The following is a 240,841-nucleotide window of genomic DNA, read 5'->3' as shown; positions in this document are numbered from 1 at the left end:
TGTCAGTTTCCCACTCATCTCTTCATCCTCCTTCATCTTCCTGCTCTTCTCTTCAGCACTGTTTTAATAGAAAAGTACGAGTGGGTGGGAGTGTATTGCAAGAAGAATACGTCTCTTTCATGTCACTCTGTTTCGTGGCTGTAAACTGCTCCGTATGTGTGTTGATTGGATTATGATTGGGTTACAAAGATAAGCCCCCTCATTCCCCACAGCTTTATGCCTCTTTGTACACGCTGCTACTCTGCTAAATGTAAGCTTTTTAGCATGCTTATGAACTGTACGGGTGCTTCTCCAGGAAGTGATGGGAGTGAATAGAGTGAAACGTGAATGGATTTCAAACGTTTCTTCACTCTGTTGCCCCGTTCCTCTTCAGCATTCTCATTGTTGTCTTTGTACGCATCATTTCTCTGAGTGCCAAATGAACATTAAAACCATCATGTTTCTTTGAGGACTTGGAACTCAAGGACACTGATTAAATTACATAGCGTGAGTTATTGAAGCTTTATGGTATATTTAAAAAAAAAATCTATTAAAAAAAAAATAGCTTTACGCACACAAAAGACAAAAACTATACAGACAAATTAATAAATGATAATGAAGTCAGAAAAATAAACTCTTCACGGTGGAGTGTGCAGCCTCAGTGAGGAGTGAAGCTGCTCTGTAGTCTGGCGGTACGGCAGCAGGTACTTCTGTATCTTGTGCCAGATGGCAGCAGGGTGAACAGACTGTGGCTGGGTGGGTGTTGTCTTTTAGTATCCTTTGAGCTCTGTGCAGACATCTCACTTCACATATTGTCGCTGATGCTCTGCAGATGGTACCAGCGATGTTCTGGGAGGTTTAAATCACCCGCTGTAAAGCTGATCCACTGATGTCGACAGGTGTGCGTCTTTGCTATCAGCTCCTTGGTTCTGCTGACATTGAGCAGTAGATTGTTCTCTGTACTTATTGATGTCCTCCCGATCTTTGTTTATAATACGGTCAATGATGGTGGTGTCGTCCGCATACTTCACAGTAGAGTTCTCTTGATGTATAGGAGTGCAGTCACAGGTGCACAGTGTGACCAGGAGGGGACTGTATCCTAATTTCTATTATTTATTTGCTTATTATTCAATTTACGCATCCAACATTTTGTAAAACATGAGGAGTTGGAGGATTTGGCACAAATTGATCTTGAGTGTACATCTTTACCCTTAAACTGTGCTGCTGCCAGACACCAATGTGTGAGAAATACTGTATGACAATATAGCCAAAGTAAAAGTTAATTTGATTTATTACATGTTTTATGCCGTGACAGTCACCATTATGCTATCTCAATTTTTTTTTGTCAGCATGGAAAGCCTCTTTGAAACCCCTCTTCTGAGACCATTCATTCTTGTTCACTAGATTCATTTGAATGTTTTTGATGCCACATATCTTGCTTGCTGACAAACAAACTGGGAACAAAACAAATATTTTGTTGAAAGAAATCACTGTTTTGCAACTGGTTACTAATTTGTAGCTGTAATGTTAAGACCCACACATAAAGCTGCTGGTAAAATACCACAGTACAAGTTATACCAAGGTATGATATCACTCAGATCGTTGATACGGAAATATCGTTGCAGGACATCTTTTGAAACAGTGACTGTTTCTTTCTCGTGCTCTGTAGCTTTTATGGAATCACGTCCTCGGCTCTGACAGGTGTGTGCGAGGTTGGTGTGGGAGGAAAACTGGAAGAAACTGGAGCATCGAGAATCGATTCGCTCTCTTTCTCTATTATCTCTGGTTCCTCTCCAGGAAGACGTGAACCAGATCAGCCGACGGGGGAAATCACTCTCTCTGTGTGCTCATATGTACTCTAATGTGTTCCTGTGCTCCTGTCTTACTGAGGAGCAATTGGAGTCTCAGATCTTCAGGGTGACGACTTGTCGCCTGTCCCCACGTCTCCCACGGGTTATTATAGGGTCGGGACTTGGGCCGAGGTTAAGTAGAGCTAATTAGCACATATTAGGTCATTGGTCCAGGTGATGTGTGGAGCTGAAGGTTCAGAGCAAAGAGGGTCCTCACAAGTACTCAAATACTTGTTTATGTGAGATCTGTGTTTACATATATGCACATTTTTGTGTATGCTCTTCTATGTAGCCTCAATGTTATACAGAATGTACATATGATTATGATGTGTGGGAGCGATGCACTTCAGTCTATTTATGGCAGCTGCCTGTAAGTGGCTTGAGGAATAAATAACAGATTTGATGTGTTCCCTTTGAATTCACAGGGTGTCTGTGTGACCTGTATAGCTGCTGAAGAAATCTCCATTCATGCATTCACAGCAATGAAATATAATCCGCGTAAAAATATAATATTACTACATTTATAATGTATGAGCTATAGCTACCGAACAATTCCTGCCACGTGTTTGTTGTTACCAGCACAGCTCTGCACCAGGGGCGTATCTCAGGGGTGGCCAGGGATAGCAAGGTGAGCCTGGTCCAAGGGGGGGGTTAGCTAACATCCCCAAACTGTGTCCACACAACGTTTCTCTCTGGCAGTTTGCTGTTCAGCGCTGTGCGGTGAGAGAGAAAAAAACGCTGCATGTTGGCTATGATTGACATAAGCTAACACTATGATAACAGGGTTGAGTACATGGCTAACAACACGCCTACAGCGCGCAGGGTGATTAAAGCACAACACTCACCAGCAACATTCAACGTGAAGCGAGAACAAGGTTCTTCTCCTCCATGTTGTTGTTGACCCACGTTCAGATAGACTGTAAGGTACATTTTACACACTGCTTTAAGTCTATTTTCCTTCTAATTAGCTTTGGTTTTAGCTGATTAGCCCACGTGTTTCTGTAGCTGTTTGCTAGCTAGCAGCATAAAAACAGTGACTGTTAGCAGTGTGACTGAAATCCAGAACTCCATTATTTTTTTCCTCAAGTATTTGTTTTCCATTTAAATAACCGTATGTTCATGAAGTCACAGATGTTTTAATCAAGTTGAAAGTGTACCAGTGTGACTGTGGCTCAACTTGTTCCAACCACCCTTGTCTTTGCCTGGACTCTGAATGTAATCTTGTAATCTCTAAAACATTCAGTGACATTTTCGCCATTTTACACGGTAAGCCCGGTTATGACCCGGAAGTGGTCGACCCTAAATGATTTTAAATTTGTGCCAGATTTGTGCCAGATCGCTTGTTGTTTCAGTTCGACATACAGGTTGAGGAGGATCAAGACACCTGATTAACTGTGGAAGATGGATTTCTAGCATGTCAGAAATTATGGTCAGATGTTTTGCAGTTCGACAAGTGCGACAGGCTGTGATATGAAACTAGACTTCAGAAGCAGACAGATTATTTTGTCTGCCTCTTCCAACTCAAGCTTGATATTTCTCTCCATATTTTTGATTGTCTTGTTTGATTAAACTTTAATGGAATTGTGACTAGACAATTTTGCTCACGGTCTGTTTCAGCTCCAAGTTGTAGTCTGTCAATTGATCTGTGCATCGTTGGCATAAAAGTCACAGAATCAGAAGCTTAATCAAAAGCAGATTAAAATGTGTAGTGCGAGTTAAAGGGGCATTGCGTAGTTTTGGAGAAGAAATTCAATCACAGAATTTTAATATTTACAATATTAAAGAGGTAATAACACAAACGTTTTTCCACAAGTGAATAAACAAGCTGTTCTCAGAGGAAAATAAGGTCCCCAGAACACTGTCTGAAGCTAGAAAGGTGGCAGGGTCCGCCACATATAAACAAATTAAAACAGTATGAAATTGTGTTGTCCTTTAAGATCAGTTTGTTTATTCAGTTTATTCAATCATGAAAACAGAGTTTGTTTATTTAGTTTGTTTACGCATGAAATATCAGTCAGTGAAGATCTTACAATGTCTTCCACCAAAACTACATACTGCACCTTTAAGTCACTTTGGTTTCTGTACATATCAAATTAATGAGATATAAAATGGCGATTGGTAAACTTTAGAAGTGTTGGTATGCAGATTTTGTTCTTAGCTCTTCAGGCTAAGGTAACCACCTACTGGATGTAGCCTTGTATTTACAGCATGACAGTGGTATCAATCCTCTCAACTACGCAATTACATGTTTTTGCTTCAATTTAGAACCATTTCTTCAAGAAAGCAAATGCAAAACAGAACATTACCTCTGATGAATGCAACATAGACATTAGTAATACCACGCTAATGTCAGTTTTCAGGAAGGAGCCTGGACTGGTTCAGTCATAAAGACTTGAAGCCAACAGAATCTGAACTTGGGTGACTCCGGACAGTCAACATTTGAGAAGTGCTAGCTGTGAGCGCTACCTAACATGATGGTCAAACGGGGCAGCCTGTATTTCGTACTTGACCTTTTAGCAGTTTCCTCGATTACAACACCTAGCCGTTAATATTACAGCCTTTAATATTTAACACCCTGAACATATCTGCACCCGCTGTAACTGGAGACTTAACGTGGAGGTGTGTTTGGGTGCGCGTGCATGAGTGTGTGTGTGTGTGTGTGGGCGCTGCTGGTGGGTGTGCCACATCAGATACCCTTACTGACAGAACACGAGGGCGCGTGAGAGTGTGCGTGTTGGCGTGTACGTGCTCGCGCCTGTGCAACCTGACACTGCCTCTCACACTCTATCTGTATTTAGCATCAGTTACCACCAGGTAGGGCAATTAGTCACCGAGGAGGTTGGCCAAGCAATTAGAGCGGGAGGAAGTAGAAAGTGCAACACAGAACCTCGCAGCAAATTTGATCACTTATTTTATTCATTAACTTCCTTAAAGGGTGGAAAGTGCAGTGTAGAGTGGAGCAGCAGTCAGATGGAGGGAAGCACATATTTATTTATATGCAGAGACAATCTCGCTTTAATCTAAATGCTAAACACTGGAGCACTTCCTGTGTGCAGTATATGTTGATTAGCACAACGCTCCAGGGTCTTCTCCATGTCACACACAAAAGAAGAAAAAGACTGTTCAGTAGGCGTACTGTACATGTACGATGTTAATCTTTGACACAGAATCTTCAGACTTCATCGCCGCTGACAACAAGTTGTTTTTTGCGTTGGCGCTCCCCTCGTCATTTTCAGCTCAACTGTCATACATACTTAGACTGCAAAATCCACAGAAGCCAGCATGATGTGAAAACTATGTCTCAAGATAGGTGGGTATTAAACTTATAAACAGGGCTTGTATAGGTTTGGTTTAGAAAGGGTCATATTACAGTTTGAACCACCAGGAGACTGAACTGTCTGCTGAATTGAAAGGCTGAAAAAGTATCTATGAAGAAGAAGATGTATATTATCACATCATGACTACTGAGGTGATTCATAAGATATTTACTGTTGTTGAAGTGCAATGCAGTTGGAGGTGAAGGTGAAAGTGAGAAAGTCGACATGAGTGTAGCGACTGAACACCTGAATAGGCCAATTGCCAGCGATGCCAATTATTACAGCGTGACAAGTGACATGTGCTGGACTTTCTTAATAAAGTCGCAGTTAAGTTTAGGAAAACACTGGTTTCGTTTAAAATAACTGTCACTTGTATAATTTCAGTTAGGTAACACTTGCGACGTAAATTCACTACGTTTTAAGTTAAAATAAAATATGTTTGTCAATTCAAGTCAATAAAGTCGCAGTTTGTCATCAAATGAATAAAAAGTAAGCCTGGAAAAATATGTAATTACAAAGACTATACAGCAGACAGTCGCTATTTATTGTGATTTCACCTTTTTTAGTACCTTTATTGAGCCATGTTGGTGTTGGTGACGTGTGTTTAGCAAGACGATGTAGTTCACTGAGCTGTTTCACACAAAACTAGATGATATTTTACTTAAATTACAACAAACTGCGACTTTCTTCACTTGGAAAATGATGTTTTCAATTGACATACATCGTATGTGTAGTTCATGTCACTATTAAGCGGGGTCAAGAAATGATTTGTCTTTTAGGAAATAAGGTCCCATGGGGTCCACCGGAGGGAGCATGACTCTTTATACTACTTCACCTGACTTCCTCCTTTGCTGATGCTATAATTACTACAGCCACTAGAGGTCGCCGCCTAACAAGGAACATAAGTATGTGTAGTAACGAGCTGCTTTCACAGTCGAGCTACATGTACGGCCTGCTTTCGTCACACAGTAGCTGTATTTAGACTTTATTTGAACTTTATGCAGTCTAGCAGCTGTGTTTGGAGTGATTTGCAGGTCTATTAAAAACATCTGAGAAAATGCCTTTTTTAGTCGTCCAACCTGCTTGAGATAAAGGTGAGGATTAGTTTTCCCTAATCTTTTCTGGAGATAAATTCTCTGTTTCTCTGCTATAAGTCTCAGGTAATATCCTAACTTTGTTATTGTCTCCATGAGGCACTTCAGTCCATAGTCCATACATCACATTGTCATTATCTCCTCATTGTATGACTTTAATTTGCAGAAGGATGCCTCTCCCCGGGTCTTAAGCTCTATGTAGAGGACCCTGGAGACCCCACAGGTTTGCAGCTAAACCCTAACAGAAGGCGCAGTAATTAATGCACATTACAAGGCCCAATAATCTCTGCTTGTCTGTATGTGGCTCTAATTCCTTTTGAGAAACACCCAACCAGCCTGCGGGTCTGTTAGCCACAAGCCCGGTGTGTGATGTATTAAGGGAGTGTACACAATAAGCTGAGTTGTGGAGTTTCTGCTTCCCAGGCAGCCAGCCATTTGGAGAAGGGTATTATCCCAGCAGAGCTAAGCCTCCACTGAGCTGAGGATCGCACTACTGAGTCAGAGTGTTGCCGTCGTTCCTCTCACCTGCTGCTGACGGCAAACCAGCATGGCTGACTGACTGACTGACTGACTGACTGGGAGCTCAGAGGAACAAACGAGGCCTGCCTCTCAGCCGGAGTCACTCAGAGTTGAGGTGAAATGGCTCTCCGCAGATCGCCCTCCTCCACCTGTGTAGGTGAGTGCCTTGGTAACGTATAGGAAACCCAGCAGGACCCTCCCATTGTGCTGCCTGTCCTGCCTGTCCCTCCTGTATCCTCAGCCAACAAAAAGGGACACACTAGACAGGACCACCGTAGAGTAACCCGCCTATTGTCCCTTCCCATTTCCCCCAGTGTGTGTGCGTGTGTGTTTGTGTGTGTGTGTCAGCAGGGCCGTGTGGGGCAGCCATCAACAGGCAGCTCTGTACGGCAGGCAGGGTATACAGTTGCATGTGAGGCTGCTGTAGTTTAATTTGATTATTCATTCGGACCCCTCTGCGCTGATGCGGTGCTCCTGTTGTTCTCAGTTTCCTCTTTTTGATGAACTGTTTTGCCTCATTTGAGGAGAAGTATTCAATTTTAAAGGATGAGATGTCTCAGACACGTGCTCCCTCTCTGTAAGCAGGGCGGTAATCCCGGTTAGTTTGCATGGCTTTACTGTAGCCGAGTTGAAGAAGCCAATAGGGCTGAATTCAAATCATCCTCTTGGTTTCAGTGAAACAGCAGGATAGTGACAATAACACTCTCATCAGCCCTGAAAAGGCAGAGACTAAACAAAGCATCCCCTGCTGTTTCGAAACCGCCTGCAGCGGAGTAGCTGACTTCAGAAGAAGCAACTTGTGCGCTGTAGTGCATTTTATCGGGCTGCTCCGGGGGAAGCATTCTGAAACGATGCAGGCAGGCGATATTGACTGCGGCAGGGGAATGATTTTGGCAGTTCGGCAACGTCAGGATTTACTATCGAGTCTCCTGCAGGTTTTATGTTCCAGAGTCATTATAATACCGTATCCTTGATGGGAGACGGCCGATTGATAGCCAGTAATGACGCTCCAGCTGTTGCACACACAGCCCCCCTTTGGCAGCCGCACCAGGCTTCCATGTAGTTTGTTACCAAGAATAGCACATGTGGAAAGTTGTGTCAGTGCTGTTGTGTGGAAAGTTAAAGACTCCCTCCAGACACATTTGAAGACATAAAATATACTCTGCGTGGAATAACAATTTGTGTCTGATATGGTTTTTCCTCCTCATTCAGTCTCTATCATGAAAATGAATGCAAATATTTCTTATAGCAGAGATTATATCAGAAAAATGTCTTTTTTTTCATAAATAAAAGTTATGTTGACATAAAGTGTCACTAAAACACATTGTGTGCATCCTTCAGGTTTCACACATGTGTTGAATACGTCTCCTTCCTCGTGATACATCCACAAAGCAGTATTTCAAATCCTGCATTGTTTACATCCATGGTTACAGTCTTCTTCTTTTCCATTTTTGTGTCTTTCTGGGCACACTTCCTCCGGATGAGTGGAACAAGGTGTAATCATAGAGTCAGAGTGGGAAGCTCGAATCCTGGGCCGTTAAGCTGCTGTTTTCTAGGTTGCGAGTTGTATAAATGAAGGGATTCTGACAGACTGTTATCATTTCACCACTTCCTGATCGATTCAGAAACTGAAAAGATGATGGATAGTAAGAATCTTGAGGGAGATCAGGCCATATTCAAGGAAAAGTATTGAGTATTTGATAACCCCTTAGCTAACATTAGCTTCAACACTTTGTTTTTCAATAATTTGTGTACCCTCTATATATGTGCATGGAAAGTAATAGTCTGCTTTGTAAGACCATTTGGGTGGATATATGAGTTTTATGCTGGAAAACCTGTTGGAAAGGTAGGACTTTAGGTGCCATATTACAAAAGATGCACCATTACTCCTTTCACAGCAAATTGTGATGGATGAATGGATCTTGTACATAACTTTCAAGTGGGCGACCTGAGTCTGAGTCCTGTGTGAAAAAAGAGTTTTGTTGTATGGATTTTTACTTTAGGACTTTGTGAAGTTGTTGTTTTGAGATACTTAAAATAATATTATTTTCAGGCACAGTTTGGTTAGGTTTAGGTAACAGAACTACCTGGTTAGGTTTAGGTAACAGAACTACCTGGCCAGGTTCAGGTAACATAACTACCTGGTTAGGTTTAGGTAACAAAACTACCTGGTCAGGTTTAGGTAACAGAACTACCTGGTTAGGTTTAGGTAACAGAACTACCTGGTCAGGTTTAGGTAACAGAACTACCTGGTTAGGTTTAGGTAACAAAACTACCTGGTCAGGTTTAGGTAACAGAACTACCTGGTTAGGTTTAGGTAACAGAACTACCTGGTCAGGTTTAGGTAACAGAACTACCTGGTCAGGTTTAGGTAACAAAACTACCTGGTCAGGTTTAGGTAACAGAACTACCTGGTCAGGTTTAGGTAACAGAACTACCTGGTTAGGTTTAGGTAACAAAACTACTTGGTTAGGTTTAGGTAACAAAACTACCTGGCTAGGTTTAGGAAAAGATCATGGTTTGGATTAAAATACTAAGTCAACATTCAATTTTGGTTTTTACACTGAACAAGAACAGTGATGATCACAAAAATTAAAAAATAATCTCTTCTAGAAGTTACAAGTGTTGACACAACCAATGTGACCTGCACACAACACTGTGTGTGACCTAGGACTATAGGCACTGCCCTCGGGCAGAATACAGAATTTTTTTAGGGAGTCCCCTATTGGCATGATTTGTGTATTGTATCATCCGCATGCACATGCACATGCACATGCACATGCATATGCACATGCATATGCACGTGCATTCTTGTGCATTTGCAGTAGACAAACAAAACCCACTCAGAGGAGAACAGCTCTGCAGCGCTACTAGATGTCAAAAACTCCACAGGGAACCTTTACGATGAGCACAGTGAAACTTTGGGCTCTTCAGTCAAACTCTGCACATTCTGCATTTTTCACAGTAATACTCCAAAGACCATGCAACAAAAAGCACAGCACATTTTTGAATGGAGGGAGACTTTAATCATTAGGACAAAATTCTTGTGAAATTCAGCACAACAAAATGCTCTTGTGATGCTTCCAACACTGGTGTTTCAGATCTTGTAAATCACTTCAAAATGCTGAAAATCTTCCCAGCTGTAATACATGAGTATTTTCTTTTAATTAGGATGTTATTAACATGAAAGCAAATAAGACAGGGTTAGAAATGTATTCAGCTGCGTCCTGGCAGAGCCTTCCATACAATCAGTGCGCTTGAGCTGAGACAACATGTGATAAAAGCATCAGCATTAAGTCTTTGTGGCAGTGCTGCTGCCCATTAGCTGTTCCCTCAAAGATGCCCTTTGTCTCTGCCATTAGAAATCACAGTGAGAGTGTTTATCTTACACAATCAGAAACAGAGGCTGTGTGAAATTCCTGAAGGTTCTGATATAAATATATAAGAAGCTGAGGAAGCTTCTCTGTTCGGCACTTTGAAGGGGAAACTAAGCCAAAAGTTAAACCTCAATTTAGTGTATTTTGTGTACAAAAAGATTTCACGAGAGGTAATATGTAATAGGATATGATAACACAGCAATATAAATGTGACAAAATAAAATATCTGGGCTGAAATAAACATGAGTCTTTATATATATCTGCATTAATTACACTTAATTGATAATTTGTGAGGGCTGATATCACTTCCTTGAGATAGACTGCCCAAACATGCAATTTGTTCTTCACTTTAAAATCATAAACGTTCAACAGAGCCTCATTTTTGATTTCCTGCTCTGCCCTGCTTTTTTATTTATACAAGAGGGATTTTCTCATTCATTTCCCCTCCTACCACATTCAAACTGGCGACCTTCCAGTTCCCGGGCCTGCCTCCCTGACCTCCGGGCTACTGAGCTGCTGTCAAGTGAGCTGTGAGGAACAGGAACAACAACTGTTGCCATAAATGATCTCTCCTAATAGCTCGAAAACGCTTCAATAGAAATTCTTCAAACATTTTTCTCCTCTTGACCTGGCTGTCGGATCACACGATCGTACAGTATGTTTAAGCGCTGCTCGGCTGCGTGTGGAACGAGGGAGAGCAAGGTAGAAAGAAACAGGGAGAGAGCTGTCCGTGGTGCTGAAATGAGAGCACAGCACGTGGCCTGGTGTGTTACTATGGCTACAGCTGTCTGTATCCCTAAAATAACCATACACACACATAGTAACCTTATTGCAAAAAGGAAAAGAAGTGGCAATCTGTTGCAGTCAAATTGATGAAGATGGAGAAATGTCTGTTTTGTCACCGCTGACAGAGAAGTGCACGGTGCAGAGGCTGAGCAACAAGTCATCTGCTGCTGCTTTTGTCCTCCCAGCGCACTGTGCAAAATAAAATCAAGACTTCTACAACATTTACAATATTTCTCGCCTTGCGCTTTTTGTTTCCTTCTATTTCATTGTGTTCTTTGAGTCGGATTGTTGGCTCTACGTAGGCTTGTCCTTTGTAAAGTGCTCTGAGACGGGGTTTGTGTGATTGACTGACACACGCGTCAGTTCGCATGGTTTGAAACAAAAGCTTCACTAGGCCACTTTGCATATCTGTGGCTCCAGTAACGACGAGCAGCAACTCAACACGTTGATCCTCAAATCACAGAAATCGTGAGACCGCACCGTAATAAAGAGGTCCGTTAGGAAACTGCCACGTCGAATTTCCACCGTACTTAAGAAAACGTGTGAGAAAGCGGATGAATAATGCTTTCAATTCTCAAATGACAGATCTCAAGATGCTTCTGAGCAAGGCATTTAACACCTCAACACTCTATTAGGCTGGTTTTGTAGCGGCAAGATAGAGGACTGTTTACAGTCCATTCAGTTCAATTCAGTAGACTTTACTAGCATGACATCTTACATGTTTTGCCAAAACACAACCACAATTATGAAAAGATGAAGGAAATTAAAGAAAATTGTGTATTGTGTACAATATTAACTAACAGAATAAACTAGATAATGAATGAATGAAATAGATCACATATATATCTTATTTCATTATGTATATACAGTTTACTCTTTTCTTGTGGCAGGAAGTGACACACTTACCAACCAACAGTGCACATTATTTCTCCCCCCCCCCCCAGGGCTTTTTTTTCAAACTTTGGAAGTTCCTTCCAAATATTTCTGTAATTTTGACATTCTGTCTGTTAGAGGATGTAGTTCTGTTTCTGCAGCTGCTTCATCAGAGTTGTTCAGTCTTTTCTTTATTATAGTATAGCAGCAGCCTGTTAGCTTAGCTTAGCGCAAAGACTTTTTTTTTCTTTTTTTTCAGTTCAAACAAGTATGATATAAGGTCTTAGTTAGGTAGTGCGCTTTAGGGATGCTGGTGTAGGCAGATCTGGTAACCTTAGCTGTTTGTCCCTGTTTCCGGTCTTTGTGCTAAGCTAAGCTAACCAGCTGTTGATTGTAGTCTTATATGCAGATATGTGTCTGGTACTGATCTTCTCATCTAACTCCCGGCAAGAAAGCAAAAAAAAAAAAAATCCCCAAAATGTCATGTTTCTCTCTGGAAGCTTTTCTTAAAGCGACCGTCCCTCTTGTTGCAGTAAGTTTTTTTGAACTGACAGCTAGCAAAGCTTTTCAACCAGTTGTGGAATATAACTTTTATTGTTATACTGTTATCTTTGTCGTTTTACAGTGGAGGGATCACACAGTATATCTTAGTTGTTTCATTAGTACAAAACTAAAACATAAAAATGACAAGTTGTGTTCTTATAGGGGATTTTGTGGGGGACTATTCTTTTGGCCCTGGGCAGTGACTTCCACATCACACCTCTTCTTCCTCTTCTTCTTTTCTTTTCTTTTCTTTTTTTGTTGCAGATTAAACAAGTAAGATATAGGATATTACTTAGGTAGTGAGATTTACAGGTGCTAGTAGGCAGATTTGGTAACCTTAGCTGTTTGTCCCTGTTTCCTGTCTTTTTGCTTTGCTAAGCTAAGCTAAGCAGCTGTCGACTGCAGTCTAGACAGAGACTGGTAATGATTTCTCATCTAACTCCCACCAAAACAACATAAAAACGTATTCCCCAGAATGTCAAGTTCTCTCTGAGGGTTTTTCTTAAAATGACCTTACCTCTTGTTGCAGAAAGTGTATTTGAACTGCTACCAAATCTTTTCAACCGAATGTGTGAAAATGACTTTTATTGTCACACTGTTAGCTCAGTTATTTTTATAGCGGTATCTTTTTATGCTCATTTTATTACCATTTTGAAGAGCGCAAATGTGAAGCTAGCTTTGAAAATGTAGTACAGGTGGTTGAATCTTCCGGGACAAATAAAAAAAAAAAGCTTCAAAGGACAAGATGTGAAAATACACCTGAATCAATACAGCTGAATCATCCAAGAAGCTCCACATTCACCCTGTTTGAGTTTTGTGTTGTGTCCCTGGTGGGAATTACTTACCTGGAGTAAACTGGACCCACTGCCTGAAGAAGTACCTCTTCACCACCTCCATGTTTTTGAGTTTTAGTGACTGACAGCACAATAAATAATTCCTGGTGAGCAAATTCCTCAAACCTTCAAAATGTTTCACCCTTCAACCTCGTGCAGTCTTACATGACCAACAGTCCAATCAAGATGCTTAACTGTGATTTGTAAACATGTGTATTTCTCTTAATTCAAATTAATGTCTTCTAGAAACATGGACCAATGGTGCGGGCTATGTCCAAGTGGCCACAGCACTCAGCGAGTCTTCCTCCATCCACAGCGACGCCTTGTACCATCTGAAGGACATGCCCGGGGTGGTGCTGGAGCCCATGACCTACAGCATCCTGGAGGCTGAGCCCTTTAAAGAGGAACCATGGGCCGAGGAATCACAAAGTTTGTTACAGGTGATTAAAGGACCACAGAAAGTGTGTGTGTTTGTGCAAAACTTTACACTGTCGGGGTGCCTGCTCGTACACTAGGAGGTACTTGTAAAAGTGAGCTAATCATCTAATATTTCCTCTGTGGGTAATGTATTTCACAGCATTGCATCATTTTATGAGTTAGCATAAAATAGAAAAAATCTCATTACACGTGTCCTCAGATATTACAATCAGTGATGATGATGGAGGCAGCTGTTCTCTTCAATTTGGCTTTCAAGGTGTTCAATCTTGTAGTTTTTCAAAATAAGAGCCGTGAAAGAGGTATTTGGGCGACTCTGACCTGAATTTGAGTAAAAAAAAGTGTGAGCACAAGAGTTCAAGGTTAATGTTAGTTTAGGGAAAAGACTCCAGCTGAGGATTTTAGGCTGATATTAGAAATAGGTTAATGGTAAAGCCTGGGGTGAGCGGTGCCACAGAAGGCATCTCTCTCTCTCTGTGAGTGTGTATCACTGAGCGAGATGCGTTTGAGGTCTGTTGTGTAGGCCGTTTGAACGATTTCTTCTAAAAATGCACAGAAATATAATCCTGCGACAAAATGCTTTTAATACATGTTATATATGTTTCTGTGATCATGGTGCAGCACAGGTCTCTGTCCAAGTTACATCAGTGAGCTGTCAAAGCTCAATCTCTCCACACTGCAAAAAATATCCATCTTAACCTTACATTTTAGAAATCAGAGCAAGATAATAATGTATATATAAAAAAAACTTATCGAGAAACAGAATAAAAACACACAGGAAAGGAAAACTAGTTCCATGTTTTATTGCAAAACCAGCTCGTGAAAGGATATTTTTTTACAGTCAGGTGAAATTTGAGGCGTAATATATTTCATAGACTTCTAAAAGCATTTGAAACCAGACAGGAAATAACCTTAATTCTCACCAATCTCGCAACAAAACCAAAACGAGTTGGTTTCCTTTATTTAAAAAGACATTTTTTACACTCAGCATCAAGACTTATTAACATATTGCATCCGGACACTTTTTACAGTGTGGCGCGCTGTGTGCCAAAAGCGCCGGCGGTGCGCAGGCAGCCTCCAGATCACACAGTTGGATAGATGGGTATCACCAGCATGTGATCAGGCTGCTGAGGCTTGTACTCGCTGCCTCTTCAATCTGACAGATCCGTCTTTAACAGAACAATGTAAAGGGGCGCTGACCAGCCGTCACTCCTGTCGGACTGTGGACTATCCGGAGTGACCTCGGGTGTCATTTGGGGGATGATGGGGATGAAAGTGGTGATGGTGAATCGGGATCCCTATTTCTTCGAAAGCCGCCAACTTTCACTCTCTCTTCTCTCCTACTTCTCCGTGTGTCTTTAAAGCGCAACAGCATGCAGATCTCCCCGGGTGAAGACAAGACCCCAGTAAGTACACCAGTATCCATCCGCCGACACTCTTTTTGCCTTTCTCGTCTTTGCTTTGAGTTTAGTTGGCGACACCTGTGACCAATCTGTGTTAACATCTTCTGTGCGACCCGCTGAGAGTTTTCATATGAGGTAACCTGGCTGTGAACCACTGTCCAGGAGCTGATTCTGGAAATAAATGAGATAATTCAAGCCAGTGTACCAGACAATATAAAACACAGTTTTTATTTATTTATTTATTTTTACCTAAAAATATATTATACAGGTTCTTTCTAGGATTCACAACCTTCTGGCAACCTTCAGGGAACATCCCCCAGAGGTTTTGTTAAGCATCTGGGACCCCTCTTGAAACTACAGCTACTGTGAACCAAATGCATCCTCCTGGTACATTTTTCTTTAAAATGAAGTGTCAGCAAACAGAAACCCTGAGGAAAAGTCCCAAGACTTTGAAGCTGTATGTTTTTATAGAGTGTATATATGGGGGACAACTTCCAAAAATAATGGATATTGTTATTTTACTTGACAGTAGACTTCTGCCAGAGTAAATATAGTTCAGCTGATTATATGTACTAAGAAATAATAAGAAATCTCACTCAAAATCTTAACTAATATTTTAATTTTTGACATCTGTTGATCATGAAACAGTGAATGTAAAGAATGCACACCTCTGAAAACACTGTCGTTACAGTTCTGCCTCTTCACAGCTGACAGGAGTCTCTCGTCTAATCACTTGATGTGACTGATTGATTCATGTTTGACAGTGCTAGCCTATATAGAGCATGAATTTAAATAAAATAGCAACTATGTCACCATTTTTTACCAATATCTGACTTGAACAAGTGATGAATAAGTGTTTTGGTTCAGTCACATTGCTCAAATACCGCCTGAGCCCCAAACAGCAGACAGGCACTTTAGCGGCTGAATATTAGCCTTACGCTTGCTAGGTTTACCAAAACATGACTCTTGCTAGATGCTAGTGTTGCTTTGTGACAGCTGGATGTTAACCTTTTTACGCAAAGTTGACCGTATTAACCTTAAATGCATTTCTCGGTGAATGTAGAAGACATTTTTCCCAAAAATACTATTCCAAGGCAAAAATGAAGCCATCTCTGTTAGCTTTTATTACATTTTAGTAAGACAAAACCAGTAGCAGAGCAACAGTGGCAGCAGTTTAGCAATTTGCCTATTCAGCTTTCTATTCCGAGTGAACCTTAAGCTTGACTGTATATTTATTCCCATTTATTTATCCATCTGATTTATGTGAGCGACGTTAATGTTTCAGCAAAATAAAAACATCATGACTTTGAAGCGATATAGCTAAGCTAGCTAGCACAGGGTCCTGGCTAGCAGCGGTGTTATTCCATTATTAGCTTGTTTTTGAGTTAAATATTGCACTTTTATGAGTAGTCAGGCAGAAGACAACACAACACTACAGTTCATGTGGTTTTTAAGAAGGAGGACATTACTAAATCTCACACACACACTGGGCTGATGCTATCATAGTCAATGTATTCGTCTAATTCCAACAAATACATTTAGTATGAACATAGCAGAGGATTTATTAGACAGTAGCAGAGATGCACAGCACCGTATTGTAGAAGTCTGTCCTGCTGAATAGTAAGAAACCAGCTCTCTGGAAGTGAAATAAATATCCCATCCTGCCCTGCAGAGCCTATAGAGTGTTCCCTCTTGTGCCCTCCATGTTTAGTCTCTCTCTCTACTTTCCCTGTCTAAATAAAGAATCAAACTGCCAAAGGTGAGCTGACTGCCCACTCTGCTGCTGAAGGTTCTCACTTCAGTGTTTTTGAGAACCTGCCAAAAGCCACTTCTGTTTGCGTGTGCTGACAGTGCAGTAGATGTTTAAGTTCATTCAAACGGTTATTACATAACTCCACTGCTGCTTGAAGGTTCTGTTTATTGCCGGCTTTAAACAACTTGTTCTTGTTAAATTGACTGTGATACCTCGCGATGATTAGAGTATGACGAAGATGGCTGGTTTCCTCTATTTTACAACACTTCGTCATAGCATAAATCTATTCAGAAATGTCAACACAAGTTGAAGTGAAACACGAGAGATGTCATCGAAAGGTAATGTCAGTTAGGATGTGGTTAAATGCTAACAGTTGCTAATGGGCTATATATGATTTTCAGTATCCATCATCTTTCCCGTTGCTGATCATTTAGAAAGCTGTAAAAAATGACAACATTTTCTCTGACCTATGTTTATACCACTCTCAACCTTGAACACAGCAGCATTAGATTATCCCATAATTCAAGTTTCCCACCCTGAGCAAAGGAAAATGGCTGTCATGTGAATAGGGTCTATGGTTGGTTCTGCTACAGTATTGTGGGTGATATTTTACATTCCCCTTTGATTTCTCTTGGCTCCCTACAGGTTGTGGGACCAACTGCAAGCCCTCAGAGCAGCGGAGAAGGCCTTTGTTTTTCTGATGGCCGAAGGAAAGTTGACTACGTCTTGGTCTTCCATCAGCGACGGCACGGCTCCATACGATCTCCGGCCAGCACCTCAGTTTCACATGACAGGTTATCCATTGTTTCCAACGGCAACTTTCCCCCTTCGGTAGGCTCAGATGTGGAGGCTGGAAGAGGAGGCGGCGTACAGGGAGAAGCTGCGAGTGCCGGCGAGGTGTTCATGGAGCTCGGAAGTTCAGGAGGGAACGAGCCAACGGAGCCCGCTGACCATGAGATGCGTCTAATCAGACAGGAATTCGAAGCCAACCTGCTGGAGGCCGGCCTGGAGATAGAGAGAGACAAAGACGTGAGTGTTCGTGTGTGGCCGTGACACAGACTGTATGAAATAGTGGTCGGAGCTTCTGGGTCAGAAAATTGAAGCCACTGCAGAAGTGCCTTAAACCTGCATTCTTTCAAATGGCTAGCAGGGGGAGACTCAGAATCAGAATCAGAATCAGTAATACTTTATTGATCCCCGAGGGGAAATTGCTTGGGTTACAGCTGCTCCCATTCAAAGTCTCAGAAATATGCAGAAAAATAAAAACTATATATAAGCAAGAACAACAAAAACAGGGCAAAAATACAAGAAATGTACATTCTACTGGAATATATCCATATATACAGTGTTAAAATATGGGTTATTGCACATTGTTTGTCTTAATTATTACACATTAGAGAGAAACAAAGTGTCCAGAGAGTGTCTGACACTCAGAGCGAGGAGTTGAACAGTTTGATGGCCACAGGCAGGAATGATTTCCTGTGGCGCTCTGTGGTGCATCCTGGTGGGATCAGTCTAGTGCTGAATGTATTCCTGTGGCTGAACACCAAGTCATGGAGTGGATGGGAGCCATTGTCCAAGATGACATGCAACTTGGACAGCATCCTCCTCTCTGACACCACCATCAGAGAGTCCAGCTCCCTCTGTTCAGTCTTTTGGCGTCCGCTACCCTCAGCCTGCTGCCCCAGCACACAACAGAATAGAGGATAGCACTGGCCACCACAGACTCATAAAACATCCTGAGCATAGTCCGGCAGATGTTGAAGGACCTCAGCCATCTCAGAAATTAGAGACGACTCTGTCCCTTCCTGTAGAGGGAAGTGTTCTTTACCCAGTCAAGTTTATTATCAATATGGACCCCCAGATACTTATGATCCTCCACACTGACCCCCTGGATGGAAACAGGTGTCAACGGCACCTTGGTCCTCCTCAGGTCCACAACCAGTTCCTTGGTCTTTGTCACATTAAGCTGTAGATGGTTCCACTCACACCATGTGACAAAGCCATCCACAACAGTCCTGTACTCATCCCCAGCACCCTCACTGATACATCCAACTATTGCTGAGTCATCCGAGAACTTGTGGAGATGACAGGTCTCTGTGCAGTAGTTGAAGTCCGTGGTGTAGAGGGTGAAGAGGAAGGGAGAGAGGACAGTCCCCTGTGGGGCCCCGGTGTTGCTGACCACTCTATCTGACACACAGTGTTGTAAGCGCACATACTGTGGTCTGCCAGTCAGATAGTCAATAATCCAGGTCACAAGAGGGGAATCCACCTGCATCACTGTCAGGTTCTCACCCAGTAGAGCCGGAAAGATGGTGTTGAATGCACTGGAGAAGTCAAAAAACATGTCCAGGTGGGCGTAGACATGGTTGAGCAGGTAGATGATGGCATCCTCAACTCCAAGTTGGGGCTGATAGGCGAACTGTAGGGGGTCCAAGAGTGGTTTGACCAAGGGCCGGAGCTGCTCCAAGACGAGTCTCTCCAGGGTCTTCATGATGTGCGAGGTCAGACTCCACTGGGTTCAAGGTCTGAGTACAGCTGTGTGTTGCAGCTGGAAACAACGTCGAGGAGAACAGTGAGAGTTAAACAAAATAGTAAAATTACAGGCTTTAATAACCAAAACAAGAACTCAAAGATGCAAAAATACATCATAGCACTGAGGGTTGGTTGGATGATAATTAGAGATTAAGTTTTTAGAAGTCATTTTTGGTGCAGCTGTAAGTAGAGCATTACTAGCTGGTGGTCAAGAACATAAAAAACCACTAGCATGTCCCTTTTGCTGGTCTGTGGTAGAGGAAGATGTTCTTCCGAAGAACAGTTTGATATTTTAAAGAAAGCTTTCTCCTTTAGTATGATGAACAGTTATGGTTGATCAGGATTATAAGTCCAGTCTCTAACTAACAGCCTGTGGGTTGATTCACAAACTAAATGATATAGTTTTTACTGAGTTTTACAGGATTTTTTTAGGCTAAACCTTGACAGAGGATCTGATGTAACCCTGTCTTGAGCTATTTAAGATGAGCGCCTACATAAGAACCTGGCTCAGATGGCAGGGAAAAGAGGTGGGTGAGACTCGAGGTGTAGTTAAGGATATAAGGTGGTTATTACACCAGCAGGAGCCTAGTGTCATAATGAGGTTTCTATAAAACTTGAAATGTATACTTTATTTCACATTTGAAATTTCATATACCATCTTTTTGTACCTTAATCGCCCTGCTGCCAACGGACAAAATTACAGAAACACTTGTTCTCTATATGTGTCAGTTTAGAGGAAACCAAGTGCAGGCACAACAACAGCCAAAGGCTCACTAAGATTTCCACCATCCATTTCTGGGCCGTTTGTTCACAGTGGACATAATGGAGAGCTCCATTTTACACCCAGTCGTCGAATCAGTCATCAAGCTGTCAGTGTATAAACAGCACTAACAATGGGCAGTAATCTGCACCATGCTACATGACAACAGTTTATTTAAATGACCCAAAAAGTAGACTTTTTCAACTCCTTTGAGCAGAGAAAGGAGAAGTTCACCTAAAAGTGAAAATTAAGTCAGTACCTACTCACTCCCATGCCGGTGGAAAGTCTGAAGTTTTGTAGTCCACTAAACATTTCTGTAGCTTCACAGCAAAACTGTGTTGCAACGTTCTCCTAAATAACTGATGTAGATGTGGACGTGTTTTAAAATGTAAAAACAACTGAAAGAAAGCATAAAATAGCTCCACACAGCTTGCCTGGTGCAATCCAAGTCTCCAGAAGCCCCATGATCACAAATTGATTTGAAAAGATTTTATTTACAGCCTAGATGTGTGTTTGAGCTTGTGCACCCACTTCAGATGATGCATGCTAACGCTTTTAGCTTAGATGCTCCAGTGAAGATTACGGTTAAAAAAGGGTGTAAATAACGTCTTTTAAAATTGTATGTTTTGTTTTCTTTCAGTTATTTTTTGCGTTTTAAAACAAGTCCCCAAACTACTTGTTTTAAGATGATGCTGCAATGCATTTTGGCTCTGAAGCTCCATGAATGTTGTGTGGGCTATGAAGCTCACCCAACTTTCTATCGGCATGGGATTGAGTCGAAAATGACAGCATTTTATATTTTTGGGCTAACTTTTTCCTTTAAGCTCACCAAAAGACAGAAAAAACACATGACAGAATTAAAGAAATAAATAAAACACCAAACCTTTTCCCCCAAAAAGCCCACCGAGCCGTGGAAAAATTCATCAAAAAACCACTGTAATAAAATCCTTGACAGAAAATCCTTCTGAAGTTCTCTGTCAGAGCAGCTCGTATCCAGGGCAACACACAAATGCATAACTCGGTGCAAGCTGCACCAAACCTGCAAACCTGAGCGATGGGAAAAAAAAAATCAAGTCTGGTGAGTCATTCAGCCTTGTTCCTTCTCCCAGAAACACTTGCTGGAAGACATAAACCGACGATATATACTGCCAATAGTGTGGATGTGTATTGATCCTGTGGCAACTGTAAAGACTGACGACTGATCTACATGGTCAAAATATATCAAACATAACCAGAACCAGATTGGAGCAAAGTTGTGTAGCTCTGTACATTTTAAAGCGTTTTAATTGCATCTTCCTAAAGTGCAGTGAAGTCTCAGTTTGACCTCAGTTTAATTCACACTCATTGTTGATGCTCTGACCTCTTCTACAGATGGCCGACACCGCTTAATGACAAAATATAGCAAATATAACTCACATTTACCTGTTTTGTAGCCATGATTCAGTTTTTACACTCCTTCGTGTCCATGCTGTCTCTGTTATTTTGAGTCTACTGCCTCTATGACTGGGACTTTATTTTGGAGCCTGGATCTGCACGCGGGCTTCACGGTTCCATGTGTGCTGGCAGACTTTAATTCTACTCCCTGCAGCCAACGCAGCTGCTGGGCTGACCTCTTTGTATCGATTTACTAATTTAGCCCCGAAACGGGTAATTTTGTTTTGACATGTACAAATCGCTTCGCCGTGATTGTTTGTCACGTAGCAACCAGTGCTTGCGCACGAGAGTGTGTAGTTTAGTTTGGCTTTTGTTGTGCGCGTGTGTGTGTGTGTGCATGCGCGTGCGTAATAGGCACTTGGCAGAACACACAGTCTGTGTGCTCTGTGTACTTGTAGTGCAGCTGCAGGCTCGCTGCCACACAGTTGTACAAATGTAGTTATTGTTAAAGTTCCGCTGTTTGCAAATTGAACGCTGCTGCTCTTTGGCTGCGACACCGAGCCGAATCATTTGGGACAACAAAGTGTCACATTGGAAGCTTCAAGGAACTGTCTTGCAGTTTTGTGAATTGTTACATCACAACAGCACAATGTGGTCACCAATTGGCTCTTACTCTATGTTGTTCAGGGAAGAATTATCTGGGCTTTAAATGCAGGATAAAAGGATTTGTGTGTGTGTGTGCGCGTGTGTGTGTGTGATATGTATTTAGCTAAATACATGTGACTGTGTGGACATGTGTGTGTGCTGGACAGCAGCCAGTTGGCAGTGTGTGAGGTCTGCAGGCTAGTATTAATCAGATTGTTGACAGTGTGGCCATGGAGCCTAAGCCAGGATGAGATTAGCTGACTGACTGATAGCTCCTTATCGCATCTCATTGATAGAGAGGGGGAGATCGAATCTGCTGCCGAGAGCAGCCGCGATGAAGAGGAAGACTCGCGCTCCAATATCCCTCATTTGAATGTAGCGACGGGCGCTCCAACAAAATGACTGACAAACATAATTACACTCCGTCCATTAGGGTGTAGCTGGATGTGGTTGTAGGAGGTGCTGACAAAGAGAAGGAACACTGTCGGATAATAACTGAAGGTTTGCCGCTCACTTAATCACTCGTACAGATACAATCAGAGAAGTGGAAATCATTAATGCATTTAGTCTCTTTAATCTGTGTGCACATATTAAGATAATCCAGCAAATCAGGTTTAGTCTTTTACTTGGACGCATTAGAATTAGTGAAGCACATGCCGTCACAGCAGTAATGAAGATGTCTGCACAAGAATGATGCAACCAGATAATCTAATTTGAAATAAATTATCTTACATCACAGTGACCGGGTATTATCTGCTGACCTGTTGGGTTATAGGGGCTTGAAATGTGTGCCAAAGGGTTTTTAACGGACATAATAGTAGTTATTGAGGGATTATGGTTAATCTGACGGGTCAGTTAACACTGTTTGTGGGGCTGGTATGCAATAATGAAAGTTAAAATCTGCTATTTAGCACTTTTGAATATTAAACATTTGTGGCTTTGCTTCTTAAGCAGGTTGAAAATGCAGCACTGGATGAATGAATGAATCACTGAATGAGCCAACTGTTCAACAAAGCAACACTTAATGTTCACAAAGCACACTGAATAATGGAAATGGACATAATGACCAAGTCTCCATGACCAAGCCCGTTAGCTTGGTTAGCTGTGAAGCTGAAAGCTAAAAGCTAGGTGGGAATAAGTAGCCGTTATACTGTGTTGTATTGTCCTATGACCATGTATTGAGTCTTCACGGCTAACGACTAACCACGCTAGTTAACTTGTTCAGCTGTGAAACTAGCACTCCTATTTGGCCTGAATTCATACTCCGAACAATTAAGGGGCAACATATCACCAGAGTAATTGCTAACTGCTGCTAACTATATTCTGCAGCTACTGTTAGCTTGTTAGCTCAGTTAGCTGTGCAGCTAGTCAGGCTACTGGGGTAGTGTTGGTGTTTCCACTATTAGCACAAAGAGGTTTTCAGGGCCAGGGCTAGCTGGTTTGCAAATACCTCTGCAACTCAATGCAGACTTCTTTGACATAACAACAAACGTACTGTTTATAGTTTTAGTTCATTTTTGAGTGTTTTAAAATATTTTTTTTATATGTTGCACCTTTAATGTTCATGACAGGTGTCATGTCAGTGTTATGTACACCCCGTCAAATACAGTGGAACCAAATGTTCCCAGTAACCAGTGACATTTAGATGAAAAACAGACCCAATGTATTTTTTTTTCTCCACGCTTGCATTGTACCAAACTTCACTCTCTTGCCTGCTAGCAACCTGTTTGACTTCACATTAATTGGATGGTAGAAAAAAAGAGAATGGCTTAAATGTCAAACATGTTGACTGTGTCTGAGGATTATTGAGCTGACCTTCGATCTCGAGGGACATCCTCTTACAGAACACTTTTAATTAAATCAGAGCAAGATGTTAATTTAAGAAGTGGAGCTGGGACTTGTGAAGAGTTCAGTCTGTGGGGGCTTGGGAACAGAAAGAGCAGGATTAACTGTTTGGTAAGACTTCCCTTTGGTACAGACCGATACTCTCCAAACAAAGGCAGCGGGACAGCAAACTCTTTTCTCTTGGAGGGAAAGGCATGTCAGGCAATTACTGCAACAGTTGCGTGTGTAGGGCGGAAGTGTTACGACTACACGGCCCTCCAAACTTAGATCTTCCAGAGGCACACTTCAAACAGAGGGTTATGAGAACTCAGTCGTGTCAATGTATTATGGTCCTTTTCTTTATAACAAGCACAGAACAATCGCTACTTTGCTTATGTCTTGGTAGCTAACAAGCTAGCAAGCTAATGTTACATAGTTTTTGCTGATTTGTACATGACAGTTCCACATTTTGACGTATGTTAATGTTGCATTCCCCCCCTTTGATGGCATTTGACGCCTGAAATTTAACTCAAGTCCAGCAGTGAAGTTGCTGCAGTTGGTAACGCTCCTCTAATATCAGTGCAGACTGGCAAGGTAGGAGCAGGCTAATGCTATAAAGCAGCACTATTGGCCAGGTAATATATATACAGTGGTGGCCAAAATTATTAGAACACCTGGCATATTTAAGAGGTTTCAGTTGTTTTTGTTGAATTGGCCATTAGAATACCCATAAAACACATGAAATATCTACAAAGTCATCATTATGCTCTATAAACCATAGAATAGTGCCATCATAAGGTGATTTAGGTCATTTTCCTTACAAAAAACAAGCTAGGCCTATTTCACTGTCAATGTCACACAATCATCATCTATCTATCTATTGTACATTCAAAGGAAAGCCTTTGGCTTGAGTTGCAGAAGGAATGGGATAGCATTAGTGTTGAAGTTCTCAGGAAATATAATGACACTATGCCAAAGAGATGTGCTGCTGTAATTGCTGCAAAAGGTGGACAAATATTCAAGTTAAAAGTGGATAAAAACAGTAGGACTCACTCCATCTGATATTTGTTGTGCTCAGAGCAACCATCTGCATGTTTCATGAACATTATGAAATAAAATCATGTTTTGGAGGGGGAAAAAAAGGTCAATATTTTCAGATCTGTCAGGTGTTCTAATAATTTTGGCCACCACTGTATATATATATATATAAATATATATATATATATATATAAATATATATAAATATATATATATAAATATATATATATATATATATATAGATATGTATGTATGTCTGTATGTAATCAGCATATCTTGAGAATTGCTCATCAGATCTACTTCACACTTGGCAGGTGTGTTGCTGAGGTGCCAAGGAAGTGCAGTGTCAAATTGGCGCCATTTGGACATGTTCAATATTAATACATTTTGAATAAACAGCAAACACTGCTCTATGCAGCAGCATTGGTGTAAAGGGTAAAACTGAAACTTTCAGGTGCAGGCAAGGCAAACTTTATTATAAAATCTGAATACAGCCCATTCAGACATCCATTTACTGCCAATGCACATTACTGAGTTCCTGCACTCCCCATAGACTTTACATTGTGATGACGTCACAAAATAGCACATAAAAATCATAATACAAAGATTCACAATTAGCCTGTTGTGTCAAAAGCTTTACAGATTTCTTTTTTAATAGTGGTGGGTCTATGAGGGAAGTGCTTTATTGGCTGCAGGGGATTAATCGTTGCAATACCTTAAGTACCATTACACCCAGCTTGGGTCTGGGAGAGCGGCAGATACTCAATAGAAAAAGTTGTGAGTCTGTAATAAGGCTTACACATGCAGACAGACTAACACATTTTCCAATTCACCTTGCCCACATGCTTTGTACTCTACGTTTCACCTATTCACAACCAGTCATTCGCAACAAACTACTGAGTTATTGAAAGGCACCTGACATAAAAGGTTTTGAGGCTGCCTTTTAAAAAAGATGATTGTCAGAGCACAGCAATCGGGAGCATGAAAAGTCACAGATGAAATGTAACCGTAGCTGTTATTGTGGCAACTCCAGCCTCCATTTATTTGTGGAAAAAAATGTAAAAAAAACCTAAATTTTGTTTCTCTGTACTCGAAGAAGGAGTCGTATCAGCTTTTCCCTCAGTGTGTTCTGCAGCCGGTGTTATAACTCTGCAGCAGGATGAAGCTGCTGTAAATGGACTAAAAATGAATGCTTTGCATAATGAGTTAATGCATAATTAAAATAAGGTGTCCGACCAATATTAGAACAGGGTCCTTGGCCCTAGACAATTTATGATCAAGTTCCTATTGTGTGTAGAAACAAGCAGCAGCAGGTTTTAGTGATTTTACAGTGAGTCAACGCAAATGATCAGATGTGTGATTCAACAGGTAGCCACAGTTGTATCCAGGTTGATCCCTGCATCCGCCCACCTGCAGGTCTGGAGGAGATCCTGTAATGTCACCCCCTCCCTCTCTCCCTGCTGCCTTTACCTCAGCTCAAAGACTCCTGCTAATAACCACCTTTCATGCTGTGTTTCTCTTTGTGTCTTTTAATTTGTCTTTCTCTGTGTGATACGTTTAGTCTCCCTCACACTCGTCCTGTCACTGTCTTTATCTTTCACCCATTCTCACCATCCATGCTCCTCTCGACTCGGTTTCTCTCGCCGCTCACCACTTTGCTCTCAACCAAGCTATCCTATCACCCAACCGATCACCCTCTCATACTGGATGCCCCCCCCCATCTAAAGACGCCCCCGGCTGCGTCCTAGTTACCCCCCCTACAGAGATAAAGAGCTAATTGGAAATCCCGCTACTAATTAACCTTCTCCAGGCTGAAAGGTATTTATATCCTCTGCTTTTTGATGGAGCGATAGAGGAGAAGGGAGAGGGGGAGGAGGGGGAGAGGAAGGGAAAAGGAGGTGGAGGAAAAAGGGGGCGAGCGCAGCTGAGAAATGAATGCGAGCAGGTGGGTGGAATGTAATGGATGATGGTGAAAGTTGGGTGCAAGTAAGTGAGAGAGGAGAGCGAGGTGTAGATGACAAAGTAGAAGAATGAGGGAGCTGCAGTGTTTTCACAAAACATCAATGAACCATTGCTTATTTATGAGTTCTGTGTCTATGAACCAACAACACTGAAAAGGTGGTATGGGAGGGTAATAGGCCAATAGAAAAACTTCCAACATGTTTGTGTTCTTCAAGGAGAGACAGAAGGAAAGTCAGGCAACAGGGCTTATGGGAAATGTAGTCAGATTTGTGTGAGATGCAGTTAAACAGTTGTTCTAAGTGCTGTATCGTAGAATCACCATGAGCTGGATGACTGAGAACCTTCATCAACACGTTCAACAGCTGTGTTGACCATTATTTTTTGTGTTAGCAGCAATTACACTAAGATATACGTTTCATTTGACATTCATTTATTTTAAAAATGTTGCATTTAAAAAGTAAGGTGGCGTACAGACCGATGTGAGCCCTCTCACTAATTGCAACACAATGCATTTCTTCCAGAAAGGTGGTTCATTGGCCCATCAAACACATGTAGCCCAAACTCCTGGTAGATCACTTTGGGAAATATTTTGGGTAAAATCATCGTACGCAAGTCATAACCACGAGAGCTAATATGCGTAAATGTGTAATGAGTCCTAGGATTCATTTTGCATTTTGCTGCTGTGATCATGTGGGGAAATGAATTACAACGAGACAGCATAGACTTAAACCAATTACAAATGGAGGTGTCACAATTGTCAAATGATCATACAGTTTGGTATTTTTGGCATTACTGATCGTACTTCGTATAAAGAGCAAAATTATTGTACAAATACGATAATTAATGCACACCTGGACGATGCAGCCCCCCTGTTGTTTTGCTGCCCACGTTAAATTTGAGGAGTGTTGTCTGTTGTCCGAATGGTGTCTCGAATCTATGACCACACAGCTGCTACAGTATGTTCTACTTGTAACCATATTCATCTGGGTGCAGTTACTCTTTCATTTAAAACATAAATTGATATTTATTTTTTCCTCCTGAAAAGAATCTGACTTCAAATTTTCACTCTTAAGGTGACATTATGTCAAGGTTGGATTTTTGTGCGATTTTGCACAGCTTCAGAGTGCAACACCGCTCGTAAATACAAATCCCAACAGAATCAGAGCAATTTGTACAAACAAAACTCATCATGTCATAGCAAAGTTATGTGTTGAAAACTTGTAACGCTGTGATCCTACCCTCTCACTGAAGTTACATAGAGCAGAAAGAAGGGATAGCGGGGCTGAGACACCATATTACAAGACACTCTACCATCAACATGATTTTGAAGCTGTTATTCAAAGATAAAAAGTTACATAATGTTGCTTCGATGAACACGAAGGAAACATTTTGATAAAAAAAAAAAAAAAGTCCTCAAAAATAACATGAGGTTGGCGTTCTTTGATTGCTGTTTCTTGGAGAAACAATCAAGCCAACAACAGCTTTGTAGGCAGGTTTGAGATTGAGGATTTATTTTTTTCTGTAAAGTGAGAAAAAATTGCCACAAAAATAGCATCAAGTGTGGATGAGATTGACCTCCAGAACAAAAACAACTCTATCTCTATTAACGGTCTACGGAAACTGCGAATATTTCTCTGATCGACATGACAAACAGTAAGTTAACTGTTCCTAGCAGCCATCTTATATGCTGACTTAAAACCACATCCTGGGGAATAATATGTCTCTCTGGCTTATTCTACCTTAACACTGATTGGTTAAGGCCAAAATAACACCCCCTACCAAACAGGTAAACAGCTACATAAACACAACGTTACACTGAATAAAGGAGGGAAGCAAAACAAGCATGCACCATAGAGTTTATTGAGTTGATTTTTAAAGTTGTTTTCCACCCTAAACTGACGGCCAAGTGCAAGTTAAACATTAAATTAAACCTTCAAGTTATCTATAAACATTTGTCTCACAAATATACATACGTATGTTTGTAACGAATGCATTTTAATCAAAGAGTGTTGAAGGTTTAGTTGATTTCCACTCCACTGTATCCCATTGTATGGCAAAGAACAGTGTGGATGTGACTGAGGCAGAGGATAATGAAACATTAGAGGAGCAAGAGTGACAGATAGTGAGTCAGCCAGTCAGTCAATCAGTCAGTGAGACAGTGTCTAGCGGGTAGCAGAACGTACAGTAATATGTGGGGAGGGGTGGTGGTGGTGAGGGGGAGTGAAAGATCTCAGGAGAGTAGGAGTCGAGAGAGGAGAAAGGGATCGTCTCGGGTTTCCATCATTTGCCATGCCACCTTTCTCTTGTCACTCCCCCCTTCTCACAGAAGCTGATGGGGGGTCTGAGGAGGGTAAGGTTACCTGGCTGTAGTCCCCTGCTGGCTCTGCTCTCTTTCATTTCTGGTTATACTCTCACTCACGCTGCAGACCAGGAGCCTCATTACAGAAAAAAATCCTAACCACTTGTCCTATCTTAGACCTGGTATCTAAGCTAACTAAAACTGGAAACTCGATTCTTCAATAACCACTTGGTCCAGTCATGCCTGTATCTGTGTTAAAAATGTACACAAGACTGCCTGTATCCATGACAACGGCTGTGTCACCCACATGTCACGTGGTTAGCTGGCGTGCTATAATGGACATGAAAAGACAGGCGTTCAATTTTAGCTTCAGTGTGTCAGAGGCATTCATCGCCAGGGTCTGGTAAATTTACAGCTAACACGCCTGCATCAATGTTAGCTTCTCCTACAGGCCAAGATGCGTTATTATGGACCCCACTGCTTTTCTTGCAAGACTTGCCCTACTCTGCCTCTGATTGGTTGCTCTTTGTTGGTTGCGTTGGTTAGGATTAGCCATGAATATGAGTTAACAGCCTCAATTTGTAGAGGCGTAGATGCTGTGTAATGTGTAGCTCTGGTTGTATCTGTTGTTTTTCTTGCGGTTCTCATACAGCGGTTTATAAGCTGTGGTTTCCCCGGTAAACACACCAACCTCTTCTCAGGATCACTCCACCCTCTGGATCCACTCTTTTTGCTGCTAGAGTGTCTCTTAGCTAGGCAGACCCAACATGGATGTCTGTGGCTGTCCACAGGGCTGCCCTAGTACGCTCTGCCTAGCCCAGAAACACAGCAGATGCGACAACCAATGTGTTTACCGGGGAAACTACAACTCACAATCCGCTGCATCAGCTCCCCTGTTGGCTGTCTGCTTTAAAAAACCCACCGTGAGAAGAAAACAAAACACAACCCATTAACACCAGACAGCCACTGAACATGCAGTTAGGAAATAGCACATCAGCTGGCTAATTCTTGTGTCATCTCTGGTCTGATTAGACAGTAAGCCAGGGGTGTACCGACCTCCCACCCTCCCTTTTGTTGTCTAGGGACTACCAGGGCCATGGAAATTTCTGTCAGATTTTTATTTTTATAATTTATTTGACAGACAGACAGTGCCTATCAGTTGAACTTGCAGTTGAAGTAGCTTCTCCTTTTATAAATGCGTGATGGAAGCATTTAACACGGAGTACCAGCACCACAAAGCCATCAAGGCTTTTGTCATATGGAAGGGGCTGTGGTTTTACTGTGGAAAAACAGTGTGGGGCGGGTGTTGCATGAAACACAGTGGAATCCATAATAACGTGGCTAAGATCGATGCTAGCTTTTCCAACAGACTATCATCAGTGTTAGCTTATCCAGCTGGCTAAGATTAGTGTTGGCTTCTCAACAGTTGTGGTTGAGTGGCCTTTCAATCATAACACCAGTGATGCTGTTGTTTCCGGCAGTTACTTTTAATTTAGCACAGGGTCTATGCCATCTTAGATTAGGATTCCTAACTCAGGACGGTTCTGTAATAGCTAAATTCAGATCTTAAAATAAGATTTTTTTCCTAAATGCATTTAGGAAACATGTTTCTTATAATACCAAAAAGCCTAAATTGTCCAATTTAACTCAGTCAAGGTAGGACTCCAGTCTTAGGAAGTCTCTGTAATGAGGCCCTGGCTCTTAATGGAGGAATTTGGAGAAACAGTTTTTCGTACTGCTCACAATGAACATGTTGTTTTTTTTCTATTTTTGTTAAATTGTTGCCTTTTAGTAAACTACAGAAGACCAGAAATTTTGTTTGTCAGTGCAGTGATATTCAGAATTCAGTCACGGACCTTTTGATGCTATTAAGAGCTGCCAATTATCACATTTTGCTAATGCACCTTAATACTAAATAATAATTACAGTGTGGGCATGATTCATTAGCAGAACAAGCTAGATGAGTCAGGATTTTATATTACGTTCAGTAAATACCTTATTTCTGTTTGGTGGAGATGATTTTAGGAGGAAAAATGCATCAAATGTGTCAGGAACAGGCTGCTACAACAAAGCAGTGAAGAAAAACAGCTCCAGGCTTTGCTTTGGGAACACAGGCTACATCCATCTTTTATAAACACCAGTGATGCTGCCGGCCAAACTGGTTAGCCAAAGTGTTTCAGTGGGTCAGGCTCATGGTAGGGATTGGTCGTCTGTGGTTCAGATGTAAAGTACAATTTGGATTTTTGTACAGAATGTTGAGCTGCAGCCAATTTTGAGGTCTGAAGGTAAAGGCAGCTGAGAGAGAAGCAATTGACTGCAGAGAAGTGCAGCACGTACTGAGGTCTCTCCTGCTAAAGTCTGTCGGCTATATTGGATTGCAAAGCAGGACTGACAGATGGTCTGGTAAGCAGGTAGTTTCAGCCAAGCAATCTGGTGATGTATTTCCCAAAAAATGAAAAGTTTAGGCTTTGAAAATACTCTTTTATGTAGAAAACTTTGGCTCAGACACTTGTGGACAGGGAATAGAGACACGTTGGGAATCAAACCCACAATTCCATCGTTGTTAAAGCTGGTGTTTATGCTTGACACAGAAATGAATGTAACTGAGTGTGTGTGTCTTCATGGGGATCAATTTGAGGACACAAGGAGGACCCATTTGCAGCTCTCAAGCTAACTCATACCCAGTAAATCTGACAACATGACTGGATAGACATGTTTTCTTCTGTTCCTGAAGGTTCCTGACTGCATTCAGTTGCGTAAACGTTGTATCTTTACTTGAAGTTCTGTTTGTCTTTCAGTTAAAGACCCATGGCCCCAGCTTCACTCGTCTCCATGCGCCCTGGCCAGTTCTGTGTCGAGAGGCTGAGTTTCTCAAGATTAAAGTCCCCACCAAGACGGTGAGATAGCAGTTCTTGTGGTTCTCTGTCCATGTACAGCGCCTGCTTGTGTCTGTATTCTGTAAGGCGGAGTGTCCAACATGCGTAATAATTTGACTAATTCTGTATTTTGTGTTTCAGCAGAGTTATGAACTTAAAGAGGAAAGTGGTTTCGGGTCCAGTATGAGCACCGTGTGGAGGAAAATGAACCAGCCTTTCCAGCCCAAAGTCCAACATCAGGACCATGAACGCACCAAGTTTCTCTCACACTGCTTCTCCAGGGACAAAATCCACTTGTAAGACAAATACACACACACACACACACACACACACACACACACACACACACACACACACACACTAGTTATAAATCAGGGAGCTGTGTTTTTTTCACAGATAAACAGCATAGCCAAATTTTAAATAAAGTTTCCTTTAATTTTAAGGGTCTCTAACAAGTTGTAGCGATTTACATGTATTACTCACTTTTTACTGGCCTGGTGTGAGCTGTTTGCAACATGACCTAATAAAATGAGACCTTCCCTGTCTCTCTCGGTTGCCTATACAAGCCTGTGGATGATTTTTTTAAGCTGTTTAATGCTGCTGGACTGTGGATTTCTTTGAGAAGGACTTGGGTCAGATTTTCCACGGCAGTCCAAAGGATGTGACTTTATGAAGGTTCTCATCTCAGCGCCTCTCTTCGCTCTTGCTTACAGGGAGCATCAGTAGCTAACGTTAAGTTCAGAAATGTCAGAGTCTGCTAACATAAACTTGCTTCCAGCACAACACAGAAGTTCCACCGAGCCACTTTAAACAAAAAAACACACTGTTCAGTTTAATGCCTCTAGTGATTACTTGGACTGGTACCAGTAGGTTAGGTGGCTAATGTTAGCTAATGTTAGCAAGCATGAGATAGATTGTTCTGTAACTGACACTATTGTGTCATTTTACTGACTTTATGACTCATTATGACACCACATGCTAATGATGCACTACAGTTTAGCATTAAACATTGTCCATGTTGTTGTCTTATGGTCATAGACCTGCTACTTAGCAAAGGTCACAAAGGCTCACTTCAAAGAAATACAGGATTTGGGGAGATTGCCCTCAACCTTTGTTGAACATGTACTAAGTGATAAGAACAAAATGAAATGTCCCTGGTTGATTGTTACTTGTGTAGTCTGCACTAAGGTGCTAACCCTAACATAAGTGGCTATTCCAACCTTGTGCATGAAGTGATACTGATTGAAAGTAGCCAACCAATATAATTTGAAAAAATAAGATCCGATAACTCTTTATATGAATTTATCATATATTTATTATTGTTTAAATAATGTATTTAAGTGTTAGCATAGAGCTTCAAGGAATATCCTTCATGTTTTAAGATAAACTCTTACATAAGTATGAGTATAAATGATCGGATCCAATGATCTCCTCGACAAACACTGAGGATTTTTGTGTTCTGATCCATTAAGAAGGTTGACTTAACCAATAGGATTCTAATTAAGCTGGTACTTACATTAAAACGTTCTGTATATTTGCATGTGATCTATCTAAATACAATAATGTAAAGATGTAAACACAGAAAATGCACGCTTTAATATGCATACAGTTTTTATATCCATTGTTTCTGTTTCTTTCAGGTACAACATCACATCTAAAGACACGTTCTTTGACAACGCGACAAGGGGCAGGATAGTAAGTTTTCCTTCACATTTGAATCTGTTTGTCCTTTATTTAGCATGTTTGTCCAAGATAAGCTTGTATCTCTGGTTTAATGTTTCTTCATCTTTCTCAGGTATATGAGATCCTGAGACGGACGGTGTGTGTACGAACCTGTCAAACCATAGGTGAGGTGAAAAAACAGTCCATGCGTAAAACAGGATGTGTGCGAACACATGCACCTCTTTTTTAGCCTTATACATTCTTCACGCTGACATGTACACTTTGACACCTGGTTAGTGATTAAATGAATGATATCAGATGGACCCACTGTAGATCTAATATGCTTGCTGCAGGCATAAGCGTCTGACAAACGTTAATGATTTTTCCATTATGTTGGTCCTAGATGAAAATGGTGCACAAAAAAAATCGATGGCTTTACCCTCCTCTGTTGGCAAGCAGCAAGAATTGCAGGAACACAATCTGAAATCCTTTTCTACTTACTCTTCCCTTTCCCTTGAAGTACGATGGTCTGTAATTGCTAATAAACAGTCTAATTTTGGGATTATTCCCAAAAGAGAACAGAGATCTGAGAATAATCTACTGAAGAGGTCATGAGTCACAAAACTGGTTTGGCAGCTGCTTGTTGTGGATTAATACAAAGTTTTTATGAGCCTTTGTAGTGGACATGTTGTGAAACTGGCCAGTCATTCATACTGAGCCACTATCCTCCACCAGTTCAAAAGGTGTCCAAAATGGCAGGAAAACTAAAATCCCAGCAATGAGTTGGGTAACAGTTAAGTCACCAAGAATGGACATCATCTTTATGAGCCACCTGCAGACATATTGTCGTTATTTCCTGCTGTGGGACAGTAAAAAGCATGCGTATGGTCACTTCAAGGTGCAGATTAAGAAAGAAAAGCAGGTGCAGTGGAGCGCTTGTGTAACATCTTTGGCTGTGACACTGCAGGGTAAAGTTGGCTGTCAGCTGCATTACGAGGTTGTGCTGAAACTCTCAAATCCAACTGGACTGTTTGATAGACTGCAGGTAAGGTGGGAGGTGATATTGATATGCCCGCTGGGAGTTCAGTGGGGAGGTGAAGTGGAGTGCAGTAGACACAAAGAAGGAGTGCAATGATTGGATAATTGCATGAGACAGACACCTTTTTAACCGTAATTTGTTTGGGCATTGTTTGGGCTTTTTAGCAACACTTTGTACGTCACCAGGCTGTTCCTAGAAAGTTGCCTCAGCTGCATACGCCCAATGCGATAAGGCTTTGTTCAGACCGCAAACAAATCAGGTATGTCTGTCAGATCACAACCTAAAGACAGACTGTCTGGACTGTTATTTGCAAGTCATGAGGTCAGATTTGCATGGGTTGCTGTGGCAATGAGGTAGACATGAATGACTAAGTATGCTGTTGACATGGCTGTCCAACGCAGAAGCACAACAAATGGAGATCCATCGTTTGCCCTCCAGACAACCCCACTGTCAGGTCGCTGTGTAGCAGCATGGACTCTGCCCACTTCCACAACTTTGAACTTGAATCTGATTGTAGTGGCCAGCAACCAGAGTGAGAGACATCTGCAGAAATGTGCTTGGAATTGCTTTTCAAACCACCTTCAAAACAACCTGACACGCTGGATGGTTTGTTACCAGACACGGCCAGAAACTGTTTGGTAAAGGGTAAGAACTCCCCTAAAGATACTTGGCAGGTGATTGGACGACAGTAAGAGAGCGCTACCACCAGCGGACCCAGCTGATGAATCAAACTCTTAACAAAGTCAGTCGAGATCCCCTTCTTACAGTGTAATATACTATCTGATGCTATCCACATGTTTCCTGGGGTGGTCTCTGGGGAAACGATTATGGGTGATACTTCTGGTGCTTGACAGAAGTAGCGAAAGTAACAAAGTATGATGATAACTGATGCACAAGGCTAATCAATGGTAAAGTCGCTAACCCAGATTTTCCTGAATGAATTATGTGCCATACCAATCGCTCTAAGAAAGAGGATTACAGCGTGTCGCCATGGAAAATCCTGTTTGTGGTTTAACAGTCAACAAGTTCTTCAAACGATGCTGATTGGTTCAACCACTCTGTTTTCGGCCACAAGAGCATAGCGTGAGACCTGGCAAGATGGATCTTGTGCCTCCAGTTGCCTTGCAAGGTAACCTTTAAATCTGTCTTGGATCCAATTTGTATGTGTTATTTTGATGTCCCAACTAAAATCAATCTGGATACAACCATAAAACTAGATACAACCTGTCTATGCCAAAAAACAGATTTGGGCTAGTCGTCTGAACAAGGCCTTAGAGATTAAAAGCCCGAGCTTACCCCATCAGCAGTTTCAGTTGTTGAAGACTTTTGTAAGCAAAATTGTCTATCGAGATGGAAACAACAGCTACAAAAAGACACTATACATACAGTACATACATACAATACATGACATGATTGTGTCCATAAGAGACAAATGCATCAATTGAGCACACTCGTCCATTTAGGTTAAAATGGGTCTTGCCTGAATGGTTACATATCTGTAGATTTTAATGACATGCAGATAACAGCTGCCTATGCATTCATGAGGCCCATCAGTCCCATATAGAAACGAGCTGACACCGGTTTCATTTGCAGTGTTCCACCATATGTCTGCTTGGCGTCCCCATCACAGCAGAAGGTCTCAGCCAGCGGGTACTGATGGTGCTGCAGGGCAACAAGGGGAGCGAAAATAGAGTTGCATCCCTTTAACCTCCATTTTCTCTTTCCTCCTCATTATTGGTGGTTGAATTATGTCACACATGCACATGCAGAGCCCACTCCATGCGCCTCTGCTGCCCTCCTACATCTCCTCTACAAGTGGGTCATAACTTCCTGGGTCAGGCTGAGATTGAAGCAGGGGCCTCTGGGAGTTGTGGTTGTTTCTAGCCGGTTCAGTGAGCATTTGTGGGTTTGTATGTGTGTGTGTGTGTGTGTGCGAGCGTTGGTCGTGGGATTCATTAATAGCACAGCTAATCACTGCATAGTTCCCAGTCCCCTTTGAGACAACAATAATTAATTGATTAATTACTTTGATGATAGAGCCAGCTGCGTGTGCCAAGTCATCTGATGTGTCAGCCCTGACATCCACAGGTCAGGTCATCACTTCCCAAAAGACATTTTCCAAAGACTAAAAGCGTACCAACGTAACCCAATCCCAGTCTGCCTGACACTGAAAAACTAGATTAAATTGCAGATACGGCTAATTTTTAATACATGGTGGTTGAATCTAAGCCTCCACTGGGAATACAGGGAAAAAACCCTTCAGTTTCAGTTTTTTTCAGTTAAGTTAGGGAAGGTTGGGGCGTAATGGTGAGATCCAAGTTTAAAACCGTGCTGCTGTGGTGTCCTTGAGTGTCCTCGATCACAATGTAAATCTAAAGCAGAGAGAAGACGAATGTCATTTCCAAGAATCCGTAAAAAATCGAAACCACTGAGCAGTGTGCAGTAAGATGTATAACAGAAGGGGGTCTTTAACAACGGCTACCACTTTATTTCACGGCACATCTTGGTTACATTTGGTGTAAACTCACTCCTTAACGCCACTGACCGAACTATTACTTCACCAGCTGCTTGGATTTCTGGTTTAAAACTCAATGTTCAGCCCAAGCCTCAAAGTCTCAAGACGAATAAAGGTTCAAATGATTTACATAAAAGGTATATTAAAGAGTGATGTCATCCAAATACTCCTTTGGGTTTGTCTAATGTCTCCCATCCTCTCTCTCTCTTTTCCAGGCATCAGCACATTGATAGCTAAAGGCGTGTATGACTCTGCCTTCCCTCTCCACGATGTAAGTGTTCCCACTAGACGCCCGTTGGTTTCAATTTGTTTCACTACAATATTCAATTTGCAGAGAGTGGGAATCACACTCGATGCTTTGTTGGATCTAGTTCTATTATATTTTTTGCACTGCATGTGCTAGTGGGTAGTGTGGCATTTGTTCTTGTACAGTAGCTGTGTGACCAGAAATAAGAATGGAATTAAGAATGGATTTTAATTTTTAACAGCTGACATATATCCTCAGTCAGTAGCTGATCTACGAGGAGTGTTCTCAGAAAAATCCCTGCTCTCAACACGATATGATAACGTATCATCAGTGACATACACCATTATGACATATGCCTGAAGCAGGTTTTAAGTCTCTGCAGGTTGATTTCCCAATAGAATAAAGGAGCAATGTGACAAAATGTAAGTGTGCATGAAAATGTGCTGCCTACATGAGCGTTTTTAATGTTGAGTGATCTTTTGTTGACATTTTTTATTATATTGAGAACATTTTGTCAATTTGTGTTTCATAAGCAACCCAAAGTACCCAGAACTTTTGAATCCTAGGAACTAATTTTCAAGGAACTAAAAGGTTCCTTCAGTCCACGAAGATGAGTCTGCTGACGCACCTTTTGGTGGCCACCCCAAGATTTTTGGTGACTCCTTCTGCCCCACCCCAAAAAACTTCTGGGGGCGCCTCTGTGTGTGACTACACAATCGGTCCCTCTGCTGTATGCTTTCTTCTGTAATTCCATGTTGATGTGTTGAAGCATAATGAACAAAAAAACAGTGCAATTTTTGAAAAACGGTGGATCAAATAAAACGCTGCATCTACTCGACCAATCAGAAATGTTCAGCGCTGCAAGCCCCACCCCAAATTTCTTGTACTTTTAGAAAGTACTACCCCCTGAGCAGGGACTTTTTGGGGGTCAAATAATGTCCCAGAAATTTAATTTAGACCCTTGTCCCTGAGGTGGAACTGCACTGAGTTCCTCCAAAGATTCCCTGGGAAAAAGTCCTGGGATGGAAACGTGCCTTTAGAGCATGTCTTGTTGCATGAGTGAGTTAAGGACAGGTTTCTGTGTTTCCATGCCTGTGTGCACTTGTGTTTTCACCGTCTCTTCTCACTCCTCAGGGTGACTACAAGGTTATCGGAGACCTGGAGGAGAGGAACGACCGACAGGTAGACCCACTCCTCTCGCCTTTCTCTTCCTCTTCCTCTGATTCTCTTCCCTCTCTCCACCTTTTTGTCTAATGAAAAGCTACAAAAGGTCTTTTTCTGTGGATAACCGCTGCTCCAGCACTTCAGAGGTTGACCTTGCTAGTGTGATTTCCTTTTAGTATGCAATAAGACAAAGATGTCTAGTACCTAAAAGTATGCACCTTGTAAACTTCCAGCAGCTGAAAAGCAAGTCGGCCTCCACCAAACAATGGTTTCATCTGTGTCTATCTTTTCTCCCTCTTTCTTTTCGGAGATTGTTCCTCCATCCCATCTGTCTAACACTGTCACAGATTGGAGTTTAAGTTCAGTAAATATTTCTCAGACAGAGATGCTCTCGAAGCAGACAGACAACAATCATTGTCTGAATGTCATGAATTTCAAAAGACGGGGAGAAAAACAAAAACTGCAGAGTGGAAAACAACAGCAGACTATGAACTCTGGTCAAAGTCTAAGCTCAAAGTTTCTTCTTTATTCAAGCATCATCGTGGGAATTATGTTAAGAGCTGTTGAAGCGGATAATCCACTGTGATGAGATGATATTCTTTCAGCATCAAGAGGCTTCATAATATTATCTCCCTCATACTTGATCTGTGTTTCTCTTGACTTTGGGATATTGTTCAACCACTCAGGTGTAACTCAAGCATTCCGCTTATTCTCGTCTCCAGATCAGCTCTATCTCTGAGGAGTCCTTGTTGATTTTCAGCTTGCCACAGCTGGTAAACGGACACGACAGCATACACCCACACTCTCTCTGTCTCTGTCTGTTGTCAGGTTCTGCATGAGGAGTGGGCCAGATACTCAGCCTTTTACAAGTACCAGCCCATTGACCTTGTCAGGTAACATGAACATCATCAGTCAGTCAGTAACTCACATTTCTTCAGGACTAAATGTTTCTGTTGCATCTAATTTGCATCTCAGGATAACTGTCATAGCTATCTTACATCTGACTAGCAAAAGACATGCAAATATTCAGGAGTTGCAGTGCATTGTGGTTATTGTAGTTCACTAAGAGACTCTGTTATTAGACAGGGTTTTACCTTTGAAATCTACACTGATTTCAACTGCCAACTCCATGAGCACACGTGGAATATTTTCAGATTTGATTTGTTTTCAAGTCAATTGTGTTACAATATTCACATGCCCCTACAGTATGTACAACATGTCACAGTTAACATATTTGTTCTCCATACTGGTCGTGAAGTGATCCCTTTTTAGACTCCATTGTAAGACAAAATCCACTACAAATCAATTCTAATGTTCATCTGAAGTTAATATGAAGCGTCAGCGGTCTGAGTTAGCCACATTAAGCAGTTATCTCCCAAAGTTATTGTCTTTTTAAAAGGGAACTCTCTCTCCGGGGATGCTCTCGCTCCCTCTTTGGCTAAGGCTATGATGACCAATGTATTTTGGTTTACATATGAATATTTGCATGTTTAATAATTAATAATTCCTTGTTAATTGGAAGATTAAAAAAATGGAATAAAATGATCAACAGAATAAAGAAATAACAGTTTTGACATGACGCCAAAGACGTCTCTGTATTGTGTTACAGAGATATCTGTTGAAGTTAGCATGCTAACCAAGTAGCCCCTAGCCACTTTGTAGGGGTGATCCGTGCTACTAGTCCTGGCAGAGTCAGCTAATACGACCGCTAGCTGCATGGTTAACCGTGCTTGCTACAGTAGCCAACAGCAGCTGCAGTTAGCAGCAGGTGGCTGTTAAAGGCCATGAAAACGCAATTTCTCAGTCAGGACTTGGTCCTACATGAACACAAAACATTCTGCTGAAGTTTATAGTCTTTTAAAAGAGAGATTTAATGAATTTATTTGTTTTTGTCTGCAAAAACATAATGTTACATACTTCTGTGCACCAATGAGGATCTTACTAAATTTAAATCAGCATGTGCTGTAATATGTGGGGTTGTTTTGTAATGTTGCCAGATCACTGTCAATCACATCTGATCAAACCACACCCACACAGTCTTGATAAACCAGATAAGCTGAGTGTTAAATAACTCATACCCATGACTGTTTTCTTCCTCCTAACTTCAACTTGTATTTCACATTGTGTAATGGATATTTAATATTCAGATAAACACATTTTGAAACAAGAAGGCAATTTAAGGTCTGAGTTAAGTCCATGTTTGGGGATCAGGTTTATCAGTCGTACACAAATCCAAGCATCGAAACAGCTCAGCAAAATGAATGAAAGTCCCAAATTAAACTGTGGTAAACTTATTTTTAACACGGCATTAGGACTCTCACTCCTGCGTTGCGTGCTCCTTAATGCTGCACAGTCTGCTTTGCCAACACTGTGTACTCCACTGTCACTCTCACCTCCTAATCCCTGCCCTTTTGACTCTACAGAAAGTACTTTGGGGAGAAGATCGGCCTGTACTTCGCATGGCTCGGTGTTTACACTCAGCTGCTGGTTCCAGCCTCCATCGTGGGGATTATTGTGTTTGGCTACGGGGTGGCGACAGTGGATACTAATATACCCAGGTACTGAAAAATGCACTGCAGCTTCATCTGTGGAAGAAAACAAATCCCAGTGAAATCTCACTTTAAGCTGAATGACGGTGGAAAATATGGACGACCAAATGTGACATTCTTCCTGATTTTATCTTTGAAGATGCTAAGTGATAAAAATGACAGGATGTCAGATTAAACACGACAGAAGGATGCAGAAAATGTCCTCCTGCCACATTTAATATGTATGCACACATGCCCTTACACACACTAGACAGGGATTGCCCAGATACCTACTGTATCTGGCTTTAGTCAGGGTTGTGTGGGAGGAACACAGAAGGTACAGCCGGCAGCGTGTGTGTGTGTGTGTGTGTGTGTGTGTGTGTGTGTGTGTATGTGAGTGTGTCATGAAGCAAAAGGCTGATAATTCAGCCTACACTGACTATGAATAGGGTCAAAGCAGAGAAGCTTGTATTGTAGTTATGTGTTAAAAGTCCATTCATTTCTAATGCTTAAATGTAACACACAGGGCCGTCCATAAGGGGGCAAATAGGGAAGAATTTTCTGTGGCACAGCTGCTAGTGTTCATCCCAACATACTGTAGCAATAAGAATTTCATTTTGAAACAAAATACTCACCATTACATTTTATTTATAGTTACTTCATTATATACCCTGTTAAATACTAAATGCCCTGCAATTATTCAACCACATGACCATAAATGTCCTTGCTATGCCAGGTAGGGTTGGGTACCAAACCTTTAAGAGTACTGACTGAGTTACATTGGTACTATAGAGAACAGATTCATATGAGGGGTGGATGTTATAAAAAATTAATTGAAATCTAACGGTGATCAATTAAATATTAATAATTAATTAATTAATTAATTAATTAATAATATTTACTTTTTTAAATGAAACTCAATGTCATGGAATCAAATACAGTGTAACTTTTGATATAAAACTGTAGCTCATTGGTTAATATATTTAATTTGAAAGTAAAATACCAAGTCATAGAAACAAAATGCAATGTTACTTTAATATAGAAATATTAGTCATTGATGAAATGTATTTAATTTTGAGATAATCATTGCATCATTTGAATCGATATATTGCAATCTGAACTTCTTTCTGTGGACTTTACAATTGGGACATGCTTTTATGTAAAAAAATAAATAAATAAAATAAAAGCTCTTCCAAATTGTAGTGTCCACAGACAGAAGTGCTAATTTTAATATATCAACATGATACTTTATTTTAAAATTAGATATATTTAATTGATAAGTAACTGTTTCATATTAAAAGTGTAGAATTGTTTGATAGCCTGAAAGCCAGGTCCCCTGCAGCAGCCACAGCTAACGTTAGCACACCTGCTTCCAGCGCTGCACTCGTTCACAGAGAGTTGAACCCTCCTACATGAACGACAAGGCATCAACTTCCTAATCAACATCTTTATATAATTAATTAGCTAGTTGGAGAAGTCGTTGTTGGAGATACTTTGGCTTTTTTCACTGTCTTTGCTGATGTTAGCTTGGCATTTTTGCTAGTGCTATCTGAAATTCCTTACCAACATGCGTTTGCTGTGCATTTAGTTTGACAGTTTTGTTATTAGGAAGAAAGTAAAGTACAGATAAAAGGTACCATTGGGCAACAGTACCAGATTCCAGGAACCAGTACCGTGTGGGTATAGGTTCAAATGTGAACAGTGCCCAACCTTAACGCTAGAACCTGCACATATATTAGGGGGCTGGCAATGGCTTTAGACCCAAATAATAATGTAATATTAGACCATACCTTTTCACTTCATATACATCTATATACTATAATACTATAATACATTTGGCGAGGGTCCAATCACTGGACCTTTTTAGCTGGCCAGCCTTGTGTGGGTTCTGATAACAGGCACAAGGATCTCTGGGTCTTTTTCACTGGGACTCAATCCAATACCTTTTTAGGTTGTTGTACAAATATTGTCACATGTAGTTGTTCTGTCACTTATGTCTTAATGTCTCCCCCTCAGTCAGGAGATGTGTGACGAGAGTCTCAATTTCACCATGTGTCCTCTGTGTGACGGAGCCTGTGACTTCTGGCGCCTCAGCACGGCCTGCGGCACCGCCAGAGCCTCGCACCTCTTCGACAACCCTGCAACCGTCTTCTTCGCCATCTTCATGTCTCTGTGGGGTGAGGTTACCTGTGTGTTTCAGTGCGTATGTGTGTATGTGAATGAGAACATGTGTATGAAGTTGCTTGTAGCTATCTTATGACTTCCAGGCTGACACAGCACACATTTGTAAAGGAAATTTTACTTTTTGAAGTTTGAGAGTTGCAGGCTCGGTGTAATGAATCAGATCTCTTCAATACATGTGGCATGGAGAGAAGACCCATAGTGTTCCCTGTAGACTTTCAGGTTGTCTTACCTTATTTATTGGACAACAGATGCAGACCTCATGACAGGTATTAATCATGCCTTCAGCAGGGCAATGACCCAATTATGTTTTACATGACAATGACTGTCAGCTAATCTGTCTTGACAACACCTGAGGCAAAGAGAATCGGCCTCATCTGAATTCCTGACATGTTATAATCAATACATTGATTTCTGAATCTAAAAATTGTTTAATTACCAATCCTTAAAGGATAACAAATGCTGAAAATACATTAAAAAAAGAAATCTGATGAACAAAAATTGTTCAAAAAACATTTCATTGTTTTTTTTAATGTTCTGACGCATAATCAGCTGCTTTTTTGCGTTTTGTCCCATTTTTCTCTTCTTCCCGAAATACCTAAAGCACCAAGATGCTTTTTGATTTCTGCAGACAAAAAGAAATGAAACTGGAAATCAGTTTAAATAATTCCTCCTTTTACAAAAGTGGATATTTTTCAGCGAAAATTGGTAAAAAAACACAAGCTGGAAGGATGTTTTTGACCCTGGAAACAGTTATGCAATCAAAAAAAAAAGGTCTACTCCCTAGATTGTTTTCTGGGCTTTCACTTATGGGAAGCTACAAGACTTTCATCAAATTGATTAAAATTGTTTGTGTTTGTGTAGCGGTTCTTTTCCTGGAGCACTGGAAGCGCCGTCAGATCAGTTTGAGCTTCAGCTGGGATCTGACCGGCATCGAGGAGGACGAGGTAACTACAGTATAAATGCACACACACTCATACGTGCACACAAGGAAACTCACATATGCAGACACTAATACTCAAATAGTCATGTGTGGATCCATTTAAACACACAGTTACAACATCAGTGCCTGGCAACTGCAGTATGTTAAAAAGAAATTACCTGTATTGACACCAAACATTGGAATTGAACAAACTGTCTGCTTCAGAATCGTTCAATATGAATTCAAGACTGGACTGAAATGAAATGAAAATCTTTATCCTGTTTCTCTCTCAGGAACATCCCAGGCCAAAATACGAGACGATCCTCCTTCAGAAGAGACAGAGGAAGCAGAAGAATAAGAAAAAGAAGAAAAAGAATGAGGTAGGGAAGATAAGAAACGTCTGTCTTTTTCAGTAAGTGCGTAGGACCACATTTCCTATAAATCATGAATGTCTGCATTATGAAATATGAACATTGTATGAATTATTTTCTTTTAGCTGGACTTGGCTGTCTTGAAAGGCATTATACAGTACATCTCGTTCAGTTGTTTCAAATCTCCACTTAAAAACACCTTTCTGTGCAGTTTGTGCTTTCTGTGAGGAGACAGACAGTTCAATCATCTGAGCGTGAAGCTCTTGGCTCAGTCTTCACACTTGGAATCAGATGGTTCCTGTTTATCCAGACGGATCCTGATGGTTTGGTTTTCCAAGGCGTGCGGGACGACGTTACTGTGATAATTTAATGATTGGGAACGATCTAGATTCTGTCTGTAAATGGGGTCAATCACATAGAGTCCCGTTGGCCCACATACACTTTGCAGCAGATGGCTTCCTGCCACGTTCGGAGTGAGGCAGGAACTACTTCACATGGTACAGGATCCCGGGCACGCCATCTCAAAGACCTGACCCAGGGGAGAATGTAGGAAACCTGAAGGATGTGATTTGTCTTTTCTTGAGTTGTAGGGTGTGTCAACTTACACCATCTAGTGGTTGTGTGTCAGGAAGAAGAAGAAGAGGCACAACATAGTCCCACCAGAAGGAATAGAAATGGTTAATTATCCAATTATACCATAGCATCAGCCACTGAGAATCATCGACAATGATTGGCTTTATGTTGGATAGTTCTTTGTCTCGATGTCAGCTATTACACCAAAGGAACGTATATAACTTGTGAGGTACTGAGGCTGGGCCATGTTGATAACATGGTGATATGAGACTATACATTGTCTTGGATTTTGGATATTGTTGTATAGTGACATGGCATAAGTGTGTTTTTCCTTGTTTTAAAGGCTGCATTACAGTAAAGTGATGTAATGTTCTGAACTATCCAGACTTGTTTTAACACTTTTCTTTACCGACTTAGTCATTATATCCACATTACTGATGATTATTTATCACAAATCTCAATGTGTTTACATTTTATGAAAGTACCAAAAGTCATACCTTCAATATGAAGCAGAACTGTACAATTGAAAACACTGTAGAAGGGAGAGAAGTGAGTTTATGGGTCAGATAGGAAAGCTAGGAGATCATCAGCGTAAAGGGAGAATTTATGTTCGCCTTAACCAAAAGATGTGATACCAGTAATGGTGCTGTTAGAGTGAATAGCAATAGCCAACAACTATAAAGCTATTAAAACAACAGTGGTGCACGAGGTTAACCTTGGTGGACACCTCTGGACCACAGGAAGTTAGAATTTGTGCTTTAGGGCCACTCAAAATGTTCCAATGTATTGAATAACTGTTGTTATGAAAAATAAATGATTGGCGAGGCTGAGAATAGGCTACACATAAAGAGTCACAAAAATGCTGAAATTTAGCTCCAAGGGCCAAACTTTAAAAAATTCATAACTTTGGAGTAAAGCTGTAGGATTGTACAAGGTCCCATGAATTTAATAGAAGTTTCAACAAGACTCGTTTTTATTTTTATTGAGAAAATCTATGACATGAACTGAGAAAAGTTCGGAATTGTGGGTGATTAGGCAGTGAATGACCCAGATGCGCCTGGCTCCGACGCTCTGACCTGTCATTTCGGATTTCAAAGTCTATTTTGCTCTGTCTTTTGTGTCACTTGCAAGACGAGACACAATGACGACAAATGTCAAATCCAGTGTCACGGAAGTGCCTCCGAGCAGCTGAGCAGAATCCATGCTGGAAGACAACACATAGAGCGGTCCGTGGACTTGCGCTGCTCTGAGACGAGATGATGGATCTCCAATTCTCATGCTTCTGTGTTAGAAAGCCGCGTCACAAGGTTACGCTGTGACTGACGCCTACATTGTTACCAAAGCAACACATGCAGATATGTTGGTGATGTGTTGACACAAAAATCCGATCTTGATCACTTACAAATAACAGTGTGGACAGTCGGTCTTTCAGATCCGATTAGAGGAACATATCTGATTTGCCTGCTATATGAACAGAGACTTTGAGATTGGCATTCACAGTCTGATAAACTGGATATTAGTTTGAACAGGCTGCTGCAAAGAACGGATAAATTACCATATTCATAATAAAGACATGAGAGGGTCTGTACAGTGTGCAGAAAACAGCAGAATTGCAATAACGTTTTAGTACATTTGTGCATGAATGTTGTTTCTGTGTGTCTGTGTGTGTGTGTGTGTGTGTGTGTGTGTGTGTGTGTGTGTGTGTGTGTGTGTCTGTCTGTCTGTACCCCGTCCCTCTGTCTTGCAGCCAGAGAAGCAGGAGGACGGGACAGTGACAGGGAAGGACAGATGGAGACAAAAGCTGCTGTCTGCCATGGCTGCAGGAATACCGGTAACCTCTCCCCTCCCCTCCCTTCTCTCCTTTCCTTTCCTCTCCCCTCGCCTTCCTCCTTTTCTCCTCCCCTCATCTTCCTTTCCCTCTTTCACTTCCTCTCTTCCTTTTCCTCCTCACGTTCCTCTCCTCCTTTTCCTCTCCTGCAGGCTGCAGTCTATCTGTTCTTCTCTTCCTGTCCCATCCTCTGGCTTCTACAGTCTCAACTCCTCAGGTATTTTTTGTTTGTGTCATTTCTGTGCAGTTTTCTTTATGTTAATCCAGATATGTGATGGTCACTGCAACAAACAGAGTAATCTTTTCAAGTTGGACTAAAAGCAAGATTGCCTTGCATATCACTACCCACATTTCTCACCTCGTGGAGGTGCAGGTTATCAATGTTGTTAAGTATTTTTGCTTCCAAAATTCTAAATATTTCCTGTGAATGATCACAGATGGAGCTTTGTTTTTTTAGTTTGCCTCATTTGTGCAAAAACGTTCCGTTCGTTTGCCAGCAGCGAGGGAACAGAATGCACTTAACTTCAGCAGAAGAGGAGGCAGACACCTGTTCCTTTGGAAAAATAGAGTTGGTATCAATGAAAACAGAGGAACTGTGTCTCGCGCACAAACTCGCAAAGAATTGAGTCTGAGAAGCCTGTACTTTCACTGAGGTCAAGTAACCAGTCAGCTGCTGAGCTTTTTTAGGCCCTGCTGGTAGTTAATGACATGTTAAAGGAGGAACTGATGGACAGCTAACAGTCTGCTAATGAGGGTTTATCACTCTCTGGGTAGTGTGCAGGTGTGTGTGTGTGTGTGTGTGTGTGTGTGTGTGTGTGTGTGTGTGTGTGTGTGTGTGTGTGTGTGTGTATGACCCACTAATACACTAACACATGGCTAAAGTGTGACAGAGAATAGACAGTGCATTATTTATATTAAATGATAAAGCCGGATATATATTTTTGTTGTTGATATCAAATCCCTTGAAAAGACCAGAACCAACAATGACTTGATCCAACTACTAAAAGTGCCACAGAGCTCTATATAAAAGGTGCAATTAGAACATGGCCAGAGCTCCAAAAACATAGGAGGCAGCATATCACCACCAGTTGCTCCTCTTTGTTAGCTAGCCCTGGCTGTGGCTGGCTAACATTGGCTAATTGGCTCATGGCTAAGTTAGCCGTGGAGCCAGTGGCATAATTTCTCATCTCACTCTGTGAGTTGACCAATTTCCGACCAAATCAGAGCTGATTGTGGAAAGACAAATCAAGACCGTGTTGGTGAGTTTAATTTAGTTTAATGTGGAGTTTTAATTAAGTTAGTTTTGATAACTAGGCAATTAAGCTCGTCTTAGTTCAGTAAAAGAGAGAAACTTGAATTCAGGAGGTATACGTTGTATTTTTCTGTTTAGTAAGGAAGAGTATTTAATTTTTTGATATTATGTGAGTTTATTTCGTTTGTTTATTGTATATTATTATATTAACAGCTGGCAAATATCTGCTAGCTGAAACTACGGGGGCTATCAGACTGTCTCCTCTCTCTGGTACAAAGTGGTATTAGGAGACAGGAGGGAGCAGGACTAGCTGGTTAGCACGCCAACTTCAGCGCACATCTCCGCAATCATCACTGTCGTTTCTTCACACTGTAATAATGTAAGTTCAAGCTAAATTTCTGCTCATCTCTTACACATTGCTCCTTTAAAGCGACAAGGAACTTACATTTTATGTCGATTCTGGCGGCCCCTGTGGTCAAAAGCAGTGTGAGCACCAGCGCGTTGTGTCTCTCGCTGATGGTCTTGTTTCATTTCGTGCGTAATAAAGAAGCATCAGTATTAAATTAAAAAGTTTCATACCCAGTTAAAAGTTCCTTGTTGTACGTTTAAAATTGTAAAAAAAAAATGATGATAAAAAACAAAACAAAACACGTGAATGAGCCACACTGTTGCACTGATTACCATGAACACACACACTGAACACACTGCAGTTTATTTTCAGCCTGTGACTCTCTAATAGCCGAAAGCGTATTAATCCACGGCTGAAAATAGTCCCCAGCAATTTAACGCTTGCTAATGTTTGAGTGACGTTTGCTAAAAACTACAGTTCCCAGCTGCTTCAGAACATTACCGAGTGATTTTTAAAAATGAAACTATTTTGTTACCTTCTGTCACAGATTTACACCCTTGGTAGAAATGAATGACTTAAGGGCTGAGTGTTTCAGACAGTAAAGTTAAGTGCTGGCTCGCTGTTACATCGAAATAAAACGGTTGTCATAAATTGATGTCATTAGTTATACCTGTGCTTTTCCTGCACTGACAAGTCAACATGACTGCTCTGAAAAAACGTCCGAGTGCTGTTTTGAACAGTAGCTACTATATTTCTTCACCTGCTTCTTTGGCAGAAATACAAAGCATTTGGCAGCGACTTCAAACCAATTGTCTGTGGGACTGAATTAAAAAAGACAATGAGCGCAAGACATGAAAAGACACAAAGGGAAAAAGACATGAGAGAGACATTTAAATAAACAGAGAGAGACTTGGAGGCGTAGAGATGGAGAGAGACAGAGGGAGGGCAGCTGAGTGGGAGTGAGGCATGCTGGGCAGGAAGCCAGGGGTAAGATTAGTGAACGTCACTATGGCGACACAGAAATCTCTCTCTCTCTCCCTCTCTCTCTCACACACACACACACACACACACACTTAGACCATTTCATCCTGTACCTGAGACTGTGAAATGTGCTGTAGGATCTATCATCTACTATCTCTCTAAATTATGACTGGAGTTGTTATGTGTGTGTTTTTCTTTATTAGTGTGTGCTGCACCTTTTAATACAAGATATTCTACAATATACCAAACAACGTTAAAGGGGCAATATGTAATTTTGGAGAGAATTTTAATATTTACAATATAAATGAGGTAATAATACAAACCATAAGTGAATAAACAAGCTGTTCTCAGAGGAAAATAAGGTCTCCAGAACACTGTTTGAAGCTAGAAAGGTGGCAGGGTCCGCCACATATAAACAAAGTTAAACAGTATGAAATTGTGTTGTCCTTTAAGTTCAGTTTGTTTATTTTTCTGGTCATGACAACAAAGAGAGTTTGTCTGTTTAAAAAAAACAGTCAATGAAGATCTTTCTCTTCTGATCAGAATTTCCTTCCCTAAACTACATAGTGCACCTTTAATGTGCAGTTACTCAATAGACGTCCCTTTATTTATTCATGACTACTCAGTATACAAACCATATAATGTTCATTTGGCGCTTTAAAGGTCTCCACATAATATGACGGACACACTGTTCCTCATTACGTTTTTTTCTTACCTTCTGTTTTATTTATGCGCTGAAGCCTGGTCTGGTCCTCAGTGACAGACAGTCCTCTGTCAGGACTTTTCAAATCATTTCTTAAATTAGGAGCTGTCACTGTTAATAATGTGAGACATGCCCACAGAGGTAAAACAGGATTTTAAATACAGGATGATTTTTTTTTGTAATCAATGTTTTAATGGTATTTAAACATGATAAAATATGAATGGGGTTACAAGTTGATGGATCACAAATAAAGCAGATGAAAAGTTATATTATTATAAGGATTTTATTTAGTAATGGCATGTTTCCAATGTAAAATGTCAAAGTTCTATGCTTGTTTAGTCTATAAAGTCGAGATGCTACTTTTGTTTATTGACAGAATGTGGAGCTTTCCATCTCCAAGCTATTAATCGCTTGGCAGCTGTAAGTCCGGCTCACCAGAGATGCTTCTGCTAAACACACAGTTCCAAGTCTGAGTGGTCATTTTTGCTGCGTTCCAGACAACTCTGAGCTAAAAAAACCCTAGAAAAACTGCAATAGAACGCCACTCGAAGTCGGAATTCCTCCTTGTAAACTCGGGACTTCATGAGGGAGAAGCTGTCTGACATCACACAAAAATGGCAGCAACCAATAGATGTTACAGTCAGTTAGGTTTGGGACTTGGAGCCACTTGGAGGTTAGAAGTTGGAAATTGCAATCAGCAGCCTTGCAGTTGTGGTTTACACACCACACTGATCAGAGACAGGGGGTCGCACATTACAACATCACCCACGAGACATGTGACGGGAATGACATGGTCATAGTTGTTTGTGCGCTGATTTTTGTAGCAAATCAAATCTATATGTTTGACAGAATGGAGTAGGATAACAGCTATTATTGTGCCCGCCCCGTACAAATGGAATCGTTTTTGATAATATGCTTGAAACCCTCAACCAGAGCTCTGCAACCACTGGCCACTCCCACGTTATTTAAAAAATGGCCCAATACATTTTAAATGACAGTTGTTGCTGTAGACCTCAGCTATTTTTACGATTTTTTCCACAAACTGGCAACTACCAAGACTCTTGATGCTGCTGTATACCACGTAACACCAACAGGGTTACACTGTTGACTCACACTTGATAGAAGCTGGATCCAACCATCAGAATTGTAGATGTAATGTAGAAAATATATTATATATTATCTACATTCAAATATTATCGGTATGACCTTTAATATGAATAAATTAATAGTTTGGGTTCTTGGAACAAGCTGCATATTCTATAGTAGTTAGTTTCCCATTTGGGTTAGTGCTATCTGATGTGAGGTCCGCCTTCCGCGGTCTGTTGAGACCAGTCCACTGGGGCTGGCCGGAGCAGATAGAAAAAGACAGATGTGGCAGGTAAATTGAATTGTTACTGCATGTTTTGAAATGCTCTGAGGCCCTCAGGAACAGAAAATGTCAGAAAGAGTGTGAACTCCTACCGCTCTGTTGAGGAAATGAAATGGGTCGGCATCCCGGTGAGTAAAGATGCCAGTTAGACACAATTTTGTAATGTTTTTTCAGCAAAAAGAAATTGTTGTTTTACAGGAATTCTTGTCATAATATAACAAGACATTTATTCACCACTTTATCTTGATATATCTTAAACTTTAAAATTTTTTTATGAAATGAATTTATCTCATCATGATAACATTCTGACACCTCCAGCCAAGCTAAAGTGACACTACAAAAATGTCACTGTCTCAAAACTGGGTATATGAAAGGACGACAGGGGTTTGGAAAAGGATGAACAGAGGGGACGATGAAACGACGAAAGCTTTGTTGGGTTTTCCTCAGCGGAGGTTACAAGATAAATATAACACCTGACCCATTTAAAACTGCCCTTCTCTCTGATGGCTGTCCCCACCAACCGACACACACACACACACACACACACACACACACACACACACACACACACACACACACACACACACTAAATCACACACACACACAGTCTGAAGGTCTCTTTGTCCTTCAATATCCCTTAGGTGCGTCAACCTGTATGAGCGTGTGTGTGTGTGTGTGTGTGTGTGTGTGTGTGTGTGTGTGTTAAAAACACAACTAGGAAAGCTCTTAAATATCTTGCTTGAAATTAAGGCTAGGACCCAAAAGGCAGATCTTAAAGTGAATACTTAATTTAGACTTTTGGACAAGAAGCTGGACATATATGGTTGTTGACCATAAAAAAACAAACACTTCCTCTTTATTATTTTATATACTTTTTTAGAGTCCTGCTGAGTGACTGATTTATTTCAGTCTCTCAGCCTGACAGGGAGGTACAAGTATGAGTCATAGCATTTCTTTTTTAAGAATAAATGTAAATAATGGGCTGTTTTTTGCTCATTTATTAGCACATTCACTAGTGTTATTAGACATTTCTGATGATGGAAGTTGCAGTGTTTATTTGATATTAAATACCACATGTTTTATTTACTACTATACTACTGGTTTAACAAAACAATGTTAAAGTAAAGAGCAGCATGTGGGATTTAGTGTTGTGTCAGTGTAAATGGAGTAAGTGTGTACTGCAGGTTGCACTGTGCCAGTGTGTTCACTAGATGGTGCTGTTGTCTTGCTAATTAGGGTATTAAAGGTCCTCAGACTACAGACTCTGTATCACTCTGTGGTCTGTGTGAGTGTCTGTGTGAGTTAAATTCCTGAGCCTGCTCCTGTATGTGTATGAGTGTATGTGTGTATATGGGTAAAGTGGGTCACATACCTGAGGATGGAGATGCAGCATTTGTCTTTGCAGAGATCAAACCATGTTTAAAAGCTGACCTTCCAGTGATGCTGCTCTCCTTTTTGATGCAAGTAGGTCAGCTTCTCCCACTGGTTTCAAGTTCAGGGAATCACACCACATACACGAGTCTGAGGGGTTATGAGGGTGGAGTCAGCAGGTTAGACAACATTAGGAAAGTCTGTAATGTTTGTTCATCCTTCTCCATCATAACTTTCAACCGTTTTTTAGCACCGGGCCATCCAGAACTTTCGTTATTGAATCCAGTTTTCAGAACATTGTTTTAGATGATTTGTCTTCACTTAAAACGGTCTTGTTCATAGCTCTTATTAAGATATTTGGCTCACCTTTCCAAAGCCAGAGCCGGTTGGACACATTACAGTCTTCCCTTTTTTGCTTCAGCCACCACCATGGTGGAGGAAACCTACTTCCAGTTACCACATCTGCCACAGACTCTTGTTTGTTTCAGTGGTCACGCTGATAAATTCTTTGCACTTGGTTTCTTCCACACAGAGGTCAGAGGTCAGCCAGCCAACAACAGCCAAGGAGCTGTGAGTGATTCAGTCCCTTGTGGTGATGATGAGTGTCACAACAGGCTTGGCACTGGAACATGATTATGTCTGTGAGCAATTTGTGTTCTAGCATCGATTTAATGGCTACAATAAGTAATAGACACTTTGAGAATATGCCTTCTTGCTTTCTTTCCAAGAGTCAGATGAGAAGATTGATACCACGCTAATGTTAGTCAGGTAGTTGTGGAGCTACAGCCAGCCAACATAAAGACTGGAAGCAAGGAGAAGTAGTTGGCCTGTAGAGCTCACTGACTAATATGTTGTATCTGGTTCTCTTAATACTTGATAAAAAAGATGTTTCCTGTTTCCTCCTGCTGCTTACTTAGCATCGAGGTTTACAAGTGCTATCGATTCTCTTGTCTATTTCCCAAAATGTCGAACTACAGTGCTTTTTTTCTCTTCTTTTCTTTAAGCAGTCCAGGTAGCCTAAGTTCATCTCAAAGTTCTTAAATAGTACAGACATGACAGAGCAAAAAATTGGGTGAATCTAAAAGTAAAGTGAATAATGTATGACTTTCATTTATATGCAGTCAGGATGGTGTTTCAATGCCCCGTCACAGTTTCGGTGTGGTGGAGGGATTTGAGTGGAGTGGGAAAGGAGAGCGTGATTCAATATGCATGGGCTTGCTAAGGAGAGCATCCCCCTCTTAAAACCCACAAGTTCATCTGAAACTTCAAAACCGCAAGCATGTTAAGTCTGTTTTTTCACATAGAACTGAGCTGGATTAAAGGTAATATTAACTGTTGTTATGCTGGTCTGTGAGCTGACGTTAGCCGATATGGGACAAGTCAACAGCAGAGAGAAACAGACTTAATTGCTGTTTGGTCCCAGGTGAACCCATAAAAGCCATTCTTGTGTGGAATGGAGAAATCATGCTCTCCTTCAAAAAATCATTGAAAAACACTTTTTTCCAGTACAAGTGTTTCACTGTCACTGTCCTGGCTCCATATATTTACAACTCTATCTATAGTTTCCGTATTTTTTTTCATTTCAACACTAAAACAACACAAATGTTCCCATATCAGCGCCGTTGTCTGGATATTTAAGGGTCCATTGAATGAAAACATTTGTTCCGACATGGTCTCTAAACGTCGGATGCAGACTGTAAAACGGGCTATTGTGCTCCTTTATGTCTCTCTGTTGAGACGTAGCAACGTTTCCTGTGGAGGCGGTGAGATACAGATGCTCCCCATTCAGCTTATACCAAACATTTGAAAGTCGGAGAAGGAGGAGTGACGATCCTTTTCACATCAGGACATTTGAGAGATTTGTTTTTTAATCAAAGGAACCGTATGAAAGTGCTTTTTTGTTCTTTCCTATTACTTCGAGATGTCTCAGTAGGCGGCTCCGTGTCCCGCATCACAGATTTCCCAACAAAAGTTGTAGAGGCATTGGACACTGCATGACTGACTGCCAACTTTTCCTCTCTTTTCTCCCCCTGCCCCCTCCCCGTCCTTCCTGTCAGGCTGCTATAGAGAAGCTGACCTGGAAGGATCGTCTTCCTGGATACTTCATCAACGTCTCCTCTATCCTCTTCATGGTTAGTACATACAAATCAGGTTAATGCTCTACTTAGAGTCAGATATTTCCTCAGATGTATGGATGAAAGCACTTTAAATAGAAAAATAAACATGCGCTGTATATGACGCACATAAATGAGTATATATGAGTGACCTACATCGATGTATTCTTTGAAATATTAATTCCAGCTCTGCACTGTGAGTATCGGACAAATATGGTTGAGTAATGATTAATTTATTTTCTTTCTTTTTTTTTTCCATTCTGCTCCCAGTTTGGCTTGACGTTTTCAGCAGTTTTCGGCGTCATCATCTACCGCATCACAGTGTCGGCCCTGATGGCGATGAGCCCCGACCCGGAGACCAAGTCCAATGTTCGCGTAACGGTGACGGCCACCGCGGTCATCATCAACCTAGTGGTTATTCTGATCCTCGATGAAATCTACGGCGCTGTGGCGTTGTGGCTGACTGAGCTAGGTACAGAAAAACATACCGCCATTTAGTCTTTGGAGTCCAGAACAGGACAGTGCAACTTTTGAAAGTATGAGCAAACTGAAAAAAACAACCAAATTGGAGCATATTACAAACTAACCTAGCCTATTTTAAAATTAGCTTTCAGCTAGCCTAACTAGCTAGACTAAACAACTTAAGAATCATGCTGTCTGAATCATTAAAATGATACTAGAAAACCACATATTCACTTTAACGAAACAAACATCCAGACATTTATACTCACCAGCATTTAAATATATTGACCCCATATAAATGTGAATGGCCTACATATAACATGCTTGCATACATCCTTAAGAAAATTAAATACATATATGTACACAGCCAATCAATTATAAACATAATAAACAAGTATGAACAAATATAACCCAGAGAAAACATAATCTGCATGTATACATCTGTTTATGTCATCTAAAGTATTGTATATCTGACTCAGGCATATATAAATGGTCTATAATCCATACAGTAAAGTAGAGGGATTTTGTCTGTCATATTTTTTCTCATAATTTTCCATGCTTTACAAATGTATTCAGAAAAAAGTATATTTTAAAAAAGTGCTCAATTAGAGCTCCATCTGAGATAAATCTGGGATAAGAACTTTTAAAACAATATTTGGTGCAGATCATGATATAAAGGACAGTAGAGCATAGATATAATTGGTTTTTCACCTCGTTCAGTTCACAATATTTACAGATCCTCGGTTTCAATCGGCCTCTGTAGTAGCACAACCTCTGTGAGGAAAGAATGATCTCTTACTTTTAAGTCAATTGTACTTATTCGATCTTTTCTTTATTAATCCCCTTTTTGACTTTTGCTATTTTTTCTCTCTGGTAATGTTTGTGTGCATTAAAGTTAACTTTCATTTTACCTCCTTAAAATAAATAGCAGTTTGGGAATACGTCATCTATCAAAAAATAATTTTAGAAATCAAATTTACCCAACGTCTATCTGATGTTGATAGCACTGTACTCATTATTAATGGGAGTCACAGGTTAACTCAGTCAATATCCATGATGGCCTATATAAAAAAAGCTGCCTCGCCAACTCAAATAAAAAAATCAACATTTTTACATGTAATCACTCTGCATCTGTGAGTGTGAGAGACAGGAAGAGCCTCTCTGCCTCTTGGTGGACCATTTGATGAAACTTTGATGTTTTCACGCTCCAGTCGTCCCATCAGTCATCCCGGGAGGTTTCCACCACATTCACATTCATATTCAAAACCTCTAAAATAGACGAAAAGAATTGGAGGAAGACGTGTGAGAAAGAGGGAAAGTGTGTGTGTGTGTGTGTGTGTGTGTGTGTGCGTGTGTGTGAGAGAGAGAGAGAGAGAGAGAGAGAGGGTATTCCATGTAAGACGTGCCAGTATTTTAACCTACTTCCACCACAGTGATTACGTTATCAGTCCAATTCAAGAGTCAGACTGACAGAATCTACTCTTTCCTCAGAACAGACTTCTCACATAAAACCAGTGTAGAGAAAATGGATAAAATACAATGTTAGCCAAACCTGGTATACTGTACACATATCCCACTTTATGTGTCGTTTAACATGCTCCTATTTTCCTGTTTTCTCATGCCGTCCTCTGACCTCACGAAACAATGTGACACAGAGTCTTTCTTACAGTTTTGCTTCGCCTGTTTTTCAGAGATTCCTAAAACAGAAACCAACTTTGAGGAGCGTCTCATCCTGAAAGCCTTCCTGCTCAAGTTTATGAACGCATACGCACCCATCTTTTATGTGGCTTTCTTCAAGGGACGGTAAGTCCTGCACTCATGTCTGAGAGAGTGTGTTTGAGTGTCACTGTTCTGTAAAACTGCTAAACCATTGGGTAGATTTTATTTGTCTTTTTATCTGAAAAAAATTAAAATCTCCAAATTTAGAGATATATTATTTTCTTTGGACAGCAACGATATGCATTAACATGATTTGCATTGATGTCATGACAGCTCCCCTAAAGTGAAGCCAAAATATTGTGATCGCCCCCTGGTGGCTGGCTGTGGTTCTAAACCTCAAAGCAGACGTCAAATAATGGTTTCTGTCATTTTTTGTAGTTTAATCGCATTAATTCATACATTGTATAATAAGATAAGTTTGGTTTTGATTAGTTATTTGATGCTATAATAAGTGGGTTAGGCGTCATGATTGACAGCTGATTGACAGTTGGTGTATGGTAGCAGATAGCAAGAAAGCAGCGCTTGTATCCAAGATATTTTAGCTTCGTTATTGTACAGTTGTAGGAAGCGGAGACGCATCAACCATCCTTATATACAGTCAATGGATTACATCTTGAAAAAAACCTGTAGCTACAAGGGAAACCTTTCAGTCCTTATTGTGTGTTTTTGTGTTTTTTCCCGCAGGTTTGCTGGTCGACCTGGAAACTACGTGTACGTCTTTAATGATTTTCGGATGGAAGAGGTTCGTCATTCGACTGTGCATCAGTGTTTCTTATAAGATAAATGAATAAGTTAAACATAAAGTGATGACAAAGTGTGTAAATGAAGCGCTTGTCTCCCTCAGTGTGCACCGGGAGGCTGCCTCATTGAGCTGTGCATTCAGCTCAGCATCATCATGCTGGGGAAGCAGCTGATCCAGAACAACATCTTCGAGATCGGGATCCCGTAAGTAGAATTTTTTATTTTTTTTTCTGTATGTGCTCACATAGTCAAGCGATAAAATCAGAGGTTGGATATTTTGTCACATGTCAGAGCCGGTGACACCAAACACACACACCTACATACACACATGCTAACTTACAAGCACTTACAAGCATCCCTCTCCCCTGTCTTGTCTAATAACATTCCTCCCATGTCTGTACTGTGGTACTCCATCTTCTTCGTCTATTGGCTCAGCTTTTACATGCAAAGCCCAAAGGTCAGAGGTCAGCTCTGTTTATAACAACTGTCATACAACAGAGGTGCCTATTGCCTCCAGGCTGCACTGTTACTGTTGCTGTAAGCGCAGTTTGACCTCCTGACCCGGTGGGTGAGTCTCATCAAACACTGCGGTTTCTCCAGGACGTCCTGAGGGATCAGCGAGCTGCAGCACATACCACCATACCATTGTACATACCATCTACTCCTCCGCTTCACAGTCGTCCACTTAAAAGCTTTAACACCTGGGAGCCGACCAGTAAAACCACAGTCTTTTACTGGGGGAATCTCTGGAGCCGCTGAGTGAAGGCTGTACATTAGAGGTTTTCACACGTTTCAAAAACTGTGCCTGACCTTTGAAGCTCCTGTCTAAAGATGAATGAGATCTGATACATAAGAAAGAGCCTGCAGAGATTTTCACATCTTATAAACTTCACTGGGGCTGGCTAACTCCTAAAAACACACTGCAGCAGGTTTTCAGGGGCTGTATCCTTCAAATCAAGCAAACAGGTCTTGTACATTCTCCCAAGGACCATTCAAGTCCGTGGAGGCTTCACAGCAGCGTCATTCTGAGCTCCCAGATGACACAAAAGTGACTGGCGCTCAACACTCATGGCCTGTTGAATTATAAATCACGGGCGTGTATTTGCTACATTTGAGGTGCTTCAGGACAGGACTGAAGTGGGATGCAGTTGGTGTGTATACAAGGAATTATATATGACACAGGTCTGCAAACTGCAAGGAAAGGGGGGAGAGACATGAAGCAAAGATACGGCATGAGATTAAATGGACAGGTGCATTTTTCAAAAAGCAATAAGACGTTAGTTGTGATTTGGCCCAGTGTCTAAACTTGAAACATAAATATAATTGTGTTTTTGTTAACAAGAATGAGCCTTTAATCTACAGAGGGAGCGGCTTCGACAGTAGCCCAGAATGGACACTGGCTCCAGAGAGGGCCCTTAACATTTTTTGCATTTTTAGCAGCCACCTTAGAGGAGGGTGAGACGAGGCATGTTCAGGTGGCTGCAGTCTGCAACCTGACCTCTAGATGCCACTAAATCATACACAATTTCAAACCCATAGTGCACAATTGTTGCAATTTGCGTTAAAAGTTTTTATTCATATTTTAAGATTCAATCTGGTTTACACTTTCTGAGATTATTTCTGATGTCCATTGCAAATTTATGTCAATAAATCCACTTAGTGGCCCCATGTCATGTTTTTAAGTTTCCTTCAGTATCAAAGTGATATAGTAATAGTTGTCTCTACAACTATAGATACGCAAACAGGAACTGCTAATAGCTAATTCAGCATACTTAAATGGTGCCATTTTACCAAAATAAAGACTAAAATAACAGGACTGTAGTTGTAACCCTCAACATAATGCAGTTTCAAAACTTGAAAAACTTAAAAAAACATTTTTTATTTTAGGATTAATATTATATATTAGGTGATTTTGACCACTAGGGGGCAAGCCAGTACTCAAACAGATTCACTTAAACACATCCTCAAAATGTTGTGTAAATAGTAGTTGTTTTCGGTTTACTTGGTAAAAAAAAAAAAAAAAAAAAGCCTTCTTAGAGATCAACCTGACACCTGCTGCAACATTATCATCCCATTTGGAGTCATGTTTGTGGCCACCTGATAATAGTAAGTGTAATACTGATCGTCTGTTAATAACACCAACTCCTAATAAAGCCACAGGTCTAGCTTCAAGATATATGATGAGTTTTGTTATCACCAGGCAGTAAACCAAGGCCAGGGGCAAAGGAGGTAGAAACATCCATTAAACATTCACAAAGAGACTAAGAGAGTCTTGGCCTACAACAGAAACCTCTAATCACCTTTCAGACCACATCAGTGTGTCTGAAAGTGTGTGTGTGTGTGTGTGGAGAGAGAGAGTGTGTGTACGAACTCAAGTAGGCTGTAAAAGCGTTTGTGTACGAGTGTGAACATGTGTGTCTGCATCTACTGTATGCATGTGTGTGTTTAAAGGACAGTAAACATTTATGTGCTCACTGCCTCCGTGAATGCGCCGCACCATCTGTAAATCCCCTGTGTGTGTGTGTGATAACCACATAAATAATGCAGTCAAGCATTAAGCTGCTTTTATTGGAGTTCTTTACAAGCAGTCACATGCATACGCATCAATACTTATACACACAGTGCATGCATTGTTTCATACCAAATGTTTTGTGCGTTCACACAGCCATGCATGCATCATTTTGCATGAAGTATACTGTACATGCAACAACACTATTTACAGGCATGTACTTACAGAAACACACACATAAACTCTTTTATGCCCAGCAGCAGTTTGTTGGCATCACACAGCTTCACTTTTCACATGAATGCCAATCTGCTGGTTACTTTCTTCAGGAGCGTCAGTTTTTCTTTGAAAACAATCCACCAACAGCTTTTGGCTGTTCGGCCAGTGGGTTCGAAATGCAATGAATGCAGTGCTTTACCTGTGTAAATACATACGCTCTTGTGTATTATGTTTAACAAGCAGCAGCCGTGTTCCTTTATTGTTCCAGGGAAGGTTAACTGAGTATACATCCCGTAAGCCAGCACCACCCTGCCTTGTAAAGTAAATAGTTTACTTGTTCAGGAGACACATTTCTTTTTCATTGAAATCAGGATGTGAAATGTATTCTTCCAGCTGCAGTAAAGATGTCATGTGCAGCATTTTGACTGATAAATAATGACCAATTTCATTATTAAACACAATTTAACCTGCCTTGAACAAATAAGACTATCTCTGTACCACCTTGTTGGATATAAAGTAACGATTTATTCTTTTAAAGCCACTTGAATAGGAATATTTTCCAACTTCGACTCCTCCTGGAAAAATGTCAAATAGGACAGGAAGCAAGTGGCAGCAGGAATTCAAAGTGGCCATTTAAAATCAGCCACGGTGGTAGGCGATCCAAAGTTGATTTCAATCCCTGTCTGTGATTAGATGACTGTATGCTATATTCAATCAGTAGGATTATTTTTTCATCATAGCTGCATTACTTGTACATTTTTAATTATACACAATTTATTTTTAAGTACATTTCTTTTTTAACATTTTTTTTAATTCATTTTTTTACTTCAAACAAAGCATTTGCACAAAATTGTCAACTTATATTCTGAATAGTTTTTACCCCCTCTCCTGCTCTTCTCCTCCACCACTCCCTCCATCCTGACAGGAAGTTAAAGAAGTTGGTACGTGCGATAAAGGATAAAGGATCAGCCGAGGAGGAGAGGGAGGAGGAGAGACCTCCACAGCAGTGGAACCTGGACTACGCCCTGGCTCCCTTTGAGGGCCTCACACCTGAATACATGGAGATGAGTGAGTCTGCACACACACACACACATACTCTTGTGCTCCTATCTTTGTAAGGACACTCATCGACATAATGCATTCCCAAGCCTCTTGGCCTAACCTCAACGATCACAACCAAGTGCCTAAACCATATCATATTAAAACAAAGTCTTAACCCCCATCAGCTTTTTATAAAATTGAGGACCAGACAACATGTCCTTACTTCCCAAAAATGTCCTCACTCTGTGGTAAAATACCTTGGTCCTCACTTTGCAGCATATACAAACACACACACACACACACACACACACACACACACACACAGAAAAATAGCCCCAGGCCATTTAGGCACCCTTGTGTGTCACTGAAAGGTGTTATGTAATGTATATCTGCATGGCCCAACATGACTTTCTCAGGTAAAAGTAAACATGTGGACCAAAGAGCACATGGATGTAGGATGTATCTGTGTTTGCTTGTTCACCAAGACCGTCCCTTATGAACAGCATTTGTCAATCACTAAAATACCTTAAAAGACCATGGCTTACTCTGAGCTGACATGACCAGAGAGGTGAATTATAAATAACTTCTGACTTTACACTGGAGATTATTTCCCACCTTCCTCTGACACTCGTAGCTGTTTTCTTTCAGCCTAGACTGCAATCTTTTCCTGACCATTTTTCTACCCTTGCTAACCTTTCCCCAACCCTAAATATGCAGTCCGTGGGCCTACATCTAATCAGACCTTAACCATAGAAGTGGCCAATCAGCACAGGGTCATAAAAATCATTTTTGAAATGGTCATTTGTGAAGAACTGACAAACAACGTTTTTTTTGTTGCATTCATCCTGTACACATTTACATTCATATCCATCACAGAGCAAAGCACATAAACAGTGGAGACGCCATCACAGATTGAAGGTTTCTCCTCCCTCATGCATAACCAGTCTCAGCTGTGTAGTTTGATATTGAATCATAAAAGGACAGCTAGTAATTAGCAGGTGACATATTGTTTGGCTATGGCCCACGTCTTTCCAGAGCCTGTCAGACAGGCTTCTGTAGATTTAGCCTTCAGTAGTAAGGAGAGAAGTAGTCCCACAGCAGTGTGGGCTATACATACATACAACATACATTATTCTGATGTATGAAATGATGTATGTATGAAAGGCTATTCTGAGTGTTGAATACTTTTACTTGACTTTGAATGTGAAACCTCTACTTGTATGAGTATATCTACAGTGTGGTGTTACTACTTTTTCTAAAGGTACTTCTTCCACCACTGAATTTAATGTAATGTTGTGTAATAAATGCAGGGTTCCAATCGTTTAAGGTTTTATTACATAACTACATATTTAAGAAAAGTGTTAGACAGGGTCCAACTTGTTTTCACACATTTGTTGCATTAGATGTGTGGTCCAACAGGAGAAGAAACAATCTTTTTACACTGGTCGATTAAGCTCCTCTGTGGAAAGCTGGCAGTGTCACGGCTTGGAACTACCAATCTGTGATTACTGTTGTTGGCACAAATAAAACATGTTGGGGGAAAAAACTTTAAATCTAATATTACCCAGATGCTTCTTAAATTTCTTCCTGACAGTGATTGTCTGGCAGGAAAAAAATAGAGGTAACATGAGATGTGAGGGAGGATTCAAGATGGGAAAGTTAAAGCAAAATAAAAATAGAGAGCATTCTTATGTTTTCATGTTATGTACAGTGTGCAACATATAATCATTAAGGTCATTGACAGGTTAAGTAGCTGAAAGAAGGGACAGTTATGTGCCAGTAAAAGTTGATGATTCACTGCCCGTGAGGGGATTGTTACTATATGGAGGTTTTAAAGAGCTACAGGTGTTGGGTTGTTATGCCTGGGGACACACACACACCCACACCCACAAACACACACACACAGCTGTACTATTACAACACACTGCAGTCATAACAAATTAACACTTGCTCAGTCAGAAAGTAAAGCCTTGAGGTTCAATGTAAATAATAGACTCAAACACTGAACATTTATTTGAAGGAATCAGCACTGGAAACATGTAAGTGCTAGTACCCATATATTTGTCACATAAATATCAGTTAATGAAAGTTGTTAAGGATGCCTCCCAGATAGCAAAATTGTACCAGACACATTAATCTGGCTGACATACTGAAATGATCACTTGGAACTCACGGATTGGAACGTGAGCATGTTGATGGGCAACATGGCTGGTGTGATCCAGTTGCAAGGTGGTCTCTTGATTTGAATAAGAACTATATCAGACACAAATTATTATCCCAGGAATGTAGTTCCCAATAGAAAAGGCGTGTCCAGGTCCACATTTTGCCATGATTACACCACAAACACTTACAGGTTGAAAACAATATGAGGCCACCAGTCTTGGCTGGTAAAAAACAGACTTCTAGTGTCAAACTCCACAAAGTGAAGGTCAAACATTTACACATACACACACATGCGTAATTTAGCTGTGTTCATCAGCCGTCTAGCTATACTGAAGAAGAAAGAAAATGCAAATAACAAAAGCACAAATGACAGAAATAAACGAATAGCGACCTGCAGAAAGTATATTTTGGGTGCCTTGGGTTTGCCTTACTGGGCTGGCTTAGTGAGGGAAAAATAAACAGGACATGGAGATGTAATGTCCAACTGCTGTCTTACGGCAACTCATATGGGAAACACTGACTGTCAGCCGTCAGTGATGGACGCGATGGGATCGTCTATCAACCCAGCACTGTAGTCAGGTCCCTGCTGACATCCAATAACTGAGGTGTAAAGGTTCCGTACACTCATGCCTGACCTTTAAACACTGACGGTTCTGATCACTGAATACATTTATTGGTGATATGTCACTCTGTACAGAGACTACGACCAAAAATGCACTGGAGAGAGGATCGAATAAAAAACAATGAGAAAAAGAGGAGACAAACCGTAAAGAAATACAGACATGATAGGAACATTTTGTCCTGGTTGATGGAGTCAAAGTGCAGCAGCAGTTCAGTAAACATGCAGCAGCATGAACTGGCAACATCTGTATGTGAAGGATTGTAAACCAGTAAAACCGGCTCTATATTGTTCTCTAAGGTTAGAACCGTAAACAATTTAAAGATTTCGGTAGAACTGGATGCAGCATGTAAAAATTTTTGGCAAAATATGATGTGTTCTGTGTGGGAAATGTTCTTGTAAATGCAGAGTCCAAAATAAACTTAGAAACCTCTGGACTGCGCTGAGTGTATTAGAAATATCTGCACTATAGGGACGGGTACAAGAACTACAGCTCTTCCCAACTAAAGCGGATTCTTTGATATTTTATATGCAGAAATAATTAAATGGCGTTTAGAGAAGACCTTTACTTGTGCTGTAATGTGATTATGTGGAGATTTCGTGTGATACAGAGTAAGGACAGAGGGAGGAGAGAGGAGGGAGAGAAAAACAGACCGAAGGCTGAGCTGATGTCGCTGCAGGGCACAGGAAGGAATGTCAGAAATGTCTGAGCTCTACATGCAAATACCCAGTCACACATAGCTGATAAAGTGTGAATGGTTCTTTCTGGGCCTGTGTTTACTCATCATTAGTTATTTCTGTGTGTTAGGTTCGTGAGACCCAGTGCTCGTGTTAAGGTGTCTTCTTTGTATGTGTGTGTGTGTGTGTGGCTGGGCCAGGCTCGAACCCGTCAACCTCGGCTCAGGTGGATGGCGAGGTTATTCTAAGCTTGCCCTCTAGCGCTCGCTGCTCCGCTGTCGTATTTTCTTCCTCCCCGCTCTTTGTCTCGGCGTGGCGTCCCGAGGTGAAGCCGTCAGTCTCCGGCTCGCTGGAAATCCCCATTCCCACACTGCTAAAGTTCCACTGCTGTGATGAGAGCCATACATCAGCCAAAGTCATGGAAACCACTGTCTTTCTAATGCTTCCTTTCCACATTCGTAGGAAGCAGTTGAAAGTTGTTTTGATCATTTATTGGACAGCCTAAGAGAAACGTTTGCACCGGCAATAATGTAATAAAGCGTACGTCTTCACATTGACCTGGGATCAGCCCTGTTTCTGCTTTTTCCAACAGGGTTGATGCCATCTAGTCTGGGGTTATTTATAGCCATGCATCAGTTAGACTCACTTGCCCGACCTATTGAACCAATCAGAAAAGAGAAAAAAGTCATCCTGATATTGAATCTTGACTTTAGTTTGTAATTGGAAGGTTGACGCAAACCTCGAGCCTTGCTCTGTAAGTTAACCATTTTCATTCAAAGAACAAGAAAACAACAGCAGCCTAAAGGTTCAAGAGACCAAACTTGACCAAACTTTTTGTTTATGCGAATATATTGACCTGTCTGGATCGTCCTCAGACAAATACCCTGATTACCCACTTGTGTCAGATCCGTCTTACTGCAGCCGACCTCTGACCTTCCTGTTAATGAAGGCTAACACTTGACCTGTCCAAGCCTGGAGAAGTCTTTTAAGGCACATGTAGCTCTGGTTCATGAACTACTATATAGGTTGACCAGCTTGGTCTCAACAAATGGTGTATGAATAACACACCAATGTTTAATTTTAATTTGCGTGTTGTTACACCACTTTTAATGCTTTTTGCTGTCATTTAACAACGTCCTGATCAAGCATCATATGGGTAGGAGTGTCAGGTGATGAAGTATAAAGAGGAAGTCTACATATGAAGGTGGTTGGGTTGGATGGATGGGTCAAAGAAACACAGGACCTTTACCCAGGAAAATTGTGTTTATGTCCTGTGTGAAACCAAAAGGCAGCACTGACTCATTTTAAAGACATCATGAACACTGTGTAGAAATTGGCATTTTGTGCGATTTTGGCGCCCTCCAGAGTTTCTGCGTGCAACACCACTGTTGTAAACACAAATCCCCCGTCATTACGTCATAAAACATTGAAAACTTGTATCTGGTGCAAGTATAGTAAAGGTAAACAAGGATGTAACACTGTGATCCTACCCTCTCGCTTAAGTTACATAGTGCAGATACAAGTGACAGGGGGGCGGAGTGGCTGAGACAGAGACACCATTCACCCTGTTACATGACACTGAACCATCAACATGATTTTGAAGCTGTTACTTTAAAGTAAAAAAGTTACATAAGATCGCCTTAATGTGTCTTAATCATACCGTATTTAACTTACTAACTTACATCATGTACATTCACATAAGTTATGTCACGTGTGGTATGTAAATGAACTTATTTTAACCAGAATCACGATCTTTTTCTTCAAGTAGATTTGGTGCCTTCACAATGTTAACCATGTGTTTATTGTTACCATGGCAACAAAGGTTACCTGACTGCGATGACGAACACTGAATGTCATCTAACTTTGTCCTTTCCAGAAATGGCACTGGAAATGTACCAAATGCATGACATGACACGCAAAATGTTGGCACAATGGCGTATAATCATCAGCAATTTAAATACGCCATCACGTAAGATCACGAGTTGCTGCCAACAGCCCTGTCCAGTCTTGTGTGTATGTGTGTGAAGGAGATGTGCTGCACAATACATTCTAATAAACCTCAGTTTAAATTATTAGCCGTGGATGTGTGTCTTTCTTATCAGACTGACTTGGATAACACGCTCACACAGACAAACATACAGCATAGATACGCACACACAGTTCCACACTCCGCTTAATCATAAAAAGTCCCAGTTTAGCCTGTGCAGTGGAGTGTTTAACCTTAAAAGGCATCATCTGAACCAGTGGGCGAGCACGGACAGACAGTGTGACTCCGGATCAGACAAATGACCGTTCACAAGTGTCAATCAGACAGCGTCTTAGAGGCCGTTGCAAATGTATGCTTCCCATGATGAAGGTTTGAGACCTTTCTCACGTTAACCTCTCATGTATTTTCACAGAAAGGGCTGATAAAAGACTTTTCTCACTGTGGTAATTCTGACTTCCCAGAGTATAGCACCATGCATTGCAGTCTATCACACAGAATTTTTTCTACTTACACGATCAGCCAGTAACTCGGACATTTTCCATTTCTGCATGCGATTATGCAAGCTAGCACCTGCAGCAAGCTAAGGAAATACACCAAAAGCAGTAAACAGGATTTAGAGATCATCCATTGATCTCTTTTCTTTCTAGAATTTTGTGAATTTGGAAAATTTAGTACAAGTCTCTCATTATTATGCAATTATCAGAACAGACCAAAGAGAACTACATAACATAAATGTGACAACATTATCCAGCTTCCAGTATTTGACCCTCATATCTAGCGTTCACCCCACTAAAATTAGCTTAAAACCAATTTCAGAAAACCAATTTGAGGTCGTTCCAAGGTGCTTTTGTGTTCCGTGTCGAGGCTTTCTCTTAAACATAAGTACAGGACTGAATACTAAACATCCTTTTCAGTTGGCCTAAATTGAAAATACCCAAAGTAGAATGTGCTTCGAGGGAAAGTAGGACAAATAAGAAAGTCATAACAAACCACTGCCACTGTCTTTGAACTCTGCTGCAAGGCAGTAATTAAAAATATATTGTAATATTTGCAGCAGGACAGAAGCGTGTAAAACACTTTGACAACCATGATATTAATGTGAAGAAAACATGAGCATCACAAGCATATGATTTTGTTTTCATCAAAATGCAGTAGGTTCTTTAAGGACCTCTTTGTTTAAAAATTGCCCTGTGATAGAAAAGTGTGACTCGGGTTCATGTCCTTAAAGCATTGAATTATCGGGGCGCCCTGGTTGCTCAGTTGGTAGAGCATGCGCCCCACATGCAGAGGCTGTGTCCTCCCTGCAGCGGCACAAGGTTTGAATCTGACCTGTGGCCCTTTGGTGCGTGTCCATCCCCTTCTCTCTCATCCCATTTCCTGTCACTCCTCACCTGTCCTGTAAAGATAAGAAAAAATGTTCAGGATTCTTATTTGAAAATGTCTCAACATTTAGCGGCCTGCCCACGGGCCATCCAATTGGCTCGATTAACTTTACAAACACGTCTAAGCAAACAGGTAAACTGCTCAGTTTAAGTGTAAAGTCATGCCATACATCATTAGAAAGCTTAGATACTATTCATGCAAACCATTCAACCATTTCAAGATAAGGCCATATCAGCAAAATACAATCAACAAACAAACAACAAAACATGGCTTGGCAAAAACCGAGCTAACAAACTAGCATGTACGAAGTTTTGCCAACTCGTCAAAAAAGTGTGTTTCAGCAGTGCATCAAATTCCAAAAGCTGTCTTCTCTCATTCCCAAAAGTCCACTATTATAATCATTCACATATTTAGTCCAAAGCAAAGTATTCCATGACTAAATGGTGACAAATTAAAAAAAACTAAAAAATGTGATCACGTATGCTTCATCATGCTTTATCTGTCAAAATAACTCCTCTCGTTTCACAGCAGACACCATTACCCCTCTACACCAGAGATCCTGAGATGTCAGCCGTTTGATGGACAGCTCATTTGAGCAGATAGTTTCTAAGCCCGCCCTGGAGGCCAATGCAACCAATGAGTGATTGTGTACACAAGTGGCCCACTCTTTCTGCTTTTCTCCTCGCTGCATTTTGCTCTTTGAATATGGTGTTTTGACTTTGTTTTTAACTATGTTATATGTTCAAAGTTAGTGTAAATAAGTAAATAAAGAGCTATAATGAGTTTTTGCCCATGTTTCTCTTAAGCGTCCATTTTCAGTGATATTATTATCTAATTTGAACTTGGACCAAACAAGACTATATGATGTGGACCCATTGTGTTTTCCAGCAAATGCGGGAGGTTACAGGCCATCTTCAGGCTTGTTTTTGCATTAAAAAATGTAGGTGAGGAAAATAAATAAATAATTCAGTGTGTTCAAACTCCTATAGATTAATGCCAGAAGCACTCATGGAGCTTCTGCTTGGGGAAACAATTTAGCTTATTAAAAGTCAAAAACCATGCCTGTACTCCAAATGGTTCAACAACAGCTTTGAATTTACTTCAGGATCATTTCATATACGTTTCCAGGTTGTATGAACAGGTTTATGATTTCAAATCTGCGCATATGTTGTTGTTTTACTGCATATTCTTGTGCAAATATAAGTGTGTATGGGTCATGGAGCAAGGGGGATTATGGCTAATGTGGCCCCACTATGGTAACAGTATTAATGTTAATAACACGACACGTACTGTAGAATGTTTCATGATTGTTTATCTCTTTTTTTTCCCAGTCATCCAGTTTGGATTCGTCTCCCTGTTCGTGGCTTCATTCCCGCTCGCTCCTCTCTTTGCTCTGCTCAACAACGTCATCGAGATCAGACTGGACGCCAAGAAGTTTGTGACAGAGCTGCGCAGGCCAGTCGCCGTACGAGCTAAAGACATTGGTAAGCTGATGCTGCACACATAAAGACAAAATTAAGCATGAGTTACTCATCATCTTCCCATATAACCAGGATTCTTACATAATATATAGATACCAACAGTTTAACAGCTAATACAGCTAAGGATTGGATAGGAGCTGCAAATAGTCAATATATGATGTAATATATCTATAAACCATCAATTATATGCCCCCCTCAAAACCACAAAACTAATAAGTATTGAATATTTCCTCCATTTCCAGTGGAAACACTTGTCAGGGCATCATTTCAAATACCAAGGGACACCAAAACTCTCCACTGAAAACACACTGATTAAATTATTTCAGGGTAAGCAGTGCCTGCAGGCAGTGAGGCAGATTTCACAGCTGAGTTTACAAACTGACACCCATCAGCAGCTCAGGATGGACATGTTGTTGCTGTCTGCAGAAAGCTCATATTTCTTTAGCAGAAAGAAGCCTTTATTTTAACTTTAACTTAGGATTTTTTACTTTTAAAGAGCTTTACTTAGCCCAAAGGTTGAACTGTGAGTCATTTGAAAGACAATTTGTTCCTGACCATCTCTTTAAACCTTTTCTGGGTAAGTTGGTAGTGAGTAGCTGTCAGAAGAACACATTTTTTCATTGTGTTAATGAGTTCCCATTATCCATCTGTTTCCTTCTCTCCCCTGCTCTTCTCTCTATAGGTATATGGTACAACATACTGAGCGGAATGGGGAAATTCTCAGTCATTATAAATGTAAGTATTAATGCAATGTCCCGCTTCTTACTATCTGCATTGAATTAGTGATGACGGTACATATGCGCACCATAAAGGCATAGAAGTATTCTACAGGAGGTCCTCTGCATAATGTGGCTGTTTTAAGGTCCCACACGATACACATAACACCTTAGCACTGATTCGATTTTAAGAAATTAGTTGTGTAAAAAATAGGATGGATTTGTAGGGAAATCAGATGGATTATTTTACAGCACAAAACAGAAATCAATGTAAGGAACATTCAACAAATTTTAAACAGGAAGTTCACTTTATTCATCCAGTCTGATGATGCCAAACAGTATTTTTTTGTTTTACTGTATGTAGGTATGTTCCTCCTATTATTGTGAGTTATTACATTGTTAGCAATTTTATCGACTGACTTATTTAAATGTCCCAGAGGAATAATATAAATGACTACTGTAAAAAGGCTTTGAGCTGCCTCTTACTTATTACATCATGCTGAAGTCAAAAACTTCAGTTTTCCGCCCCTCCAGGATTATGCAGGCTTTTTGGGAGGATGGTTGCAGACTAAAATGACTTATTGCACAGCAGTTTCACAAAAAGAAAATTGTGTGCCAGTTGAAATGTTTTAAGGCTTTTATTTTGTTGTTGTAGTTGTTTTGTTTTGTTTTTGCAATAGACTTCTTACATAGACTTACATGTTTTTCCTGGAGCTTTACCCTATCAATGTTTTCCAAATGGGGGATACGGTCTTTGTCCCCAGTTATACTAGTCGTCCCCAGTTTACTGGCCTCAAGTCTGGTGTGTGTCCCCAAAAACGGCCTAAGTCAGACAGATACACACAAAGACACACAGGGTTTGTCATGCAGACAGGCAAGCATGTCGTTTTGTGATTTATTGCAGAGTAATGTTACAACTTGAATCTTTCAGCACTTGCAGTCAATCCGGATGCAACAACGTCTGTCGTGATGGTTTGTCTTGTCTGTTGTTCACGCGTTTCAGGTGTTTATGGCTTTTGGTTTTTGTTCCTCCACAACACTGTACACTGTGCAAAATCCTTGATTGGTAATACTCTCAGGAAGCTGTGATGATTGGTGATCGGAGATGATTGGACAAAATTGCATTCACCAGGATTGGTCGAATTTGCATTAATTGTTGTGATTGTGGCTTCCTAAAGGGGCTGAGTTTTAATGAAAACAAGGTTCAGTTCATTAACCTCAAAGACAACACGGACAGTAAAAGATATCAGAGATTAACAAAGATTAACATAGTGATATTATTGCCTCTGACTTTATACTTCTCTGCTGGAACATTTCCACACCTAATCCACCTTTCAGCGGCTCTGTTGTGAGTGTGTGTTCACTGCTAATACCTTAATTCATCAAGTGCTGACAGTGATAACAGTTAATATTGAATAAAGATTCAACCTCTCCATTTGCTCTGAGAGGTTGTCTGTCGTGACTTTGTGAGATCCCCGAATCATGTCTGAAACACCTTAACATGGCAATCTGTAAAGGTCAAGGTGTGTGTGTACTTGTGGAATCAGGAAAGTTCTGCCTGGGATTTGTCCTTGGCCATCCCACCAAATCCTATTCCGTTTACTTTTAATACTAAACAGATTTGTGGAGGATTCAAAAAAACAACCAGCAGGAGTTTTTATTTATTCTAGAGCTATGGAGCATTGGACACACTCACATTTAAGCTTCCCCGGGAGCTTCAAGGCAACGGCATACTGGGAGCAGAATTGCCCTTTTTGTGCATGTATCATGCATCTTTAAAAGCTATACACTTTACTTACTGTTTCTAAAACAATACATGTCATTGCATTACTCAAATATCTCTAAAACACGCAGTAATTTTCTTGTCTGATGGTGTATCTTTTTTGTTGTCAGTGCTCATGACAGAGGATTGCTTCACTGTCTCACTGTCTGTCTATCTCTTTCACTCCGGAGGCCTTTGTGATCTCCTTCACGTCAGACTTCATCCCCCGGCTCGTCTACCAGTACATGTTCAGCCAGACGGGCACCATGCACGGCTTCATCGACCACACGCTCTCCTACTTCAACGTTTCTAATTTTAAACCTGGCACGGCACCGCAGAACTCTGAGCTCGGTGACATCACCGTCTGCCGGTAAAAACACGCACACACACAACACACATGTAAACGCTTAAAAGATGTTACACACACACACACAAACAAATTTGTCAATACTCAATTTGTCTATTTCTGCATCACGGGAACTGAGTTTTGTCTAATTGGATTTTGTCTAAGTAAATCAAACATCAATACGTATTGAGGCTAGTGTTTGTTTAATTTTAGAGAAGGATGTCTCTGTTTCATCTGTGGCTCATGGAGCTAATGTCCACCTCCAATTTTCTCGTTCCTTTCAAACCTGTTTTTGCCTTTTTCCATTTGTTGGCTGGTTGGCTGGTTTGTCAGCAGGATCAAACAAAATCTACTGAATGGATTTCCACGAAACTTGGATGGAGGATGGCCCAGAATAGATCCCACTATCTAGTACAGTATCTAGTATCTACTATCTGGTGCAGATCCAGGATCTTAGAAATAAAGGCGTAGCTGGGTTTGTGCCCAAAATTCTCAATTAATCTGAGTGTAGTTGTAATTGAGATATCAGCATTTGATAAATATAACAATATGTCGTCTGCATAAAGAAATATATGGTGTTTTATATTAAGTTACTAGTATACAAAGTAGGACTGATGCATTGTATGGGTGATGTTATATTGCGAGAATATAAAGAAAATGCGGAATAGTGGACAAACTTTTAGTTTGGTTGAACGTTATTACACTATTTCAGGCAAAGCTGTTTGGCTAGTTTGTGTGTACAGTATATGGGTGATAAATACTGAAGTATTTGCACTTTGTAGTATGTACTTTTAAACCTGTACCCAAAATTAAAGCATATTCAGCATATATTGAATGAATTGCATAAGTCTGGGTCTGAGTCTCCCCGCTGCAACTACCAGATGATACAATCTAAACTTTTCTTAGCCACAACCATTATGAAGGTCCAGTGAATGTGAGAATTACACAGCAAGGGACAAAGAAACAGTTTTTGGTTGGAGGCGTGGACACAATCCTTCAGGCAAACATTAATCAGTCATTTTGAGTCCTGACACAGTGAAGCTCCATGTTATTAGCCCCAAAAGACAGTGCACTATTGTGCGCTAACTTCTATGCATTTTCACGCATGCCAGTGGCGAGCATCTCTTTCATAATATCAATATAAAGCGCTGTAGAAAAGGTCATGGGCCTGCGCCCACAGAGGCCAACCTGCTGTTACATAAGACAGCAAAGAATGACACTGCCAGAATACAGTCTTTGTGCCAACGTGGTATGGTGCGTCATGTTGCAAACACGACAAGATGCTGTCCGCAATGAAGACTGGAAGATGTTCCAAGAAGGGTGTGTGAATCCTCAGTGTGTGGAGCTCTATAGTGTATGTCTAGACTGTATCTGAGCAGTGTGTTAGCCACTTATGTTGTGGGCACTGCCGCTGGGCTCAAGGCAAATGATTTAAATCTGTATGTCATTCAAAGCATGCTCCAGACAGTCCATGTCTTTCTTTTTCCTTCTTCCTTTTTGACCCAGTTAATTTGCGGTCTCCGGTTGTATGAATGAATATATGCAGGAGGGAGAAAAAGAGGTCAAGAATGGATAAAAGGACACATGATGTCAAACAGGAAATAGAGAGATGAAAGATAATATAATTGAACAAAAGATTAGATTAAGCCTGGGATAAGGAAACATGGAACAATGTAGAAATGAGACAGAGGAAGGGAGAGGCAGTGTAGTTAGATGGATGGATAAATAAATGGATGGTGTGATAGAGGCCAACCGCTGAGGTATTAAATCATTAATTACATTTAAAAACAGCAATGTGAGGACAGTTTCTGCATCAGTGGGCAGAGCATCACTGTACATCTCTGCAGTCATGTTTTCTCTACTGTATTCCCGGTGCTAAATGAGTGCCAAATAAAAATGTGGGTTAAACTAGGAAGTCTGAATGGTGGGTAAAATTGAAAATAGCTTCCAGAAAACTTTGTTTTCAGAGATTTCCAGAGAAGAATTAGATTAGGCCTCATTAGTACGGCATAAACTAGTTTTACACTTCAGTTATATCAGCCCGAAATGGAAGTTCTTTTGAAATATTAGGATGCTGCAGTACTTAAAGTGAAACTCTCGCCAAAATGCAACCTAGGCTTTTTTTGTGAAGGAACACCAGTCAAACCTTTGTGTAAAAGCATAATTACGAAACTTTGCTCGTAGTATCACCAGGGTCTCTACACATGAACACGAGCATTGAGAACATTGTTTGTGGACACAAAGTTTGCTAAAAAGAAGGTTTTTGAACAACTCACGCTAGCAGTAGCTTGCTCCGCTCGCCGCTGTCCTGCCAGTCGAGAAGCGTCAATCCCCGAGTGCGACGTAACATGGGGGTAAAGGTGGAAAGCTCCTAAAGCGTCGCATTCAAATTCTCAAGTGGTTGCCAGATTGTTGTAGCTAAAGTTGCTAATGCTAGCATACATCACTAATGTTGCAAATGCTAGCTAAAGCTTACCTAAAGCTGATGTCACTAATGCTAACTAAGGTTAATGTTGCTAAATCTAGCTAGCAAACATTAGGACAGGACAGTAACTGTGTGCATACTGTAGAAATCAGCCATTTAAAAAAACTAATTTCCACAAATTGGCAACTACCAAGACTCTTGATATTAACAAAACACAGATACCATGTGATACCAACAGTGTTAGACTACTGGCTCACAAATCTTATTAGAAGCTGGAACCAGCCATCAGAATTCTTACACAGAGACAAACAAAACCATCATTTTGGAACTGACAAACATTTTGAAATTACTGATTAACAATCATAATCGTGTTTTTAAGTAAAAGAGATACTTTTAATTCTGTAAATATGAAAATGTGCAACACCTGCTCTGTTACCTGCTGCTGTCTTCCTCTTGCTTTTACAAGCAAACTTTTTAAATGGTGGGTGTATAGTAAGTTGGCAAGGAAACAACAGTGTTCATGGAAATTTTTATCTTGATTTTAAAAAGCACTGCAATTGGCTTCATAAAGCAACTTTACTCATTGCATTCAACAAACCGACAGGCAGATAGAAGGACTATGACCTGCCTGTTTTTGGTGGCTGTGGCGATTATGGCAGAATTGCACGGTGGTGTGGTATTACATACTGTAACAGGGAGAACACCATTGCTTCGCCAATGAACTCTGCCTGAATCGCACAAGGTTTCTGTCTCCCAGCTTGGGAGCAACATCAGATTTGGTCTGAGTGAGGCCTTAGTGACAGAAAAGACTTCGGAAGTCGTCCCGCTGTTAAAAGTATCTGTTACATAACATGACTGAAAGAAAAAAGACTGCGCTTTTATTACTGTAATGTTCTCACGCTAGTCATACATGGTATTAATCAGGATTTCTCACACGCAACAGATTTGTGATGATTTTAATTCACTTTTTATTTAATATGTAAAATACAAAGAAACGTATTCTCATAAAACATTTCTCTTTCAAGTAAATTTGGGCCCAAGCCCCTGCTGACTTACTATTGAAAGAATATTGAATCCCGAAGAGCCCCGTCTGTCTTTGGGCCAACCTCAGACTTCCATGTGAAGCGGTAGGAGGACTCCCTACAGGGATACACTTGTATCTTTTCTTCTGACAAGTACTGACGTTAGTAAGTTGTAAATCAAATTATATTTACCCAGAAAGCAGTGATTTACAGCAAAAAAAGAGCACATGCATTCATGAGCAGATACGTTTATCATTATAAAAACAAGAGATAGGACAAGATAACCACAAACTCATGTGATCAGTACGCTTTGTATGTTGAAAAGAATTGTCTCTTCCTGGACAAGACTTTGAAAACTAGCTGGACTTATAGACTCCGACCTGCTTCATGTTGAGAAGGAGATTATTCCCTCAGCTGATGGGAAGTTACAGTACATGTTATCACTAAGAGGTCAAGTTAGGGCCACGGAGTTCTGCTATCGTTTATTTGGTACATCATCTGGGTACAATATCTGCTTTTATTCCAAGGAAATCCAATCAATAGTTGTCAAGACATTTCACTGAATCCCTAAAATGTCAACTCCATGGTGGCACTAGTGGTCCCCTACAGAGTCTGCAATATCCGAGAGTTTGACTAATATGTGAAACAATCATTACAATCCCATAAGGTTCTTATTCAACGGAAACATTGTTCACCACCCCAGTAAATAGGAATGACTTAGCACCTTGGGATAACCTAGATCGCTCAGCTCATAGAAGCCTTTGGCTCAGCTATTAGCCAGAAAGCTAATGTTATGCGAGCAAGATTCAAAGTCAAAAACATGTTATCATTGCGTAGGGTGGAAGAACAGTACATACAATATGACATTATGTTTAATAAGGAGGCTAGCTTGAAATTAGCACAGTAGAAACATCATGAAGGTCAGACCAACATGTTTAACTAGGCCTCTGTACTGTAAGTCAGCAGATTTCACATATCTCCTCAACACTTCTGCCACCAGATTTTTACCCAGAAGTGACTGTTGTTGTTAACATGACATTAAAGTGATTAAGTGTATATCAAGAGTTAATTGACTCCCTACAGCCAATCAGAATGGAGTATTCACCTAGACCATGGTATAACTGGAAGTACAAAAACTTCCGATATAGATATATATCGGCTGATATTCACACATTTTGATGCAATGATCCCCCAAATGCGGCAATAAAACACTTGTGACAGAGATATGTATTGGAGGCAGTTTATTTTACGGTTTAGCTAATGAAGTTGTCAGCACTCACAACACTGGGGAAATCCTCGGGCTGCAATGTGTCAGTTTCACTCTGCTGCTGTGCATTATTAAAAAATATTACCTACTTGTGTGCTGACGGCTTCATTTGTGTTTCTGGGTCGGCACACATTCTTTTATTTTACAGTTTAACAATAAACTTCAGTATCTAAAGTAACATGAGGGTACTTAAACAACTTCACTGGGAATTAAAATTGTAAATTACCCCAAGCATCTTTTTCTGTATCATAATGTCTAAAACAGAGTTTTCACATTGGCGCATATCGGACAACACATACACCGATACTGATATATATATATCAGTCATTGACAAATCAGTCTGACTCAAGTCTCCTCAGCTTGACCATGAATCTCTGTACAAAATAGTTGTTGAGATACTTGAGACCAAAGTGATAGCATTGCTTCCCCTAGAGCTAGGCTGCTGAGAGTGAGTGGAAAATAGTATCACACTCACTCTTTTCATGGTTCGCTGTGGGAAATCAGAAACATGTCATTCCCAAACACTGTAATTGAGCTGACATGTTTAAAAACATGAGCATCTGTGAGGCAGCTGGGGTTTTGTTTGGCTGCACACGAGCACCAGATATGTCTAAATGTGGAGCACTAAGGTTGTTGTGTTGGTACCCGCTGACCATGGAGTCCAATTTAATGGACTTTTAATTGTATTTCTCCCCAGCTGAGGCTGTGGAATTACATATGGAGCAGCATGGGTGCTGACCATTTATCTGTCAAAGACTAATCCGGAACACGCTGTGTAGGAATTTTCTACCTGAGCGTCTTCCTCCTCTTGTTCCTCTCTCTGTATCCAACCAGGAGGAAGTCGTAAAGTGCAGAGGGATGGCAGTGTTTTTGGATCAGGGTAAGCAGGGTGCCAGACCTGTTGTCACCGCTCTGTGCTCTTAACAATTCTGGGAAAAGGGGGGATCAGATGAACGGAGATGAGAGGGGAAAAAACAAAACAGTGGGAAAGAACAAACAGAGAGTGTATGAAGGACAGATGCAGAATAGATAGACAGTCTTGTTTTAGGTCATTGGTCTCTGTTAAAACGCTACCTGACAGCAGCCACGTTGTGTGTGCGGGGGTTAGTCTGTGTTTAAAGGATGGGAATGGTCTGACCTTTGTTTGTCTTTAAATGTATTCCTGGATCCCAGGAGGCACTGTATTGGCAGAAGGAACTCTCAGGAACACACACACACACACACACACCCACACACACACACACACACACACTAGCCATAATCTCATTGAGAGGTCTTATGAAAGAATATTGAGTTAGATGCTCCAGTTGCTGCCGAGCTGAACTATTATAACCAAACATGGAGCGTCTAGAAAATACACACACACACACACACACACACACAGAGGAAAAGAGAAAGAAAGAAATGTTCCCTGATGATAATATTTCGTTCTGCTCAGGCAAGTGAAGTTATATTGAGCGTGGCAGCGCAGGAAGTCTTGCTTTACAGTTCACATCAAAAGTTGATCCACAACAAAATACTGTAAATTACTGGCGGGCGAGTGAGAGAAAGATGAATAGATCAAAGAAAAAAATGGAGAGGGAGAGAAGAGTTGACTCTCACAGGCAGCATTCCTCACTCATGACTGTATAAGGAGAAGGACTCAGACACCATAAGACCCTGCTAACACACACACACACACACACACACACACACACACACAATGCACGCACATACACAGATCCCTCTCTCTATTTCTATACTACTAGTCAAGCACTTATTGAGACAGCTCAATCAGGCCAATTCATCTTTTCTGGCTTCAGAGGAATTTTTTCATGACAGAGTGTGTGTGGATGTCAGTTGTCTCAATTGGAAGCTTTGATCTGAGCCATCACATTAAACCTGACGTGTTCAGCTGCTCTGTGTTTACTGTAAAACATGCTTAACAGCGTGACTGGAGTTTTCTGCATTCCAATATTTAAAATTCTTAAAAGTTTAATTGTCGTTTTACAAGCTCCAGCACGTTGAAAAGTCCTGTATTGGATTATCTTTATAGCCGGAAAAGCATTGATGTTACTGATACTGTTTTGTTCCAGTGTCCCAGTAAGATGTAAGCCAGCATAAACAATACCAGGACCCTGACACAGCTAAAGCAGCTAAAAATGAATTCAGCCATCATTAATTTTATTATTCATAACTGTGTTTTTCCTACTGTGCATGTTAAATATCATCTGGACGGTATGTACTTTGAAAGCAGAAAAATATTGATTTACAGCCCCATTACAGTTTTTGATGGCCATTGCCAGACTCAGACGGTTATAGATGTTGTTTAATAGCTGTTTTTTATTGAGTGGGAAGGAATGAAAATTCAGGCAGAATGTATTTTGTCGTAAGAAAATTACATTAAAGGTCAAGTGTGTGGGATAGATAGGCAGAAATTTAATACAATATCCACATGTATGCATGTTATGTTTTATTCCATGAAAAGGATAATCATTGTGTTTTCATTACCTTAAAAGTGGGTCTTCTTCCACCGAGCGGGCCATGTTGACTGGCATGTTTCTACAGTAATCCTGAATGAACGAACTAGTCACTGGCTCTAGAGAGGTGTTTTCACGTTTTCAGGGGATTTAGTTGGTTGCAATCTTCAACCTAACCACTAGATGCCACTAAATCCTACACACTAGACCTTTAAATACTTGAAGGACAAAATCAAAAAGAACAAAAATCAGATCACTTTGAGACTGTCCTCTAAAGCAACAGGTCGACATGTCGGGAAATATCTTGTTTGTTCTCTTTCTCACTTAGAGTTAGATGAGATTGATTGAGTTTGATACTGCTCTTATTTCTTTCCGTTAAATAAAGCTTAGCCTCCCATAATGACTGGAAATAGCTAGCCTGGCTCCGTCCGAGAGTTATAAAATCTGCTAATTAGCTTGCAAATCTCACAAATTATCTCTCATCCGTTTAATACATAAACATTTATGAGCAGGGTCTTCCTGAAGTCTTTGACGTCAGACAATTAAACCTCAGAAATCATTTGCTCCCGGCCAAGAAATAGTCGGCACATGACTGCCTATAAAATGACATTATTTACCCTTGTGTGGCATGGCAGTGCGCTAGTGAAGATGAAAATACATTTGAGAAACTGTGGCCAGCCTACCTGTTCTTAATTTTGGAGGAGCAACAGCTATTATCTTCTTGTTACATCTATGCCATTTTTTGTTTGGCTGTGGTCCAAAGTCTCTCTTTAGTTAAAGGTTCCATATTAAGCTCAGTTTCAGGGTCATATTTTTTATCTAGGGTGTCTCCTTGAAAATGTTTAAATGCTTTAAAAAACGCATTAAAATGGAAGATGTGAAACAAGGCAAACTACTTTGTTACATAGGGCAACCAATTGTTTTAGAATTGTAACTTTGCAAAGGGTTGTATGGGTGAGTTTCCTAACTGTTGCAACAGGAGTTTGCTTTTGAAGTAGACTGACAAAAACAGAGATAAACCAGCTCAGATGGATTGTTGGTGTCCTTCTTTCGTGTAACCAGACTCTTACTTTGCTGGGGTCATTGTACTTTAGACCTCGATGACCTCGACTCGGTTAAGGGTTGCATCTCTTCATGGCTTTTCTTAATGTTGATCATGCAGTAAAAAGGGCAAGCTGTCATCATCAGTGGAAACAGATTAATGCATGTTGTGTTTGTTACTAGTTTCCCTGCAGTCAATGCATTTAGTGGCTCATCAACATGTCATGGCTTAATAACCTCTGCTTGTTATATGTTTGGCACAGAATTTTCCATCTTGATCCTGTTGACTGACTTTATGCTGAACCATGTGTCTTCCCCCTATGGTTTGACTTTAGTTTGACTGTCTGATGTCTATCTAAATGTCCTTAATGCACTAATTGACCTAATGCTGGCTGGAAGACTGCTCTGTCCATAGCCATACCTCCACATAATGCTAATCTCTGCCTATAAATCTCAATCTCTTATCTCTTCTTTACATTCAGTGGTTCGGGAGGATGCATTCTTCTGCCATAAGATGTTCTCTAGAATAACAATGAGATAGATTGTCTCCAGCTCTCGCCTTGAAAGGAATTCAGTATGTTGTACTTTGCTTCCCTTGGGGGAAAGGCTGACTCTTTTAAAATAGCGTTGGGAAAATGGAGCCCGAAAGTACCATAACATAAAGCTGTCCTTCACTACACTCCTTTCTTTTGCTAAAAGACACAAATACAGAAGTATTTTCCTAAAACATGTACTCTATCTGTAGATGGTTGGTTCTGAAATGTCCCTTTCTGGTCTGCACTGTTTTCAAATGCGTACAGTTAAAGGCCTTGATTTAATGGTCCATCTGCGCCGCTTTATGGCCGCATTATAGTCGGAGCTGATTGCGCCTTTCTAGATGATATTCGCGTTTCCACCGGCTGTGACACACCACATTTCAACAGCGTCCTAGAAGTGACTCTCGAAGTTACTCACCAAGTTTATTTTTGAGGGAAGCTGACCACAGTCACGTCAAGCTGCACCGAGCAGATTGAGCCAGACAGGAAGTCAGACAGCAGAACGGCAAATTGGATCCTGGCAATTTTCTGAATAAAACACCCTGTGGAGACTCGGGGTCAGGAAAGCGCACAGAAAAGTAAAAAACAATTCACAATAAACACAGTTAAAACCAGCAAATAATGAAATGATTTAACCACAAAGGCTAAACAACCACAGCAGAAGAAGTAGAACAATATCAGTCAGGCATGCAGTCCATTCCTGAAACGCCCCCAGTGGGATATGAGGCCGTGTGGAGGATTGAACAAAACAGTAACAGAGATGTTCCCAGTAGAGTCAAAGGGTTAGTAAGGGGACAAATGGACCCAAACCATACCAGTAAAATGCCACCAAAGGCATGACAGGGCCATAGGATCCCCTCACTGTAGAGGTCAGGCATTCAGCCCTGCTCCGTTTACTTGGTGTATTCGAGAATCTGACCATATGACTATTTTCCAGTATCATCTGTGGGTAAGGGTTGGGTTATTTTTGCACCATTCAACTCTCAGATGTGCATTCCTCTTTGTAATTGGGGTTTATGTACTGCAACCCCTCTATAAAATCCCTCTGTAAGTAATTGTCAACGGGCTGTTGCTGGAGTCACCTGAGGATAAGTTGATCTTCTGTTTTTCCTCACATATCGCACAAGAATCACCGTCATCAATTGTGCAGTCAACCACAATTTCCGACCCTTTTCATTGATGTCTTTGCCATAGATGTAAATGCAGATAAGGTCACATCAGTCACTGTTCCTATTGAAACACGAGGCGGCTGAGCATACTTTGTGGCCCAAACATCTGCCATCTGTGCTCCACAGTGAACCCGCTTTCAAAGTCACTTAGATCTGGCCATCTTGATACCAAATCAGAATCAACTGGGCCTGCAAAACATTAATACCTCTGCCAAGGAGGATATGTTTTCACTAGTATCCGTTTGTCGGTTGGTTGGTCAGCAGGATTACACAGATGGATGGAGGATGAGTCTCCGCCGGGAATAGAACCCATTAGCTTTTGGTTTGTATCCAGATAAAGAGACGGACGCTGGAATTTTCTCTCACTTTCTTTAACATTGCGAGATTTTCTTGTTGTTTATTGTTTTGGAATTTTCATTCATTTCGAATTCAATTCAATTAAATTCAGGGAGTAATTCGTGGATCTTGATCAAGAAAATCAGGCGCATTAAGGTGGCTCTTAAATTATTGTTAAGCAGTTATGGGTGGTTTTAGATTTAGAGCTATACAGAGCTATTGAGTTTGATATTGGATCAAGCTTGATTGAATTTAACCGGACAGTTGGGCCTTGGTGGAGATGTGCACTCTACTGAGTGCTGCCATTGTAGCTATACATGTCACAAGTTGATTAGACAACGGTTTTAATTTTATTTTGTCACCTGTCTCTAACTTTGTCCTTGAAACAATCTGACATTGCTGCTTGTGCAGACGTCAGGCCAGAATCAAACAGTGCATTAACATGCAAACAAATAAAATGATTACTTTGAATACCCATATTAAAATCACAGTTGTATAAAAGTCACCCAATTTCCATGATTACCTGAGTTATGTATTTTTCGACTCCTCAGATTCTAAGTAGATAAGTTCATAGTTAAAAAAAAAACTGTATTGCTGTTTGTTGCTTTTTCCATTGTTTTTGATGGATTTGACTATGTGCAGCAGGTTTTTAATCAGTAACAGACTACACATCCCCACCCAACATTAATGTCAACTCAGCTGGCTGTTTTTGTGAGGAGATCTTTTTGACTCATTCCTGCTGTATTCCTTAACGTTTCCACATGTGAATGACCTCTTTATGTTTTCAAGCAGTTTCCTATTGGATGCAATCAATCCTAAAAAAACAAAAAAAGAGGATGAGACCGTCTTTATGTTACAACTGAGGAACAGGGGGGAAAAGATTGTGACCATATTTAACATTTTTTACTTTGTTTCCTGATCAATCCTGGTTGCCTTGCACCGGGCAATTCAGCAGCAGCAGCAGGCATGGCTACTAAACTGTGAATGTTGAACTTTACATTACAACACCCTGTTTTAATTTTTCTTGGCTGTTGTATAGTCGACTGATGCAACTTTTGCACCAATCTGTGGTCTGCAGTTCACTTAATATACCAATAAAAGTCAGTCATCACTAGCAGCCTGCCAGCGATGATTAAGGGACATTTTCAGCGATGTTGAACTATTATTTTATTTATAGTCTTAAAGGAGACAACAAAGCATAAAAAATCAACAGAACTGGTATAATGCCCTTATTTATGAATAAACAATTAAAGACAGGCACATCCTCAACCCACTCAGGCTTTGAAATGAAATGGGTCCAAACAGATATACAGCTGCTGTGTGTGCGATGTACCGGATGACACCATATCCTCAACCTTCCCTGTCAAATAAATCCCATAGTGGTTGTGTTTCATCTGACAAGCCTGCTATAAACAAAACAAATCTTCACCCCTGTCTTTCTCTCTTTCTGTCCTTCCTTCTGTCATTTCTCACTTTTGTTTCAACTTTTCCTTTCATTCGTCTGCTTTCTTATTCTCCTCTCTCGTCTCTCTCTGATTCCTTGTCCTCATTTTAATGCCGTCTTCCCTGAGCTCAACATGTGGTTCCAGTTTTCTGCTGTTTGTCTCACCAGCACAATAAAGGATGTTTATTACAAAGAAAACAAAGGAAAGGAATCCTAATAAAGTTTATTGCTCGTTGAGTCGAGACGCAAGCTGAGTGGAGTAGAAGTGTGTTTTAATGAGGCTGGGTCTCAGGTAAGGATAAATCAGTACGGGTCACAAGGTAACCATTTGAAGAGCAGTGGAGGAGTAAATTTGTCTGAGACGGACTTTGCAGTGCATCTCTAAGGGATCATCTTGTTTCGTCAATTGTCAGTCAAACAGTCTGGGAGGTGCCTTCCCTGGATTACCTGTTGTGTAAGTTTGTGTTTCTGTCAGTGGAGCTCACATTTAAACCTGTTATGTTTTTGGTTTTTAGTTAGTCATTTCCTGTTTAATTTTTGTAGATTAGATCCTTGTGTGGTATGTTTTACTTTCCACCTCCTGTCTTTGTCTGTTTTCCTGCCTCTTTTTCTGTGTAAACCAGTGTTTTATCACACTTTTTCAAAAAAGCAAACACAGAGCCAGACAGGTTGGACAAAAAAAGCAAGCTTTAATGATGAGCTGATATCCAAGGTCCAAAATGCAAAAAAAAACGAAAGGAAGGCAAGGAAGGAAAGTCCAAGGAAAAACTAAAGAGAAATACAAAACTGAAGACAAATCAGAAGCCATGAAGAACAAAGCGGGAACTGCAAGGACAGACAAGGACCAGAGAGCAGCCACAGGAGCACAAGAGATGCAGGAAGCACAGGAACACAAGAGATGTAGGAAAACAGATGAACAAACGAAGTGTAAAAGAAAAACAGATTAAAATACATAAGGATTGAGGAACAAATGAACACAGGTGTACACAGTAAAGGGCAGGAAAACAGACAAAGACATGAAGTGGAAAGTAAAACATGACACACAGGGAAATAATCTACAAAACTAAACAAGAAATGACCAACCAAAAACATTACAGTGGGTACAGCCTTAACGGGTTAAGCATGAGCTCCACCGACAGAAACACAAACTTAAACAATGGATAAAAAGGAAATGACTAATCACACACTCAGACCATGACACCAACTGATTAAAAAAAAAAATAAACCAGAGAAATTTGTGTTCCATTTTTAGCATCCACACTACATTCATGTGGGTTTTGTCTCTAGGTATAAAGACTACAGGGAACCCCCCTGGGCTTCGGACGCCTACACCTTCTCCAAACAGTACTGGTGTGTTCTGGCTGCAAGACTGGCTTTCGTCATCCTGTTCCAGGTATGAGCTCATTGAGTTCGGTTTATAAAGTGATTCTTGTTATGTTTATGTCTGTGTTAATTAGTCTTTAACAGGTGCATACAAGTGGTTAGTATTTTTCCAACACATCAGGTAATCTGCAGTCTAGCAAAATGTGCACACTGTGCTTTCCATTGATAGGTTTCATATGTCGGCGTCCCATTTTTGTGGTGTTCTGAAGTTGACTCTAACAGATTTGTATCATAAAAAGACTTTGTGCTTGCGTGTGGGCCAGTCCTTCAAAACTAACAGATGCCTCTGTTAATTTAGCGACCAGTTTATTTGATAAACAGCTCTTTCCTCTGTCTTCCTGCACACCTTGTTAACATGTGTCTACCAAATGTCCTTCAGAGTCCAAGAAATCCAGTGCATGGTGCGAGAGATATGAGGCAAAGATGCACTTTGAGGTGAAAGGGACCAGAGCATGCCAGCATTGCGTATAAATAATAGAAATAAGAAAATTAAGACAATAAGAAATTGTCTGAATTTTTCCAGACAAGAATTATATATTATTCTGAAACCACATGAATATGGCAAAATTAGATTGTGGTTACATCCCCAAAGCCCCCAAATTATGGGAATTGTGGTTCGAGCACTTAAAGCATGATTACCATTACCACCAGCCATCTTTCTTCATTTGTCTTCGATCCATCTCCCCCTTTGTCACTCTTCTACTCTTCTCTCCGTACTCCAGAATCTGGTGATGTTCCTCAGCCTCGTGGTTGCCTGGGTGATTCCCGACGTTCCCAAAACCATCGTGGAGCAGCTCAAACGGGAGAAGAAGCTCTTGGTCGACGTCTTCTTGCGGGAAGAGAAGGAAAAATTCCAGCTCATCCAGAGCCTCTTCTCCAAGGATGCCACCCTCCAACCGGGCAGCCACGTGCTCCACCCGGGCCAGGCGCCCCCGATCCCGGGGCGCTACAGTACTCTACCCCCGGGTCCAACGCAGCAGGGCCTGGCTGGTGACAGAGGAGGAGAAGGGCCGAGGGCGAGGTGTAGGGCTGCCAGCTTCAGCCAGTTCACCAGGAAGGTTCCCCCATCGCCCAAAAGTGAAAATGAGAATTCGAGACACACAGCGGTGTGACATGTCAAACGCACATGTGTCGGGGTGCGTCAGCTGGGCTTCGGGACTGGAGAACATGTTGCTTGGGTGATTTGGTCCATGAATGTCTCTGCCTGTGTCTTTTGTGTCCTAGTGTGTGTGACCCAATTGTGCTGTGATTAAAAAAGAAAAACACAGCATCATTTCGAACAAATTTGACTTAACTGGTCTCAGTGGTTGAATGGGTGTCCGTGTGTTGTTCCTCCTCGTACCGACTGTTCACCTGATGAAGTGTTATAATTTTTACTTTTTGGTAAAAATAAATTACTTAGTGAGGCAGACTTGCTTCATAGCGTAGACAAGCAATAATTACTGTATTAGGCTGAACACATGAATATTACAAGAACCCGGAAAAAACTGGAGATACAGAAAGGACTATAAACAAATGGACAGATTCAACACAAACAGATTGATGGACATCGTGGCTCATTTCTGGGGCTGGGGACTGTCTGATTTTTCCTGCTTTATGTGCTAATGCTCTTTATGTATTTTTGTTTTTGACATAATTTGTAGCAGCTACAACATTCCACATTTTCTGTACTTTTCAATACATGGCACTGAAAGCACATGTGAGCCTTGTAGAGGAGCAAATCATTGTCTTTACACCCTTGACTGTGGTACAGGTGATTTTACTCCGTAGAATTCAGGAATCACTTTGAATCAATGTCAGATTTTACTAAAGTTGTATTGTAAGTCATTACACAGCTGCCGGTGTTGTTTCTCTACACCCTGCCCTACGTATTGGATGGTAGGATGCACATGCCAATGCGGCACACTGTTGTATGCCACTCACTTCATGCTACAGTTTTAGCAAAGCAAGTATTTATACCAGACTGTACACTCTGACATTCCTGGAGGTAAGTAATAAATCTGGGTTGCTAACCAAAAAGAAGAGATGTATCTTGTATACTGTAAAAGAACCTACTGGTGTCACTCAACCTCTGCCTGCCATGTTGGAAATCTTCAGATATCAAGAAACACTACTCCTTCTTCTGGCTTTTGTATTGAGCTAGCTAACATGCTATCTGGTCTATTACTGTAAAGTTGGTAATGACTTATTAGCATACTAATTAAATTAGCATTTGTATGTTACAGTCCAACTGGATTTTCTTTTTATGTCTTTTCTGCTTTTGAGCAGTTCTCTGGGCATATCTTGACCGATATTTGGGATCCGGTGTTGTTGTTAGGGACAACGTCTGTAGTGCGGACTTCTGATCATTAACACAAGAAGTTTTTTCCATCTGGTCTGCCCTATACTTTCCTTAATAATTATTTAATAATACATATTTAAGGTGCTCCACTATACTTCAATTGCCAAATAGGGTACTTTGAGATCAATACAAAGCTGAACAGTCTATAATACTGTCAATGCTTCTGCCTATAGCTAACAATGGATCTCTCCTCACTGCTAGCTAACCCTTCCTGAACCTCTCTTGCTGCTTTTGCTGCCACAACAACACTGGTCGAAACCTGGAAATATTCTAAACAAATTTATTGGACAACTAATCAACTGTTTGGCTTTTACAAAGTTTTCTCTAGTTTCTGGGTATTCTGTTTTGCTAATAGCTCTGGTCCATTCCTCAGGGCGAGCACTTTTGGAAAAAAATTTTGAGGATTGAGGGAGAAAGCATTCAGCAACAGAGTTAAAGAATAAACAATTACATCATCCTCTTGCAAGAGCATTTTATTTTATTTTAACTAGTATACAGTGTCCTTACCTCGACAACCCTGCTAATGTTAACTTATAGCTATCCTTGCTAGCTAGGCGCGCATGATTGTGTTTTGAGTGCAAGTAGAGGAGGTGTTATTACCAGGCAGGTCTGTTGTCAATGTGTTCATGAGAGAGAGAATCAGTGCTGTAGTCCGTGATTTGGGAATATCCTACATTTTTTGGGAGATGGTCACCCTAGGAAGGAGGACCCATTATGCTATTAAACGTGTTTCATTCAGAGGTCGAAGCTAACAGCAAGCTAAGCTGACTAGTGTTTAACTCAGGTTATGGAAGCTAATTAGCCTAGCGTGCTATGTTGCTTGCTATTTCAACAGTTGAGTATTCACTGCTCCCACTCGCTCAGTGCTGTTAGTCCTATATTATAGGGTGAAGCCGGTCCAGGCAGACTGTCAAAACTCACTATTGTGTGTCCGTAGGAATTTAAGTCATTTTACGAACCGTGTTTTGTGCCTACACTAAATATTGGAACACTCAATATAATCTACTTGTTAGTCCGAACCAAAAAATCATGCTGCCTTCTCTAATAGAAACACTAATGTAGAGGGCACTAACATTAATAAAAGTTAAATATCTTGTGTTTGGTAATTACGTTTTCGACCAATTTAGTTCAGTTAAATTTAACCACAGATGTGTCAAGAGACCTGGTTGGTTGTGAAAGTTTCAGTCCTGCTGTCAGTGTGTATTGCTGGCCATCTGTGACATCAGACATTTTGCATAAGCAACTTTCAGTGAAATGGATGGAAGCCATCTTGGAATACCATTCAGTTCTTGTTATTGTGTTGACAAGTCGACATGTAGAACTTCATTACTGTTTCAGAGGCAGCTTGTAACAAAACCCAACATCTGTCTGTACACTAAGGATAAGTGACAGACTGTAAATGCATTAACATGGACTGCAGGACATGGAAATTGTGGTAGTGGCATTATACTGGTTTCTGTCATTCAAAACCTGATCCTTACCATACTACGCTGGTGTAGTTCTCAATACGTGATTGTTAAATGGATTATGAGAAGATCATCACTTGTTGTGTGTTCTGTTTGCTTTTATCTCATTGATCTGTTCTTTTTATTTAATTCTTTGGCCAATATAAAATGACCTGGCCAAAAGAAAAATCCTCAGAAATCAACAAACATATAAGGCTGAAGCAGGTTCCTGCACTTGCTAGAATGTGACATTGCAAGCAGTCTGATGCAACAGATTATCCTCCAAGTACGGATGTTGAAATTCTTTTGTTAATGAACATCATATTCATCACAGTCTGTTGCGCTTGTTTCTTCCTGTAGGCTTCTCTAATTGTAGACCTACGTTTATCTTTTGGCACCAGATGAGGTGAGGGTAAATTAAAAACTGTCTGGGCTTGATTCACTTTGCCTGGAAGTTTTTTGGCAACCAATAGATCAGATGCATAACAATGCCAGCTGCTCGATGGATGATCCTCCCAAAGTCTGTTGTTCCCCGTGCTTTTTGGGGTTATAAAGGGACTTAACACTTATATTCTCTCACAAGTTGGTGGAGACTAAAACAGAAATATTTAATTTCCTAAAACAACTTTATATAACAATGATGCACCAGGGCTGTGCTTTAGAGAGTTTCTGTGAGTATTTCTGCCACCTAGTGGTCACAAAATTGCTAAGTGCAGCTTTAAATGTCTCATCTTCTGATTGAGCCTCTGACCACTCCATCACACAAGAAGTATTGAACCAATCTATGGCTATTGGTTTATGATGATACTCTTCAAAAGTCATTCCTACATACGTGATACCGTACCAATTCTTTTCAAATTGTTTTAATATTAATTATTATTAATTAATTAGACTTCAAGTGGGTTAAAGCATTCCATTTAGTGATGAATCAATGAGCAAACTCACAGCTTGACAGGAAGGTAAATTCATACAGTTTATAAACAACTACCTCTCACTGGCATTTGCAGCTTTAAACAGGTAATCATTATAGTGCAGTACTTCTTTTATAGTTTTTCTGTTTTAAAATGTATCTATTTATCTATTTTGTCAATTGCAGCACAGAGTGGAACATCAGCTGTTTGTTTAGTTGTGTTTTCTGTGTCCACACTAAAATCTTTTGAGACACAGAACCATGACTGGAGTGCTATCATAACTGAAGGTCATTTTTCTGCCCCGTGACAGATGGTAACTAGGAGTTTTATCCTGATATAATATGGTTAAGAACCTCAATAAACTGGTAGTTGATAGATGCTGAACAAAAAAGCATTTATATTTCTTGTTCTGGACAGAAACCCTTCAGGACATGTAAGAGAGAGAGAGTTTGAAAGCTCAGTTGATAGTTTTAGAGTAACTGATAAGATAGCAGTGGTTTAGAGTCGTAGGTAGGAGATATAGAAAAAGCCAAATGTAACACATTGGACATGCTTTTTTGTCATATGATGTTTTGTGGGAATCCCTCAATCTCTTAAAGTAAATGAGTCAATGTCATGCTGTATACTATGGAGCTGTGTGTGTTTATTTTTTCCTTTTAAGTGACCAAAAGGTAAAGAGGTTAAATTATTTTTCATGTGGTTTGGTCATGCAAGAGCAACTAAGGTTTCCTAATTTTCCTTAAATGCAACACTCACATAGTTTCCTGTCTGTGGATTGACATTTTGGAGCTCATGGTGTAAAATTGTAAAAGAAAATGTAAATTAAATTAGGATAAGGGTGTTTTCTTCATCGACCGTGGAGCCTTTAATCCAACACCTGATTTACATCATTTTGAACAGGTATGTAGTGAATGTTTGCTGATCAGCAGCACTAATATGTCATCTTGTTTTCTTATGTTTTGAACGGTAGATGTTCGAATGAATTAAATTTTTTTCACTACTTACTGAATAACAGATAGCTCCCAGTAGGTGACAGGTTTTTCATGTTTTACACTATTAGAGAGAAGAGGAAGAGTATAGTTTAGGCTATATCTTGCCGTTTATAAGCTAAATAGTAGGTAGGAAAGGAAACAGGGTCTAGATGTGACTTGCGTACATTTTAACAAGCTTTTCAAAATTTGAATAAAAGCTGTGAATGAGGAAATAATGTAAAAGGCATTTAATGCTAGCAGCTTTTATGGTCAGACGTAACCCCTGATGAACTACAGTAGCCTAGCCCTTAATCAACACCGCCTGTCATATTACAAATGTGTTCGTTAGAATTGATTTAAACAGATTTTTATTTAATGTTAATTATATTGTATTTTAATAAAATTTTACTCTCAGTTGTTGAGTTGCTATTACGAAGTTTGCGTTCAATAGAGCATGTTGTTTTAACCATTTGTCCATCAGCTAACTAGGTAGCTTAACAGTTCAGGCTATCCATAACCTTTAGCTAACTCTTTCAACTGTTTATCCATAACTTTTAGCTGTTTCAACAGTTTATCTTTTAATGTTAGCTAGCTGTTTCAAATGTTCTTCCATAACTTCTAGCTATCATCTTCAGTATATCCTAAAGGATAGAAATAGACTAGTAAGCTAAAAGTAAAGTTACTTTTAACTAGCCTATTTTAAGTGTTTATCCATAACTTTTAGCAAACTCCATACACATTTTAGCTAGTTTTAGCTAACTATTTCAACTGTTAATCCATCACTTTTAGCAATACTTCTCTGCTGAATTGCTAAGTGGCATTAACAAACTCTCACTTGCAAAATGTACAGTGTTGTTCAAGTGTTAGGCTACAGCTAACTCACTATATGCTTAAAACAAAACAAAAAACACTACCCCTGGGTAAGAGTAGGCATACCCCATATGTGTGTGTGTGTGTGTGTCTTGGAAGATATCAGGTAATTTTCCATTTTGTGGTACTGGGCCAAATTGGCATGCAACCACAACATAAGTGAGGTAAACCTCATTGCAGAAAAATGAGCTGTCCTTAGCACACGCACACACACGCACACACACAGTAAGGGAGGGAGACTGCAGTGTTTGTGTGTGTGTGTGTGTGTGTGTGTGTGTGTGTGAGTGAATTCAGCAACTGCATCTTGTTGTAAACCATTGCCAAACTGTCCGTCCTGTTTTTTGGTACGTGGCCATCCCACTTGAAAATGTGCTGACCTAAAGTGCTTAAGCTAATTGAACTTGAGTTTAACGTCTAAATCCAGAATTTGTTAGGATCTGTCGTTAGCCTTCAGGATCCATCCTTCACGCTCTGTCAGCGAGTAGAAACGGCAGCAGCAGGCTTCATGTCATCTATAGTAACTCTTTCACTTAACATTGGCGCTGCTAAAACACAACATATGGAATCAGTACAACTGCGTCCAGTCACCAGCTGCTTACATGATGGTTGCATTCAGATCATGATCAACACCAGCTGCTCGCTTGTGTGCGCTGATGGACACATTCATGCCAATCATCGTTATGAATTAGATTCGCATTCCTGACATTTAACTCGGATTGAACTCTGTCCATCTCTCTGTATCAGAACAGCTTCATTTGAAATCTGTGAGCCGCAACATTGAATCACAAAGCAGCCTTTTGCTGGAGCTTCTGATTCAATGTATATGGAGAACAAGCCGGAGGTCAGTTAACTGTGCTCTGATGATGATGTAATAAACCACAATTAAGCCAAATCTGGATGTGCAGCAGATATTCTCTATTCATAAATCTGATCCGTCTGTCTATTCTGAGTGTGTGTGTGTGTGTGTGTGTGTGTGTGTGTGTGTGTGAGTATAACTGCATTTCCAAAGAGGATTATGTAAGTAGTATGAAGCTTCACTATAGTCTATAGTCTGGTTATTCGATAAACCCTGATCTGAGGGACCAGAGGCACGTAAATTATTGCGTTCTCACAGAACATAAGCTGGGGATGTACACTGTTGGTATCAATTAGGCGTGGATTCCCCTCTTCCTTCGGCTATCTGCATGTACTGTTTTCAAAATCCCCATCGTTACGTGAAACAACAACAGTCACGTCCAGGCTAGCAACATACAGGCATAAATTGGCAAGTTGCTCTGAAGTTATGGTCATAGGAGGCGTTTAAAATGTGGGTGGGCCAATTTTAACGGAGGTTTGGGGATTGTCCCCTAGAAAATATTTTAATAGAGTAGACGCCATTTCATGTGTTCTGGTGCCTTTGAACAGGTGGTTTGATACTTGTAAATTGATTCAATGATAAACTGTACTTTTTTTTGACTAAAAATACATATTTGCTAACATTTCAAATAGAAAATAGCTTTTTTTTAATGAAATAAATGTGACACAATTAATTACCAACAATGACTTTTGCTGTTTTCTATTTCATAAATATCCTAACTTCAAACTATAATAAAGGGCCCAGTTGTATCATCTAATGTAACGGTAACACTGCAGTAATAGTTTAAAGATTTAAAGATAATACATAATAAAAGCTTACAGCTAGAGCCTTATATATACCCTTCATCCCATCTTGTCACATTTTCAACATGGTTAAGGTTCCCCTGACACTATTGTCACAGGGGAACCATTGCTGCATCCTGGGTTTGGCGCCACCCAAGATGATTGTGATTGGTTTCAAGAAATGCAAAGAAGCCACGAACCTTTCTGGATATAGGTCTGGCTATGTGAGACGAGTTCTTCCTATGAAGGAAAAAGTGGGTGCAGAAGTAGAAACAGATGGTATAACAGTCATCGTAGAGACACAGAAATTATAGAAAGGATATTTTAAGGATGGGAGAATGAGGTGCAGCCTGTTTTGGAGGAGTCCCACTGGTTTTCCCATAACTAGGATAGACCAGGAAAGAACTTGGGAAAAGGGGGAGAGGTTGGCGAGAACAGAGAACGTACAGTATTAAATGTATTTATAGACGGAGGATGGACAGTGAGGGAGCTTGCATGGTTTTGTATTTTACATTCACTATGCAGCATTGGTCTTTGCCATGAAGCAACCTGTTGAATCATGAACATTCAGAGATGAAGGTAGACTCTTGGGTAGTGATGTCTTTGAGAAGGTGAGGTCGAACTGGCTAAAGACTTCTACAGTTGTTTGACAGCTTTAGCATGTATATTTTAGCCCTGTTAGGGACTGAGTGTGAAGACACAGGACGCATGAACATTTACCTGACAGAACTTGAGAGTTGATCTACCGATGCCTCCTTCGGTTCATTTGTGTGTAACAATGGTATTTTAATGTATTAATACAGCCCCCAGGCCATGCATTGTCCATGCATCTCCCGTAGACTCCAATACAACTGGCACCACAGTCTGGCAACAAAGTAAGATTCAGTGATGCAATGACCCTTCTGTCTTTTTCAGGTTCCTTGGAAGAAGACAGGGAGGCACTTAACAAAATGAGACATCAATGCTCCGGAGCCAGAAATTAAAGCATCATCAGTTAAATTAAAATGATGTGTGGCACAGCTGCATCATCTGTCCATTGTTTTGTTTTTTTGTTTGTTTTTATAGTCTACTGCTGTATTTAATTAATTTGAATTCAAATTGCTTTTCTGGCTTGAGCAAAAAGACAAAACATGTTGAAATTCGTATGAAGTTATCTCAGATAAGAATTACAGTGTTCATGATGACTTGTTTACTTTTAATTCAGTTTACGACGCGTCAAAATGTGACATAAATAACATCAAATGTCATCAAGGAATGTGGTTGGCACAGTGCCTCATAAAAACGCTACGTTAACAGTGAAGGCATTTGATTTACATCACATCTGAGTTACACAACTTATGAAAACAATGGATCACATTTGTGGAGCCCTGTTCCCATCATGGTTTGTACATCCCGGCTGTATGCCACGGCTCTTTTGGATGTCAAAATGCCTTCAGCAAAAGATACACCTGTGCATCCTTGTCCAAAGCTGCTCCGGCATTGAGGAATTGAGACATCCTTCAATATGGCACGCTGAGATCGACGTCCAGGTCACAGGCAGAAGGACAGAGGAGACGAGGAGGGCACAAAATAGAGAAATGAGACACTGCTCACTAGATCAGTTGAATCTTTTGTGCGGAGAAGGCAAGAAAAAACTGATGTTAATGAAACGTAAAAATACATTTAACAGAAACTAGTGTTTTTATATGCAATCTAGAAACAAAACATGCAAATACACTCAGATGCAAAATCAGACGATGGCTTCAAATTAAAATTAAAATGATATGAAAACTATATGGAAACTGTAACTACATCTGAACCTAAATGAGTGAAACAGTCAAGTTAAAGTGAAACGTGTGGCACGGGAAGAGAAGGGATGAACTGGTGGCTGTTAATGGAAGGTCGACTCGTGTGCCCCTAGAGGAGTTTTACAGCTGAATCATCCGAACAGCAGAGTCACCTCACAGATGATGTCAGACCTCACCTCACATCAGCTGATGGATGTTTAATTTATGCATCAGGGTCCTGAGCTGACATCATGGCTGACTACTGTACATGTTCATGCGCACACACAGGGAGCTGATTCATAACACTTTTTAACCCTTATAAAATGTAGAGCATGAATTGACATTATTTCATGCATTATTATACTTACTTACATACTTATTATCCCTGAGCAGCATGGCTTTACTCTGGTGTTTTTTCTCCTTCCAAAAATGTCATATCCCCGTGGAAATGTGTCTTATCCCCGTGGATTTCAGGGAACTCTTTTAACATGTTGTGTTTTTTTCCCCCATATACCTTTTTTTTTAAAAGTTATTGGACATTTTTTATCATTCAGACCTGTTATCATTCATGGTTTTCTCAAGGTCTGTGCTTTCGGTGGCTAAAGCAGATATACTGTAGATAGAGCTGTTTCACACGGCGTCATGTGGTGCATTTCAATAGTTTACATGTCTTTGTCTGTGTGTGCGTGTGTTTGTTTCCTGCCTCTGGCTAATTCCTGGCCTGCCCTGATTTGTCTGCATTTACGTACCTGCTTGTACTTAATCTACTCTTCCAGGAAGGTGCACAGACATTTTGAAAAACACTCCAACACTCTTATTACACATGTCAAAAATGCCATACCAGGAAAAAGAACAACATTTGGTTTATTTGGTGTTATTTAGCATTTATTCTGTTCAATAGGCCTATGGTGTAGCCTACATTTAACCCAGTGTCAATCGTTAATGTGTTTATTTGCAACTTTTAGAAAAGATTCAGACACAAAATTACTCAAACTTGAACTAGAGTGCGACCGACTGGATTTTTGGGAACACTTGGCACATTAAACATGCAATCAACCAATGCACAATGTGCTGTATGCTAATTAAAGGCCCTGCACCAGCACAGGTGTTTTTAATAATCCAGGCTGATTACACTCTGCTCAGGTCACCACGGTCAATGCAAATGAGAGTTTTGAGGTCACTTTCACACCGGTAGGTCGGTTCATTCGGTCCAGACCAAGGAGGAAAACATTCTACATTGTAGCATTTTAGTTATGTGTGGTTTGTGTTCATGTTTAGTTTTTTTGTTTTACTTGCTGATTGGTCGATTGCGATCTTTCATCGTCGGAGCATCATCAGGACACAGGTCGGTCTGCACTTCAGTGCTTTGCATGTGTATATTTACGTTCCCTGGTATTACAGATGACTCAAAAAGAAACTGGATATGAGCATAATTAGTATATTGAGACAGCACATCAACCGCATGTGATGAATGATGATCAGCAGGTAGATGAAAGATAAGAGAGGCATCATGTACGGCAATATTCTGTGGGATCACACACGTTTTAATGGACTTGATGAACTGCCAAAGTACATTAGTATCATACAAGCTCAACATGCTGCAGATGTAACTGCTTTTCAATTGGGCAGAGCCAAACAGATTAGGAATGACATCCTTAAATTAAGCTGTCCCCTCTGTGCAGCAATACCAGCGAGGTGTCTATCAAACTCTGTACACGCCCACACAGTGTGTGTGGGGTCAAATCAGGCCAAGTGGAAACACCTGTGTGGATGAATGAGCTGTTGGAGCTTGAACTGAATAATGGCAAACAATTAGGAACTAAAAACCAAACATGCAACCATAACTAATGAACTGAGTAACATAATGATAATTAAGAACAGCTCACACTGAAGAAATACTCATTGGGGGAAACTGTGGAACTTGTCAGCTCTGTCACTGAAACTAATCAGTTCAGACACAGAAAGCGATGACATCTGGTCCAACAAGAGCTCGACATTAAGCAAAGCCTCCTCAACACATGCCTCAACCACAACAGTGCTACTTATAACTTGTTCTGACTTAAAAACAACATTATTTTAGCAGAATTATGATATTATTGTTTTTTAATTGGTCTGGAGAGGCAGCACTGCTGTCTTGTCCTCTCATATTTCTTTTTCTTTTTTAAAAATGTTGCTTTAATCTTTTTTTTTTGTTCTGTCAGCATAACTTAAACCCATGTCTGACAATTGCAAAACTTATACTGGGCTGACGCTAGAACTGGTACAAACAATTTCTGGTTGGATTCAAGGTGATTTATTTGTCATTATACAAAACAGGGTTGCATTACAAAATGAAAGTTTGTGAACTCCATGCTACACAAAAAATATATACATTTATTTATAAACATAATACGTTTACATAAACACGTAGTGCATTTTTTAAATTTGCGTCAGGCTGAATGTTGACGGAAGCAACAAGATGGGGATGACAATACGGTCAGCACTTTCATATCAAAAGTTTAACATCGGGTAAACACTGTCCGTCCACTGACTGTATTTGAGCACCAATCATCGATGATGTAAACACAGAGTCCAACAAAAGCTTGTTCCAGGATGATGTGGTGGAGACAGGTCTCTGTAAAGATGCCTCCGGCACTGATCGTCTCAAAGTCCGCTGCTCTTAATCTAAAACCCAAATTTTTTCTCCAGTGCTGATGAATGTATTTCTGTCATAGGTAATAATTCAGCAATAAACCTGAAAAAATAACAGTTAAAAAAATAACAATAAGGGAATTTTGAAGGAGCTACCAGCCGCTGCATCTGCATGCGCCACCGCTGCCAATGTGGAGACACTGGAGAAAGAGTATGTTAACGGCTCGTTCTTTTTAGTTGTTTACTGAGAAATTCCAGGAAGTAGCCGACCAAAATATATAAATTATTTTTGTAGATGAAGCTTCAGAATCTAAAACGGAGTAGAGAAGCAAAAAGATGGTGGTAAAACTAAAGAGCACGTGATCTGCAGATGGTGCTTTCAAAATACAAATTGAACCATTAATTAAACTAAGTACCAATAAAAATCACAGATTTAAAACAAACATAATCATGTGAAAACCTGCACAGAATGAGAGGCATGTGGGCCAGAGGCTCCTGAGGATGTAAACACTGAGAAGACCATAGGGAAGTATCAAAGAGCGACGGTGGGAGGGAGGGAGGATGACGAGCTCGGAGAGAGTTCATGTTCTTGTATGTCTGTTTCCTCGGGCAATACTATACTCTGCATTGTAAGTCATATATTCATCCTTTTTCTTCTGTTGCTCTCCATCTGACACACTGGAAATTCCTGTTCCTCGTCATCTCACCTTCCCCTCTCTCTCGCTGTCAGCAGCTTTTGTCTCTTTTCCCCTTTAATAATATACAGATGAAAGACTTCTATAGATGTGAATTCTTTCATGTGTCAGTCTGAAAACTGCCTCAGGCCACACCTTACATGCACACACCTGCACATACACAACCAAGGTCCATGCATTCACACATTGCATGAACACAAACACACTCACATGCACACTTGTTGTATTCTTGCACACACATACCCACACAACTAGAACAGAACTAAAGGGCTGTGTGCAAAACCTCATATATGCACATCTGCACACAGAGCCATGCAGACACCCACGCACATGCACGCTTACTTGCATACAGCATCGCAGCCAGGGCGCACCCTATTCTCTGTCCATCTGTGTAAATACATTAACTTTGAAGTGTGTGTGTGTGTGTGTGTGTGTGTGTGTGTTTCTTTGTGTGTGTTACTCCAAATCTTTCCAGGGTGCTCACTTCACTCCTCCCCTGCTACTCTTTCCTTCACTGTAAAAAATGACAAAGATATGTAGAAGTTGGCTCAACACTGTCCCATTAAAATGCTTTTCTTATATAACTCATTTACATTGGCCAACGCTGTTTGGAGGAAACATTATGTCTGTCTCCATGGATTAATTTTTTTTTATTTTTGTTCATAATGATAATTTCTGCCAAACATTCACAGCCAATGTTATTCTTTTTCTTTACCATCTCCATTCCCGACAACTAAAACATGAGTAAGATATTTATTATGTCGACGGCGGTGAAAGCATAGTGCGAATTACCGGGGGGTTTAGGGGGGGTTGACCCCTCAGTTACGACTCATCCCCCCTAAAAGAGGTACAAATAACAGATTGGTGAGGTTGAAACATTTCTTTCTTATCCGTAATCATAAATATTACAATACACAGTATATTCCATATTCATGCCAGGAAGATGCTTGTAGTAAAATGTCAGACACCCCTAGAGCGGACTATACCATTTCATTGTCTGTCTGCCTGTCACTGGCTTGCATCCAAGTCGGCGCGTGCGCGAAAAAAAAACAAAAACTGCGCCATTTCGCTGTAGATGAATGTAAGTAGCTATCTAACTAGTTTATTACACTAAAGTTTCTCACTTTCAGAGTTTCAGAATTATATTGTGTCAGGTGTCTACAGACAAATGCTAACGTGCGTCTATGGCTTTCCATTTCAATGTTAAATGTCATTATGTGAATGTTAGCTTGCATGTAAAATGTTAGCTTTGCGCCCTGTGCATGTCACTCTGGTTAGGAGCTGTAGTAACCTGCAGGCTGCACTGCGGTCAAGTTGTAAACAATGCCCAAAGCATGCTGCATTGCCAGGTTTGACAGTTGCCCCCTTTTGGAAACAACATTAATTTGAATTGACAGGAGAAATATAATACGGATGTTTGCGTGTTTGTAGTGTTATTTGTATATCTATTTGTGTATTAGCGTAGAACTTCACATTATATTAAACTATTATATGATATTGTTTCATTTTAATAGTCTTTTGAGTGGTGTTTTAGATAGGCTTTTGCCTTTTTGATATTAGCTTTTAAAATAGGCAACCCCTTGCAGTAGTTTTCACTCAGGTATGCAGGAGTTTAATCTATTTGGGTTGTTGAACACCTAAAATCCATGTGTACTGAAAGCTGATTAATTGTAGTAGTTGTATTAGTTCAAATGTATGACTACTTTATTGAACTCAGATTAGATTTCATTTACAGAGCCAACATGAGCAAAAGGAAAGTACAGATATCAGGCACTATTTTGGTGCCAAAAAAAGAGTAAGTTGAAACTTAGGACTTAATAATGCAGTCTGTATTTTCTGTGGTTGTTATGTAGGATTAATACTGAGCATTATAGCATGAATAATGGTGAATTTTACATGTATGTGCTGTTGTATTAAGGAGACAGAGGGAGATATTGTGAGTGAGCAGGCAGAGGGAGGACAGGATGAGAGTGAGCAGGCAAGACCAAGTAGTAACAAGGTGAGTTGGAAAGGAGACTACAAAGATGTATTGCCATCATATCAGATATTCAGGCAAATACTAATTTTAGAAACTGATTAAATGCACGACTACCACACCCTATTGTTCTCAACTAATAAGCTAGTTGTAAACAATGCCTAAAGCATGCTGCATTGCCAGGTTTGACAGTTGCCCCCTTTTGGAAACAACATTAATTTGAATTAACAGGAGAAATATAATACGGATGTTTGCGTGTTTGTAGTGTTATTTGTGTGTTTATTTGTATATTAATACTTTGTTGGTGACTGCTGTCTACAAAAGTTGTTTGTGTGGTACATTATGTGCCCCATGAGCTGTAAAATGGTGTAAAATTTGGTTTATCATCATCTACAGACTGCAGACATTTAGTTGAACAAGCAAGATACTGTAAGGATTGTAAGACTTCTGTTAACTGAAGCACGCGCCTGCGCTGCACTGGGTTCCCTTTACACCCTGGAGAAAATGTTGACCCCCCCAATTGTCATTGTATGATTCGCACTCTGGCTGAAAGCACTTAGTTAAAGCTGCGTGAATTGATTTTGGCCACAAGGGGGCAGAGGAACCCCCAAAACAAGCCATAAAGTCACATTTTGAGTAGTTATGGCTTACATCTTAACAATCAGCTGCTAACTTACATATACTGCTGACACCATGCGACATAATCGTTATCGTCATATCGGGACATTTTGTTTTTGAGCGCATGTGGTTCAAAACAATGAGCTACAACAGGCTTTAGAAATCAGCTCTGTAGAGCTGTAGTTAGGCGCAGATAAAGAGTTATGTGATTATTCTGTCAGGGACTCTCACTCAAACTCATTTGATTCAAAACCTATTTAAAAAATATAATAATGGAGCTTTGCATAAAAAATAAAGCAAACAAGTCCTCTCTTGTGCTTCAAGACTATCTTTTGTAAAATCTAGGGAATGGTTGGACATTTTAGGAAACAATGAGCTTGATTGTGCAGAGTTGGATGTGAAGCTTGATACCTGAGTCTGTGATTGTCAATAAGAATCTGCTGAGTTGAAGACAACACGCACACCACTTGCTTTACCTATTTATTTTTTTTTTATGGTGCAGGCAGTCAAGTCCTCCAAACACTCTTATTCCAGTGAAAAAGAGTCCCAAGACAAAGACCGAAAAGTCTTCAATGCAGAGGTGAAAAGTGTGAGCAGGAATTACTCCCTTTCAGTGAAATACTAAACTATTGCCAGTGGCGGGTTAGCCTAGCTTACCACAAAGACTGGAAACACCTCTGCTAAATAGTAACAAAAGTGCCTTCTAGCACTTCAAAAACTCACTCAATAATACGTTACAGCTTTTTGACACTGACAATGTATTCAGTGACTAAAAATGACATTTTATGGTTAAGTTAAGCAGCTGCTGGCTTTAGCTTCCTTAGTGGCATCAATCTTCTTGTCGATAACTCTCAGAAAGGAGGCGAATAAGCATTTTTGAGTATAAGTTAGAGCATGTAATATATCACGTTACAATGTTACTGTCTGCATTGAATGATAAATTACTTATTACACTACTTGTTAGTAACTTTCAACAAAATGCCCATGTAACCTTTTATAGAACAATTAAATAGCCGAGATCTTTTTAAATAAACGAATGTCCTTGGACACAGTGATGAGCAGGCAGACAAAGGATCAAAATCTGATATATTATGAGATGGGAATAAATGTTTAATTGTAAGCTCAGTCATATGAAACACAATAGACCTAAACCTTCTATAATGTAGCCTATAATGACATGACAAGACAAAAATCTTTCCTTCTATGCCTTTTTATTTTAGTCCACAGAAAAAGGAATGCATGGAAATGTGTGATTCAAGAAAGTGCGCTTGGAGGATCAGGCTTCATCATTAGGCTATAAAATACGGCTCATTTCAGTCCCACAGAGACTGAACAAAGAACTTATAGGCTAAATATATTACTATTACCCCCAACACTGCATATGACTTAGCTGTGGTAGATAAACGTTTTTTGACCTGTGAATCTTAATGACTTATTTGGATTTTTGGAGACAGATGTATTACTGGAGAGCAGAGAAGTAACAGAAATGTCTGACTGCCTGATACTGACCAATGAGGATGAATGCTGGTCCAAAGGACATGCCTTTACTGCTGGACCATCTCTGGTCATGTTAGCGTGTTTCTGTGTCTGCCTGAGTGACTTCATATTTATTAATGTCATTTTCTATTTTCTGCTGTTTTTCTCCTTCTTCTGCCCCGCGTTTACCATAGAAGGCCACAGTGAGCTGAAGTCTCAGGACCTCTTAAATCTTGTTTATATAGACAAACATTCCTGCCATATGATTACACATGTACAGTCACATACATGTAAGAGCAAATACAGCCCTCAGACATTATTAGAAAGCATGACACTAAAGTTGACACTCATGTACAGTAGATTTATGTATAAGTGAGATAAATCACTCAGAACCTGAACCCCTGCGCCAACTCATTATCTGCTCTCTAGGCACAAAACATTTAGAGCAAGATTCTGCAGATGATGTTGTTTAAATGGTGTTTTATAGCCCAAAAATGACTTGCAGGCCTCATCCTTTTCTCATTGGATGCCACATGAAAAGAGAACACAACAGAGCAGAAACAGATGAACGGTAATTATGGAATTCTTTTCTTGATTGACCCATCTGGGATTTTCAGCTGCCACACTGAGATGATCATAAAATGGCCGCTCAATTATACCGATAAACACACCACGTTTAACTATTCAGATAATGTAACTGTACCTATGAGGTAACTTAAGTATTTTATGGCGGGTGAGTCTGGGAATCTGAAGTCATGTTGAATCTCAGAAATGATATCAATCAGTTATGGGATTTGTCGGTTTTCCAACAGCAGTGTTTTCACAAAAAAATTTAAGCCAGCGGGCAAACATGTGACAAGGAGGTTATTTGGTGGCTTAACGTAAAGAATAGGATCCAGAAACAGTTAGCTAGCCTTGACTTGGTCAAATCCATGTGGGGAAAAAAGGACAAAGTTGTGGTTTTACCGTTGTAAAATTGTGCTGCATCTAATTCTATCCATGCACTGTGACTTTTACTTAACCTCATGCTAAGCTAAGCTAAGTTCCAGTTGCTTAAAGGCCTGTAGCTACACAGGGATTGGTACTGATCTTCTTGACTAAGTTAAAATGGGTGTATTTTCCAAAACGTGAAACCATTTCTAGGAATTCATGTGCTTTATGGTTCTTGAGAAGAAACTGGAGGATTGTAACCAATTGCAGTTGTCGTGGATCATTAGTGATACTGTGGAAGTGTTGTGACATGTGGCAAGTGGAGGAGATGTTTTGGTTATTTCAGGTCTGGTTTAAATGGAGAAACAATGTATTGACTCTTTGTCCCTGCTACGCAATCTGAAAGTATTTTACTAGTAGCACTATTTGGCTCTTAACTGGTCCACATCTGAGACATTTTAGGCTTTCATAACTCCAAAGCAAGCAGCGGTCACTGTAACTGAGTTAAGTTGATATGGAAGGTCCTCATGCTGCAGTTCCTGTAGCCGCTGAGCACTTGAAAATCCAGTTAAAACCACCATCTTTAGCCTGCAAGGCAGCTGAATTTTTGAGATCATGTGATCACGTGATCCATGGATGAGTGCATCTCAGCAGGCTTCAAGCTACAGGCTAGTGTCCAAGCCACGTGCTATGGGGAACTACTGGCAGCTACGGTCATGGTTTGGGCATGACGACAGCTAGAGTAGCAACGGTTTGTTTAAAAATAACAATGGCGGCTCTTCAAGAAGTTAGCATAGATGCTGCTGTAGCATCAGTTATATCATAATTGAAGAGTTTATTTCATTGGTAGAAGAACAAAGAATGGTTATGAAGGCCATTCTCGAAGGAAAAAAGTTTGTGCTCTTTGATTATCGAGCTGGCTCTGCTGTTAGCGCTCTCCTGCTGTTGATCTGATTTGTCAAAATTATCCCATGATAGATGGTGATTGACAGATTGTTTGTCCAGTCACCTGCCAAATATTTTTTGAAAGGTTCTGCATCTTTCAAAACAGTTTCTGAGGGGATTTCCCCGACCATCAGGCACATCAGGTTAGGATCATCTCATTTATTTACATTGATCACACTGATGTCTCAGGTGATACCGTGACACAGCCTTTATTGATGTAAAGCATGACAAAAAGGACATTTTTCAGTCACTCTCTCTGTAGTGCAGCTACATCCTGGTGAGAAGCTGGTTGACTGGGAGGCCAGGGGCCCCGCCCTCCATCCCTGACTCCTCGACCAACACCTTTCTCTGGAACTCCTGCAGGAGGAGAAAAGTGTCAAGAGAAAAACAAAAGATCGAGCAGTTTATCTTTCAAACTAGTTTACATACAGGCAAAATGTGTTTATGCTGAATGACTGAGGAGTGACATTGCCAAGATATCTTGAAACAGAAACTAAAAAATTGTCAGAAAATATTTAGTTCATCAAACACAAAGACTGATAGAGCCAACTTCAACAGAAAGAAATCATCTGTCGTCCCGCCCACAATATTTGATTGACAGGTGCAGTCATGAGCCAAGCAAAACACACCTCAACGAAGACTTGGCACCAGAGTGACATGAGATAAAAGCTAACTTGGTGATGACAGCTTTGAATCGTTCACTCGTCCAAGTATTTGTTTGTTTGACGAGCTAATGACAAGTCCCTTGAACAGCGTCTGATCAAATCAATGACCTTAAACCGCGACTGCTCTGTAAATAGAGGATGACTTCCAGGAACCCTCAGTGTCTGATAAATGGCTCGTCTCAGATCTTTAAAAAGCTTTCGTATTGTGCAGCAGCTTTGAAACATTAGAAGCTCTGTGGATGCTGAAGCCGTCACACTGTGGTGTTACAGCAAACTTAAATATGTCCAACGTGTCACAGCAGCTGCTTGATTTGTCAGCTGTGTATTTAACATCAGCAGTTGGTCTGCAGCAAAGTATCAGATCATGGTGTGCGTGTGTGTGTGCACGCGTGCGTGTGTGTGTGTGTCATTCTCACCCTGAATCTCCTGAGTCCTGCCAGTCTGTCTTGCAGAGTCTTCTCCTGGCTGGAGGCCACATGTGCTACATGAGTCCGCCACTGCTGCTCTCTCTCCTGACACAGAGGATATGTGCAACTTAATGTCCACTATAACACTGAACACCAAAATGCCGTTTTAAAGGTGCAAAACACAAAACAATGGATCAAAACAGTGTAATCATGAAGGAATCTCTCACATTTATGAATTAGAATTATCACCCAACTTTATACAGAGCGTTTTAGGGACATTCAGTCCATTGTTTTGATATCATGGCCCACAACTTTACTGTTTTGGTTCAGTCTCAACACTCTCACCAGCCCTGTTTCCAGCCAGGAAACAAGCTGGTAAACATGGTGAGCGTTTAGCAGCTAAAGAGCCAGATAGTACCCTCGACGTTAGTGAAGACTAAAACAGAGCTAAAAGAAGAAGTAGAGATATTGTCTGCTCATTCATTTGGTCCAGAAACATGACTTCATATTATTGCTAATGTTGCTCCATGTCGGCTGGATGAGTCAATAGACAATTTTTTGCTAACATGTTTGCTATAATGATTTTATGCAGTGATAATGAGTACATTTTGAAGAGAGGGGCACTTCAAGAAATGACACTAGAGAGGTAATTACAGTGTCAAACGTAGAAGCTTATGGCCACTGACCAGGCTGCCTTATTTGATGCATAGGGAGTAAGAACAGGCTGGCAGAGGTAGTGCCAGTGGCACAACCTCATTTCATTTATGCTCGTCAGAGGACTTTGGTTGTCCTGTAAACTATCTTATTATAGAAAGTAAGATGTTGCATTTGCCAAGCCAGACAGTAATGTGACTGGTCGGTGTCTCAGTTCCTCATTTACTGTGGAGCACTAGTTTTAATACATCTGAGATTAGAGGAAGGAGGTTCTGAAGGTTGAGGTAAATGTTTTATCTACGGTATCTGTTAACTATAAATCTTAAAAAATCCTGCTCATGTAAAGCGATGATGAATTGATTTTTAAATGCCACAACTTACTGTATATGGCCAATCCTATATAATGGTCCATTGTACAGAAGAACAACTATCATGACTCAATTCTGCAGCTGCAAACTAATGAAAGTTGACAAAGAAAACACCCACAATCCCTCACACTAAATCCTCTCTTATGTCTTAAAGCTCTGTAGGATCATTCTGACGGTTTCAAAGTTCCCCTGGTATGATGATATAACAGTATATATGTTCTGCTGGGGCTTCACCTCTGTGCCTCAACTAGGCTTGTTCATGTGTGTATAGAGGTGTCTTTATGTGTGAAAGTGAAGGGAAGTGGTGGGTCTGCTGGATGTGTACCCCTGACCTCAAAATGGAATCAGTGTTACTGTCTTGGATCAAGTTCCTGCTGTGTGTTTGTGTGTGTTTCTGTCTATAACTTCCACGTGTGTGAGAAAAATCTAAGATCTTTTGGGCCCTTGTAGGAAAGACTTTAAACAGTTCAGATAGGAGGCACATGAGAGGTCCAAATCCGGGTTCTCTCATCGGACAGTGCCTGTCATCAATTAACATTTCTGTCACGCTGTGTGTTTTTTGGGTGGGGGAATAATGTGTGGAGGAAGCTGAACAAGGAAGGCCAATCAGTTTAAAGAGGAAGACATGCTGACACATATGGAGCGAAGGTGAAAGCAGTTAAACCGTTACCTCCTAATTACATGCCGAACGCGCTCACACACATACACACACACACTTTCAGGCGAACAATCAGGACATTCTTTACTAAAAAGCCTTGATTTGAAAATAAGGGTTCAGACATTTGAGGGATCACTTCAGTCACATTCTATACACACTTGTTCGTAGAGGGAGGAGCACATGTTGAACAAATTGACTTAAATTGGCGATCACTGACAAATTGACAAATTGCCTTAATTGTATTCTGTCTCTGATCCAATCATGACTTCATGGTGGCAATTTGCCATCTGGCCGGTGGTGTTGGTTGTAGCGCCAGTGTGCAGAGCAATTAGAGGGTCCTCAGGTTGAAACACATTAACTGTCTGCAGAGGTGTGAAAACGTCCCACCAGAGCCATGGACACGCTGTATAAAACTACTGTTCCTTACTGTGGACACTCTTATTCTTATTCTCTTATTCTTTGGGGGATATTTATGAGAGTACATCATGTTTTAATATAGAAGGCTATTTACTTAGACTACAGATATAATTAGCGCATTAGCACTTTATGTAGTAGCATTACATTAAACTGCCATCAGTGCCACTTCATGAGACTATTAAAATGTTTCATGATTTTTTTTTCTTGACCTTCTACAGTGTTTTGGCTTGTCATTAAAATGTCAGTAAAAGTTAGTAGATTGTCAGAAGCTTCTGTAACAGTGTTATGACTACATTTCTTGACCTCAACTAAAGTGGTAACAGTTGGACTTGTCATTAAGATGTCCTTACATTTTGTAAGGCTAGTTTGACAGCAGGGAGTAAGCACCGAGGTGATTCAGTTTAGTTTTACTTGCTGCTGAGGTAAGCTAACTGCTAACTGCTGCCAACTGTAGCTAGAGACGGTGACTTAGTTAGCTTTGTTAGCCGTGGAGCTAGCAAGTTCATGAAGGGTAATGTTGTTTTGGTCAACGTCAAGTTGTCAGAAGTCAAGTTGTTTTTTTAAATAAAACTGAACCAATTCAAATCAAAATTTGGACCCCATACTGGTGGTAGAGTAAAAGTTTGGATCACCACCAGATAAATTAAAACCATGAATGTCTTTGAGAATGTCATTTGAGACAGTTCACTGACTAAATGAAAACATTGTCCTGCTAATGCAGTTAAATGAAGAGATAGGAGATCAGCAAGGCAGTACAATTAATTCTCTCAATGGATCTGTGTCTCAGATTTAATGGCAATTCAATACTTGTTGAGATGTTTCAGTCAGGACCAGTGTGTGTCTTGAACCATCTCTAGAGACGCCCTGCTTGCATGGCTGAAAAGCTCACAGGTCTGCTTACTGTCAGGGTTTAATTGGCTGCGTCAATCACATTGCACTACACTTGACCTGCAGTGAGGCATTCAAAATACAGCATAATATAGCAAAAACAACACATTCTCAAGCAGGAGGAGAGGGAAACATAATGTAAAGAATCAGTTGCAGTGCCAAACAGAAAGACTTGAGATGAGATGAAACTTGCAACACGCATTTTGTTCATTTTACCGATGAAAAACCCTCAAGCTCAATATCCCCCTGTGTTTTTATACAGTATGCAGAGACCTGTCAGACCAAATCTTCATCTCTTACTTGAACTTCAAGCCGCACGGAAATCCTTTCAGATTGACGTCAGGGCCGTTTAAGGTTTTCAGGGACAAACAAACCACATCCGTTGCCAGAATTGCAGAGTTTTTGGTTAATTAACTTGGTTTCTGTGGGTTTCAGCCGCTGCATTAAACTGCTTTTGCTGGTTTATTGTACTCTTACTGGTCCAGGACAGCATAGTTGCTGGATTCTGTTTGTACAACTGCATACACCAAGTTTTTTCCTACTGCTCTAAAAATTAAATGGCATGTAATTACTGTTAGTGGAATTTAAGACACACAAACTAAAGACAGAAGATGCCTCAAAGAATTCAGAGATTCATTTATGGAGTCTGGTGTTGAGGTAAAGATGCCCAGAAGGCTTCAAACATTCTTTGGAGTTGAACTCATTGACGTTTGTGAGAATTGGCAGCATGAAACTGCACCCATGCTTTTATCACTCCGCACGCCCTGAATAAAGTTGCCAGATTCTTAAAAAAAAAATCCTGGATGGCTGGACCTTTTTGAGATAGGAGCCTCAAATTTGTCGACGTTAACGTGAGATGCAAAGTCGTTACACAACAATGTTTTCCCCGCTTGCTGTTTTTGGTCAGCCTGCATATTATGTAAAAAAAAAACAACCCAAAAACAGCCTAAATGTGTTTGGAAGACGATATACTGCCTTTTTTCCAGAGAGCTAAATTGGAAATGGCATTCAGAATGTGCCTCGGTCATAAAATGTTGTGCTTTTTTCTGGGCAATTTGGTTTCATTTGTTGTAACTGGTGAGTAGCAGTTTTTCATTCAACCTGAATGTGAATTTAGAAACATGACAGAGTGCTGCTGGAATTCCTCTGGCTCGACTGTGTGTGTGTGTGTGTGTGTGTGTGTGTGTGTGTGTGTGTGTGTGTGTGTGTATGTGTGTGTGTGTGTGTGTGTTGGGATTGTGTCAAGCGTAACTCTTGTTTGTGTGTGTCTCCAGGTTTAGGCTGCGTGCATGCCTTCTATGTATGCATACGTGTATTTGAGTGTTTGAGTGTGTGCGTGCACATGTCAAGGGTCACATTCACAGGTCATGCAGTCCCTGTGTGTTTGTGTATAGTGTTTGTGTGTGTGTGTCTGAGGTTAAGTTAGGGTTCAGTGGAAAGTACATTCCATACTGAGGTGAGAGTGACTGTCCCTATCAGGGTAAATGTTGTCATCAGCTTCCTGTGTGTGTGTGTGTGTGTGTGTGTGTGTGTGTGTGTGTGTGTGTGTGTGTGTGTGTGTGTGTGCGCGCGCGCGCGCAGCGGAAACACTGACAACAACAGCCGACGCCCCCTTTTGACCTCACACACTCTTGTCAGAAACGGGGTGGCTGCTCCGAGCATCCACAGCTGTTTTGCGTGTGCATTCCATGTCTATGAGGATGTCCATCTGTTTTGGCAACTGTATGTATGTGTGTGTTTCTGACTGAATCTAAATTGTGATCATGCTTCTCCTTTTTAAAAGGAAATGGGTGGTTCGGCCGCTGTTAAGTGTGCTCCAACATGTCTATGTTTAGTGATTGAAGCTGGAAGCCACTGATAAGCCCGGCAGCCTTGACAGAGGGCCAGAGCTGTGTGTTTCCCGGGCCGTCATTTCCATGGAAGTGAATCTGATTTCGCCTTGAGCAATGAAGTGAACCTCGGCGGTAAATTAACACTCATCGATCCAGCGTCACACGGCTGCCTGTCTGCCTGATTGTTCAGCCCGCTGTTTCCATTAGGCTGATTATAACGGGCTGCTCTCATGAAATGTTAAGCACAGTCTTCAAAATGTGAATCACGAGCTCCGTTCACAGGAAGGATTAACCGGAGGGAAGGGAAGTCAGTTTGCTAATTGCTAATAGTTAAAAGGAGTAGTCACCTTGACTCATACAAACAACAAATGGGGGCAGCATATTACCAGAATAACTGCTAACTGCTGCTGCCAGTAGCTATTGTTAGCTCAGTTAGCCGTGCAGTTAGCTAGACTACCAGGGGATTGTTGGTGTTCACACTGCTAGCACAGGAGCTTCGGAGGTTTTCAGACCTGGGGCTAGCTGGTTAGCATGCTAACCTTTTCTCTTCATGACAGGACATGGACATCTTTGGCACTACGTCAATACTCTTACTTGTTCAGACTCTGTTGATAGTTGATAGATAATATTCTTACTTATCGCACCTTTTAATAAGAAATAAACTGGGATGCTTCTGGCTTCGGAACAAAATCCTCAGTTAAAAGCCGGTTTAGGAGACGAAGAAAAACAAATATGAGAACAAGAAAATGAGGGCTGCGATCCAAAATCTCAAGCGTTCTCTTCCCTTCTAAGTTCAGCTGCCAATGAATTGTGTTGACAGCCACAACGATCTGTCATTACACCAATCGGATCCAGCTACCGCAGTCTGGTTGTGTGTAGCAACCTGTGTGTCTGTGCTTGTGTTTGGGTGAGACCAAAAAGAGTCTGCATGCTTGGCATTGGCAAGAGTCCTCTGTCCTCAGGAGAGGCTAATAGTGTGTGTGAGCTTGTGTCATTTAGCAAGAGCCTTCATGCCGTGCCAATGGCTGAGAGTGAAGAGGCTGTTAAGTTACACAGATGTACAGACTTGTAGAGTGTGTATCATCCTGGTGTGTGTGTGTGTGTGTGTGCGGTCACCTTCTTGCCCTCTTCTATTTCGTGAAGTCTCTCTTTTTCCTGTTGCTCTCTCTCCAGTCGCCAGCGGACCTGAAACACACAAACACACACAGAGATACTTAAACACAGCGTGTGTGTTTTCTCAGTTGCTTGGGGTGTAAAAACAGTGTGTTTTGGCTCCTCCTCATCTCTTACCCTCTCCTCCTTTTTCTCTTTCCAGTCGTCCTCCAAAGCTCCGGCTCCTTCTGCCGTTTCTTTAGTCGTATTTTCGGACGTTCCCAGAAACACATAGTCTTCCTCTTTACACAAACCTCTCATTGACTAGAACCAGAAAAACAGCCATTCATCAGGTGTGATTCTATTATACATCTTCCTCCAAGAATCGCCTCGAACCTGTTCTGATTTAAAGTGCCTAATTAAAAATATTCACTCCCTGGGAAGTTTTGATATTCAGCAATGAATCAAAGTAGATTTAATGTGGCTTTATTGACTCTGATCAACAGAAAAAGAGCCTTTAATGTCCAAGTGAAACCAAATCCTCTACAAAGTGTTCTGAATCAAAGCGCCTACAAGGCACTTTCATTTTTGTTGATTCTGGCGGCCCCTGTGGACAAAAGGAAAACAAAGTAAACTTTGTTTTAGTGCTTTATCATCCCACCAGACTACAGACCTCAGTCTGTGAGACTCTTCAGTTTATCCTCAACACTTCACCATGAAAAATTATTTTAATTTTATTACTTATCTGACCGAGATAACTCAGAATCCGACCCAGTGACAGGCATAAAGAATAACTACAATGACTATTTAGAAATAGCCAATCTTCTCGTTGATGGGCTTGTTTGCTCATAAAGGTCATAGAGGCATTAGTATCAGAGTTCCTTGTAGTACATTTAAGTAAAAAAGGAAAAAAATTAAATACATGTTTGCTGTAAATGTTTGCCCCTTTTAATAGGATGCACTTATCATTACAGGTGCAGCCAGTTGGTTTAAGAAGTCACATACAGGTAATTAGATAGTTAGAGATCAGCTGTGTGGGGTCTCAACTGATTGTAGTATACGGATCAGCCACAACATAAAAACCACTGGCAGGTGATGTGAGTTGATCATCTCATTACAATGCAATGTTCTGCTGGGCAACCTTGGGACCTCAGGCATCTATGTGGATGCAACTTGACACGAATCACCCATCCAAACACTGTTGCGGACCGAGTACACCACCTCAGTGGCACTGTACTGAATATGAAAACAAGGTCAAAATATGAAATTGTCAGATTGGTAGATTGCATGTAATTGGGTGACAAATCAGGAAAAACCCGGTGGGTGTGGTCTGTGATAAGACATCAATGCCCCCATCCGCAGGGCACAATGGGAACAATGAATATTTTGACTAGTTCAAAATGATACGAATCATATGCCATCACAGCCATGAGATCTCAACCCGAACTAAAAAATCCACATGCCGAACAAATCCACTGTGGAAACTTTGGTGGGTCACTTGTTGTTTACTGCTGTCCTGTTATGGGCTCCTCTCGGAAAAGTGTTTTGTTCCACTGAATAACATTTGGGGGTCGTCACCTGACTTGGTTGTGGGATCGATACACATAAAGAAAGTTCATAACTGATAAACAAGTGTGTTGTTATCTCTTCAGTCAAGTTTCTACCTTGTTTCCAGCGGTTCTTAACGTACCTTCGACATGGGGATCCCTTGAAACCTTTTCACGTGAGTCATCTTAATCCAGGACCTCTCTACTGCTCATGACACACAGGTATTCACAGTGATTCCTGAAGTCTCACTAAATGTTCATATATTTACATTATTGTACATATTCTACAACTATTTAGATGAGGATACTGACATTCGTATGTGCTTTGTGACAGTTAAAATGATAGGACAAATGGAATCAAACGTAGTATTTGTGGTAAAAGCTCTAATAAGGTCAAACTGATCAAAAATGTGCACAGTTAAAAGTCAATTACTCACCTGTAGGTCAACACTGACTGTGTCACACACTCCCAAGTGTCCGCTGTGTGCTGAATAATACCTGCTGCTTCAGTCTGATAGTTTCCTTTATTTTCTAATAACAGATGCGTCCTTCACCGACTGATAGTCCCAACAGTTTCAGATCAGAACTACACAGGTTCTTATATGGTGACGGCACACAGCTAACATGCTAGCTATTTCCACAGTGCAGTGACAGAAGTGCCACTGTCCCACTAATAAAAAGTCAGTCAAAAGACAGAAAGGCATCATGGATCGTTCTGAGGCTTTTAATTTGGTGAGATCAGTCTGAGGCCTCTGGATACTTTATCTCAACATTTACAACAATACCACAAGTCAACACAGGGGTTGTGTGTCAACTGGTTAAAAATAATACAAAAAGTTTTTTGCTTAAACGTATCATTATTTAGTAAGTAAACATTAATTGCACAATGATACCATCAGATTTAGATTGGTTCAAACCTTGCTCTCACTTTGCGGTTTTGTCTGCCATTGGGCCAAACCACTTGGGAAATGAAGGCTGGTAGCCTGGCACCATTGTCTGCTTTCACGTCTCTATTACAGACTGAATTAACAAACTCATGTTTTGACTAGTTGCAATTACCAGACCACGGTGGCAACAGTAATACCATTTGAAACTCTAGCAAGGTGCTAGCAATAATTTAGCTTTGCAAAAAGACTGGAAATGTGTATGACTGGAAGGTTTTTTTTACCTTTTTTTTTTTATTTATATATGTTCCTATGAGCATCTAATAAACATGCTACGCCCTTTTTGTGTAATACGTACAAACACCAAAGAATAAAAATAAGTTGTGGTTTCATGAAGGATTTTGTGTGAGTCATCACTCCCAGTTTTGACACTTGGCAGTCAGCCATGCATCTAGTGGTTCAAACTGCGAGCTTAGAGAGGTGTTGGTGTTCACGCTGCTAAAACAGACACCCAAAGTTCTAATAATTATAATAATTCTAGTAATTATGTGAATGTCAAACACAGACTGCCGTTACCTGCTGGCATGATGAGTTATTTCCTCTCACGCTGACTCAGAATGTACGAGCTACCTTGGTGTTGGCTGTGGTCACTGCAGTGTGTTCAAGTGCAACTTTTTGGCCGAGACACACGAGGTGATAAAAGCAATCATCAAGCTTGTTCTTTTGTGTGACTTTGGTGTGTCTGGGCGCTTAAAGCAGTCGTTGCAGTCATTTTATTTTCAACATGTCAGCACAGCTCCCCGTATACTTGCATCAATCACGGTTAGCACTGTAAACATGCGGCTTCAGCTTTATTTACAGCCCACTTTCTCCTGCTGCATTTCCCTTCAGAGTCAATAAAGTTCATCATGTCCTCTTATCTTAATGAATAGCTCTTTCAGCAGGCTGCTAATAAGGAGCGTGACAGCGCCAACAGCTGTCGTCATGGATATACAGTAAACGTTTCCAGTGAACTCACCCTGTCACTGTGTTGACACATTTATGAGACACAGGTCTGGGAGCAGTTACAGTGCTACTCGAAGTCAAAGTGAGAGTGAACCTCCTGACTGTGTTGATCATTTGTTTGACAATCTACTGTGTAGTTTGTGTTTTGAGACGGTGTCGCAGCACATTCATGATGGCAGGCAGACCCAGTCGACCCTAAAAAATTAAAAATTTTAATTTATTTGGAGTACAGCACAGAATCATGACAGGAAAAGTTCAGCCAAAAGGAAGGAAGAGCTTCACAATAAAACAGTGTTGTAGCATTCTCCTAAACAACTGAAGTAGATGGGGACTTAGCAAAAACATAGCAAAGTAAAACATAAAATGGCTCCATACAGCTCGTCCAGCGTGATCCAAGTCTCTGGTAGACCCAAGATCCCAAACTGATTTTACAAGAAATTATCAACAAATCTTCACTGTAGCTGCTGAGTTAAGACTATTAGCCCATCTGGAGCGGTGCATGAGCTCATCGAAGGTGAAAATAACGTCTTTTTCAGATCAGTTTGGGATCTCTGGGCTTCTTCACACTTCGATTATGCCAGATGAGTTGTACAAAATAATGTTATGTTTTGTTTGAAGTTTTAAACCGTCCCCATCTACTTTAGGAGAATGCTGCAACACTGTTTTGCTGTGAGACTCCACAAATGTTTGGTGGACGACAAAACATCACCTGAGTTTCCATCGGCATGGGGGTGAGTACATGTTGGCTACATTTTTGTTTTTGTTTGAACTTATCCTTTACGTTACTTACTGTAGAGTGCTTATACAATATCTTATACAATATATCTTGTACACAATTATATAGAGTACATTGTCTTAAGTTAACATTTTCAGCTTGATAATTAATGGACAAAAAACGCAAGAAAGATGAAAAAAATTATAATTACAAAAAGCAATACGATCTCCCATGTAACCATTCAGAAAAAAAATTATTTCAGTCTATTTTTGCAGTAATAGTACACAGATGCAGATTTGTGGTAGTATCATAGTGGTACATTCCAGATTCATTTTGTACTTCCTGTGGAGCACAGTGAAAATATTCTGAAAAACAGATTTTTAATGAAATGAAACATAAAAAATACCATCATGTAAATGTTGCGTAGTGCAACCTGCTGAGATAGAACAGGAAAATGAGTTAGTTCCAAGAGAGGTTAATCACCACTGAGTCTGACTGAGAAAACACACAGTATTAAAGACTGTGTGTGTGCCCAAGATCAAAAGAAGTTGCATTTTATGTTTTTGCTCTTTATGAGGTGCGACATTTGCATCCTCCCACTGTACAATAATGTATGTTAACGTGACTGGAGCTATAAATGTGTTTTTATAGGTCGTTAACCTCAGAACAAACTCATAATGAGAAATCGCAGAACTCTGGCAGGCCTGGAAACCATGTGGATAACGTCCTCTGTGAGCTTCACACACATTTTGCCTAAATAAAGCCATACTGTGGCATTCAACACATTGTGAAAACATTTGGTTAATAAATCTAAGATGTAATGACGTTGTAGTGCAGTCAAACATGCCTGAATTAGATTGAACAGGTCATTATTTACAATACACGTCTGCAAAGAGTTCCCCAAAGCTTGATCAAAACATAAGGATGCAATAAGCAGGACATCCTAAATGTTACAGTACATCTTAGGTGGTAGCTGGAAGTCAAACTAACTTGAAGTCTAAAACCACAAAAGGGCACTTATGGTGTCCATATGTTCTCAAAAACAGACAGGAACACACGCTCTCACACGTCGAACTACTGTCCCACATCACTTCACACAGCCTCTGTACATTCAGCACCCTCAGAACGAGCAACAAGCTGTGATCTTTGACCTGATCATCCCCTTTGTCCTGACATCTCTCATCAGCCTGCTGCTCGTAACAGGAAACAGCTCTGGCCCTTCAATGCTTCCCCCAGAAAAAACATGAAATAAACCTTTAGAAATGTGTTTATATATGTGTATTTTACAATGGAAAAAGCTGTGTAACCGCTCATGATTCATTAGAGGTTATAAATCTAGATTGGCCCTCAGTAGAGCCCATACTTCCACCAAAATGCCAAGCATAATGCGATATCAAATAAAACATGTTTAAGATCCAGATTTTTATTTGGATCCACGACAAAACAACCTCACTGTAGCCTCACTGTCCATATGATTACTCCCCCTTCAGCTCTGGAAAACCATTATTTGCTAGTTGATGTAAAAGCCATCGCTACTGTTCTGCCAGGGTGAGAAAGTCACCAGAAACTCCACATTAAAATTTAAAAATCTATACTGCGAAAAACTGAGATTTATATGGAAGTGACGGGCAAGACCTTGAATGTAAAGGAGACTTGTTTATATGTAAAAGTCCGACACTGCAGGTTTAAGCTCCTTATATGGCCTTTGTGTTCAGTCATAGTCATTGCTACCCCTTGGACTCATTCATGCCACTGTAATCCATTTTTAATAACATTGCTCTACACATGGTCTTATTTGGGCAAGTGGGACAAAATTCAGAGAACAGTGATATTTCTGTTTTGGCTTCATCTCTAAACTTGTGCTGTACCTATATACATCTGCAAACTGCTGCTGAATGGATTCCTGAATGCACTGACTTTTGATACACATTTGATAAAAGTTCTCATCAGTAGCTTCTATTATTATTTTAGGCTCAAGTCAGAATCTCAAAGTCTCTCTGGGCTTGAGTTCTAGTTTCCATGCATCCTTATTTCTACTTTACAAGGCAGCTTGCCAGATTTTAAGCTGTGACCTTAAGTCTGTGGCTAAACAAACAGTGGTTCAACCGATCGGTCAATGAGGAACTACTGGCAGCAATAGTTTAGGTGTGAGGACCAGTGAAAGAAGTGGCAGTTCATTTGAAAACAACAGTGGCGGCTCCTCAAGAGGTTAGCTTAGATGCAGCTACAGCATCAGTTACATCAGAACTGGATAGCGTATTTCATTGAAAGGAGAGCAAATAATACAATAATGTGTATTAGATCTTCTCCCAACTGGCTTCCATAAGAGTTTGGCTTACCAACTGGCTCTGCTGATGATATCGCTCTCCTACGCTGGTAGGAAAGCGCTGATTCTTGAAGCCAGTCAATGATAGAGTGATAAACAGATTGTCCATCCAATCACCTGCAAGTTGAAAGCCTGCTCTTTCCAAAAGTTTCTTGCGTCACCTTTTCAGATGGTTCTGTTTTTCAAACCATCTGGGGCATCAGGTTGAAGTTCTTGGCTGCAGGCTGGGCAAGGTAGCCCATCTCATTTGGTCACATCGTAAAGCTTCTCATGCTCTTCCAAAGTAAAAAGACAGAATCAAGCCGTCTCAGCAAATCCAAGGACAACATAAGTTTATGTTCAATCAACAAAGCCCAATAGCACCCATAGTAATTATGACTCCTCTTCTGTGCAAAGGAGGTAGTCAAGTGACATTATTACGGAGTGACAACGTCTGCATACTTAAATGAAAGATCAAACACAGCAGGCCACTGTTCACTTTCAGTTGCCAATGAAAGTCAAAGTTGGTTCTGTTTAATTATGACCACAATTGCTCCAAAAACATGGCTGATATTGTAACCCAAACCCTAACACACATCTCCCGAAACCTCAACAAGTCGTTTTTGTGGCTCTGTCAATCATAACAGCGCCACATCTTAAAATTAATCTACGTATTCTTCAACTGTGATTTGTGATGGTTTTGGAATGGACAGACAAGTTACACCGTCATGCCAGTAGGGTCATCAGATCAGACAACACTTCTGTTGTTCTAAAGGATGTCACAAATGTGTGTTTGTCATCTAATTTGGAGAACTTCTTGAGACCGTTTTAGGCCAGACACGATGTACTTCTCTGTTGTGGCATGCCTAAAGCTCTCTAAAGAGACGATTCTCTGAGACTACCAGACGCCAGAACCACATCAACTGACTCCTTCCAACATCCTGTAAAAGAAACTTATGTGGGTCGCTTGTATCCACAATCTCATTCTTTCAAGCAATACCCAAAGCTCATGACCCAAGCTGAGGGTTGGAGCATAGATCAGCTGGTTAATGGAGAGCTTAGCCTCGAGGATCAGCTCCGTCTTTACTACAATAGTCTAGTATGAGTCACACAATTCTCCTGACCAATCAATCTGTCCATCTTGCAGATCTGGACCTTATTCATTGAGAAGAACATGGGATTCTCCTTCAACAGGGGTAGTAATTTCTAGTTTTGAGCAACTGGATCCAGTTATGGCTTCAGAAGTTTTGGCTTCAGAATGGCTTCCGACAGCGCATGCATGTACAGATGTAGACAGCTGCCGACCAACATTGACAGCTGTGTCATAGATCAGACAGAACGCTGTAAAGCCCAACTAAATGCTGAGGTCAACTGAACTGACGCAGGAGCAAAGTTCATCACTGCTGTGGCACGATTCCTGCGTGACATCACGTCCTTTTTCATTCCAAAGATCTAAGATGTTGGCTGAAATCAGATGTGAGCACACTGCTGTGTAGTGACCCGGCGTGACTCTGTGAAAGCTCTTGTCATGAAGGATTCCCAACACGCCTTGTGTCTTAATGCCTGATCCCTCGGCCACTAAGTCGAGCACCGCAAGAGGCTTAACTCCTCCTCAGTACCCATTGTCCAGCACAGTTCTGGGCCTCAGGGGACTCGGCTCCACCCGCTGAACACTCATAGTAGTGCAGGTGTACATATGTGTTTGGGTGTGTGATCACTAACATGAGGGTCCCGTAGGGTCTGGACCTTCCTCCTTTGTCTTTTTAAGGCATGTGCATGAATGTATCCATACATGTGTGTTTGTGGAGGCAGATCCTGTTTTTAGATGAGGCAGAGTGGTGACTGTAGCAGATCTTTGTTGGCAGGGACACTGTTTGGACAAATTCCTGACCTCAATCTCTCTAAGGTCAGGAGTGTGTGTTAGTCATTGGATGTGATTGTATGTGCGCTGGATGTACAAAGCTGTGTTGAATCTCATCCAAATCCCTGCAGAAAAGCTGGGTTTACACCAAACATGAGTGTGTGTGTGGGCTTATATTTTGTTCAAGATGTGTCATTACATTCAGATAGTCCCTTGAGACTGTGCAAACTAAAAAGTTCCAATCTTATGAGATGAAACACAAGACTAACCCACCTGAACATGTCTCATATTTCTGATAGTTAAACTTTTGTGCATGGCGCATTTGGCACGAATTTAGTGGCATCTTAGCGATGTAGTTGCAGATTGCAAAATCCTGAACACCCGCCGTCTGGTGGACTGCATGGGAGAGGACCCGCCCCCTTCAATAGATGTAAAAGACTCATTTTAAAGTAATGAAAACACAGGAATTCTTAGTCCTAGGTGATCATATAATAAAACACTGGACCTTTAACAAAACTGAAGTCTGGAGCCCTGCTGTTTGCTCTGTGAGGCTTACTTAATAGGTAAGTGATTATAAACCAAGGTAAGCCAATTTTTTACACTCTGAGGGTATAAATGGATCGCTAATTTTAAGGAAACTGTTAAGATATTAACTCAAAACCAAAGTTATGTCAGTAGGCTTCATCCTCTGTGTAACATAGATATCTGTACCAAATTTCATGGCAGTCCATTCAGTAAGCGTTGAGACATTTCACTCGATAAAATTTGTCAACCTCATGGGGGCAGTAAACGTCATTAAGTCCACTTTTTTGATTTTTGAAGCATGAACACAATTGGCAGAAGCGAAAAGCTAACGTTAGGCTACAAACAAACTGAGTCATGGTCACATAACTTCAACGTCACGACCTCTTTGCTTCATACAATCAAGGCAATTGTATTTATACAGCCCAAAATCACAATTACATTCTCAGTGGGCTTTACATTCTGTACAGTGAACGACATCCTCTGTCCTAAGACCATTGATTCAGGTGAGGAAAAACTTGCTATATTGAAAAAAACCTTTTAGCAGGAGAAAAAAAATCTAGGTTGTAAAGTTTGAAAAGTTTGTCCGCCTGTAAAGATAGACTAGTGAGTAGATGAGTCTCCCTGTTCAGCATGATGATGTTTAATGTCCCCTAACACCTCTGTAGTCTCACTTAGCAACCACCTTTTTAAAGACACATAAACAATAAAAAATTCACAAGTGGGGGTATTTATTGGTGTATTTCATGTCGCAGAACAAAATGTGAAAATCTCGTAAGCTTGTGCGAACCACAGACCTTATTTCAGGCATCTAACTAAAAACCCATTCAAAAAACCCATTGATGTTGAAACGAGTGAAGTGGAAGTGTAAAAATGTTGACAGGTTTTAGGACTCATTCCTGTGGCATTCTATTGCACAAACTCTTGTGCCATTCCATCCAATAGTTGTAGCAATACTTCATCTGAGGTGGACCAAATAACCAGTATTGCCATTCCTATGCATGAATACCACTTCGACAGCAAAGGTGTCTTTGTGACGGTTTCCTGGTTAGTCTGGATAATCCACAGACCTCGCTATAAACGGTTTACTATAAAAGTAGTTTCTACCAAAGAAAACATTCAAATTGAGATTGTGTTACGATGAAGATCCAGATTTACAGGGACACGCACTCTGTCCAAAAAGCATTTGTAACTTACATATCGCTCAACCGAAGTAATTACTGTATTTATGCAAAAAAAAACAAAAAACTCTTCCGCTTGTTTCATGTAAGAGGGAGAATATATTAGTCAAGTTTGTCTGGTAGCCGGTCTCAGTGATTTATGACACCATCCCTATGTGAACTGCAGTAAAATTAATGATATTTCTCGCGGTGATCCATCTGCCTTAGAGACCGGAGTTGCCGTTTTTTGTTACTTTGAAAGATAAACATGGGGTTTTATGACCAAAACTGGGGCACTCAAGCTGTGAGAGAAACAGACAAGGTATTATTTAGAGTGACCGGGTTACAACTCCACTCAGACAGGGACTAAAATAACATTATGTCAGAGAGTTATGGGAACAGGAGTGCTGCGAAGAGGATCTCTGTCTTTCTCTTGAAGCCAAGAGCTCACATTGCCATCTTACACCCTAGACTTGGGAAACAGACCAGTTATGACACTCTTTAAAACACTTTGAGGTTTTTCTTTGTCAAATCCTCAAAGAGCTGGAAGTATATAAAAAAACAAGCACGCAAAAGGGTCTATTCCAGGAAGGGTAAGAAATATCATAACAGGCTTAAGAAAATGGAGGAAAGACCCCTGTGAAAACAATTTACGGTGTTTAATATGATTTCTCAAGGCACTATGAGACATTAGAGGAGTCAGAGCTTTGGCTTTCAGAGAAAATAATGAAAACAAGAGTGATAGCCATTGAATTCCCTGTGCACCATAAAGTAGCAGCTTTTGCAGAAGTCCACATGGATGTATCAGCCTGTGTTTATCCTGCATTAGTGCTGTCAGACAGTCAGTCAGTCAGACTGCTTTTTAGTGTTGCACACCGGCTTTATGCTCATTTCTCATCGATAAATAAAATACTTGTTTACTTCTCGGAGGTTAGAAAACTTCCCCATCTGGCTTAAAGGTTATATATATTTGTCTGCACGCATCTTGCCAGAAACCTCACTCACTTCCTTCCACTCGTGCAAAGTATCAACAGAACACTTTGCACAAAACTAAACAAAATGATTTGAATCAGCAAAGATCCATAGGGAAAGTTCATTCATTTTTTTTTCTTGGTCACATCACTGTTCAGTAAGTAAATGTATCATCATTCAGATTCAATGTTAATACAGTTAATACAGCCCGACGTTCAGTGCTGATTCTGACTGTCCTCAGTTCAATGGTATGTTGAGTGCGTCGACAATCTTAGCTGTCAAGTTCAGTTGAGTTCAAGACTAGCTCATACAACCCCAGTAAATAAGATTACTAGCTCAGCAGCCTATTAACTATGACTGAGCTATCAGATTATGATTGCTTCTGTTGCTTTCACTGTCATTTAACAGGCTCTGTCACTACTAATGGTGATTGTGACTGATGGCCTGTTTATGTTAATGCTGTCCAGAAGAATTTGCGCAATAAAACTGACTTTTGTCAGCATAAAAGTAATTTGTTTTATTTCTGCCTGCATTGCAAGTCAAAGTCATAAAGCAAACCAACTTCAATTATATAAAATATTGGCTAACTTTTCTCCCATAAAAGAGAAAATAAATCGCCTGGCAACCGGAAATTAAAATAAGCTTTTGGGATGATGATCATTATTTTTTATGAGTTTCCTGACTTGTGACTGAACTCCTAACGAACAAATGAAAATATGTCCAAAAAAGCAACATATTTCAGACGTATAGTAATAAAAACCTATAACCACATTCAATAAAAAACATCTCAATTTAGAGATTAAGTTGGATTACATAAAATAAAAATCAAACATTTTGGAGACTGGAGTTCTTTATCAGTTTCATGAATCATCAGAAATAGAACATTTGACCCTGGGAAAATTATCTGTTTGTGTTAAGAACAGGGATTATTAGATATAATCATTTTCTAAAGCTCTGCCATGCATACGTTTTCATCTCATAGAGATGGGTCACTTAATATTTTGAATTGTGGACTCAACCACTCTTTATACCGGTCAGGCCCAGCTGTATAAACTGAGCCCACCTTGAACTCTAGAGGAAAACAAACATTTACAATATGTATGCTCAGAGGATTTCAAACCACAATATGACCCTGGACATTCAAGACGTACGAGGATTTGGGCGCGAATAACCAGCGAGCGAACTACACAAACAGACAGGGGTCAGCTCTACTTAACAACAAACCCCACACAGAAAAACATCCTTTACTGAAATAGAAATCGGTCACATTAATTACTTCTCAGGAAAATTAGGGGTTGAAGAGGGGAGAGCACAAAGACTCTTTTGATTAGTTTTGTACTTTTGGCACATTCTTCTGATATAGAAACACATTTGACTGGATGAAGCAGTAGACATCCATTCATTGCACTGGAGTCAGATCTGGTGGCGTGACTGATCACAGTAACTGTCAGGCTGCAGGGTGAAATGAAATGTTCATTAAAAGATGAAGATGGAAAACAAGGAAATATCTAATTGTGATGACCCTGCTGAACTACTGCATTAACCAGACATCCATTTGACTGAGAACTGGTTGTAGCTGGTTCTCTGAAGTTGTGACCAAGTGTAAACCCACTGTGACATCACACATTTGGTTGTGGACAACATATGGCCATTGCACCTTGATTTTTTTGGATCAAGAAGGGACCATAATTGGCCAAGAGGGTGGAGCAGGGGAGAATATCATGATAGTCACACCATAAACTCAACAGGAAACTGTTTACTGAGGTAGGAAATTGAGTTATAAGTAGGATAATTTTCTCATTGGCATACATACAAATGGACTGAAAACCACTTTGAAACCAGTGAAGTCACCTGCTGGCCATAAGAAATAATTCAGGTTTAAGCACGTGTGCATTGGCTACACAAGCTCCATCCATATTTTATACAGTCTGGTCTGTAATGCTCAGGGAAAATCGGCTCTGTGTCAGAGTCATTAGCCTGCAGAGGAGACGAACCACTTAAAAGCATGTTAAATAGAAAAGTCTGTAACGCAAGTATGACACACATCCCGCCCCTTCATCGCCAAAAAGTCAATCGTCTGCTTTATAGCAGCCGAACCAGGAAAGATATCAACCAATCACGTTGTTGAATTGACAGGAGTGCACAATCAAGATTCACAATAGTTTCTGCAGATGGACTTGGGAATATGATGCAATGAATCTTTGCTCCTAGATGCTTGAAAAGGAAAAAAAACAAAAACAAACTTTGTATACAAGACAGTGGACAGTAACAACAACAGCAAAGATGGCTGGTAATGTCAAACAGCCATACTGGGAGGAAATAAAATGATGAATTGAAAGACGTGTGCAGGATGGATGCAGATTGTAAGTGAGAAGAAAAGTTGAGCTGAGCTGTGGCTCAGCACTGAAACCTGCTGTTTAAATCTTGTTGATGTTGCATTCATCTTTACCTTTAAACAAAATATTTGCAGCCATCAGGACAGAAACAGCTTGTGACTCTGTCATTCCTGAACACAAGCAAGGCTGTTTAATAAGAGCACCATGATACCGATGGTTAAGTCATCCACCTACTGTCTTCTTCATGAACACACAAACACCTCCACACACACTGTCACACCTACAAACAGTCTGAAACAAAACACACCCATTAATCCACTGACTTCAGTAAGAGTTGTCATAGATCCAGCTGTGCAGATAGTCAGTTATGTAGTCCAGGAAATAATATCTGTTCTAGCTTCAAATCCAAAACTCAAACAACTGCAGACTGTCTGTAGATTATGTCCATGTGATCTGACACAGTGTGTCCCTTTGAAGCAGTTTAGAGCTGTGAAACCCTCAGACTCTGTGGGACCTTGAACAAACAATCAGTGAGTCTGACTCTGTCTGACAGAAGATCTCACTTGATACAAAGCTTCATCAAAGACATCCGAGATCACATGATGATAAAATCAAATCAATTATATTTATACAGCCCAAAATCACAATCACATTGCCTCAATGGGCTTTACAACCTGTACAGTGAACGACATCCTCTGTCTTTAGACCCTCGATTCGAGTGAGGAAAAACTTGCCGTGTTGAGGGAAAAAAAAACTTTTAACAGGATTGAAGAAACCTCAGGAAGAGCCACAGAGGAGGGATCTCTCTCCCAGGACGGACAGGCATGCAATAGATGTCGCATGTACAAAAAAACAACAAAATCCCAGTTTACAAGTTGCATTGACAGAATACCTGATACAATTTATAGTACGGATCCAGGAGACGACTGAGTCGGCCGAGGCATCGCCAAGTGATGCCCGAGCCACAAGACCTCCTCTCCACTGTGGTGAACTGGAAGAGGGAAGGCCCCACAAGGTAATTAGCAGTAAAACAGAGAGGTCAGAGTGAAAAGGCATCACATTTTACAGAAATACAGATATAAGGAGACAGTGAAACAGTGGAGAGCAATGATCCAACGGAGCCCAGGGTGTGACAATCCATATGCATCAGTATGTGAGGCAGCAGGAGCCAAGAGAGGTAGATGGTCCCAGGGGCCCGTTGTCAATCAGAAGGAAGCCTGAGTAAAAAGAGAGGATGAGGAGGAGGAAGCTATAGAGAGTGGACAGTGAGAGAGCGACACAGGTTGCAGCTTGTGGGGACAGAAAACAAAACAAAAGTTAGAGAAATGCGATGTTAATCAGAATAAGCAGATTGTTTCTCGTCGGCAGGACAATGTAAATTCTAATCCTATAGGAACTCATTGAGACTGAGACCGACCCACTGAAGAAGCTAGCAATCAAAGTCAAGGACTAATTAAAGGCTAAGTCAAAGAACTAAGTTTTGAGTTTAGATTTAAAGGCAACACCAGAGCCAGATTGTCTGATGTCAGCTGGGAGGTTATTTCAGAGGAAGGAGGCACGATAGGAAAAAGCCCTGCAGCCAGCTGACTTTTTCTTAACCCTAGGAACCGTCAGGAACCCTGAATTTTGAGAACGTGAGTTGGAATATATGGTATAATGAGATCTGACATGTACGACGGGGCGAGGCCATATACAGTTTTGTATGTCATCAGCAGCACCTTAAAGGATAACTACAGTTTTTTACAACCAGGACCTCGTGAATAGCACGAGCGTATCATGACAAAATATTAGTGAAATGAACTACTTTCGTGGCAGATAATGCGTTATATAGAGGCTGTGTGTGCACATTATATGGATATATCGGCGCTACACTGGATCTAATTTCGTCCGAACGACTCCAAATGACACCAAAGTTATCTGGGTGAGTAAATGACCATATATTTTGCTAGAAATAAGGTCCAGGTTGTAAAAAAACGGTAGTTATCCTTTAAAGGTGCAGTTGGTATCTTTGAGGAGAGAGAGGACTTAGCATTAAATTTGAGTACAACTTTCAGATCTCTCCCCCCTGATTGACAGCTGTCAGACACTCCATCAGACACCATCCTGGCTCTGATTGGTTCTTTTTGTCCGGTCGCGGTGGATTCTGGCAATTTGCAGTAGGAGCAGTAGGTGGGGCTAAATGAGCCTGTCTTTTTTTTTTTTTTTTTTTTTAACAGATTACTAGTTTCATGTAATGCTGTCTTTACATAGTGACAGTTTTAGCAAATATGACAAAAAGTTACTTTTATAAGACTTACCAACTGCAGGCTAGGATTGGTGTAATATGATCAAATGTTCTTTTACGTGTTAAGACTCTAGCTGATGATCAAACTACAGGCTCCAGATCAGATGTTAGATGTATTGTTGTTTTTTCTTGTCTTTTGATATTTAATTGTTTGAGAATCATTATCGTCCTCTTTTAGGTTCATCAGTGAAATCTGCACCTCATTAAGAACTGAAAAAACTGTGTGGAGGAAACAACACTCCCTTATGGACTATATTTGCTCCAACAAGCAAAGAGCCCCCTTAGTCACACCCACATATGTACTGCATGCATACTTACCCAGTGGGTGGCCAACGCTGCGTTTAACTCCAGATGTTCACACAGCAGAGACGCCTTCACATCTCAGAAAATTCCACCTGCCAGTCATCTCAGTAAAAGGCACCTCATTTCCTCTTCTCTTATTCCCTGGTGTGTGTGTGTGTGTGTGTGTGTGTGTGTGTGTGTGTGTGTGTGTGTGTGTGTGTGTGTGTGTGTGCGCGTGTGTATATAGGGGCTGACCCTGTGCTGTCTACACAGGCCTCCCATTGTCACCCAATTAAATGTCTCCATGTGGGCTTCTCTCATCCACTGCCAGTGTCAATAATATTGAATGTACATAGTCCTTTACACTCTGAGCGTTGTCTTTCCTCTTTAGATCAAGCATCTGGCAATGCTTCTGTTTATCTTTTGTCAATGTCAAGGTCCTGTGCCAGCAGTAAAGCTGTGTGACATGCTGATAGAGAGGAAAACACATTACAGGCTTGGTATTATATGAAACACTGTTCAGGTTTTGTCTGATTGACACTATCAAAGCTCATTCGTGGTAGCTGATTTTTATAGGTCAAAATGAACTTTCTAAATATAGTAGAGTGTAAATCAGTGGCAGGATGCATACAGGCCTTCCTGACATATCGCTGTAAATGAATTTGTAAATGTAATTGAATCCCTGTCTTTTAATATGTTCATGTCTGCCGCTTTGAAATAACCTCAAACCAAATTTAATAAGGTCGTTTTTGTTTTGCAGCATAATGGTCGACTTGTCTCAACATAGATAAGCAGCCTTTGCAGAGGGCTCAGCATACATACAGTAGATTTAAAATTTATTGCAGAACATTCCTATTTTGGGCACTGCTGTGAGTTGGCTTCCCTGCGGACCATATTAGGACTCATGTCTTGAAATACTGGGAGTTTAAATACATGGTATTAGTGGATCCCTCAAAGCCGTTTTGTGGAATGTCTAGTGTTGAACGAAACACTTGCTCTGGGTACGCCCTGGCCCTCTAAAGCGCAGTTTAATCCCGGAAAGTCAAATCTTTTGGCATGAGAGCAGGGCGAAATGTATGTTTGACAGGACTCCCACACGCAATGAAAATTCATGCAGGCTTGAGAACTGTCAGATGTTACAAGTGTTGGAACATAAATGGATGGCCCCTTTTTAAAATTATTTTCAGTCTCAACTTTATTTATTGCATAAGCTGTCATGTCTTAACTGTGGTGAATAGACGCGCCTTGGGCCCATATAGACTCTAATATGACTAAACCTTTTTTATATATCTAGTTGAGTTGTGCAATTACATTATCGTAAATGTTTCCAAATATGTTCAAATACAGAGAATTTTGTCATTTTGAGTGTTTAATTTGGTCACCTGTCACTATAACTTCCAGGAGAGAGTAGGAGAATGAGGAAGGAAACGGAGCCGAATGTAAAGTGAATAAAACTAAAAAAACATTGGCTAATTTTCAAATAGTGCCAGACTACTTGAAAGGCAATAATGCAGGACCCAACTTAAAGCAACATTATGTAGAAATTGGCATTTTGAAATCCATCCAACAGGTGTTGAACTATTTAGTACGGACAAAAATAAGACTGACTCACTGACTGTCATACCAACATTACTGACATCTTGCTATGATAGGTCAATTTGCAAACAGTAGCCGGTGGTTAAGAAGGACATTTCTTGGTACCTGTAAATTCAGCTCCTCCTCCTCTGTTTTCTAATCACACATAAAGCTGATTGTTTATAATAACCACATTAATTTATATGTATTTTATGTTTTCCTGAATAAGCGGGACATTGCTTCTTCTGCAACAATGAAGTGAAAAGTACCTTAGACTTGTGTGTCTGCTCGTCTCTTCTCTGTTTAGACACAGCTGACAAATATGAGGAACAGATACATAAAAACACAATCACAAACAGCAGTTAAACCATCTAATAGATTATTAGTGTGTTTTATTGCCCGATTCGTTTGTGACACGAGGAGAAAATAGAATGGATTCAGAGATGATCGCTGCCGATGGCAAGCCATTCATTGAGCTTCACGCTCAGCACGCTCTCTCTGAACAGCCCCATTTGGTGACATGGTCAGCGCTTCTGCTTGCATGTGTCCCAGGCATGTGAGAAATGCCACAAGAAAAAGTCACCGTACACCAAAGAGTAAATGGTCCACTTCAAGGGCTGCTCTAAAGCCATGTTGTAACATAGCTCAAAAACTACAGTATCATTGGCTTTGACATTGACATTTTAGTAAGGGCCAGAAAATGACATTTTTATGTTCAAGCACAGCAAGCATTATGACTTTGTTGGGAGTTGGACTTTGATGAGGGAAATAGCTTTGCTCTTGGTTCCTGCCAGACATCAACAATGATTCCTTTTTATCATGACTATGATTGAAAACTAATTTGTTTGGTGTCTTAAATTCGCCAAACCCTACCCATATCAGTTTCAGATCAGAGAACTGTTTTATTTTTGCAACAGTGACTGAAAAATGAATAAATAAGGGTGTCACGCCAGAAAATGCCCTACTGGATGACTTCTGGAAGGCAGTTATAAGCGCTGTATTTTGTTTAATATGCAGACTTGTTGAAAGGTTTGTGTAGGAGGCTTATGCAAGAAAGAAGTGTTTACTGTAAAAAAAAGTATAAGATTGTGGTAGACAGACTCAAGCCAAGAAAAATGTTGTTAATGTGGAAATCACCACAAAGACCTTATCACCTAATCTTCAGGCCACAGGCGAATTCCAGCTAAATGACTTCAAAAATGTTTGAGATATCTTGAGAACAAATAGATAAGTGTTGGTGGACACAAAACCTCTCTTGAACTTTGTTGGCAGAGGTCTTCAAAGCTGGAAGCTTGTTGCTTAAAAGCAGTTTACTATTATTCAGACCTAATGGTAGAGTTCCGGTCAGAAATACAGTAGCAGCAACAAGCTTCAATGACAGTTGCCAAATCTGGTGGACGGTTCTTATCCTTGTTGTGATCCTGCCATCTGTAAACACTCATGACCTGTGACCTTCAGGCTTTCAGCAGCCTCCAGCACTGTATGAAAACTCCTAGTTCAAGACAGGGATGTCACGCACCTCTCAGCACGAACAGCATACAGAATACCCTCCTCTCCAAATCCCCTCTGCAGGTATCAATGCAGGATTGGGAGGAAAACCCTCTCACGCTCAGCAAGGCCTCTTTATGCCCATGTCTGTCAAGTCAGTGCTGTCCAACGCTGAAAGACTCCTATTTCCTGATATAATCCACCGTCTTTTCTTGCTTGTCAAGCATGCAACAGGGATACAAGTTAAGATCCTAACACCCAGGCTGAGCAGCTGTGCTGCCTGTAGGCAAATTGTAATGGTAACATATTTGGCAGGGTTGGGAAGGAATGGTAGAAAATGTGGTAGTGAATATTATTCTTTTAGGGATATAAAATCATTAAGAAAATAAGACGATAATGTTTATTTGGGCTTTTACCCCTAAATGACCCTCATAATATTACTGTCATTGAAAACATGAAACGGTTTAGGAGTAGTTCTCCCTGGTTACAAGCAATATTCTTGCATTAGCACCTCTCCCTCCAAATACGTAATCATCCTGGCTGCTCTTACAATCACCTTTGCTATGTTCCCCTACTAATACTGTCTGGACCTGTACGTTGGTGTGACATCACAGATTAGACGAGTTGGCCGTGTCTGCACTTTTAGCTCAGGCTGCAAGAGTAGGAATTACAGAGCTAATGAGAGACGGGAGTAATGCATGTTTTGGAGGGTACTTATCAATTGTAAGTCATGAATTTTGCACACATAAACTCTAGTCTAAGTCTTTAGGCCGATAGTTTAAATTCATGAACACACATAGAATTAATCATTACATCTTAACTATCTCATTGCTTTAGTAGTGTGTCAGTAATTACAGAGATGTTTACTCCTTCCCAGTCCTACTCAGAGAGTCTGCCCGAGGGTTCAGTTTCTTTCATTCACCAAAATTTGCCCTTTACAATCAAGTGTGCCTCAAACAATTGAAATATACGCACACATTCAGTCAGCACATTGACGGCATTGCTGATCTGCTCTCCTCTGCAGCCTGACAAGTGGTAAGCTCCTCTCAGAATAGGAGATTACTGCCTCAAATCCCAGCTCTGCATGTATGTACATCTCCTTAAGTCAGCTTTACCCCTCTGTAAAACCCCTGGGTCATTAGAGACGGCACAATGTGTCGCTCCCCCCAACCGCTTTCCTCACCTGCCGCAAATTAATAACAAATTAAACACCTCTGAGGGTGCTGCATGAACAGGCTTTGAAAGGAGTGCGTGTCTGATCACACCTTGAAATAGGAGGAAACAATGGGGAGAAATGATCTCTTGCCTGATAACGATTGGGCTCCTAGGAGGGAAAAAGTGGTGGTGGCTAATCGTGGGATGTCTAATTGATGTTGTCACATTTTGTGACAAGCTTTGGTGAGAGATAATCAGCAGTGGATGACCTCAGTTGAGCAGGAACATCACTGCCAAGCTTTGTGCCTGCTATCATTACCATTAAAGTCTGCTGGCAACAAAAAATGTGAGAGTATAAACTACAAATGCAATAATCTTCTGTAAGAATAGAACTGCATCGTCAGCAAAAGCCATAACAGAAGAGAGACCCATCCAAGCTGTGGATTGTAATACTAGTATTATATCAAATCATGCTACTTCATAATTTCCAACACTGTAAGTGCCTTCCAGGAAAGTTAGCAGTGTTGCTTCCATATTTACACTACTTGAACCTCACTCAACTCTTCATGACAGCTGGCCTTTCACTCTGCTTTTTCTGATTCCAATACGGTTGAACAACCCTAATCCATCATCAGAGCAAGTTCTTTTATAGCATAACCCCTCAACATTTAATTTGGGAACATTATGGAATTACTTTATTAATTCATAGAAAATGAATGTTAATTGCTGGTTTTTGGTTGTATGCAAACTCCAATTTCCTGCATGGAAGCCAGACATGCTCCACATCTATCCACCACCCAATGTCAGTACCCTTACTTTCAGCCTTACTACATATAGGGCACACTACTTCCCACATTGACACTGAACGTTGGCATTTGACATACAGTATATCATGACGTGCAAAATCATCCAATATGAACTAACTTACTAGGGATATTGGGCTACTAAGAATTGACACTGTGCAGTACAGATTAACATCAGCACCAAATGTAACCAAAAGAAGACCATCACACTCCCATTCAGTACTACCCGCATGTTTTTAATTGGTAAATATGTAAAAACCAGTGCTTGAGTTTGGTTCACATTCTTCTGAAGAAAATATGCCCGTCCGCTTTGAGTTCACAAAGTTCATTGTCATAATCACAGAGGGCCTGAACCAGCCACTTATAGGATCTAATAGAAGTTGCATAAGAGCTTTATATAGACTGTACAGTATCTGTATGTTATGGCACAGACATTTACAGTCCAACTGAGAGATGCAACTGCCCTGCAAATTACAGATGCTGTTGTGGATTGGGAGGTACTATAAAGGTTTGGGAACAAATCCTGTTTCCATAAGGAAAAATCTGGTCAAGGAGGGTAAGGTAATTACCATTTAAAATATTTGCCCTGAAGTAAGGCACTTAAAGGGAAAATCCACCTTCAGATTGTACAATGCGTTGACTTTATTATTTAATGCAGTGTACAGTAGTAGCATGTATCTTAGTGTTCACCTGGTGAGACGGCATGATGAAACCTGTGCAGATGACGAGGATGCTACTAAAGCTAGCATTAACGAGAACAAGCAAGACACAGAGATTAATCACTTTTCCAGCCACAACTTAGCCACGACTTGGCAAGGTCTAAGGTTATCAAGGCATCTACAGCCCATTTTATTGCGGACTTACAACCTCTCTGCTTTTAAAGGTGTTGCTATCATTAGCTGTATTCTGTGACTGCTGCTAGTACTGTACACCATTAACTGTCCCTGAATCATACCGTAGCCCATGTATCCAGACACGTATCGAATCGTCTAATAAGGGAGAGATTCACACCCCTACAATGTTGGCGATAGTGGTTAGTGTAGGGTTTGGGTTGGCCAGCGTCCCAGTGGCAAGAACAATGCAACTGTATCTTTTCTGGTTAATTGAGTCATGTACGAGGGGTGATTGATAAGTTGGTGGAAGGTAGAAGGAGTCCATTTCTGACGGTCATGGAGCATACAGATTCCTTCTTTGTAAAAGTTGGCATCTTGGACCTCCAGAAAGTGGTCCACAACAGTGATAATGATGACGAGCACTGAGCTCCTTCTTCATCTTGGGGAAGAGGTAGTAGTCCCAAGGTGTCAAATCAGATGAGTAGGGCAGATGTTGGGTGAGTTCAGAACCACATTCCTGAATGGCAGCCATTGCCACCGTGGACTTGTGGGCTGGAACGTTGTCGAAGACAATACCGACTTGACATTTTCAAAAATACCTCAAAGGTTTTATCTTGGAACTTTCTGCATAATCGCTCAAAGAGTTGAACTGCACTTGAATAGAGCAATAGCTATACAACTCATCTTCTTCTACCTTAGGCCTTGAATTTATCGGGTGACAATGCAGCTGCATGACTAACAAGTCATGCAGCTGCATTGTCACCCGGTCTGTTTTTTTTGCCTCTGTGTGTCTAATTGTTTGTTATCTCTGGTTTTATATAATAAAGTTTCCCATGCGATTGCCAACCACTGATACATGTTGGCAGCTTTAGCAAGAAGACGGAGAAGATCTGGACATGATACCACATATTTGGCCAATGGTTCAAGAGCAACATAAAAGGTACATTACCAATGATTCATTTTCCTTAGTTTTTATGTGGTTAAGGGTGGATTTTTCCTTTAATTCTCCAGGATTTGTTGACTAAGATCAAATGCTTACAAAGCCAATCCTCACAAGATGATAGTTCGACAAAAAACATGTGTGCAGTATGTCCTCTTCACTCCAGCAGCAGTCCCCTGACCCTTTTAGTGATTGATTCCACAATCACTGTACATCCATTTTTTGAAAAACTTTATTCCTGAATATCAGTTCATTTTGAAACAACACAGTTCTTATTGCTTTGAATGAAACTCAAGATGACTCATACCTTGTGGTTACCCAGGACATGCGCTACTGTCGTGCTTACGATCATCTGTTATTTATCTCTCTTAACTGGAAGCTCCCTCTACATATCTTCTGACTGACTCAGTCTTCCTGTCTCCTCAAATGCCATCAGATACACAGCATACAGTACTTTACCTGAACACACACATCCCAACTCTCCAGTGAGTTTTGAGGAATTTGATAATCAGTGATTCATATATTTGTCAATCCCATTTCCTCTAATACTCAAGATGACTCAGGATGACTGTTTCTGTTTCACTGCACATTTGGGGATTTGCTCAGTTAGATTTTTTTCTCTGATCTGATTTGCTCACAGGCGGTACCATTTCATCACAAATATGAGGACATTTTATGAAGTCTGCAGGTTGTTGGCATGAATTAAGATTTGTTTCTGAGCTTTGAAAAGTTTCTTTGTTGCTGCTTTGGATGTTCCTGGTTCCTGATGTCCCTCCTTTTGTGAGGCTGGATATTTTCTTTTTTCCTTTCTTCAGGCCTGATTGGTATGTAGTTTAACTGGCAGAAGAACAATGAAAAAATTATTTTAAAATACTATAACTAATATCAGATAATAACAATGCCATGGTGATAGCCATCACTGAAGTTCGACTTTGAGTTCATCCTGCATTTACGCTACATTAACACTGCACACAGTGGGAACCATTGTAGGAGTCCCTTTAGACACTTACTGTGACCATTATGCATTAGTTCTGCAGATAATTGATTTTTGTCATGGAGGTAGATGAATGTTTGTGAGTGAAATAATATTAGGCAGCTGGGAGTTTCTAGGACTTCAGGTCTCTTCAATCTTCGTACAAATAACACAACTTTGCACTTTCAAATTGCATGCAATGGATATGCCGAGGTCCAATTTTGCGTGCAGGTGATACGCCAATCCTTCCCATTTAGTATTCATTTAAGATTATATTACATACGTGACATAAGTTAAATACGTCTGTTGAAGGTGTAATTTTAAATGGCCAGAATTCAAAGATAGTTTAAAACTACAGGGGGCAGCTTAACCACTTATTGCTGCTCACTATACTGAACTTGTTTTTTTTTAATCTTTTATCTAGATATTAGCTGACGGAAGTCTGCCTGTAACTTGGATGACAGGGTACACCCTGCCGTTGACGGGACTCTGTCTACTGCCCTCACAGTGAACAAGGCTGGACACGAGGCTGGACTGAACACATCTTCTGGGACAGACACATGCCAGTTTGACAACAGAAGTTTCAGTATGGACACGGTCTACAGCAGCTATGACCAGGACTATGACTCCTCAGATGACAGGGCAGGGTGAGCAAAGACAGCATGTAAAGCCAGAATATTTTCACATCTTAATCTGTAAATTGAGGATGTATTTAGAGGTAGTTTTTGTGAGTTTTATTGTTTGTTTTTTTGTTGTGTTTTACGATGAGTTTATGAGATACTTAAGCTCGTCTTAGAGCAGTATAAGACAAAAACTTGAATTCAGACGGTGTTAACGAGTCAATGTGACTCTTGGTTTCACAAGGGACACAAACACCACTCTCCTGGGTGAAAGTCCCGTGTCTGTTTGACCCATTGCTTTCATGCTTTTTAGTCACATGTTTTTATGCATGCTACTTGGACGGATCTGTTTTAAGCAGAACTTAAAGGTAATTATTGGAGCATCACCTCCATGCAAAATTGAACTCTCATATATAAAGCTTCCTCCATGCAATTTAAGTTGTGTTATTTACGCACAGATTAAAACAACTCTCCATGTCCTTTGACCACTGACCCCATTCGATAAAGATTTAGCTCCATCCGATACCTTCATTCTCTCTCTGTGCTGTAACTGGTGAGATAACTGAAGTGTAAAACATCTGATCAGATAGCAGAATAAATGACTATTGATCAGACCTTTCATCAACCATCACTGTCTCTACCACTGGCTGAATTGTGCACTCCCTAGAAGTCCCTGAACACAAGACCAGGAATCACCACTAGACAATGTTTGAGGAAACTTAAAGGACAAAGCTTGTGATGCCCAGGAGGACATCAAAACTAATCATGCATTAGTTTGACTTATCTGTCCTGGCTGTGGCCACAAGTCCATTGGTTCATGCTGAAGTTCTTTAATGTTGCATTAATGTAGCAATGTAGAATTGATAATGGGTAACAACCATACAAAGGAAGGAGGACTGTATGTCTTGGAGTAATATAATATGGTATCACCTACATAATATAATCTTTGTCACCATGTTCATTTTTTCAGAATTTGAAATGGTACTTGTTAATGAAATGTTTCCAACTTTAAGAAATATAGTTTTTTATTAACAGGAAAAAAACAAAAAAACAGCTCATGACAACAGTTGAGAGTAAAAACGTTGTGAACAGAGTCAAAGTGGTCTGAGGAAAACCAAACAGTTGGATTCTCTTCAATCTGTCAGTCACTGCCAGCAGATTCCAGAAGAGGAACTTCTATGTTCAATTCGTCAAAATTGTCTCCCAGAGGAATGAATGGACTCATAGTGTATTACAACATAACAGTAGGATCAAATGTGAAAGTTGTGTAAATGTATATATTTGGTCAATCAAATCTCAAATCTGTGTTTTGGTCATAGGATACCTTATAACTTATGATATATTTATTTGTCTCGTAAAGGGGTAATGCTAAGAAATTGGGCCACATACTAGCCCAGGGGGATGTAAGCAAATCTATGTTCCCTGGGTCCCTAAGTTCCCAAGGTCCTATGTTCCAAGGTTCCCTAAGTTACCAAGTTCCTGTGTTTCTTTGCTCCCTAAGTTCCCAAAGTCCATTGTTCCCCAGGTCCTGTGTTTCTCAGTCCAATATTCTGTTGATGCACATGAACCCTTCTATTGTGTTTGGGTCAAAACCCTAACCCCTGGGAACATAGGACCATGGAAACATAGGAACCCTAGAAACATAGGACCAAGGGAGCATACGACCCTAGTAGAGCACATAGTACAGGGGAACATGTGACCCTGGGAACATACAGTAGCACCATGGAAACATAGTAACCTGGAATTGCAGGAACCCCGGAAACATAGGACCCTTGGATTATAGGAATGATTCCAAAGTGACAGGACAGGTCCCTGAACTCTGTAACCTTTAAGGTTCACCCCAAAACATTTGCGGCAACTGCTGTCTGTGAGTTACCATGTCCTATGTCTCTGCTCTGCAGCCACACTGGTCAAGGCACATGTAAAGTCTTACTGTGAAGCACCTTTGCAGCCCAGCTCTGTATTATAGCCTAAAAACGAGTTCATAGCTTGTTTCGTTCCTTTTTTATAGACTTTTTTTTATCCTTTTGAATAAGACTTCTTTCAATAAATAACACAAATATATTCATACGTCATATATAGATAGATAAACATGTATAAACTACATGCATTTCATATAATTTAAATAATTTATATATACAGTTCCCCCTCACACGCTCACTCCCTCCCTCCCCGACCCCTCTCAGATGAGTTCTTCCATAATAGCGGCGCTGTGCCGACTTGTGGATTTGCAGCAAATTCATGTGAAATATCATTTAAATGGATCCAAGATTTCTTCAGTAGAAGTTTCATTTTATAGCAGTATGTTGCTCTTCACCACCATGACACATAATCCTGTGGTAGGGAGCACTGTGAACAGGAAATATAATCCTATACAGGAAGTAGAATTCCAAACAGGTAGTCCTCAGCAGGGCTTGAATTGTTTTGTTTACGTCCTATGACGTTTCCTTGACAATGCGCAGACGCAGGAAGTGTCTATGCGTATCCACCTCCAGCCCACTGAGTTGCGAACTTGCGTCAGCGCTCGAACGTACGTCTGTGTTGTCTTGCACTGCGAGTTCCAGTTCTTGTCATCAATGCCCCTGCAGCCACCTTTGAAGGGCCTGGGGGTCCGACAGCGTGTCTCGTAAAAGTACTGTTTGATGTCCTGCGTGGCACTGGTTTTAATTTTGGCCAGAACAGTAACAGGGTCCCCCCTGGTGTCCACCGCTTGGGTTTTATCCGTCACCCACTGACTCTCGCTGTCACACACAGAGTATTCCCCACGATAGCTCTTGTGCTCAGCGTACCGCTTCTTTCGAGTCTTATTCCCTGCCGCCCCGCCATCAAGTCCACCGCTCACAAAATCATCAGCGAGGTACAGCGGCGGCGGCTGCAGTGGCAGCCGGTCGCTCAGCAGCACCCGAGGCGAGTTGTACCGCTTGTGCTGCCTGAGAAGGTCTGTGTTCAACAGCATTAACTGTTGGTCAATGACGCCATCACTGCTCCCTATGCTGCGACCCCCCGCCCCCCACTGCTCCGCATCGCTCTGCTCCTCCAAAGGAAAGTTTGCAGTGAGTAGAGGAGGCAGCGGGTCGTGGGGTTCAGTGTCCCGGCTTTTCCCCTGTTGGCTCTGGTTCCCCCTGGTCCTCCCCCTCGTCAGGTCGGCCTGAAGCAGCTGGATGATAAGCGAATTTAAGGGGTCGGGACTTGGCTGCTGCTGCTGTTGCCCCTGGCGACTGCTGTCCATGTTGGTTGCCTGGATACCATAGAGGTACACGAGGACCATCACATACAGCAGGATGGACATCACTAGATTCACCTGTAAAATCTGCAAAGAGAGAAAGTTTTAAAATGTTTTCTTCCTTACAGAATTTAGAACACAAGCATTGACTTACACTTCCAAAGTTTATCATTATGCCATCATCATTATGTCTCTCGAAAAAGAAACGTCTATGAGAAATTGTGGGATATATTAAACATTTGCCTGAGGAGATGGTTCAATTTTGTCTCAGGCTTAAAGTTGTGAAGTTTTTCAGGTTTTGTGGGAAACTTTGGCTTCAACTCAGCTACCACAATGTGAATATAACAACAGTGTGAGTGTTTTGTTATGGACACACATGGAAACTAATGTGCTGCTGGATGTAAACAAACCACGAGGCCATAAAACAAAACCCACAGTTCTGTTCAGACTAACACATGGAAAGGCTTGGCTTGAACATTTAGTATGTGCAAAATAAAACCTGGCTCACACACACATTTTTTTTCATAATGTGTCTCTGGCTCTGTCTCTCTCTTAACAGCATCAGTTGGTGCAGTTATGAAGGTGAAAACACGACCCAGTGAACTTCAAAAGTAATTCCATAGTAATTGTACAGTGTCCAGTTCAACCAGACCAGCAGGATGACTCAAAGTCTGAGAGAAAATGCCCTGCTTCATATTGAACAGTCTGTACTGGTTAACTGCTCTAACCCAAAACTGTTGCATCATTAAAGAGACACTGAAAGGTGAACCTGTTAAAGGGTAACTCCACCAATTGTACACATTAAAGTCTGTAAACAGATCTTGGGGAGTACTATTGCATTGAAAAAAGAGCTAAAAGCCTTTCATAGCTGCATGTAATCTGAAATCTCAGTGGCTAAGTTGCATTGTGGGTAATGTAGGTTTGGAAGGAAGTAAGAAGAATACATGTGCTCGAAAAGGTGATACGTGGTTCTGCAGTATCGACTATGATCATTTGTTTTTAAACTGTCCATAATGAATCCAACTGTGTAACAGTGCAATGCAAATCAGTGTGCCAACTTTGCCGACATCACCCACAATACAACCCCTGAGTGACATCACTGAAGACAATTTATCAGTTTGCATGCAGCTTCCTCTTGAGCCACGAAAGGCTTTGTACTCCTTTTTATTTTTTTTATATGTAATAGTATTCCCCAAACACTTGTACTGTAAAGATACTTTACATGTGGGAAATTGGTGGAGTTACTGTGCCCTTTTTATAAATATCAACCACTCAACACTGTCGACAGTCTTCTTGAGTCTTGTCTACCTTTTTTTATTTTTATTTTTTTTTACAATAACTTGATGTGTATTTCCCAAACTAATCATAAATCATACAGCTGCTGTGACAATGCCACCTGCTGAAAACAAAATTGTTCCGAAACCTGGCCCTACCTAAAGCGTCCATTCCTACGACAGTACGTCATCTTTTGGCTTATGTCCTGAGTGTCGTAACCATTAATAGAGACAATACCTCTTTCATTTTATTGGGTGCATCTAATCATCTATGCAAATGAGTTCCACCTTTTTTCTGTTCGTTTCTCTTTTACAGATTATCACTCCCAGAAGAGTTAAAACACCCTGTGCTGATAAAGGAGATTCAAACTGTATAACATCATGCATATCAGAAGGCATTTTTCTTGTGTTTAGCTATGTCTGTGCTTTTCACACAAAACTCATTCATAAAGATCCACACATCAGTAGCATCTAGCTGCAGCCACAGTATTCTAGTGTTGTCATCGAGTTAATATGGCCAACACATTAGTAAATTGAACTCAATTATTTATCAAGCAGACACAGAGCAACATTAGCATTCATTTCAAGTCCTGTGTCTGGCCACCTAACAAATATAAGTCCAATATTTACTCTCCCTCTAGCTCTGTGTTTTGCTCTCCACTAACTCCTGAGGAAAATATCTGGCTCTTTAGCTGCTAAATGTTTTACTATGGTCACCAGCTAGCTGCTAACTTTGTCTGTTAGCTGTTTGCTACTGAGCAGGTTAGCATATAGTGGGTTTGTCAGAGCCTTTTCACTCAAAACAGCTGCAGGTCCTACCCTGACGTTACCTGATATTCTTGCTAATAAACACCAGTGTTCGCTTTAAGAAAAATGTATACAATCTATAGCAAAAATAGCTATCAGCATACTTTTCCTCTGTGCCACCCGGTGTAATTATAGTATTCCCACAGATAAGCAGGTGGTGATGTGCAGTTTGTGTATCAGGGATGTTGTTATTGATGTTGCAATCCATTGCACTCACGCATGTTTTCTAAACCTTTGCATGACAAGTATAGGTTCAAATGCCTCTCAGAGTACGTGACAGAAAAAGGTGGTGAGTGATGATGGAGAAACAGACTCCTCCGAACAAAAAGAGGTGACTTGTTCCCATCAGCGATGTTACGGCTGAATGACACAGCTGCTGTTGGATGGAGGGAGGGAGGGGCATCTGTTCAGTAGCAATGTCACCTTGCAGTCAATGACTCAGAAAAGACATGCGCGCACACACACACAGCTCTGTTGTTGTAACAACTAAGAAAAGTAAATTGGAAACTCTGAACAAAGACGTGTGCACTCGCACAAACACAGTTTAACTTTTCCACTTCTTAGGAGCCCCACTGATGTAAATACATTCATAGAACAAACTTTATGAACACGATGTAAAGGACCGATTGAGCATCATCAGACTCAGAGTCCACACATTCTTCCACTTTGTCAAAACTTGGTGCCTGCTGTACACATTACATTCACCCAGTAGTTGATTTGAGGAGCGAGGAGGCTGCCATCCCCCTTGTCTTTTTGCTTTTTAAGTATCTGTTTGGCCTTTCTTGGCTTTATTGATAGGACAGCTGAGGAGATGACAGGAAACAGGGTGGGGGGGTGGGGGGGTGGCCGCAGATCCGACACAAACCCTGGGCCACTGCAGCGAGGACAAGGCCTCTGTACATGGGACGCATGCTCTACCAACTGAGCTACGTGGCGCCGCGCCATCCCCCTCGTTAACCTGACGTCCCTCCTCTCATTTCTCTAGTAGCAGAGGGAGAGCAGGGACAGAGTGACTGTTAAAAGTTAACAAATTGCATGCCGTATACATCCACAGTGCAACTTTCCCGCAGATAGTTTGGGCAAATTTGGGTGTAATATGCTAGTAACGGTTAATGTTGCCTCACTTCTGTCAAACACCACACCAACATTTCCTTTTTCTTCATTCCCAAATGATGCTGACTCAAGTGAGGCCATGTTTCTGACTTCACACACCACCACACCACTCACAGAAGGCTTGACTCAACTTTTTTCTTAAATTTAAAGAGTTGGACTGAACAAAAACTGTGTGACCCACACAAAGACAGTGGTAGAAGGCTAACATTAGCACTACAGCATGCTAAATGCACAAAAAATGATTGTTGTGACTGACACAGCTGGTGCTGTTTTGTTATGTTTAGTTTATTTTGCTGTAACTTGGAGGCATTAATGTGTGCAGAATTTGAGTCCAAGACAAATTTTCCTATGAGGACACTAAGGTATATTGTATCGTTTCGTAATAATATATCAGGGGCTCTGTAAAGCTATTAATATTTGGAGTGGCTCAGCCTAAAATAACCTTCCTTTAAAGGGGCACTATGTGGCTTTGGAGAAGCTGTGGCTCATATTCACAATATTAATGAAATAATAATACAAACTCAGAAATATTTATATTTTCCATCACTGACTAAACAAGCTGTGCTCAGAGGAAAGTAAGGTCCCCTGAACACTGTTTTAAGCTAGAAGGGTGGCAGGGTCCGCCACATGTAAACAGAGTAAAAGAAGTATCAAATTGTGTTTAAGGTCAGTTTGTTTATTCAGTCATGAAAACCAAGAAAGTTTGTTTATTTAGTTTGTTTGGGATAAAAACATTTCAGTCAATGAAGATCTTTATGATTGAAATTAGACATTTCTTCCTCAAACTACATAGTGCACCTTTAAGACAAGCAGATGTGACTGACCTGGAATCCTACCCTCAACCCCAGCTTCATACTATATTCCTCATACTAGCAATGTATTCATTCTGCTGCAGCCTCTTTTCCACACTGCTCCTGGATTCCACTAGAAGTTTTTTTTTTTAAAAATACACAAAAACAATACAACGGTAACAGGAACTATAATGTTCTTCTTCTTAAAAGGGCCATGACTGTGTTTAATAAATCAAATCATGACACTTGACACTGTGACATTAACCACTCATTGTGACAATGACACAACCTTTGAGTTTTCACTCAACTTCTTTGCCTCCCGCTATGCTAATTAAATCCAAATGTAGGAATAAGCATCTCTTTGTTAATCAGGCGCCTGGCCCATGAAAACTGGATTTAGTCAGACAAATTCATTTTCCCTCCTGCTGCCATAATCGCTCCTATAAAAGCCCTCAGTGTAGTTTATGATGTTGACACTGGGGCTCATGGAGGCTGACGAAGCACAGCGGGCGAGCGATAACCGTCTCAGTGAGCAGGGTGATAATGAGAGTGTATGTTTGCACTGTATGCTGTCCTGTGTTTAATGCTTATTTAGGAACAAACCTAAATGCAGACGCACAAGGACAGGAAAATGAGGAAACACCTCCCCACTGAGGACAACTTGCCCGTCCTCACCTCTACAAGAAGTTATTTTAGGACAAGGACTTGCTGGTAACGCTGAGGTTTAAGGGAATACATGTAGTCAGTGAAAGTCAGTGTGTGAGAGAGATAAAAGAAAAAGCTGACAGATGTTAATGCTGGCAAAAGATAAAATGTAATAAATATGTTGGTGTGCAGCCACAGATTGTCAGGAAATTATGAGTCCACCCGTTTCCAGACATCCAGGTGAATATATTTACAGACACAGTCTGGGCTATGTTCTGTGTAAGCACAGAGCTGATAATGAAAGACAAACTCTGCTTGTTTCCCTGACTTTCAGTCTGCCATTGGTTGGCTTGATTTACACGGCAGTAGAAAAATCCCCAAATCAGTTTTAATTAAAATTTTTCTTTTCATTTCAATCGCTGAGACTTGGACCTGGAGGGGAAGCACGGCTGGGCAGCAGATCGAGAAAGCCGGCGGCGGCAAAAAATGGCTATCGTCTTGTTTGTGCAATCAGGGGCTCCGTAGAGAACGTGATTACGCACTCATGTTCTGTAGCATTGATTCGTAAAGGAATACCATGTAGTTTCTTCTTCTGGGCCAATGGTCAATAGTTGTAGCAAAACTACTTTTTGCTGTTCATTTTCAGTGGATAAAATCTGTCTCTGAAAAACAAAATTTTTACTTCATCGTCCTCTGTAATGATTTAATAACCTTTCTGTTTACTCTCTGAACTGAAGGCTCACCTCAATCAAATCATGTATGGCACTTAATTGTAACTGGTAGAATAGGGCAGGAAAACCAAAATACAGGAGAGTCATGCAACTGAAAAAATGATTTAGGTCTCTGAGGGTTAACACGTATAACAACGAAACATGGGAGACATGGAGAGAAAGACAAACAGGTGTTTGGGAAGGCAATGCTGAGAAATCAGCATGACATACATGAAGTGCTTGGTTGTAAATAGCAAGCATCAATACTTATGACTAATTGTGACATTTAATTTGAAATTGAACGTGAAAATATGTTTAAAATCATGTGTGTGAAACATGTATACTTTGCACATGGGAAATGTGGTTTTCATGGTACAATATGTGAATCCCATGTAAATAACTATGCTGAACCCATGCACATTTCTATGTGAAACCTGTGGTATAACATGTGAAACACATCAAAAATGTGATCAACCAGGGCTCACTCATTACTGTACAAAGACACACACACTCATCTGTATTCACTGATTTGGGTGAAACTGGATCATATTTTATGGATAAAATGTTTTCTGGTTGTCTCTCCAATGTCCCCCGGCTGGTCTGCTGGTCTGAACCCTCAGTGATGTATAGAGTTTCCTGATGAAAAATGGCTGGACTTGTTGCTAAAGCAACTGCTACCTGTAACTGCAACAACTACCAAAATGTAAACTACTGGTTTGATTACATGTATTTCACAACTCCCAAACACTGCCCACTTTATGCAGCGATTTGTGGATGAGAAAGTTTTGAACCTCTTAAAGCCCATTTACACAATTAAATCTGAATTGCAAAGCATATGTTGATGTATCTGAGACGCATTAGATGGATTGAAAAGATGCTTTCTGGTCACACATGAAGAAGGCATAAATGTGTTCTCTCCAAAACATATAGTAGGCTATAAATCTTTACTCCAACTGGAGTAGCCTCTGCCCTCTGTGATAACAACATCTAAAGTTTCACTGAAATTAGACGTCATTCTCCACATTTCTTGAGCCGTGGTAGAAAGGTGGCTGCACCAATTTCAACATATACAATCAAGCTGAATATGCTCTGTGCTGTTGTAGTGTAGAAGTGTAGTGTGAAGTGGCACTACCTGATCTGAGTAGTTGCCTGATCTGAGTAGCGCATGCGCCAGCGCGTCCTCCATCTTGGACAGCTAGGCAGGGCAACACCAATTGGACAAACCATACACAGAATTTCAGTACACGGTAACAGCAATATGAACATTGATAAAGTGCTATGCTACGACAGTCAACCACACATCGCCATCTTAAATCATCATTGACAAATGTAATCATAATAATAAGTAAACTTAACAGTTTTACTGCAGTTCTGTGTGTGGTTTGTCCAAATGGTGTTGCCTTACATAGCTGTTCAAGATGGCGGATCGCTTGCCTATGCGCTACTCAGATCTGGCAGCTAATCAGATCGGGTAGTGCCAAAGATATTAAACCTTTAATTTCTCTGGTTGTCTTTAGATGCAACATATCAATGTGCATTCAGGTGCACCACTTTCTGGACCCTGATTTGTAAGTAGTCAAGGAAAAGCAAAACAGATTGTGATCAGATTTGTGATCTGGCTAAAAGTATTGCATATACAGTATAAAAAGGGAAAGTGCGGAGGATGAATTGAAGAGTCTTACAGCCTGAGGAGAGAAGCTGCTCTGTAGTCTGGTGGTACAGCAGTGGATACTTCTGTATCTTTTGCCAGATGACAGCAGGGTGAACAGACTGTGCCCGGGGGATAAATAGGGCCTTTTTTACTCTTCACAAACTGCATCCATCAACTGTCACCCTCTTCTCTCTGATAGCAGGCTATTAGCTTTCGGTCTTTTGATGGGACCTTTTGGAACTGGTATAAAAACTTTGGGTTTTCGAAATGTTCGAACAAACCTCCGTATGAGCTAGTTGTTTCAAGAATACCTCAACCTTCACTCTGTCTGATTGTTGACCCAGATGTCAGTTGGTGGATTTAAAGTGTCCCTGTAGCCAAGAAGGTCCACACAAGAGGACCATATGATCCTTCAGCCACAGCAAGCTTCAAAACTGAATCTGATTCAGAATGTGCTGGTTACCTTGAGGACTAAATGCTCTGTGTACATACTGTATTACTAAAGGAGCAGGTTTGGACAAGAAGAAACATCTGAAGCCTCCGGTTACTGTCAGGGGATTCCTCACATTCATCTACAGGTCATCAGAGATTCTGTGAAGTTGTGTGCAGGACAGGAAGTTCATAACTGGTGCTTTTTACCAAGGTGTTGTCTTTAGGGCGGGTTTAACATCTCTTTCTCAAGCGTGCAACTTCCTTTAAATTGGCTTTTCCACTCAAACAAACAAGGAGGGAATCAACACAATAGTAAGATGTTTACAACCAATTCACCGTTTGCCTCCGAGCATTGTGCGTCACGCTTAACTGGATAATTGTTCAAGAAAAAACTCTTTTTCATGTGACATTCAGATGGTACTGCGGCCTGAAATAGGCACAGAACTGGATGAAACTGGAGAGGGTTTGCAGGGTTTACGGGCTTGCCGCATCATCCCATGTGACTGACATTAGTTTAGCATGGATATTACTTAAAGGTTTTCTGGCATTTTGTCAATTCTACACCCAAATAGTTGCCTCACAGATAATAGGAACTGTAAAACAAGTTGAATCTTTTCCTTGACATTATAAAGCCTAGACCCAATAACAAACCAGACCTTGTTTTGGGTGCTGATACGCAACAACACGATAACAAGTGTCCGATTTATTTGATCAAAACTGATTTCAGCCTTAAAGATCACTGTCACCGTCAACTCCATTACATGCACTTAAGTGATTAGCAGGATCTCTGAAGTGTCTTCTCTTCAAGTAATATGCCTCAAATAGAAAATAGCAATGCCAGACAATGGGTTCAGACTGAAATATCAAATTTACCATTTAAGAACAACTAGCGGATGGATTGCCATTAAATTAGGTACAGATATCCTGTCTGAGGTGACTTTGGTGATCCCCTGACTTTTCCTATATCGCCACCAGTAGGCGCTACAGTCAAACACTTTGTTTTATGAACCTGTAAAACCAATGACATTTCCATCAGCCTCGGCTGTACTTTGTGTTTAACGCTCGTAGGCAAATGTCAGCATGCTAAAAATCTAAACTATGGTAGTGAGCAAGGTAAACATTACCCGCCAAAAATCTGCATCTTAACATTGTAATTGGGTAGTGTGCTAGCTTGCAATTGTTAACATTTAGCTGAAAGCACAATTTTTATCATTTAGCTGAAAAGACAATTGTTAGCATTTAGCTCAAATCACAATTGTAACCTACTGCCTCACAGAGTTGCTAACTCTGACGGTAGACTGCCAACGTATCAACACATGAGGCATCTGTGCCTCGTATATCAGCCAGCAGCAGAACGGTTATCTGTTGGGCTCCGAGCACTGCCAAAACACTTGTGATCTGCTCTCAATACTCCTGTGGAGACATAGATTGGGCATGAAGCCGCTACCGCTGCTCTGCTAACGTGCTGCTTTTGCCAGACTACCAGGGCAGTGTTGATGTTTACGCCACTAGCACATGAGCTCTGGATCCGCACCAAAAGTTAATGGGGTCTATTCTGGGCTGACACCCACCCTCCATGCAAGTTTCAAGGAAATCAGTTCATTAGTTTTTGTGTAATCCTGCTGACAAATCAACAGACACGGGTGAAAACAAAACCTCCTTTGCAGAGGTAACAAGCATCAACTAATTGGTAGCTGGAGGCAGAGAATAAATCAAGAAGTAATTAAGAAGCAATAAGAAGCGCCCTAATCCTTTGTGTAACTGTCCGAGGTTCAGTGACTTCCCGCATCTACGTAACTTACTATAATCATGTATCATGTATATCATGTGTATTGCATATTATTTTGGTCCTGGTTCTCTTTGTACCACGTGTCCAACCTAAAACCTGCATATGACTGCACTTCAAAAGCATTTCAATCTCAAACACACACAGATAAATTCAACACAACCTAACTCACCCTGGAAGTTCAATAAAAGTCTGACAGACAAAAGAGAGAGAGAAAAAAAGGCAGGCATGTCAGAGAAAAGAAACCCTGAAGACATCAGTAAGAAAACATGGACTTCATGGACAAAAGACAACATTTATACAGTACAAAGTTCTGTCCAGCAGCCAATTTCTCCAGGGCCTGTTTCAAAACAGCAACATAACAATAGAACAGAGAGAGATTGTCAAACACCCTATAAAGGAAACTTACTTCAGCCACTTGTTTCTGCTATCTCCTCCTCTCAGTCACTATCCAGAGCTATCTAGCTATTTAACCGCTTCACAACTCATAAAACAGTGACGTAAACCTGAGGCATTTTTCTCAGTTTCACTCATGAGATCACTAACCACCTCATGAGTAAGGATGAAGTGTTTTATCCGCCTCGCTTTACTGTCACTGGCACGCAAGACAGACATTTAAGGACAGGTCAGGGCTTGATGAGGCAGCTATTAAAGCATCAACTCCAACGTCCTGAGATTATACAAAAAAAAGGACCAGTTTCCTCAATTCAAATGTCAGATTCGTTGGGGATAATTGTTCCCCTCAGGCAGTGGCAAGGGACAGAGAAGAGGGGTTGGTCGTTGGGACAAAAGAAAGAGTGAAGGAAGATGTGAAGGGTAGGATGAATGAAGAAGAAACTATAATGAGGATGAAAGGGAGTGGTTTGAGTTTTCCATCATTAGGAGGATTAACATAAATCGTCATGTTACATTAGTGAATATGTGCTGTGTACGTTGGGTGGCTGGTGTTTGACATGACGTGTGAATTCAATGCAACCATGTCTCCCAAGCTAATTTTTGAAATTCCTCAGAGGTGTTTTTTTTTCTGCATTTGCATCTTTGTACTCTATTTTTTCCCAATAATTACCGACACTGCATGATCCAAAGATGAACGTTGCATACCATTAGATAACGTTCAATGTCGTCGCACAAAAACTGAATGAATAAACAGACAAACATCAACAAGCAGTCAGTTATATTAAAGAGCAGACTTGCCATAGCCCATTCCACTCAGTGAAAAATAGCTGCAGGGTGTAATGACGAGATCTGATATAACTGTTCTGCAAGCATTTTAGGATGAGGACTTCTGAGAAACCTGGCTCAAAGAGCAGCAGCTGCACCTCTAGCTAAACTGTTGCAGCCAAGGTTATTAGGGCTTCAAACTAAACCTTTATGCTAGAAGTACAGTGTGTGTAAAGACTTTATTTTACATTCAGAGCGTTTAATGCTCGACTGAAGTCTGGTATTTCGGCAATATTTTTCCACATGAAAAGAGCAAGCAGGGTCCTTAATGGCTTTTACAGTAGCTGAATGAAAAGCTTATTTAAGTTTAATAATGTTTCTCTCACTTTTCTGTCTGTTTTCGGTAACACTTCATTTCACAGGGTCGCAAATTTCATGGTAATTATTTGGTAATTATCAAGTAACATATTTCCTTGAATTACCCTCCATTTTATGCCAATGATTACTTTAAAATGTGTTGAAAATGACCCCACCATGATTTAATAATAATAGTCTGGTATTTTCCAATAAGCAGTGAATATAAGCTGGTCATTTCTTTAATATATTAAAATTATGTTCTATATAATATATTTCCAGTAAACTTCCAACTTCTGCTAATCATGTCAGTTTACCTTTCAACTAGTTTCTGTCTAACTTCCCCTCAGCAGGCTGTTACATTGAAGTGAGTTCTTGCAGCTTAGATTCCAACGAGCTTCTGCCTAACTTCTGCAGGTCAGTACATTGAAGGACATGTTTTAACCATTTACATTTTCATCAGTTTCTATCACTTCATCAGATCTGTCCAACTTAAACAAACATTTCCTAAATGTCGTTTTTTGTTTTTTTACTCCTCATATACTGCTAATTACAGACAAAAAAGACTTCATAATCAAGAATCAAGGGTCTAATTTTCATTTCAAAAGTTGTATTCCTTAATTGCCTATTGAGGCCTGATAATGTCTTCACACCACTCAAGTTAAATGTCGCTCTTTTTGTATTTTGAGACAACAACACATCAAATAAAATAATAACAGGAAGGAAAGGAAGAAAAGGTTAATATTTACAATTATATACGTACATGTGCGACAGTGTGACAGCCTGATTGGGATTTGTTGTATTGGTGAGAATCTATATGCTTAAAAAAATCTCAGTTCACTTCCTGCAGAAGTTTGACAGAAACTAGATCGAAATTAGGCTGCAACAACTCACTGCAATTTAGTCGCCCTATAGGGGAAGTTAGCCAGAAACTAGTGTTGAATTACCAGCTATTTATTAACAAGCTTGCTGGAAAATAGCAGAATAATATTATTAAATGATATAGGGGTAATTTTCAATAAAGTTTGAGGTAATTATTCTGGTAATTAAGAGGTAATTTCAAAGAAATTTCAATTATATTACTTGGTTATTACAACCTGCTTACCATGAAATGTTCTGCTCATGTACTGAAGTGTTACCAATTTTTCTTTCTTTCAGTAATCCTAGGTAACCGGTAATGAAACGCTGTGAGCTACTGCACACAAAGAAAAAACAAAACTGCACCCGACCAATCATCACAAGACTGGCATTGTATTCAACGTATCTGCTTTGCAGGTCAAACTGAAACGATTGTCACAGCCTTGTTTCTGAAACAGAAGTAAAAATGTCATATTTTTAGACAAACCGATGTTTGCAGACCAGTAGCATTATTTGTGTTGCTCCCTCTGCACCTGTCATATCTGCAGCTTAGGAGGCTAAAGAGCCATTAGGTCAGTGTCCAGCCACCTCCCCCTCCTCTAGCATGATCCTCTAACATATTCATCCTCACTTCTCTCTTATCTACATCCGCTTGTGTGCTTTCATCCGTCTCTTAAGCCACTTGCACACAGGAAGAGTGAGTCTGTTTTATAAATCTTTCTTCTGTCCAAAACTTTAAGCAACTTTTTCATTTTCCAAATTAAAGATTGTCCATCATTCCTTCTTTAGTGTATCAGCCCAGTTCCCTCTCCGTGTCCGAACTACCGGTGCTGATCACCCCCCCCCCCAAAAAAAAGAGCTGCCATGATCCTCGTCTAACCTGCTCTCCACACTCACTGAAGCCGTAAATCTTTCACACGCCTGAGTTAAGGATCAGAGCTGCTGCGCATAGAGATGTATGTTAATGCACAGCAAGTAGACACAAATGTGAAAGAGCAGATGTATATGATGGAAGAGCTTCCCTGAGGTTACATTTGCAAATATGTGTCTCTTGCATGTAGTCTGCGGGAGCCATGGGTAGAAGCTGCAGGCTGTCCTCTGAGCTTAAAACTCCAGAGGGATTGGTGCAGATAATCAGCCTCAGTGTGGAGGCGTGGAAGCGGAAGCAGCGACAGGTTCCCTCAGCAGTGAGGACAGCCGAGACAGAAGTTTTTTTTGTTTCTCATGTGCGCGTGCATATCAGGCAGCATGTAATACAGATCTGTTCACAGGGATTGAATACATGCTACCAGGCCAGTCGGTTGTATGCCCTCTGATCACTGATAGTTATTTAACTGACAAAATCATGGCAATATGTGTAGGTTGCACAGTATTTTTGACAGTGTGCATAAAGGAGGAAGGTTCAGGGTGGACAACGCTGATCACTGCAGGGAGCAAGGATGGTCAAACAGCATCTGAACCCTCTCACCAAACCTTAACGATGTGGAATAAAGAGGGCTCCGATGCTGTGAATACATTCCAGGAGAGACTGAACAGTGAAAGTAGACAAACTCAAAGTGGCATATCCCGTAAAGTCAGGTTGACTTTGATATTCTGGCCCTTGCTCCACATCATCAGACTGAAACCATTATAGCATATCGACCCATATTTCGTTTTTGGCTGCCTTCAAGTGTGGCTATTCAGAACAGATATACTTTCCTTCTCTTTCATTTCTCTCTCTCCACTGTACTTTTGTACAAGTATTTTGCCGTGGGCCTTTTCTCTGCTTAAAAGGAAAAAAAATTAAATTCAGTTACTATCTCACCCACATGCCAATGGAAAGTCAGGTGAAGTTTCGTAGTCCACAAAACATTTCTGGAGCTTCACAGCAAAACAGTGTTGCATCATTCTCCTAAACAACTGAAGTAGATGGGTTTTGAAAGAAATCATTAGCATGCATCCCATCTGAACCCTAAACTAGTTCAGCTGTTTAGGAGAGTGCTCCAAAAGTGTTTTGTGGACCTTCCATCAGCATACTGTGAGTACATAATGACAGAATTTTCATTTTCGTGTGCTGCAGAATGATTAAATGTAAATATAAGATTGTATGCAGCCTTGCTTTACTTCTAACTTTAGAATAGAATAGAATTGAATAATAACGGTGGATAAACTTGCAGTGACAGCAGTGCTGCAGTAGTGCACGCAGCATGGCTTTACTACTTGTTTACATTTCAGATTTTGCCTTTTGATGTTTGCCACATGCCACCACAAAAGAAGAAGAAGACACAAAAACAATCTCCTACACTAACACCAGTACACGCAGCAAGACAGTGTGTGTGTGTTCTCGTGCTTCTGTGCTGTTCACTTCTTCACATTCAGTGGAGCCTGTGGCGATGTAAGTCGGATCATGTCGGGGTTTGTTCTGTTTGTGTGTGTGTCTGAACGTTTGAGTGATGGTGGCCCACCTCAAGGAATGTAAATCCAACACACATGAAAGAGCGGCCTCAGACACACTGGGTTTTGTAACTCTTAAGTTTCAAAATTCAACATGTTTATTGTTACTCCAGTTGTACAATTACACTCGTGTGAAATTCTTTGGCTGAGAGGCTCCATTACAGGAAACAGTAAATAAATATAAAAGGCATATAAACATAAAAACAGAATATAAATAGCAATGAAAGGTATAATCTGGTTGAATCTGATATATGCATATCTGATCAAATATGTTGTGCAGAGGCTCTTCTGGTGTCTTTCTGTGTTTGGGTGTGCGCATGTGCATATCACTGGTTGTTTTTGTGTGCATGGTGGATCATGAGGGACAGAGTAAATAACTGCAGGCCAATTCAAACAAACATGAAACTAAAACACTGGCCTCAGCACCTCAAGGCAAACAGACATTTAATATTTCTGCATTGAGCTCACATACAAAATAAATCTAATCATATCTAATTAGAGTTTCACTTGCTAGGATCAGTTTATGGACCAGTTCTTGGACATTAACTGAAGTAAGGTGATGCAAAAAGTCCTCCTTTATTTTAATAAGTTAAAAAATAAACAGAATGTTTAAAGCTGGGTTTGGTAAGATAATAGAAACCAGCAAGAGCAAGCTACATTTTGAAAGTATCCAAAAATCCCACAGGCCTCCCACCAAAGCCACAACATTTAACAAGCTCTCTTTGCTGTTTTAGTCTCATAAATACATAAATAAATGACTAGCCATGATGAACATACCTCAGTCCAAATTACTACCGGTGCAAAAGTTACTCCATACTGCTATAGGTGTGTGCTTTGTGCCAGTGTTAGCTACTGAATGAGTCTGTTGCAGCCTCTGCGGCTCACTTGTCCTCTGGCTCTGGGGCTGTGTGCTTTGTGCTACTGGGTTAGCCTCTGAACAGCAGGCTAGGAGGCTGTGTACTGTGAGCGCAACACATCTTTGTTATCGCTCGGTCTGAAAAGGCTACTCGGCGCAACAGTTTCTCCCTACTGCTCTAAGCGTTTGCTTTGTGCTAAAGTTAACTGCTGAACAAGTCCATTGCAGCCGCTGCGGTTCACCTGTTCTGTGGCTCAGAGGCTGTGTGCTTTGTGCTACTGAGTTAGCTAGCAGCTGAACAACAGCCTCAGGGGCCTTGTACTTTGAGTGCTTTGTAAACAACGAATGTATCGGGACATTTTTGTTTCACTTTCTCTTCTGGATTGTAAATGGCACGAAAAGGAAAGTGGGTTTCACCTGCAGTAGAGGGGTTTTGTGTTAGCGAAAGCAAGACAGACACCAGCCGATCTGTCTGGTAAACATAAAGTAGTGATGAAAGCAGCTGCGTTGACATTTGGCAGCGAGGCAGCAAGAGGAGGGCCAACCAGTAGGGATATGCCAAGAAGGGGAATGGGAGGATAGGAAGGAAGAAAAGGGGAAGGAGAGGAGGAAAAACTACAGCTTGCATCTTTTAGTTAATTGTTTTCGTCTTCCAGCATGCAAACTCGACTCTCATCAATCTCATTTCCAACAGCCCTGTTTTTCAGCAAAAAAAGCTCTTAAATCCCACTTTACAGTACCTGATCAGCACCAAACAGCACAGTATCAGCTAGCTATCAGAACAAGGCTATCAAAATGCACCAACAAAGGTTAAAGAAAACTTCAACAACATCGAAAAGATATCTCAAAACCTTTTCAGACTTTTAATCTTAGACCTTAAATCTTAGTGTAGTAGTAAAATAGTGTAGTGTGCTGTCAATTAGGTACCATAATATGTGTATTAATATTGTGAAGCACCTAGACAAAAAGGAGGAATAAGAGGAAGTAAAGAAAGTGGCAGTGAGGCACCTCAAGATACATCAAAATACTGAAATTTGCTGGGAAATTTCGAGAGAGGTCGCAAGAGGAGAAGAAATGGAAAATTGAACATGGTAGCCGGGTTAAGGCTGAAACAAAAGTGGCAGAAGATTAAGCTATCTGAAGGAATTGGGCTACAAAATCGACAGTGACCAGCAAATTGCTGTCTAACCTCTGAACTGATTGTAACTGGGACGCCAGCCTGGTAATCTATTGGCAGTAACGCTTAATAAGGCAGGCCAACTGCTGTCAAACTGAAGGGAAGGAAAGGAAGAAGCTCAGACTTTTTTGACCCAGCATTTCAGCCTATCAGACATCAATCTTAATGTCCAAATTGAAATAAATATTGAGACACAACCATGCACACTATGATAGTTCTGTTTGTCCTTGCACCAAATTAGTATCTTGTGATATAATTCTCCACAATCAGACAAGTAGATCTGACATTTAATTATCTGTTATTTACTGCTCCTTATCCTCCATGTGCAGCTTTACTCTGGACAACAAAAGGGTTATTCAACCCAATTTGCTGTGTCCGTACTTGATAAGAGCACATAAGGTCTATGTTGTGCTGATCCTGAGTCTAAGTCAAGCGATTAAACTTCTGTTGTGGCTGCCAGGGCTAAAAACGTAAGGACACATGCTCCAAACTAATTAAAGATTCATCGTTGCATTTGTAGCCGGAGGAGAGCAGCACAGGCGTGCCTCACCATCAGCCCCCGAACATCTCTGTCAGTTGAGTCATTCCAACCTCACAGTACACAAGAGCAGACTGGTGGGCCGTAAATTTAAAGGCCGCAGCTAATCGCGGAGAGATCTTTCAAAATCCCAGCAGTGAAAACAACTTAACTTCTTAAAGTCTTAACTTGCATTTTGCTTGTCAAACTTTAAGACAACAAACGTTACAAGCCTGATTTCACTGCATGTTTTCAGGTGGATGCTGCTCAGCTGTTCTACTGACTCAGTTACACAACAGACGCTTTCAGCCAAGCAATCCGATTAGTCAAACAGGTTCCTACTGTGCTGTAACTGACGCACAGCTATATGTGTTTCACGGTGGCTCTGCCAACTGGTGTGGTAACTACTAGAAAACGTTAATTTCCTGTGTGTGTTTCAATTCCATGCATGCTGCCCTGGGGCAGATTTTAATGACCGTACATGACCTTACTTTTTTGCATCAAGTATTACGCCTGTGGCTGCTTATAGACAGTTGCTAGCAACAAACATAATAAACATACAATCACCAATAACAAAGATAACCTCTCAGGTATTTTAGTTATGCGACAGAAGCAGTGATTTAAGGACAACATGTCAAAAATGTTATAGACCTTTGTCACGCTACATCACCGTGTCACACATTTGCAAATTTATGCCTACATTCACGTTAGAAGTCAAGCTCCCCTGAAGCTTTAAACACAATAGACACACCTGTTCAATCGGACGTGGTGAGCTGTGCTGGCTCAGGCGTGTGTGAGCTGACCAATCAGAGGAGACTGGGGGGTCGGGAGCGATGGCCTTAAAGGGACAGGAGGGGGTGATACAGTGCTACTGCAGTGGACAGTATGAGAAAACTTAGGCATTTTGAAGTATGTATGTAAACCTTTTCAAGTAGTAACCAAAAATAAAATAATGAACCTGAAAATGTTTAACATCCATCGATCAAGTCTTGTGGCACAGTATAACAGTTACAACTGTCATGTTAATGGTTGGAGAGGTGGTGCACTTAAGTAGCACTTCTACGTGAGTTGGTGTGTTACACATAATTTAAAAAGAGCTAACTAAAAATAAAGAAAATCAAAATAAATCAGAGAAGAATAGATGTTTCATTTCAAGGCTCTTTTAGTAGAGCAAGAAAAAAATGCAATAAAATAAAATGGAAAAAAAAATAGCATTGAGCCTCAATAAAAGATGTAACAGCAGTGTGATTGAAGAGAACTTGGATCCACACTCAGTCCTGTCTGCCTTACTATGATTTATTTTCCTGCACAAATCTGCCTCAACCCTCAGAAGAAGACAGCTACACTGAAAAAACACTGTTCCTATAAATAAATAAGGATTATGAGGTGTAAGGTGACATATTAATCATCAGCATTTAAAGTAAAAAGACGAGTCGATAAACCAAACAAGGATCTTGCTTGAGCAAAAGTGAGTGTTGAAGAGTCCAATTCAAACACCGGCAGCATTCTTACTTTGTTAAAATATTTCAGATATCAATCCATGACTCACTGATCCATGTTTCATTGGGGCCGTTTGCCTCATCACTACAGCTTTTGCTGTAATTCAGTGTGATATATGGTGGAACAAACCTGAATCTGCTTTACTATAAATTGATAAAACTATCACAGAACACCGTAAACCTAAAGAGACCTTTTTTTCCTTTCCTTTAGTGTTTTGTTTATCTTCTTGTGCATGTAAAAGATCTTTAAAGTTAAAAAGGTCAACAGAGCAACAGAAGCTCCTCTCACCCACAGAAAACAATGGTCCTGAAGTACCTCGTCAGTAGTCTTGCCTTTAACTCCGAGACGTTGTGACATTACACTACTTCCATATGTCACACAATTGCATAATTTATGCCTTTTGGCTAGTTTGTCACATATGAATTAATTTAGCAGAGCTGCTCTGTTGTTGTTGTTAGCAGTGCTGGGTCAGGTGTGTGTGTGCTGACCAATCAGGGCAGACTGGACATTCAGGAAGGGGGTCCTTAAAGAGACAGGAGCTAAAACAGAGCGTTTCAGACAGATACTGCAGCTGGTTATAAAATGCAGTAGAGTCAATGAAACACAAGTCCACAAAAACTATCAGCAACAATTTCACACTTTGCAGATACACTTAGCAAGCAAACAGTTGAGGTGTTTGAGCAGCAGAGACGGCTTAGGAAGTACTAGAACCAGAATCACTGGTGATAAAATGTTTGATAAAACTGTGGTTAGTTTAGTTTCATGTGGTAAGATAAACCTACAGTTTCAACCGTTTCTACACTTTGATATAGCATAAGGTATATACCTAAAACAATTGAAAAAAAAGACACTAGAATAAGAAGAGAATACAAAATTTCTACATGACTTTAAAAATACAAATGATGTGATTAACTGTTAAAAAGTTAATACATTTGAGGTCAGTTAAATACTATTGATAAACAATCTTACGTTTTAGGATGGATCACAAAATGGAGCAACAAAAATATAAACTCAAGTAGATCCTGACCGCACTAACAAGCGTCAATTCCTGAGGTTCCCTGAACGTGACATTGGTCAGCACACACTGGACTGTTCTGTAGCCTGGACCACCAACAGTGTGTGACCAGTTTCCCTGAAACACTGTTTACTACTTTAGTCCAACACACTTAGTGCTGTCTCAGCTAATGTAAGTCAAACCCTTATTTAAAATCAACTTGCTGCTCTCAATTCACATCAGGAACAATTACCAACAATAAAAAATCCACCCCCGATCCATTAGTTAGGATGTTTTCTCCCTGTGGCTCCAAGCAGAAAAAACCTGTTGGCTCAGGTAACCACAGCTGTACCAATTTGAGACGGTGGGACGGTGGAAGGCGAGGGATGGTGTGCGTTGCGGTTACCGTGGAGACCCCAGTGATGTTACATTCGGTGCGCTTAGTGACGGAGCTTAGTGAGCAGTGTGCCAAACCAGCAAATCCTCCGCAGGGATTTTCACCCGGCAATGTCTGAGCCCTAATACTGTCCAATTGACTCCAGATGTTACGCCACAGAGAGAGAGATAGAGAGCGGTAAAAATGACAGAGACATCCAGACTGCAGCTCAGTTTCCAGCCAAGTTCTGCAAACTCCATCAACACAGAAAAACTTAAAAGAAATATGAAAACTTGGCAAAATGTCCTGAGTGATCCAACAAGTTTGCTCGAGTTACTGGAAATAATTTGATTAACACTGCTAGTTGAATATGTGTATATGTAAATACAGATATGCTTGGAAACAATGGTATGCTGAGTGGTCCCATTAAATGACACAACTATTTACAGGTGGCTTCTGTGGTCTTCAAGTACAAAATGGAAGGAGGCCAAAGTGTTTTAATGCAGCCAACCTTGTCGAGAGTTACATCCAAACACTGCTAATGTTCAACATGTGCACATACAGTACGTGGAGGAGAGAAAGGACAACAGGAATAGAAGCGTTGATCCACCTGGATTTTCTCATCTCAAACTCCCCACCATCTGGTCTGTTTCTGATTCTGTGAGATAAACCAGGAAAAAGCCAGAGAAGTTTCACAGATTTTCCACTTATCAAGAAATTCCTGAAACATCCTGGAGATTTCAAGCACCGGATTCCACAAAGGTCAGAGATTATCAAGGTATTTGAACCCACTTGATCCACACTTCTGCTGCGTAAGAAACCTAAATGGAAAACAATATTCAGAAAGCAGGTACAAACACAGCTTTAGCTCGTGGTGTAAAATCTATTGGGGAATTCTTTCAGTGTGACACTTTTACATTGTTAAACACTGACCACTTTTGGAATCCCCTGCTCTCTTTTCTCAGTATCATCTTGATTAAAGGTGCAGTGTGCAAGAATTGGCCTCCTGTGAAATTAATAGGCCTACTCCAAGGAAATGGGGGGGCAGAATATCATCAGAGTAACTGTTAACTACTGCCAGCTGTTGCTTTCGTTAGCTAGGCTGATATCACTCTTGTGTCTTTGTGCAATGTATGAAGCTATACCCTGAACTAGTTAGCTTAGCATATAATTCAATTAGCTTAGCATTTAATACTAGTAAAAAGCTTGGTGTAAAAGCAACACATTGTGATTTTACTGGGGATTGTGTGCATATTTCTTGACCAAGCGTAGTCACTTCCTGGGGTTTCTGCTGGTTGCCTAGCTTACAGCACATAGCTAAGAACCTTGTAAAACCAACACAGGTGGATTGTAAACTTCAAATACACTACAAATTACCTGAACAACATATAACATGTTAGTTTGTTAGCTTAAGGGGTAATAGTTTTGCTACCGTTAGCCAGGCTAGATGTTTCCCTCTGTTTCAGGGCTTTGTGTAAAGCGAAGCTAACCAGGTGCTAGCAATAGCTTCATATTCAGCATAGAGACAGTGAGAGTGGTATTGATCTTATTATCTGACTCTCAGCAAGAGAGCAAGTGGATTTCCCAAATTATTGAACTTTTACTGTCAGTCACTTTATAGTTTCTATTCAATATTGGAACCCATTAGTTTATCGCCTGACAAATATCTAGCCTCTGTTGGCGATGGCCAGTGTTTTTGGGCTTTGAGTGTCACCAGTGGACGACAGATTCATGGGCCAACACTTCCTGTTTCGTGCACCAGTCAAACATTTCTGTTAATTGCAGTAAACACACATAAAAGCTTAGTGAAAGCTAAGTCATCTTCAAATGATAAAAGCCAACTCCAACATGATTGGACTAGGACTACAAAAAGACTACAAATGGTAACCAGAACACTTGAAAACTTTGTTCATAGAGATTATAGAGGCTTATATTTCACTATTTTCTGCAAGTGTCCACTTCCTGTGGGCGGGGAAGTCACCATGCTTGACCACAACACATTTAATTAAAGTACATTTGAAACTCTACTTTATGATTTAAAGTCACCATGCTTGACCACAACACATTTAATTAAAGTACATTTGAAACTCTACTTTATGATTTACGCTGTTAAGACAGGGCGGCTTATCCTCTTGTCTTCTTCCACCTCCCACCTCACTCTCTTTTCACCCCCAGGGTGTTAGGGTAAGTGAAGGGAAGGGCAGAATTCCAATCATAACAGTGAATTATCCTCCGAATGTTTCGCTGCCTCCTGCCAGGTGAGTCATCCTTGTCACTGCAATTATACCTTGGAAAAAAGAAAAAAAAAACTAACTTGTGCCAGAGGGTGGCTGCAAAAGCAAGCCTCTTTGGTGTGGTGTTTGTGTATGAAAGGGAAAGTGATGTGAATGTGTGTGTAAGCTGTTTGATAAAAGGTGAAGGTTATAAGCATGTCAAGGCGTTGCAAAGCGTTGAATGTTTTAGAGAGCCTGGTGTGTGCGCACAGTTCTATCACATATAAACAGACCTACAGGTACACATTCCTTCACCTGACAGAGGAAAACTACCAAGAACCAACACCTTGCAGCGAGTCTGATATAAACCAATGACAAAAGAAAGAGACAATGATCATACTGATCCTCTAAATACATGACAGTCTGATCGCTATTCCCAGTGCTCATATCTCATTTCTCGCATTGAAAGTCATTTATACTCAAAAGGCAACCAGTGACAGCCAGACAGAGTGTTTTTCTACCACAAATGTTGAAGAGTTGACAGTGTTTTCAAAAGTGACCCCTTTTCCTCTCCCGTCTTGTGTGACTTGGTAAAGACATGAACTATTGTATGGAGTGAGGCAAGGGAATAACCATCAGTCATCGGTACGACTTTCTGTTTTTTCGAAGATTTAGATTATTCATGGGAGCCAACCAGAGGTCCTGCTTGGACAATGGACTTTATAGCTGCTTCCTGTCTGTCAGTGAGTCGATCCATCAGCTAAAACCAACAATGAAGCATGACAGCCAAGTACAGATTGTTCCCATAAACACTACAGACACAAGTATCAGATAAAGTTGATTCTTCCTGCGGGATTGACCCCCTTATTAATCATACTTTCACCCATGAATCGAGGTAAAACAGTGGTATAATACAAAGTCAAGTCTTCAGAATGGCCAGTAAAATCCAGTTGACTTCACTGCACAATTTTGGAGAAAATACGATACAAATTAAAGCAGTCAGTGCCTTCAAATGGCAACGATTTGTAACTGAGAAATTTGAACTTTCACACTTGAACCTTAACATCAGTAAACTGCAAGACTAGATCTAAAGTCCAACACCGAGGTAACTTAAAGGCACCCTGTGGAGTTTTTGACCTCTAGCAGCGCTATGGAGCAATGTTTTACCAGCGGGTTCCCATTCTGTATGTTTTTTGTGTGGACACGTGCAATGCAAAACACATTCCCACCAGTCGTTTCACTGACCTACAATATACCAAGAAATGCAGCAGTGCGCTGGCAAAGGCAGGAAAGAAGAAGACTGCAGGCAAATAAACATGTAAACAATAAATGTGTGGTGGTTGAGGATTAACACACTTCCCGTGAAACACAATCTCCCTAATATGAGTCCAATTAGAGACCTTGTCGTTTCTAATAAGCCAAAATATGTCCACATTCATTGTAAAGAAAATTGTCTTTACAAATATTTTCTGAGGGAGGGAATGGACATGTACAATGTTTGTAGGGCCTGAAGAAAAAAAACACGTGTTTTGGTGAGTAACACTGAATGTAATCCAGGAACCCCTCAGGGCACCTTTAATAATGTTGTGAAGACTTTGGAATTTGCTCTTCAGAATCCACTGGGCTCTACCACTATAACACACCCAATGAATTAGTGCAAAGTGTTAATGTAGTGAGCCACATTGTTGCAAACCTAATCTGCATATTAGGTCAACAAATGTATTTCTACATCTAAACTTTAGTATTGCCCTCCCTTAAAGGTGCGGGACGTGTGACGGACAAGTTGAAGCAGCAGAGCCTGACATACCCTGACCTTTGTTGGAGGTATTCCTCAAGCTCTTGAACACTGGCTCTCTCAATCAAAACAAGGAAATCAAAAGACTAGCTTGATGCTGATGCAAAGAAGCATGGAATGATGGGAGTTGCAGGCAAGAATCTATCTGACATGACTTGGCAGAAATGTTGAAATAACATTTAAACTGGCAATGGACAACTGTTCGTGCTGTAATGAATCATTCTGAAATAAATACTGACTGCACAATGTAATCGCCGGAAAATGACACCATCCGCGTGAAGATTAGTTCCATATAAACCTAGCATTCACTATGCTATTCGGTCTGCTACCTGAGTGGACTTTTTCCAGAAATATTAAGGTCAAATTAAAGCACAAAGAAAGTGCATCTGCTGTTGCGCAACCAAAACAGGAAGAGGCATTGTATTCCTGGGTCTCCATCCCCAGGTAAGGGTGGAACAACTGGAATAACTGTGCAAACTCTCCACTGCAAAAGAAAAAGAACCCTGCTGATGGAGGAGGCAAAGACGACAAAGAGGGAGAGTGATAGAAACCGAGGTAAAATTAGAGTGAACGAATTGGCATTCACTCAATGGATAACGCTCCAGTGTTGTGTCAAAGTCTGTTCCCTGGCTGAAATGTTCTTTCCCTCACCAGCAGGACTGGAACTGCTCAAAACCAACATTCTTTCCATCCATCTTTTCATAGCATTGAGACTAGGTCACATTGGGAGTCTTACGGTTCTTTTTTGCTTTGGACAGTGGCCAGGCTGGCAGTAGCTGTGTTGCTAACGCTGTCTTTGCAACAGCAGTGTGAAAAGTAAAACCACAGGGAAAAGCTGTCAGTGGGGGTATTTTATTGTCTAAACCTGCTTTAAGTTTAATTTATGTTACATTTAGTCACGTTCACACACTTTCTTACTTATTTTATGACTCTCTTGAAAGTTAGAATGGCGCGCCCCGTGAAACATACTGTTGTCTTAAATTAAACTATGGATTTCTCTGAGTTTGGACACTGTTGAAAACATCTGGGATAATAAAGTATAGTACAGTCATTTTTAATGCAGAAAGGCTACATTTTATATCTTTAAATCTACAGCCTACATTTCCCAAAATGCAACTCCTTCATGTCATCTCGTGGACTGCCTCTGAAGCAGATAAATGCGTGAGACAGCACAGTAGTGCGAGGAGTAGGCTGCTATTCACCACCGAGAGGCCACAGTGAGCAGGTAACATCATACTGTGTCACTGGAGTGTGTTTCTGTTTATCTGAGGCTTCACACTTTAAACAGAGATGACCCGCTGAGTGAAACCAGCTGCTTGAGTGTTTGTGCGGCAAAGTGAATTTGCAGACTCTTGACCCTCGGTGGCACATGTTTGTCCCTTCCCCGGTCTATTGGATAAACGGGTGCAGCAGTGTTGACACACGCTTGTTTAGTCCGCGTGTGAAAGAGAGACGGAGGAATAGAAGAAGAAAAGACTCCATCCATCTCCTTCTCACACAACAGGGCCAGACAGACACAACAGGACTGGCAGCAGTGTTAGATTTCTGCGGTTCTCTCAAAGGGACGTGTTATTACTTTGATGTGGTTTTTCATTATGCCCTACATCTGACAAGGTCCACTCTGACTGGGGTTACACACACACACACACACACACACACACCGAGCAGAGGTTTGTGCTCTTTCTTCCAGTCGTCCTCCATTTTTAAATCAATTTTTCGCATCATTTGTTTTCTCCCAAGCACACTGACACACTTGTTTGTTGACAGCGCTCTAGAGTTACATTTACAGTATTTCCCCGACTCTTAAACTTCTCCACAGGCTCGACGTGGAGCCTCAGCAGTCGGGTCTGCATATGAGAAGTGTGCGACCCGAACGCTCCGTCAGAGATGTGGCAGACGGAGCGTTGGCGCTGGCAGTGTGTGAGAGTGAGAGAGACACTGCAGTAATAGGTTATAATAACCAACCCAAATCAGCCACAGAGATCAGGGAAGCTAATCCGGTGTCAAGCCTAATAGAATCACAGACACAGGAATAGACTGTAGGGCTCAACACTGGCTTTGACCTTGCTTCAGTGTGTGTGTGTGTGTGTGTGATGGTAGTATTTCCTGGATTAATGGTCCGGGGGCAACGGCTAGATTACCAACCAGGCAAAGTGGGCAGTTAGAGGCCCAAAAAGCTCCACGCTAACGTGTGTTTTAAAGGTTTTCATCATATTGCAGAGAACAGTGCCAGACTTCCCAGATCATGGCCAATGAAAATGTGGTGCAAGAAAAGTGAGTAAATTGCTACAAATTGTTACATAGCGCTCCTTCCATGTAACATTTGAAGCAATTTAGTCCCTTTTTTGCACCACATTTTCATTGGCCATGATCTGGTTACGTTTGCCCAGAGGATTGTAATGTGACATTAAAAATGAGACCTTTCTTTTTGTTGTTTAAGTTTTTTGATGCTGCTGTACTGTGGATTTCTTTGTGTGGGACTTCACTTCATGCACGTTGAGTTTGTCCAGAAATGAAGTCTGTAAACATAAACGAACGACAGCTTCCAGCACATCACAGACGTTCCACAGAGCCCCTTTAAACTGGGAGACACTCTAACTATGAACGAGACGCAAAATGATTCATTGAGGAAAGTTTTGACGATGCAGTGTCAATTTCATTCACGACTTTATCGCGCAAAATGTTTGTCAGTGACTACTTTTCAATGACTGAGGCGAAATGTTGAAGAGCTAAAAATAGATCTTTGATGGTAGAAACACTGACGAAATGCATGTTTTGTCTTCCTTGATGAGACGGAATTAAAATGTTAGTGGTGGGACACTCAAAAACTGCATATTCTCCCGCAAGTGTGCATCTAGACTGCCTGTCAAAATCTAAACAAAGCATCCCTGTCACTTTCTGAGTGCAACGCCACTGTCGTAAATACAAATCCCAGGTCTGTAACAATGTAGGTGCTAACAACAAACAAAACTCATTACGTCATAATAATGTGATGTGTTGAAAACTCGTATCTTGAAGTAAACATGTATGTAACGCTGTGATCCTACCCTCTCACTGAAGTTACGTAGTGCAGAAAGAAGTGATGGGGGCGGAGTCGCTGAGAAAGAGACACCATTACCCCTATTACAAGACACTGTACCATCAACATGATTTCGAAGCTGTTATTTTAAGGTAAAAAAACTTTATATAATGTTGCTTTAAACTAAAAAACATTTTTTGTCCAACTCTAAAAAAGGCAGTGACAGAGTCCATGGACTCTTGAGGTGTCGGGCTGGAGCAGATCTTGTCAGTGCTCACTGCAGGAGGGTGTCTCAGCTTTTTTTAACCACCGGTTTAAGCTCTATTCAGGGCTGGACTTGTCCTCCTCATTTGCCCGAGTCGGTACACCATTAGCTCCATTTTGCATCATGCGCTTGGACTACAGTGTTCCTCCCTGCAGACCTTTTACAGATTCAGATTCAGACAACTTTATTTATCCCCGAGGGGCACGGGGACCTTGTATAATTGCAAATTTTAAATTGGGTTCTGTTTTACTATGTGAACTTTAAGAAGGTCCAATATCATATATTTTCTTAAGTTTCATGTTATAGGAGGAATGTGTTTAATAGTATTAACATGCAACAGGTAATATTCCAGCATAGAGTAACTGTGCATAATGCACAGAGGGGCACAATTATATTTATTAAATGTAATGGTTTTTCTCCTTTAAACTTTTGACATCAGTGTTTGACGGCACATGATGTCCCCGATGTCACGTGGGAGAAATCGGAGCCCTCGAATTAAATCCGCACATCCCTTTCTTGTAAGTACTGCTAATTAGCTCCAAAACCACGGTCGATTAGATACAGATAAAGTGAGTCTTAATGTCACGTGTCACATGACTGCGCACACATGATCAATATTCGCCTGAAGAATGAACTGAACTACATTTCAAAAAGTGTGTCAACAACAACAATTACTGAGTTTCCGGAATAAAAGGTCACGATGAATTTTCCTCACAATAGGCTCTGCTCTGCTGTTTCCTTCTCCCCGGCAGTATTTGTCATCTGACTGAGTTCCTAAAATCAGTTGTTGTTGCCTGTGGATCCCAGTGGTACAGTAAAGTTGGCGGACATTGTAGCCAGACTGATGCCTGCACCGATAATTTTACATCCCACAACTTCGTTTTGTCCTGTTTGTCGGAAAGTACGCTACAGAATTTGAAAAAGCTGTGTGCGTGCGTTTGTGTGTTTATTGTGTTTCTATGGTGTAACGTGTAAAGACAAATAACATTGTTCTTTGAAAATTGTTTCTTTGAAATGCTGAATTAATTAACAGTGGCATGTTTGCTCGGTTCAATAAAGTTTGCTGTCGAGCCAATAAAATGCTGGCAGTTTAAGTTTAAGCAAACCACCGACACGTTCACACTTGTACATGTCCATGGCTGCAAGGCTGGCAGCTGCTGTTCGATTCTGTGTTTGTTGAATATTTGGATGCTTAGGACAACTTCCAGTCCTATTTGTTGTGACAAGAACTGGATATTTTTGACGAGAAGAGGGGAAATCTCCACCCGTATTTGTGGTGACCAAAGCAGATATTTTAAAAGCTGCAATATGTAAGAATTGGCTACATGTTGCATTCATTCTCTAAGCAAATATGGGCAGCATTTCATCAGCATAACCGCTAACTACTGCTAACTGTGGCTGCCTATAGCTAGTTCGCTCAATTAGCAGTGCAGCTACCTATTAGCTGACTTCACCTGGACTGGGAGCGATAAGCATTGGGTGAGAGTTAGTGGGTGTACTATCAGACTATCACCTCTTGAGGTACAAAGTGGCTCGGGGCTAGCTGGTTAGCATGCTAACTTCAGTAGATATCTTAGCAACACAATACATAGATGCCTTTGACATAGGCTCCAAACTGGTATTTCATCAATTTCTGTTAATAGTTTTAGGTAATTTGAAATGTTTTAACTAATATTCTTACATATTGCACCTTTAAGACAAAACATGATATTATGCTGACCCTAACCAAGCAGTTTTTGTGCCTAAATGTAACCAGATCGGGTCCAGGGCGGCATTCCGAAGGGCCAACATTCCGAACGTTCACTTTCATGTTTCGGAATGCCGGCCCTTAATTACTTTAGAAAAAAGGACGCCATTCCGAACCTGAAACCCTAACCTTAACCATAACCCGGTCGGAATGGCAGACCGTCGGAATGGCGGTCCTTCGGAACGGGGGTCGCCCCCCAACCAGATCATAGGCACAGTGTTGTGAATTTTTAAAAACATAAAGATGCAACATGCAAACACATAAACATATCCATGGTTTGCAGAAACATACATGGCCAACATTTATTCTGGTGACTGAGTTGTGCTTATACAACCTTGCTTTGTCCAGTGGCTTATGGTGGCTAATGTTACCTAACTTTAGAAGCATTTTGTTGTGTAAGGGACATTACAGAATCAGTTTACTGACTTACTGGCTCTCTTCAACAAACGGCCACGGTTACTATACCTTCTTACTATTTACCATTATCCCGTAGCTATCAATTGTGGGCATGTGGCCACCTTTAGCGAACGTGAGCTAACATTTTCATTTTGCTATATAAGACATTTCATAGAAGTTCACTGACTTATTGGCTCTTCTCAACACAGCTACTGTTGCTTAACCTCATTATTATATCTCAATTGTCAATTATGACAACATAGCCACCTTAGCTAATGTTAGCTAACTTTAGATACATTTTGCTGTATAAGGAACATTACAGAAACATTTCACTGATTTATTTGCTGTTCTCAACACAGCTACTGTTACTTTGCCTTTTTATTATTTACCAATATCCCATAATCGTCACTTGTGGCCACATGGCCAGCAATGAGCTGACATTACGTAAGACCCGCTTTAAGATCAGCAAAAGTTTTCAACAATGAGGACTTCCTGCCATAGTAAGAACATTTGACTTGCTGTCACTGCAGGTTAATTTTAAGATTATAGATTTCAGGTTAGGTTTAGGTGATTGTAAAGGTTTGGGGATGATTGCTATAATTGTAGCTCATCATAAGTCAAACATACATACGGTATTTGTTTTTTCCACAGTGGCTGCCAGTTCTAAAAACACCTCTATACTGTCATGCACTTTGGATAAAAGCCTCCCTGAACCAATTTATTGGTCTGTGTACATGTATGTGTTCACACTGTAAAACATTTACTGCCTGAAATTCACCAATATTTCAACATGTTTCAGTCTCCTAAAGCAACTATTTTGGGGCAAAGGTCTCAGGATAACATAACTTTAAAGGTGTCTTCACTTTCTATCCCAGACACATAGACTATACTGTACAGTATGGACTCACACGTAGGGCTGCAACAGGGAAAGCCTCCTGTCTGTAATATATGTTATTCCCATTTGCCCAATTTACACGATGGTGGTGTTTTTGGCTTCTTTCTCGACACGGGTATTCAAAGCAAGTTCAAGCAAGCACGAAGTTGGCACTTAGTCCTCAGAAAACCTGGCTATCATACCTTTAATCTCCCAATCCAAGGGACAGATCCTGATCTGATCCTTATCGTACCAGAGAATACGCATTTCTCTTTAAAGGCTGACACATTTACTGTGCTATCATTCAGAGTAGATGTTGCTTTCGCAAAGCAACAGTTATCTGATTTCTGATTAAAACCCCAGATGTGTTTATCTTTCTGTTTTCTGACAGTACAGAGCATCATATTCTGGATGATTAACAATCTGTCATCTATTTGGCTGTAGATTTGGTCTTAGTTTGGTTTGGCAAAAACAGAAATTGGTTTTGGTATTTCATGGACTGGCTACAGCAGCATTTTTTCAAGGGGATTGCCTTCCAAACATGCTTTACAGTAAACAAACTACCTGACACTGAAGGTCAAAACAGATATTTAAAGTGTGAAAAACAAAACTCTCTCGTGGGAAATGGTTCGGTAAAAAATGTCTTTCAAGATGCTGAAGATACAGTTTGTAGGAATGTTTGAGCAGTGCCGCACAGCTCCTGTCAAGCCCGCAATGTCTTTGTCCAGCTCAGTGTTCGGAGTTTTCACTCAGTGATCACTTCAGATGGGACTCAGTCCTATCTTAATCTTTTTTTTCTCAAGTAACACACTGCAGTCTCCTCTGTCCAAACCAGCACTTATCTTATCTCAGTAAAAAAAAACACATGGACTGACTTTCAACTTTTATCATCTGGCTCCAGTCACACCAGGGTGACTAATTGTGAGGTGAAGTTAAAAGAACAGGAGTAATTATAACACACAAAGCCACATTCATTTTCCTCTCGAACTATTTTGTTTACAACCGTTCAGATGATTCAGTGAGAAGTCCGTCCAAAAACCAATAAAGATGCTCCACTGTATATCTCTTTTTGTTCCTCTGTCCTCTCCTCTGCGCCAACACTTCTCATCCAAGCGGCCGGACCAACAATAAATCTGCTCTCAGCTGAATTTAGATTCACTTAGTTCAGATTTAACTACGTCTGACTAGTGTCATGCTGTGTCACTTAACCACACATAGCCAAGATGTCCCAAATGGAATACAAAGTGCAGTTTTATTTCTGTTCATATGAAACTTGGAGTCACATGAATGGTGTGGTGAAGACAGTCATAGAGAGCTGTCTGTATGGACAAACTAGGCTTTTTAGCAATGCTACTGGTTCTAGAGATGGCAATGTGTGTCCAGACTAAAATACCTTGAGGGTTATTGAATGGATTTCCAATAAATTTTGTACAGACATCCTAAATTGCTTATCTTCTGACCGTTTCATGTCGCACCACCATGAGGTTGACATCTGTGGTTGAAATGTCTTGACACCAACTGAATGGGGTTGCTGAGAAATTTGTTACAAATATTCAAGTTCCTTACAGGATCGATTCCACCATCTTTGGTGATGCCCTGACTGAGCCTCAACATCTACGTGATGGATTGGCCCAAATCTTACACAGATCATCAGCCTATGCATGTTCCTCAGGTGTGTGTCCCAATGACTTATGATCCCCTGACTCTTTCTCTAGTACCACCATGAGGTTGACATTTCTTTGGTTCTGATTGGAATGTCTGAACAACTAAAGACATTCATGTGCCCCACAGGATGAACCCTAGTTTGTTGGTCCCTTGACTCTTCCTCGAGCGTCAACATGGCGTTGAAAGTTTGAGATTCTCCAGATGTTGAATCAGAAAAAGGGATACCACTTCATATTTATACAAAGACAGAATAAAAGAGGAGAAAGCTTGGAGAAAAGAAAGTGAGGAAAATGAACTACCGGGTAAGTTCAAAAGTTACATGATTCCAGCTACTGATTGCACTTTACTATGAACTAAGTTAGCACTAGCATTAGCTCCAGTTATCAGAACCCGTGGGGTGGGGCCCTTCTGGTCGTTGGAACAAACCTGCTGAGAAGATAAGGCTCGCAGAATCAGTAACTTCTTTTAAATCACTTAATTCCTTCGATGTGATGTTGTCTTTTACTTGTAGTTAATCATTTTGACTTTTTGTGTTCTCACATTTTCTGGTCTGCATTCTTGTTTTAACTCACCTTGCCCTCGACTTCCTTGTGTTTGCTTGACTATTGAGTGCACTTTCCAAATTCTGTTTTTAAAGGTGCTGTATAAATAAAGTTCATTATTATATTTAAACTTTTTGTGCAGCCTAAAAAAGTGTGGAATGAATACCATCCGCTTAATATGTCAGTGTACACACACAGTGTTAAAATATCAGATTATCTCTCCACTCTCCAACATTTCAAGTACATTTTGCGTGCTACCAAGTTTCACATGTTCAGGTCTCTGTGTGTCTGTCACAGAGGTTATCACAGTTCATGAAAATGACCCGGAGCTCCTTGGGTAATAATCTGGAAGTGAAAACAGCAGCTGCCAACCACTGTTTTGTTTGGAATCATCCAAAGTGCAACTAGTTTCCCTCAATAATTACCTCCTGAAAGGTTGTCTGGGCCTGTACTCTGCCTCTCAAAAACAAAGTAGAATATCACTGCTATAAATCTTGAGTGATGTCAGGGATGGAAAAGCACTGTGACTCATGAGAAAGAGATGTTGGACTCAGCTGTCAAATATAATGTGTCTAAAATAATAACACTACACTTTTTTGATCTTTCATGTCTTCATTGAGAACAACCAAGAAAACCTGATAGTGCTTGTGGAAAAATTATGTGAACCCTTGAGTTAAAGACCTCAAAAAATGCTAATTGGAGTCAGGTTCTAGCACACCTGGAGTCTCGTTAAGATAATAAGTTTGGAGGTGTGGACTACAGCTACTTTGAGTGATAAAAACCCCTCTGCACAAGAAGAACACGCTTATGTGAGCCACGCCTCACCAAAAAGAGCTTCCAGAGGATCTACGATCAAGAATTGTTGATTTACATAAAGCTGGCAAGGGTTACAAAGTTATTTCAAAGACTTTAGAAATTCACCAGTCTACAGTACAGTCAGGCAAACAATCTACAAATGGAGACACTTTGGGACTGTTGCTACTCTACCAAGAAGTGGGCGCCCAGTCAAAATGACACCAAGAGCACAAAGAAGACTCATCAATGAGGAAAAGAAACAACCCCGAATGACAGCCAAAGATTTGAAGGCATCATTGGAACTGGCTAACATCTCTGTTCATGAGTCTACAATACGTAAAACATTAAACAAGCAGGGTACCCATGGCAGGACACCACGAAGGAAGCCACTGCTTACTAAAAAGAACATTGCTGCATGCCTGAAGTTTGCAAAAGAGCACATTGACACTGCACAGCAGTATCGGAAAAATATTTTGTGGATTGCTGAAACTAAGATTGAACTATTTGGAAAAAACACACAGCACCACATCTGGCGTAGATGGGGCACGGCATTTCATCATGGAAACATCATCCCAACTGTAAAGTATGGTGGAGGAAACATCATGATTTGGGCCTACTTTGCTGCATCAGGGCCTGGAATCAGTGAGGGGAAGATGAATTCCCAAGTATATCAGACAATTCTTCAGGATAATGTGAGAATGTCTGTACGTCAGCTGAAACTGTGTAGGAGGTGGGTGATGCAACAGGACAACGACCCAAAACACCGGAGCAAGTCCACAACAGAATGGCTTCAGAAAAACAAAATCCGCCTTTTGGAGTGGCCAAGTCAGAGCCTAGACCTCAACCCAATAGAGATGCTATGGATTGACTTGAAGAGGGCCATACACATGAGACGTCCAAAGAATGTGACAGAGCTAAAGCAGTTCTGCCAGGAAGAATGGGCTAAAATTCCCCCTCAACGATGTGCAGGTCTGATCCACAGCTACAGGAAGCGCCTGGTTGACGTTATTGCTGCTAAGGGGGGGGTCAACCAGTTATTAATTCTAAGGGTTCACTTACTTACTCACATACTTTTTCTTGCCACTGTATCTGCCCAGAACTTACCACCCATGGCAATTCACTATTGTTTACTGTATTACAACATTTGAATGAAGGCAGCTATTTGAATTTGCCAGGAAGCCTTCATTTGCCTTTGCATAACGTTAACAGCTCTGTTCAGATGTACTTCCAGTAAAAAACAGGTCTTGCTTCTTCCAACATCTAATCTCTACTTTCCCATTTGTGTTTTGCAATGCTTATTAGATGTAAACAAACCAACCACTACTGTCCTCCCACACACACTGTGGTGACAAGTCGTGCTTTTAAGTAGTGACGAAGCCAAAATATTACTAAAGTTAGTCTCTGTTTGTGTTTTTATCCTCCATCCGTCCTGCATTCGGTCTTAAGTCTATCCATGTTTTAATGGTAAACAACTGAAACAAAGTAGTCGTTTGTTTTATATTGTGCATCGGATCAGAACACTTCTTAAAGGTACATTATGAAGTTTTGGGGAAGATATTTTAATTGCCTAAAAAAAACCCTTGTTTTTATGACTGAATAAAGTGAATAAACAAACTGACCTTAAAGGACAACACAGTTTCATACTGTTTTTACTTTGTTTATATGTGGCGGACCCTGCCGCCTTTCTAGCTTAAAACAGTGTTCTGGGGACCTTATTTTCCTCTGAGAACAGCTTGTTTATTCAGTTATAGAAATAAGAAATGAGTTTGTATTATTACCTCAATAATATATTCAATATTCAAATTCTGAGTCTGAATTTCTTCTCCAAAACTACACTACACTACTACACCGAAGATGACAGCACGACTAAAATCATAAAATAAGTGCAATAAACAGTTGTTTTATGGTTAGTTTGGCAGATGTCTTGAAGAAGGCTGCAGATTAAGCAGGAACATCATCAATCACCATGCACGAAAACCAATGCTGTAATTCTGCAAAACCACATTTGGCAAAGTTTATGCTCCATTGCTAAAACTAAAAATTCTCATGAGCATCACAATTGCACAGCCATAGTCCATTATTCAGTAATGACATTAGGCCAAAAAGAAGTCAGCTGGATGTAACTTGAGTACTCTAGGTTTGTGTGTGGCCCACCATAGCTCTGTATCACATAGTTAAAGGATGAGTTCACCCAAAAAGGAAAATATAGTCATTATCTCCAGAACAGGCTTGCAGAATCCTCCTAAACAACTGAAGCAGATGGGGTGTAGATGTCTCTATACCAGTTCTATGGAAGGCCTAAGATCCCAAACTGTTCTGAAGTGAGTGCATGTATATGAGATGCACCTGGAGGATAAACAGCATTTGGAAAACCACATTTAAAAAAAAATAATACCCAGCAGCACCACCAGGCAGAGCACTGGTGAGGAATGACCACTCTGTAGAAGACGTGGAACGTGTGTTGGCCTCACAATTAAGAGCAGTAAGTTTTGTTCTTTAACATTTTAACATACATTTGTCTGCTGCTCATCCACCACTCCCACACCAACATACACAACTCTGAAGTCTCAGATGTCAGAGCCTCCAGCCAGTGCATGAACGCACTGCTCCAGCACACTTTTCAAAATCAATCCAGGCTATCAAGTGCATTATCTGTGACAGATTACATATTATGACTACTGACATTAGTAAAGTGCTTTGGCAGTACTGTATCTGATTATGGTCAGGCCAATGAAGCCATCTGAATGTGATTACCTATCTCAAGCAAATTTCATGCAAGACTTTCAACCTTGCGGGTAAACATAGCGGCAGTAAAGACGTACTGTTCAGTGTTTCTCCATGGGGATTTGAATTTGTCAGATAAACTGGAGGCTTAAAGGTGCAGTACGTAGTTTTGGGGAAGAAATTTTAATCAGACGAAAAGGATCTTCATTGACTGATTGTTGATGTTTTTTGTTCATGCATAAACAAACAAAATAAACTCTTGTTTACATGACTGAATAAACTGAATAAACAAACTGACCTTAAAGGACATCACAATTTATACTGTTTTTACTTTACTTTGTTTATATGTGGCAGACCCTGCCACCTTTCTAGCTTCAAACAGTGTTCTGGGGAAATATTTGTTTGTATTAATACCTCATTTATATGTTATGTTAATATCAAAATTCTGAATTTTGTCTCCCAAAACTACAAAGTGCCCCTTTAAGTGTTGAAAAGAGGCATCATCATAAAGGTGAGAACAGGACTGTTTTTTTTTTCTGAGCTAATGAAAAGGTGATATTTTGAAGATACATGGTTTTCATTACATTTCAGCCCGGTGTTCACTTCCTCAACAGTCAAGTTTAGGGATTTTGTGTTTAAAGTAAAGATTAAAGTCAGGATTAGTCTCATGTTTGGGATAGAGTTTAACAAATGTGGGGACAAGTAGGGATTGGGTTTGTGTGTGTGTGTGTGTGTGTGTGTGTGTGTGTGTGTGGTGACTCAAAGCAGCGGGTTTCACCCCGAGGCCATCTGAACATCTGTCAGCTCAAATATCAAAGCTGGCCACTAACCTGACACATCGGTCCACGCAGATGTCACCTATAGGCGTCTCACTCCATAAGGAGAAAATGAACATGGCCGCTTCCAAGTATTTGAGCTGTGATTATACAACAGTTTCACTTAAACCATCTGAGACACTCTGAGGCTGTTAGAGGTACTTTAAATTCCTGTGAATGAATCATCTGTGTAAAACACTGAGCGAGAGGACACTAGAGTCCTGTGACAAGAAGCGGCTTCTCCAGCTTTTTTATGGGGATGATATCAGAGTAAAGCAGTAAACACTGCAGCCATGTCTCAGCAATTTATACTACTGCCTTTTATTTCGATTAATTATTTATTTTGATTAACAAAAACCCACTCAGATGGTGTAACACTCAGCTGAACCTGACAAATGTGATGTAAATTTAATTTTAACTTGACTTTCATAGTAAGTCAGGCCCCAGAGGTTAATCAAATATAATCACTCAAAATAACTCAGTGGCACTTGACTCGTCTACCAAATGTAATATAAATGTGTACAACTTTTTTCGTCACTCATCTGACTGACTGAGCAGCACAGTAACTTCTTTGTCAGATGTAGTTCAGTAGCTGAATTCACTGCTGTAGGTACAGATCAGTGACGTCAGGCACATTTAGTTAAGTACAAGTGGGAACAGACAGTTTCGCCCTCCCTCATGTTTCCATGGGGTATTATTGTTGGCTGCTGTGGCAAAGACAAACTGATCGCCTTTTTGTTTTCCTTAGAGGAGCAACAGCCAACAACACAGGACAAAACACGACTTTAATTATTCATCAAGCTGTGAAAGCAGATAGAGCTGCAGCCAGAAGTCAGGCTTCATGTTCCTGGGAGATTTCGTGCCCGGTGGCAGACAAAATTGCATCGTTTATAGGGAACCCATCTAAACGCCGATGATGCCATTATTCTCTAGCAGGGGTGCTCAAACTTTTTCCTAAGTTCCCTCAATTGACTGACTTCCTTTGCAAACCCTTGCTCAGATTATGGAAAATAATTCATAACTAGGGATGCTACATATTTAAAGAGCATTTTACAGCTTAAACATTATTATTTATATTTACTTGAATCAGTATTACTATAATTCACTTTTTTTTCTGCTAGAAGTCAAACTGAATCGTCGTAACTTTTCAGATGAAGAGCACGTGTCCTTGTAAAATACACTGCACTGTTTAATATTATTCAACAATTTGTAATTAATATGACTTCTGCCCCTAACAATAACACAGTGCCTGGTTGGGGCCCCACCAAAGACACACTGTGTCACTGTCTGCAGGATATTTACTTGTAATGTAAAGCACTGCTTCTTTTGAATACTTCTTCCACCACTGGCATTGATACAGTTAACATGTTAACAGCCCTCCAGCTTCTTTTAATGTATAACGAGTCCACAGGGCTGAATATCAGAACCAACCCAGTGAGATGCATTTGAACAAATTAACCACATTAACCACAAAGTTCTGGATATGCATAAAGAGGAATAATAATAAGAGGAATTTGCTGTTTACTGCTTCCTAGAAATTGTCAGCACAGAGGAAGAGATGGATAGAGAGGAAGCTAAGTCTAATTCTCTGTATATCTGATAAGTTTTAAGATCCAACATTATAGAAAGTGAGATTCCCATGTCTTTTTTGATTGTCAAGCAGGTCTACCGCTGGATAATACTGTGAAAAAATCTAAATGTTTAATCAACGGAGAAGTGCAGACACTGTGCATTCAAACGGGCTGTCAGGACTTCCGTAAGGTTGTGATGTCACAGCTATACAGTCCCCGCCCTCAGCCATGCCACCACTGCCATGCTAGTGGTTGCAAAAACACCGACAGAGCTGATGCAGAAGGTCTCCGGCCTGTTAGAACTGACCAATCTGAGCAGACCGGGCTTAGAGCAGACCACCTACATACATACATGGCTATAATTGCTAGGTTATAACCTGCATGAAACACATAAATCAATACAGGCTTATTAGTAAGTGAAAGATAGGCTTGTACAGGAATTCATCCCAGTCGACACTATCAGCGATCAGCCGTATCAGGATCAGGACGCTATCAGGAGGTCACTGAGTCTACCTTTTAAAGAGGAAACAGAGAGGGTGGAAGGGAAAAGGCTGGGGGGGGGGGGACTCCGAGATGAAGAGGGGGACGTAAAGAGAGGGGAACAAAAGAGGGACATAAAGATCCAGACAGTGAATGTGAGGGAGATAAAGCAAATCGTTGAGACAGAGAGGCAGATTACCGGGTCAGAACGGACAGAAAGAGGAGGGCTGAACTGTCATATGACTGCGCTGCTGGGAAGGCCGGGCTTCACCTTGAAAACCACATGATCTCTATCTGCTCCGCCTCGGGGAATTGTGGGAAAGTCGACGAAACTTTTTGTTTCGTCGGAGCTGCGCTAAGGTTTCAGTTAAGATTTAGGGCTGTTTACATGAAGGTAGGCGGTTTAGGTTACAGGTTAAAGGAATGAATCCCCCTAAATGAATGTGCTGATGTTTCCGCACACGACTCCTCTCCTCTGCACAGGGCTGCTCCTGCTCCACAGAGCTGCCTGATCCAGATCCTTACAGTATGTTTTGCTCTAACTAGCCATAAGAATGTGCGGCGTATAAACACTCGGCTAAATGTGTAAACCATCTCGGGGCAGGCAGGGCTGCGGAGCTGCGAGCATATAGAATGAGTGCAACAGCTTGATCCACACAGGAGAGGAAGGCGAGCGTGGAAAAAAACTCTTTGTCCTAAACACAAGCTGAACTCACCAACGTCTTTAGCCTCTCTCATCTCTCTGGAATGAAGCATCTCAGACCTGCAGTTTACTCACATCACTTAACAGAATCTCTGAGTATTTCGGTTTGAAGTTCAGATGCATGCTCAGATTTAAAGAAGTTCAGCACACGATGCAGCTCATGGTTCACTGGCCTGCTTGAAAAAATGGCCCTACAGACCCTTCAGGTGCTTGACCCCGGCAGTTTCGCAAACATCACATTTGACACAAACCTAATCGAGACGCACTTGAGCTTCACTTGACATTAATTACAAACCCCTTCAGTGTCTTGAAAAGCAGAAGCAACCTGCAGTAAATGTCTGCTAAGTGCTTTTAGAGTTGCAGAGGAGTGACGGGTGGAGATGGGCGGGCCTCAGGGATCACTGAAGTCACTGATAGCTGAGATTGGATCTGACGGTTAATTTACCGTCACCCACAGACTTTTCCTCTCGCATTGTTTTCCGTTTTAAATGCTTTTTCATACAATTAACATGCAAAGCCGCATCTACGAGCAAATTGTGTATTTGTGTATGAGCAATCTGCGTTTGATTTTCCTGGATAAAACCATCCAGATGTAAAGCAGGCGACTGGATGATAGGATCATGCAATCCGAGTGCTGAATAACTTACGTGTGGCTAGAAAATAAAAGTGGCTGAGATAAATTTAGATCTGAATCAGTACCAAAATCAGATGGTCCCCAGGCCAAGGCAGTCTGGTTTGAAAGGTCTGGTTCACATTCTTTAAAGTCAGTCTTAAAACAACAGTCAGTAGCCTATATGTACGGTGAAACAGATTTTACTTGCTGTAATCCTTCGTTGTGTTCGTACCGGCCGTTAAGAGATCGGTTCTGGGGGGACAGAATCCACAGATTCACAAGTCAGTGATTATCTTCCAAAGTCATTTCAGTACAAAATGATCCCTTTAGTTACGATCCCTTCACTGCGACTCAGCAGAAACACTGTCCAGGAGAAGCAAGAGATAGAAATCTGTACTAAAAAGTCAACTTTTGAAGATATCCACCTGATCCAGCTGCTGAAGTTTCATCATATTTCGTTCAAATAAACTTTGAAACATATTGTTGCCCTCAAGTGGGACTGTGGATTTAATTCCCCAACTCACAACGGCCAGTGAGTTCATACACGCATCTGAGTACTGATTTAATACAGACCTGACAAAAATGCACGCCTCTTAACAATTTAGAGCAGGAGACTTTTATCCTTGGAGGGCCAAAACCAGAATGTAATGGTGGGCCACGGGCCAAAAGAAAACACCTGTTGTATTGTTATGATGCTAAATGTGACCTCCGGTTCCTTTAATTGACCGACTTCCTGTGTCAGTCTGCCGTGCTCACATTCTGAAATGTGATCTGAAATCCTGCACATTTGTTATGTCTGTTAGCTCACAAAAAAACAGCAAATTATTTTTTTAACTATTTGTTTGTCTGTTTTTTGCAAGAACCATCTGGTTTACTCTCATGGCTGACTTTAAGAGATGCCTTGATACAAACAGGAGTTCGAACAACATGTAGAAAAAGATCCTACCCTCTTCTTGTCATTGAGTAAAATTGGTCCAACAGGTTCAGGTAACAACTGATTCCTTCCTTCTGTCTTTCATTCTTTTTCTTTATGTTAACATTTTGTCCACCCAAGCAGTCTATTCCTCACTGAACTGTCATGTCTTCTCATTATCAGTGATATAATGACACTGGGTTTACCGTTTTGGCTGAGGATTTTAAGTGGGAGTGCAAACTGAGTTACACGTGATGACACAACATGGGGAAGAAATGTGAAACATCACATGTCTAGTTAACAGATTTCCAAAACAGGGAGGACGCTGGAACTTCCCTCTGTCGCTCCCTCTGGAGGTGTCATGAACCCAAATGAATGAAACATCTGTGGCGGGATGACACCAACAATCCAGGCAGGCTGCCTCTTCCTCTGTAAGTGTCGGGCTGACGCTGTAATCCCGGGAGAATTCATCTTGGACCAAGTAAAACAGTAAGAGGGAAAGTTTCCTCGTATCATTTCATCTCTGTTTGTTTAGACCTCAAATTAACAAGTAAAGTTAATCCCCGTTTGACAGGAAGACATTTTTACACGCTTCCAACCACAGATATTTCAACACTCGCCTGTACAACACCGAACACTGCAGCAGTTAATTGCTAGTGTGAATGAAAATGAATCAGACGTTATGATTAGTCGTTTAATACACATTTCAGTCTTGGCAGTCGTTCTTTCTCACTGGTACCTCAATAGCTACTCACAGTTTCACTGTTTGGGAATTTAAACCAGCAACTATAGAGCCCAAACTGCGTCACAGACCTTGAGGCCAACTTTGTTTCTGTCATCTGATGTTGCTCGACAAGTGCTGCGACATAAATAACAGAAATTGGGGCAACAAACGAAAGTGGTACAGGAAGGGCAGAGTGAAGCGGAGAGAGGAGGGGGAGTTGGATACACAAAAGCGCAAAAAGGTTGGAATGCAGAGTCAAAAGGGGACAACAGGAACTCTCCATGGTAACATTATCAGCCACCTGGGAGCCATTTTGGCCCCTTTCTACCCTTTATCTACTTAATGTTCTTCCCATGAGCCAGCCCCTGGTCTGTTCACACCCCTCACTCCTAATTTTTCCTCTTTTGTCCTGCAGTAAAAACACAAAAATGAACACTGTTAAGCCGAGCCGCTGCAGCTGCATGAGAACGTGCACACAACAGCCCACAGCTGGAGTAGAAAGCTTGTCTCAAGGTTGCCTTGGAGGTCATTTTTGACTAAAGCACCCATAGAGGGAGTTGAAGAACCAAACCGGCCCCTGTCTCTCGCCTCCTTTCCTTGCGTCCTAATTTCCTCATCCTGCTGTGTGCCTGCATGTCAGGAGGGGCTCTGCGTCAAATCCGCCGCCGCCTGCAACAGCTGCTCCATTGGCCTCCGCTGCGCGTGCACGCGAGTGGACTCCCACAGCAGCAGGAAAGCATCCACCAGAGGCTCGAGACGCCCACTGATGCGCGCCATTACGCAAAGCTGTCCCGGACAGCATGTCATATCAGCACCGCTGCACTGTTAGGACCATTATGCAGGATTGCTTCCATGTTTTGTTATGTGATCAGACTGGGGACACAGGCACAGGCACGCACACAGAGTATTTTTGGGTTACTGGGCTATTTGGCTGTAATCACATCAGCAGCTCCCATCATTCAAATTCTGGTGTCTGAGGGGGAAACTAAGGAGGAACACAGTAATGCAAAACACATATTAACCCAAACTCTGCACAGAAACCTGCAGCTCAACAGGGTGAAGAAAATGTTGATTTTTGACCTCTTATTTGACCTAATCTGTTGTAAAAAATGTTCCTCCCTTAAACAACTGGAGAAATCTTTCACTTTCACAGTTTTATAATCCACACAATCCTGTGTTAATGTTACTGGCACATGCAAACTCATTTGTTCCAAAAAAAGTCTAAATTATTTATCCAAAAGGAGGATTTGGGAGCGCAGGAGACGTTGGGGAGGCCCTCTGCGCGCACCGCTCTCTTTTTCCACCTCGTGCGCACGCAGGCTATAGTTTACATGCATACACAAACAAATATGCACGCATGCACAGGACGCAGGAAACGCGCAAGGAGGGAAAAAGAAGGATTCAGGCACAGTCCGCCTTCGTGCTGGGAGTCAACTGTGACATATCAGCTTTCACTCCCACTAAACAGCGAGCCCAGGCGCAATTAGAGCGTCGGTAATCCAAAAGGTACGAGCTGAACCGTTCCCCGTGCGCACTCAGCCTGTTCCGCGCCCTCCAAACACGCCGCACACGCCTTGGGAAAAAGCAAAACTTCCGAGTGCATGTGACAACAGCAGGAGTCTCTGATGTTTGTGTGCGTAAGCGAGCTGTGGAGAGACCCAACCCTTCTGTGTACCTGTGCACAGAGAGAGAGGGACGGGAAGGAGAAGTGAGTTTGTCGGCTGCTTTGCCTCCAGGCAGCGCACGGCGCGTTGCGTCTCGCATTTTACTTTCTAGTTTTTACCTGCCAAAGCTCCGGCTTAGAGGAAGAAGTAAGCAAGTCCCCGAACGTGTCGTGCAACTCCTCTGTTATATACAAAGTAAATATTTAATCGGGAGCACTCAAAATCAATTTAGACGCTTCTGTGGTGCCAAATTGGAAACTTTTTAAAGCTATTCATGCTTTACTTGTGACTTCACCTGATGTACAACTTTGTGAGTCTTTGCCATCTTTCAAAAGTCTGATGAACACTTTGGGTCAGTCTCTGTCACTTCTCTCCTGTCAGAATCCCAAAGAACCAGAGTTGTTCAGCGACAAAAATGCTCCATGAAGCACCAAGTTAAATGAAATGAAGCAGCTCCTACCGTAATAAAGGTAACCATAGCATCGGCAGGTTAGTATCCAACAGAGTCGACATGAAGGTGATTAATTTTAAGACAGAATCCTTTGGCAACGAAAACTTCCCACTTTCTGAGTGCTGCCGCCGGTCTGTGCGCCACACTGGTTCTGTGTGGAGAGGATCAGGGTGTGCGTAAAGCTCCCTCTCTCTCGCTCTCTCTCTCTCTCTCTCTCTCTCTCCCTCCCTCATTCTCTCTCTCCCTCTCTCTCTCTCTCTCTCTCTCTCTCGACAACATAATCTACGCCGCTCTTTCTGTTGCAGGACAGATGGCTCTTGGCGCATGTTGCTGCAAAGACCTGCATGCATGCTGCCACTGTCTGTCAGCGGAGCAAGCCTGCTGACATGAATTAGGACACCGAATTAGGAGCGTGCGTGCGTGTGTGTGTGTGTGTGTGTGTGTGTGTGTGTGTGTGTGTGTGTGTGTGACTAATGCAACCTTACGTTTTCACGTAGTGCTGGCTGACATGAAACAGGTTCCCCCAGACTGAAGTTAAACAGGCCTATATTCTTGAAAGAATCCAAAATAAATGAATAAAAATAAATAACTATACTATTTGTTCAATAGGAATATGGACAAATTAGTTAATGCTTGTGACACATGCATTAAAAGCCCTCTATATTAAGGATATGGGAATGAGCAGCAAAAGGAAGTATAACATAACAGTAAAGTTGCTGCAGACACAGTAGGAGTCAGTAAACTTCCTGAAAAAGGAAGATGTGAAAAGTTGAAGTTGAGTTATTTAAAAGGTGCACTGTGTAGTTTTTGGGATTTTTTTTTTTTTTAAATCAGAAGCGAAAAAATCTTCCTTGACTTATCTTTATGGCTAAACAAACTAACTAAACAAACTCTCTTCTTGTTGACCTTAAAGGACAACACAGTTTCATTCTTTGTGTATATATGGCAGACCCTGCCACCTTAGCTTGTTTATTCAGTCATGGAAAAGAACAAGTTTGTGTTATTATCCCATTGATAGTGTAAATATTGAAATTCTGACTTCTGTCTGTGTAAACCGGCTGTTAAATGATGTGTAAAATGCACCTTTAGCAGCCGATATGACCAATTATCATGTTTAAGTTCTAAAAATCAGCCAGCATCCACTGTGTTGGAGCCTCTTTAACACAAATAGATATTTGATAGGACAAATGAAGAAGAGGAAACCAGAGTTACAACACAAAGCATGTGGTGACGCCTCACGGCAATGCCAGCTTCGCTTAATAGAAGTTGTGTGTAAGCAATTGGGCTGAACGCATAAAAAAAATGAATGAATGAAATATGTGTAGTATAATCTCTGTTTTGTGCTTGAGCAGTCTACAAATTTGTTCAATGCAGTTGTGTGGAATCACTTGACTGGTGCAGAACATTTCAATTATTTGAGTGCAGTAAGACTTCATCAGCTGACTGCTTTTTAGCTCTAATACAGCATTTGGAGGTCCAATGCCTTGCTCAAATGAGCTTTAATTTCATACCCACTCACACTTATTCATGTGTAGAGGACTTTGAGGGACTGTCGCATCTAGCAGCCATACCGTAGTCCCGAGCTCTTATCAGGGTTTTAGAAATTGCAGACGGGTATCAGGCACTTTACTGATCAATGTAATTCTGATTTGGAGGGCTTTGAAAACAGTGTAACATTTGTAATGATCCATAATTCAAATAAACATACATTTTCTCCCATTTTCATTGCTCACGCCCAGCCATCCTCACCAAAACTCAAGACGTTGCCTAGCTTAAATTGCATCTCTATCTATCCTCTAGCCCCATTATAAACAAGTACTTAAGAAAAACTGCAATGTTACTGACTGGAGACTGATTATTTTATCACTAACTTACAAAAGCCTGGAAGAGGAAGTGGAAGACTTTGACAGTGAGGACTATGTGTTATCATGTGTTATCATGGTAAAATGTGGTCCTGGAGGGCCAATCACAGTAGCAGGTTTGTAGCTGAGATCAAAATGAACCATGATCGTGAACTTCTAGTTGTCTAATCTTAACCAAATGTGCATTCTTAGCATTTGTGTTCTTTGAGACAAACTCTTCTGTTTCTGACATGCATTGAAACTGACGTGGCAGCGCTCTGTCAGCTGCACATCTGGTCTTTCACCTCCATCTCTTGTCAATCTCAACAGCACATCTGGTAAAGCTATGGATGCTTTCTCATTGGCCAATACACACAGGCAAGACCTGACCTGACTTATAATTGGAAAGGTGGGTGCTTATTAAAATCTAACCAAAGTGTGAAGGTAAAGTGACTGGCAGTAACTTTCTCCTGTCAGGGTGTGTGGGTGTAACAGCCCTACCAATCAAATAGCTGCGGTTGGGTTTAGACTATGTTTATGAAAAGTTTAGTGTCGATGGAGTTACAGCCTGAAAAACTGCAACCATAAAGGCAGATTTGTACACAGTCTTAAAAAAAATCCCCTTCAAAATGTTAAAGAGACCATGTGGAGTTTCTGGCCACTAGTGGCGCCATGGAGCCACGTTTTGATGAGGTCTCTGTTTTGTTTGTATCTCGAGGTCCTCAAGTGCACACGTGCAGATGCATATGAACATGCAAAAGCTTGTGGGTGACGCAAAACACATCTCATCACACGGATATTCCACTGATAAACAGCTGATTATGTAATGAAACATATAACAATAATACTGGTTTCCAGGCGCTTTTGAAAATGTGTTTACAGCCTGAAAATCTTGAGGTAAAGCTTTGACATTTTCTGACTCACAGGACACAATAGTTGACCAAAAACACCAAGTTAATTCTAAGCACTTGTGGATTCTCACTCAAGTTTTGTGGCCCTTTTAAAAAATGCTGTAAATAGTCAAATTGCGTTTGACCTTATTTAGCAGAAGACCACAGTGTGGTTTTGCACCAGTGAAATGGAAGAAAAGTGGAACCACTTAAAATTGCCTGTCTGGAATCATGCAGTATGTGTTTTGGGGCCTTCCTGTTCAGAGGCTCAAATTTGGGAAAGGAGAATCAAAGTGTATACAAATAGTGTCTGCACCACTGAGGCAGAGGAAAGTATCTGAAATGTAACATCTGGGAAAAGCAGGTGTGCTGCAATGTTTTATTGGACACATATGGATTTTGAGAGGCTAGCAACAGTGAATGAGAGAGCGAGAAGCATTAATTAAAAGATTCATCATTAAGTTATTTACTAGAGGTCTCAGTCCAGCACCACAAGACAGAAAAGAGCATCAATGCAAAATGTTTTCCACATGACCTCATCTTTCTGCCTTCAGCTTATTTAACAACCTTTATAATTGCTTGTAGTTCAATTTTTCCACTTCAACAAATATTCAAAGTTAAGCAGCACAACAAAAAAAAGTTATCTGCCAGCTGGACTCATTTACATTTGAAGCTTTAGCAAATACCGTGCTATATTGAAAAGTTACAGCTCAGTGTTGCCAACTTTGCAAATTAATTGCTAGATTAGGTGACGTTCTTCACCCCGTTAGAGACTTTTTCTTTTTTTTTCTCCAAATAATCACCATACTGAAAAATCTAGTGACTTTTTGGGCAGACCTTAAAGCTGCTGAAAGTGTTGTCGTCGTTTTAGCTAACCTCCTGTCCGTTTTGCAGTTAGCAATCGGCTCCCTCCTCTTTACATCACCACATGAATGTGCAGCGGTCATCGACAGCCATATAAGCAACAGGAGTATCCTGCTCTCTGCAAGTTCACAAGCAGACAGGAGCGCCCTTTACAGAGTTCTCTGTCCTGACTGTCTCCTCATTGGAGGAATAAAGTACTCTTCCTATATTCCTATATTTTCCTTACAAAACAGAATTAAATACAACTGTAACCCATCTGAAAGTTTCTGTGTTTTAACTACAAACCACTGCCTGCTGTGTCTTCTCTTCTCCAGAGTCATAGTCTCAGTCACAGCCAATGTAAATCACCTCTGTACTGTATCCCCTGTTGTAAACCACATCCAGTTGAGCTGGGCCCTATTGCCCGTGGTGACTTCCCAGAAGAAGTTACACAGAAGGAAAATGGGGTAGTTGGCAAAAATAAAGGTGCAGCTACTGGTCCTTTGTTGATGCTTTCAGAATTAAACCATGTTGACCAACCATGAGTGATTCTTGAAGGCAGTTTGGCACCACTACACTGTATGACGAATGTTGGAACACTGACACAGCTGGTAGGGTTGAGACAAAAGGCTTCCAGTGCATTTGTCAGATGACTCATTACTTTAAAAGTTACCTGGTTTACTTTAACGCATTCAATCAGCCCTGAACGTGTGACAGTGGCACCGACACAGACGGCTGCATTTTTAAAAAGTTTAACACTGCCAATATTGAAACTTGCAGTAAATTCATTCATCCTTTTTTTAACCCATCCATCTTCTGCTGTACTATTCACACATGAACTTGATTAGAGTGACTGACTCTATCTTTTAAATAGGCTATAAACTTTAAAACTTACCTGAATGATTTGTCTTCACATCTAAAGAACAGGAAGCAGAGAGATCCCATCAGAGCTCAAGTATTGACCCGTCTGGACTGCATGTGTAGTTCACTTTTCTCTGTATGTTACAAAGTGAGGAATACAGTATATATATAGTACATATCGTCATTTCCCCTCTATGACTAAGCATTCGTCATACATCACAAGAGGTCCCTCTCGTTCCGAATCATCACTGTAAAGGATGTATTAAATTTTTAACGAGCACAATGGCAACGCACATCTCCAGCAGGTCCCTTGGGCTCCCCACGTGACACGACAACTGTGTGATTATTATCCTGGACTGCAGTGAAATCATCAAATATGAAAGGCGTGAGGGAGAGGGGGAAAGTTTTAGAGGAGAAAAGGGGAGGAAGAGGCAGAGGACGAGAAAAGAAAAGGAGGCAGCTGAAAGGCGAGGGTGACGAAGACGAGGAGGAGCTGGGAAAGATGGAGAGGAGGATGAGGGATGAGGTTTAATTCCAAAACAAAATACAGGTGATAACTTCATTTTTTCGTTGGTACAGAACAGGAAATGCAACTAAAAAATACAAAATAAAATCGTGCAGACACCTCCGGTCAAAGCGATTTTATGGTTGATTTATATTTAGTTGGTCTGATAAATCAACATTGTAACGTGAAAACTGTTTCTGGTAATTCATTAAAAGTAGCAAATACAAAATGATATTCTATTATATTCTATACTGATTTTAAATTTTTCCATTGAAAAGACGTCTAAAAAAACTGGATCAAGAGCGAAAGTTTTTCACCAACTGTTAAAGACTGATTTTTCACCGGGATTTGCAAAACTGGCTTTCAACCAATACATTTTAATGTGGTTTCATAGTCAGGCTCAAAAATGACGAAATGCCCTTATTTGCACATTATAAATTCAATGTATCTAAAGGTGTGTTTTTTGTTTGTTTGTTTTGTGAAGTCTGCCCCATAAGTCATGGTTTTGTGTCGTCAAAGCTGTATTGCTATAAGTATCTGCGTATTCACTTAACAGCAGTAATACTTTCACATTAGTCAGTATTGTCTCTCTTTCAACCTTCAAATGAACAAATGATTAAAATTATTACACAACTTTGTGTTATGTGCATGTGGATGTTTTAATGCCAGTTGAAAAGAGGGCGAAAAGACATAGTTCAGACAGCATTTCACCTAGTTTTCAACTACAAACCAACATGTGCCCACTGGGAAGAGTGTATATTGCTTGACTTTTGAAATCAACCTAGAAGAAGTTACATTCCTCGGAGGGTGACGTAAAAAAAAAGACCCTTCTCAAAAGGTGAGGAACAGAGAGGACAGTGGAAGACGGGTGAAAAAAGTGAGAGGACCACACAGACTTCCTGAGTAGCCAGAGGAGAAAAGCTACACACACTTTCCCCTTTTACGATATCAGGTAATTAGACTTTGTTAATGCAGGTGTGTCTGTACAGACTTGATGCGTGTTCGTTAGCTGCTAAGCTATTAGGAATATGGGATGCTTGCTGCTTAGCTAAGCTGGTATCATCATATCTACAGCATTGGCTAGCAATGAGTTGAACATTTTTTTAAGTTGGCATGTGTGAGTAGTAGATAAGTAAACCATGGGCAAGTGTGAATATTGTAGCCGACACTGTTCTTGTTGCTACTACAACCCACAAGCTAACAGACACGTGCAGCTTTTCAGAATGAGAACAGTTAGCTTGTCACCCTTAAGCTTATTTGATTGTAGACATTTGTGTCCATGGCTTCAAGCTGAGTCGTTGAAAATATGTTTTACAGGAAGACAAAATACAGGGATATTGATGGAAAAATATTGAAAACTAATTAATTAGCGGGACATACAGTTACCACAGGTTCAAAGAATAAGATACCGTAACATATGTCATATTTCATTGTGTCTATAAGTTTCAACACAAGCTTTAAAATACATCACTGAACTGAAAAAAATTGTAATCTTACTTTTCTTGAAAGCATTGTTCGCCAAATGGTCCAGTGGTCTGCTTCCATTCACGCACGAGACGCCAACAAGGGATGCTAAGTACAGTTGAAGTTGAGGTAAAAGATTTAAGACGTTATTCTGCACACTAAACAATTATTCCTGTCAGATGTTGAGCACAAATTTGTTAAAATCAATTGTAGTGAGTCCTTCAGCTATACAGAGATAACCCCTCCACCTGACAGGTGTAGCATATCAAGATGCTGATTAAACAGCATGATTAGTGCAGGTGTGCTGCTTTGGACTGGTCACAAGAAAAGGCCTCTCTAAAATGTGCAGTTTTATCTTGAAAAAGGCATTTATTAGGCACTGAACTATGGATTGCACATGACTAGGGTTACTTGTGCTCTCTGTGCTGGCCTCTCCCTCCAGAGTGGTGGGTGGAGTGAGGTCTCCATGAGATACTTGGTCTCACTGATAGTCTACTGTATATGTACAAACTGGTGGCATTCAGCCAGTCTGTGGTCTCCTCCACAATTGTACAGGGTTTTTTATATAAAAGGGGTTTTTCGTCCTTCAGCATAGAAAGGTTGAATGATATGCTCAGACTCATAGTGAAGTAAAGTTAGTCCTCAATGTCACACTCGACATCCTGACATCCTGAGAGCATTACCCGTCGGAGACATCCCCGTTCTGCTAAAGGTCATACGGGTTAAATGTAGGCAAGCAGTAGACTTCCGCTGGAAAAGCATTCATGGGTGAGTGGTACTACTCATTAAGTAGGGAAGGTATGCTGTGTGGCCTCCACATGTTCTACAAGTATTGTTTGAGGTGTGGAAGTCTTTTGAAAATTCTCACTTTCTACAATGTGCAATGCAACTACAGTGCGTTTCATTTAAGGGAAAGATTGTTGCTATGGCTAATTGACTGTGATTTAAGTTATACAAAAACTAGATCGACGTCGGCACGAAAGCAGAGCAGCGTCAGTCCTCCGTGGTTCGATGTGTTCAGGGACACTACTGATTGCAGGTCACCCGCGTTTTGTGAATCTGAGAAAGCGAGTCATTACACGTCCTGTGTAGACAGCTGTGGACGCACATGAGTCAAGCCACCTGCATTAAAGTCTGGAGCTATACACACCTATCCTGCTGCGTTTTTTGATGAACATTGAAATCACTGAAGGGGACAAACTAGCTTCCCGTGGGAATTACGGATCCACTCTGCTCTTCCTGCTTTTGTTTGGCCTCGTGTCCTTTTTGTTTTTTGTTTCGTCTGTCCTTTGTTTGTTTAAACCTTCTCATAAATAAATATGACATGTATTAGCGTGACTTGAGTCCACAGTTCAAGTCCATAGAGTCTGAAAGATGATGCCACGTTTGGATACCCCCATAAACTTAAACATGGAGACTTAGTCTTTCCTGACCAGATCACACGCAGCATCCTAAATTACATGAACGGATTAGATGTGTTTTCACAGTAAATTCCACACGACTCATTCTGAGATCCAAGCATGCCGCACGCTGCTCTCTTTGTTTGCGCCGAGATAGGCATCAGCGAACAATCCCAACCACCAACAGCAAACACTGTTCTTGTTGATATTATCAACATGGAGTAATTGACGGGACAGTGTTTGTTATCACTGCATCCTGCGTGACATGCGACTTTCCAATCCATGGAAAATTAAACAGCAGTGCTGACGGACACGCATCTATTAAAAAGAGATGAAGGCAGCACACGCATGCTTATTCAAAGTCCAACGCGAAGACTTATGCAAACACACACATGTACTCATAGATTACAGAGACAGATGTGTGGTGGCACACGGAGCAAACACACCTGACGGAGAAATTAATGATGAGGATGAAACGGTGAGGAAGAGAGGAAGGAAGGTACAACAGGAAGTGAAAATAGTCAAGGAAATAGGGATATGAAGGAGAGGAGGTCAGGTAGAAGATATGAGAAGAAAAGGAGGGAAAAAATGGAGGAGAAGGTGGAGAGGGCTTTGCTGATGTGCTCTGGTGCCTCCCAGACATTTAGTCAAATAAACAGAGGAAGAAGAGAGTGATGGCTGTGGGTCACACACACAGGATGGTGTGTGTATGTTAACGATCATGCGTCCCGTGGCCCTGACGGAGTGGAAGCCTCCCTACAGGCTGCTGAACATCTCAGGACACACTCGGACCTCACAGCGAGAGAGTGTGTTTGTGTTAACACAGGCACCGTGTTGGTGTTGATTATGGACTACTGGTCTTTAGGGAGGTTTGTCAGTGTTGAGCTGTTAGCGGTTACAGATGAAGTTTGAGAATAAAAGTCTGTCGATCCTTCTCATAGTTATCAAAGGGTGGCTATGTAGTTTTGTAGAAGAAATTCAAACTCAGAATTTTAATATTTACAATATTTATGAGTTAATTCATATTTATCTTTTCCATAACTGAATAAACAAGCTGTTCTCAGAGGAAAATAAGGTCCCAGAACACTGTTTGAAGCTAGAAAAGTGGCAGGGTCCGCCACATATAAACAAAATAAAACAGTATGAAATTGTGTTGTCCTTTAAGGTCACTTTGTTCAGTCATAAAAACAAAGAGAGTTTATTTATTTAGTAAGTCAATGAAGATGTTTTTCTTCTGATTAAAATTTCTTCCCCAAAAACTACATTTGCACCTTTAAACTTGAATTTGGACTACATGAGTGTGTTGTCATAGAGATATATGTGGGTTGTTTAATGGTTATTCTGTGTATTCCCCAAGTCCTCAAACCCTGATATACCACACATATGGCCATGTTTATAATCTGTGTGTCCAGTATGTTTCTACAGCTACACTGTTGACACATTATTTCATTTATGTATAGTTTTCCTCACATTGCTTTCCTTACATTTACTTGTAGTATAGAACAGGGGTCTTCAATTTTTTTCAGGCCAAGGAGCCCTTACCTGATAGAGAGGTGGAGCAGTAAGTGTATTAAATTATTTTATATATAAGATTGAGCCCACAATAACATGTAGGTTGGTCTGTAGTGCCATGTATAGAGATACTTTATCATGCACACAGTGATAAGCTATCAATATAATTTTTGATAGATTCACATACAGATTCTAAACACAGATGAATTACGGGTGGACTACCATCAATGTTGTGTAAATTAAATGTTTTTGTTTTGATTTTTTGCTTCTACAAATGTATCTTTTTGAATGATATGTTGACTTCATGTTAATGTGTATTTCAGAAACAAGTTTTTGGAGAAAATAAAAAATATTATTAAACAATGATATGGCGCGCCCCCCTACAGTAACTCTGAGGACCCTCTGAGGGTCGTCGACCCAGGATATAGATAGTTTTAGTTTTATTTTAATTGTGTCCATGTCGAGATTTCAACCTCCTCTGGATCTGGAATTTAGTTTGTGTTGCTCGCAGCAGACATTTAAAAAATTGAACAGCCTAACCCTCAGCCAGACACACACATGCACGTGCACACACAACACAGAATCTACATGTAAAGGAGCCTATACTTATTTGCCTTCACCTTTGCACCGTTAAGGCACCACACCACCTCTCTTCTTTCTGAAAGAAATGTTATAAAAAGAGAAAATCAGAGGAAAGACCGATGACGATGATTATCAGAGCAGAACGCTGCATAATTCATCCTGCTCTGTGGGGAGAGAGGCGGGAGCAGGATGAGTGATGGAGTGAGAGAGGTAAAAAAGTAGGTGAGGGAGGAAAAGAAGGTGAAATCAGCAAAGAGCACAAAGAGGAAAAGGGAGGAAAAGAAAGAGGGAGGAGGAGGAGGAGGTGGTGGTGGTCAAATGTGACAGGAGGTGAGACAGTGGAGGGTACTGGAGGACAGAGGAGGAAGACAAACAGAAGCTGAGGAGGTGGATGAGGATGGAGAGGAGGTAGAGGTTAAGGGAGAAAGTGCACCAAACCACTAACCCGCTCTGAAAAACAGTCAGTGCAGATTTATTTTAACCTTGTCCACACTATTTCTCTAAACATAATTAAATAGTTGTAGTTGTCAAATGTTAATCAAACCCAAACTATAGCAGTGTGAAACCTGCAAACATTTGTATGAATCATTTGGAACTTTGTAAGGGAGTGGTAACACCAGAATGTGACACCAAGGGACCTAAATAGAAAGGAGGGGTCATTACGTTACTGAATCTTGCTTGGGGCCAGACTGTGGTGTCGACTTTGTGTAGGAAAGGCTCCGTTTGATCACAATATTATCAGCCCTGTCAATCATTTGAGGGAGAAAATCTCATGGTTAACCTAATCTCTGAAGTTTGTTCTTTGGAGTTATTCCTTCATCAGAAGTCATATGACGTAGATATGTTTGGTTTTAGTGTGCTACTCCATGCATTTCCTATTAACTTCAATATAGCTGTCACCAAAGCTTCATTGAGGTAATGACCCTTGTTTCTTTTTTAGGTTCCTTAGCAACAACGTGGCCACAGTGTGTATTTTCTCTGGTAGAAAACATGCTGTGTAATTAACTTTACGTCATTAACGGCTAGCCTTTTTTTTTTTTTCTTCCCCAGAGCATCACAGAGGTTCTTTGGAAGTAGTTAGAAATAGTCTGGGGCTGTACTTTTGTGCAGTACAAGTCGGTGCAGGAATAGCTGTGATTGGTATGACAGCTGTCTAAAGTGGTGTTTGAAGACAATGGAGACGAGGAAAAGTAGCGTAAAGATTGGACGAAGGTGGCAGACATACCTGCCATTTTCATTTGTGTTATTTGCTTTTTTGCAAAAAGAACACAGGCTGAATTTGAAGTTTTAAGGTGACTCCCAGTAGATGAGAAGGTGCCAGTCAAGTAGTGATAGTGTGGAGTGTTTTAATCAGTCGAGAAAGATCTTCATCGGCTGAATTACAAATTAATTAAACAAACTCTCTTTGGTTTCACGACTGAATAAAGTGAATAAACAAACTGACACTAAAGAACAACACAATTTCATACTGTTTGAGTTTGTTTATATGTGGCGGACCCTGCCACCTGTCTAGCTTCAAACAGTGTTCTGGGGACCTTATTTTCCTCTGAGACCAGCTTGTTTATTCACTTATGGAAATTTCTGAGTTTGTATTATTACCGTAATATTAAAATTCTGAGTTTGAATGTGTTCTCAAAAACTACATAGTGCCCCTTTAAAGATTTGTGAAATTACAAACTGTGGTGACAAGAATTTGCACGTTCAATTTTTTATTTTATACATTAAAAGTAGCCTACTACTGATTTGAATAATGTTGTACCTACAACATCGAGTGAAGTGATTTCCCCCGATGACATATTTAAGTAACCATTCATTGATTTGAAAATGTTGTGTTATCTTTGTAAAAAGTATAAAAATCTGCTCAAATGTTACTACAATTTTGCAGATGCAGTTTTTCTAGCTGTTATTTCAATGTGTCCAATATATACAGTATGTATCAGGTCATTATTAACAAGCACACATCAGGATCTTGGTGAAAAACTCTGACATTTGTTCTAAAAAACAAACAGATTTGGAAAAAACAAACATGTTTTTTCCAAATTACAGGCCAGTGTGAAGTCACTGAAATGAGCACATTAGCTCTGCGGCCACTTGGGCAGATTTGCATACAAGGCTGGTCTGCTTGTCGTGTCATGTGTCACCTGAAGCCGTTTGTCAAACTTTGATGACTGTAATGACAGTTTCAGTAAAAGGCAGAGAGACGTCACAGAGAAGGAATGTGCTGTGACTAAACAGGAGGGGAGTAATGGTTTGACAGTGCTGATGTTTAGCAGTGATACATGGAGTTCGCTCAAGTGAAACCTTGACGCCAATGTGCACACAGTTTTGGTGTGGAGGACAATGAATTATGAGTGTGCGTGTAAAACTCTGACGTTCATCATCTCCAAAGTTCTGTTTCTTTCAGGATTCAACAAAGTTAATGACAGTCACACGCCTCAGCACACCTCTTCATTATTTACTCTCATTTTTGCACATACAATTAAATTGGGCCTGCAGGTTTACGGGCTAATCTCAGGTTAATGCTATAACCAAAACAAGGCCTGTGTGCAGAAATGCAGCGGCGTGTTATGAATTAGTCAAGGTTAATAGAGTCTTTTGAATTTTTAAAGAGTCAAGCGCCTTCAATCCGTTGGAAAACACCCCTTTAACTTCTCTTTGGATGAATGAGCTGCTGAGTGGAGCGGTCCATTTTCTCATGAGCTTCATTTGGTCCGTCTGTGGACTGAGCTTAACTGAACTCCATTAAAACACTGAGAACACACAGATGTCGACACGAGATCTCACTTTTTATTGCATACCTACTCAACTACTTCTCTGGCTCCATTTTTAAGCAGACCTATTATGTGTAATGAAGTGTTATGGCCTGGTCACACCAGCATTTAAGAAAGGTGCAATTTAATGGTGAAATCAATAAACTGAAGTGGAGTATCCATCATTAGTGGATTTACTGGTTGGGGCCAAAATGTGAATCCATTCAAGTCTTTCCCATGTAAACTGTTTTGACCCACAAATCAGTGCTGGTGTGGCCTCATTTCAGATATTTTAGCCTCACGCTCACACTCTCCCACTGTGCGAATGGTCTTCTTGAGTTTTGCCTTTCTCTTTCCAGGTCTTTGTGGTACACAGGAGGTTGTGCACAGGGGTTAAATTGTGTTAAATATGTGTTGCCACTACATGACATACAGGAAAGAATACAAGAAACCCCACTTTGACATGCCAAAACATTCCCAACTACGAGTGAATGAATCATAACCCCGTCTTCAACGCCCGGGGTGAGCAAGCCCAATCCCAGTACACCACTTGCCCTTATTGTGAGCCCTTCTCCTCCATTTTGCCCATTAACACCTGCAGAGAGAGAGAAAGTGATAGAGAGAGAGCAAGAAAGCGCTCATGCGGACGAGACAAGCGTGAGAATATGAACAGAAGTGTCCAAAGGATATAAAAACTTTCTTTGATGATGAAGCCTAAAGTTATTCTATAACTATACTGTACCGGATTTATACTGCAGACTGGAGTCTCTGTTTACAGTCACAAACAAACTGAGGCTGTTTCTCTCTGGCATTAACTTATGTCCTTGGTGATCCGATCACAAGGGGGCAGCTCGTAGGTCCACACCTGGCCCCAGGCGTCTTGACACGCATCTCAAGTGACCACTTGTGATCGGATCTGGCTTCCCAGCTCTATATCCAAGTAAACACGTACATCAATGGATAGACATAATGTTTTTTACACCAAGACAGAAAGAATTTAATACATAACATATGTCGGATTTACGAGAAGACCCATATAATTAAGAATTTTTCATTGATTCCCAATTGTCATTGAGATTTTATAAAGAAGTCTGGGAAATGTATCTCCCTCTTCATCCCCTTGCTGTTTTTAAAGGGGCACTATGTAGTTTTTGAGAAGAAATTCAAACTCAGAATTTTAATATTTACAATATTAATGAGAAAAAAATACAAACTTTTTTTTCCATAACTGAATAAACAAGCTGTTCTCAGCGGTAAATAAGGTCCCCAGAACACTGTTTGAAGCTAGAAAGGTGGCAGGGTCCGCCACATATAAACAAACTCAAACAGTATGAAATTGTGTGTTTCTTTAAGGTCAGTTTGTTTATTCAGTTTATTCAGTCATGAAAACAAAGAGAGTTTGTTTATTCAGTTTGTTTACACATAAAAAAAAAAAATCAGTCAATGAAGATCTGATTAAAATGTCTTCCACAAAACTACATAGTGCACCTTTAACTGTAGCTGATGTGGCTGCTTTGTCAGATAGTATGTTGGTGTTCAGGTTTGCTGCTGCTATAGTGCAAAACGTTCTCAAATTGTTGTTAATAACATATTTATATAGATTGACTCCTCAGCACACCCAACTGTGACTGACTTCCTGCATCCCAGGGAAGGGTGAAGTGTCAGTACTACCCTCTAGAGCACACTTCAAACTGTCGCTCCTCTAATATCAGTGCTCACTGTCAGGGAAGCAGCATGGGTTGCTAATATTAGCATATAACCGCTCACGTAAGTGTCCAGGTAAAGAGGCAGTGTTCTTTATATCTGACTGGACTGATAGTGTGAAAAGTGTGAGAAACCACCACAGCATACTGGAAATGTCCGGTCACGTCTGTTTACATAAACGGCATCGGCACCAACTGATGGTGTATGAGGGCCTTCAAGGGTTGTCCCACTTCGTAGGGGCCAATTTCAACCACTACCCCTTATAACTCTGTTCTGAGGGGCACTCGATAATGAGGTGCTGGGGAAAAAATTGTGAATGTTAATAAGCCTGAACCTTCAACTGCTGCAAAGAAGCAGCTCCAGTTACATCAGAGTGTGGCCACACTGGGCTGTACGTATGAGTGTGAAGCAGGGCGTTGCTAAAGGAGCTTAGCAAACTTTCCCCGAGTAAATAAAGGTTAATTTAATTTAATATCGACATGCAAACACACGCTCACACACACACACACACGCACACACACTCACACACACACACTGTACACAAGAGGTGAACAGGTGACAAAAGAAAGAAGTTGCCTGTAGAAACGTGATAATACTTTGTTCCCTGAAAACCACCATGAAGGCCAATATACACAACTATGTGGACACACACGCGCCATGTTTCTTTTGTCTCTTTGATTACTTAATAAAATTTAATCCATGCGTGCGATATTAAAATACATATTGCAGAGTTCACTGTGTTGACTGGTGTCCTGCCAAAGGTGTTTCCCTGCCTTTCACCCAGTTGATATTGGGAGAGGCTCCAACAGGAATACACAGGACTCGAATGGATGAAAAACCAGGTGTTAATCAAAATTGAGTTAGGGGAAGTAAGTCCAACCATAATACCACCTCATAATTAAGAACAAAAATGGCAAGTGTCAATTTAATGATTTTTTTATAAGAAAGTTTTGTTTAAACCTTTACAGTATTTGAAAACCTCTTCAGTTTGATGTGTGTGTGTGTGTGATAATGTCTAGGGTTGTTTAAAAAATGAGATATCATTATAATAAGCAACTAGTATGTACGAGAAAGGGTCAGAGCTACTGAGCTCTGTAGTTTTTTTCAAAATATTCCTTTTACTCAGGAATTTGTCCAAGCAAGATGTTATAAAAAGCCAAGTGAGAGGATGATTTGTTTCCACAGTTCACGAGAGGCAAAAGCTGAGTGCTGTAAACAGTCTCTGACCTTAACGATTAATTACATATGTAAAAAAAAAAAAAAAAAAACTTTCCTTGGCTTCTGTTCCCTCACTGTTCAGCTCTTACGCTAGTTTGAATAAAGTGCACGGAAACAAATAAACAGCATTAGATCATCAGTCAAGGCTCTCATTTGTTTGACTGGGACGCTACAACATCTCTGGCTCTGCATGTCAGAGACAACAAAAAATGAGTAGTAAAGTGAAGAAAGAGAAAACTCTTTACTTCAGAGAATAGACGGGACTCTGCGGGGCTTTGTGCTGTTGCAGAATCTGTTGACTTTACAAATGACTGTGTGTGAGAGCGGCAGGTATGTATGTTTGTGTGTCTGTGTTTTCACGTGCATACATGATATGCGTCTGTGTGTTTCCAGCATGTCAACACCCACAGCAGAGTGAAATAATAGCGCTCTGTTCCATATAAGCTGGTTTGTATCCTGTCTGACGGACGCTGAAAGACAATTAAATGTGTTGATTAATAGCAGTTGTGTTTGGTGGGAAGCCAACAGCACACAGGGCTTGCTAAGGCATTGTTTTAGTGGATGTATCCTGCCTCACCTGAAAAAAGAGTGCCTCTCCAAAAGCATAAAGAATTACCATCATGTTCATAAAATGTAGTATCAGGTTTATTGCGTTTTGGAGAAGATAAGCAGAGACCCAACATCATACAGTAAAGGCTGCATATGTATACTGACACTACTGGAGTATACTGACAACAAATGATTTGCAAGAGCGCTACTCAGTCTGCGAGTGGACGTTCAACATATTCTCATACATAAGCGAATGAATGGTTCGCCCAAAAAGACGTACTGTATATCACCATTCCCAAGTCAACATGAGCATTACAGCATACTAGCAACAGACATACCTGACCTTCATCATACCCATGCACTTCTGTTAGGTTTAGGAAAAGATGGTGGTTTTGGTTAAAATAACTAAGCTGCTGATGTGACTTTAGCTATGAATGTACCTACGTTACGCACAAAACCACTCTTAAGTTATGTGACATCACTCAACTACGTTATTAACTTAAAATTAGTCACTGTTGACTTTAAGTTTAAATGGGACACGGACAGCGGTCCCCTGGTTGATGGTTCTGTGCTTGTTTAACCTAAACATCCATCCCCGCCCTCCTTCGTAAGTGGACTTTGTCGCCCATTCTACTACTTCATCTGATTTCCTCATTTGCTGCCATAGTAATTACTATGGCCACTAGAGGTCGCTGCCAATCAAGGAACGTAAACATAATTGTAATAAGCTGCTTTCACAGTCAACCTGTATGGTTGTTCTACTGATGAGGATGGGCGACAAAATTTTGGAACATTGTACCTAATTACTATTTTGGATACATCATACAATCAGTGATGGAATGTAATTAAGTACATTTACTTAAGTATTGTACTTAAGTACTATTTTGAGGTATTGGAACTTACTTGAGTATTTCCATTTTCTGCTACTTCCACTACACTACGATTAAGAGGCTTATATTGTGCTATTTACACTTCATTTATTTGATACATTTAGTAACTAGTTAATTGTCAGATTACATACTGCATTTAAATTAATATATTTTATCAGCAATCAGATTAAAAGAAACAAAAACAAAAAAAAACTCTTGTATGATAAGTAGGTGTTTACTCTATGTTCCACCTTTGCTAGTGCAGTCTGAAGGGATTCAAATCCATATCTGACAGATCTGTTATGATTCAGGAATCAGGCCACTTCAATTAGGCCAGGAGGCCACGATTCAGCTCGGTATTAGTTGGAGGTAAAAATGAACCACAACACCTTTGTGTCCTCATTGAAAAAATATCTGTAATTTTCACCTTTAAGTTTAATTTGTTGTGTGGCTCATGAGCTGACCACAAAGACACCGTGAAACCAAACTAATACACAAACAAAGAATTGGTTTCCTTGCAAATAATAACAAAAAATGTCATACAATTCTGAGACAGATGGTACCAATCCATTTTGAGAATAAACCGTGAGAACTTATTGTCCCGTTAACAACCAAGATAATGGGACACTGAGCGAGAAGCTTTTTTTTCCTCACTTCTAAAAATCTTTGTTAAATAGTTACTTTCCTCTGGAATAACCCTCATCCTGGATCACTTATGTTAATGTGTAATCTGGCAGTCGTTTTAATCCACCATGTTGCTTGCCAGCCATTATTATATTTATCATTATTGGCAGCAAAGGAGGAAATAATAATTATTTATTATTGTTATTATTATTATTATTATTATTATTATCCTCCATTATACCCTCTCACTGCTCATGGTGTCTCTAGACGTCTTGACATTTTTGTGGGAAAATAAAAAAAGTAGAAACGGGGTGTCATCCAAGAAGCTTTATTTTTTCAATGAATATTCAGTGAGCTCTGATATCACTAAGGTGGTGTGAGAATCAGTGACAAGATAATAAACTCAGATGATCTGGTGTTCAAGTGGTTGGAAATCACACCCAGAATGATTCTTGTCAAAACACTTTTGATTTTATTTATGGCGCGGATGTTTGGGTTGGATGTACCCAACTGGGTTTCAGTATGTGTTTGTTATGAACAGTTTTTTGTTTTACAGACGATCTTTTGTGCTCTGCCCAACCAGATTTTAGTATTTGTGTAGGTGTTTTCCTTCATGGCCTTTGGAAAATGTCGAACTTACTCGTCTGCTTACCAAGATATGGTCAATGTTCCTTTCTGTCAGCATCTGCAGCCAATTAAAGCCATTATAACAGACAACTTCCGATGGATAGATATCCATCTGTAGGAGTGTTTTGGAATTTGAACAAGTGGTGGGCAGACCAGAACTACAGGAAGAAGACATGGAAGAAGTCTCAGAGAAGTTGTTTTAAGAGCATTTTGGAGCATTTTTATCTTTGTGCGTGTCTGTCCGTAGTTAATTTCACATACTACTGGGCTCATCAGCCTAATACTTTTTGTTCACATATGACTGTAGGTTCAAAGTCCTCTGGTGATTAATAACTTAAAAAAATACTTTTTTATTGACAGCCGTGTTTTATGCCACCACTGACAACTGAATCCTCACTCAAAACTGGTTGGTAGGGGCTTCATGCGATCAACAACTGCTTCAGATTGCCCCCGGACACACCTGGAGGTAGTGGTGAGCAGATCGGCTTTTAAAAACCTGCACGCACAGACATTTCACTCCACCACTCCACTCCCTGTTGGCTATTTTGCCTTCTAAATGCTTTGTGCATTTTAAACGTTTCAAACGTTTTCACAGTGCAGCAAATATCGGACATTTGAGCAGCATGTAGCTGTGAACTACAAACAAAACTCATTACGTCATAACAATGTCTTGAAAACTTGTATCTTGAGGTAAACATGTTACCCTGTGATCCTATCCTCTCACTGAAGTTACATAATGCAGAAACAAGTGATAGCTTGAGCCTGAGACAGAGACACCATTCACCAACTATCAAAATGATTTTGAAGCCAATATTTTAAGGTAAGAAAGTTACATAATGTTGCTGTGACCAGGGTATTACCATAACTGCATTACAACTTTCTGTGTGGTGTTCGCAACAGAGTGTATATGTGTCATATGTGTCTATCCAAACATTAAATGCCAATGCAGACATAGAACCAAGCCACAAAGTCATCATCCCTCCACACACCTTAACACAATATGAGCAGGAGATAGGTTACCCTACTCTGCACCTCTCTCACTCTCTTTTTTTACGTACCTCCAACTATCTTCTCCCCTTACTGCATTCTCCAGTGTGTATGTGTGTTGGTGTTTGTGACAGTGATCCGTCGCCTGGAGCCGAATAGGACAGGAGGAGCATGGGAGGAGGGGATGTACACTGGAAAAAAGAAAGAAGGGAGCAAGAATCACTGGGATGAACTTGGAAAAAGAAAACATACACAGAGGGGAGAAACAGGGAAAACAGGGAAAACAGGTGAGACAATGACAGAGAGAGAAGGACAATGACTTTTACTCTTGTCTGAATCAGATTTCTACAAGTTTGATGGGTTATTGCTGAGCGTTGTGCCCCACATACAGCACATGCACATGAAGCAAGTGTTTAATAGAAAACTCAGGTGATCGTAGACTGAAAACAAGCTTTGGGAATGCGTTTTAAGACCCCTCATTCGACTAATAATATTAACAAAAAAGGGATTTGCAAAATTTAAAAAACAATCAATTTACAAAAGAATAAATAAAAACACAAATGTACAATATTACGTGGCTGTTGAGTTGAAGTTTTCCCAGCGAAAACGTTGCGACTTTTCCCTCTGGGCCTCTCGATTCCTCAGCTCAGTTGTTGGCTCGGTCTCATATTTACACTCTTCCAGCACACACACTCTCACACATACACACCACCTTTATCTCTCTATCTCACTCTGTCTTTTGCTTACACACACATTCTGCCGCTTACATGAGCAACATTTAATCCGCCAGCGAAAACACACTCTTGCTTACGCAGAACATCTCATCAAAGGCTGAGGATATCTCAATCAAACTACGAAACTAAAACACTGGCACTTTATTATGGCACACAGTGTCACTTACATGAGAACGCCCACTCATATGATCAGAGGGATCTTCCACCCCTGCAGGGGGTTTTCTGGCCTTCAGGTCCGCATGTTCAAACACAGTGCCTCTTCTCTCTCGAACTATCCACCCCGATCATACTGCCAGCCCATTCTGTTTGAATTCAATCTGTTCTGTTTAGATTCTTTTCATTTTTTGGAAAAAAAAAAATGCCCGAAACAAAGAGGAGAACAGAGATAAATCAACCCAGGCCCTTACATCTGCAATCTGTTCAAAGGAATAAAGATTTCAACATGTTTCTGCTTAAATTTAGACAACATCACTCTATTCAAAATATCAAGTGAATTATCATCGCCTCTTCAGACAACGTCCTTCAGATCTCGCAAATCCATCGTGCCATGCCTTAAGCCATGTGCTTGTGGCCGAACACACAGTGGTCGAACCAATAATTTAAGAATTTTAGTTTAAAATCACTCACAAATTAACTAATATTATCAACAGAACTGAACAACAGAACAACAGAAACTACAATTTTGACGTTGACTCCCAGCAGTTAAAAACTCCTGTACTAGTGGTGCAAACACTGACACTCCCTTGGTAGCTGCATGGCTAACTGTGCTAACAGCAGCTTCAGTCACAAACAGTATACAGTCCAGTGTACGGGGATGCGCTGCCCCTATTTGTTAGGTTTATGAATTCAAGTCGGTCAATTACGTATTGCACCTAAAAGAGGTCGATTAACTGGCTCCACTGATGGTAGCGCTCTCCTGATATTGATGGACAGTTGGTTCGTCCAATCACCTGTCAAGTACTTATCCCAAAGGGGAAACACACTATTTCTATCGGGGTGTCAACTCAGCAGTAGGTATACATTACTTGTGCAGCAAAAAAAATGAAATAAAGTTAAAATTTGCATCACTTTTCTCTCACCCGACAGCACCCAAAAAAAATATATATATCATCCTTTGCCATGACTCAGCAGCAGCATGGGGGTATTTTCAGATGAAATACTGTAAAGCTTTTTTTAAAAGAAAAAAAAGGAAAATAATTAAGACTCAGTTTAACACGACAGCTCATGAAGATGAGTGACAGCTGCAGGACCCACAAACTTGACCAACAGAGCGCAGGAGGGCGGGGCTTACAATCAACCTCCTTCCTCAAGGAACAGAGTATTGCAGCTTAAGAAAAGTGAGGATGTGCTTGTCTCAATTACCTTCACCCCCCACCCCCCTCATTTACATAGACACACACACAGAGGCCATCTGTTGTAAGGGCAAGTCCAATACCACGCATCGCTAACCTAAAGCAGGAGAGCATGTAGCAGGACACAGAAACGGGAGAGGGCAGAAAGAGGGGGGGGCAGGAGGAGGAGGAGGAGGAGAGGATGGGAAAGAAGGAGGGAAGAGAGGAGAAGACAGGAGGAGGGAAAGAGGGGGGTAATTCAAGGCCGCAGGTATAGTTTACCTGTCGTGGCAGCCAGACGGCAGGAGAGCTGCTGCATTAGATCACTCTGCCAGATAGGAGAGAGGGAAAGGGAAAGAGAGGGTTTTCATGAGTGTGTGTGTGTGTGTGTGTGTGTGTGTGTGTGTGTGTGTGTGTGTGTGTGTGTGTGTGTGTAAGAGAGTGTACAAGAGCACAAGAGAGTTGTCGGGTTAGATTGCCCAGTCCGATAAGTCTGCAGTTCCCATATGGGAGTAGGAAGGTAACAGGTAACACTAGAATAAGTGGTCCTCCTGGAATAAATAAAGGCTTCTCTTCAATGAAAGGGGAATTCGGAAGGCAATTGAAATGTTTGTAGAGCCGAGGTGAGCTTCTAGTTTTAGGGGTTTGAAGTAAGGCAGCGTATTTAAATCAAATTAAGTGACCTTGATTATCAAATGATCAATTTTACAGGAAGAAACAGACAACAAACAAGTTATCTTCATCGTTTGCCAGTTTTGAGCCCTATTCACACAGGACTAGTGTTACCTGGGGACCTCTCATTTGTAATAACTGAGGAGGACGACTGTGATCTTAATCCCGTGCGAATCTGCCGTGTCTGTAATTTGTTAAGTAAGAATTCCACTGCATGTTACCTTCCATAGTTCACACATCGCAGAGATCACGTGATAATATTAGTCCCGTACGAACCAGCATCTTGGTGATTTGGTCTTTTTATTTTTTTGAACATCTGTTCTCTGTTTTCAGTCAATGGAATATATATATATATATATATTGAATTATGAAATTTGAAAAGTGATGACAGAAGATTAGGATCAACGATCAACTGTGATATTCAAGTAGTTGTTTTTATTTACTTACTTAGATATTTATTTAAACGGATCCCCATTAGCTGAATGCACTCGGCACCAGCCAATGTGGTCATGCTTGTAACACGTGCAGACAGCGGGCAAATCAACTCTTAGCTGTTGATCATGTTGCTGCTGAAGAACAGATGTTATATGGAACCACAACATCATAACCCTGTGATAAAATCAGTAAATGCTTTTTGGTTGCACATGTTTTTTCCCGTGTGAATGCGCCACACGATACACAAACCTGGGGTGGTAATTTGTGAATCACTTTATGTCCCCTGGTAATACTAGCTGTGCCAACAGGACTTTAGTGAGAACAGATCCTGCGGTCAACCGCTGTATGTTAGGAAAGAGCTCACTGTGTGAAGTTTGTTCATTCAATAGTTACTCTTAATCTTGTTTTCAAAAACACTGATCTGAAGGCTGATCTGTAAATAACTGTCTAATAAATTGTAATTATGGCTACTTCTGATCAACGTATATCAATTTCAGGCTTAAATTAACGTAGTTATTCCCACCCTCTTCCGGCATAAGCACCACCCAGCCGAGTATGCATACAGATAATTTAGTTGAACAGATCAAGTACCCAGGATGAGTGCCAGGCTTTGAAGCCAATGTTACATAGTGGCCACATTTTGTAATCACATCACGAGATGCACTGGGGACCAAAAAGACTTTTTCCCATAAGCTTACATTGTGAAAGAAGTGGCTGTAAAACAGTGAATGCATTTTTTGAAGAATTTGATCCCTTCAGTCCGATAACATTGGGAAAGTCTAGAGGAGCAGCAAGATTAAATTGTTTTCTCTATTCAAGACAGCGAGGCACTAAACTGGAAGTTAGCTGGCTCGGTCACGGGAGTCTGTAGTGCGCGCTGTCTGTGGGCCCCACAATGCCGAAGATCTGGGTAGTTCTATACCCATTAAAGTGATAGTTCGGGTGTTTTGATGTGGGGTTGTATGAGGTACGTAGCCCTAGTCAGTGTATTACCTGCAGTAGATGATCATCAGCCTTCCCCGTGTGGAGAAGCAGTGCGCAGCACCGACAGGGAAGCAGAGCTTTGTACTGCTCTGCCAATAAAGCTTTAAGGCAAGCTTTATCAGCTTCATGTACCACAGAGCAGCTTTTATAGGAATAAAGGGGCTGACGCTGTATCCAGATTTCCCTGGTTAGATCCATGGAACAGATATAGATAACAGTGTCCTTGCTCATACCTACTAGACACAAATTCACCTGGGGTAGAACAAGGACACGTACATGTGAATTTAAAGTGTTTCAGCTCGAGGCAGAGTTCCTGGTCAGTTCTGAGATAGTCCAAGGCTGATACAAATCCAAACACGCATGTATACCCCGGTGGTACATTGGATGTTTTGGCACAAATAAACACAAACAGTCCAGCAGTCATATGAAGTGAATGACACTTGAATATGAGTTCCAGATTCACGACTAAAACCTTCCGTTCCAGTTTGCAAAATTAAACTCAATCCGCCTGTTCGCCTCTCAACTACTTTCTGCATCTCTGTTCTATTGTCCAATGAAATCATTTAAAAGAAAAAACGGTAACAATGCTTTTGTTTGTTTTTGTTTGAGTACAGTGCTCCGTTTGTTCCCCCAAAACAACACGTTAATGGAAGCGGGACCAATTAATAAGACGCAGATGTGAGTGTTCATGCTGGCCCCATACATTTGGCTTTTAAATTGGTATAAAGGCAGCATCGTTTCCAAAAAATATGACATCCTCTGGCTCCTGTTAAGAAGATGGTGGAACAGGATTTATGTCATCTGTCCTTACAAATAGAGAAACACTTACGTTAACATGTAGGTCAACGCTTGTGTGTTTATCAAAACAGGATGTCGGGGTGGGGCAGCTCCAGGAGGAATATCTTCTGGTAAGTCAAAGGCGGTTGAAAATGATGGGTGGAGGGATGGGACGGTTAAAGATGTGCGCACACACATCAGAAGACAACTGCATTTTAAAATTACATTCGACAGTATAAATGTGTGTCATTGGGCTTCAGTTCTCTCAGCAATTGAAGCTGATATTTGGGAACAAAGTCATGGCAGAACAAGAAAAGGTTTGCTTACGGAGAAATTCACTGCTTGAGTGATTCTAGTGTTTGACAGTCGGAGTCAAAGCTGATAATAAAAAGCAGAACCCTTATGTCTTTCTTCATGTCTCCAGTTCAGGGGTTGTTTTTTCAGGAGGAGGGCCGTGGCAGATTTAACGGCAAGGTTAACAGAGGAGAAAAGTACGCCCTCTTCACCGATACATTTGTCAGCCAGCAGTTGTTTTCTTATCCCAGACAAATCAAACCGAGCAGCCTGCTGTGTTCCAGGTACTAAGATTCTCTTATGAGCTCAGGCGAAGTTTACACTCGTCAGCCATTTCATGTCAGAGCCAAAACTGACAAAAGTCCAATAGCAATAAAGAATATTACTACTGTGGACAATCACCATTACATAGAAAACAGGTTGCAAATATTTCATAAAGGCTTACCTTTATCTTCACCTGAAGCCAGGACTCAGACAAATATACGACTTCACGCTTCATCTGAGATTGATTGTGCAGACACAGAGGGAAGGCAGATGGATCGTTTAAAGTCCCATGAACGTTTATTATTGCCTATCAGAGATCGGCATTTTTTCCGTTGTAAAAGTTCTTTTCAACATCTTTATAGCTTTTTAGCTGTAGCTCAGTTCTCTCTATCTCTATCTCTAGTCAAAAAGCAGAATGCAAGGAGAGCTGCTCGGTTGTGGAAAATGGTGTCCCTCTGGTGCTCATCAGTTTAGGGATCTTGTTCTTTTAAAATCGTAGCCATTAATCGTAGCCTCCGTATTCACAGGGATGAAGCTTCTGAGAGCTGGCATCACGTTGGGAGAGAACAGGAACAACACCAGAATCTGAAGCGTTGACCACCACGAACTGCAGCGCTGGATCAGGATGCTTGAGAACGGATGCACAGGTAAATAACTTCTTCAACTTAAGGGAGGCCGACTCAGCTCCGGGGGTCCACGTGAAGGGAGAGTTGGTGGAGGTTAGTCCGATGAGGGGTGCTGCTCCCCTGCTGTAGTCACGGATGAATCTCCTGTAGAAGTTAGCAAAACCCAGATAGTGTTGTTAGAGCTGTTTCCGGGACGAAAGTGTGGGCCAGTCCTCCACAGCCTTTATCTTAGCGGGGTCCAGCTGACTCTGCGCCACCCCATGGCAACCACAAACAATTTATTCTCCAACAACCTCTGAAGAACTAGTCGTTTCTCCATGGAGAAGATGAGGATGTCATCCAAGGACACAAACACAAAATGGCTGAGCATGTCTCGGAGAATATCATTTATCAGAGCTTGGACTAAATGCGCTGCAGGTGTGTGAGAGTCATCAGCTCCTGCCAATCAGGAAACCAAGCCCAGCCTCTCCGGAGCACCTCTGAAAGCACACAGGCACAAAACCCACAAAACCACAAAGAAGGCCACAGCAAAATCCAATCCATGACACAAGTTATGCAATGCAGTTTGCATTGTGGTGTTTCACTTCTGTACAATTGAAAATGTTACTATCCCATAAGGCAAATAAAGTTTTCAAACCGGGCTTGCAGTAAAAAACACGCAATAAAGAAACAATGAACTGCAGTACAAACAATTACAACATACTATATACAAGAGGATAAAATTCATACGTAAACACATGAGCTAATCCACCAATGTACAGTAAAGCAGTATATATATGTATATATATATATATATATATACATACATACTATTATAAGGTGCATTACCATCTGTATTGATACTGTTCCTTGTATCTGAGCATGATCTTTGTACTCAGTCGAGCTGAACAAAACAACTATGGGAGGAAAGATTATGCACAGATCAATAAAACCATCCCGCTGCTCAGTACCGACATTAACAGCATCACTGTTTACTACGACTCTCACCGTACAGCACCGCGCTTTCACACAAAGACACATTAAGCAACAGGCCATAAACTGCATGCTGAGAACGGGGGAAACATACAATAGAGAGGAAAAGGGTGTAGGCTGCGGAGAATTACGTGGGAATTGAGAGTGACAAAACAGCAGGCAATCAACAGTTGAGGTTAATGCAGACAGGAAGGGTGTAATGCATTATGTTGTGTAGCCTTAAAGACAGACAGGGAGGCATTTATTCAATGTGCTCAACCACCAACCTGTTGTTTCTTTTCTTTTCTTGATTAAACCATCAAGGTTTCTGGGTATTAAAAGGTGGGGCGTATTGGAAAAGAACCATATCCTAAAATGTGTTTTTTTTTTAACTAAGTAAGTATATATTTGAAGCCCAAGTATTACCAATTATATCCTGGAATTGTCACTTAAAAAGTCTTGCAGAGTGACAACAAAACGACTCTACTTGAACTGCACTTGTACATCAAGCACCTGTTGCTTTGTCCCGTATGCACGCATGTCACCTCAGGGTGACTGATGCTGACCGTCTGGGGTCTGTTGCAGGGTGTGGCTGGGTGGGGCGTCACCCCGAGGGGAGCGTGACAGCGTGATCTTCTGCCATTGTGTTAAAAAGCCTTTAATACTGTTGCTCATGTAACATTTATGTCACTTAAGCGGTGCAGCTAGTTAAGAAAAACACATTCTGGTAACAGAAGGATTCAGGCTTAATCCTATGTACAGATGTTGCAAGCTAATCTTCAAAGCCTGTGGGTGGATGTTTCCCATGACAGTGATTAACTGACAGCTACGATAAGTGTGGCCAAGAGGAGCGCTATATCAACTTCTGTGGTTGTGACGGTAGAAAATCAAAATAGCCGGGCGCTAAACCGGAAGTTAGCCAGCTCGGTTGGCAAAAGTCTTTAGTGGGCACGCTCTATTGGCCACACGACACAGAAGATCTGGGTATTTCTATGCCCGGGAAGTTGAGCTCTTTTGTCTTCAAAGCTCCACTAAGCAGCTTTCATAGGGATCTAGTGGTGCTTTGAACGGAGCGCCATCTCCAACACTGTATCCAGGTTTCCTGATACGTCCATGGTCCACTATAATTTACCAAGAAATTTAGTTACACTGGGGAAAAACAGCAGCAGTTTGGAGTTGCGGAGGTGTTCATTTGTTTATCATGTTGAACAGCCCACAACTAAGATACTAGTTAACAGTTAGGCTACTGCAATGACTTGTCTGCTAATTTTCTCTTGATTTCAGGAACAAATACAGAATATTGATTAGTTTATTGTTTGATTGATGAACTTTTTCAACTGAAACAAAGTCCCTTTGTAAAATTGTTACACTCTGATCATATCTACAGGTCTGTGGCAATGTGGTTCACCTGAGACATTTTTATAGCACAGATAACACGGCCGTCTGGCTAAACAGTGTGAACAGAGAGGCTGACTGAAGCTATTTTTGGAAAGAAGACAAGACACTGAACTTGATTGATTGATTGATTGATGGGATGGCATCCTGTCAGAACATTCTGTACCATCAAAATATGTCTAAACAACCCCTTAACATGTTATTACATTTGACATCCAACACCTGACAGGAAGAACATTTCGACAACATACCTGCAGTGTAGGTGGAGCTGGTCGGTCAACAACTGTGCATGTTTCCAGATAACAGAGTAAAGTGATACAGCAGAGAAAGTGAGAGGCTTCTACTCTGAACATGGACTTTGAGGAGAAAGGAAGAGAGAAATGAAAAGGCTTTCATTGTTGGCTTGACTTTCCGTCTCTTGTTCTCACGGCAGCGTGGCTTTTTCACCTGCTGGAGGGTCAGAGGGAGCAGGAAGCGTCCTCTCGGGGTATAGGAGGGGTCAGAGGGTTCAAGCCAACGCCTGGATTGTATTATTGCTGAGACCTTGTGATGCATTAATCTGCTTTTAGTTGACTCTTACAAAGAGCTAAATTATTCATCCACATGTTCGCTGCTCTTCATCACAAAGCGCTTGCTGGACTTCAATCAACAATTATCAAAACGGTACGGTTGGGACTGTAATGTATTTCTTTGAAAAGACATTGAATTTTGCTTATAATGTTAACATGTATTCGATGAGCAGAACATGAAATGAAAGAACAAAAGCAAACCAAAGGTTATTTTTTTCTAGTAAGTGATCTGCAATTTTGGAACGGGCCGCTGGCATCTGTATATTGTTTTGTATCTGTTTAGATTGGACATGCATGCCTTACCTGGAATATGTGTGATTTATTGCTACCACTTAGTCTCCTGGTCTATGCCAACAAATTCCAACTCACTGGAAGAACAACTTGAATTTGTCAGTTGCTTTTCCTCCAACATCTGACCTCAGGAATCTGTTGATAGGCCGTGTCAATTGTACACTGTGTGAGAAGATCAGAATACATCTGATCCTGCTTATTTTTACTTCTGTTCTTATTTTGCTTAGGACTGTAATTAGCAAAAACTTGAAATTAAAAGTTGCAATTAGCTTCCACGTTATGAGTGGAAGCTAGTTAGCCTAGCTTACTAACGTCCACTTTCACCCCATGAAAATAGGCCTTTTTTATGTCACACATACTGTAGGAAAAGTAAAGGTGTTACAAATAACATTAACAATGAATCTGTTCTAACACTGCGCTCCATTTACCTCGGAAGTTGGAGCTGGGAATGACGTTATACCGAAGTTGACAGCGCTTCAGTAGAAGTCGGAAAACCAGTTCCAGTCAAGTAAGCGATTGTTAGACGTTGCTGGCAGTACCATTTGATAATGATGGATTATGTTGTGTTTTGCGAATATATGGGATTTGGTCACTATTGATTGTATCATTTTCCTGTCAAAATGTCTTCCAAAATAAAGGCTTATACAAGGTGAAGAGGGATGTTGTAGCATACCTTTGCCGGCAAGAGAAAGCTGAGTTGGATAGCAAAGCTTTCGATTTACCAACCCTCACTTATCATCAGGAACTTTGGGTAGTGATCAAAAGAATGAGATCACAGATACAAGCGGCTGAATGTGTTTCTTTTGTAGGGTGGCTGAGTACAGTGAGGACCCGGACTGGGTACTGGGTGTGTGGGTCTACCCTGGGGTCTCCTACCAGTTGGACCTACCTGGAAAACTTCCAAGGGGAGGCTCCCAGAAGGCATCTTGATCAGATGCCCACATCACCTCAACTGGTTCCTTTCTTCGACGTGAAGGAAGAACGGCTCTACTCTGAGCTTCCTTCAGTTGTCTAAGCTCCTCAGCCTATCTCAGAGGCTGAGTCCAGCCACCCTATAGAAGAAACATATTTCAGCCACAATCTCGATGATTTCACTCTTTCAGTCCCTACCCAAAGCTCATGACAATAGGTGAGGGTTGGTGTGTATCTTACCTAGCCTGGGAACACCTCACGATCGCCCAGGAGGAGCTGGAAACATTTGTGGGGAGAGGCCAGCGAGACTACCTCGCTTCGCCTGGAAATTGACAAAGTGAAAAGCACAATGGGTCCTTTCAAATGCTGTACAGTCAGCAGTGTACCACCTAGGAATTATGCAATGCATCTCCTTGCAATGGTAGCTGTCAGTCAAAAACACGAAGTTCGAAGCTTGGACGCTACTTTTCCACTAAAATATACAAAAATGTTTCGCTTTCATTTGAGAAATGGAGAATTGTGTGCAATAGCTTCATATATCGTTGTAGTTTATATTTGTTTTACATAAAGTGAGGAGTTTGACTTTAAAGTGAATAAATCAGCTACATGAATCAGGTAAACTGGCTCCTCAGCTCTTTCTCATTTTCTCAGCAATACTGAGATACTCCAGACTACTGTTTATAATTATAGGGTCTGTGTGTTGGTGCCTGTGCATGTTTCAATAGTCCTGGCACAGAGCACATCAATTAGACAGTTGACATCTAAATAAAAGTGCACGTCCTGTTTTATGACAGACTGGTTGACGCTATTACATTAACCCTGTCAGGGACCGTCCTGGGTGTATATTATAAACACAGCATTAGTGAGCTGAGCATAAGTTTCTCTAAGTTTCTAGCATCATATGAAACACTCTTTTGAGATGTCTAAAATGATGGTGAAAGAGGAAAAAAGATTATCCATGTGCTCGTCCATAGTGTAGCAGCAGAGTACATATCAGTCACAGCCATGTGATTGTGAAACACTCACAGCCTGGTATTTGTGGTTGAAACAATCATCACCATACCTTGTAGATGCCGGCACTGTATGTACGTCCATGAGCGTATGAGGAATTCCTTTGACTCATAATACACCTGACTGGTGGTTAAGTCGACAAGCATCTCCACTATGCTTTCATCAAACAGGAATGTTTTCTTTGCGGCTTATTATCTCTCACTTTGTGTTCTCTGCTGTGTTTTGACTAAAGATAATCTGTAGTGCTTTTTAAAAGCACCTTGACAGAGTTTATTTTCTTTGCGCTGTTTTTTTACCCTCCACTTGCGCTGGTGGTGGTCGGCTGTTAAAGCCTGAGGAACTCCCTCTCTTTTTTTCTTCTTTCTTTTTCCATCACAACTGAGAGGAGCCGGTTTGATCTTCGTGTTCAGCGTCAGTGGAGAGTTTTTATGTCTCATCGTCAGATATCTTTTCAAGCATTATTTACTCAGTAAGCTTTTTCCAGCACCACCCTGCTTCTCACACAGAGTTCCCTCAGAGGCTAATGGGGGTGTGAGCAGAACGTATGCAACGCGTAGCTGTCTTATGCAAATCCTCCACTCAACTGTCCATACTGGTTCTATTTAAGGTGTGTATTCAAAAAAAATAATAGAGTTCAGAGTCAGGGTTCAAGAAGCAGCAAGTGCTCGGAGAACAAGCAGTCCAGTTCAGCAAGTTTAATGAAGTACGCAGGGAATTTATACAGGCAGAAAAAAACCTTACACAATGCTTAATATAAAAGAAGCACATGGAAATAAGTAGGTGGTGATAAAATATTGTAAGCAGCAGGGAATGGAAACAGCTTGAGTCAAAATGAGTCAAGGTCACATTACAAGGCTATATTCAGGGTCCAGGAAGTGATGAGAGTGGTGTGAAATGTTTCCCAACATGATGGGTCCTTTAAGAAGAGAGCTGCTCTCTGCTGTCATACAAACTGCTGAAGTAGGACTAAGAGAACATCAGCAACTATACAACAAGTAACAACTGAGCTTTTAATTTAGTAAATCAGTTGTTTGTGCACATTCATTTACCAATACATGGTCAAATTCTAGACCCTATAAAATCCTTTACAAACCTTTAATTTGGCCATGGAACCACGTTGGTAACCATGGAAACGCGTCCGTAACCATTGAAACGCATTGGTAACCATGGAGACACGTCGGTAACCATGGAGACACACCTGTCACCATGGAAACGCATTGGTAACCATGGAGACACATCCATCACCATGGAAATGCATTGCAATTGGTAACCATGGAGACATGTCGTAACCATGGAGACACGTTGGTTACCATGGAAACGCATCCGTGATCACAGAAAAGCATCCGTTACCATGGAACAAGTCGTAACAATGGAGACACGTCTGTGACCATGGAAACGTGTCATAACCATGGAAACGCACCAGTAACCATGGAGACACGTCCGTAACCATGGAGAAGTGTCAGTAACCATGGAAACGTGTCAGTAACCATGGAGATATGTCATAACCTTGGAAACGCGTCGGTAACCATGGAGATATGTCATAACCTTGGAAACTTGTCATAACCATGGATAAGAGTAGTGGTATTTCACCGGCGGCCGAGGCCTCCCACTTATTCTACACCTCTCATGTCTCTTCACGGTGCCAGACTAGAGTCAAGCTCAACAGGGTCTTCTTTCCCCGCTGATTCTGCCAAGCCCGTTCCCTTGGCTGTGGTTTCGCTGGATAGTAGGTAGGGACAGTGGGAATCTCGTTCATCCATTCATGCGCGTCATTAATTAGATGACGAGGCATTTGGCTACCTTAAGAGAGTCATAGTTACTCCCGCCGTTTACCCGCGCTTCATTGAATATCTTCACTTTGACATTCAGAGCACTGGGCAGAAATCACATTGCGTCATCCTGTCATGCTGACTGGAGGTGAAGTGTTGTTAACTTCATGAACATACAGAGACGAGAGGGTAAGACACTTGCGGGAAATAACCAGAGTCTCTGGTGAGTGCTGAGCTGAGTCAGAGGCTAAACCAAACACAAACACACACACACAGGCTTGATGTCTGTGGTAGCTCGCTAGTTTACGGCTAATGTACAGTGAGGTATTCTGGGCGAATTAACACAAATGATCCTGCAGTCAAACTTGCAATAGTAACACAAGGGGAATTCACTTTGCCCTCTCTAACCAAATAGCCTCTGCCTCTGCACCAATGTCACCATGACAAGTCCCCGTCTATTTATTGTGTTGAGACAACAAAGATTCTAATATCTGATTGCTGCCCGGATATGACAACAAGATATCTTTGACCTTAAACCTCATTACAGGTGAATCCTTTGGGGACGTCACTGTTTTAAATCATCGATAGATTAGTGGGAAGATCTAATTAATTGATACACATCTGAATGTCAATTATTCACTGTGAGGTAAAGAAAGCAGAGCTAGAGGTGATGGGAGGGATGCTGAGATAGAGACGCAGGGTCAAGAGGGTGAACGGACGGAGAGAGAGTGATAGTCCTTGAGGCCAAACACACACACACAAACACACACACACACACTCAAACACAGCTGCAACACTGGTCCTTATCAGTGATTAAGGGAGATGAGGCATTGTGCATTAAACTGCGTCATCGTTCCCCCCTCCTCTCTCTTTTAATCAGGGGAAATCACAGCTGACATCTCATTGCCTACATAGCACCTTTGTGAACAACACAGAGACTCTTACCGGCAATACTGTATGCTGTTTGTGTGTGTTTGTAGTGTTGGCTGAATCCATTAACCTCCTCTGTGTCCTTTGAACCCCTCTATTATTATTTCCGGGTCAGGTCTCAGGTGGTAGGGAGTTTCGTAGTGATGAACCCACAGAGATATCACCCGACTCAGCGGTCGCCTTTCGCTTTATGGGGCATTGTAGCATCTTTTAGCATTCAGGTCGTTGTTTTGGTTATATGTTTTGTCTGAGCTGAGATCCACAGGTACTTAAAATACTCTTCTTACTCCACATTCCTCCCACTAACCTTCCTCCTCCTCCTCCTCCAGTCAAACCCAACCTCTCCACGCATATTCATCAACACACCTATCTGTCTCTGGCCCATTCACAACAAAGCGCGTCTGCTCGGTACATTTAAGTTGAATGTTATCTCCCTTTTCATCTGTAAACCTGATAGAGCAGCGCATTTTCTTTGGTCGACGCGGCTGAACGCTCTGTCGGCTCTGTTGATGAGGCGGAAACACAACAAGGAACTATATAAAAACACTAATCCAGAGCAGATTACCTGCAGTAAAGGTGCTACATTTTATTTTATTTTGCATGGAAATGTTTATTTAGCATTTCAAAACAGCTTTTCTTGTGATTTGCTCACTTGTTGAGGTAAATCAGCAAAAAAATGTACCTGTGTTGGATTTGTGACGTCTAGCTGTAATGTTGGTTTCTAAATAGAGAAAGCTGTAATATGCAACAATCCTCAACAAAAGAGGTGTAAATTAATGAATGAATCTATGAACATTAATCTTTTTTAATAAGCTGTGTGAGTTTATTGTCCCAAATGCAATACACCAAAACAATATTATACAGCTTGTTTGGCAGCCTGGAGAACCGGAGCTGTTCAACACAAAGGTGCTGAAACATGCCCATGCCAAAGAAGAATGTGTGCATTCGGAGCTCCACAAGAGTGGGCATCACCAATGCAAAGCTAGAGCCTGTGACGCACCTCGACAACACCAGGTACGTCGTAGAAGTGCTGGATCACACACTGTGTGAAAGGCAGTACATGTAGATGGCCAGTGGCTGTATTCAACCAGGCTGAGTGCACCAGCGGGAAAATAAACTGTCGGAAGTCTATGCAGCGACTGGCAGAGGAGCTGAGAGCAGAGTTCACAACGGGAAAAAGAGCAGTGTGGCAGCTGGCACAAGATCCCTGTCAGCAGCCGGAGCAACGCGCACAGCTCGCGCCAAAACAGAAGCAATGCAATGTTCAGAGAAGATGGAATCAAAACACGACTCCTGCTGCAAACGCAGCAAACCTGTGCATAGGAACCGTAGAGGAGAGATGAGGTCACTTGTGTTGACTGTGAAGCTTGAAACGCTATGAAATTACGGCGCTTGCTTGCTTGCTTGCATAGCACCTCATACATTGAACTCATACTGAACTGTTACTTTAAATATCTTCAGCACACTTGGCCTTGTTATAGTGTTTCTCTAAAGTAGAACAACAGTGCCACATCACATTAATCGTATCAGATTTTCACTGTTTGTCTCCTGGCAGCTGTTTGGCATTGGTCAGCTGTTTTTCATGCTGCAGTCTGGTTTACAGATGCCCTTGACTAAAAAGCTTCTTTGTTTTTGCTCCATCTCTGACAGAGGAATGCTATTGGAGACACTAAATATTACCTATTCCAAGTGTAGACATCACGTGGAGCTGTTTGATAGCTGGCTGTCTCAGTGCTATTTTGTGTTAAAATAAAACTGTTTGGCATGTAACACTCAGGGAGGCTTGCCCACAGTGATAAAGTGGGATTTATGGGCTACCACCCACAGTTAACGTTGTTTTATGTTTCATTAGAGAAAAAGAGAGAAAGAAAAGGGAAAAAGTCATTCAGGCAAAGAAGTTGGCAAGGTAAGTAAACATGTAAAAATAAATATGTAAATATGTATAGAATAAATAAATATATATATAAGGAAGGAAAATTAAAATAGAAGCTGGAGATTAATTTGAACATCATTAAAGTGTGGCCTGTTTTTTATTAGCTACCCTGTTTAAAGCTCTACTTGGCAGTGAGCGGAGGCACACCGTCAGCACAAAATGGCAGTATGATGTAACTGTTCATGGTGGTGAGTTCAGCGTGTGTGCTTTTTCAGTCACTGATTTTAGGCTTACCAAAGAATAAGGCTGCTGTAGTTGTATCTTTCCCCCACAAATACCAGATCCAACAATAAATTAAACTTCTAACAGATATTGCCTGTGCAGCTGAAGACAAAAAAATCTGCTGCAATTTTCTAAATTGGTTGAGTCGTTTGAATGAACAGCCCTTTAGTAGATTGGACTTTCCCAAAGTGGTTCTCAAATATGTTAAATATTGGTAGAATTTTAGTGATTTTTTTGTTTTTTTTAATGAACTAACATCCACAACCAGGTAGCACACATAGGTTGTTTAAGCCGTTAGCATGACAAATACAAGTTATTACGGAAAGATGTAATATGGGGAGCATTAGCTAATTGGGAAGACATTTGGTCTACGTCTTCCGAATCAGCAAACACTCCCCATTGTCACGTTATACACAGGGGACCCAAACAAAAGCTGATACTTCAAAATCCAAAAATAGAACCAACAAAAGGCGGATAACAAAACTCAAGAAATCCGAGAACAAATGCAAACAAAGTACAAACCAACAGGCAAAATACAAACCAGCTAAAACAAGAGGGGTCGGAACCAGAAGCCAGAGACACACCACGGGACAAGAAGACACAGGAACACAAGGGCAAAACAGAGCAGACAAACTGACAAAGAGAGAGGGGAAGACAAGGACTTAAATACACAGGGGGTGATTAACTAATTCACTAATTTGAACAGAGTCAACGCAAGAAAAGCACACCACCCGTTGAAGACACACCTCCTAGCGGGGTAACCTCATTGTAATGGAGATGTAAATCCATGCCGCACTGGGCCGATGTGCTGAGTCAAACCAAGTCAGCACCTGTGTGTGGAAAAGGGCTATCATTCTCTAAAAGTGTCTTTTGTTCAGCTGAGTTATGGGATGATGCTGTATAAACTTTAAAAGCAAGTGCTATAAAAAATAAAGACATTATTGTAACGTAGTCCGGAAGGTAAAACCGCTCCCCGGTGCACCCGTTCTTCATTTTCCTTTGACATGGGTGCTGAATAAAGACGAGGGAGTGGTGAACAGGCCAAGGTGATCCATCATCTTATTACACTTGACTGAACAATACTACCAGAGTGACATTCTAAGTATTACTAAACAAATTACTGCACTGTTTCCCTCTTCAGATGAACAGACTGGCTGCCGTCCCACCAAGCTACAATAGCCAGTAATCTCAGTAGAACACACTCACACAGGGTGAGAGCAGGTCTGTCGAGACAAAACCAATAATAAGGGGTCAATATGGGGTCAGTCTGCCGCATGATGTGTCTGCCTTCTGGAACTATTTTTTGTTATGCAGAAATAGGATTGTGGTTGATAATCCTTGCTGGGATTTACACACCAGCAAGTTTGTTTTTTTTCCGACTCGCTGCTGATAGGTTTTTCCTGAAATGAAAAAGATCAGACCTGGGTCATGTGTAGGTTAAAAATCCAATTTATTCCTTCCGTTTGAAAATGTGTGTTATTTTTGTCTCAGTGTGACTTGGGGCTGTTGGTGTCCACTGATCCCTAAAGTGGCTTCATGTTTCACTGTTCAACACCCAGGATGTTATTGTTGGCAACCAAACATATAAGTGTTGTATTGATGGGAAACTCAAACCCATGTGTGTGAAGCAGAAGTAAACGAATTACTGACAGATGGGCGTTACTTGTATGTGTTCACATGCTTGGCCAATAAACCTGATTCTGATTTCTGAACTATTAACTTTCCAGGTAATTTAGCTAGGATAAATAACGTTAGGGATGCAAACTGGCGTGTATTGACAGTAGCACCACCTTCTCATGCATTTCCTGGCTGAAGTCAAGTGGCATTGCTTTCCCCAGGTAATGGTTGAACAACTAGAATATCTGTGGAAACTCTACACTGCAAAAGCAAAAGAACGCCATTGATGGAGGAGATGGGGTAGGCAAAGAAAACGAAGAGGGGGGAGTGATAGAAACCAGGGTTAAACAAGACCGAACGAACGGGCATTCACTCAATGGAGAGCACCATTGAGTGAATGTGTCGAAGTTTTTTCTCCTCACTGATATGCGTTTCACTTTACCAGAGGGACTTGAGACGGGTCAGAAGTGGCATTCTTACTGCTTGATCAGTAAGTAACAAATCCAGCCTACTTATTAATACAACCAAGTGTTTTACTCTGCCTTTTTATATCACTGAGATCAGGGTTTCAAGGTCAAATCTGTTTTTCTTTTAATGGTATTTATTTGCTTTGAACCGTTGCCAGGCCGTTACTGGCAGTCATGTTGCTAACACTATCTTTGTGACAGCGGTGTCAACTGTTAATACCACAGGGAAATGTTAGATAATGATTACATTTACTAAAGATTGATTTTGGGATGAAGGCGCACTTGATGGCTTGAACGGTTGACATTGCTAACTGGCATTCTCAAACTGCGTCCAGCACTGAAGCTCTGCCCAGGCCGACACTGAAGCTGGAATGATGAAAAGCAGCCATTTCTAAGCCGGGAGGTTCATCCGTCAATAGCAGACACATTGGCATCTCAAACTTTTTCCACCATGTGTCTGCCTTTCTGCTATCATAAATCCTGTCAGAATTATGTTCAAAACATACAGCCATACAAGGAAATGTATGAGCGCTTGAAGAGTTTGAGTCCAAAGTGAAACCCTTTTTTTAAAAAACACGCTTTCATTAAATGATTGATGGCAGGACATTAACCTTAAATAGATGAACACAAGTTCAGTATCAACCAATGCCTGTTGATAAAATCACAGCAGTCCTTCAGGCTGAAGATAGTAATTGTAGTAATAGTTATTATTAAAGAGGAAAAGGACAATTACTGAGTTCAGTATTCCCAACGGCATTAGAAAACCACATAGAGGGAAATTACTGTGACATCACTAAGCTGAGGTACTTAACTGCAAGAAAAATCCTTGTGTGTGTGTGTGTGTGTGTGTGTGTGTGTGTGTGTGTGTGTGAGTGTGTGCTGCCTGCTTGACCCACAGCTTGTGAACACATGAATTTGAAACCTAAACGTTGCATTTCAGCTCTGACCTCCAGGATGACTTTTGCTGGTGGTCAAGATTCAGGTTTCTCGCTTTCTTTTCACCCCATTCGGTCAAACACACACACACACACACACACACACACACACACACACACACATGAAACATACACAGATGTTGGCCCATACCAGAAACTGATTTTTCATGGTCGGTAAATTGAAAGCAGAATTATTGACTCATCTCATCTGTATGACTTTAGTCAGTGTCGACAGCCCTCCTCCATGCTTTTCAATTACTTTCACATGTGGTTACTGCTCGCACACACACACAGACAGCAAACCACAGAGAAAGGAGCCTTTAAGGACAATCATGTGAGATTATGAGAGAAAGTGGTGTCAGTTCTCTCCCCTGCAGGTGAACTTTTGACCCGACTGTGACCCTGACCCTGACCATTGACCTCTCCAGGGCCTCCAGGCATGCTCAGTGTCTCGGGATTATGTTCCTGCTTCAGCAATAATCTGCAGTTTTGTGTTGTGGGTGTGTAATATTGCGATGTTAAGTAGGTAGAACATGTACTGTTCTAATTTGATGCACTTGCACCTTTCATTTCAGAGGGAAATGTTTTTGTTTTGTTTTTAGTTATTTTACAAATCTGTACAAAAATGTACAAGATTTTTAGACACAAAACATATAAAGAGTTCATAAAGTGTGATATTTATAAGAAATATGAACAAGACAGAATGTTTTTTATCCCTATACCAGAATGATAATTGGTGTAACCAGGTCGTTCCTCGCTAACATAATGCTGTGGAGATAAGTCTGGCTATGCGTGACTAGTATTACTGTGTTACTTTCACCTTAAGCACCTGCAAGAAGTTTTAAACTAGTTATGAGACAGTCTCAATTTAATACTGATGCCTTTATGTGACCTGCGTAATCAAAGAAGACCACCAGTGAGAAAACTGTGTATTTCTCCAGCTCTGACTCCCCACAAAATCAGACAAAACAATTTACGATACATTTACTGGTACATTAGCCAGTAAAAGGGGAACAGAAGGAGATTTTTCTTCAGATAATGTATTTTTTGAGGATATGTTTTGTGGTCAGGCTGATACTGCTGGAGGATCAGCAGAGGGAAAAACCAAAGACCTGACCAAAAAACAAAAACATAGGTCAACTTCTTACATATGGAAGAACTGCAGGATTTGAAAGGATACAAAACCGATCCTGAATTGGAATCTTCCTACTTGAGGTATTTAACATGTTTTATTTATGAAATACATTTTGAGACACTAAAAGAGAGAGAATACAGGACTTGACTTGATCCTAACAGATCATCAACATTTTAACAACTTACCCATTTCAGCTGTTAAAAGAAGGTGCAAATTTAACACTTTCCTATAAAACAATTACGTCGGTATAATCCTTTTAAATTCGTCAACCGTCCCATGTCGTGTCACCTGTCATATCTGTGTTATAAAGTGATAAGAAATCTTTCTAAATGGGAAAAATATTAGAAGAAGAAGAAGTGTCATGTAGAAAAAAACATCTTCCCTGTGTATTGAATATAATCATACAATAGAAAGAGTCTTTGTGATGAACAAAAAGTATGTCGGACAAAAGTTTCTGCCCTTTTACCCTATGCAAAAATGTAGGTCACTGCAATTCATCTTGAGAACAACATGCGAAGGAGAGGCTGGAAATGTTTCCCAGTATTAAAGATTAGGTCAGTGGAAAGTAATTGCGCATTTATGTCCAACCAACCAATGGCAGAGCAGAGCGCTCTGGTAGCTGCAGCCAAATACGTATGTAGCATCTGATGAAAGCTCAGGAATCTCAGCGAGGACAGAGTGGATCTCTGCGTGCCTCCTTTTACTGCCAGTGTCTGGTTTTGATGACCCTCAGCATTATGAACACGTCATCTTAAAACAAGGTAACCATTTCTTATGTCTCTAATTTAAATGTCTCCCGCTCTTAATAAATCTATGGACCATATCGCCAGTTGGCCTGTTTTTTGAGTTTGATCATGGAGTTGGAGGAGAACAGTATCTCCATCATCTGTTTGAACAATAGTTGGAACAACAGCTTACAAATGAGAGCAATGGTGATCTGATCATGAACAGGCAACCTCAGTGACCTGTAGTGAACTGTAGTTAGCGCAAACTACTGTGTAGTGGGTGCCGTTTTACTTCAAACCATTACATACAAAGCCTATAACTATACAGTATCTGTTCTACTCCTCAGGTCAGTCATGTTCGATAATATTACACCCCCTCAGCTGTCTTCTCCTTAAAGCAACAGCCCGCAGCCCCAAACTCAGATCAGCGTGGATCCGTCACAGCGTGAACTCCTGCCGTCATTGTTTGCTCTGACAGCTGTATCTGTCAGGAGCCACATGATGTACAGAGTGAGACGTCAACACATGTGTCCTCTGAAGGCCTGCCCGATGTTGATACAGAATACATCATTCTGTTTCCCTTCTGTCTCGCTTGTCTTTCTTTCCAAGTATCCATTACTCTTAAGGCAAAGGACAGAGTTCTCAAGAGAGTTGGACTCAGCGCTTGAAAAGGTGGATATAAAGTGTCCCTACAGTGATAATTGTAATGTTAACCTTATCGAAAATAAGCTTCGAGGTTTGAAGTCAAATGGTTTGAAAATATTCTGTGAAAGCCAAAATTGAGGACATATGTGCATATGAAACAAAGGCTTGGCCCTGTGTCATGTATTACATCTCTTTTACTGAGAAGGCAAAGATCTTTTTGGAAACTAACATAGTTTCACAGGTCATATAATAATGTATGAGCTGCGTGATATTGCTGAGTTGGAAACGGTTTCTTTTCACAGCTTTAAAGAGCCAATGTTCTATGAAATAATAAAATGAAATGGCTCGACAAAATAATGCATTATTCATATTTAACTTTTTTTTTTTATTTTGTCTCAAAAGCCTTAAAGCTGCACTGTGTGAAGGACTTGTAATCAGAAGAGAAACATCTTTGCTGGCTGATTGTTTTTTTTTGGGTTTTTTTACCGAAACAAACTAAATAAACAAACTCTCTTCATTTTCATGATTGAATAAACAAACTGACTTTAAAGGACAACACAACTTCATACTGTTTTTACTTTGTTTATATGTGGCGGACCCTGCCACCTTTCTAGCTTCAAACAGTGTTCTGGGGACCTTATTTTCCTCTGAGAACAGCTTGTTTATTCAGTTATGGAAAAACGTTTGGGTTATTACCTCTTTAATATTGTAAATATTAAAATTCTGAGATTGAATTTCTTCTCCTAAACTACATAGTGTCCCTTTAAAAAACAAAAAGGCAAGATCGATTTAATTCAAACAATATTCAGAGGACTCAAGTCACTGTTTCTCAAGTCAAATTAATAAAGCGTTTACAGTTTTTTTTGTTTGTTTTTATTATATTTATTTCACTGCTATACTGTCTGAACAATGTGGATACATTGGTCAATAATATCATACATTTTCTCTTCATAAACACCAAACACTGCAGGTAAGACTGACTTTTTGACGCGATGTGGGCTGGTTAATAGCATCATAAATATACGCATGGCTAAAATATATTGGTTCATTTATTCCTGTCATGCAACTCAGCCCCGACGGCCTGTAGACCTTATTTTCTTCCTTTCTTCCTTCCTTCTCCTTCCCTGTGTTTCATTCTACTGCTGAACAAATAAAGATATGACTAATGGGACTTTGTGAAGTTTATATGTAACAGCAAACAAAACTGCAATGATATCCAGCCAAATCTATTGAAAAAGTAATCATCTGTGAGATTTCAATCCAGCTTGATTTGGCAGCGCTGTTCTGTTTTATTACACCAATCACTTTTAATAGGTTACTTTGTTTGACTTAACAGATGAGCAGCTGGAGAATGGGTTAACAGTACAGCCAGATAAATGCGTATTGTTGTATTAAAGAGGTAAGACGTGTACTTTTCTATACAACAGCAGGAAACTGTAAATATAGCAGGCGAACTTGCTGGAGTTGGAGGTATGCAGCCTTTCCCCTGCTCAGTCTCGTACTGAGGGAGGAGGTCGGGGTCAGTGTGTGGGTTCCAATCCAGACTGAAGCTAATAGTCATTGATGATTGTTTTAAATGAGTAGTTATTTATTGTAACTGGTGAAAAAGAGTTGATTTCAGAGATAGGCAAGGCCAAACCTGACAGTGAAATGTTGGACCAGCAGGTGTATTACACAGTTTGGAGTGATACTGTTCTGCACCTGCAGCTCTTTATCAACAGCTCACTGTTCTGTTAGTCCCTGTAATATTTCAAAGTGATCCACTGGTGAAAAATGAGATGACTTACAGACACATTTTTAATAAACGATCACTGTCAGCACTAACTTCAGAGATAAATGTTTCGCTTCCTCTGACGGCTTCACAAGAAAAGCCACAGCGGGCTTCTCCAGGTGAGTGTTTTCAATGTGAAGCAGCAGCAGCTAAAATGTTTGGTTTGCATTAACAGCGACTTAATACGGGTCCGATACAGCGTTGGCAGAGTGAGAGGTTAACTGTAAGGCTCGTATGAAGGTAAAAACAGTAATGCTGGATTACATGCATGCCTCTTTTCCTGTAAATCCCTCGTGCGAAGGACACAATTTAAATCCCATACAGGAATTTCAGCACTAACAATGAAAGTAATTATACATAGGGAGGTAGAAATATCAAAAACAGGGTCTGATTTCATTAAATCTTCAGCATTGTAACTTTAAATTTTCCTCAAACGTTTCTCTAATTTGGGTAAAATCTGGTTTAACTTCTGACTACCATCTTCTCCATATTTCCCATACTTTGGAGGTTTAGTGGCTTCATTGATGTTCAGAACTAGAAACAGATGAACCCTCTACACCACCAAACGCAGCCCGACCTTATTTAAGAACACTTCCCTTTAACTTCCTGTTTTCTTCTTCTCCACTCTGATCTCTTCCTCCTATTCTGCAGGTTCACATTCAGTCTTCTGCCCGGGCAGCTCAGCTCTCTGTCACAGAAACTTCTGTTTTCCTCTCTTTTTCTTTCTGTAATTTCCTCCTCTACCTCTTTGTTTTCCCAGGGGGTGACCCTTCCTCCTCTTCCACATCCCTGATTCAGAACAAGAAGGGCTGTAACCCCATACACACACACACACACACACACACACACACACACACACACACAGAAACCTCAGCGTCTCTGGATCAATTACTGAATTAGCATCCCAGACCGGAGTGCCAGGAACAGAATGGGAGAGGACAACAGAGAGTTATTTTTTATCGTTCTCTCTTTCCCCTCCATTATTGTTTCCCTCGTGACTTCCCTCTCCATCATCTGTCTTACAACGCAGCCTGCTCTGGCTTGTGTTGTCTCACAGCTAAATTGTAATAATATCATACTTTTCCAAGGGTGCTTATTCATGTCCATTCATTTTCTGGCAGGGATGCCAGAGGTTTCTGCTCCAGACTGTATTTTAGTGAAAATTTGAATTTCTTACTCAAAGATACATGAAATACCACACCATAAATACCATACCATAAATAGACAAAAGTCCTTCCCTATTCAGGACTGATTAGATTCACACACACACACACACACACACACACACACACGCACTGTCTGGCCTGTAACAGGAGCCATGTGATTTTTTTTGACAGTAACATGAACCTATTCCTTTTTAATCTAATGTATAGTATCATTCCCCTATACAAGCTACCCTCTGGTCGTGTGTGTGTGTGTGTGTGTGTGTGTGTGTGTGTGTGTGTGTGGTAGACAAACAGACATGTTTAACAGTTTAAATACTCCATATTAAGCTCTGCATCAAACACCTTATCAGTCACATTCCTGGGCTATAATGGTTTATAATGGGATTAACTGGAACACCTCCTGATCTCAACACAGTGGTTCGTAAACTGGGCTCTGGGAGCTTGCATGGAAGCCTGACGAGGGTTCAGAGGAGCTTCTGAAAGGCTTCTAGACGAGGCAATCACCAGGGGCTACATCGTTAATGGGAGGGAGGTTGTGACATGCCCGTATCACCTACTGTACTGCAACCACGTCATGCTTTATGACCACCATCCTTTGACGTGAAAACATTTAGAAAGATGCAATCAAAATTTGTCAGGCTAATGGATACACGTGTGCCCCGACACACAAGTTGACCAGAGCGTCAGTGGCTCTAGTCGTTGCAGTGTGTCCTGCGCCTTCGGCCCCTGTGTACAGTAGACTTTATGGCAGATTGAGCATGTAGAATTGGCGAGAGAGAGATACCACTGACTGTTCATGTAAGCAGATCAGTGCACAAAAAGAGAGATGGAAGAAGAAACAGGAAAGACCCTTGAGCCTGTTGCTGTAGCATCATGATTTCACCCTCTTGGTATGGTTTCTCCTTATTTTCCTTAGAAACAGCTTTAATAGTTAGAGTGGTGTAAAAAAAAAAAAAATCCTGCTTAATCACAACAATATCTGCAGAAATGTGTTTCATTTCGTGCAGGCGCAGAACACGAAGCTTGCGGTGTGTTCTAGCGCAGCTTTTTGGCCGGGACACAGCGGACTGAGGCGACCCCACAGTCAGCTAGTTATTTGATGTCAGTTTGGTGTGTCAGGGCCTTCAGGCTTTGTTCAGACTGCCAGCCAAAACTTTTGGCAAATCCAGACTGTATCCAGATTGATTTTTGTAAGTCTGGGAGTCACTCACAATGTGAAACACAGTGAAGACGTCAAGTCCAGAGGGACAAAATTGCACCAGAGCACCATGCTAGTGGAGCAGCATGGAAGACTACACAGAGAACGACTTATAATATTCTGCTGGCACTTTAAAGGAGGCCTCTGAGATGATGGACCCCACTTCTGATGCTTTTGCATTAGAGAGCTGTGTCACCAGTTATATTTAGTTACCTACACCAACTTCAGTCAATATGCACAAATAACCAACACTGCATACAAACATGATGATTTTACATTTATTGTTTGTATGTTGGAATTTAAATTAGACTGTTACCACCTTTCCTGCTAGAGCTGTATCCTCAGTAACATCAACAATGGGTTTTCCGGTACTTGAAGAGGTTGTAAAGTTCCTGTGAAGTGGCCTTGAGTCACTGAGAAAATTGCAGGGCAGATTCTTAGGAATCTTACAACGGAGTCCTTGAAAGGGCTAGAAGGCTCACTGAGAAAAGTCTTCATACTCTTGAGATGGTTCAAATTCAAAATAACAAAAGTATATGTTCTTGAATGGGTGCCTGGGATCCTTGAGAAATTTCTACGGTCCTTGAAGGTGTTCCTGGAGTCATGGAAAGATGTTTTCGGCTTAAATATGAGCGCATACACATCCAGTTCCCACACACAATCTCAAACCCCTTAAGCTCTCGTCAGGGCATCAGGGTTCGAGCATGTGTGTGTGTGTGTGTGTGTGTGTGAATTTCTCAGCGGTGTTTAGGATTTGTTTTAGATGTCTATCTGATGTATGTAATATTGGTAAAGCTGTGTGTTTATCTGCTTTTTTTCTACTCAAGAATTTAATTTTCCAGACTTGAAAGTCCTGCGAGAGAGTATCAGATTTGAGATAGCGGGTTCAGTCTTTAAGCACGCAAGCTCACACACACACACACACACACACACACACACACACACACACAGAGCGGTATGCTAAAAGCAGTTGACGAGGCAGCGGAGAGGCCAAGTTTTGACAAGTCTCTCTCCGTCCTTCACACGCTCTCCTCAGCCTCACTCCTTCACTCTATCCATCCCCTCCTCTATTTTCAGACGTCGCTCTCCTCCCATCCCCTCTCGTCTCAGACATGTCGGCAGCATTTTTTTTCACAGGGAGGACAGACACACAGCATGAATTATTTCCACAGTCCTGTCCTGTATGAAGAGGCCGAGGAAGGATTCAGGGCAGCGGAGGTGCTCCACAGCCTCTGTCTCATGTTTGAATAGCCGTCTTTTTGTCGAGAGAAAATTCATCTCACATCAACTTGTTTCTGACATATTATTTCTTCTTAATCCAAGACTTTATAAAGTGCACCTGCTCCCCCTCGGTTTGCCATAGATGGATGTAGACTTGCCTTCAGTATGCTTTTACTTAAGTGCTTGTCGGATTTGTCACGCAGCGATTCGCCAGCTGTGAGCAACTAAGACTGTTTAAACTTCTCTCTCATTTAATTCAGCTCACGACTACATTAGTCAATTTTCATGTGTACAAACGAGCAAAACTAAAAGATAACAGTCTTTTTCAGTGAATGGCGAGTCTAACGCCCAATCATTGATCCTCACTGAACGTCCAGGGAACTCCTCCTATTTAAAGTGTGGGAGGATCTATATCAATATAGAGTGCTGCAGGGCTGAGTCCTGAAACTTTTGTGCAAGTCAGTGTCAGTGGTTCATTATATCACGATAGCTTTTTACTTCAGGTGATTGCATTAATGCATCAAAAATCATAAAAGTTGTGTTCATTTGTGACGATTATCTAGCTGAACAAAAAGTCTAAGTAATATAAACTTCTGTTTGCCACAGAGCTTATGTTCTGCATACTGAACAGTGTACAAGTGTATTCCAGGGTGTGAATCCTCTCATGAGACTAGCAACCAACTAAAAACATTTTTGGTCTTCATCAACTCCTGAGAGAAATATGTTTCTCTTTCGGTGCTGGATAGCAGCGAGCTGTTATCTGTGCTGAGCCGGTAGTGAATGACTGATGAGAGCGGTGAGACTGAAGATACGATAGGAGGCAGTGAAACCAAAACAATGAGCTGAAAGATGCTAAAATGCTCAGTAGAGCTGAAAGGAAGGGTGGAGTCAAGCGAAAGAAGCCATCTCCGTGGCTGTATCTTTTACATACAGACACTGCATGTATTAAAACTTCTATTGTATTAAAATCTGTGTAGTTTGAGTAATTCAGACAGCTGCTGTGTTGATTCTACAGCCTGATTAATGACCTTCGTCTTCCTAAAGTTTCATCTGACGCAAAAGTTCCCACCATTCAGTATTTGTATACATTTCTGTATAAATATTCACAGTTTGTGGTGAATCAAGTCTCAGAATGATGTATTTTTCTTGGACATGACTGCTGTCACGTGCAACAACAGTTTGGTTTTCTAAAGTTCCCTGTGTGGAGTGGACCCACAAGACTGGAGAGTATGAGCGATCGGGAGGCAGAAAGGACGAGTCAGCATCTGTGTGCAGGGACTCGACGAAGGAAGAGAGAGATAATGGAGAGGAAGTGAAGTGTTGGGGCGACCGGCGGACAGCGATGTCAAAACTTTGTCTGACGGGGAAATGATGGATGGAGAGAGAAAAAGAGAGAGTGATTATGGCTCCCACTCAGGGAGGATGGGAATTTTTAAGTTTCCCTCATTCATCTTTCATTGCCCTTGACTTTATTGTGAATTGTTAAAGTCTGCGTGTGAGGAAGTGGTTAATTTCTCTGTGTTAAGTCTCATGAGTTTTTGGTTTCACTCAAACATTTTCCCTAATATCTCAGTGGATGCGTGATGTTTTTTAGCCGAATAAATCTGTTTGTTTTCCCCCTTAAAGCAAAGTGTCTCTGCGGGCCCTGTGATGAAGGACAGAAGATCTCATTTCATCTCACCGCAGGGAGAAATGCCAGGGATTTCAACACGCTTTCACACGATTTCATTTAAAAGTACACAGAAGAAAAAGAGTAATTCCAGAGGTGTTGTGGTGTTGTTGTAGTTTTCTATTTGTAGCTCGCTTCACTGATGGCTTACAGATGGTACAGAAAATTACATAATAGTTCAATTTTATCAAGGTTTGAGTCTTTGAGTCCGGTAATCCCCTCTTTTATTTTGAAGTTCTCTCCTTGTGTGTCATGTTTTGCTTTTTACATCCTCCCTCTGTCTGTTTCCCACCTTTTTTCCGGTTCACCTGTGTTTCAGATGTTAATTAGTCCTGTCTGTTTAAGCCTGTGTTTCTCTCTTACTCTTTGTCAGTTTGTCTGTTGTTGGCATGTGTCTTTTGCGCTCCTGTTTTGTATCCCTGCGTCAGTCCTGTGTCTCCTGCGTTCCTCTTGTTCCTTGTGTTTGTTTTGTAGTTTGTAGCTTTTTTAGTTATAGTCATTTTTGGACTTCTTTATTCTTGTACTTGCCTGCCTCCTCTGTTTTTTTTTCTTTTGTTGCCAGCCTTTTGTCTGATTCCCCTTTATATTATTATTTTTTTTATTTTTGCATTTTGAACTTTAACTTTGTTATTAATGCTTGCCATTTGTTCGTTTTCCTATGGCCCCCTCGTGTCTTGTGCCTGGGTCCCTTTTTGCGTAAACCATAACAAGTATGAACATAATTCCCATAGACAGTCTGGCTTGTGAGGAACCTCAGTGTGTTGCATAAAGGGCAGTGTTTACGATGTACTGCCACATGTAGATGCTCCGAAACAGTCACAATCATCCCTTGCCCTGCTTTCCACCTACAAGTGTTAAACACACAACTGAGACTGTTTCTACTGATGTCGAGTTGAAACCAGTTAATGAGAGAATTTTCAGCTTGTGTAACCCACGTGCCCCCTGTTTCCATAGTGGTCTAGGGGTGTCACATCAATAATTTCATTGAAAATGCCAGAAAAAAATTGAGTTATAGGATTATAGCCTTCAGTATCTTAAAATCACTCCCACACAGCCACTACAGAAAATCATTTGCTTTAATTAACGAGTAAAACAGTGGCGTGTTCTGGATGACGAAAAAAAATGACAAACTGATGTGTCCCACGAGAGAGATGTTGGTTCAGCATGCATTTTTAAGAAGACGCTATGGGACCGGGAGCTAAAGTTAGTCTTCCTACTGTTGACAAAGTCATCTGGAATCCACATTAAAGTATCACTGTGACATTAAACAACTGCCTCGGATTAAGAGTCCGCATTTTTAAAATGCTTTACGACCAATTACAACAATGATCACAGCACATTTGAAATATTGAATTTAATCAGTCAAATCTGAAGGCTTTCTTAGTTGTATGTGGATGCAGTCACCCTGGTTCAACTCTGCCACTTGTGAGTAAATCAGAAAATTGACATATGGGAAAATGACTAATGGGGCTGCTGGGAATAGCAATGAAATTCTTTCCCATGTAGATGTGTGGCGAAAGGCCATTCTGCTGTTTTTTAGCTCACCATGCTAATGCCAATGCAGTGTGTTTGCTGGCTCTTTGAAGGATTTTAAATGTGGTTGTTCTGTGTGTGTGTGTGTGTGTGTGTGTGTGTGTGTGTGTGTGTGTGTGCGTGCGTGTGTAAAAGAGATATAACTTCCAGATATTTCCAGCAGCCACAGTGATGGTTCGTTGTAAAATGAATCAGCAGTGACCATCATGTTTTTGTGTGCTGATTTCTCATGCCATCATGTTGGAGCAATATTAAACAAACATTTGTGGAGAGGGAAAAAAGATAAATGGAGTTTTTGCTGAGTTGTAAGTGGGCTGTCAAAGAACATTCTTGGGAAACATAAGAAATCGCAATTGGAAGCAGAAGTAAGCCACACAAGAGTGTTTTTTTAAAGGAAGATAGAAATAATGAAGAATGGTATTTGGACATTTCTGGGATTTATCTGCTGGATTCCACTTTTCATGTCAGTAAGATAAATATGGGGCTAACATCAGCAGTTGGTTAGGATTAGGGTTAAAGCTAGCCTATACATTATATCTTGTTTGTTCAATCTGAACAAAAACGACATCTAAAGATCGCATGCTGTGCTTTTACAATGGGTTATGCACCAGACTAGTTCTCAGCAGGCGCTGTGGTTTTTGTACAGGTCAAACACATGAGATCTAACATGTTAATAATGAGCTTTACATGTGCTGGTAGTTTTTTTTTGTTCCCTTTGAACAGAGCCAGGCTAGCTGTTTCCTCCCATTCGCAGGTTTTGTTCAGTTTGTTTAAGCTATGTTAACGAAAGCTTGGAAGCTTCATATTTATGGTGGTATGCATTTTCTCATCTAACTCATCAAAAGAAAGCAAATGAGATTATTTCCCAAAACTTCCCTTTGAGTTATGACTCTACACTGAAAATAACTCAAGAATGCAGCCAAGTTTAGAAATTGATAAATTATGTTACATGAGTAAGAGGATATGCGGGTGGTCTTCTTTTGAATCTGCCTTATTTAGAGAGAAAAACTAATGAAGTCAGAGAAGAGGAATCACAAGTGGGATTCAGCCCCAGGCCAGGCGGTAAACTAGGCTCTGACCGACTGCAGTATATCTGGAAAACATCACAAATATGGTTTGTGCACGGCCCAACACAGGAGGGCATCAGTGATCTCGGTGAGGTGAGGTGCACAGAATCCAAAGGATACTAAAGGACAACACTCACCCCAGCAATAGTCTGTTCACCCTGCTGCCATCTGCCAAAAGATACAGAAGTATCCGCTGATATAAGACTCAGGGGCTTTTTGACTTTTGATATGCAGTTCAACTCACCGCCATTTTTATGTAAGAAGCTATATAGGCTATTATAAATAAGTCATTGTATGAATTTACAGACTTTTAGCTTTTAATATATTCAAATACAGCATGTGATCTGGGGCACTTCCTCTGGATTAAACTGTAAAATGTAGGCCCTAATGATCTCATGCTCACATGGCCAGATAAAGAATCAAACCACCTGTTAAAATGCACCAGAACAGATGATATAATATACATGTAGCATATTTAAAATACATGGACTCAAGAATTGTTGTGGTGAACCCAAAACCTCCAAAAACTTCATTTTACATGCTTCCTACGGCCATCGTACCACAAGACTACGTAGCAGCTTCCTTCCTCAGACTACTTAATTCATCCTCCATACTCCAGCATTTGTTGTTTGTTGTTTTGTGTGTTGCACAAAGGAACTACAGTTTTTACAGTTGTACAACCCTGTGTGGTTAAATAAATGAACCTTGAACCTGTTTCAGGAAGCCCCTCATGCTACTGAACTCTTTCAACTGTTGAAGTGTTTTGTGCTGAACGCTTTCTGACCTTTCGGATAAAAGAACTTCTCAAGCAGGCTGACAACAGCATCATTATACAAACAGGCTTTTAACACACAATACTGGGCTCTCCGAATTCCCCTGAATCCAACACATACAGTATTAAGAGAAAGACGAGGCTTGTCAGAGTAAGAAATCTGGTGACGTCAAGGATCCTGAAATTTACCGCTTCAAAGCACTTCTGAGGAGTTTTTTGTGAAGCGCTTGTGTGTTGTCGAAGTTAGTTTGATGGTCAATCGCTGATACCAAACGTTCCATTGTTCTGCGACATCTCGCAACATAAAGGAAGCCTAAGATTTTGTTTTTCGGAGCCTCTAGCTTGTCCAGTCCCTGTTATGTAATCAGGATTTCAATAGTGAAACTCTTTCATGCATATAGAGCAAAGCTCTGTGCTTAACTAAATCTGGATCAAACTGCTCTGCCATCAGAGGTCACCCAAGGTTCAGCCTATTACTATAGAATATAGAGAAGGTGTAATATTGTGATTTCTTTAATTCTGATATGTTGGGGATTTATTTTTTATAGTTTTATCATTTAGAGTTGTGTCTCTGTCAACCTCATGAATACAAGTTCAATAGACCACAAGTTAAAAGATAGTGAGAATCTGGACTAATATCAGCCATCTTTGGAGGTAAAACACCATATTGGATAAATCCCTGACAACAGCTAACGTTAGCAATCAACCGCTTCCTAGCAAACGTTACTGTTTGATAGTGTTACACAATTCGATAGTCGTAAATTAGTTGTAGAATATCAGCACACATCTTGTACTCGTTCATTTGAGCGTGGAAGTGAAACCCGCTGCATGTAATCAAATGGTAATGTTAGCTTGGAAGGGATTGAATGCTAACGTTAGCTAATGGGTTATCAAATATCTCTCCAGATTTCGGCAAGTGGTGAAATGGTAATGATTTTTCAGATTCCCTGAAAAATGGTTGTCTTGTGAATATGGTCTATATTCACCTGCTTGTGTCTCAGAGGGAAATCCTTTTCTCCTTTCACAGCTAAATACTTCGTGTCCTCTAGCTAGCTGCTAACGTTGTCTGTCTGCAGCTTGATGTTGGACAGCTAGTGTACAGTGGGTTTTACAGTGCTGAGAACAGGTGGTGGGTTGATGAGAGTGGCAAAACTGAACAAAATAATAAATTGTGTCCAAAAAATATAAGAAATTAGAAAAAACAAAAGCTGAGGTTAACCAAACCAATCACTAGAATAAAAAAAGTTTTAGTTTCAGTTGTATGTGACAATCCTGTGCTTATGTGCTGGTTAGGTTAAGACAACAAAAATAGGAAAATATCATGTTTTGGCTCAGAATAATTGCTTTGGTTTACACAAACAGGGACGCGGTCTCTTCAACACTACCTGTTTTGTTGCTACAAACACACGTGTCGGGACATCCTGTTTTTTGTGTACTGTCCCGAGGACTCCTTAAAAATATCCGGTGCTTACAAATGTTTCTTAAAGCACTTTGTGGTGAATGAAATACACAAAACGACAATTATTTCTTTCATTTTTTTGTCTTTCAGATGATAAACCACACATAAATATCAAAAAACAGACAAGAAGTCCTTTTCTTAGAATAGCTCTTGCAGATTTAACCAGAGCTTTTACATCAGGAGTCAGTATTAAGGGGACAATTAATTGCTGTTAGAACCCTAATAAAGTACATCAATTAAAATAGCTAATTTAAGTATTCTACATATTTCAACAGCCTCTAAATTAAGCGGTTTATAGAGTACTGTAATGAGTCCTAAAACCCGGGAATAAGTTTTAGTCATTTGTCATTTTCGCACTTCCGGTTCCCTCGTTTTCATATAAATGACTGAAATAAGGAATATGGTCACCACAGGCTTAAGATATTTACATGTTTTGCTGTACAACATAAAATGCATCACTAAATGTCCCACAGTTAAATGATAAAGTGCTCATGGGTCTTAAAAACTAAGCTAACAAGTGGCTAAATGAGACTACAGAGTGTTGTCATGGACATTAAACGTCATCATGCCGAACACAGAGACTCATCTACTCACTAGTCCGTCTTTACAGGTGGACTTTAGTTGCAAGCTATTCTAACTATAACTTTACTTTTCCTATCAATTTACAGAAAATGTGTATGGTAATTGCGTAGCTTGTGTAGCATTAGCTTCTTACTTCTAGCGATTCAATTTAGGCTTTGAAAATCACAAACGTGGTGTTCATCTGTGATAATGGGAGTGTGTCTATGTTCCCACAGCCCTATGTTCCCACATTTCTAAGATTTTTTCAAAATTAGGCCTATGTTCCCTCAGTTCCCACATTTGTAAGATTTTTTTCCAAAATTAGGCCCTATGTTCCTTACCCTAACCCTAACCTAATTTTGAAAATGTCCTAGAAATGTGGGAACGTAGGGCGTAATTTTCAGCGAAAAAAAAAAATCTTAGAAATGTGGGAACATAGGGCTGTGGGAACATAGGGATGACCCTGTGACGATTATCTGGCTGACCAAGCGTTTAAGTATCATTAGCTTGTGGTAGACCTTATTTCCGCCATTTATATGAAAACCCATTCAAAAAAAATATTTTTCTTAACATGGCCTTGTGTATTAGCTGTCAAAGTAGCCGAAATGCTTGCAATGAAGTAACAAACAGGACAACGAGGGTGTATGATATATTAAAAATAAACACTCAATTAGTTTTAAGAATTAACATGAAAGCGGCTCTGTATTCGGAGCTGGATGAAAACAGCAGGCAAGTGTCCCGTCGTTACAATAAGACTCTGTTAGCAACCATTAGCGAGCCTCGTGACGAGCATCCTGGTTTGACCATAAGTGTCAAGCCAGGCTGAGAATTACATAACAGCTGCAGTTAAACCTTACTCTGAGAAGCAGAGTGTTTGTGGACATAACAGGAGGCCTTTAAATCTCGAACAATGCTACAGTATAATGGGGTAAATTCACATTAATAATGACTATCTTGTAGTGTTGCGTAATCCAGTTTTTTCAATAGGCAACTTCTTTTGAAGGGGACATGTGGAGCAAAGAGTGGGTAAACTAAAGATCACCTCTGTCTGACATAATAAGGGAACAAAAGTAACCTTAGTTAACTGCCCTGCCATCCTTGCCGTCCAGCTCTCTAACGCTAAAGGGCTGAACATCTCTCCTAGCACATACATATAAAACTGTTTTTGATGCCATTTTTAATGGCATAGTCATGAGACGACGGAAGTCATTTTGGTGCCTGTGGTTGACATTGATGGAGGGAGCATTGTGGAAATCGAAATCGCAATAAGAGGCGCCTTTCATAAACGCATGCATAGTACTGTCCTTAGGCTGCAGTCACACCAAGAGCTCATTTACAGTGTGTGGTAATAATGATATAGCGTGCTGACTCCACTCATCCACATCAGTAACATTAGCAGTACACAGTGGCGTCATTAGGCCCGGGTGTCGACAGCTATGGCCCAGAATGATTTATGGACAGTCCCTGATCTGTCTGGTTCTGAAATTATACACATATTAGATTTATAAAAAAATGTGTCATGCATTAAAGCCCTCTAAAATAAAATCATAGTCGTTGATCAGAAACACAAGTACATTTTTGGTTCATCTGTGTTATCCCAGCAAGCATGTGAGTGGAGATCGCAAGAGAGAAAGAGAGCCGGCCTTGTCACTGTTGGTATCTGGTGGGCACTAGCTAGCTGATTCACTCAGGCTAAGGCTGTTTTCGAGGTCTACGAAAACAGAGACGGTGCTGTTTCGGCAGGTCAGGTGGAGAGAAAAAGTCACGGAACGCATCAAAAAGTCCACGGTGCCTGGAGCACATTGGATTTATGAGTAGGCTACTTTTGATGGGAAATTAATGAAAACAGAATAGGTGCCGAATCCAATCAGATTGCTGCCAGCTCCAATCAATTAAGCCATAATGAAGGTAACGAGGCTGGGAGAGGTGTATGAGGAGTTATAGCAGATTTGTCTGTACGCGAGAGTGACACTGCCTCATCTAGAAGCTCAGGTTGGTGAGAGCTCTTCAGCTTAGCTAGCTAGGCTAGGCTGACTTTAGCCTCTGCTGGATGTGATAGTACGTTAACGGTTTGCTTTCATATAACCTGATATTGTTTGGTTGTCTATGTCTATGTATAAAATAGATTTTGGTTGGCATATGCCGATTGTATCCATTTTATGATCAGCACCAGAGAGTGCTTTGGGAATGATGAGTATGACAGATAGATGAGACACCAAAAGAGCTGTAGACAGTATTAGATAGACAGTTAAGACACAGAGTTAACACAGTTCAGATTTGTCACAGTTGAAAAGTCCTTGTCGCACAATAGAAGGAGAAGTAGACCGGGGTTGGCAAATTGGGTCAAATCTGACATACTGGCATGCAAGGCCCTTTATTTTCTTAGAGTTACTCCTGCTGCTGAAAATAAAATTACAAAGTTGAATAAGAACTCAGTTTGCACTTATTGTAGTGATTTTATCAGTTTGCTGGATTGGCCTGCAAGTAATTTAAAGCTATGGTCTACGATTTGAAAGATTTGTCATTATTATTGACATAATTTAGATGGTGGTTATGACCCAATAGTACCCCCCACACAATGTGAAGAGTAAAAGGAACCAAATAAATCCGTTCTCTCTAGCGCCTGTAAAACTGAAAAGAAATTGACCAATAGGAACCATCCGGCCCGGATGGCTCCTATTGGGTCGATTTTCCGATCCAATCCTCGCTCACTCTCCCGCTCCTGCTCACGTCTGGTCCCGACCCACTTCCGCATTTGAAACTACAAGCGGACAAGAGGTTTGTTTTGCCCTGAGCAGTTCAGCTGCCTCTGCTTGCCCTACTGACAAAGAGTCAAAGAAAGGAGGTCTGTCACTGAAAAGACACAAACCGGAGATGTGAAACAAAGAGGGCTCAAACCGAATAAACATCGTCATCATTTGAACGGTGGCGAAAGGTCTGTGACGATATGGACCCCTGGATATAACCCCTCTGTGTTATTGGACGGTGTCTGTCTCTGCAGTATTGTCAACACTTGTTTACTTGTTCGACGGAGACGTTAGCCTCTATGCTAGCATTGTAAGCTAACAACAAGCTAACATTGCTATCATGTTTACACCAAATTAGCCTATTTATTTGCTTGTGGCAGCTAAATGAAGCAGCAAGTAAGATGAATGAATGGATGAATGAAACCCCAACGTGAAGCGGAGGGGTTTCGGATTTATTTCCGGATTTTTATTTTATTTGTCCGGATTTATTTCTCCATAACAACCTCTCACCCGGTCACTACTCAGCTGTTTTGCTAACCCTCCTCCCGGTCTTATCCGTTTGTTTTCAACGAAGCCTTTGCTAAATCAATATGATGGATTATCATATACGCGTTACGATGTGTGTATTTGTGTGTCTTATCTGTCATAAACAAGAGATTACGGTTTACGGGCACGTTTGTGTCACGGTCTGGTGCTACTCAGACAACAGCTGGGACACACACAGCTGGTCTGAGGCTCACACAGGTTTATTTTTCAGCCACAATGTGGAAGCGATCGTTGTGATGAAAGCTGACGGCAGCATCTGTTAGTCTCTTGGCCCTCAATAACTTTTAGAAGTGGCTAACTTAGCTGTTGTAACTTATTACCTAGCTGTAACCTAACGTAGCTGTAATATGCTAATGACGTTATGCTAGTTTGGCTGTGGAGCTTAGCTGTGGACATTGTAATGACTTACAAGATTTACGTTAGTTTCAACGTGCATTGTAATAACTTTACCTGTGAATCCAAAATCGTTACTCCGCATTCAAAGCTGGGCTGTATTTGGTTTCTGCTGGCCGGCTTGTTGCTCTTGTTGCTTGCTGCGGGAGGGGATGTGTCGCGGGAGGCTCCGAGGGGAGAGCGATACGAGCTCGGAGGGGAGGGATTAAGGAGCACAGAGGGGAGGGGTGTGTGGGGGGGGGGATGCTTTTTTCAAACCTTTCTCAGATCGTAGACCAGAGCTTTAAGATTTCCAGAAAATACACTGTATCACTACATATTAAAAGTGCAATTTAAAATTACATACAACATAAAAAAGAATTTTAAACATATCTCCCACTTCAAGGTCAAAGTCAAATATGTGACTAACACTTTAACACCAGATCAGATTCCCTCCCAGACTGTCCATCTCATATGGTGCTATAGGAAAAGTCTTACAGTTCACCTATAACATGCTTGTTTGACCTCTTTCTTTCTATTGAATGCTAGTTCAAACCTCAACCGACTCTTTATCACCTGTCAAATCTCACTTTTCACCCACAAGGCTTACATTTTTACATCTTAAAACCATGAAATGAAAATTTCATGGACCGTCACGCTTTAAAGGGGGCCTATTATGC

At 40.8% G+C, this 240,841-nt stretch overlaps 3 protein-coding genes and 1 long non-coding RNA gene across 7 annotated transcripts; 2 read left to right on the top strand and 2 right to left on the bottom strand.

The window, feature by feature from the left end:
* Nucleotides 1–14,640: 14,640 nt before the first annotated feature.
* On the top strand, nt 14,641–88,946 carry ano2b (anoctamin 2b). Of its 2 annotated transcripts, XM_084345375.1 has the most exons (25): nt 14,641–15,012; nt 17,408–17,791; nt 31,998–32,096; nt 32,220–32,371; nt 33,716–33,770; nt 33,871–33,922; nt 37,507–37,562; nt 38,673–38,720; nt 39,531–39,595; nt 41,126–41,260; nt 43,247–43,407; nt 44,276–44,358; nt 44,627–44,713; nt 47,025–47,108; nt 55,188–55,262; nt 55,515–55,716; nt 57,398–57,509; nt 58,110–58,167; nt 58,270–58,370; nt 61,817–61,959; nt 70,094–70,246; nt 70,926–70,978; nt 72,913–73,091; nt 86,054–86,159; nt 86,872–88,946. In XM_084345375.1, exons 1-25 carry the CDS (start codon nt 14,980–14,982, stop codon nt 87,259–87,261), a joined length of 3,066 nt encoding a protein of 1,021 aa, XP_084201501.1. In that variant the 5' UTR covers nt 14,641–14,979; the 3' UTR covers nt 87,262–88,946. The 2 variants fall into 2 exon arrangements, with proteins under 2 accessions (XP_084201501.1, XP_084201502.1); XM_084345376.1 differs by lacking the exon at nt 47,025–47,108 and having other exon boundaries at nt 14,642–15,012.
* Nucleotides 88,947–100,458: 11,512 nt separating this feature from the next.
* Nucleotides 100,459–137,216, top strand: LOC311252420. 3 transcript variants are annotated; one of them, XR_014621526.1, is made up of 7 exons: nt 100,459–100,498; nt 101,153–101,212; nt 101,336–101,416; nt 114,018–114,065; nt 116,423–116,509; nt 134,897–135,009; nt 136,407–137,216. It is a non-coding gene; the product is annotated as an uncharacterized lncRNA (long non-coding RNA). The 3 variants fall into 3 exon arrangements; XR_014621525.1 differs by lacking the exon at nt 114,018–114,065; XR_014621527.1 differs by lacking the exons at nt 101,153–101,212; nt 114,018–114,065 and having other exon boundaries at nt 100,462–100,498.
* LOC311252780 (uncharacterized protein) lies at nt 105,402–112,663 on the bottom strand (the record flags this gene model as incomplete). The annotated part of the gene is made up of 3 exons (XM_084346308.1): nt 105,402–105,718; nt 106,443–106,538; nt 112,367–112,663. The coding sequence occupies 3 exons, from the start codon at nt 112,661–112,663 to the stop codon at nt 105,629–105,631; spliced, it is 483 nt and encodes a 160-aa protein (XP_084202434.1). The 3' UTR covers nt 105,402–105,628.
* Nucleotides 137,217–138,789: 1,573 nt separating the features above from the next.
* ntf3 (neurotrophin 3) lies at nt 138,790–183,361 on the bottom strand. Its single transcript, XM_084346003.1, has 2 exons — nt 183,239–183,361; nt 138,790–139,912 (listed from the first exon to the last, which is right to left on the bottom strand). The coding sequence occupies exons 1-2, from the start codon at nt 183,254–183,256 to the stop codon at nt 139,031–139,033; spliced, it is 900 nt and encodes a 299-aa protein (XP_084202129.1). The 5' UTR covers nt 183,257–183,361; the 3' UTR covers nt 138,790–139,030.
* Between the last annotated feature and the right edge of the window lie 57,480 nt (nt 183,362–240,841).

The sequence above is a fragment of the Pagrus pagrus genome (assembly GCF_965226575.1).
Source record: "Pagrus pagrus genome assembly, chromosome: 23".
NCBI lineage: Eukaryota > Metazoa > Chordata > Actinopteri > Spariformes > Sparidae > Pagrus > Pagrus pagrus.
The sequence above is the reverse complement of the archived record's forward strand: the minus strand, read 5'-3'. Positions and strand labels throughout refer to the sequence as shown.

Excerpts from the sequence above, each read along its gene's own strand:
- ano2b (XM_084345375.1), top strand. The coding sequence starts at position 14,980 with ATGCAGATCTCCCCGGGTGAAGACAAGACCCCA. Across the intron at positions 38,721-39,530 it reads AGGAGAGGAACGACCGACAG|GTTCTGCATGAGGAGTGGGC; the intron begins GTAGACCCACTC and ends GTCTGTTGTCAG. Across the intron at positions 55,263-55,514 it reads TCTCCTCTATCCTCTTCATG|TTTGGCTTGACGTTTTCAGC; the intron begins GTTAGTACATAC and ends TTCTGCTCCCAG.